Here is a 288,358-nt window from a genome sequence, read left to right as displayed (position 1 = left end):
CTAAAAGGTTAACCTGACACAGCAGGAGATGGGGGCCAGCCTGGTTGTTAATGTTTTAATGTCACCCCTCCTTCCAACTAGTATTTTCCACCAAGTCCTTCAGTTTGGTTGGTCTTCGTTAGGGGCCAATAAACAGACCCAGAAGTAGTGACCATTATGACCATGATGCCATCTATACAGAAAGCTCAGATGAGTCTGGATGACCCACAGAATGTTCTCCACCACACACGTAGTCCTACGCAGGCAGATCTTGCTTGAAGGAAAATCTAATGCTAAAACTTGGGTCAAAACAAAAGGCCAACTGGGAATTCTAATTCCTGTTACAGGATTAATGAGATATAAGATTCATTTGAACAACAGCTCTCTCCTAGTGCATTTAAAATGTGTTTCCATGTGTAATAATTAATTTATACACAATTGCTCAGGAACATGTCCATTGGGTAAATTGAGTTCAAGCATTCATTCATTCATTCAGCAAACACTACTGAGCATCTACTATGTGCCAGGCACTGTTCTTGGTGCTGGGGACATAGTAGTGAATAAAACAGTTGGCTGACATTCTGTGGGGTAGACAAATAACAAGCAAATACACAGTATCTTAGGTGGGGATAAGGGCTGTATACAAAATAAAGCAGCGTCACGGGGTGTAGGTGTAACTGGGTAAGAAGTGGGCTGCTGTCTTTATAGGGAAGGCCACTTTGCTAGGCGATGTTTGAGCTGAGAAGATCCAGGCAGAGGAAAGAAAAGGGTAAATGCCTTGAAGTCAGAGTGGGCTTGGTGTGTCTGAGGAACAGCAGAGGAGGCTGTGTGGCTGGGGCCAGATGCAGCTGTAGATGAGCCAGCAAGGGGTGTGTGGAAGGGTATGAGGCTGGAGAGCAAGCCAGGACTTATGTGTGAACTGCCTGAAGCAGGCATCTGTTCTTTTTTTTTTTTTTTTATTTTTCCCCCAAAGCCCCAGTAGATAGTTGTATGTCATAGCTGCACATCCTTCTAGTTGCTGTATGTGGGACGCAGCCTCAGCATGGCCGGAGAAGCGGTGTGTTGGTGCGCGCCCAGGATCCGAACCCGGGCCACCAGCAGCAAAGAGCGAGCACTTAACCACTAAGCCATGGGCTGGCCCAGCAGGCATCTGTTCTTAAATAGCTCTTGATATAGTCAGCACATCATCAGGACCCAGAATCTCCTTGACTCGTCTAGAAAATTCAATCATAAAATGCTAAACCAAGTTTAGGAACTCTAAACCCATTTTAGATTAAAAAACAATTTCCCTCCGATATCCTGTAACTTTACACCAGGATATTCAAGGCAAGCTGCACACGATACACAATGACTCCTTCTCAGTGAATAAATGTGCTGTCGGCTCCCCAGGCCAGGAGAGGAAAGGATGGTGCTCTCACATGCTTAATTCCACTCTGCTTTTGATTAGGTCTTGTGCTGCACCCCAGCTCCCGGAAGACTCTCTGATACACCCGCTGCTGACAGCTTGGTACGCAGTATTCATTGGAAAGCTTATCCTCTGACGCTGACCTCCAAACTCCCCGTAATAGATGTGAAGGAGCTAGGAAGCAAATCAAACCAGCCTGGTGCCATTCCTTACTCAAAGAGCAGTATTCTTCAAATTTTCAGCTCTTCCTCTGATGACTTACTCAGACTTTACCCTACACTTCAGGAAATTAAAATAATATCAACAACTTTCACGAGCATCTCTGAGGAATTCAGTTCCTAGTGTATGGGAAGGGCCAGTGTCTCAGGATTCCATGGAATGTCTGCCACAATAACGTCAAAGAAGGATTGTTTCTTACATGAGGAAGGTATAGGTCACGTAGCGTGCTTTGCTGTAGGAAGTTATCAGGTAGCATCTCAGCAACAGATAAAGACTGGTTATAGAAACCGCCCAAGTAGGCAATCCATCTCTCAAAAGGATTTTGGCTTCCTATCCAAGCAAAAGAATAATCTGGGGTGAATTTAGTAAATGATGACCGAACTCCCAAAAGTTACTAACAAGTTTTTGTTTTGTTTTTTAAAATGAAAAGAGCTTCTACAAAAAACAAAAACATTTTCATTTTAGAAACATATTAAGGCAATCCAGAAAAGCATGAAAGAGGAAGTGAAAAACAAAAAACGTCACCTGATATCACCACCCAGAGAGAACCCATGTTCACATTTTGGTGGACAATTTCTGAGACTTCCTTTTATGCACGAGTACACACATACACAATTTTACATAAACAGAATCAAAGCAGACTTAAAGATTTGGGACCTGCTTTTTTCACTCTCACATATCATGGACAGCTTTCTAGATTATTAAATATAGACCTAAATCATTATTTTAAGTAGGTGTATAACATTCCATTACACAAATTGTGGGTGTCACAAAATTATTTAGCTACATTCATGCATACGAAGAAGTATGGCTTCTTTATGGGTCATGAGTGGACTCATTCATCAGCTAGGGGAGAAAAAATAATTTAGTCCAATTCCGTAATCTCAGTACAATCCCATAATGTAACCATCCCCGAAAGATAATACTCTTTTCTAGGCAAAAATGCTCAATCTCATATTCTTCTCTCTCCCACAGCTTCTTTCTAAGAAGGTGTCTGGCTGTATGGCAGGAAAGGGTACAGATTACGTAACATTATGGTGACAAGGGAGAGGGATTCTCAGATGCATCTCTCTTGGGGCCTTCTGGACCCTAGCTAGGACTTGTAGTGTTGTGGCAGGTCTTACATGCTCTCTGAACTGAGGCTGCTGAGGTGCAGCTGGCCATCTTGTTTTCGTTCATGCAATGAGCAAAACCCACCCACGATAGCACCCACTATATACCACTACGGTCAGGGCCATCTCCAGAAAGGTGTGGGGCTCCCAAGCAACTCAACCAATGTTAGGGCTGCCCAAGGTAACACACTTGAAAGGAGGCTATACTGTTGACATCTTCCATTGCACCCTTGGGATACTGTTAAAGACAGAAATTTTGCAAACCTGGGGTGGCTGCCCAGTTATCCCATCCAAAGGACAGGGCTGCTGTGGTCTCAGCTAATTGACCCTGGTCTCAAAGGTCCCAACTCTGGCAGCCTCTTCAACCTGCCCCAATCCCTGCTCATTCATTGGGGCTCTCAGCACCCCCCTAGCTCCTTAAGGTGGCAGTGGCTGACACTTCCTTGGCCCAGAACCCTCTTGACAGCAGTGCCTGTGAGCAGTAAAACACTGTCCAGTTGGGTTCACAATTCCCTTAGGAGATTCAGGTGCCCATCACCCGCCTCCCCGTCCTTTGTGGAGTCCAGAGTCCCTCATCCTTGGAGTCTTTCTCTCTGCTCTGTGTGCCCATGGTACAGAGTCCCTATTGTTCACTATACTCCCCCATCAAAGCACCGAGCACGCTTTCTCTTCTCACTGCAAGTCCACGAGGGTGGAGATCACGTCTGCTGTGTTCCACGCACAGGGCCTCAGACGTTATAGATGCTCAAGGCACATTTGAGGAATGGACAAACAAAGGAACAGATGAAGGAATGAATATATAATGAGGTTTCTGCACCAGGGCTGCCCCAGGAGGGGCCTAGAGTTGGACTTCTGTAATCCCAGGAATGCCGCTTCTATCTTCTGGGTCTGTCAGAACCTAGATAGGATCCCTGGGCAGGATCTCATTCCTACCCTGACGTAAGCTTCCCTGTGTCTGGTCACTAGATTGGATACTAAAGAGCAGGCAACGTGAAGAGGCGGGGCATTCAGAAATACGCTGTTTTCTGACACCTGGAGAGAGAGAGAGAGCGCTACCCGCTGTCAGGAGACCTGCTGTGCCCCATCTATGCCCCGCTCTCGCACTGCAGTGTCTTACACTTATTAAGAGGTGAGAATTTCCCCTTCATGATTTATCAAACCACTCTAATAAGTACATTTTATGGTCTGGGTCCTATCCTTTCATGAGGCTCATTATTTTAAACCAGTTTTATAGCAATGAGGAAATAAAATGTGCCACAAATTGTTTATCACTAAACAATCGCTAAACGATTAGCAGTTTTGTTTAAGCACCGCTTCTAAATCCACAGGAAGAAAGTTGTTTGTGCTAAATAAGATGTTGCTACAATGGGATAAGTGTCCAAAAGGTAAGTTCACGTTAATTTTAATCCACTGAGATAAACTATAAAAGTCTCTTATTTTCATTTAAAAATACTGCTTTTTTGCCAACTTCTGAAAAAGAGTTTCTAGATTTTTATTGTCATTGTTTATTTATTTGTTTCCCTGATTTAAAAAAAAAACAAGTTACTGACATTTTTCTGTGAGTTAAAGATGTAAATATAGTAGGCTCTAGACAGCCAATAAATCCAGGAGGGAAATCAGGATTTTCCTTGTACTATGAATAAGTTACCTAGGAAAGTTTACTAATTGTCTTGCTTTATGACAACTGCCTCTGCTCAGGATGTATTTATTGAAAAATCCCTTAAACTACCTCAAAGTTATACTTCTAAAGCAAAAATATTATTTATTTCTAGCTTTCTGCTAGAGTAAAACACTGCCACCTTTTTGCTGGATGAGGTGGGGAGGTGCCATCCTGCCATGCTGTTATCTCCAACCCGGGGCAAAATCAGCTCCAAAGCCACTGTCCCTCGTAGGCCTCATTCATCTGAGCTGGTCAGCCCTATGTGCTCTCTGGTCTAGTCCCCATGGTGTCGGCTCACACTGCCTCATGGCCACCACCTTTAAAGCCATCTCCGTCAGAAAGTCTGGGTTGAGGTTCACCTTCTCTTCCATTTAGATTGGCCCTCAGTCTTGCTCTGATAAAACCTCATCCTGGAGATATACTCTCCAGCACAGTGCCAACTACACTGTATTGCTAACAACACTGTATTGTACACTTAAAATTTTCTAAGTGAGTAAATCTTACATTAAGAGCTCTAACCACACACACATAAACACAAAACAATAATAATAATAATAATAAAGGGGGCTAGAGGAAACTTTGGGAGGTAATGGTTGTGTCTATGGCCTTGAATGTGGTGATGGTTTCATGGGTGTATACTTATCTCCAAATTCATCAAATTGTATACATTAAATACTTACAGCTTTTTACATGTTAATCATACATCAGTAAAGTGGTTAAAAACAATTTTTTAATTAAGAAAAAACTCTGATCCACATGTGTCTCTCAGCTGATGACCCACATGGCTGGCTGCTAGGATAGGGCTCCATTTTTCTCCCACCAAGATCACCACTCCTGCTCACAGTCTCTGTACGAATCAGCATTCTATTCACCCAAGAATAAAAGATAATCAACAGGCATCATACTGTAAAATTCTATTTCCAGGTTTATAAACTCACGTTGTGAGAGACAGGTACATCCAGAACTGATATGATTAAAGTAGTGCCTTGAAAACACATCACTAAAACCAAAGCTGATAACTTACTTTACAGCTGGTCAAGATCAATCTCTTCAAACTAATAACGAAAGCAAACAAATAGTGGCATCAGGAAGCCAAGAACAGGTATTTGGGGAAAGGATCTAGATCTTGGAGTTCTGAAAGTTTCCCGCCCACGAGTTCAGGCGTTCTGGCCACATCACAGGTGGTGTTCCACAGCCACAATGGAATCACGGAGCTACGTGGTTCGTGTCTAGTAACTTCAAGGTTCAGTGGGGATGTCTGCATTTACCCAAACACCTCTGAAATAACTATATAAGGATGTAATCACAATTTTCCACTTACAACATTGTTGGCGATGCTGTTTTGGTGTATCTCAAAGTTTCTGGAACAGCAGTTTGAGACAATGTGATTTGATTGTGTGAAATTTTCCAGTGGGAGTGCATAAGCGTGTAATTCATGTTTTTAAACACGTTATGAAATGCACATCGTCTATTTAGCTTTCTATCAATTCTCCTAACTCCTATATTTTCATGCCTTTGATTTTTATTAAAGTGATTTTCTTTTTTCAGCATGATTTTCCTTTTTCCTAACTTCAAACAAAGTAATTATTTCTATGACTTTATTTTCTACTAACCCTTGAAAAGATATTACCCCAGCAGGCCCCGTCTTTCTTTGGTGTTATTTTTCTGCAACAATTCTTGGAAGTGGCGTCCCATGTCATAACTGCCAGAATTTACTGGCTATTTACTCTATGCCAGGCACTGCACCATCTCATTTAATTTACTGAAAACACAGTTGTAAATTCTCCTGTTACTTTTGCTTGGTAGAAATCGTTCAAGACCCGTTTATTAGTGTGAGAATTAGCAGCAGCTTTGGTGCCTGGAGTAGACAAGCCACTCTGTATTCAAGCCTGGGGGCAGAACGGGGCCGCCGGGTCCAGCTGGCCATGGAAAGCATCTGGAGGATTTCATTTAATGTCTTTAGAAATATTTCTCACTGGGCTAATTTAAGGAAAATGGCTTGTCACAGATGATATCTGACTCTAACAGCAGCTAAAATGCTTTCCGAATAAATATTGTAAAATATTGTAAAACGAAACAGGTGTAAAGCCACAGTCAGAAAATCAGCAGCCAAGGAGCGCTGCAGGGATTATGGGCCAACTTTCCAATAGACGGCAGATCCCTGGGAGGTAGCAGGGATCCGTGTTAGTGGGATATTTCCCCCAATGCTGACAAAAAATTCATCATTTATTCAAACATTCGTTTGATAAATATTGATATACTATATAGAGGCACTCTGCTGGGCCTCAGCAGGACACGAACATTAATGCACTTCGGCCTTAAGGAGTTGCAGGCCGGTGGGAATGAGAGGACCTGATAGGATCTGCAGGAAGCACTGCCACCCCATGTACACGCAGAACGCGCCCCCACTGCCTGTGGAGAAAATCCAAGTCCCCGAGTTGAAGGAGGTGCCAAAGGGCGGTGAGTCTGCGTCGGCTGAAGAGAAAAGACCTGCAGAGGCTGCTGAAAGAGAACAAGGAGGTGGATGCTGCTGGCAGGACGCAGCTCCCCTACCCGCTGGAGAAACCACCAGGGTTTAGAGACAGGCAGGTTGAGAGCTGAGCCCAGGCTGGGTGGCCTGTCGGACTGTCTGCTCTGTGGAGGAGATGGAGCAGACGGGTGGCAGGCAGCCGAGGAAAGCCATTACCAAGGGGCACACCTTCCAGGCTGGTCGGCTGGCTTCTGCTTGCCTCTAAGATGCTGTGTGAGCTGTGTGCCGGGCCAATCCTGAGAGAGGAGGGAGCAGCATCTCCAGGATCCAATGTAGAGCTCGGAGGGGCCGAAAGGTAGTGTATTCAGCAGAGCTCCAGGGAAGTGGGAGCTGTGGGGCTGAGCTGAGGAGCCACCCACCTCAAGGCTTATACGTCTGCACAGAGAAGGGAGGGCCAAGGGCGTGAAGAAGCGAACAGCCCTTAGGGGAGAGAATGGGCCCTGTGATTCTCCTGCACTCCCAATACATGCGTAAGGAGGATGATGATAAGAATAATAACAATGTACTGAGTGCTTACTATGTGCCAAACATTTTCCTAGGTGCTTTACACCTGTTGTCTCATTTAACCTTCATAACAACTGTAGGAGACAAGTACTACTACTATCCCCATTTGACAAATGATAAACCCGAACACAAGACAGGTGCGAGACCCTCCCCAAGCTCCCACTGCTAACCCCCAGCACAGCCAGATTTCAAACCCAGGCTGCCTGCCCTGGACCCACACTTCTAATCACTCAGCAATTCTGACGCCTTAAGAAGGTCATGCTTCAGAGAAATGAAAATCTATGCAGTCACAACACCAGCCCAGCATCGGTCCACACAGGTATCTATGCTGCATTTCCAGAGTGGATGACTGGGATAGCTCAGACACATACAGGCAGGAGGCGGCTTTGGGTTCTCAGCAGTTTGTTTGTTTAGAAAGTCTTCCTTCCCTTTGACCTGGAAGTAGAGCAGGAGAAGCCCACGCTGAGGGTGTGCAGATGTCAGCAGGTCCTAATAGCCAGTGGAATAGCAGGGTAAGTGTCAAACCACTCCTGTGAAGCTCTCTGTGTGAATGCTGATGGACATTTTGTTACAATTAATGTGGGGGTCAGGACCTGTCCATATTCAGAGCATGAGGTTCCAACACCCAACTTCTCCTAAAATTCGAATAATCATTGCTAAGGGTAGAATTACGCAAATGTGCTTTTCCAGTAATTCTCTTATATCTTGAATTGGAGTTAAAAGATAAGGAAAATAAAATGTGACTCCTGGATTTCAGGCTTTTTTGGTGAGGGAAAGAGAAGCAAGGAGGATAATAAAGGGATATAAAAAAAGATTTATGTTCACACAAAAACCTGTACATGAATATTCATAGTAGCTCTATTCTTAATAGCCAAAAACTGGAAACAACTTAGATGTCCTTCAGTAGGTGAAGAATTAAAGAAACCGGTACATCCATACCGTGGACTACTACTCATCCATATCAAAGAATGAACTATTGGTACATGCCAAAAATAATTGTACTTTCTGCTCACTAAATTCCATTCCTATAGGGCCGACCACCTATACTTTCTTTCATATACTTTTAAGAACACTGGGACAAAAGGACGCAGCAACCCCATGACAGCAGGGAAATGAAGTCCCTGGGCAGTTTGTGTTAGGGCGGCTGTCACGAGTGTCACATTAAACTAAGTATAAGCAGTGGTGTGCTGGAGCCAGCGTGTACCATTCATGGGAGCCAACAGGGCACATCTCTTCCCCACTCCATGTTTAGTGACATCACTAAAATCAGCCATGGTGGGAGTATTTACATCATGGAAATCAACAAACCAGAGGTCGCCCCCAACCCTGAGAGCTGGTCATTAGAACTTTACCAGCACACCACTGTGGGTAAGTCACCTGGGTAAGCTATTCTAGAAGGCTGCACAGGTGAGCAGTGGGAATAATCCAAGAGAGAGAAGTCTAAATCAGCTCATATATCCCTCACTGTATCACCACCCTGACAATCAGTTCTGAACCAGATACATTTCTCAAACCAGAAATAAGACTTGAGTGGAAAAACCCGGGAGGTCTGAATAAAGAAAATATTTGTATTTCTATAAACAAAGTCTTTTAACATTTTTCAGGGAACATGAAAAATAGACCAGTTCCTGAGATCCTGGGAAAATAAAATGGCACCCCACACAGTGAGAGAGGTTGCTAAAGGGGAAAAAACGTGGGCAAGGTCAGATTAGACCACCTGCAGGTGCCTTGTATCCATCTTGAGGGAAGGAGATTCAGAGCCTACCAAAATCATTGCCTGAGTGCCTTACAAAAATTTTTAATGATCAAAAACCTATATCTTAAAAAAGCTGGGAACTGGGAGGAGGTATGTATGGCTGTAAAACGGCAACATGAGGGATCCTTGTGATGATAGAAATGTTCTTTATCTTGACTGTATCAGTGAAGATATCCTGGTTGTGATAATGTCCTATAGTTTTGCAAGGTGTTGCCATTTGGAGAAATGGAGTAAAAAGTACAAGGATCTCTCTGTATTATTTCTTACCAATGTATACGAATATTCAATTATCTGAAAATGAAAAAGCTAACTTTTTTAAAACCTGTGTCTCTTGAACTTAGTTGCTTTCTTTTTACATTTTATCTGTATTTTTTGCTTATAATTTTTTGTAAGTTCCTTTGAAAATATTAGCCTATTTATATATTTAAAGAGACTTTAAAAATGTTTGATCATTTGGCACAGTAATTCCAAGCCCAGAAATATATCCTGAGAAAAAATCCAAAATGCAAAGATGTTCATTGTAATATTATTTATTAGCCCAAAAGCCTGAAATCAACTTTATGTCCAACATGTAAGGAGGGATTAAATAAAATATCATATCCAAACAATTAAATATTCTGCAACCATAAAAGATAATGTTAACAAAAAAAAATTTGATGACATAATAAGATGAAAATTTTTAATATAATGTTAAGGGACAAAATGAAGACGGAAAATTGTACATTCAATTATTGATTTCAATAATCTACATGATATGGATAAAATGAGGGAAATACCCTAATGTTAGCAATAATACTCTCTAGGTGACAGATTGTGGGGGAGTTTTAGTCTCCTCTCACATATTCTTTTTGGTTTTCCACAACGAGCTTACCACTGTTATGATCTTGGACTAGTTGTTATACTTTCTAAACCTCGGTGTCCTCATTCATAAAATGGAGATAATAACAGTACCTTCCTTATATTTGGTTTTACATCTACAGTGCTTAGCAAACTATCCAACAGGCAATAAATGACAAATAAATGTTACTTATTTGACACACATGTATGTACAGTACTTAGAATGTACCAGGCACTATTCTAAGATCATTCCAAATATTAACTCAGTCCTCATAAGACTCTGAGTTAAGTACTATTATTACTGAATGAGGAAACTGAGGCACAAATAAATTAAGTGATTTACCCAAAGTTATACAGCTAATAAATAGCAAGCTGGAGTTTGAACCCAGATAGTTTGGCTCCAAAGTCTGTGCGATTAATCATTGCACTATTTACCATTGTCAGTTATTCTTATTATGGCATAGAAGTGAAACTATGAGTCAGATGCTAAAATAATATAAAATGCAGAATTTTTCTAGAGATACATTGTTGATGACAACCAACACGGGGAATGGCAGAGCAGATACATTGCTAGAAGTACTTATGGAATTTAGAGTCATATAGTTTAAACTGGATATCAGTTCCCCCAATTCTAATCTATATGGCCTTGCATGAATTACTTAATCCCTCCGGGCATAAATTACATAGTCTGTGAAATAAGATGTTAAAAGTACCTACATTTCAGACTCATTGAGAGGATTATTGAAGATAATACATGTAAAGTAACTCTATATGATACCCACTCAATAAATGCTAGTTTCTTTTCTCCTTGATAACATCTAAAACACTGTTTTTAAATAGAGCAGAACATATTCAGGTGGTCACATCAAAATATATGCCTCCTGATAAATGGACCATCTCCTGATTATCACCAGCAAAATAAAATTGATGCATGGCATCTAAGTGGCTTAATGGACCATCTCTACTACATAACCCAAAGCTTCTGGAAAACACAGAACTTAAAGATTGTGTAGTTGTAGCATCTCTTGGAGCTTGAATACCCAGCATAAACAGCAAGTGAGTGATTCTTGGTAACACTGTTTACTTGATAAATACAGCAGACACTATAAAATATCCACAGGCAGAGTCCTAGGACTTAACATCAAAAGCAAATATACACCGTCCACTCTTTATGGAGCTTTATGATCCAATAAAAATGGAAACAACAGACCATTGCATCAACATACAATCCCAATATAACAAGAGGCTCAAGAGACACTGGAATACACCATCTGGAGCAAACGAAAGGGAGAATGATCCAGTGTGACTAAATTATCTTTAGTAGAGCCAAACTAGTAGTGTGGTATTACGTATAGCTGGGGACAGATCATCAGGGAACCTTAACTAAGATGACTTTGAGCACGACATTTAAGCCCCTTTAATTCTCAGTTTTATTCAGCTATAAAATGAAAAAAGAATTACATAACTTTGCAGCATTGTTATAGAGATTATAGATTAAATATGGAAAGGGTACATATCAGGTGCCCACTAAATCACAACTGCTATTATTATTATTATTATTATTGTTCAATTAAAATAAATGGAAACTCCTTAAACATCAATAAACAATATTCCCCTATGACAAGATTTCAAAAAATGTCACCAAGATCACCTTCTTCAAAAACAAAAATCAGAATTAAGGGGCTGGCCCGGTGGCGCAAGCGGTTAAGTGCACGCATTCCACTGCGGCGGCCCGGGGTTTGCCAGTTTGGATCTTGGGCGTGCACTGACGCACCGCTTGGCAAGCCATGCCGTGGCAGTGTGCCATAAAAAGTAGAGGAAGATGGACATGGATGTTAGCCCGGTGCCAGTCTTCCTCAGCAAAAAAAAAAAAAAATCAGAATTAAGATGGAGTACTAAAGATATTCAAGTAACCCAAAAGAAGCAGAAAAGGGAAAATAAAGGAACAAAAGATATGGAGAACAAACAAAAAATAAATAATAAAATGGTGCACCTAAATCCAAACATATCAACAATTATACTAACTGTAAATGGCCTAGACATAGCAATTGAAATATGGAGATTATTAGAAGGGAAAAACAAAACTACCCGACTACAGTCATGTGCCACATAGTGATGTTTCGGTCAACGACACACACATATACAACGGCAGTCCCATAAGATTAGTACCATACAGCCTAGGTGTGTAGCAGGCTATACCATCTAGGTGTGTGAAAGTATACTCTATGACGTTCGAAAAACAATGAAATCGCCTAATGACACATTTCTCAGAACATATCTGTGTCATTAAGTGATGCATGACTGTATATGCTGTCTATAAGAAATTCACTTCAAACATAACAATATAGTTACGTTAAAAATAAAAGGGTGAAAAATGGCATACCATGTGAACACTAATAAAAAGAAAAAAAGATGAAATGGCTTTATTAATATAATACGAAGTAACTTCAGGGCAAAGAAAATGACCAGAGATAAAGAGGGACATTACACTAATGAAAAAAAAAAGAGAGATGAACTGGCTATATTAGTATCACATGAATTAACTTCAGAGCAAAGAAAATTATCAGAGATAAAGAGGGACATTATACAGTCATGAATTGCTTAACAACAAGGCTAGATTCTGAGAAATGTGTCATTAAGCAACTTCATTGTTGTGCGAACATCATGGAGTGTACTCACACAAACCTAGATGGTATAGCCTACTACACACCTAGGCTATGTGGTACTAATCTAAGGGGACCACCATTGTACATGCAGTCCATCGTTGACCAAAACGTTGTTTTACAGCGCATGACTACATGATGATAAAAGAGTTAATTCACCAAGAAGATATACATTCCTTAATGTGTATGCAATTAACAGTACAGCGTCAAAATATTTGAAGCAGAAACTGACAAAACTGAAAGAAGAAATAGAAAAAAACACAATTACGCTTGGAGACTTGAACACTCCTCTCTAGGTAATAGATAAAATTAGTAGATGAAAGTCAGGAAAGACAAAGAAGCACTGAGCAACACCACCAACCAACTGGACCTAATTATATTTAGAAAACACCCTTCTCAATACAGCAAAATACACATTTTTTTTCAAGCGCACATAGAACATTCACCATTTATTTAGAATTAAACCTTTACAAACTTAAAAGAATTGAAATCATGCACATATGTTCTCTGATCATAATAGAATTAAACTAGATATCAGTAACAGAAAGATAATAGAAAAATCCCCCAAACTCTTAGAAATTAAACAGCACGCTTGTAAATAATCCATGGTTCAAAGAGGAAGTTTCAAGGGAAATATTTTTTAAAATTTAAACTGAATGAAAATGAAAATAAAACACATCAAAATTTGTAGGATGCCTCTAAAGCAGTGCTAGAGGGTAATTTATAGCAATAAATGCTTGTATTAGAAGAAAAGAAAGGTTTCAAATAGACAATCTGAGGTTCCACCTTAAATAACTAGAAAAGAATAGCAAAATAAAGCCAAAGCAAGCCACAGGAAGGAAATAATAAAGAGCAATAATCCATGAAATTGAAACAAAAGAACAGTAGGAAAAATCAGTGAGACAAGTAGCTAATTCTTTGAAAAGACCAATAGAACTCTAGCAAGACTGACAAAGAAAATAGAGAAAACACAAATTACCAATACCAAGAATGAAAGAGAGGATATCAGCACAGACCATATGGACATCAAAAAGATAATAAGGGAATACTACAAACAACTCTAAACACATAAAATTGACAACTGAGATGAAATGGCCAAATGCCTCAAAAAACACAAACTAACCAAAATCACCCAAGATGAAATAGATAACCTGAACAGTTCTGTAAGTGTTAAGGAATTGAATTAATAGTTAAATATTTTCCAAAAAAAAAAAATCTTTATGCCAAGATGTCTTCCCTGGTGAATTCTACCAAATATTGAAAAAAGAAATCATGCAAATTCTATAAATCTCTTTCAGAAAATAGAAGAGCAGAGAACACTTCTCAACTCATTTTATGAGGCCAAAGGTCATTACCCTGATACAAAACCAGACACAACCAATGAGAGTCCAAGAAAGAAAATTAAAGACCAATAGGTGTAAAAATCCTCAAAAAAAATCATTAAATTGAATCCAGCAATACATAAAAAGAATAATACACCACAACCAAGTGGGGTTTACCAGGGGAATGTAAGGCTGGTTCATATTTAAAACTCAATCATGTAATCTACCATATTAACGTCCTAAAGGAGAAATACCACATGACCATATCCATTAATGCAGAAAAAGCATTTGAAAAAATCGACATCCATTATAATAAAAACTTTCAGCAAACTAAGAATACAAGGAAACTTCCTTAACCTGATAAGACATCTACAAAAAACCTACAGCTAATATCACGCTTCGGGTAAGCTGAATGTTTTATTCCTGATGTTGGAAACAAGGCAAAGATGTCCACTCTCACCAGTCCTATTCAATGTCAGGAAGTCTTAGCCAGTGCAATTAGCAAGAAATAGAAATAAAAGACATACTAAATAGAAAAGAAGAAATAAAACTGCCCCTATTCATAGATGACACAATTGTCTACATAGAAAAACCTAAGTAATATGAAAAAGAAATTAATAAATGAGCTAGTAAGGCCTCAGGATACAAGGTCACCTCACAAAAATCAATCATATTTCTATATACTACAATGAACATTGAAAACCAAAATATAAAAATACAGTACCATTTGCAATAGCTCCAAAAATGAAATATTTAGGTATAAATTTAGCAAAATATAGAAGATCTATATGTTGAAAACTAAAAACACACTGATAAAAAAATTAAAGACCTAAATAAAAGAAGAGACATACCATGTGTTATAGATAGAATGTTTGTGTCCCCCTAAAATTCATATGTTGAAGCCCTAACCTCCAATGGAGATAGTGCCTTTAAGGAAGTCAAATTAAATGAGGTCATACGGGTGGGCCATGATCTAATAGGATAAGTGTCCCGATAAGAAGAGACTCCAAGAGCTTTCTCTATCTCTGTCTCTCTCTCTCTCTCTCTCCTTCCACACATACAAAGAAGAGGTCATGTGAGCACACGGTGAGAAGGCAGCCTATCTATAATCCAAGGGGGGAGCCCTTACCAGACACTGACCCTGCTGGCACCTTGATCTTAGACTTCCAGTCTCCAGAATTGCAAGAAAATAAATTTCTATTGCTTAAGCTATCCAGTCTACAGTATTTTGTTACAGCAGGCTGAGCTGACTAACACACCACATTTATGGATTGAAAGACTCAACAAAGTAAAGATGTTAATTCCACCCAGATTGATCTACAGATTTAATACCATTACAAACAAAATACCAACAGGATTTTTTATAGAAAAGCTAATACTCAAATTTATATGGAAAGGCAAAGCAACTAGAATAGTCAAAACAACTGTTAAAAATGAGAATAAAGTTAGAAGAACCACACTACCTAAACTTAAGATTTACTAAAAGCTACAGTAATCAAGATAATATAGTATTATTGGTCAAAGAGTAGACACATAGATCAATGGAACAAAATAGATGGTCAATAAATAAATTCTTACAAATATAGTCAACTGATTTTTGACAAAGGTAAAAGCAATTCAATGGAGAAAGAATAGTCTTTTCAACAATGGGGTTGGAACAATTGGACATCCTTAAGTAAAAATATGAATCTTAACCTAAACTTCATAACTTATTAAAAAATTATAATGGATCACAATTTTAAATGTAAAAATAAAACCCTCAAACTTTTAGGAGAAAACCTTTGTGACCTGGGGTTAGACAAAGAGTTATTAGACAAAAACCAAAAGCACAACCCACAAAAGAAAAAATTAATAAATTAGACTTCACCAAAGTATCACCTTTTGGGGCTGGCCCAGTGGCACAATGATTAAGTTCGTGCACTCCGCTTTGACAGCCAGGGGTTCGCGGGTTCGGATCCCAAGTGCAGACCTACGCACTGCTCACCAAGCCATGCTGTGGCAGCATCCCACATACAAAAAAAAATAGAGGAAGATGAGCACAGATGTTAGCTCAGGGCCAATCTTCCTCAGCAAAAAAAAAACTATCACCTTTTGCTCTGTGAAAGATACTATTTGAAAAATTAAAAGATAAGCCGCAGATTGGGAGAAAATATTTGCAAGTCACATATCCAGCAAAAGACTTATATCCTGAGTATATAAAGAACTCTCAAAATTCAACAGTAAGAAAATGAAACAATTTAAAAATGGGCAAAAGACTTGAATAGACACTTCACTTAAAAAGGATATATGGTTATCAAACGAATATATGTTCAACATCATTAGGCATCACAAAAACGCAAATTAATACTACAATTAGATATCTCTACACACACATTAGAGTGACTAAAATTAAAAATACTGACAATACTAAGTGCTGACAAGGATGTGGATCAACGAAAGCACTCACATTTCTGTGAGAATGCAAAATGGTAGAGCTCTTCTAGAAAACATTTTGGCAGTTTCTTATAAAGTTATTTACCATATGATCCAGAAATCCCAGCCCTAGGTATGCACTACAGTGAAATGAAAACTTATGTTCAGACAAAAACCTGTACACAAATGTTAATGTTAATTCTATTCATAATTGCTCAAAACCGGAAACAACCCAACCATCCCTCAGTAGGTGAAAAGATAAACTGTGATATATCTATCCAATAGCATACTACTCAGCAATTAGGAGGAACAAACTGCTGATGTGTACAACAAATTGGATGAATCTCAAAGGCATTATGCTAAGTGAAAGAAGCCAGTGTCACCAGGTTATGTTCTGTACAACTCCATTTAAATGACATTCTCAAAAAGACAGAACTATACTGATGGAGAACACATCAGAGGTTGTCAGGGCTGGGGTGGGGGAGGCTGTGACCAACAAGGAGGAGCACAGCAGAATGTTTTTGGGTGGTGCAACCAACTGTACCCTGACTGTGGTACACAAATTTTTACATGTATTAAAATCCATAGAACGATACACCCAAAAAAGTCGATTTTACTGTCTAGTAATCGAAGAAATAATTTTTTAAAAACAGAAGTAAGAACATTAAATTGGTAGCATCCTTTTGACCAAAACCCTTTGGGTGTGGTGACTGTATTACATGGCACTGCAGTGAGTGTCCAGAATCAACCCGCAGATGTGGATACAGCATGACAACGTGGACATAGATCTGACTGAGCTGTATGTACCGGGTAGGGTGAAAAACAGATCACAATCGTTACTTGATACTTGATTACCTTAGAGAGTTTTATAGCAGAAGTCTAGTTTATCATAAGTAAGATTGGCTATCTAGAGACATTTACAAGGCTATTCTTTGATGATATGACTGGCCCAATCAAATTGGATTTTATGATCAATATTCTTCATAATAAAGAGACTGAAGCCAGCTTGGCTAAAAGAGTCAGTCTTCTTCCATCTACTAAATTTTATTTGCTATGTCTTATTCTCCAAGAACTGCCTGTTTATTAATAGACATCTATAACACAAATGGTCAGAAACTCCCTGTCCGGATATCAACAACAGCCCACTGTCTCCATTAGTACTTTTACTATGCCACTATTTAATTGCACTTGAGAGCTTATGTTTGCCAGTTTTTTCTAAATATGGTGCTTTCAAGCTTTATACAGAATATAATACTTGGACACTTAATACTTTGCTTTTTCTTCCTTGAAAACCAGTGACAGGTGTGGGAAAAAAATCTTTGATCAGGGTGAAAGCAAATGGATGTTGAAGAGGCTCTATAGTAGTATCATTTCCAGAGACATTCACTCATTCGTTTTCTCATTCATTCATTCAACAAATATTCACAGAGTGCCACTGTGTGATAGGCACTATGCTGATGAACACAACACACAAGGTCCCTGCTCATAGAGCTTGCAATCCAATGTGGGGAGAAGGAGACAGAAATATCAAGTAAATAGCTAAATAAATAAGGTATTCACAGATTATGACAGGCAGTAGGAAGGAAAGTCCAGGCGAGGTGATAGAGAATAACTGAGAGAGCCCACCTAAGAGGGGATGGTCAGAAAAGACCCACTAGCAAGGTAAGATTTGAGCCAAGACCTGAAGGGTGAGAATGAGGTGGCTGTGAGGAAGTGAAGGAATGGGATTCCTAACTGGTGAATGAGATGCCTGGAGGCAGGAGAGGGTTCAGAGCAACTGAGTACCAGAAAGGCCAGTGTGGCCAGGGGCAGTGAGTGAGAGGGAAGCAAGGTGTGGGAGGATGCCCGAAAAATGCAGTGGCCAAACCAGGCATAGCCCTATAGATCAAAGTTAAGAGTTCAAAGTTTATTCTAAGAGAAATAGAAAGCTACTAAAGAATTTTAAGCAGCAGGGCCAGCCTAATGGCATAGTGGTTAAGTCTGCATGTCTGCCTTGGCAGCCCGGGGTTCACGGGTTCAGATCCCGGGCGTGGACATACGCCACTCATCAAGGCATTCTGTGGCAGCGTCCCATATAAAGTAGAGGAAGATGGGCACAGATGTTAGCCCAGGGCCAGTCTTCCTCAACAAAAAGAGGAGGATGGGCAACAGATGTTAGCTCAGGTCTAATCCCCCTCACCGGGGGGAAAAAAAAAAAAAGAATTTTAAGTAAGAAAGTGACATAGGTGCTTTATGGGTTTTTTTTTAAATCTCTCTAGTTGTTATCTAAAGAATGGGTTGAAAGGGAGGAAGAGTGGACCCAAAGACACCAGTTAGGAGGCAACTGTAGAAATTCAGATAAAAGATAATGATGACTTGGGCCTAGGTGGTAATAATGCAGACAGGGAGAAGTGGAGAGACTTTAAACCTATTTTGGACATAGAATCAACAAGATTTGTTGATTGATTGGACATGGAGAGGGTTGAAGGAAAGGGGAAAATCCAGCATAACTCCTACACATTTGGCTTGAGCAGCTGAGAGTTTGGTGGTGCCATTTATTGAGAGGATAATACTGGAGGAAGATTAAGTTTGTGAGAGAACACAAACTATTTTGAACACATTAAGTCTGAGAGTTCAGTTAGATATTCAAATGGGAAGAAACGGTAGATAACTGGATATATGAGTAAGGAGCTCAGGGGATAGGTCTAAGTTAGACTTAGCCAGGAAATATATTAAAACCTTGGGGAAAAGTTCAGGACTGAACTCCAAGCTGTGCCAACATTTGGAAATTAGGTAGAGGAGGAGTAACCAGGAAACGAGGTTGAGAAAGAATGGCCAGTGATGTTGAAGGAAAACCAGGAGAGTTCAGTGCTTCAGAAGTCGAGAGATGGAAGTGTGGTAGATGGAGAGGATGGTCAACCAGCCAACAACTGGGATGGTTCATGCTGCTCAAAGGTCAAATCGGATGAGGGTAGAGAACAGCCCTTAAGACTGGCTACATGGAAGACATTGACACCCTCAAGGAGAGCAGTTTTAGTGGAGTGCTCGGGCAGAAACTCAACTAGAGTTAAAGTACAAATGAGAAGTAAAGGTACAGAGACAGTGTGTTCAGGTAATGCATTCAAAAAGTTCAGCTATTCAGGAGGCAGATAAGTGGGGTCAAGGGAAAGTTTTTCAATATGGCAGATCTTAGAAACTATTTATATGCTGATGAAAATTGTCAGCCAAGAGAAACTGGTGGCGTAGGAAAGGGTAGATGCAAAGGAAAGAGCAGAGTCGTGGAGAAAGAGGCAGGTGATCTCTGACAGGAGGGAAAGCAGAGATGGGTACCTGTGCCTAGTTAATCCTGGTAAGGTCATCATTAGGATACGGTGCCCTTAACTGGGCTCCCCAGATTAAAGATTGTGTCCAAGACCCAGTGCAGAGAGCCTTAGCTCTTCCACCGCAGGGCTCCCCTGCCACTGTGCGATCGTGAGGGCAGCTGGCCCAACAACCCCAGCGTGCCTCCCCCACAGGGAACTGGGTGAGGAGAGAAGCCACATTCAGGAAAATCTGTAACTGTTGTTGTCCCACTGTGTTTCCTGTGTCATGCAATGGATGAGTAAACTGAATTTATGTTATTAATAATGTAGTGCCGTCCAAGTTATTTTCTCTCGACCTAAAATTGTTCATGGAAACTTACAGGAGACCACAATTTAGCCTGTAAAAATATACGCCACCAATGAAATCTATCAGCAATATAAGAAGACTTATGAGAGTAAGAGTGCCCTATTTCAAATATGTTGGTAGTATATCACGGGCTGGCTTGGCTATGAAGTACGCTGAGACCACTGTGATGGACACACTGAAACTGGGACAGAAGTCTCTCAACACAGACAGGATAACCAGGAAAAGAGGCCACAGCTTCCTGGGCACCCGGTGCCCCGTAGATAACTAAAGGATTATCCCTTCAGGTAGCGGGTTAAACCCAGGCATCACTTTCTGGTGGGCGTTCGCTCTGACAGAACTCAAAGCCAGCTCTCCTCGCCTATGCTCAACTCCAGGGCGGGACTACACACACAGGGTGAAAGCCGCAGTGTCCTCAGCTGATCAAGGGCACAGCAGGCAGGAGCTGACATAAGCTGAGAGCACAGGGGCCAGGATCCAGGGCTGTAGGAACCAATCACTTCCACCAAATCCTGTGAGATCTGGGTAGTGAACACTGGCAATGAATGTAAGCTTGCTGGGCAATCCTGCTGACTCCAGAGACTTCTTTTTACTCTTCGCCCTTCAGCCACAAGTAAGCTCTCATAAGAATGTGTGTTTGTTTTTTGTGTGTTTTTTTGAGGAAGATCAGCCCTGAGCTAACATCCGATACCAATCTTCCTCTTTTTGCTGAGGAAGATCTGTCCTGGGCTAACATCTGTGCCCATCTTCCTCTACTTTACATGGGACGCCGCCACAGCATGGCCTGACAAGCGGTGTGTATGTCCGTGGCCAGGATCCGAACTTGTGAACCCCCGGCCGCAGAAGTGGAGCATGTGAACTTAACCGCTGCGCCACCAGGCAGCCCCAAGAATATGCTTTTACTACGTGAATTTGGAGGGGTTTTCTTTTTTTTTTTTTTTTTTGGAGACCTGGGTGGCCTTTTCTATCAAACTGCAAATAAGCGTTCTTACTTTACCATAAAAATTTATACACACACACACACTCAAACTGGCAAATGTCCTAAAACTAGGCCAGACTTATTCTAATTTAGGGTGTAGGAATAGAGCAGGAAGCTATCATGTAATCATATCTTTTGACTCATAAACCTTACCAAATCTCTTAGAGAGAGTCATCAAGAAATTTCTGTAATCACACGAGGATGCCTCCAGAGGCACAGCCATGATGGCACGCACACAATTATGAATCACTTAGCAGAGTCAGCTCTCTATGAACACAAACATGAAACCCAAGATTAAACACTGTTCTGCATCCGGGAAATCCTAAATGCCGCTGGACATCTTCCACTGGCTTCAGAGCTGAAGCTACCGCTGAACGCGTCCTCTAAGGCACCACACAGCTCACACATGAACTTCTAAATGCTCTTGGGGACCTCAGTGTGACATCAAGCTCCATCCCTAACTGCAAGGAGCTAAGAACAACTCTCTCTCTTTGCAGAACCTGCTACAGATCTCACATTTTCCTTCTTGAGTGTTTTCTCAATTTTCCTTAGGGTTATTTTCATATTTCATTAGTGGGTGGTACATGGTTCTTCTTGGTAAATCACTTATTTGGAATTGATGTCCCAAAAGCTTTTTTTCCTTCCCTGGCAATTTCTCAATGGCTATTCCTCTCCAAGAGTTCTTGTCAATTTCTCTCTCACGTAAACTGAAGACCTACTGAGAGATAAAGAAGAACCATTTTCTCTTGGCTAAATCTTGAACTTATCACATGGGTTACACATGTGTCCTTAAATAAAGTTTGCTCAATTTCACCTGTCATTTTACTGTACTAGGGGTAACTTCTGTTCAACTTTCCTGGACTTTTGATGCAGGTGAAGGAAGATATGATGATGAGATAAGAACGGGAGAGAAAACTTTGAGAAACAGTTTATCCACTGTTCGTTTCCCCGAGGAAGGCAGAAACAATGACTGAGACCAGGAGCTGAAGACAGAGACTCACAGGTCATAGCAAAGCAATGATTAAATTTAAGGAGAGGAGTGGAAATCGGGACATGTGTGCTGACCATGGTCCTGAGAAATATTTGCCTAGTGGGGCCTTGTTGCTTCTTCTAATTCTGAGATACTGGTGACTCTTGTACAACTATCTTCAGGACTTCTGAACAAGGTGAGGCAAGAAGTGGTGGTGGGAGAGAATGGAGGGAGGCAAGAGAAAAAGATTGAACAGAGGCTTTTGGAGAGGCATAGTTATTAACTGATTCCCAGGGAGAAAAAAAGACTCTCTGGACAATATTTTCAGTTAATTGTAATTACCAAGAAAGAAACCACCAACCACACTTAAAAATCAAACATTTGAGGGTGACTAAGAAATTTTGTACCAGAAGATGCAAAGCTGTGAAGGGAAGATATAAACAAACAAGAATGATCAGGAGATGAGCAGAACATCAGCAGGGTAGAATTGCGATGTCCTTGTGCATTGAGTTATACCAACATTCTCCTCTCATCCCTCTACATTATCTCCTTGGGGGATCTTACCCATTCTCGTGGCTTCAATACCATCTAATGCTGATGACTCCAACTTTATATTTCCACCTGTGATCTCTCCTTTGAGCTCCAAAACTTAATATCTAACTTCCTATTTCCTATCTCTACTTGCATGATTCATAAGATTGAATCCCCCTATCAACGTGTCCATGGGGAGAGGGAAATTGGCAGTACAGAAAAAAAATGCTTCAATAGGATAAATACAGTATCAGACAGTGTAAACCACACACTAACATTCACAACAAAGGAAAAAATCTAACTGGGTAGGAAACTTGGAAATAAGCCCCCTAATAAACATGGGGGCTTATTAGGAGAAGATAGTGACTGAGGAGATGGAACCTCAAACAGAGGCATTTCCTGCTCATGGCAACTATAAATAGAAGCAATTCTTTTCTGAATACTCTGTAGAAAGAATCGTTGGCCAGGCATCTGTCTTCCCAGTGTTATCTGCACCCACGAATAGGAACATTGTCAAACAATGATAATAAATAAGATTCTCAAATCCAGAAACTCCAAGACTGAAGGAAACCCACATTTACTTATAAATCTGGAAAAGTAATGATCATGGAGTCGTCAGGGTCCAGAGCCTCAGAATTCCAGAACCAAAGCTTGAAGGATGATATCTTAGAGGAAGGAAAAGTAAATATGACTTTACGCAGTGGGTAGTAAACTTATGAAATTCTTAGCTCTAGAGGGAACAGAGGCCAAAAACATAAATCAGATTGAGAGTTATTTGGATCCTTTCCTTGGTAGGGACACCATAGCATATTAGCAAGAGACTCTTATTTTAGGGGAATATAACTAGCTTTGTAAGCCTGAAGTCCTGGAAAGATATGTAAATACTATCTTGGTGTCACTTTCTGCATAAAGTCACCTCCCAGAAAAGCCAGGACCTCCCAATCCTCAGATAAATGCAGAGGTAAGACAAGACTGCCCACAGGTTACAGAACATGGAGCTGATAGAGATCTGAATGTTAACATCTTAGACTAAAATTAGAACTGAGATAACCCAAATGCCACATATGCAATAACAGAATGTCATTTAGTGGCAAAATCAGAACAAGTAAGTTCAGAAAAGAAGAAGGAGGGGGAGACTGGGGAGATGTCTCAAGACACAAACATAGGAGTTTGTCTAGGGGCAAGGACTTGGCCATGGGTGAGGAGCAGGCTGTTATGGGCACAAAGGCATGGTATATTCCTTCAGAGACAGTACCTGCAAATGGACCAGTAACCTTTCCATGTACTTTTGGGACCTTGGAACATGAAATGCAACACACACACACACACACACCTTATAACATCCTCTAGAAACATATTCTAGTATGAAGAGTGGAGTAGGGCATGAGAGGACACATACACACACACACACACACACACACACACACACACACATTCCCATAAAGTTTTTATTAGGGCCAAAAGCCAAGAAAGGAGGAGGGAAAGGATCCTTTGAAGCAAGGGCTGAACAAAGTTTTTCACAATATGTCATGCACATGAGAATTTAATGAGTCACAAATTCCAGTGGGTACTTTTTCCCTCAATTTTCCAGTTTGTTCTATTTTGCAAATATTTGTACTCAAATGATAATCTGACTTTTGTTGTACAGCCACACTGACTGCCTCATGAAGAGCTTTGAGTCAGAAGACATCTGCTAAATTGAGATTTACAAAGAACTTAATAAATACAAACACAAATGGACGAGCTCTGAATATTATATTCTGAGCATTCTCTTCCTTATGTTCTTGCAAATTATACACCAGCATGCAAAGCATCTCAAAAGAGCGATGCGTAGGGGCCGGCCCGGTGGCGCAAGCGGTTAAGTGCGCGCGCTCCGCTGCGGCGGCCCGGGGTTCCCTGGTTCGGATCCCGGGCGCGCACCGACGCACTGCTTGGTAAGCCATGCTGTGGCGGCATCCCATATAAAGTGGAGGAAGATGGGCACCGATGTTAGCCCAGGGCCGTCTTCCTCAGCAAAAAAAGAGGAGGATTGGCGGATGTTAGCTCAGGGCTGATCTCCTCACAAAAAAAAAAAAAAAAAAAAAAAAAGAGCGATGCGTAAATCCCCTTAGAATCTCTTCCCTCTGAGCACCTTGGAGATGTTCTTTCATCCAGAGCCGTTAATTAGGGAGGTTCAACACTGCCTTCCTCATATGCAGGCTTTGTCTCTACAGGCTATTGATGCGGAATGTGGGGAAAGACTAAGCCAGTGCATTTGAGGGTTATGACAATTGATGACCAACATCAAAGAGCCGTAATATATTCCAGACACGGACTTCAGTCAAGTCTAGCAGCGGACAGGATACACTACAGTACAAGCCAAAAACCTTGAGGACATCATATTCCTGGGGAGCAGGCTGTTCTATGATGTTCAGGCTCATAAGTGAATCAGATTTGGCCTCATTGCTTTGCTTTTGAAACCGTTACTTGGCACGGTCACAGTGACAAACCAATGGCCTGAAATGCAATTAGCTTTATGCATCCTTGTTAAGCAACAGCCTGCTGGCCCCTGGCGCCGCATGTGCGATGCAGTTAACAGGGCACGCCTAGCTGTCAAGCAGGTCCCGGCTCAGATGAGATAAGGTACTCACTTTAAATAAGGCATTGCTTTGCAGACTCCAAAAACTATATATACATATATATTTAAAAAACACATTTCCTGCCAAATTAAAGAGAAGTTTTATAACATGATACAAACACAGTGTTGAAGAGGTTATGGGCTTCCTCTGGAACTGTGTAATACTTTAATATTATTTATTATTTACCTCCTGCAATTAGAAAGGCAGAGACGGTCAGAAAGGCATAGCCTGTAAATTGGTTTCTGTAGCCTTTGATAAAAAACTGTTTGCATTACATCGTTTTAGTGGCTCTTGAATTCTGACTGAGGGCATTATTTGGCTCTCCAAAACTGACGGCATCTCCTTAGGGGATAAAGCCATAATATGGAAAACTTTGCACTCCCTGCCCTTCCCTTGTAAATTCAAGTCCTAGCAATAGGAGAGATGTCAGTCTTGCCATCTGCCTGCAAATGCATGACTGTAATAATGACAATGACCAATTCCTCAACAAGAGTGCTTTACTGATTCAGAGGAGCCAGGGTCCACTTATTTCAAATGAAATAAGTGTCCAGTGGTCCCACGCTCCGCCCTGAGTCCTACTTCTCCCAGCTGGCTCCCAGTCACCCACAGTGAAATCCTAGTAGTTTCCTGGATGTGCAGCAATGGCATATAAATTTCTTTCCACAATAAACTGGCCTCTGAGATAGTGGGTGCTGATCATTGTAGGGCTTTGGTTTTGCAGTGTGGGATATGCATGTTTGGGGCCTGTGGTAGATCAGTTGCGTTAATGGCCCCAATTAAAGGCCTCCCTATATCCACACTCTTTGTTTGTAACTTCCTTGGCCTGTCCACTGTTATTCTGGACTGGACCATCTGACTTCCTTTGGCCAGTGGGACAGTAGCAAACCTGACACTTACAGAGGCTTTACGAAGTGTTTGAGTATTTCTGCTTCCTCTCTTGTTTCTCTGCGATTGTCATGAGAACATGTGCAGGCTAGCCTGAGAACATGCCTGAGCTAGCCTGCCCAGGGGTACATGGGACATGTGCCTGTGACAGACCTGTGGAGGAGACCTCAGCAATCCCAGCTGCAGCCACCTAGACCAGGCAGTCTTCTTCTGACTCACCAGCTGAATGGATGCGTGAATGAGCCTGGCTAACCATAGACTCATGGGAAATAACAAACGGCTGTTGTTTTAAGCCAGCAAGTCTGGGATATCTTGTTACACAGTATTATGTTGGCCATGGGGAACTGATACAGGGCCAGAGCTGAATCTTTTAGGCAACAGAGGAGAATTTGAGTGCTACCGTCAGTCATCTCGCTTCTCTATTCTTCCCCATGCAGCCCCTCCTTCACATACGCATTGAACCAAACTTGAAGAGTCAGTTTGAAAGAGCACTGAATGATTAGTCTGTCGGGGGGACCCACTATTTTGGGAGGCATCACAGACAAGAGATGAAGTGAGAGCTTGGGAGCGGGGTGCTTATGAACAGGCCTAGGTGGCTGGGCACAAGGACAGAGGGGGCTCAAGAGCCCAAAATACAGACTAGTCATAAAGCTGGGCGCCCAACTGCTGGCTGGCCCTGGGGCTCAGCGAGCGTGACCGTGCAGGCTCCACCTCACCACCATCCTCCCTGAAGGAAACCTTAAAGAATCTCAGACGGCATCTCAAAGCTCATCTTGTCTAGGCACTCCTTCTGATATGTGATACATGGGAGTCATCACCTGCCTGGTTTGTCATAAGCTGAACAAATGACTGTGTCTGGGAGTGATGTTAAACGACTGATGAGCACTGGGGATACTTAGACACGCCTGAGAATTAGAAAAGGCCTCGGCAAGTTCAAGGTTCCTGCCTGGAACCCCCTCACTTTGCTCTGCTAGCCAGTCACAAAACCCAAGGCAGACCTTAGATTTCTCTAAAGCTTCAATCCACACGTTAAAGCCAGAATCTGAAGAAAACACAAACTGAATTTAATTAAACAGGACTTCACAAAGTCTCAAGTCAAATATCAACTAGGTGCTTGGTTTTATGCCCTCTGCTGGACGCTATGGTTTTACGAAATAAAAGGCACACAAGTCCTCCCCCTTCAAAATTCTTATAATTTGGTAAAGATGAACATACTGGAAATACCAGCATATTAATAAGGAGCATACAATTGTGGTAATCATTTTTGTGTCCACAAGTGTCCAGATTCTCCTCCTTCCATACACAAGGAAGGACTGTACCCCCTGGAAGGGAAGTGCAGCCATGTCACTTGTTTTGGGCAATGGAAAGTGATGTGTCATTTCTTCAGTGAAGGCATTTAATTACTGGTGCTTAACTCCAACCTCCCTTCCCTGTGGCATTCATCATGGAAGGACACGTCGGGATAGAGCCTCTGCCATCCTGGATCCCTCAGTGACCATGGCAGACAGAGGCTCCCTGTTAACCTACACAGGAGATTTAGCATGAATGAGAAATATACTTTGTTATGCAAAACCACAGAGATTCAGAGGTTGTTTGTTACTCAAGGGTAACTTTGCCTATCCTGACTGATACAATAATCAACGTCTAAAATTTTGACACCTTAACTGTAAGCATAACAGAGACAAAAAAGTGTAGAAATCAATGTGGACTAGAGTAGTCTGGAAAGCTAGTTATGTCATAAAGGGTAATGCAAGGGACAGAAAGGAGTGGGAAGAGAAGTAAAGACAGGGAAAAAAACTCAAAAGCATAAAAATAAGAATGTACCTATTTTTGTCTTTGTTATGGGACTTAATGTCATCACTGTGAACTTGTTGGGTTCCTTGAGGGGAAAGATCTGGGCTCCACGTCTTGGTCCCCTCAGAGCCTGGCAACAATGGGTTCCCAAGTAATGTTTGTTGAATGAATTAGCAGAGTGTGTTGAGGTCAATGGGATAACAAAGCCGAGTCAATCAGGAGGTGAAAGAAAATTAGATCTGACCAGCAAATAGCACCACTTTAAATACCAGGGACAATAAATGTAGCAGGAGGGTCAGTGTTGAGAAAATCATCTTGTAAAGACTTCAGTTTCCTCATCCATGAAATGGGGCAGATGACCCCAAAGGCTTGCTCCAGTCCTCACCGCCAGGATGTTATTGTTTGGGTCTTTTTGATCTAAGAGTTGGATTGCTTTCCCCTTTTAAACTTTAGTCATTATAGTGGTCTCTCAGGCCACTGGACTTTTCATAACATTACTGTTCTTTTAAAAGCTTCAAGTTCCTATAAAATGTTGCACCAGCATTAAGCCAGGGGTTCTTTAAAATGGAATAACATGACATTTTTGAAAAAAATATTCAGCATGTGGAAAGTTCAAACCAGGCCCAAATTGCTTCAATGCATGTGTAATGTACAAACAATTTCATTTTTGCTCATAAATTCTATTCTTAGTGAAGTTATTGGGCGGGCATGGAGGATGAGGAGTGAATGATGACCTCTATTTTGGCAGTGGATGCAAATAATTAGCTACATCTGTGGTGATTAAAATTTTTATAACTATGGTGTATTCAAGCGTGTCTTTGGTAATTAAAAAAATTTAAAGAAAGAAAAAATATATTTCCTCAGAAATTTTCCAAAGATGTGCTTTGAAAATCCCTCTCCTATCATTTTTTTTCTTAAATATATTTATGTTTCACTGCTGATTTCTGGTTTGTTTCATTGTATAACCCTTTCCACACCTCACACCACTTTTTAAATACACATGAGGACTGAACTCAGGAGCACCCTGCCACTTACTTTTCAGACCACCCGAGGCAGGGGCCAGGGTCCTTGGGAGCACAGCCCTTGGGCCAAAAGCTAAGTGCTTTACAGGCAGGGCAGGCCCCGGGAGCTTGAGACACATGTCCCTTCAACATTTCATTCCCTGGAGCCTCATCCTGCTCTGGTGGCCAGCTCTGCCGACGGGAAAACTCAGACTAGGGTTTACTGTCTGCAGTGTCTTTGACTAGGCCTGGGACAGCCTTCATCCTAGGTAATATAATTAAGCTATAATTAAGCAATAACGATGGAGACTATGCTTATTAGGTACTTGTACACTCAGGATGGCATTAGCAGTAAGGCCCACCAAGAGGGCCTTCAGTCTCCCAGGAAGGAGATTAATTCACGATAAAAACACACACTGGGACCTTCCTTGCTTTGGAAATTTTTTTAAAACAATAATCTTTATTATGAAGAAGATGATAAGATAGGTAGGGGGAGGAGGACTTTTGAACAACAATTTCAGATGTGATGCATTCAGATTAATGGGCTCTGCTAGACTGTTCCATGGCCAGTCAATGCCCCACTAATCTGACTATCTTTACAACAAAAACAGGAGATACTCAAGACAAGGTTCTCCTATTGTGGAAACGATCTAAATACATATCCCAAAAGCTAATCTTGGAGGGGCTCAATATGGGGATGAGGGAGGAAGGGAATTCATCTGGTCTAGCTACACGTGGTCAGGTTGAACGATCTCCCTGTTATTTGTACTTTCTTGAGAGCGCTCAGGGAAAACACGTCATAGATTCTTCCCCCCGGTTTCAACAAGCTTATTGACTCATCTGTCCAATTGCACAGACAGCGCATGCTGGCAGCCTCCTAGGGGACATGCGAAGGGCGCGTGTGGGATGTGCTCACCCAGGTCTGATGGGTGTCTCTGATACCGCTGCTCCTCACTTCCAGAGAGGCCTCTCAGACACAATAAGGTGGTAGGAAAGCGACCAATACACAAGCTCCCAGATATTTTCTCCCACACGAAGCCCAAAATTCTCCACAAAGGCATCTCCACACAACTGCCACAGCCCCCCATATAACACATTTTACTGTATGTGCACCTATAAAATCAAGGAGTTTTAGGTACGTAAAGCAAGGAATTCAGCTGGAACACCCCAGGGAAGAATTCCTCCATTTCCCTCTTTATTTTAACACCACATTGGGGCTCCCGTGATGTGAGGGTTGGTTATTAGTCTTTTACAATTACCTCTAAATATCTCATGGATCCATCTGCTCCTTTCCACCTTTATAGCCGCCAGCTTACTCTAAGCTATCATAACTTCTCACCTGGACTATTGCAATAGCCTGAAATCTGCCCTTCTAGCAGCCTCCACACTGCATTCAGAGCAATCTGGTTTTCTTTTTTACTGAGATGAAGTTCACATAACATAAAATTAACTATTTTAAAGTCTACAATACATTAGCATTTAGTTTATTCACAATGTTGTGTATGCACCACCTACATCGAGTTCCAAAACGTTTTCATCATCCCAACAGGAAATTCCATACCCATTAAGCAATCACTCCCCATCCCCCTTCCTTCCCCAACTCCTAACGATCACTAATCTGCTTTCTGTCTCTATGGATTTACCTATTCTGGACATTTCATATAAACAGAATCATGAAATATTTTTGTGTCTACAAAATTTCCTTTTGTGTCTATTTCTTTCACTTAGCATAATGTTTTCGATCTTCATCCATGTTGTAGCATGTATCAGTACCTCATTCCTGTTTATGGCTGAGTAAAATTCCATTGTGTGTATATACCATGATTTGTTTATCCAGTCATCTGTTGATGAACTTTTGGTTGGTTTGTACTTTGGATTAGTGTGAATAGAGCTGCTATGAACACTCATGTACAAATCCGGAGTAATCTTACACACATACACATATGCACGTCTGATCATGACCTTACCACCTTAACAGAAGATGGGGAAAAAATTGTAAGGGCCAAAGGGACCTGAGGCTGAAACAACCTGTCAATTCTGGTGGTGGGCACAAGTCCATCAAAGCAGCTGGGTGGCATTAGGAAAAGAAACTTTTAGTTTTCTAAACAGTTCTGTGAAGCAGATAGAAGTGTGGCCAGCCTAGAGCTGTTGAGCCTCCACATTTCAAGGGGGAGGGAGGAGAGAAACTTAGCCCTCCCCAAACCAGGATCTTCCAGCCCAGACCATTATGAGCTGCCACTTCGCAGACATGGGGGATTTCCCTTCTCACTCTTCAGGGCTCTCACCCATCAAATGAACACAAACCAACCAGTAGGACAGGGTCAGACATTCATCTTGACTCAGATTCCAGTTCCTGCTTTCAGACCTGTCATAATAGCTATAAGCTGTATAGAAACCAAAAGTGGAGAGAGGCCTCCGCTCCAGTGAATTTTTAGAGGCAAATTTGCCCAGCGTCCTAACTATATGCCAATGTGATGAACACTTTTATGCTAATATCAAGCCAGACCAGTTGCAGGCATTTTGTTAATTAGAAAGCCTCATTTTTCAACTCTTATCAGTATGTAAATTAGATTTTGACTCTCTGGCCACCTGTTCCAAAGGCACAAGGCCCCCCAAATTCAATTAACATAATTCTCATTCCAGTGTGACACTTCAGGTGGTGAGGGCTGAGCATCCAGCTGGGGTCCTCCACTCCTGGCAGAACCAGAAAATGCTAGGTATCCCTAAGGTAAAAGCCACCAGAAACCAAACCACAGGGATATGAACCAGAGGATGCAAGTATTTCCTTGCTGGAAGTTCTTTAGAAATCCCTAATGCCAACCCCCTTCTTTGACAAATCAGGAAACCAAAGCTCCAACTGCAGAGGCAGGAGGGTTCTGATGAGGATGTTCAGCATGGGCTATCTGAACAGCAGGTGAAAGCCTGGAGTCCATGTTGGAGGCAGCTTCTGACATAGGTCCAACTGTAAAATCAGAGAAATGATCTTTTTTCTACCCTTTTCCTCTCCCTGGCACCTCACCCTCCAGCTACCTGGAAATCTACACCATCATGTCCCATCTCTACCTACTCTCTCAAATACTGCCTTAGAACCCAAATTTCTCTTTTCCTTCCTTTTCCCTCTTCTCTCTATGTTATTGATTTTTTACTTTGATGATCTGTTGAATGCAATGGACTCTCTCAGAAAAAAAAAATGCGTGTATGCACACAATTTTGCATTAAATTTAAGAGAGTTTTCAGACCTCCAGAAGCCTGATCCACCTATCCCAATTTAAGAATTCTTGTTTTCCACCTTTCTCCCACTAAGCAATCATGGGGGGAAGCAGTCATAAAATTTACATTTTGCACTGAAAAGAATTGCCCAACCCAGTTCCCCCCAAGCAGAGCCTGACACCAAGACTTAAAAGCAAGAACTTGATTTGGAAGTGTGGTCCCAGGGAGACGGATGGGGGAGGCATGCAGAATGCATTATGGAGTCAGCCAGCCTGAAAGAGGTGGGGTATGAACGGCCCTGGACAGCACAACCTGCAAGCCTACCAGACAGCTGAGGAATCCCAAGCTGAGGCATCAATAAAGAAGCACTGAGGCGGGTGCAGGAGATGGGCCTGAGGTGAGGCCCTCGTTGTACCTGCATGAAGCTGGTCTGAGCTCTCTCTGAGCTGTTCCCACAGCAGTGGCCAGAATAAGACACAGGTGAGGCTAAGAGGATCTTAAGTGATGTTTACAAGGTATCTGCAATAGGGATCTTAGAGATTGTCTAAATCACCTTTCTCAAATATCTGGTAAACTAACGCACACTTATCTGTCAGTGACTGATAAGAATTCTGGTTTCGCAGAAACTTCCTGAAACAATCTAAATATTCAAAACTACTAAATTGATTAAATATACTAAGGTAGTGGCCTTCAAAGTGTAGTCCCTTATTTGCAGCATCAGCATCACCTGGGAACTTGTTAGAAATGCATATTCTTAGGAAGTGCCTCAGGCCCACTCAATCAGAAACTCTGGGGTGGGTCCAGTAACATGCTTTAACAAGCCCTCCAGGTGATTCTGATGCAGGCTAAAATTTGAGAACCACTGTACTAAGGTATATCCATATATATTTCGCAGAATACTATGAAACCACTAAAACTGTTCTTGTAGATGAGCATTTAATGATAGGGAAAACTGTGCCCTATACATAGTGGGGGTTCTATAAATATTGGTTAAATGAATAATAGCTAACACATATAATCCTTATTATCTGCCAGGCTCTATTTCACAGCCTTACATATATTAACTTATTTAATCCTCAGATCAATGCTATGAGGTGTAAACTAGTATTATTCCAATTTTATAGAGAAGGAAACTTCATGAACAGGTTAAGGGACATGCTCAAGGTCATTCAGCTATTAAGTAGTGGATGTGAAATTCAGAAGTCTGAGCTACAGTCTCTGCTCTTAATCATGGATGGATGGATGGATGGATGGATGGATGGATGGATGGATGGATGGATGGATAGATGGGTGGGTGAATGGGTGAGTGAGTGAAAGGATGGATGGATGGCTAGATGGTGGGTGAATGGGTGAATGGGTGAAAGGATGGATGGATGGATGGATGTTGATTCTCCTTGGCAACGTATAGTTTTTTCCGTAAAACCACACTACAACTGGGCATTTTGTGCCACAGGTATTTCATAAATACACAAAACTGTACAATCACTAGGTTTTATCTTCAATCACAGAAGCAGCTCTTTGGAAGTCAATCATTACCTCCCATGTGAGGTGAATCTCATTTTCCAGCTACCAGTTAGTACTGATTTTTCCTGGTGCTCTAAGAGTCCCTTGTCTTTAAAAAATAGCGGCATTTTATTCCCAGAGAACAATGGCTTCTTTATGGCATAACCATGCTGTTAGCCAAGACTGAGGGGCAGTCTCAACCCTCGTTTTAATAACGGAAATACATTTACGTGGTACACTAACTAGGGCAAACCCAGTCTGGGGCAGCCGGTTCTGTTTCTCATTCTTTTTCCCTTTCTTTCTGCATCATTGTTTCCTTCCTTCCCTCTTTCCTTCCTTCCTTCCTTTCTTCTTTCTCTCCCTTCTCTCTTCCTTCCTTCCTTCTGAGGTAATTCCTGAAAAAAAAAATTAATTCAAGTTCAGATAATGTGTTTGGTTTTTTAATAACTTATTGCACTCAATACAAATGCCTTTTACTTTGGCAAAGTACTTTGTCCTTTTAAAGAATGACTTTCCTGTGTATTATCCCTTTTGAGCCTAGTAAAAACCCCATGACATAAAACCAAATATATCATTATTTTGCAGATTAGAAGACTGGAATTGCCAGTCCTCCTCCCAAAAAAGAATTCCACTGCCCTGTTCCTTTTCTCCAAAAAAAGAATTCCACTGCCCTGTTCCTTTTCTCCAAAAAGAGGAGAAACCCAGCCCCCAGATCTCTTTGAGTCCATTGGTTGGTTGTCTGTCCTTGGGCTGAAGTATCACGTTAACACACTAGGTAGCAGCACACTGCCCAGAGGAGACCTGTCCACTGAGCCAGGTAGGCAGGAGGACAAAAGGCTGGCTGGCTGGTGGTGGAGTCTGTCCCCTTCAGCAGCTTCTTCCTCTGCTGGGTGGGGTTGTCCTGTGTTTATTTTTTCTGCAGAGCCTCAAGCAAATACACCAAGGTGGTGACCAAACAGCGGCTCACACAGAGGCAATGACAGTCATGAGGCTGGGAGAGATGTTGGAGATGCTGGCAAAGGTCAGGGGGCAGACGGGATAGGTGACTGTCAGAGAACTCATGGGGCAGGCAGATGTGCAGCACGTAGGCAGGCTGAGTGGAGCCAGAGTTGGGGATGTTGACGATCTCTGTGGACTGCTTGGTCTGCAGACAGGTGATGAAGGCAGCCTTGAGGGACTTGGTCTGGCTCATGACACCCTCTTGGTCATGGCTACAGGGCAGAGCCAGTGACAGACAGTAATCTGTCTACACTGTCATTCTTTGGGCAACCCCTTCCAGCCATGAGGCCTCCAGCTACATCATCCAGGGACTCCCAGGGGGGCCTCCTTCAGAGAAGGGCAGAGGCCTATAGGCCAGGGCATTGTTGCCTCTCTACACCTTCTGCCAATTTGTTTAGAGACAGGATTATTCTTTCATTCGATTCACTCAACAAATATTTATTCAACACCTACATGTGCCAGACACTATTCTAGATGCTTGGGATATATCCATGAACAAAACAGACAAAGATCTCTGAGGTGGAGGAGCCTGTATTCCAGAAGGGAAGACACACAACAGACATGATAAATAAGCAGGTGTGTAGTATGTTAGAAGATGATAAGGGACATGGAAAACGAAAGTGAAGCAGAGAGTAAGAAGGACAGGAGTGTTCGAAGGGATAAATGGGTAGTCACAAAAGGCCTCGTTGAGATGGAGAGTTTTGAGCAAAGACCGGAAGAGGAGGCGGGAAAGTGAGCCGTGCTGCTGTCTGAGGAGGAGTCCGGGCAGCCACAATAGCTTACATGAGAACCTCCCCTCCTAACGTCTGGTTCAGAGCCTTCGGCACCTCACCACGTGGAATCCGACATGGGGAAGGGAAACGGAACAAATGGGCCTTTGACAGAAACTCTATTACGAGTAAAGCAGGCACTCTGTGGGAACACCTGATTCGCTGGTGAGGGTTTAACGACCATCACTCCAGAAAGGCCTGTGACGTGTGTCAGTTTCCATGGTGTAAATACTTTCACCATGGCTGATTTCCAGCTACCAAAATGGGGTCATGAACCCAGAGTTGGAGCAGGCTCCGACACACTGGTCCTCGCCTTCTTCTAGGGAAAAGGCCAAAAACTAAATTAGGCCCCGTGCTCCAGGACCGCTCATCACTCGTCCCTTCCCTAATATTTCTTTATTCAGAGGTGAGACCTTCTTTCTCCTACCTTCACACTCAGCACCAAAACTCAAATCAAGAACATCTCTTTTCTTTTCTTTTCTGTTCTATAGGAAAATTTCTGGAGAAGGACCTAAATGGAGAAAGAAAAATCCACAGAGACAGAGATGCAAAACAAGGAGTCAAGAGGCAAATGCTGAGATGAGGGGCAAGGAAAACCGAGCCCCCAACACACAGCTCACGTGGGTGAAATATCAAGAACTTATCTGGAAGCCTGTGAGCTGCAGCATGAGAAGAAAAAAAAATAGAAGAAAAAATAAGAAAATACACTTGAGAGCAAATGTACTTTTTACTTGAGGAAATGATGTGACTCTATCCAAAATGGAAATGTGAGTACAGCTGTTCCTCCTGAGCTGGTTTTACCAAAAAAAAAAAAAAAGGAAATCTTTACAAAGGATTGGGGGTGAGGTTAGGAAAGGTAGGCCTGAGTTTAGAACCAGGTTTGCGAATTTGTTTTAATCACAGCCTTTCATAGTAACAAAGCCAACTACGCTACATGAAGCCACCCGCTCCTCATGCATTCTTCAGCAAAATCAACCAGGACAAAGGATGAGATTAAAGGTCTAATTAAAACAAGCAAGAGGATTTTGAGTCTGCCCCTGCGCCTGCCCCTGCCCCTGCCCCAGGAAGCTCTGAATATGAACAAAGGTTCTTGGGAGGGGAGGCTCAGACCTGCAGACAGGTGTGCTTTGCCATCTAACCCACAGGCAGGGGACTCTGGAATAGGCCCACATCCTTTAGTTAGATTGTCCCAATCCACTTAGTGAAATAATCCCTTTGAGATTCATTCAACTTTGTATCCACCAGGCAACACTGAATTGAATCTATCTTGGACGGCTATTGCAGGTTATAGCTATTAAAAGTATTCTTAAGTCTTTGTCTCTGCAATTCCTTTCCAATTTGGTTCAAATAGAACCAACTCTGCCCAGTCTTCTGGATGCAATATTCAAGGTATTCTCTCTGTGCACTGGGAGGAGGGGAGAAACGAGAGAGACCCTGCAAATGTTTTAGAGGCTTTCTTCCCAAGGGGTGCTGATTTTCTTTATTTCCTGTATGAAACATTTCCTACCTGATGACCCCATTGAGTTCGTGTGAAGACGGAGCTTTAAGTAAAACTTAAAGCACTTTGAGCTTTGATCAAAGAAGTTTTGATAAGTGCGTTATGATTAGTTGCTGTCTTAATGGACATCTACCGTTTTGTCTTCTGAGGAATGTACCTTTCACTGAAATCTAAACATGATTGAATGAGAGCAAAGTGAATGAGTCACTGTCTAGAACACCTGACCCCAGTAAGAACAATCATGGCAGCACACCCCACCAGCCATATGGAAAGAGTATAAGTTTTGAGGCACCATATTGCATAAAGGTCTTTAGAAATAAAAGAAGTCTCCACTGCACAGGATGTTCTGTGTGGAACCAGCCAGGTTAGAGCTCTAGTCTGAATGCACAGAATACTTCTCGTACACAACCCCACATCTTCTCTGCCTCACCTCTTACTCATCCACAGCTGCTGCGACCAGTTCTGCTAGGTTCAAATAGCTCATGCAGGTACGACCTGACAGCAGCACCCTACACAAGCTTCTCACATCCTCCTCTGGGGCTTCTCTGACCAGGAAGCCTGGGCTCGGACAAGAACAACCCAGAAGTGCAGGAGAATTAACACTCGTGCCGCAGCACCTGACCCCAGGGGAGATAAGCCAGTGGACAGATGCTTCCTCCTTTCCTTCTCCAGGTGGATGGTCCTGTGAGACAGAGCACCCAGTCACCTCTGGCAGTGGCCATTCATAGCTCAGTGATCTGGGGGAAGTTACTGAACATCTCTAGGCCTCTATTATTCCTTCAAAAAATGGAGTGTTTACTATTAGTAAGTAATTACTATTAGTAAATAATTACCATTATAGTAAGTAGTTATTACTTACCTGGAAGATCTGCTTTAAAGCCACCTACCTGACACTTGGTGAGCCACTATGAATATCAGCTGTAACCCTTTATAACTTACTTGCCAACAGGAAGTAAATAGATCCTTCGATCCAAGTCTTCCTTATAATCAACTGGAATGCCTAAAAGCTCGTGCTCACTTTATGCTATTTCAGACTCTTAATGATGATCATGATCTCTCACACTTTGTCTTTCTCTTGTCTAAATAATTTCTGCTTCTGTCTTTCCTCAAAGCTCTCACTTTCCAACCTCTACGTGACGATGGTAAGCAAAACGTTTCCAAATTCCTCACGTTCTTCTAAGAATGAGAGGCAGTGTTTAGCGGAAGAGCAGAAAAAGCTCTGGACGGAGAATCAGGAGTCCTGGGCTCTGGGCCTGACCTGCCCGTGTCAGCCTCAGTGACTGCGGCCGAGAGCCTGCACCTCTCAGTTCAGTGCCCCCCCAAGTGTAAAGGAGGCGGCCAATGAGCCGTTTCCCACCTACCTTCTTGTCCTAACTTATAGCAATGTCTGAGCTGGATAGCATAGGTTGGCGAGCTGGTCTCAGGTCAGTCATTTAAACCTTGGCACCACCATGTGCCTCTCATCCCCAGCTTGCCCACTCCTCATTTCTAAGCCGTGGGTGGCCACGCCAAAACAACATCTGACAGGCGTTCACATGACTCCCATGAATGCATGCAAAATGGTGTGGAGGAAGACTGTTCAGTAGTATGAGACATGCATATCAAAGTTTATACGGAGTACGATCTTATATAAAAGGAAAAGTGTATGTGTATAGGGGAGAGGTACATGTATAGAAAAATGTTTTAAAGAGCATACACCATGGCAAGATTATGAGTGATATTTTTTTCCTTGTGATTGCTGAATTTTCTAAGTGTCCTACAATTAGCATGTATTAGTTTTGGGAATAAAATTTAAATAGGATTATGAATTGAACCTGCTCTGCCCATAGGCCAGACAGGCAGCCTCTGACAGTGTGGCCTCAACCCCAAGCATTTCTCTGAGCAGCAGCTCCCTTGTAGCCTTTCCCCCTCAGCCCCAATTCCTACCATTCATCTTACTCCCTCTGTATTGAACACAAACAAAGCAGTGTCTCGAGAAGGCCCCTGCTAAATGCCCACTTGTTCTTTTGAAGAAAGGCAGGAGTCCTGGGAGCCTTGTCTGGCCCTTCCCATTGGTACACAGGAGCTGGTTTCCTTCTCAATTAGTTCAACCTCACTTTGAATGGCAGTAACAGGTGACTCTTCAATGGCCTGAGGGTACCCTCCAGCAACAATGGGGGTCATGGACCAGAAAGGGTAGGCCCTAGTGGTGGGCTGTCCACAACCAGCCTCTGGGTAAAGGGATAAGGAGGGGAGAGAAAAAGAGAAGTGAGAGATAGTGAGAAAGAGATGTGCTCCCAAAAAATCACTAGGAGGGAAAAACCGCCGCCAAATGAACTTAGAAAGGGATGAAAAACTACAACTTCTAGAGCTGGATCTAATCCACTTACTAGCTACTGTTCCTTAAGAAAAGTTACTCAATCTCTTCCAATCTTGGCTTACTTAACAGTAAAATGGGAAGAGAAAACCTATTTTGCTAGGCTATTTTGAAGATTGAAGGAGAAAATGCCTCTGAAGGACCTTTACGACCAGGACATAAAGCCCCCAAACCGATAGAGGAAAAAATTGATAAATTTATCTCTATTAAAAATCAGCATTTTCTGCTGGGCAAAAGGAACATGAATAAAGCAAAAGTCAAACAGCAACATGGAAAAACATTTGCAACATATATGATAGACCATATCATATATGAGCCAGTAAGTAAAAGACCAACAACTTCATTTTTTAAGTGAATGAGAGATACGAAAAGAAAAATAAAAATTACCACTATGCATAAGAAAAAATGCTTAACTTCATTCATAATTTTAATCACTTCCACCTCAGATTGGTAAAAAAAATTAATAACAGCTCTATTGAGATAAAATTCACATACCATAAAATTCCCCCATTTAAAGTGGGTAATTCAGGGGTTTTTAGGATATTCACAGAGTTGTGCAGCTGTCATTGTACACCTTTCTGAGCCTCAGTAAGCCTGGGGGTGATTACGGTACTGTCCTCATGGAGTTGTAGGAGTAGAGTTAGGAATATTACTTGTAGAGGGCTTGGCATAGGCCTGACCAACAGGAAGCCCTCGGGCAGCAGAAGTCGTGGCCACTACCTAGGGTCACACAGAGAATCAGGGGTGAAGCTGTTGGTGGCCTGAGACTCCCTGTGCCCAGTAGGGCTTTTCCCCCTCCCCTGGCCATATAGATACTTCCAGGCAGTGACTGAGGAGGTATCAGTGGGGAGAAGTAATGGCTGCAATTGTTTAAAGAGCCCTGAGATTGTTACTCAGCCCAACCACCCCCATCAGCTAAGCCAGTGATTCTCCAAGTTAAGACTGGACACCCGCTGGCACTTTCAGGAATGTGACCCTACATATGTATTATCATAAATACGCAAAGATATGTCTAACATAACGTTAAAATGAAAATTTTGGCAGAGACAAGAAGATTCAATTAGACATTGCTTTCCAAAATAGAATATTAAACAAGATAAAGCAATTTTCAAAGTAGGTGGCTGATAACCAGCTAATCAACTCATAAGCCCGTCATGCACATTAAGAATATAAAAGCAGTTTAAAACTGGAAGATTCTGTTGAATGATTTCAGGAAAGAGCTGTTGCTCTTTTGAGTCTCTTCTCCTACTAAGGGTTCGGATGGACACCACTTGTCCTTCATCTCAGAGGGCTCAATCCGTCCCCTCTGCAGCTAGGGGATACAGTGGGCAGGCTTCTGGCACAGCTCACCTCCTTACACAAACCCTAAGTCCACCATCCTATTCGGGGAGAGGATCTGCTGGGAAAACCTTCCTACGCAACTATGAGATGTGCCAAGAGGGAAAGACGGCCAAGATATAGTAACTGAAGAAAAAGGGAGATTCAAAAGTGTGTTTAGAGCATAAGCATGTTTTCTAAAGGTTAACATACACACGCTTATTTGTGCACAGAAAGTTTGTAGAAGAGTGCATTAGAAGTTATTAATGATGTTTACAATTGGGAAGTGAAAATGTAAAAGAGAAGTGGAGAGAGTGGAGAGGAAAGAGACTTTCAATTTACATCCTTCTATAGTATTCCCATTTGTCAGCGTGAATATGTATTACATATTTTTTAGAGTTTTGTATAAAGTTTTTGATTCTAGCAATAAATACTTAATAAATCACATAAAAAGGTGATAAATTCTTCAATATAAAGAATTATTAAGCCACGATAGGAGAATGACTGTAAGATAGAAAGAGAACTCTGAAGGGCTGAGGGAGAGTACCAAGAAAGGACGATCTTGGAAGAGGCTGAGCTTCAGACCACAATGGAGGAGGTACAGCTGCAGTCTGTTGGATGGCAGAGGAGTTTGCTGGGTTGCCTTAAGAGAACAGGCAAGGTACCATGTGGATGGGAGGCCTAGAGGGCACAGTGTCCATGTTGGGAGGGCTGTGGGAAGGTGGTCACCAAAGTGGGCCAAGACACAAAATTGCCAAGGGACCACCTGTTCTGGGCTCATGGTTGGAGCACCACACTAGATGTCCTCACACCCACCCCATGGTCAACTGTTCAGCAGCCCGAACCAGCCAGAAGAACCTTCCTTCTGCAGTGTCCCTCTAGTGTCCTCTAATGAGAAAGCTTAACTGTATGCTTACTGTAAGGAGAAATGAGTAAAGGAATTCCATCCATTATTGCAGAGCAGATATTGAAGGGTAAAGGGTGAACATGGGGTTGTTAGGCAATAAATTGAAACCTGGCATAATGACCTTCATGGTAGAGGCAAGTCAGATTGGAATAGATGGAGCAATGATTGGCATACAGATGCCTGCAAATAGCTCTGCTCAGCTCCCAGCTAAGCAGGCTGCCTGTATGATGAGGAAGTCTGAGAGAGGACTTTGAGATTCAAATCAGGAACAGCAGAGAACAGATTTCCTATAATGGCAGAGTGGCATGCAGAGCCAACTGTTTCCTGCCTCCTGGGCCTCTGTCAGTATTATTTCTGTGTATAGACTTTGATGGGCAACAAAATATAAGAATGGCAAGAAACTTGATCATGAGCTTTGCTATGATGCAGCCTCAGATGCAGCCAGACCTGCATAGTCATCATAGCTACCTCCTCCAATTCTCTCTCAACAATCTGCTCACTTCACTTGGGGGATGTTTTTCTCTGACTGTCCTGAAATTCATACCATTCCATGTGAGTTGTTTGCGTATGGATTTTCAGTCATTTTGCCCTTAATTACACTCTTTCCAAACAGCTGATAGCCTATAATTCCTTTGAAAAGTATCCATTTACAGTCAGAGATTTATCAAATGTAGCATTTCTTCTACCTACATATTTCTCCCACTCATGGGTAGGGAGACCATGTAATTTATCATCCAAATGGGACACTTAGGAGAGTGAAGTTGGGAGCTAAAAATAATTAACAATCATTAATCGATCAACAAACATTAACCAGGACTATCTGGGAAAACCAAAATGTATGGTCACTCTACTCAAAAATCTGTAGAACTTCTTCCATGGGGCTATCTCAGGGTCCAAAAAGGAAAATTACTTTTAAAACTTGCCAAGTTCTTCATTTTCTGGCTGGCAAACACACAGAGGATAGATGTGGGTAAAAATCTGGAAAGACAAATACAGCCAAATTTAAATCATTATAATGTACATCTTCTCTAATCCCAATGTAGGCAAGGGGATTTGCATTTGAATCCATCTGCTTTTCCAATCAGTATAAGAAATCTTCCCTTCTCCAAGCACAAAAGCAGAAACACCTCTCACTGGTGTACTGTGATTATTACAATTCTGTAACGTCCTTTAAATTTTTTAACTAGTTCCAGATCCATATAGAACAAACAAAAATGAATATTTTTAGCAAAAAAACACCAGTGGTAGCTGCTATATTTTTGGTGATTTTCTGGGTCAGGATGCTTCCTGTTTGCATGAATCACAGAGTTGAATGAGCAAAATAAAATAATAAGCAAGTCTGTCCGAATTTAGAAAGGATAATCCACAGGACCTCACACGGGGGCGAGTTGGAGGCTTATCTCAGCTTCCCGCCCTCAGGGGCCTTGACAGCCTGCTCTTCTTCAGTTTTCCAGGTGCAGTAACTGTACTTACAGAGCATGTCTTCACATTCCGCTCTGCGCTGGAGTCAAGGCTGGTCCCCAACAAACTACAGTGGAGCAGAGAGCTTGCGCCAATGAGGACAGGACCCACTTGGCAGCCCTTCAGGGCCACAGGGAGAGCTGTGGTCCGTGGGTCTGGCTAGAAGCTCTTTAGTCCTCTACAAACTTCTCTCAGTCCTGTAGAGACTCTAGTGAGGTACACGGAGAGAGGCAGAGGGACATACAACATCCTGACCTTATTTGTTTGTTTGTTTGTGGGGAGCACAGCCATTTCTCTTCATTTGGAAGACTCGTATCAAAGATATTGTCTAGATAGTTCCTTATTGCTAGAGAGCCTAAAACGTGGGGGGTTTTCAGGATGAATTCCTTATTCTACTACCTCTTCCTATTCTCTTTCTTGGAAGGTAGCACCAAAAATTCTCAGTGCCCAAGGGACCATTTTGGTTGTAGATACTTAAAGGATCCTGTCTATGGAAGATTAGAAGGATAAGTGGCTGTCAAACCACGGGCATCTATCCAAGGAGATGCCTTCCCATGTGCTAAAGGCTCTGTGCACCCTCAAATATTCCATCAGTGCTTGCAGAAAAGCATGCTGTTCCCTTCACCAAGGAGGCCATGACTCCACTGGAAAGTCAAGGCAAGTGACTGACATTTGTGCTAGACCCCCATGTGATAAAACAAACAATGACAAATTCCCAGGGCAACCTTCTCCTGAATGGAAATCTAAGGAATGAAGCATCCATCATTTGAAACAGTGTTATAAGTGTTCACAGAACACTAGTCCTCCAAGAGGCTTCCACGGCCATATACATTCAGGAAATTCTGCTCATCTCAACCGCCTCTGGGTGATTCATCATGCAGGTCATATATTAAACGCACTGAGAAATCCTACAGTTAAAAGAAATCTGTCTATGTTTAACCTAGCATATCCCAAATCTATTTTACCACTGAACCCTGGTTTTACTTGTCACCTATCAATTTCCCAGAGGACATTTTAGGAAGCGTTTTAAGAAAAAAGGGGGGGGGGCGTGAATATGAGAAGCATTATTCTTCATGACAAGGCCTCACATGATAATATCCTTCTGGGAATTAGAAACAGGTATCCTGCTAGAAGAACCAGTTTTAAAAATTTGGTCCTTCTTCAGGCTGATACAACTCTGCACCAGGGCAAATAGCTTTGCCAATGGCTGGATTTTGCACCCCCTTGGCCAAACATCTTTGTGCAGGGTACAACCTGCACCACCGTGCATGGAGGTCCTACTTGATCCTATACGAATCCACAACACGTTCCCTGTCCTTCCCATCACCAAAAACATGAGGACTAGGAGAGCCCACCCCACTGAAACCCTGACCCCTGCCCAGATTGCAGAACATTTGTAAGAACATCTTAAGACTTGAGCATAAGGGAAAATCCAGGCTTATACTGGGGCTGGTGTGAACATAACAGTTTTCTGGACCTACTTCTCAAGTACCTGAGGTAGGTGAGGTTTGGTTAATGTTCTTCATGTCCCCTCCACCCCCATGTATGTCCTTCACTTTTCTCAGGGCATTTGTTCTTCAAAGCAACTCACACCACTCTCTCTGTCTCTTCTGAGACAGCTGTTCCATCTGAGCAACCTGGGATAACACTGGCTGAACGTGCCATGCATCTCTACCCTCACAGCACAGAATTCTGGCTCAGGATCTAGAGAGTGAGCTTTGCCTTGGCCATGCAATCTACACACGCCATCAGGAGTATCTTTCTTAATGTATGAAATGCGTTGTTTGTGGGTGGCTGCAAACTCCCATTCTGCACTGCTTGCCTCTCTGTGACCAGTACCACGGCAGTTCAGAAGGGTTGGTCCCATTAATCACAGGGAAGAGAAGAGTTAGAGAAGGAGAAGAAACAAGGCATGTGGCATGTGGGATTCATTCAGAGCCAAGATGCCTGCTAATTATGGTTTGGGAGCGCTCTCTCTCGCCTACCTGCAGGATTAATTTGCCCTTCTGTTATTGTTATTATTTGTTCTGGGAGATTCTCCTTTTACTAGAACACCTGGCACTATAGTTTCATACCCTGGGCTTTCCTGGAAACACTCTCAGGGAGGAGTCTGAACCTTCGCTTCTGGAACTGGCCTGGGCCTGAAATGTGTGAGCTGTAATCTCAGCCCACACCACGTTCTCTCCCTTGTTTCCTTTGCAAAACATCATTGCAATCAGCCCCACTGTTTTTCAGTGAGGCGCTGGCCCCAAGCCCAGAGGCGGCTGCACAGGCCTTGTTCTGCCAGGGAGTGGAGATAGTGCGGGCCTGATACAAAGCCCTCTCAGTACATCTCTGGGTGCTCCCTGCAGCACTGCCCAGCTTTCCGGATGAGGTCAGAGTGCACCGAGCAGGGAGCAGGCTGGGAGTGCACCAGCTCCCACCCTGGTCCTAGTCTCATTGTTACCCATTTGGCTGAGATGATAAGGTGCAAAGGCCCCTTGGCCCCCTAATTCCTACAGGGCAGCCACAGGGCCCCTTTGAGTCTCGAAAGACCCTGATCCAACGATGAACGATAACTAGGAGGCTCTGGAAGGGGCCCTCCTGCCCCTCCCTTCTCTCATGGAGTCTCTCTCCTCTCCTTTCTGTTCTTGCCTCGGCTGTTTTATTCCTTTTGCTATTTGTCTGCAGAACTTCTTTTCTCCTACACCTTCGGAGTATGGCTCCTTGTCCTTCAGACTGCAGCTTAAATGTCACCTCCTCCAAGAAGCCTTCCCCAATCTCCCAGGTTCAAGTGGCCACCCAGGGGCTCCGCCATATCAGCCTCCATTAACTCTCTGCCTGGCACAGATCACGATCTGAGAGTTGTTCCTAGATTTGCTTCTTGGGTTTCTACCTGACTCTACCTGCTGGGAGGGGGACAGGGACGTCGCCTGCCTTGTTCACCCAGAACAAGCACCTGGCACATCTGGGGTGCTGAATAAATCTTTGTTGAAAGCATGGAGTGCGTGGATGAGCCCCACTCCTTACTAGTTGTGTGGAACTTGGGAAAGTTATTCAACCTGTCTGTGCCTTGGTTTCTTATCTTAAAAATAGAAATAATTATAGTGCCTAATTTCTGGGATTGGTAAAGGATTAGACGAGACAATCCTTGTACAGTCCTTAGCAGAGGGCCTGGCACAGAGTGAGCACCCCACAAACATGAGCTATTATCATTATCAACATGTTAACCCACTAGCTCTTGGTCACCTCCCAATAGGCACTAGTTTCCCAGCTTGGCCAGGCCCTGACAGAATGGAGAGGAGTCCAGACCACAGAGAAGGACAGGTACAGGGGAGCCACCATGGGAAGGTGTACAGAAGGAAGAAATGTCACAGTAAAGTAACACTTTCTCTCTCAAATAAGAACTACTCTTTCCAGAAGTGTTCTTTCCTTCCTGCTTCCACTTCCCTCTGTCCCTGCCGACCCTGACTGAGCCAGGCCCTATACCTGTCACCCAGCAGCAGGGGCCAGAGGGCAGAGCGACACTCTGTAGACAGGGCAGCATAGGGATCCACCCCGGCCGGCTCCACTCCCTTGCCAGAGGCTAGGGTACAAGCAATGATTTCCTCCTAGATGTGCCACCCGAAAACAAGGCAGGCAAATATGTGCAGTAAATCCTATTCTTTAATCTCAGCTATGACAAGAAGAGGAGAAAGGCAGTCTCCTGTTCAGTGTGGGCTCAAGGCTATAACACCGTTAATACTCTACACACCGGGGACACAAAGCCGCTGTGCCCTGGAATCTGGCATTTCCTAGGAGATAGTTTATCTGGCTACCCAAAGGGAATGGGGACACTGATTTTCACAAGGAAAAGGGACCAGAGATGATCTCTGTCATACTCTCTCCCCACACCCCACCCCAGCAGAGAGGGCACTGCAAGCGCCTCACCTTCCCAAAGCTGCCAGCTGCTCTGAAGCTCCCACCAACACCCAGCAGTGCTCTTAGCTCTGATCCGCAGATACCATTTGGTATTTCAGTGAACGGTGTGGGGGCGTCCTGGTGGCCCCTGACGCCCAGCACTCGTCCTTTATTACTGCCAAGGCAAACGCTGTGTTTAGTAATGCCATAATTTCTCCAGGTCAATCTGATTTCCCCATCCAGTTGTGATTCTTACTTTGTTTACACTGTGGCGCTGTCCTTTCCCACTCTGGGGAAGATAAACCCCCAGCTGGGCAAACATCCACCTACCTGCCAACAGAGGAGAGAGGAGGAGGCCGCGCGCCTCAGCAAGTTCTCGCAGCTCAGCCACCATAACCAAAGTTATTATAGACCGCCATCTCCTCCACCTTCCAGACACTCTAGCTCTGGCAGGAAAAGACACAGACGTTTGTCAGGTCTTATTTAGGTTTCCTCATAAGCCTGAGACCAGGATTTGGGTGCAAGGGTATATTTGGAAGTGACCAGAACGCGCAATGACAGAGCTTAAAATTGAGACAGGGAAGGGAGGCAAGCAAGTTAAGGGGCATAAATTATAAGAAACTTACAGCTGCAGACACTGGGGCTCCATCCCCCTGGCACCTCTGAGAGACTATGTAGAACCCACCTCAGATTGATCACTGAGGGTGAGGAAGCTGGGGGATGTACCTACAACTCCTGTCTCTCATTGGCTGAGGGCTGTTCCTGGGGTGTTAACTCCCCAGCACTGACCCCAGGAAGCACAGCCAGAGAATGTTCTCAGGCAGAGAGCCCATTGGGCCTGCACAGGATCTGTCTGTGGGTGATGTTCAGGGTGGGCCAAGGGGATTTGAGCTGGGCTAGACAACTCTGCTACATCAAGCTTTCTAATGACTGGTAATGAGCTTCCTAGAATAATGCCCCATGGGTAGAGGCATTTTAGAACATCTGTTTCAGATTTGTCTCAACTTCCTAGAAATCCTTTCAACAACCCTTAAATAGACATGGTTATATAAATCAGCCTTTCTATGATTCCTCTGAAAGAAAGGTTCAGGAACATGAAACAAAGCCTTCCCCACTAGTGGCCTGAGTCCTGTCCTCCCTGGAATTGAAATCAGGGCCCACAGAGTTCTGAATAGACACTTTGCTTTGGACGCTTTGGGAGGAGGTCAAATCTCACCAGTTTTCCATGGAGACCAAGCAGGAAAAGAGATAGAGTAGCCTGCTTTAGAAAGCTTTGAAGGTCAGATTAAAAGCACAGCAGGGAGACACACACCCTTCCCCCATTACAAGGTAGAGTGAGCTCAGGAACTGATGGAATACACTGGATCCTAATGAGAAAACAGAATCTCTCCTCCCAGGTGCCTCTCCACCCAGCCGTCTGGACATGCCCACTCTCATGAGCCCTGGGCAGGAGCAGGCTGACTGAACAACAGAACCATATCAGGGAAATTTTTCCTGGAATTCAGCCATGGAAAAATTCACCCAGCTACCCTTTGATACCTTGATCCATGGAGCTCCCACCCCCCTCAGGCGCTCCATAACCCCTATAGGGTCTTTGGATAATATTCTACTTCAACTGAATACCACATTGATCTTTGCCAACAAAGAAGAATTTTCCAGAGGCATTGCTGCCTCGGTTACATTCTCAAAAGTGTCAGGCAATTCGGCATGGAAGGGTCCAAGAATGAAGGAAAAGTCTCCTTACTCCTGGGCTGTAGCCCAAGTGGAGGATCAACCCTTTATCAAAGAGATGCAAGAAGCTCAAGGATTTTTCTACAACTTACAGCCTAGAATAAAAATGCCTACAATCAGCTCACCCAGGTGATGGTGAGAGGGTCACAGGAGGGACAACCAAGAAGGTGGGCTGTTCTGTGTTCTGGTTGACTCTCTTCTAAGTAATTTTGTGGTCTCAGATGAATCATTTGACTCATCCAGACCTGGAAAACAATGGATCAGTCAAGGATAGCTAATAGTCAGCTCCTAGAACAGTGCCCCTGCACCCAGAATTGAGACTCGGTAACTAAAACAGTGTCCTTGCCCCTAGGACAGTGCCATGCACACAACGGGCACTCAGTATTGGTGGCTGAATGAATGGATGTGGTAAACGTGTCACTGCTCTTGACCTCGGCACTCCAGGCAGACATTGCTAAGCAATTGTGATAGTTTTTCATACTCAGACTGGACACAAAATGCTTCTCATCATAACTCTCCAGACAGGCACAACCAATCTGTTGGCGCTCACATGTGAAATGATACCTATTTGCCATATCTGCATAAACTCTAGGATTTTTCCACATTTAATTTTTGTAGTAAGGCAAATACTAAAAGGTAGACTATTTATCACTCAGAGAAGGTAAATCTAAACTTGACTGATTATTTTAATCTTGTCTGTGTAAGAATCTGGATTTTTATCATCCTGACTAGGGCAGGACATGCATTTGCTCAGTGAAGCCATAAGATCAGGCTACTTGGAGACGTTGCAGGCAAACACACATTTCTAGCCATCAGATTTCTCGCCCCAACCATGTAGAACAAATCCGGCTCTGAGGCATATTCCCACCCAAGCATTTAGACACCTCTGAGCAGTGCTAACTCTGGAAGTGTCCAGTGTCTGGGATCTGGTTTATCATCTGCATGTCATGCTCTCCCACCAACATCACACATGTGAAATATTGTATTAGACGGGGTACTCCAGAGAAACAGAGCCAAAAGGAGATTAGAGAGAGAGAGAGATTTGTTAGATGGAACTGGCTCACGTGACTGTGGAGCTGAGAAGCTCCGGGATATGCTGTCTGCAAGCTGGAGGCCTGGGAAAGCCAGCCGTGCAGTTTAAAAGCCTGAGAGCTGGAGAGCCAATGGTGTAGATTCCAGTCAGACTCTGAAGGCCTGAGAACCAGGCGCACCGAGGGAAGGAAAAAGATTCACGTTCCAGCTCCACAGTCACGCAGAGGGAGAACAAGTCGTCCTTTCCTCCACGTTTTTGTTCTATTCAGGCCCTCAGTGGATGGGATGATGCCACCCACACTGGGGAGGATGATCTGCTTTACACGGTCTACCGATTCAAATGCTAACCTCTTCCAGAAAGACCTCACAGACACACCCAGAGATAATGTATAACCAGACATCCAGGCATCTTGTGATCTAATCAAGTCAACACATCAAATTAACTATCTCAAATATCTAGGACAGCAATGAAAGGAAAAAGAAGTCAGGGAAAGACAACAGAGAGTGAGATGGGGGAGTGGATTTTCAGCACAGCAAGCTTCAAAGTGTTTTGCCCCCTCTGCCTGAGCTGCCTGGAAATACTTGGTAACACTAATCTGTGATCCCTTTTGGGAAGCCTGAAAGATTTGTCTCAGGCACAGGGATTGAAACTCACCCAACGCCTTTCAGAACATCATCAAAAGAATCCCGAGGGTGTGAACCTGCTGATCTTTCAACCCAGGGCTGCTGACCTTCTCGTGGGTAACTGAAGACTAGAATTCTTCTGCACGGACCATGACCCTTCTCTGTCACTGTGAGCTGCCACTGGCACTGCACCCGTGCCTGGTGACTCACCTGAAGTCTGCACTGATTGTCACGTGCTGAATTAACTGTTTTCCTGTAAATGAGCACAAATGCAGCGGGTCACTCCCCTACTGCACGTGCAAAGCATTGAGGCACACTGTTCCCTCTGGCGAAAAACTCACTTTTGAATGTGTTCATCTACTGTTCCTTGTCTCTCAAGACTTGAACCTGGAGAAATAAATCTTCTAGAAATCTCTGAGCATCAAAAGGAATGGATGAGGTTTGAATTCTTAGCAAGTGGCTTTAGTTGTTGGGGCAGTAGTTAATTTGCCCCAATAATTGCCAGGAGACCTTAACTGTTACTCCTGCTGGCTTCAGTTAAAATCCCCAGGACAGCAAATTAGTAAATTGGTGGATTTAGCAAGACCCTAGGGATCTAAGAATCAGAGGAGCTGCTATGGAAGGAAGGGCAGGGGGCCTTCAGTTAATGGCTCCCTGGGTGCTGAAAGGTCACACCCTCAGGAACTGTCCCCTAGGGAAGCAAATGCGATTCTTGGTGCCCTACGGCTTAACATAGAACCACGTTTTCTTGACTAAGCTAAGTCTCCTCTGGAAAGGAAACATATGAGACAAAACGCTACCTTGCCCAATCTGTTTAAGTAAAGATACTCTTAGCAAAAGAAAATTCTGTCAGCACCAATTTGACCACCGAATTGCTCCTATCTGGCAGACAGAGCTTACTGCCCACCAAAGATTTTGCTCCCCTCCACAGTGTAAAGTTGTTTTGGGGAAGTAGCTGCCCAGCCAGGGCTACTCAGGGATTTAAAAATCAAAGAACTAGTCATAAATGTAGAGAGTCTTCAATGAATGCTCACCTAGTTCAAGAAATTGTTCCTCTTGCAAAAGAGGGCCCATCAAGGAATGTGGGTGGAATGCATGAGGTTAAAAAGCAGACGTGCCTTCTCTACTCCCCCATTTGCTGGCTGGATATTGATGGCAGGAAACACTGGGAGCCACGTATTGAAAATAGCAGAGCCTCTGTCAGCCTGGACCCCTGAATGTCTGCGGGAAGTAGAGCCACCCCACTTTCAGCCAACCAGAAGAAAGACCTATGAAGTAAAATTGCTGTATTAAATCACTGGAGTTTGTTTGTTATAGCAGCTGGGGTGTTCTAACTAACCCGCTGTCCTTGATTAGAAGAGAATGAGCCAGCCATCACTCTCACAGCAAACAGCACACTTCCTCCCAACATTCCACCCTGCAAGCTCCAAACAGCCCCAGAATTCAAGATTATTTTCACAATCACCTTGATCAATATTTGCTTTGGCTTCCAGGAACGTGCTCTACCTGCAACCTGCCACCCAAAATGAGATGGGTCAGCCCACCGAAGGAGAGGGAGCTTTATTAGTTTGGGTTTGCATAGCTTCTCTTTGTAAGACTGCCAACTTGCCAGACACCTTTGTCTTCCACCTTAGCATGCATCCTGTAATCCTTAGACATTAGTTATGTCAAATATGCATGCACTCAGCTCCATCAGGCTGCAGGCGATAGTGTCTGAGTTACCTGAGTGTGTAGGCAAAAAGTCCATCTCCAAACAGGCTTAGTGCGGACTCTTAACCACCCCTTCCCTCACTGTCCAATAAAGCCCCGTGTAGATTCCCAACCCTAGCTTCAAGCTCACAGCTTTGTACCTTACACACTGACTTCTCAGGAGGCAGAAGGCTCAACAGAGGTGTCTTGCTGAGAAAATTCATGAGGGGAAAACCCCTTCCTAACTATGCAGTTGCACCTAGAAGCTCTGCTGAGCAGTGATGGTGTGATTGCCCCACACAGGCAGTGACATGCAGGAGCCCATTTGCCCCTCTTGACAGAACTGATCGGGTGCATCTCTGCCCAACTCCATGTCCAGCGATGTCACAATGGTAGCTTGAAGTCAGCCCTGGGGAAAGTATTTACGCCACAGAAACTGGCACACACTACACATCAGAGCTTTTTGATGTCTCAGGAAACCAAGTGTTGAACACTCACCAGCACACCTGTGTGAAGGGGAAGGCTGCAGAACTGCCCAGCAATCAAGAACCAGTGGTGTGAGTTATGTCTGGCTACCTCTTTCCTTCTCTGAAAGGACAGGGACATGGCACCAATCTCCAGAGCAGTGACAAGGCCCCGTTGGCTATGGTCAGTGACATTTGTAAGGCCTTTGTTCTGGATTTGATGAGAAAGGAGACCAAGGGAGAGTGATCTTCCATGGCACCTCACGCACACAACCACGCTGAACCTCTACAGGCAAATGGGCTGCAGGAGGCAGACTCATCATTTCAGATGCCACAAGACGATCCTATCTCAGTAATCAGATTCTAATTACTTGCTCTGCCACTCACCTGGGCACTTTGCTGGTCTTCTAAGGTAGGAGGAGGAATTGAAGTGGGCTAAGCTCATTGTCAGGCTGTCAAGCCCGGTGCTGGGCATTTTACACAGGTTAATGCAATTGACCTTCACACAGTCCTGTGTCTTAGATATTAGTATACCCACTTTTCAAGGGAAGGAAATAAGGCTCCAGGAGGTCAGAACAGTAACTTGCCTAAGGTCACGCAGTGGTAAGGAGTCTGGATACCAATCTGGGTGTGTCTGACTCCAATGTCCACATTATTTGCCTTCTACCACATCGCCAACGAGCCGTGTTGTACTTATCTGTGGCACTGTAATAAAAGAAACAGCCACTCCTGCCTTATGGGAAATTAATGACAAATCTGTACTGTTTTAAATAACAGCTTTGTTGAGATAAATTCCCATACGATAGAATTCACCCTTTGAAGTGTACAATTCAGTGGTTTTTAGTATCTTCACAGAATTGTGCAACTGTTACCACTAATTCCAGAACATTTTCATCACCCCCAAAAAGAAACTCCACGCCCATTAGCAGTCACTCCCTGTTCCTTCCTCCCTGCAGGCCCTGGAAACCACTAATCTACTTGCTGTCTCTATGGATTTGCCTAATCTGGACATTTCATATAAAAGGAATCACACAATATGTGGCCTTTTGTGTCTGGCTTCTTTCACTTAGCATAATATTGACAGATCTGCTTTCAAGTTCGTGGAGTTCTACAGGTGAATTCCACTAAGTTGAAAGGCAAGTTTTTATTTGAACACCAGCAAACAACAGAGGCAAGGCAACGTATGGGAAGTGCTGGCATCAGCGTGGTTTTCAGTCAATTCTACTACGTTTATTGAGTTCCTATTATATGCCAGACACGAAATAGACAAGATCCTTGTCATCATAGAGCTTACGTTATGATGGGGAGAAAGAGACCAAAAAGTAATAATAAAAATAAAATAATAATAGCATATTAGAGTACCTTAATTACAGTGTGTGAAAAAGATAGAGTAGATGTGGGGGATCATGGACACTGGAGGAGGCCTTTGAGTAGCCTCCAGGATACATTTCTACATTAGGCATCTCTCTCTCCGTCTGTGTCTCTATCTCTCTGTGTCTCTCTATCTCCCTCTCTCTCTCTCTGTGTCTCTGTTTCTCTCTCCCTCTCTCTGTCTCACTCTCCCCTCCCCTCTCTCCTCTCCCTCCCCCCGTTTTTCCTCTCTCTCTCTCCCACCTTCTCTCTCCCTCCCTCTCTCTCTCTCTCTCCCTCTCTCTCTCTCTCTGTGTCTCCCTAAACGCCCAGCTGTGACCCAGGCACCGTCCTGACGCCTCTGTGTCTCAGATATCTGATGTCAGCTCCCCCAGAGCCTCCTGCCACTGCCCACCTCTGGAGGTTAGTGGGCATCTTTCCCACCACGAGTAATAGACCAGCAGGCAGCAACTCTGCTCACTCTGTGACAGGTCCATCTGCCCCCAGGTCAGGCTGTCTCCTTCCTCTCTGAAATCCTGAGCTCAGAAGAAGAGAAGGAAGAAGTTCCTCCTCCCCTCATCTCTTCCCGCCAGAGCAGCAGCAGAAACGCCATCACCCCGGGGCCAAGGGGAGAAGTGCCCTGCTCATCCTCCGCACGCCCCCTCACCCTGCCCCACATTTCATGCATTTGTCAATGAGCTGCAGGGTTTCTTGCTAAATACTTCAAGGCATAATATTTGCCTTGGTCTGAAGCTTCCTGGAGCCTGGTGAGGTTTCCCCTAGCCTCCACATCCCACTGTTTCACAAGCAAATTATTGTCTACTCCGGCTTTCCTGCTGCTACTGCTGCTGTTTCTAAAACACTAAACTTTTTTTTAATCTTGCATTTATTCTTATAAATATAACTAGAAACATTCCAACTTTTCCTCCCAGTTAACTTCACCATCTCAAATACCAACAAGTGTTACTAGGCCATAAGAATCCACACCTAAGGGCCGGCCCGGTGGCGCAAGCGGTTAAGTGTGCGCGCTCCGCTGCGGCGGCCCGGGGTTCGCTGGTTCGGATCCCGGGCGCGCACCGACGCACTGCTTGGTAAGCCATGCTGTGGCGGCGTCCCATATAAAGTGGAGGAAGATGGGCACCGATGTTAGCCCAGGGCTGTCTTCCTCAGCAAAAAAAAAAGAGGAGGATTGGCGGATGTTAGCTCAGGGCTGATCTCCTCACAAAAAAAAAAAAAAAAAAAAAAAAAAAAGAATCCACACCTACGAGTATGGACGGTACCTACAGAAATCCCAGTTTTCTTCCACCAAGAAATAGACTGCTTCTCCCACCAGCAGTACATACTGCTGTATATATAATTCATCATGATTTGTAAATAGCTTTTTCTTATTATGAAAGTTCTACATGTCATTAGTGAGAATATAGAAAATACAGACAGGAAAAGCAAAGTCACCCCTGTATGGGTGGTGTCTAGGATGGCCCCCAGTGACCTTTCCTTCTAGTATTCATTCCTTATGATATCCCCTCCCCTTGCCTGTGGGCTGGACCTAGTGACTCACTTCTAATGAACAGACACCAAATCTCGGAAGTGATACCCACAACTTTTTCTGGAAATTTGGATTTCTGGAGGAAAGGTTCCCACCGTTCCCTGATAAGAAGGGCTCACTTGCCTAAACTGTTTGTGCAAACAATATGGCTTACGCTGAATACCAGCCTTCCTTCTGGGAATCTGGAATTTTGATACCTGCTAGGCAGAGGGTGCCTACATGACCAGCCCCCAGTAAAAACCCTGAGTCTTCAATGAGGGTCTCTGCTAGACAACATTTCACACATGTTAGCACCACTCACTGCCGGGGGAATTCAGTGTGTCCTGCGTGCCTCCTGGAGGAGGACTCTTGGAGGCTGGTGCCTGGTTTCCTCTAGACTTCACCTCATGCACATTTTCCCTTTGCTGATTTTGCTTTGTATCCTTCCACAGTCATAAATAATAGCCTGTATGCTAGGATTATACAGAATACGACTATGTGCTGAGTCCTGTGAGCCCTCCCAGAGAATCATAAAACCTGGGAGTGGGTCTTGGGGACCCCTGACACATAAGGCTACCAAGACCATGACTTCTCTCGCGTGCACATCCTTCCCCAGTTGAGCCTTGAGAAGACGAAGGCCCAGCCACCACTTTGACTGAAGCTGCTGAGAGACCCTAAGTCGGAGGACACCTAACTAAGCTGCACGTGGATTCCTGACCCACAGAAATGGTGCGATAATAAACATCTGTTGCTCTACGCTGCTAAGTTTTAGGGTAATTTGCTACACAGCAGTAGATAGATAACAAATATACCCTTCACCTGGAGATCATTATTGTTTATATTTTAGGGTATGCCTCTTCAAGGATTTTCCTACACCCACATATATGCAGAATAAGTGTTCTAGTTGAAACTGAATTTTTTTTTTTTTTTGGAAACACTCTATAAAAGGCAAATGCATAGGGCAGAGGCACAATATTTCCTTTTATTACTACAAGAAATTTTTGCATTCCAGAATGATAGCTCGTATTTCTTTTTGAGCCAAATTGTCCCTTTGTTCTGGGGAGTAGGCCATTTGGTCATGCAATCATCAGATCCCATTCTGAAGTAGGGAGGTTTCAGACACTAAGTTAAGTCACTCAGCATAATAATGTAAATGTTATTATCCTCAGGGGGGGTGGAACTAATTTCTACAAATTATGTTTCCTTTTAGGAAAGCAATTTTCCCCTCTCCAGAAGGGTTGGCAGCGAGCACTCCTGGGAGGGGAGATAAGCTTGACACTCTTGAGAGGGAAGTAATAAGCTAGTCCTTGCAAGATGGTGACTAGCAGGCAGAGAAGGAGAGAAACAACCAACAGCGGACACCTGGGTGAGTCTGAAGCAAGCATCAGTTTTCTGGGAGCAAGTATCTAGTCTCTAATGTGAAGTTTTCCTTTCTTGGTTTTGCCATTCCCATATATTACACCCAAGCACTCAGGACAGTTTCATTAAGCATCATGGCTCAGCCTCATCCGTGTTTGGAGAATTGAGGGAATCAGTTGTTGTCCATGTTTTTGCAAAGCTTCATGATGAAAGAGCCTGGAGAAGCTGGCTTCAAGAGGGCAAGAGGTGACCCACAAAGGAGCAAAGTGCCAGGCTAAGGTGACAAGAGGCAGGGAAGGAGAATCTTCTAGAAGCAAGAACCTCTTGCAGTGAGGCTGGATGCGGGCTAGAGCCACAGGATATGAATAGTAAAGGCAAGTGTAGTCTCTGGAGGCTAGAGGAGGCTGGAAAGTCAAAGTTACACGTTTATTTTTTATAACAAATTGCAATCAAACTGAACATACTGTCTATAGCCTGCTTAATTCCCTTAGCAATATATTGTGTCTCAAAAATTCTTCTACAGTGCAATTTGTACTGGCTGCTAAGCATTCCATTGATGTGAAAAGCATAATTTATTTTACCAATTTCCTATTATTGGACATGTAGGTCATTTACAAATTTTCACTATTATAAACAATGCTTCAATGAACATCTTTGTACTAAATCTCTGTTCAAAACTATAATGATATCTTTAGAATACATTGCTAGTAATGGAATTGTTAGATCAAAGGATCTACACATTTTATGAGTTTTTGATGCATTTTTCCAAATTGCTTTCCTGAAAAGTTATACTCAACTCCTGCCAACAGAGGCTGACAGTGTACTTTGCTCCACCACTTAACCAAAACTGGATATTATCTTTTTATTATTTTTATATCATGATATACATGCATGTTCTTATACTTGCTTGAACACACTATAAGAGAGATATGGTTGAAAACTACCCTTTTGCCTGGTTCTTATGTGCAGCTCAAGTACAAGCAATGAACGTCATTCTAGGCAGCCCTCAGGACTACTGGAGCAGGCAAACAGGAAGGCCCCTCCTGGCAGCTCCTTGTCATATACTGCTCACCTCAGCAGCCGTCTCTGAGATGAGTACAAATGTAGGTTATATTGACTACAAAAGCTCTTTTCTTCTGCATCTAACATTTGCAACTTATCCATACCTAGGTTAAAAAAAGTTTTTCTTTTGCCAAGAAATAATGCTAAAAATAGATGAAACATCTATAAGTCTTAGAGAACTGAAAAAAGGAAAGAAAATGCTTTTCTAGCTATGGGGAGTGACTACTGCTATTGACAAGTAGAGAAACACTCTTTGTAAAACAAGGCTTTTTTAACCAAAGAACCAAAATGGAAATGTTCCATTTTTATCTCATTGTCCCATCTGAGATTGTGTCCTCTGCTCTTTTCCCATTCAACCACTATAAAGTCTTACCCAATTAGCAGTTTAATTTGAGAACCTTTAGATAACATATCAATTCTGTAAAATGTATTGAACGGATATTAAGTGCTCTGTGGGAATAGAGAAGGGGAGATCAGGGTGACAAAGAATGAGGAACAGTCACTGGCTCCATCCTCAGGAATTCCCCACCTAGTGCAGAGTCAACACACACACACACACACACACACACACACACACAGCCAACAACAACCCCTGCCCTAGTGAACAAGCTGAACAGAAGTGTGAGAAACCTTGTGAGCGAGAGCAGAGGGGAGCGATAGAGTGACTGAGAAGACAGACAGACCCAGGGAGGAGATGGACTGACCCCACCTGGGAGAGAAGAGAAGGGTTGCAGAAGGAGGAGAATGGACCATGACAAGGAGCTCTGAGAGCCGGAGAAAATAGCTAGAGCCAAGGAACTGAGTGTGTAAATGAATGCATGGGGCATAGAGGACACGGCAGAGACAAGGTTGAAAAGAAGGTTAAAGGCTACATATTGCATGATTCCAACTACATAGCATTCTGGAAAAAGCAAAATCTGTGGGGGCAGGAGATATATGGGAAATCTCTGTACATTCCTGTCAACTTTGCTGTGAATCTAAACCTACTCTAAAAAAGTTAAATCTTTAAAAAAAAAATGTTGGGGGCTGAAACTTAAGGCCTTGCATGCAGTGCTAAGGAATGTGAACCTGACTCTATAGACCAGTGTTCTCCAAACTTTTGACCATACCCTCTATTCATTGGAAAAGTCTCTGAGTATACACTCTAATGCAGGTATGCACATTTATTTACTTACAAATTATGTACCTGACCTGCTATGCTAGTGTGTCATACTATTTGTATATTATGAAAGATATAGGAAAATGTAAACTAAAAAGGATGAGATTATCATATTTAAATATCTTGCTAATTGTGATGGCTTCTTACTAGCAGAAGCACATTCTCAAAGCACACTGTACACTTAGTTAACAAAAATTGTATGTAAAATTTACATTTCAAAAAGTCTTCTTGATAACTTTGAGTTTGTATAGCCAACTACTTGCTGGAGCTCCTTAGAGGACTGGTAAAATAATGACCTCATTTTTTGACATGTTGAGTTGGAGACACCACTCTGTGGTGCATCCACAAGGAAACGTCTAAAAGGAAAGTGGTAATATGGATCTAGAGCAGTGTACTGGGCTGAAGAATGTCCCCTCAAAATTCTTATTCACCTGGAACCTCGAAATGTGCCCTTATTTGGAAATAGGGTCTTTGTAGATACAATTAGTCAAGTTAATGTGAGGTCATACTGGATTAAGGTGGGCTCTAATACAATGACTGGTGTCCTTACAAAAAGAGAGAAATTTGGACACAGACATACAGAGAGGAGAAGTCCATGGGAAGACAGAGGCAGAGACTGGAGTGATGCGTCTACAAACCAAAAACACCAAGGATTACTGGCAACCACCAGAAGCCAGAATAGGCGTGGAAGGATTTCTCCCGTAGAGCCTTCAGAGGGAGCATGGTTCTGCCAAAACAATGGGATTTCAGACTTCTGGCCCCTAGAACTGTTAAAGGATAAGTTTCTATTATTTTAAGCCACCCAGTTTGTGGTACTTGGTTACAGCAGCCCTAGGAAACCAATACAGGCAGATTCCTAATTAGGGATCAGTTTTAAGAGCTGAAGTTGCAGGAGACAGTGCACCTTCAAGAAGATTCAGAGAGTAGGGGAAAGATCCAAACCAGAATGAGGGCAAAGAGAATGTGAGAAGCAAGTTGAGAAGCCAAAGTAAACACTGGACAAGGAATCAGGAAATGAGAAGGAACCTTTGGTTTGAAGAGGGAGATAGTCAGGGTTGGTGGTGGGACAGAGAGCAATGTCATGAAGCCAAAGCAGGTAAATTTTGAAGAGGGTTCTGGTAGTCAGTGGAGACAGATGCCCCCAAAATATTTAACAAGATGAGAAATGGAACTCTTACAAGGCAAGTGATCAACAAACATTTTTAACCACCAAAATCCAAAGAAAAAAAACTTTGAATACCAAAGTTATTGATTCCAAGATACATTAAGTGAAAAAATTAAGTTCCAAGACCGTATAGAGAATATCAGATAGAATATACACCAAACTATTAAAATGATGATCACTGGGGGGGACTTTCACATTCTGCATCACATATTCTGAACTATTTTCTTTTTTACCAACAAGGATTTATCAATTTTAATCAGAAAAAGATAAAGACTTAAAAAAAGAACAGAATACAAACCAGCACGTGCGGTGTCTCATCTTCATAAGATGACTTACCTCTCTGTGGGTATATGGATAAAAAGAGATCTTAAAAGCCAAAATGCTACAACCATTCGATCCCAGAAATTTTTACTTCCTTTTTTCTGCATATGTTGTCCTTTTCTCTTTTGTTTTACTCTTTTAAATTGAGCAAATATGATTTTCTCCAAAAATAAGGTCATTGGCATTAAAGTCTAAGACCTCCTCTTCTCTGGTTACTTTTTTCTCCACCTGAGTCAACAGCACCAAATGGACAAACAAGTTCACCTTTGATGCTCTTAATACTTTTCCTCTGTTAAAGCTCTTAATTTATTCCAAAAGGACCCAAGCAAGGCAAAAGAGATATCCATGTAATACAAGCACATTCCAGATGTTGTCACTCTAGCAAAGGTCATCCTAAAATTACATGACCTCTAACTGTGCAAGGCAGGCAAAAAAAGTCCCGTCTCCTTCTCTCACTCGCAATTCCACTTGGCTTCCTCTCTCCCTAACACTATTTGGAAGTATTTCTCTCCTACCCCCTTGGAACATGAGGTAATTTTGTACCAATAACTATATTTTCTGCAGTTTGTTTAATTTTTTCCCTACTTGAAAATCTTGCACACACCGAAGCATAGATGTCTTTGTTTCTTCAGCTACATTCCATTCTTTTTATTACATCCAATTTTCTCCCTAAAGAAAACTGTGCTTAAATAAAGGCAGTAGCCACATTTTTATACTTTTTGGACCTGTTTTCACAAGAGATTCTACAAATCTTTCCCGAAGTCCTTCCCTCCCTAAGGGAAGTCCTCACACAGCAGGCGGACAAGCTTGAGGAAGGCAGCATGTGGAAGGAGATGCTGAGCCCTCAGGTTGAGAGAGGGTGCAGGACAGCAGAGCAGGTTCCCATACAGCACCCGTTCAGGTTGGACCTCACCTCTCCTTTGTTATTGTGAAAAATTCCTTGTTAATTGTTAAAATTGGTATGTTTTCCTCTAAGGTGCTTTTCTGAGGGGAAGAAAAGCAAACTTTTAATCTTGTGCCACCTCCTATAATGCCCTGAGAAGAGAACGACATCATCTCTTGTGGTATTCTTGCCAAAAATGAAAAACCTGAATTCAGTCAGGAGGAGACTTCAGACAACTTCAAACTGGTGGACACGCTACAGAATAACTAGCCAGCACTCTTCAAAAGCATCAGTCACGAAAGACAAAGACAGACTGAGGAACCACTCCAGGCGCAAGGAGGCTAAGGAAACACGGTAACTAAATGTACTATGGGGTCCTGGATTGGATCCTAGACCAGAAAAAGGACATTAGTGAGACAATGGGAGACAGTTGAATGACTTAATTTGAAATTAAATTCTAATTTGCGGATTAATTACCAGTATCTTATCAGTGTTGGTCTCGGTTTTGATCACTGTACTGTGGTTGCACGCGTTCAATCTGTGAAGCAGCAGAGCAAAGGGTATAGGGGATCTTTGTACTATTTTTGCAACTCCTTTTGTAAACCTGAAATTATTTCAAAGCAAAAAGTTAAAAAATATTAATAATGTAAACATTTATTAAGTGAGAGATGACTGTCTTCCTCCTCCATGCCCCTTCCTTCCTTCTTCAAGGTACCACGTCTCGCTGGCTATCCCCTGGCTTCTCAGGGCCACGTGCTGGTCTCCAAACAGGATTCCCTGGCTTGGAACCATCCTCACCCTCTTGCTCATCAAAAGGAATCTATGCCCAGTCCCCTTCCTTCAGGGACCTGTGAGGTTGACGGGAGCTGACCTGATGAACCCGTGTGAGCTAGGTGCTAACGGTTAATCGGAGCTCTCTGCATGCACCTGTGAAATCACTTGACCCACCAGGCACAGGTGAGAGCCCCGCGTGCACGGTTTGCAGAACCAGAGGACTGACGTTTGAATGAGGGGTAGGTGGCACCCTGTTCAGACTAGACGAAAGGCCACCAAAATCATAAGTTTTACGTCTAGCCCAAGGCAGAAGTGCTCACACTTGGCTGTGGAACAGAATCTCCCAGGGGGCTTGCGAAACTTCTGACTCCTACGCTCCACTCCGGGCTACTGAGGCAGAAGGGCCTCGAGAGGGCATAGGAAACTGTGTTTTCACAATTCTTCTGAAGATTCTGATCAATAGGCCTCAAGAGAGAGGGCTACAATCACAGGAACAGGGCATCTTGGGGATTCCTCAGGACAGAATAGGGTAGAGAGAGGAAGCAAAAAAATGATGAAAGAAACAGATTCCACATCACGTTTTGAGTGTCCCATGTGAGCCAGGCCTGTGAGACACACCCCCATGCTGGTCTCAGTGAAGCTTCACAAAATCTTGGGAGGAGGGGTAAGGATCTGTGCCCATTTTATAGATGGCAAAACTGAGGTCTCAGTGGATTTCAGCAACTTGCTCAAAGTGTCTAAGTTAAAGGTTCTTGGTTTTTGGCTTTTATTTTTCCTGCCAAGTAACTCTTTTAAGAATGAACGTAGAAGACAAGCTTTAGGGGTACTTTTACTATCCCCCAAGAGCTGTGGAGAACAAGATAGTATGGGAGCTGCTCCCACCTTTTCCCAAGGACACTGTCCCTGTAAGTCTTACTGGAACCAGCAACTCCAGCGAGCCGTCTGTCTTCAGAACTCTCTGGGCCAGTGTGGGTGCCAGCCTTCACGTCCATGTTCCCTCACCTCCAGGGGACCCAGGTTGGCCTTCCTGAGAGCTCTTCCATCATGCTGAATTTGGTGACAGCACAGGGTGAGCCCGTGGTTGTGCAGCTCAGCAAACCTCCAGCAGCTAGCTCCCTTCTCATGGGTCACCAGTCTTTGCACTTGACATGGAAGAAGGGAAAGCATCTCGTTCCCCAGGGGGAGACACCAGCTCCTCACCACACACGTGACCTGAGTGCTAGGAGGACCACCCCTCCTCTCGCTGCCTCCCAGTCCTCTTCCCACAAGCCGTGGGGCGGGGCCCACAGGAGGGCAGTGGGGGGTGGCAGGCGCCATCCTGCAGGTGCTTGATAAGCCTGGCATGGAGTGTCTGGCCAAACCCTCAGGACTCGGTGCTGAGCTTCTGGTTTCAGACTTGGACCTCAGCCACCGTTTGAGACCACAGCACAGCTTCCAGCCTATAAATGAGGGAATGAGCTTTGGCATCAGACAAAACTGGGTTCAAACCCTGGCTCGTCCACTTACTATGTAAGTTGCTTCACTTTTCCAACCATAAATTGTTATCCCTTCTGTTTGGCTGCTAGGAAACCCTGAGGCAGATTGACGGCCACCTCTAATAACTCTCCTAGTGTGCTGAGTATTTCTGGGGGGCTTAGTACTCCTTCCAATCTTTGCCTCCACTCCACTCCTCCGCATCAAGGTTTTATTGTTTTCCTCTCGAATCGTAAGCACTTCTGTTAACTATCTCAGATCTTTCAAAGAACAGCAGGGGGAGAAATAATCAACTTAGCTCATGGAGACTATGTTTCCTCATCTGGGAAGATGTTGATAAGAATTCCCACTTCACTGGATGGTAGGGAGGATAGATTAAGTCACCCTGCACAGTGCCCCAGCAGAGGGCCTGGAGTAGGGCGGGGAGAGGCTCGCAGGGGCTGGGTCCCTCTCCTACCAACCTTACCTCCTTCCATGCCAAGGCTGAGGACCTCAGGGACTCAGATGGCATTTCATGGAGAAACGTTTCTCAGTGATTGCTTTTTCCAAAACAGACCGTTAGGATGTGAGGTTGTTGGACAATATTGGGCCAATCATGCATGAAAGATAGGTGCATGGTGGGAGAGAGGCGAGGGAGGGGAGGATAGTGCTGGCACTATGGACCCAGCGTGAGCCCTGTGTGGGTGGACAACTGCCAAGTATATATCTCCCCATTTAATCATGCCACAAAAGCAGTCACAAATCTTACCTCCTCTTGTTTATTGATGAGGTCCCCCACCCTGTTTTCAATACTAGTTAACCTTTTTGCCATCAGCCTGTGGTCACAAGGCCCAAAATTCCTTCCACTGCATGTCACAAGGCCCGGGAAAGCATGTTGCCCTGGAATTTTCGGAGCTGGCCCTCATATTCTTTCCAGAAGGTGCCCTGGTAATGATGGGGAGGGAGGTGATAGGGAAGAATTTTGGCTGGATTTTGCTTATAAGCAAATTGAGGCTGCGCTGATGGGGGTCCGAGGGCAGGAAGGAACGGGGAGACAGGTGCCACCTCTGGTCCTGTGCCCACGGCGTCGTTTGGGAGTCAGAAGGTTTCCTGTATTCCTTTCCTCATAAAGCTGCACAAGCCTTGGAATGAAAACCACACCCCCCCCCAGCTTTGAGCCGACAGGCATTGTCCAAAAACACGGTGGCCTGGATGTCACCCACGAGGCCTTTCCATCACATCCAACCACGTCAGTCAGCCCAGCTTCGGTGGGGAGGGGTAGGATAAGTGTTTCTTTCATCTGGAATAGAGCTAAGATTTTTTTCTTTTGTGATGTGATCTTCTGACTCTTGTGTGCTACAAGAACAAACTAGACAGGGACTCTGTGACGTGGGGAAGAAGAGGCCACCAAGGCCCCTAAAGATGCACTGCAGCTGGCAGTGGTTTTCCCATTTGTCATCAAGGCCAGTCTGGGCTTCGTGGTAGAAAAACATTCCGCCCATTTAAAGAATTATTACTTAATCATGTCAGCAGATTGGGGCTTTATACATGTGTAGGGTCACTTCTGGGTGATCCTAAACTGTCTGGACATGGAAAGGAAGCCAAAACACATGTTAGCACTAAGGACTGGCCATCCAGGGGACAGCCTTATAGGAGCACACTCGATGTAACCGACAAGGAGAATTCTTAGGCAGATGTGGGCTGTAACACCAACGGGGTCCTGGTGACATTATAAAACTTAAGACAGGCTCCAATGGCTTGTGGAGTCAGCAGATGGGCCAAAGAGAATTATGGCATGTCATGCAAAGCCCAGCAGGGCAGCAGTTTGTTACTGCCCTTAGCCATGGGGAGCCCAACAGCTGAGGTTTTTAAAAATCACACTCACCTAGGCCTCGAATTTTGCACATAATTTTTTTAGCACTTGGCATTTATAAAACCATGAGGCAGCTTAACATTCCTATGGGCCCTGCTTTCAAGTGAGGAAAACTGAAATGCCAAAAAGAGCAAGCCACTTTGGTGGGCTTACCTCACCACCTCCCAATCCTGGTTCTGTGCTTGCAGTATGGGAAGCTCTGAGTCCTTGGAAAAATCTAAGAGCAATGAAGATAAGCAAAGGGCAAGCTTATGGGACAGGAAAGACAACCTGCAAAAGAGATATTGAATCATTACAGAAGCAAGATGAGACTAACTCATCCAGCGGATGTACAAGTGCTGCCAATGTGAGGAAGAATGCCCTTGTGGCAAGGCTGTTAGTCCCAAGCAGGTGGCCGAGAGAGTCAGAAAGTCCTTTGAGAAAGAGACAGGCAAACTCCACTTTCTGGAGTGGTTGAAGCTCAGAACCCCCGAGTGTAGAAACTGTTCATGCCACCTTTTCAAGACTCTTATGAGTCCATGGTTAATGATTTTAGCTTAAGGTTCTCTGCCTAAAAAAGGCAGTAAACAAATAAAACAGCCTTACAAAAAAAGTCATGGCAATAGCCAAAAGAGGGAAACAACCCAAATGTTCATCAACAAATGAATGGATAAACAAATTGTGGTATATCCATACAATGGAATATTATTTGGCCATAAAAAGGAATAAAGTGGGGCCGGCCCGGTGGCACAAGCGGTTAAGTGCGCGCGCTCCGCTGCGGCGGCCCGGGGTTCGCTGGTTCGGATCCCGGGCGCGCACCGACGCACTGCTTGGTAAGCCATGCTGTGGCGGCGTCCCATATAAAGTGGAGGAAGATGGGCACAGATGTTAGCCCAGGGCCGTCTTCCTCAGCAAAAAAAAGAGGAGGGTTGGCGGATGTTAGCTCAGGGCTGATCTCCTCACAAAAAAAAAAAAAAAAAAAAAAAAAGGAATAAAGTGCTGAAATATGCTACAATATGGATGAACCTTGAAAATAATTATGTTAAGTGTAAGAAACCAAACATGAAAGGCCACATATTGTATGATTCCATTTATATGAAATATCCAGATTTGGCAAGTCCATAGAGATAGAAACCAGCTTAGTGGTTGCCGGGGCCTAGGAGGTCAGGGGTGGAGAGGAGAATGGACAGTGACTGCGTAATGGGCGCAGGGTTTCTGTTGAGGGTAATGAAAATGTTTTGGAACTAGATGGAGGTAATGATTGCACAACATTGTGAATGTATAAATGCCACTAAACTGTACAGTTTAAAATGGTTAATTGTGTTACGTGTTCATTTTCTGAAAACTTATAGCATCACTCAGATGGATGCTCTCCATGCTCTTGTCACTGCTAGAGCAGATGAGGGAGGTGTGAGGGAAGCAGGAGCAATTCATGTAACTGAAGACACGTAAATGCATCAGAGCGCAGGCTTTGGGGAAGAAGAGAGCTCAGTAAATACTTCCTAGGCTCTGCAGTCCAGAAGAGGGCCCTGGGAATATCCCATGAAAACACTTTTAGCAGGTCTGCCCTTGCTGGAGAAGGGAAACATATTTTTACCAAAGTTCCAGACCCTTTCTTGGCGGCCCAGCCAAAGAAGGGGTGGGCCTGGCTCTCAGTTCCCGAGCACCAATTAGCTAGACAGAGACCTCATTTACAAACACCACTGAAGAAGGAAAAGACCACAGTGGAGCAGAGCCCAGCAGCTTCAAATGCAGCTCCAGGCCCCTTCTCAAATTCCTGATGTGGGGAGCGCAGCACTGCCTGAATTGGGCCTCCCCCCCTTTACATAGCTGAGTTCAGTAGAGCCAGCCTCCTTCCAGCCCACCAAACGATTTCTCTTACTGGGTCAGGTGCAGTCCCTGCATTAGGCGCCTCCTTCCGCTGTCTGCCCCACAAGCCATGAGCGCCCATTGGAAAGTTCCAGCAAGCGGCGATGGTGACTGAAAAATTATTACCTTAAGTTCAAAATAATCCTATCTTAGGGTGCTTTATGATCTTTATTTGATACCTTAAACACTTTTCTTAAGAAGACTTTATGCAGAAAATGTCGTGCTCTTGTTTTCTTAGAAGTGAGCTTTCCTTTGAAACAAAAGTTGGAATAAACAGATTCTGTTTCTTTAAGAGAAGAATGTTGCATAACAGCATTTATAGCTCTAAAAAATATTTTAAATACTTAAAAATTTTAACATATATGTTATTCCAAAATGTCTGAAATGAATAAACTGACTTTTCTATGTGTTCTCCGTGGCCGAGGCTGGGGAAAGAAATGTTTAAATGATGACTATAAACGTTTGAAAAATCAATTTTATGACTCCACTAGACTAAATTTCATAAATGATTAGAGTTACTTAATAATTTTCTTGAGTATGGAGTTTAGTGACTACACAACGTTATTGCTTCTTAGATGTCTGTCTCAGGGCTTCCATATATCTGCCCATGGAGCAGCTGTGGTTTTCTACTGCTGTTACAGCAACGAAGGTGGTAGATACATGAATGGATGGATGATGATGATGATGATGACAAGGATGATATTTTTAGTTTTTTATGTTCTTTAAAGTTTCTAGCTCTTGCCCTTTTCCAACTGCTTTTTTTTTTTTATTCTCTAACATTTAAAGAACACAAGTTCTCTTTAGACTGAATTAAATGCTAAATGCACACAAGAAAGTAGGGTAGCTGAGGTTGTCATGGTCAGGTCAACCCAGCCACTTTACCTCATGTGGCAGACACCACTGACTCCTGTTATGGGTTGAACTGTGTCCCCCAAAATTTACATGTTGAAGTCCTAGCCCTCAGTACATCAGAATGTAACCTTATTTGGGTGGGAATAGGGTCAGTGCAGATGTAATTAGTTAAAATGAGGCCGTACTGGAGCAGGGTGGGCCCCTAATCCACTGTGACTGGTGTCCTTATAACAGAGGGTAATTTGAACAAAGACATGCACACAGGGAGGGCGCCGTGTGAAGATGAAGGCAGAGATCAGGGTGTTGCTCCTACATGCCAAGGAACACCAAAGATTGCTGGCAAACTACCAAAACCTGGGGGAGACGCCTGGAACAGATTCTTCCTCACAAACCTCAGAAGGAGCCAACCCTACCAACACTTTGATCTTGGACTTCTAGCCTCCAGAATTGCTAGACAATAAATTTTATTATTTAAGCTACACAGTTTGTAATATTTTGTTACAACAGCCCTAGAAACTTATTACAACTGCCTAGCCCACAGTCAGTCCTCTCTCCTTTCTTAGTTTGTTGCATTTTGAGATCATATATGCAGCTACAGGTTCAGAAAAGGGAGCCTTCTCTAGACCCAGGCTCCCGGGAAAGGAGCCACGGTACGTCTAAACCAAGATGGCAACCCCACAGGCATTGGCTAGTGACCTGTTTGAGGTAAGCTCGTGACTTGGTTCTAGTCAAAAAGAGCTAAAGTAAATCTTCTCAGAAGGATTTTACTCCTAGATGAAAAAGGGAGAGAAGGAGAAAAAGAAAGGGAGAGAAGAAAGAGAGAGAGATGGCACAGTGGGGAAGAGAGGGAGTTGGGGGAAGGAGAGAGAGGGAGGAAGGAGAGAGACAGAAGGCAGGGAGAGAGAGAGAACTTTCTCCTTCCTTCTTGGAGCACTGTTGGAACCTCAGAGCTGTGATGACCATCTTGTGATCTTGACAAAAAGGCCAAAAGAATTAAAGAATCACTAACTCAGAGGGTGGACCTGCTGAACAAACTCGGAGACAGCTGACCACCGACTCCTTGTTAAGAGCACATTTTCCTGCGCTTTAAGCTCCTCTTAGTCCAGTTGCCTGGGGATTTGCAGAGGAAGGCAGCCTACCGGATGCTCCTTGATGTCATGTGTTCCGCAGGCTTTGAAAGAGCATCCCATGGCTTCTCTTCAGGCCACACTATCAAGTGCCCAAAGGAGCAACAGAATTAGAGCTGCAAAACGAGAGATTCTCAGTATCTTAGATTAGCTTAGATTTTAAAATATATTCTTCTGTATCTACGTTTGTACTGTTTTGCTACGTTTGCTCCTACTCACTACTGCACACATTTGTGCTATTATAGAAAGTATAACTCATTTAGAGACCCAACAAAATCTGCCAGCTATGAAATGCCTTCTGCGCTCCTCAGTGGTGGGGAGGAGGCGAGGGGGGTGTGTTTAAGTATCCCCAGCCTTTGAGTGTGAAGCATTGTCCTCCCTGCAGAATCTTCTTAGGAGGCTTTTGTGCGTAGTTGCTTCGCTTTATCAACACCCCTCTCCGTGGCAGGCATCAGCAGGTACTAAAAACTGCCCACTTGATGCGTCCCTGTGCTTTTGCTCTTTCGTTACTTTATGACGATGTCAGTCTGATGTCTCACTTTCAGGTGAATGTCAGCTCTGGCTCCAGCCCTTGGAAAATCTGGCTTGGTTCAGGGACTCCCTGGAATGGGACAACGTCCTATCCCTCAAGGAGTTTATAATCCACGGAGAAAAAAACATCTACAACGTATGGAGTGTATGTTATATACCGTGAACTGTGCTGAGAAGTTTAAATACATCATCTCGTTTATGCACCTAAGCCCATGTAACTAACCTCATTCAAAGTCTTGTGTCAAACACACCGCACAGGTGCCTAGAAAGGTCACCTAAGCCAGACTAATAGGCACAAGGCACCCTGGCCACTTAGTAAATCTGTACACCTTGAGAGCAAGACCAAAGGGTGTGGTCCGGTCATGCCTCTCTCAGGTGGCTCCAGAGGGACAGCAAGAATCTGACATGCAGCAAAGCGGCCTCCGCAATGGTGAGAAAGCAGAAGGCTGGGGAGTGGCACCCAGAGAGGTTGCCTGGGCAACCACGAGGGAGGGAGCCGTTATGGGTGTCCTCAGAGGAGGCCCGGGCCTGGACGGAAAGGGGAAGGAACCTAAGCTGCTTTGGAGAACTTTTCCTGTAAAGTTCTGAGATGCCATCTCCCCCAGAGCGGTTTCTTTCCCCAACGTGGAGGTCAAAGGGCACTGCATCCAACTCCATCAGGATATTTGTTGAAGTACAAATTCCTACCCCCTTCCTCTGACCTACCAAGTCATAACTGGGGAGGCTGGAGCCTGGAATGACTCTATTAATGAATCATATTGGTGAACCTTACGAAGGCTAGATTGAGAACCACTGCCCTCACCAAGCTAAACATTTATTCATTCAACAAACATTTGTTGTATACCTCCATGTGCTAAGCCCAGTGCTGGGAGATGAGTAAGACAAACTACCCTCATTACCACAAACTATAAGAAAGAGAATCAGGAATACATCTATTTCTGGAAGACTCTGTATTTCCAAGGTCACCAAAGTATCCAAGAAAAACTATTCTACTAATTATGGCTTAATCAACAGAATGAAGAACTGGGAACCTCATGGGCTCAGATTTGAACAGTGAAGAGGTCTGAATAAGTAGATCTGGAGGGCTATTCTTTTTTTTTTTTTTTAATTTTATTTATTTATTTTCCCCCCAAAGCCCCAGTAGATAGTTGTATGTCATAGTTGCACATCCTTCTAGTTGCTGTATGTGGGACGCGGCCTCAGCATGGCCAGAGAAGCGGTGCGTCGGTGCGCGCCCAGGATCCGAACCCGGGCCGCCAGCAGCAGAGCGCGTGCACTTAACCGCTACGCCACGGGGCGGGCCCATGGAGAGCTATTCTCAGCTTCATTAAAAGATGCCCCTGCTGCAAACAGTTTTGTCTTTTTCTCTCCTATAAAAGTGTGAAAACAAAGAAATATCTAGGAAATGCAATTGGGAAAATAAGACTGTTTTAAAAAGTCATTTGCAGAAATGGACAAAAACAAAAGAAATTCTGTGACAGAATCTGTCCCTGTGTTCTAAATCCCTACCCATTTTCCCTCTGACTTCTTCCTCAAAGGTAATATTGCGAGGCCAGGACAGAGTCGGCCTCGCTGTCAGCGGTTCTGGCATCAGCCCGGATCACACACTCCAGCAAACAAGCAGCGTCCAGGCAGGCACAAATGAGGCCCATGAGGTGGCCTGCACAGTTGGGAATAAGTCTGGCTAATCCAGTAAAAAGAAATATCTAACCCAAAACATATGCGTTTAGATATAGCTCTACAAAGCCAACGCTAATTAATCCTCCTGCTCATATAAAACGCAAAGGAATTAACAATATTGCCAAGTCTCACGAAGTCTTGTAATTGCACTGCAGTTCTTTCCAAACCGCAGGCATCTGCCCCGTATGTGGCCACACACCCTCCCTACACCAGCAGGGATCTGCCCTGCATGCAAAGCACCTTGCCCGCAGCCTCACAACGGTGTGTTGTTGAAGCCTGGTACACGTCCCCCACAAACTGCTCGGAACCAGCAAGGTGAGTCCTGTTTACCTTTATAAAAGATCAACTACTGAACGTTGACAGTACTCCAGGAACCCATCAGAGTCCCCTCTGGCGTTCACCTTCCTGGGAAGTTATTTTTGTTTGTTTTTCATGCTAGGAAAGGAATTGACTTGGATTAACACTGTGGGCTCTGGGCACCTTGCCGTCGATTCAGGAAAGGTCATTAAGTACGTTCTTGAGTTAGAATGAAGTAGGCTTTCCTTTTGGTTCAAAGGCTGAAAATGAAAAGCAAGAGAAAGTAGGGTTCCCTTTAGATACAAATTCTGGGATAGAATCCTGGACATACTGGATGGATGATGCTGGTGAGGCATGCAGACTGCTGCCACTGAGGGTGAAGAGGGGTCCTGGGAAGCCGCCAGCCCTGTCTATCACCCCCGCTCAGGCAAGGCGCTTCGGGATCTCATCAGGACGTGAGTTCTGGGGGCATCCTGTTTCCAGCCCATCTTGACCCTGATGCTGGTGTCCATCTTCCCCAGCTGGGAGCTTCCACATGGTTCCCAGCTCCCAGAGACGGGATTGTTCTGCGAGAGGACAAGGAGCCAAACCTTTCTGGGAGGCCCGAGGTGAAAAAGCTCTGACTCGTGATCACGTCAGCTCTGCGGATTATCAGGTTAATGGATAGAATGAACAGTTATTGAGCACCTACATATGTAAGGCAGTGCTGTTGTAGGGACCTTGAGAGGCATGAACGAAGCAAAGATTCTGTTCTCAGGGAGCTTACATTTGGGGGATGAGGAGGAAGGAGGGCAAAGGGCACGTGAATAAATGCATATTGTCATTAGGTTGAGGGTGGGAGGGTGACGCTGATGATACTTGAGCTTTCCAAGTTGCTCATTATATTTGGAAGCTTTGTCAACAGTATGATATTTCTGACTTCTTTCCTGGAACAAGAGCTAGTTACGACCCCTTCAAGGCTTTGGGATTTCATATTCTGCAGTGAAGATTCTGTTTGGAAACATACAAAGTTAAAGTTCACGAGACTTGAACGTCCCGATGCTCCCCTCTCCAGACCACCACAATGTAGTTGAACTCGGGAGGTGATGGATTAGACTACACAGAGCCCACTGTCTTCTTCAAATCTACCTCCCCTGCCATTATTCCTCTGGTCCCACCCCTGCCCCCAACCCAGACTATTTCGTACGATAACTTAAAGGGGAAAACCACATTAATATGAAACCTTGTCTTGGTCAAAGCCACTGTGTACAATAGTGTTTAATTTAGTCGATATAAATGGTGACCTTGGAGCTGTGCAACTGTACACGCATCCCCCAAAATAGCCAGCTGGTTCTCATGCCATTCCAGGTTATGGTCTCCATACGTGGAGCTGTGCAGAGCTGGTGAGCTCCCCGCAGTTTAGAAATCCCTCAGCCTGAGGAAGTCAGATGAGAATAGCTCTAGGACACCTCAGATGTCCAGACCTGGGCTGCCCTCAGGGGCTGGAACTCAACTAGGCCTGTTGAAATTTTCTCAGATTACCTGAGTTAAATTCTTTGAATTACTCCATTCTTCTGAGAATTCTTCCTTGACTTTCCTGTCTAAGTAGCTCCCTCTGTTTTTCACTAGTTTATACCACCCCTGTTTGGTTTCCTTTATACTTATCAACATCTCTAAATAATATATGTGACTATTTACCTGAGTGTTTTCCATCTGATGGTGCTCAGCGCAAGCTACCCCAGGAGGCACCACTCTGGTATGCGGATTATTTCAAGCTGAAGACCATAAGAACTCAGAGAACTCAGGGAGAATATTTGAGTTTCCCCTCCCAAACTGCCTAAAGAATTTAAAACAAAAGATCTGTTTCAGGAAGGAGTTATTATCATGATGGCTGTAAAGATAATGTAGGATAGAGGTTACAACAGGAAAAGCACAAAGCCCCTTTTATCAAAAACTCTCTCTCTCCCTGACCACATTATCTATAGATGACCCTGAGAAGAGTTGTCAGGCAAACATTTGCATTTCTATCTCCATGTGAGTTGCCTTCTTGCCCTCTGAGGTCCCAGACCACTACCCACCCCCAACATCTTCCTCGCCTTTAGCTACAATACTTAAGCGGGCAGCTTAGACTGAGGGACGAGTTGCTCATTTCTGAGTTTTTCCCATGTATACATGTTATTAAACTTGGTATTATTTTCTCCTGCTAACCTGTCTTGTTAATTATTTGGCCAGCCATAAGAACCTTAAGGAAAAGGGCAGAGGGAGATTCTCCCTCTCTCCCGACACATCCTTTCCCTCCAGACCCGATGGCAAGCTCCACCTCTGTCTTGTTCACTGCTGTATTCTCAGCTGAGAACAGTTCCAGATGTGTGATAGGTATTCAATGAATATTTTTCTAATTAATAAATGACTGACAGGAAAGGACAAAGCATGTACACCATAAGGGTCTAGTTTCCCTTCATTCAAACATGGACCAGCAGAAATAGCAAATTATGAGGACAAATAGTCATATAGTATGCACAGAGAGGTTAAATAAGTCTTCAGATGTATACGTAGTTTTGTATCTAGACTCTACTTAAGCCTTTTCCTCCTTTTCATCTAATTAAAGAATTGAACTGAATAGCCTCTGAGATCCCATTCAGCTCTAACATAGCATGACTGATGACATACTTTTGGAGAGACCAGTCCATTTCCCGTCTCTGATCTCTGTTCTCTAAACCAGAAGCAGGGCTAGTACTGCCAGCAATCAAAAGGAGGAATGGTTTGTTTCTAAGATAACTGAAAACAGATCAACACGGGCATTATTTTTGAGAAGCTTCTATTCCTTGGTGGGACTAGCTCTGACTTAGAGAAGCACATTATCATTTCTTTATAATGCCTAAAGGCAGGTTGTGGTTCAGCTTAAGTATGTGTCCCTGGAGATGTCTAACTATAAGTGAGCTCAGAATTGATTGTCTACATCATGTTCTCCCAATAATTGTCCTTGGATGGGTCATTGTTCACGGACAACAGATGCCCCGAAGCGCTTTTCTCTCTCCCTGTCCCCTGAGCATGCAACCTCTCTCCCTACTTGTAGTAACCTAGAGAATGGGAGAAAATATTTGCAAACCATATATCAGATAAGAGGTTAATATCCAAAGTATATAAAGAACTCATTGAAACAGAGAGTAGAATGGCAGTTACTCCAGGGGCTGGAGGTTGGGGAAACCGGGGAGATGTTTTTTAAGGGTGCATTTTCTGTTTGGGCCACTCAGCATACATTTCCTCTACCTCTTGGAAAGAGAAGTTTGATTTTCATTCAAATATCTACCTCCACCATGTACATTGGGGAAAACTGACCCTACTCCCAGCTCCATGGATGAACCTTGACTGGCTTTAACCACAGACCTGTTGTGTGTGCTTAGAGTGGCTGGGGACATTCCTGTTTATATCATCCTACAGTTCCAGTAAGAGGAGGAGGTGTCTTCCCTGGTGAGTTACTGTAGCTCCATCCCTGACAGCCACATCTCAGTTGTGAGTTCTTCCGGGAATTCTGCAACATTCAAAACAAAGGTCTAGAGACCAGTCCTGGAACCCTTGGATGGTCAGTTTGGTAGTAACGTCTGGATCTGGTCTCCAGAGCTGTGGGCAAAAATCAGGCAGTGACAATTCCTAGAAGAGCACAAAAATAAAACAAATACCAAAAAACACCCCTATCTTACACCACTCATAAAAATTAACTCGAAATGGATTCAAGACTTAAACATAAGACCTGATACCAAAAACTCCTAGAAGAAAACATAGGGAAGAAGCTCCTCGACACTGGTCTTGGCAATGACTTTTTGGATATGACACCACAAGCATAAGCAACAAAAGCAAAAATCAACAAGTGGGACGACATCAAACTAAAAAGCTTCTGCCCAGTGAAAGAAACAATCAACAAAATGAAAAGATAACCTACAAAGTGGGAGAAAATATTTGCAAACCATATATCAGATAAGAGATTAATATCCAAAATATATAAAGAATTCATACAACTCAATAACAAAAAACAAACAATCTAATTAAAAATGAGCAGAGGAACTGAATAGACATTTTTCCAAAGAAGACATCCAAATGACCAACAGGTATATGAAAAGATGCTCAACATCACTAATCATTAGGGAAATGCAAATGAAAACCACAGTGAGCTATTACCTCGCATCTGTGGTGATGTCCATCATCAAGAAGACAAGAGATAACAAGTGTTGGCAAGGATGTGGAGAAAAGAGAACTCTTGTACACTGCTGATAGGAACATAAATTGGTGCAGCCACTATGGAAAACAATATGGAGGTTCCTCAAAAAATAAAACATAGAACTGCCATATGATCCAGCAATCCCACTTCTGGGTATATATCCAAAGGAAATGAATATAGGATATTGAAAAGTTATCTGTACTCGCATGTCATTGCAGCACTACCCACAATAGTCAAGATATGGAAACAACATAAATGTCCGCCAATGGATAAATGGATAAAGATGTGGTGTATACATACAGTGGAATATTATTCAGCCATGAGACAGAAGGAAATCTTGCCATTTGTGACAACATGGATGGAACTTGAGGACATTATGCTCAGTCAGAGAAAGACAAATATTGTATGATATGACTTATATGTGGAATCTAAAAAAAAACTGAACTCATTGAAACAGAGAATAGAATGGTAGTTACGAGGGGCTGGACGTTGAGGGGATTGGGGAGATGTTTTTTAAGGATGCAAACTTGCAACTAGAAGATAAGTAAGTTCTGGGGATCTTACGCACAGCATAGTGATCATAGTCGACAGTACTGTATTATATACTTCCAAGTTGCTAAGAGACTAGATCTTAACTGCTCTCACCACAAAAAAGAAGTGATAATTACATGATGTGATAAAGGTGTTAGCTAACACTACGGTAATCATATTGCAATACATAAATGCATCAAATCAACATGTTAAACTTATACAATGTTATATGTCAATTATGTCTCAATTAAAAAAAGGAAAGAAATACTAACCCCCCCAAAAAAAACAACCACCTCACAAAGTCAGAAAGACAAGATCAGCCAAAGCCAAAAAGGCACTGAAACTAGCATGTACAGGGAGAGCAGAGAGCTTTTCCCTCCACTCCCCACCCCCACACCTGTGTCAAGTGCCCAGTCCTAGATTCCCATTGTCTTCACTTCTGTCAGTATTTACCCAGTGTTTCGCACACGCAGAACTTTTCCTCCATTCCTTCAGTTCCTAAGGACTTTAGACTCATCATTGACTCCTCTCTTTCCCTCATCGCACACAAATAATCCATCAATAAATCCTGTTGGCTTTATTTTAAATATATGTTCCAAATAAAACCATTTCTCACTAACTCACCACGACATCCTAGTCCAAGCCACTATCTTACCTGAACTAATGTAATACCCTCTTAAATAGTGTCCCTGAATCCACTCGTAGCCCTCTTTATTCTTTATTTAAAATAATTCAAAGTAATTATTTTAAAACTCAGGTCAGATTCCTATTACTTCTCTGCTCAAAGTCCTCGAAGGTGCTCAACCCTGAAAGTAAAGTTGAAAGTCTTCACCACAGCTTCATAAGACTTTTCGTCCCGACCTCACTCTCCCCTTTTGCCCTTTCTGCTCCAATCATGCTGGTCTTGTCGCTTGAAGCCTAGAATGCTCTTCTCCCAAATATATTTAAAAAGTGGCTTGCTCCCTCACTTCATTTAGATCTCTGCTTAAACACCACCTCCTCTGAGAGGAGGCCCCTGACCAGTTTATCTAAAAAGGTAATTTCTTGCCTTTCTATCCTCTTACCTGCTTCATTTTCCTTCAAAATACTTATCACTTGTTTGTTGTCTGTCTCCTACCATTAGCATGTAATTCCAGTGAAGACTGGAATCAATGTCAAACTCCCCCTTTTCCCAGTAACAGTAGAAGTGTCAAAGGGATGAATGGTCCAAGACCACAGGGCCAGGAAACTATGAGTTTTATTACTACCTCGACCTTCTTAAATTTGGTCAAGTGATTGAACCTCTGCCTGTGTTTCCTCCCTGTAGGGCCAATGTGATCAAATGTACTTCACAAAATGAAAAGATAAAGCCCTGTCTTCCTGGCTTCATAATTCAAGGTCTGGCACAGCATCTATTATTATTTCATCCATCCCCAAGATCTAATGAATTATGAAAATATGCTTTGAAGCTTAGAATAGTTTTATTTTTGACCCTTTATTTTCTTTTTCTTTTTATATGTTAACTCACCATTTGCATTTCTTCTCCCGTGAAATACCTATTTGTGTCTTTTGTCCATTCTTCTAAATTTCGTTAGGTGTCTTTCTGATGTTGAAATATAGTTCTTTACTTGTCTATAATATCTTTTTTTGGCCTAAACTTATGAAAAAAACAATTTAATGTAAAACTCTATCTCGGCAATTATTTTCTTTCGGCACTTTGTGTATCTCATGCCCTTGTTTTCTGGATCCCATTGTTTCCGCTGAGAATTCCATTTACTGTCTTATAGTTGTTCCTTTAGAGGTAATGTATCTTTTTCCTCTGGCTACTTTAAAATTTTTTCTTTGTTTCTGATTTTCATCGGTTTTATCATAATGCCTAGGCATGGTTTTCGTTGTATTTATCCTGCTTGGATTTACAGCAAATTTTTGAATTTATGGCTTAATGTCTTTCATCAGTTTTGGAAAATTCTTGACCATTATCTCTTCAAATATTCTTCTACCCTATTCTGTCCCTGCTTATGGAATTCAGATGTTAGATCTGTTCACCATGTTCCACATATCTCTTATACTTGTTTATGTATTTTCCATCTGTTTTCCTCCACACTCCAGATGGATATTTCTACTCAAGTACTGTACAGCTCACTAATCCTCTCTTTACCTGTGTCTTATTTGCTGTTAAACTCATCTACTCAGTTCTTAATTTCAAGTGTAGGGTTTTTTTATTCCTAAAATTTCCATTTGATGCTTTTCTATGTAGATTCTTATTCTCAGTGAAATTCTTCATTTTGTTATCTATTTTCTTGAATAATTAACCAGTTATTTAAAAGTCAATGTGTGATAATTCCTATGTCTGGGTCACTTTTTGGTCTGTTTTTCTAGAGTCTATTTTTTTTCTCTTGGTATGATTTATCATTTTTTATTGAATGCTGAATATTGTGCATGAAAACCTGTAAAGTCTCTACATTACATCCCTCCAGAGAAGATACTTCCTATTCTCTGCCAGACACTGTGAAAGCACATAACCTCAACCCAGTGAGGATCCAATCTTGTTCAAGATTTGTTTTCAGTCTTCATTAGGCTTGCTGTATTTCTGGTTCTCCCCCACTCCTAGGGATTAGCCCTCCCAGGGGTCCCAGTTGAGAATCTAGGATGTTTCCTAAGCTTCCTCCTTCCTAATGGGCCCTGAACTCAAACTTTTGTCTCCGCAGCACTGCCTAAGATTCCGTTCTGTTTCGGCAGCTTTCCAGTTGTTTACCCTACAGATATTAATCAGCAAATGTCTTAAAGAGAAAGCCAGTACAGTATCTGATCCACTTCTCTCCAGGTTCTTGGACCCTTAACTCCTGGTTGTCTTGCAAATCTAGAGTCTAATTTTTGTCTCTCCAGCTTTATGGGATTACTAAAAGCTCAGAAGTCTTCTCTGACACTTAGGAGCCAAACCTCTGCCCAGATTCTCAGCATCTTGCCTATATCTAAATTCATAAAATATCCCAAGGAGAAAGTAGCATGTGAAAAATGGGCTTATTTCAATGAGCCTTTCTTCTTTCCAGAATCTGGCCCTTCATATCATAGCAGGCTTGGCATCTCTCTGATGCTTTCAAACAAATATTCTTTTGTACTTTATCCAGATTTTGTAGGTGTTCCTGACAGGAGCAATGGTCTGGTACAAGTGAAGGGCTTATCATAGCCAGAAACCTAATACATGTGTATGAAAAGTCAATTTTTAAAAACCAAAACAGTTTTCAGTAAAAACATCGTGTTTTCCCTCCAATAAAATAATTTCTTAACGAACATAGGCTGACTGGATATAAATAATCGCATTTTTCATGTAGAACACAGGGAAACTCCTCACTGGCAGATGTATGTGGTGGGGCAGGTTGGAGGGCTGCTATGTAAGAAACGAGCTATATCAGAAAATTGCATCAGAACGACTCATATCTATTGAAACCAAACTACTGCTCCAAAGCTTCCATTGAAGATAGCATCTTCTTTTCTGAGGAATTTATGCGGGCTGATTGTCCTGTTCTTGCGTTTAGTTAACAGCCTCATCTTTTGTTTTTCTTCAAAGACATTCCATCTCAGCTTCGAGAGTAACACCTTTGCTTCCACTCAAGCCCTCTGCCACTTGGATTCGCTGCTTTTCAAATTGCTTGGGTCCTTTTAAAACACATTAAGGTGCAGTGCCTTTCAAAGCCAGGAACAATGTGGCCACCCAACCTCATGGATATGCTTTCTAGGCATCCTGAACCTGAACATGTTTGGTAAGACTAGGGGGTGACGGCTAGCATCAGTACAGGACAGACGATCAGGCTCTGCCCCCATGGGGCGAGGAGCACAGGGACATTTTTGCTTATATCTCACAGCTCAGTTTCTCCTTGTAGCTTTGCCTGAGATCCCTTCACAAGCTCCGTGATAGGAACCGGAGATGGGGCATCTAGCAGAAACTAGTCTGTGGTGAGTGTTCATTCTTTCATTTACGAATAATCTAATTTTACTGCCTGTTAAATATTCATTGGGCCACAGGTCACCAAAGAGAGAAAACCAGTGTCCCAGATGAGAATCTTGACTGGATATCTGTTAAATAGTGTGGGAGCTATTGAATGATTTGCATACTGGTTCCCTAACAGGTACACCCTTACCATCTCATTCTAGGATAAACTTCTATGGCCTACTCCATCCACTTCAAGGTTAAAACTCTAATGATTAAAACAGAAAATACCCATTACCCACTTGCTCCTCTCTCAACCAAAAACCAGCATTTGGAAGTATTGTCTTAGAGCTAAGGAGTCCCGACATGGTCACTTAGCCGAAAAACGCTGAGTGACTTGCCCAAAGCCACCCCGTACGTTAGGGGCAGGGCCTAGCCTAGAAGCATTCAAGCCCTCTGGTGAAGTGTCCTTTCCTCTGAACCCAAGTCCACTGACTTATCCAGAAACGGTTACAGGAGACAGAGACTCTCCTTCACTGGGCAATGCTTGTTCAGCACCTGCTGTGTGCCAGCCTCTGTGCCGGAGGTAGGGACACAGGGGGGACTCAGTGGAGCCACACTACAGACAAATAACCTGCCAGCAAGCATTTGCGATGGCAGTAAGTGCTATGAAGGAAATAAAACAGGATGTATTGAATGGAGTGAAGGAATGGGGCCTCATGTGGCGATCAGGGAAGGTCTCCCTGTGGAGGCAGCATTGAAGCTGAGATGTGAACACAAGAAAGAGCCAGTCAGGCAAATATCTGGGGGGCAAAACATTCCAGACAGAGGATATCAAGTGCAAAATCCTAAGGCAGGAAAGAAGGCACAGCAGGGAGATGTAGCACATACAGGGAGAGGGTTAGGGGATCCTCAGACAGCTAGAAGTCAACAGTGTCGAGTCTTGTAGGCCGTCAACAAGACTCCGTGTGTTCCTCAGTGTCTCTCCACCTGCTCCCTCTCTAAATCCCATATACATGCAGTTGTGGTCAGAATTTATTCCTAAGTGCTCATTAATTAAAAGACAATACCAATGTCCTAGAACGTTGTCACCAGGTAATAGCTTCCAACAATGCTAGAAACACATTTGTTTTCCCAAGCCAAAGCAATTGATCCTCCCGGCAATATTCAAGGGCACTGACAGCAGTTGCATGAGGCCCTGTGATTAATGCAGATTTAGTCGGTTTATCTGATGGATATCAGTGCAGAGCTGTGACAGTGCCCCTGTGGACCCCAACATATTCATTGGTGTACACAACAGAACAATTGTGTGGCTGAGGCCAATCAAGGACTGGACCAGTTCATCCCAGAGGCATTAAACTGTTAGGAATAAGCTGCCTTCTGACCAGCTCAAGTCACAGTGACTATTTATTAATTTTGCCAATGAATAAAGCTTATCCAAATTCATTGGCTCCAATTAGTTGACCCAGATCCCACACTGCATAACTAACACCACATTGCGTTGGAATATTTCTGAACTGACATGTGGCAGGCAGAGAGATTCTAAATGAGTTCATCACCACCAGGGTTCTGACAAAAAAGAAAATCCAATTAATGCATAACAATGGATTGGCCAAACAGCCACCTGCTGTCTTCCTGCCCAGTACATTGTCATTCATCTCTGGAAATTGTGTCCAGTTGGTTATGACAAGGAGGTTCTGCAAATACCCCACTGTGTGTAAGAACAGGAAATCTTAACTCCAACACCTTAGCCACTTTCCATTTTGGGTAATTATATTCTGCATGTCAAGAATTTCCTCTACGTTATGCCTTCAGAAACACGACTATATGGGGTCTCAGTGCCCCCAATCTCAAGGCCTCATCCCAGAAGGAACTTTACTCATTGTAGCGTTAATTAGAAAAGTTTTGACACACAAATACACACGTATACACACAATCAGAGCCCAGTATGTTTTTCCCATACACATGACAATTTTACGCCTACCTTTAGAAAAGTATGAGCATATTAAATAAAACAATGCTCAATTGGAAGAAAGAAATGTTTAATTCTGTTCACTATTGGGTATTAATGGAAGAGGTTTATTGGCTCTCTATCACAAGAGAGCTTGTTATGACACAAGCTTTGCCTGGAGTGCAGCACAAATAGGGAAATGGCCCCATTTCCTGGGCTTTTTGTGGGGAGGGTGGAGAAAGGGAAGCTGTAACGCTGTGGGGACCAGGCACCTGGAGCCAAGAGCAAATTGGGGAGGTAGAGGTGGCCTAACCAGCTGCTGTTTTAAAGACCTGAGTGGCTCATTTTAAAAAACTATATATATTGTGTGTGTGTATATATATAATGTATTTATGTATAGTATATGTATAGTATATGTATATAGTATATATACACACACACGTATATACATTACACATACGTATACATAATATATATATGTACTCAGCGTGGAACAGCCCCTCCCCAGGCACCCCCAAACCCCCTCATCCAGCGGGCTAACACTTTGCATCTTCTCCTGGGCCTTTTTCCCTTTTGGAATAGAGCTTTGACGACTTCCTTCAGTCGCATGACTTTGGAGACGTTGACTCTACCACCCACATGTTATGATGGCTTTGCCATGGGTCCTGATTTGGAGTTCTGAAAATATAGCACTCATGTAGCTCTGGAAGCTCATTGTAGTCAATTTTATCGGCAAAGAAAGATTAGTAGGGCAGGAAGTAGACATGTTGTGTGATTCACATTCTTCATGCCCCCACCTTTCCCCCAAGAGATGTCCAGGTTACTAAAAGTTATTGCTTCATCTTTAGAATCCAGGTGCTCCAGCAAGGTAACATTTAAAACACCTGAGCACACTGTATCATCTTAATGATTCCACATCTTATTTGTCTAACAACATGGTAACACGAATAGTGCAACGCTTTAGTCAAAGCCTCGGAGAGGTTAGTGTGGGGGAAGAGGGAGAATAATAATTAACAAGACAGGTTAGCAGGAGAAAATAATACCAAGTTTAATAACATGTATACATGGGAGAAACCAGGGACACTGCATTTCTCAACACAATAGCAGAAATTCTCGTCTTAAATACCATGTTCAGCCAATGACAAAGGAGGATGTTGGGGGTTGGGGGCGTCAGTTACAGGAGATGACTGCTAAAGCACAGTAAACCAGAGTAAGGATATTATGCAGATTTAAGGCCTCACCTTCCACATTGATAAGTTTCTAGAAATGAGGTCATCCCCCCTCTTCCCAATACAGAGAGGGAGATATCTTTACAAATGGAAATTTCCCTTGTAAATGTAAATGTCTGTCTGGCAACTCTTGCAGGGCCATCCAGAGAATGTGGCCAGAGAGACAGAACTTCTGATAAGATGGGCTTGTTGGTGCCTTTTCTATTGTAACATCTTTTTACATTATATTACAGCCATCAGATAGAAGATCTGTTCCAGGAAGGAGTTACTATGTCAAATTCTTTAGGCAGTTAGTGGGGGAGGTCAAATGTCCATCAGAGAAAATAATCAAGATAAAGAGATATATTTCAAGGTGGCCAAATCTTGATCTCCCACATTAGTAAAGATCAATCTCTATCGTGGCTTGGCGTTTGGAGTTTTCTTTTTTGTTCCTTTTTCTTTCACACGCTCTCTTTTTAACATCCGTTTCATCTAACTTCCCTGAAGTTTTGAGTGTACCCTGAAAGATAAAATGGAGTCAGGGAACCTGCAAGAAGAGGCTTTCTCCAGTGCAAAGAGGCTCTCCTGGGCCAATGGGGGCCCGGAGAGAAGCACAGCCTCCCTGGGTCATGACGCAGCCTTGGGAGTCTTAAGGAATGACGTTAGGTGATAAAGAGAAATCTACAGGGAAAACTTCTGTAAACAGAAAAACAAAAAATCCCCATATACCCTGGCAAGTGAGTGCGATAAATCTGAAGCACAATTGGCACTAGAAGTTCAATAAGCAAGCAGACATCATGGGGAAAGAGACACAGACAGGAGATGGGAGCCTGCAGCAGTGCAGAAGCCGCCTGGGGAGGTGGTCCAAGACAGGGGCAAAAGACAGGCTGGAACACGTGGCAGAGATACATGATTGACCCTGGGGCCAGTACAATGTTTTTGTGTGAAATGCAACTTCCCAGGTTTCAAGAAGCCAAACTGCTTTCTTTACTTGGTTAGGTAAAGTAACACTAGACTAGGTCTTGCAGTCGGAATTGCACAGAGGGCTCAGGGATAGAAGATGCTAGCTGCGTAAGTAATTATCTGTTACAGAACCTGATTCATGATTATGTTCAGAAGATGTTAGCAATCACGCTCAGGGAAAAGATTACAAGGGCTTCAAAGGGATCCCTCTGGGCCACGTGACCGTGCTGTGGCTGAGGAGCCTGCTGTAATGCAAATGCTTGTTGTCATGGTGACAGGATCGCACCGTACAAAAGCCCCCTATTTTGGCACAATGCGCTTTTACTTCAAGACAGGCTTTATAAGTAATCAAATATGAGAAGTAATATCCCATATGATCTTATCTATCCATCGCTCTGTGAGGACCTAAAGTTGCAAAAGTGAATCTATTCCTAGGAAAGGTTTGGAACAGAATGGAAGAATCTGAGAGGCCCCTAGAATCCTCATGCCCCCCACCCCCACACACCCCAAGTCTCCCATTTTCCGACATTCAAGTTCTTGCTTGTGTCATTTTCCTTGCACTAAGACATGTCATCATTGGGTTTTTGCTTATGTCTTCTGTTCCATTCATAGTAAAGGAGAGGGCATTTTAAATATTTTGTGATGCCTTTGAGATAAGTGTGCACCCAGAATGAGTGATGATTTATGGGGGTCAAGTAATAAAGAACAGGAATTTCATTTATTTTCTTGCCTATTTACCTCCCAGGGGAAGAGACAGCTGGTAAATCATTTTGGTGAGTTAGTAAATTGGGGGGGCCTTCGTTTGCTAGGCCCCCGAAAAATCACATGATGGAAAAGGATCCAGAGGGTCCCTCCTTCGCCCACCCCTCTTCTGAGTGGGATTGCTTGCAGTGGGTATCAGGAAGAAAGTTGTTGATTCTTCCTTTTAGAAACTCTAGTTTAAAAAACAAAAAAATTTGAGCTTGTCTCCATTGTTCCAGTGCCTTTGTATCCTCTTATTCTCTAAGCACTTCCTTACATCTAAACTAAATCCCTCCTACTTTTCCAAATTTACCTATTCATATAATTATTTCTCTTTTGTTCATGTATAGATTTACCTGGATGCAAGCACAGACGTTCTTAGTACTCCTCAGTTCAAGAACTGGATTTCTTTAGGAGTTCTGGTCAGTTCCTAAAGGAACCTCAGTGAATCTCTATTTTCTCCTCTTTAAAATAGGAAGAACACCCCTCGCCTTCAAACAGCCAGCTGACATGACATGGACATTTCTTTGCTTTTTATATGAAGCTAATCAAAACTAGTTCACTCATGTCCTGAGAGGTCAGCGCTCATGCAAGGCGACATCGTTATTTTTGTGATTAAATAAGGAAGGATAAAAGTTTGTATTATTTTTTCAGAACTGTATGGTCCCATAACATTCCATAAATACCCATTGTCTCCCTGTCCTTGTTCTATTTCTTCTGTGATATGACCCTCAAGCTAAAACAATAAGGAGAAATGTTGCTCAGGAAAAGTGGCAACTTCCTGCCTATATCTCTTGCAGGTCATCTGCCAGATGTGTGTGTGTGTGTGTTTAATGGGCCAACAGAGGGCTTTTAAATTTTTTAAATTAGTTGCCAACACTTTATAAATGGGAAATTTGAATTACAAATCTGGATTTCAGGCTATACTTTAAAAATGTGAAGATTTAGCAACAATTGCGTGTGTGGCCATAAGTGAAGATATGTAGTGGTTACCCCTTAATGGGGCCTTCACTCTCTGTTTTTCTCTTGTCCTTACCAGTCCCTATTGCATACATGCTGCCACTTAATTCATGTTACCCACCTGGCCCCTTTTTTGCAACTAGTACTTCATTCTAACTTCGGATAAGACTATATACCCAGTTGAAATCAACTTTGAAATCTCAATTGAAATCAACAGTTGAAATCTCTTTTTCTTTGGCTGTGAAATTTGGGGGCTGCTTATTCTCAAAGGAACGTATCCGGACGGGACTTGAATAATCAGCACTGCCACATGCCCCCTCCCCCCTGGCTCCTAGCAGAGGGACGAATCTCACAGCATCTCCAATATGGAGGATTAGTATGGGGGGGCAGGTACTTCCTCTCTTTGAAGTCCTCTCTGACCCCTCTGTCTACCCCAGGCTGAGAATCTATTTCTCAGCAGCTGAGAGAGGACAAGACCCTTGAGTCAATCAAATCTCCTCAGAGCATCCTCCGAGGTCCTCCCCCATCTTTTCTCTCTGTCTTTTGAAAAGCACGTGGCTTGTGGAGGAAGAGCACTAGGCCTGCAGAGGTCTTGGGAAACTAGAGTTGTGAGAACTGATGTAGGAAATTGACCAAATCATTAAAGAGTTTAGGGAGGAGAGGACTCCTACTTCTGACCTTCCAGAAACATCCAGCAGGCCCTCAAGAAACACTGGTTGACTAACAAAAGACAAGCAACAAGCAGCAAACGCTTGTGCAGGACACAGCCGGGCAAGAGAGTTTCTGCTTCCCAATACAAGTACTTAATATTTGTTGTCTGCCATAGACCAGGCTCCATGATGAGCGTTTCTTGTGATTACTTTCATTTCCTCCTACAATGGCTTAAAGATGCCAGTGATTTTTTTGCCCTCCTGCTCTACAAACAGAGCTGGTCTTATGATTTGCTGCAGAAGTGACGCTGGGTAGCTTCTGAGACTTAAACACTGGAATGCTCCCTCTTGGAACCTAGCCACTATGCCATGTTGTGAGAACACCAAGCCACATGGAGAGGCCACGTGGAAGACAACCGGGGTGCTCCAGTGACAGCCCCAGATGAGCTTCCATCCGATAGCCAGCACCAACTGGCAGCCAATGAGTGACAGAGGAAATCATCTTGGATGTAGCCCAGTCCAGCCTATAGATGACTGCAGCCCCAGACAACACCACTGGAACAAAAGACCTGCCCAGCTGTTGTTGTTTGAAGCTACTAAATTTGGAGGTAGTTTATAGTAGGTAATCAGAACTCCTTATGATAACAGTATAGGGTGCATGCTGTTATTATCCTATTTCACAGATGGGGAAACTGAGACACAGAGAGACAAAGTAACTTACCGTGTTCCCAATGCTGGTAGAGTCAGGTTTCAAATTCACATCTGTCTGATTCCAAAGCCCATGTTCCTAACCTCCATCTTATACTATCTCAAAGAGCTTGTGATTTACTGGAGAGCCACAAAAAATAAGATTAGAAGACTCAAGCACATGCACAACCCTTCATGGTGAGTCTTGGTAATCACTCAGGAGCTGGGGGGTCAGTATTGTCTCCGACAATACTGGAAGGAAAGAGAGAAAAAAGCTTTGCCTGGTTAAAAAAAAGAAACAGGGAGTTAACTCCCTCCAATTCTGATCACACCAAACTTCCCTGCTACTCCAAGACATGGGTCGGCAAACTATGGCTGGGGAGCCAAATCCCAGCCACTGCCTGTGCTGTGTCTGAATGTTTATGTCCCTCCAAATTCATATGCTGAAACCCTAATCCCCGTTGTGATAGTATCTGGAGGTGGGGCCTTCGGGAGGTGATCAGAGTTAGATTAGGTCAGGACAGTGGGGCTTTATAAACAGAGGAAGAGATGCAAGATCTCTCTCCCTCACTCCCTCATGTAAGGATACAATGAGAAGGCTGCTATCTGCAGACCAGGAAGAGGACCCTCACTGAGAACTGAATCAGCTGGCATCTTGATCTTGGACTTCCCAGCCAGCAGAACTGTGAGAAATAAGCATTTGTTGTTTAAGCCACCCAGTCAATGGTATTTTGTTATAGCAGCCCAAACTGACTAAGACAACCTGTTTTCATAAATAAAGTTTTACGGGAACACGGCCCCATCCTATTTCCTAAGACTACTTTCCCATTATATGGCAGAACTGAGTAGTTGGGACAGAGAGAGTAGCACCCACAGAGACTGAAATGAAGTTTGCCAATCCCTACTCTAAAACAATGGTTATCAAACTCTAGCATGTATCAGAATCACTTGGAAGGCTTGTTAAGACGTATTCTGGGGCCCAATGCTCCGAGTTCCTGATTCAGCAGGTCTGGGATGGGGCCTGACAATTTGCCTTTCTGACAAGTTTCCAGGTGTAGTAGGCAACCTTTTCGATGGTGTGCAATCATCCCCACCTCCTGGTGGTCAGGCCTTTGTGTAATTCCCTCCCCTGAGTGTAGGCTGGATTTACTGATTTGCTTCTAACATATAGATTATGGCAGAAGTGACGGGATGCCAATTCCAACTTTAGGTTATATAAAGACTGCGGCTTCCCTCTTAGCTGATCCGTCACTCTCTCTTAGATTGTCTGTCCTGGGAGAAGCCAGCTGTCAGGTTATGAAACAGCCCTGTAAAGAGACTCGTGGGGTGAGAGACTGAGGCCCAATAGAAACAACACGAGTGAGCTAGATTTCTCCCCCGAATGGAGTCAAGCCTTCAGATGGGACCACAGCCTCTGCTGACAGCTTGACTGCAACCTCAGGGGAGATCTGGAGCCTGGGGCTCCCAGCTAAGCCACACCCGTATTCCTGACCCACAGAAACTGTGAGACAATACGTTTTCGTTGTTTTAAGCCACTAAGTTTTTGGGTAATTTGTTAAGAAACAATATGTAACTAACACATCAGTTGATGCTGAGGCTGCTGGTTTAAAGATCATACTTTGAAAACCTTGGCTGTAATGGAACAACTTCTTCTTGAGTCTTCTGACTTGATTACTCAGGGAAATGCTGGTCCTTAATATTTCTGAATTCTAGAATTTTATACGAGCATCCTTCCATACTCTTTTCAAAAGACAGATGGCAGAAACAAGTTTGACACTTCCGGCCCAGTCACCAAAGAGCCCCCCCTCGTGGAATGATGAACGTAAGGTGCCGTGGGTGGGCTGGTCCTCCCTCCTGCTTCCCACAGCTATCGGAGGTTGTCAGGAGATTGGAGTTCTCTATTTCAAGGAAAGACATGGACAATTCCTGCTAATGTTAAAAGGACAGCAGCAATCAGGGTCCCAGAAAAACTGGGAAAGTGAATAAAGTGCTCCTCTCCCTTATTCCGTCCTGGTGAGCAGCCTCAGCGGCCCGGCCTGTGCCTCACTCTTCCTCTGGACTGAGTTCCCCGTATCCACTGGAAGCTGCCGTACGTACATTCCACATTCAAATGCACAGTCCACACTCACACATATATTCCATGTTCATACGTATATTCCACATTCATGGGCACATTCCACGTTCAAATGTACATTCCATATTCAAGTGTTCATTCCACTTTCATGTGTATGTTCCTTGGTCATACATACATTCCACATTCATATGTACGTTCCACATTCATATGTATGTTCTACACTCATATGTACATTCCACATCTATGTGAACGTTCCACAAGGGCAGAGATCTTCTCCTATTGTGCTCACTGCTACGTACTAGCACCTGAACTTGTGACCAGCTTGTAGAAGGCACTCAGTAAATATTTGTTGAATTTAAGTTTTAATACCTCTGAGTGGGACCCAAGGGTATTGGCCCCCTATGGGCCAGAGCATGCCTCTTCCATTCCCCTCCACTCCTCCTAGCATCAGTCTGCACATCCCTGGGAGTCTGGAAGGATTGGGGGCACCCCCAATCAGCCTAGCCAGGTCCCTCACACTGTGGAGATGCAGGGCTGGCACACGTGCACTGCTCACAGACCATCCCATACTCCACCACGTTCAAGGAAGAGGAGCACTCTAGTCCACTGCAAGGTAACAGGTATGCAAGACTCTGCAGGCCACCTCAGTAGAGCTCCAAGCCCGAAGTCTCAGACATGGACCATCTCGGTTCAAGAGACACCCAATGGCTGGAAACACAGGGGAGTTCTTTGTGACTGGGGCCAAAGTGTGTGGTGCCCGGAACCAGAACATATAAAATGGCATTTTTTGTGCATACAGCAACTGGCCTAGGGCCTCATTCTACCAGCTTCAAAGGGAAATAAATCCTGTTTGTTTAACAGGCACGGTGAAAGAATGTCCTGGCACAACGCCTGACACCCAGCGAGCACTTGATAAGTATTTATTGAATGAATGAGAAAGATCTTGAGCCCAGCAATATATTTCTTGGCTGCAAGTGGGGAACAGTAAAAATCAGATTTGTGGAGCTGTGTGCCACCTCACCACCCTATGACCACCACACAGAAAAGAGCAGAAAGGGGAGCCAAGAGAGGTGTCAGTAGAGCAGTAGGAAGAAGCCACTTTTACTTTGTGACTTGAGTCAAAACCCTTAACCTCTCTGGGCCATAACTGCTTCCCTTGTAAAACAGAAAGTCTGGGCTTGCTGATCCTGTGCCAAGGTCCTGTGGCTCTGCTCTACTCCAAGGCCCTGTCCCTCCAACTTAATGACATGGTCTGCCTGCAGAAGGAGTGCGGCCTGCTTTCGTCAGGGCAGAAACAAGGAGGAGGAGCCATTGTCATTCAAATCACGGAGCTGACCTGTCTCTCAACCTCTGCTCTGGGTGAGGATCCCAGGTACTCACTGTCTGAACAGAGCAGATCTTCTCAGAGCCAGTTTCTAAGAGCTGGGAAGAGGCTGAAGGAGAAGTTTCTGTGAAAATGTGCCTCCTCTTCAGGTCTTTACTGTTCATGCTCACCGCCATGGCAGACCCCTCTCCAAGTTCAGGGGAGGAAAAAGGGCAGCAAGGTTTCTCCCTGTGCATCTCCTCCTTGATCTGCCGCTGCCAGGGGAGCAGCTAGGACTAGAGGAGTCGCTTTCCTGCGGGGGGGAGGAGGTAGAGGAGACGAAGAGGGGGAGCAGGTCCAGGGGAGCGGGCGCTTTTGCCTCTCGCTCTATGCCTTTCTTTCCAGTTTTGCAGACAGTGAAACAGGTCCTTCTGAAAAGAGCAAAAGGAAGAGGTGGAAAAAGAAGTTTTTAAGTGAAAAAAATTATTAAATTATTTTTTGTGAAAATAAAGCACTTATTTCCAGTATCTGTAGTATTTGTGGTCAACACCAAAAACCTTGTTGAAAAGAAGGCAAACAAATCAAAATCTCTGACAGGAAATTGCAGAGATATTAATAAATGTCATTTGACAAAAGAATTCCATGCTCAAATTAGTTTGAGGGATGATTCATTGCAGGACTTCTCAGAGCCTTTAATGTACACATGAGTGTTGTGACTTGAAAGAGAGAGTTTTTCCTCTGGAGAGTAGAGTTTCCAGAAGACATTTTGGGAAACACTGGCTTAGGAGTGATAACTCACTTCTCTTATTTGAAGGCAGACCATGAAAATAAAAAAATATATATCCTCTCTGGTTTCAGAAGGCAAAACAATATCAATGCATGTTTATAAGTCACTCCTTTGGGAGAGTGGAATTTATAATTTAGTTTTAATGTTGAACCTGTTGATGCAAATAATCCATAACCAATCTATAAATCAAAATTGGGTGAGTTTATTATGAGCCAACCCTGAGGACCATATAGCCTGGGAGAGTCCATTCACAAAAAAATGCAGCACTCCAAAGAAGTGGGGTGTACAGAGTGGTTATATACCATCAAAGAGTGTGTATCCCATATGATCGCAATGTCCCTTTACAATAGTCATGAGATTGACCTGTCCAGCACAACGATTGATGGACATAGCAGGTATTGGGTCTGCTGTCTCCATGGGGGTGGCGGGTAGCAGGTCTGTTGTCTTGAGCTGAGTGGTCACAGGATGAGCACAGCAATCAAATCCTAGCCTAGGGAGAAATGCTTATCCTTAAGGAAATGCCAGTGTGGGGGAAGTTGCATCCATATCTTAAGGGCGTTTGTTCTTGTCTTTGGGACACAATTGCTTCAAGTACAATGCATGTTCAGAGGCCACAGGCCCTTTTTGGAAAAACAAGGTCAGGCTGAATTAGTTTTACACCAAATGGCTCCCTCATATGCTCCAATATATCCTATTGTTTGTCATTTATTTATCAAACATTTGCATAGAAGTTAGAGGACAAAAGATCCCAGCCTGATAGAGTGAAGCACTTGCTAACAATAGCAGCTGTTCCCACATGAAGACATCTATCTTCAGGGAGACTGAATGACCTGACTCTGGAACAATAACAATAGCCACCCCAGATGGAGTGTTTGCTCTTTGCTGACTCTATGCTAACTATCATTATCTATATAGATACTAGGTAGATGTCTATACAGATATGTTATGTGTGTATGAATTTGTATTTACATTTATATCCATTTTTTAATTTAATCTTTACACCCCTATGTGAGGAGATACTATCATTATCCCTGTTTTGTAGATAAGAAAACTAAGGCTCCAGAATATTACGTAACCTGCCCAAGGCCACACACAGAGGAGAAGGCTCAGCAGGGACTCACAGGCAGGCATCACTGGTCACCAGCTACCACACTGGCTCTGGAAATCCCTGGACAACAGCTGTGACTCCAGTCAGGACAGGACACTGGAGAAGGGGTTTCGGTGTAGAAAAGTTGTGTTGTACATGACTTACAGCGTCCTTCCAAACAGATATGACTCTGGTTTCCATCAGCCTACATAGACTACTAATAGTAGTATTTATAAAAAATTGATTCCATTTTTAAACATGTTAGTGGCTGCTATGTGCCTAGCATTGTAAAGAATGCAACTGGTCAGAGATAGGCAAGTAAAAAATACCAAAGACAGGATCTGCCCTTGAGAAGCTATGGTCCCATGAGAGACAAGATAACGCTTAGGAAACCATGAGATGACAGAGCCTGCACTGGCTGCATTTCTAGCTAGTGGACCAGGCCTCAGTTGCTGGGATGCCCAGAGGACCCAGGTCCGTGTGGGCTGTAGGGGCCCCACACACAGTGTGGCTGCCTACCTGACACGATTTCACAAGGACCCCATAATGGATGTTGATCATGTTGGCTGCCTAGCTTCTGAAGTTTCTGCCTATGTTTGTGTAAATATTGGTGAGAGGCAGCAGATGCCAGGTACTTGTGCATGGTCACACCTCCAATTGCCAGCTCCTGAGGCTCGTTGCCTGAGGGCTTTCTCTGGCTCCCAGAGCCCACTTTGCAAACGCGGGACATAGGATGAGCAGGGAGTACCGGGGAATGTGCGCTTCACCTCCTACCCAGCAGCCCTCAGCCAACTGTCTGGAGTTGATGGGTAAATATCCTAGCTCCCTTGCCTGTCAGTGGCATAACTCTGAGGCTCATGGTCTACACTGTCTCCCAGAACTTGCCAGCAGGGTTAAACTCTAGTTGTTCACGAGAGTAACTTGCTTGATTACACGCCTTTTATGGCTTCATTCCCTCCCTGTCTGATTTTCTCACTCCCCTACCAAGATTTCCTTGGATTTTCCTCCCACTTGCACACAAATCCTTGTTTTGGGATTGCTTCTGGGGGATGCCCACCTGGACTTGGACTCCCAGCCCTTGGCAACCAGGGCATACAACTTCAGTCCATATGACCTCAATGCTTCCCTGGAGCAAGGAAGAATTAGGGGCAGTCTAGAATTCCTTCTGAAGCCACCAGTGAGGGCCTCCTGTGTCCAGCAAGGTGGTAGCACTGGTACTGGCTGCAGAACCAGCAGGAAGCCTCAGGGGCAAGCAGTGATTTCCTCACGGGACTGTTCCCAGGGCATAACTTTGCAATCCACCCGATGTGTCACGATAAATTTATTTTCTGCTTATGTTATCTTGAGTTGGATTATTCTGTCTGCATCCATGGAGCCAACTAAATATAGGCCTTGATTCTTGCACAATGGTGCCTTGACTTGGTCCCCATAAGGAGCCAAGAATTTTAGAGTTGGAATTTTATTCCTGGAATTTTAGCGTTGGGAAGGACATTTGAGGCCACTTGTATTTTTTCTTCACAGATGAGAAAATTGGGGCCCAGCAACAGTAAGGGACTTCCTTAAGGTCCCCAAGGGAGGTAGAGGCAAGAGACAGTTTTTTTACCATAATGGGTGAGAGCCAGGCTCTTTGAAGGCACCTGTCTGGGTTTGAGGTCCCAGCTGCTGCTTGTGTGATTTTGGGAAAGTTATTTAAGCTCTCTAAGCCACCACTTTCTCATCAACACAAAGTTATGAGCAAGGTGATCTACATAAAGCATTTAGCAAGGCATCCATTAGGATGCTTTCAGCCCTAGATAACAGAAGTCCCCACTAAAAGTATCATTAAAAAAATACAGAGTTATAATAAGAAGTTCAGAATTGAAGCTGTTCCAAGGCTGGTTGGGCAGTTTTTTACATCATCAAGGACTCATGCTCTCCATCATTCTGCATCTGCAATGTGTCTCTCTGATGGATGCAAGATGGCAGAAGATGCTCCAAGCAGTACTACCTTATGCAACAACAACCAGCAGGAGAGCAGCAGGGTAGATTCTCCCCTGAAAGACTCTTTACGTTAAAGAAGAAAACCTTCCCCAGAAGCCCCATTATGTCTCATTGGCCAGGTTTGCATTGCATTCCCTGGCAACAGGAATCCAGGTAGCATGATTGGCTTAGACCAAAGCAACGTGCACCTCTTGGTACCAGGGTACAGTGACCTTTCTGGAACAAAAAGGGGAGGAGCCAACCGGACAACAGGGCTCTGCCAGCAAGAAGGAGAGGATGGTGTGGAATGACTGATGGGTTAGGAAGCTACAATGCTGACCACAGTTGCTGGGTACACAGAAGGTGCTGGATAAATGCTAACAGTTTTATTGTGATTCACAGTTCTAGCTGCTATACAATTGCAACTGTATCTTTGGTTTAAAGCTATCTGTCCTCAAAAGGCAAAATTATCTAGTAATATAAGTAACACTCTGTCTTAGCAGTCATTTTGTTTGTTTATTTGTTTGTTTTGGCTTTTCTTGAAGACTTTGTTTTTTTAGAGCAGTTTTAGGTTCATGGCAAAATTGAGAGGAGGGTACAGAGACTTCCCTTATACCCTTGCCCTCACACATGCACAGCCTTCCCATTATGAACATCACCCACCAGAGCATACATCTGTTACCAAAGATGAACCTACACAGACACATCATCATCACCCAGAGTCCATAGTTTACATTAGGGCTCACTCTTGGTGTTGTACATTCTGTGGGTTTGGATAAATGTTCATGACATGTATCCACCGTTATAGTTTCATACAGAGTATTTTCACTGCCCTAAAAATTCTCTGTGTTCACCTATTTATTCCTCTCCTCCCCGCAAACCCTTGGCAACTAGTGATCTTTTTCTGTCTCCACAGTTGTGCCTTTTCCAGAGTGTCATAAAGTTGGAGCATACAGTCCCTAGCCTTTTCAGATTGGCGTCTTTCACTTAGTAATATGTTAACAGTCACTTTTTACTTTACTATGTAGGAAAATTTTGTAAAGGGGAAAGTGGCTGTGGAGCTGGGGGAATAAACGGCAGAACAGAGGAAGAAGGGCCTGTGGAACTGGAGAGCACACGCTTCACAGACATCCTGATTTTGCCCAGGGCCTGCTCCGAGCTGGGCTTTCAAGAATGGATTCTACACATGCACAGTTCCTCGTGAAATCCAAATTCCCACTTGTACTAAAGAGACTTTCAAGCAAAGAGCAAGTCAGCAAAAAAATCCTGTCAGACCCTCTTCCAATAGCTGTGCCTTGACGCGCATTTCCAGAGCAGGGCCTGTCTACACAGCTCGTCTACCCCAAAGCAGCAGCATGGCAGACGATCAGGGCGGGACGTGGCCCATCCAGACTTTCCCAGGTTCTGTCACGAATGCAAATATCAGCCCTAAGTGAGCACCTTTCATCTTTCAATTCCTTCACCTGGAAAACGGAGTGTTACCTTACTGCTCACCTCAGCCCCTGAGCTGACGGGATCTTTTCGCCTTAGTGGTCTCTGTTCCCCTGTGACTCCCAACTCAGAGTCTCCCCATAGAGGGAATCTGAGTGGCCTTACTCACCAGCCAGTCTATGAATGAGGGCATCCCCCTCAGGTGAGGTGTGGCCCTCAACCTGTCAGCGGGGTTCAGGCAGTGCAGGGTCATGCCACTCTTGCCTGTGTGACAGGGCCTGTGAGTAGGGGCAGATTCCCCCTCTCTGTGAAGGGGATATGGGGGAAGGGGGAGAGGAAGCCAGACCAAAGTATATAGAGGTGTGGGGGGCGGGGGGCATTTACTCAGGGGTGTTCAGCCAGGAGAACCAGAGAAAGGTTCCAAGTTTCCTCTGGCCTTCTCCAAGAGACTCCGGGGGCAGCAAGCATGAATTTAGATCTAAGGGACAGTGTTTTTCAGGGTCCCAGAATCAGCCTGCCTCCTCCCTGCCTGTTCACACTCCTTCCTTTCAGGATATTCTGCTAATCAACAAAGAGAAAACACAATAATGAAGGTGGGATGCTGCAGAGGTCACAGAAGATCACTGAGGTCTCACCATGGGAGCCCTAGTCTGAGGCTCCTGCCTCCCTGCTGATTTGGCAAATGAAGATCTCCCTGGACTTTTCCCTCCACTTTTATTGCTTAGACTGGAACTCAAACTTCTCTCCCTTGAGCCCTAGAATTATGGAGACAGAAAAGTGCACGACTTCAAAGAGCACGTCTCCTCATTTCAGTGCAGAACCAAGACCCAAGGAAGCTGGTGACGTGCCTATTTGCTGGAACTTGTCTCAGAAGTAAGTGTGTGGCCTGGCTACTGTAGGGGAAGAGGGAGAATGCCCCCACCACCACCCTTTCCCTTCAGGTTCTTATGGCTGGCCAAATAATAAAAAGGCAGGAAAACCAAACAAAGTTTAATGACATGTATACATGGGAGAGACACAGGGAAACTGAGCAACTCAGCCATCTGGCCGAGGTTGTCATCTTAAATAGCACCTTCAGGTACGGGCAAAGGAGGGTGTTGGGGGTAGTGGTTTGGGACTTCAAAGCGGAGGAACGCAACTCCATGGAGATGGAAAAGCAAATGTTTGTTAGACAACTGTTTACTGGGCCACCTATGGAGGATGTGGCCTGAGAGACAGAATTTTGATAAGATGGGCTTGTTGGTACCTTTCTTATCACACCTATTTTATATCATACCATAGTTATCTCGTTATATTAGCTCCTTCCTGGAGTAGGCCTTCTATCTTAAATTCTTTTAGGCAATTTGGGGGAAAGCCAAATGTTCTTCTTGCATCTTCTGAGCCTTTATTGTCTTCAGCTCGAAATAATCCACATACCAGAGTGGCACATCTTGGGGAGACCTGCCCTGAACCCCATCACTATCCATGTATCCTGGTACCTGTGGGACCTCTCCATAGCTGCCCAAAGGGGTCTCAGAGTCACACTGGCCATGTGGGTGACAAGAGTCTTCCCAGACACCGGACATGGGCAGCCTGGAGGGTCCCTGAGCTTCCATGTCCTCACAGCTGGTGTAGATAGGAGCAGCATCAACCTGGCTCCATGAGGAACATCTGGGGGTATCCAGAGAAAGCGAGGAGCGAGCGGCGCACTTCACTTAGCTAGCCTGCAATCTGAGACATTCAAGCAAGTCACTCTGCCCATCATGTGACGTGATATTGATATTACTTATGAAAGGTTACCAGCCAAAATCACTAGTCATGAAAAATGAATCAAGCCAGGTTAAAAAGTTACAAAAGTGAAGACTTAACCCCCCGAAGACCAATTCTTGGGCAAAATCTGTCCCGAAGCTGAATGACAGAACCCAGACCCTTAGCCCTGGCCCTTCCCCTTGGTTTTCTCTGGAACAGGCAGCCCTGGCTCTTGAGGGAAGCGATCTGGGTACAATAGCTGATTCCTTTGCTTACTAGCTGTGTGGTCACTTGTCCGAGGCTCCCCTCCCTCATCTACGTGATCCGGGATGCTGTGAGAAGTTAATGAGATGATGCCTATAAGGGGCCCAGCTCTGGACCAGCACAGAGTAGGTGCTAATGAAACAGTCATGAACATAGTTATCATCATTGTTTGGCCACGATGTGTCCAGATCTAACCATGACCCTCACGGAGCCCGGCAAGCTATCGCAGCAGATGAGAGCCAGGCTATGGTTGGACAGAGCCACCTGGACTTCACATCCCAGGGCCAGCACAGAGCTAGCACTGGACACCGGTTTGTCTAAAGCAGGGTTTCTCCACCTCGATGCTATTGACATTTTGGACTGGATAATTCTTTGTTGAGGAGGCCTGTCCTGTGCCTTGTAGGATGGCTAACAGGATCCCTGGCCTCTACCCGCTGGATGCCAGTAGCATCCTCCCCTAGTTGTGTCAACTAAAAATCTTTCTAGGCGGTGCTGAATGTGCCCTGAGGGGCAAAATCATCCCTGGTTGATACCGCTGGTCTGGTGAAATGTCTGTAATGGTTTTCTTAGGCAGGGTCAAAGAAGCCACCCAGAGTTTCCAGTTACAAATCACCTGCCAAGGGTTACCTTTTTCTGGTAAACCACCGAAAAACATTCGTCTCGTCTATTTTATAAGCACTGCTTTCCAAGGGAAGAGAATGAACTAGGGAAATACTTTGGTGAGCCCGCAACATTTGTACTTATTTACTAGGCTGCTTCACGCTAATACATCTGTGACTACTCATTTCTGCTTGATAAAATGGGGGGGGGGGGGGTTCTAAACCTTAGGCACAGACCAGATGTTCACAAGAACCCCCTGCCCCTGGTTAAGAATTTTGGCTGGGCAGTAGCCTCCATAAGGGCCGGCAGATATACACAAGAGCATTTTTCCAAGGGTATTTATCCCTTTCCACTTCAGCATAACCAAGGCATTGTTCCAATTCCAGGGGCTGCATCCCCAGGGGGCCCTTTAAAAAGAAAATAGCTTAAAAAGACAAATGAGTAAAAGATTGAATGGAAACTCTCCTTCTCATGTCACCTTCTGTTGGCCCATGTGACTCTGACTTACTAAATATATAGGCTCTGCGTCCCCACCCCGCCACCAACCTCCCTGTAAAAATATGTATACACATGTAGCAGGCTGTGATTGAGACACACCCTGGCCAGGAACATGTTTTACTGGTCCCCCTGGTGGCTCGCTGTTGGCCCCTCAGATAGCCTTCTCCAGGAATCCACTGGGAGAACCATCTGAGCCCCTGCTGTGGCCCAGTGCCTCGAAAATGTGCAGAAACTGGTTCTTTCCAGGTGCCGGGAACTAAAGTGACTCCTCAGGGAATGGAGAGAGGCAACCAGACATCAGCCAGGTGGAGACGTGGAAGAGTGCCCTGAGATCTGGCAGGCAGGACCCGGGGGGAGGGGGTGAGAGAGCCAGGGAGAGGGCAAGGTGGCCAGGGAAGGAGGCTGGGAGAGGGCAATTCCTGAGCACTTGTTATGCACCTCTCCATAAGACCTTCCTTCAGACATAACCTCCTGACTTGTCACCACAGAAGGGAGCCATCAGCAATAAACTCAGCTGAGACTAAAGCCAGGCTGTCCTGCTGCAAAGCCCATGTGCATTGCCAGACCTGGGGCTCCCAGCCCTGACTGAACAGGTAAATCACCTGAAAAGCTTTAGAAAAATACGATGTCTATGGGGCCGGCCCGGTGGCGCAAGCGGTTAAGTGCGCGCGCTCCGCTGCGGCGGCCTGGGGTTCGCTGGTTCGGATCCCGGGCGCGCACCGACGCACTGCTTGGTAAGCCATGCTGTGGCGGCGTCCCATATAAAGTGGAGGAAGATGGGCACAGATGTTAGCCCAGGGCCGTCTTCCTCAGCAAAAAAAGAGGAGGATTGGCGGATGTTAGCTCAGGGCTGATCTCCTCACCAAAAAAAAAAAAAAAAAAAAAAAAAAAATACGATGTCTAGGCCCCAGGCTCCACCGGTTAAGCCAAACTCCTGGCAGTAAAGCTGGCATGTTGTTTTGGGAAAAGCCCCCAGGTGATTTTAGTGAACATCCAGGGGCCAGAACCACTGCCCCACACAGGAACAGAGGAGGAAGGTGTGGACAGAAGGATGACGTTGTCCGTGTCTGGTTACCCACCTCAGAGCTGCGCTGTGCTGTAAGGGGTCCTCCCCCCAGACCCCCCACCCCAATCAGTGAGCACTAGGAGAGGTCAGGCAGTTTTAATGTGTGCTAAATAAAATGCCTTGGGAAGATAAGCCCAGAAACCCTGCATGTTGCATGATATATTCCAGTAGAAACAGCTTTCGTATAATGGGCTTTTTCGTATAGTCTGGACCATCATCTCTCTTTACTCCTATAGAGCAGTGATTCTCTGGCAAGGGCAGTCTTGCCCCTCAGGTGATGCTGGTGTGGGAGATCAAAATTGGCCACCCTGAAATATGTCTCTTTACCTTGATTATTTTCTCTGACGGACATTTGACCTCCCCCAAACTGCCTAAAGAAATTAACATAGAAGATCTGTTTCAGGAAAGAGCCACTATCATATGATGGCTGTAATAGAATGTAAAATAGATGTTACAATAGGAAAGGCACCAACAAGCCCATCTTATCAAAAATTCTGTCTCTCCCAGGCCACATTCTCTAGGTGGCCCTGCAAAAAGTTGCCAGACAAACATTTACATTATAAGGGAAATCTCCATTTGTAAATGTATCTCCCTCTCTGTGTTGGGAAGAGTGGGGGATGGCCTTATCTGCAGAAACTCTTAACAGCACGGAAGGAGAGGACTTAAATCTGCGTACCCTTGATTACTGTAATTTCTGTCTCCCTCCCCACCCCCAACATCCTCCTTTGTCTTTAGCTGAAGATAGTATTTAAGATGAGAATCTCTGCCATTTTGTTGAGAAACTCAGTTTTCCTGGTTTCTCCCGTGTATACATGTTATTAAACTTGGTATTATTCTCTCCTGGTAACCTGTCTTTTAATTATTTGGCCAGCCATAAGAACCTTAAGGGAAAGGGCAGAGGGGGATTTTCCCTCTTCCCCGACACTAGGCAATGTCTGAAAGCATCATTGCTTCTCACCACTTGGGCAGATGGGGAGGTGCTACTGGCATCTAGTGGTAGGAGGCTGGTGATGCGGCTGAACATCTTACAATGCACAGGATGGCCCCTTGCCATGAAGTATCATCCAGCCCCAAATGACAATAGTGCTGAAGTTGAAACATCCCGCTGTAAAGAAGCAATAGTTTCCACTAAGTAGACACAAAGCCTTGAATACAGCCCTCCTCCAGGTCAGAAGCCTGTTGCTGCCCAGGCATGTTTCAAAAAATCACAGTCTTAGAGCAGAAAGAGACTTCAGAGATAAGGAGCCCAGCTGAGACCCAGTTGGGTTTTTAGGACAATCCTAGAACAAAGCTACACAATGTTTACCAAACCACATTATAGTGCTTTGCCTGCTTGACTGCTCACCCAGGTCGTCCATTTGTAGCAAATTAACTAAAAATGGTATTTCTTCTGCAAATTCTTCTTCTTTGATTTAGCAAATACTTGTTGGTTGTGCAGTGTGTTCAGGGCACAGTGCCTAATATCCTTGCAGAAATTGTTACCCACCCTGGAAAAGCCCTCTTTGTGTTCAAGCCCAAAACAAGCTCCAGACGAGATGGAAGGCTCAGAACCCAGCAAGATGGCCCCCAGCTGGGTTTTATTGTTTTCTGACTCATTGGGTAACCTGGCAAGCTGGGATCAGGTGCGCAAAGAACTGAAGGAGACCCATCCAAGAATCAGGTCCATGGGGGCTGCACAGGGGGGAGGCTCATCGCAGCCTGAACCCCAGGGCAGACGGCCAGCATTCCTCCCAGGCTGCCGGAAGCTGCCCTCTGCCCTCAGCCCAGCCGTGCTCCCAGCTTCTCCCACTGGGGCAAAGTGACAGGAGCAGACTACCAGCCACCCAGTGCATGTCCCTCCCCCACCCACCTCTTCCCTGAGCTGCCACACTGTTATTGACAAGAATAAGTGCTCTTGTAACTTGCCACAGAAATGGAAACTGCTCAGGAGAAGAAACTGGGAACATTTTGTACTCCAGCGTCACAAAAGATTTAAAAGTCGTTCTCCCTACTGGAGGTCTCATTTACACTGGGCAGAATCAACAACAAAATAAAAACCTGTCGAATGGATTGTGCAATGAAGGGAAATGCTGCAGAGGCAAAACGAGTGGGGCGGGGAGGAAAGGGAGAGGCAGCAGCGGGAAGCCACTGTGGAAGAAGCCGAGGTCCGAGCACTGGGGTGCTGGGCGCTGCGTGGTGCTGGAGGAGGGATGCGAAGGGGCCTCCCCTCCTGCCCGGCTCCCCAAGATGCCCCCAGCGTCTGCGGACCTCTCCTGTCCATGCCAAGGAACACAGCTCCTCGCAGCTCTGCCCACCCCACAGGACCCCGGGCACGGCTGTGTGACTGAAACCGACCCGAGACAATTGTCCCTCTCACGAGGGGAGAGCCAGCCAAAGCTGCTCGTATGGCGGGGCCTGTGTCCACAGAGGAAGCTCCCAGTATTTCACCTGAAAGTTGAAATATTCTTGTTCCTCATTCTTCAGAACTCTAGCTGAAAGTTATTTCCCCAGGGAAGCCTCCTCTAATCCCCCAGATTCATTCTTTCACTCAACAAATATTTATTGAATGAATAATATTTATTGAGCGACCCCCAAGGGTTTGGTACCCTTCGTGTAATCTCTCACAATGAAGCCCTTCTCCTATTTAACAATAATGATGGTAATTAATTAACTACATAATTATTTCTAAGGGTCTGTTTCTGCCGCCAACCCACTGCCTTTCAAGAATATTGAGCTGCGTGAGAACGGGAGCCAAATCTGTCCTGCGAGCTGCTACACTCCACCCTCGGGGGCTCCAGTGCCAGGACACGCTGAGCGAATGAGACCAGTGAAGGGGCACACTGTGAGGGCCAGCGCTGTCCCGTAGAAATGCTGGCCACAAAGACAAGCCACACGTGTAACTTGAAATGTTCTAGAAGCCACATTTTAAAAGTATAAAGAAACGGATGAAATTAATTTTAGCAATATATTTTATGTAACCCAATATATCTAAAATATTATCACTTCAACATTTAATTAACACAAAATAATTACAAAAGTGATATTTGTATTCTTTTCTTCATGCCAAGTCCTCAGAGTCCAGCATGCATTTCACTCTCACAGCGTAGGTCAGTGGGGACCAGCCTCGCATCGGGGTCTCGGCACCTACATGTGGTTACCACACCGGACTGTGCAAGTCGAGGTTCCACTAGGGCCTCACCAGTGTGCTTGTTTTCTGGTCAAGTAGGAGGGAAATTATGCTCTGCTATACCAAGAGACAATACAGCCGTCATGCTGGTGGTCTCTTGCGGTAGACTACCTGGTTCAAAGCCTGACTCTACCACTTACTCTGTGTGCAACCCTGGGCAGGTTATGTAACCTCTCTGTGCCTCAGTTTTCCCTCCTATAAAGCAGAGTAATAACAGTATCTACATTATGGGAGGTATGTCAGGAACAATGAGGTAAGACCCACAAAGCTCTTAGAACAATGCCTGTTGCATAGTAAGTGCTTGATCATGTTAGCCATTTAGTTTTTCACTATATGTTATATCATGTGCAGATATTTATGCTCCACTTCTGCCACAAGAGAAGGGAAGCAGCTCTGGTCACAACACATTCTGCTGGTAAGACAAAAGAAAAACCAGGACCCATTGTAGAACTGCGTTCTGAGCATATTCTTCCATAGACACTGCAAGATAAATCTTAGCAAAAGAGATTGATTATGGACATGCACATTGTACAGGCTAGAAAAAACTTTTCAACGCCCACAGAGAAGGGAGTTTAGACTCTGCCATGGCTCACATTATCATTGGTGAGGATGGGAAGTACTGGTTTAAACAAAAACCTTCTGCAACTTTGTACAGGTTGCTTAATGCATTTCTCTCATCTGTTAGGTTCAAGTTGCGTTGTACAGAACACGCGAGTTATCTCTTTTCTAGTCCAGCACAGAAAGCAAATGACATTTACATGGTGATTTCCCGTCTGGAGCATAAGTCTGTTCATGAAAGCTGAGCACTCAGCGGGTTCCAACTCCGCGGAGATGCCTTCCCCGCTCCCGATTGCTGTCATCATGGCCTCAGAGCAGGTGGACGCCATGTTTGAAACGAGGTAATGATACAGTACCTACCATGCAGCAATGTTGTGAAATTTAATTGAAATAATGTAAGTGACAGTGCTTGACCCAAAGTAGGTACTCGATAAATGTCTCCTTGGGGAAACACAGTCTGATGTCTGTGCCATATTAATGATGCCACGATCTCATTAAAAATATCTTCTTTATATTGAACTAAAAATGTGTCCTAATTCTGCCCTTTGAGACTATACAGAATGAGTCTAATTCCTCTTCCAAAAAGCCCTCAAATACATGCGGGTGACCTTTCCTGCCCTCCTCACCACTCTTTCTCTCTTCTAGCCAAATACTCTCAATTTCCTCCAACAAGAGTTTGTTATCTTCAAAGTAACTAGGCATCTGGGCTCTAGTGTGTCCCAAGACACGTCTCAGCACCAATAACAGGCCTGTGGCCCTGAGGCTCCCAAACTTGGTCTTGTGGGATATGGATAAAGTTAACCTCACCGTTAGCCTACTGCTTTCTTCATTATATAAAATTCTAGGAACTTCCTTCCCCCCGAACACTGACTGCAGATGCTGTTTTGTTTGAATGAGCCTGTTTTAGGACTAATACACTCTTCAAGGTTGAAATCCAGTTCTAAACCTTTGAAGTGACATTTACTGTGGTCTTGGGAAAGTTCCAGTGGAGGTGAGAAGTGACAGCTGAGGGTGATTCATCGGATACAGCTCAGTTTTCATTTAGGGGCAAACTCACATGCAGTCAGCCAGGCTCAGGCAGCCGCCAGCTCGGTCAGCTTGTGATTTCTCCTGTAAATGGAAACCAGCACTGGATAGTGACCATTTCTTCAACTGCTAGGATGAGCCGTCAGCTTCTGTTCTCTGCTTCAACCTAACATCTTAAGCGGCTAGTTAGAGGAGAGTCATGTTAACAAAAACACTTCAGAACTAATTATACTCTTAAAGGGCCTCTTAGAAATGGCACTGCTTGTTGAGCATGTTCACAGTACACCTTGCCTGTGTCGCCTCCTCCAGCGCTGAGTCGAAGGCTGTGAGAATACAGCAGACTCTTCAGTATGGTGGCCACCGGCCACCTGTGACCACTGAGCATTTGAAGTCTGGCTGGTTTGAATTGAAATGTGCCATAAGTGCAAAATGATGCACACAGGATTTCAAAGATTTAGTACAAAAAATTGTGAAGTATTTTATTAATACTCTTTTATATTGATTTTAGGTTGAAACGATCATATTTTAGATATATTACATTAAACTAAATAATTATTAGAATTAATTTCACCTCTTTCTTTTCATTTTTTTTTAATGTGGCTACTAGAAAATTTAAAATTACATTTGTAATTAGCATTTGTGTCTTCCATTACATTTCTATTGAAGAGCACTAGTCTGGAAGGCAAGGGGGAAGCTGGAAATCCCACATTTCTCTGGCTCTTCCTGGGTTCAGACTCAGGAACAAAGGGGCCTTCGTCAGAAGCTATCACTGCTTTAACTGTGTCTTTATTGGTCGGACTAGAGCAGTGGTCCTCAAACTTCAGTGAACATAAGTGCTATGGACTGAACTGTGTCCCTCCAAAATTCATATGTTGAAGCCCTAACCCGCCATGTGACTGTGTTGAAGATAAGGTCTTTGAGGAGGTGATGAAGATTAAATGAGGTCAAAGGGGTGGGGACCTTATCCAATAGAACTCATGCCCTTAGAAGATGAGGAAGAAACCCCAGAGCCCTGTCTCTGCCATGTGAGGACATGTGGAGAAGGAGGCCATCTCTAAGCCAGGAAGAAGAGCCCTCACCAAACAATGAACCCTGATGATCTGGGACTTTCCAGACTCCAGAACTGTGAGAAAATACATTTCTGTTGTGTAAGCCCCTGTCTGTGGTCTTTTGTTATGCAGCTTAAGCTGACTAAGACAATAAGCATCACCTGGGAAGCTTGTTAGTAACACAGGTTCCTGGGTCCTATTGTTGAAAGGTGCTGATTCTGTTGATCTGGGATAGGCTTGGAAATCTGCCTTTTTTTAAACAAGCACTTTAGGCGTGCTATCTCCATGAACCATGCTTGGAGGTACCCAGGACTCAAAGAAACATAATTATCTAGACTCCTTTTGGCGCTGTTGCAGCCCAAGTTGGGGGCCATGAACTGAATCCCTAGTTCAACTGCTCCAGCAGAGGTAGCCAAATTAGTGTGATTGTGAGCGTCCCCTTTCGGTAAAGTGTTTTTGAGCATGCAACTGGCCAAACGTATACTTATTGATAAATTACATATGCCCATCTGTAAGTCATATACTGAATATTAGTAAAGTTTATTTTTACATAAAAATAAATAAAGGTAAGAAATTATGTTATTTTCTTCCTGGATCCCAATGGATCATCTTGAGCCTTTTGAAGGCCTCTCACTGAACAAGTTATAACACTTCATATTTCTTTGCCTTTGCACAGGCTGTTCCCATTCCGCCTTCTCTACACTTAGAAAATGCCTGTCCGCTCCTCAGGATTCAGCTCATAAACCTCATCTGTGCAGTCTTCCTTCTCCTCCACCTCCCACAGGCAAAGACAATGGCTCAGCCCCTCTTTGCAGCACCTCTATTGACTTATCACACTGAGTTGCAAATATTTATTTAAGCTGTCCGCTCCCCGAGGGCTTGGACTGTGCTTATTTATCACTGTTCTGCCTGTGCCTTGAACACAGTTCCTGGCACACAGTATGTCTTGTTTTAAATGTTTGTAAAGAGCAAACCACTGAATGAAAGTGCAGTTAATCACAACTTGAAGCAAGTCCTTGCCCTTCTCGGTGGAAGCAGTCACTGCAGTCACGAGACATCATCCGCATAGAGGAGAGCAGTGCAAACGCTGTCTAGAGACTTACTGGGTTCTAAGTTTGGGATTACAAAAGCACATATAATTCACACGGAGCTGAGGGGGAGAGCAGAGTGAACAGCCAGCCACTCACAGCAAACGGAGCAGAGGAGGTTTGGGGGTGTTGCTTTTTCACTGCTCTTTTTAATTATGTGATTGTCTTAAGGTCAGGATCCTTCTGGCAAAGTCATAATGAATAGTTGTGAAGATCTCAGTGCACCTTTCTGGGCAGGACAAAGATGGATGGGGAACAAGAGGGCTTTTTAAAGCACTATAATTTGTGACCTACAGCCAGGTCTGCACTGCACAAGAGACGGAGTCACCTGGTCCAAGCTCCAGAAATTTCCGGGCTAAAAGTATCACCTATTGGAAACATAAACCTGGCTTGGGGTATGCGACAACATGTGCCTCCTGCTAGGAAGTGTAAACAGCCTTATTACTTAGAAGCTGGTCTTCCCCTTTTCTTTACAGGCATCTCGTTGTCTCTGTCCCCAGGCTGCTCCTGGGGTGAGTCATAACCGGCACCAGGAGGCCCTGGCTGGAAGAATTCTCCGGGTGCCCTCTCATATGTGCTGGGACCCCGGCTGACGAGATAAATGCTTTGTCACTTCCCTGTTCACACAAAAGCTTTCCCTCTCAGCAGGAACTTGAAAGAAACGAAGTTGTACATAATCGGTCTATCTTCTTAGACCCACTTAAAAGGACTGACCTGTGATATATTGAAAAGTAAAATACATATCTGTTTACGAATCACTTTTCAAGGTGATTAGTAAGCAACATCGGGCAAGTAGAAAGCTTTCCAGACTGTTCCTCTGAGAGTTGGGTGGCCAGATTTAGCAAATAAAATATAGGACGCCCAGTTAAATTTGAATTTCAGATAGACAATGAATACTTGTTGGTATAAGCATGTCCCAAATATTGCCTGCGCTCTGCTTTTTATCTGGCAACCCCTCCTGGAAGGGAAAGGTTCTGCGTGACTCTCATGGGGAGAATTGCTCTCCGTCCTTTTGGAAGTGTTTCCTGTTAGCTGAGAGACATCTATTAGTAAAAACGTAAGTCTGAGAGTTGAGATAGCCAAGTTCTCTTCTAGTTCACTCTCTCACTACTGATTCATCAATGTTTCATCTCAAGTATTTTTGCACATCTGCTCTGTGCCAGGTGCTGCGTTAATTGCTGGGGAAATAAAGATGCTGGAGGATAGCCTGGTCCTCGACTTCTTGGAGCTTATCAGGGAGCTGTGGGACCCGGAACCCCTCTGCACCTCATTTTGCCACCCATAGAATGACATGGTTGACCCCCTTGGGACTATGTCTCCCAAAGTGTGTTCTTTGCTAACAGATGTTGCATCAAAGAAATTTCTGATGGTCAAAAATTTAGGAAATATTGAGTCTAACAGAATTAATTGTATTCTACTGTGAACCTTCTCTACATTTTAATGTGCTCATAATCCACGTGATCTCTAAATGAGATCACCTCAATGCCTCACCTCAGAACTCTCCCTTCAAGGAAACTCTCCGGGCGCTTGTGTTCTGTGGAACACACTTTGGGAAACGCTGCCCTAAGCTGATGCCTAAAATCCTTAATGTATCTGGATTCTGCGATTTTGTACTTGCTTTCTTTCCCTTCTCTGCCGAAAATCTCCTTCATCCTTAAAGATCCAGCCCAAATTTTCCCTCCTCTGTGAAGCCTTCCCCACTCCCCCCACCCAGCACACACACACACAGCACAGAGCAGGGACGACACCTATCCGGCTCACTTCTACATCCTGGCACCTAGCACTAGGCCCGGCCCATGTAGTAAGTGTGGCAATAAACCTGTTTTTCACACATGAATGAATGAAGTAACACACACTGCCCACAGAGTTCCTGCATCTTCTATCTTCTCATAGCAATTTTTTTGTTATGATACAATTATTTCTTTAATATCTACTTTATATTTATACTGGGAATATTTTGAGGACAGCAAAGAAACATTATTAGTTTTTCCATCCCTAGTAAATGAGTGCAGTCTCTGCACACAATGTTGCTCTTAATAAACAATAATAAATAACAGTACTGACTGCATCACGCTCTACACCTGGCACTCTCCTGAAGTATTTTATTTAATCCTCACGACAATCTCATGAAGGCTGTCGTGGAGGATCCTAGAGACTGGCTTGGGCAATATCCAGGCTGAAGACTGAGTTTCTAGATTCCTGTGGAGCTCGCTCAGGTGTTGTATGTAAATCAGGTTTCACTGATTATGAGCACTGCATGAGTTGGGGAAGGTAGAAATGAGGCGGAGGCCACTTCCTGTCCCCTGCAGCTGTTTCAGTTTGGCAGGCAGGGTGCGGAGATGAGACTCTTCCATGGCAGGCAGCGTTGTGGTCCTTCTCCAGCCCCCTGGGCAACTGTAGTGTCGGCTCCTGAAAACAACAGTTCCCACGGTGGCTTCAGAGGAACTGGCTCCCCTGGGGGGTTGGTTTTGTGATGGGGAATCACTCTGGGAGGTCCAGACAATGATGATGGCTCCTCCAGCCCTGCCAACAATCGTTTAAGTAGATAACTCCCTGTATTAAATCCATTTCTGTTTAAAATACTTGGAAGGGTTTCCATTTCTTGTGCTAAATACAGAAATTGCTATCATGATCTCCACTCTCCAGAAGAGAAAACTCAGGTGTAGAAAGATCAGTTCCCTAAGATCCCAGGCTATTACGTGGCAGAGACAACATCTGAATTCGAAGGCCAGGTCTCTCTGCTAATCCCTCTCAGCAAGACCACACGGCAGGAGGAGGAGAGGGTAGGGCTGCCATCAGAACTCGAGAAGAAAAAACTGGCTGCTCTTATCAGTCAAATACGTGAAACTACTAGCAAAATGTGTGCAAAGATTAAGCTACAAGCTTGTTTCTCAGACCGTTATTTAAAATACAAAATATTCAGAAACAGCCTCAGTGTCCAGTAATAGGAACTGGCTCCACGAGTCACTGCATGTCCACGTGACGCACTATGACACAGACTGCACACACAATGTGGTGTGAAGCAGTAACAAAACAATGTGATATACAGCTCTATGTGAACAAATCTGAAAACCTAGATGAAATGAAAAAATTTCTAGGAAAAAGTTTATCAAAATTCACCAAAGAAGTGATATAGGAAAAAAATGATTGATAACTTTGATAGAAATTGTAAAATTTGCAAATAATTGCCCCTGAAAAAAAAGACCTGCTGTTGATGTCTCCACGGATGAATTCCCTTAAATTTTCAAGGAACTGATAACTCCAGGGCTCCCCAAACCTGTTCCAGAACATAGGGAAAGAAGTCAAGCTTTCCAATTCTTTTCAAAGGACTCATGCTCTTCATCATTCTGCATCTGCAGGGTGTCTCCCTGATGGATGCAAGATGGCGGAAGACGTCCAAGCACCATTACATTAGGCAACAAAAACCAATTCCTTTCAAAACCTAATAAAACCTTAATAAGGAGAATCCAACAATACATTAAAGGAGTAATAAAGCAAGCAAGTTTTATTCCAAAAATTCAAAAATAATTCATTATTAAGAAATCTATTCATTTGTGTTCCCACATTGATAAGTCAAAGGAGAAAACCCCATCCCCTCAGGACTAAGTTCTCAGTCTGGCCAGGCAGATAAGCATACCCCCACCACGGCCTTAATAAGGACCAAGGAGTTGAGGTCTGACTCTTCCCAGAGGCATGTTTTCTTTGTAATGTAGTGGCTTTCTAAAGACCAAATATCTTACCTGACAGAAGGGTCCCGGATGGAGGGAATTTCAGGTAATAGTGGCAGACACATGCTACTCAAAAAGGAATTTCTGTCCTAGCTGAGCCTTTCAAAATGTTATAGTTACAGCTTCTACCTATCTGTAAAGGCTGTCCTGCATTTGTTGTTGTTGTTGTTCATTTATTAATATTACATCTTGTGCCTGCTTCCAAAATGGAAGTAACTTGAAATAAAAAGAATAAAAATCACCAAAAGTAAACGTCATATGAGGACTGAGTTTCCTAGAAGCCAAGGCAGAAAACAACATATAGCACATCACATACCTCCCACTGCTCAGTAAACACTTCTCAGAAGAAAAAATGTTCTCTCTGGTGTTAAATTCCAAAACACACACAAACACACACACACACACGCACACAAGCATGCACATCCAGATGCTCCTTCAGAACTATCCTTTAAGAACTAACTTTCAGAACAAAATTATTTGATAAGAATTCTGCAGCAGAGATAAAAGACTGCCCATAAATGGAAGTCTTTTATTGGGAGATACCTCTTTGGGGAGGAGGGTGCTGGCATAGTGCAAAGGCAAAAGCAGAAGGAAGATAAAAAAAACTAGCTCAGCTTGGCCATAAATGTGAAAGTAGGCTTAATTAGTTCATATGTGAAAAACCCTGTAGGGCCTGAATAAAGGTTCCGCACAAAGTATTCTTCATTATATTATTCATCAGTGTAAATGTGTGGCTTGTTTTCAGTTCTTCTGGATTGAAGCTAGTGAGACATGATGATAAAGTTCCAAGACAACGTTAAATTACCAGCGCCTCTTACTGGAAAGCAGCATTTTTCTATTCAGGGTGACGTACAGCCGTTTTTCTTATTCATTGCTGATGCAACATCAGGCTGTGAACTTCTGCAAGGCTGAAAATAATTCATGCAACCAATTTTCTTTAACAAACTAATCATCTCTCCCCTTCAGGAAGTACAAGATATGGCACACTGGTGATGATTATGAAAAATAATAGTATTTATAAGAACCCACTGGGTTCCAGGCTCTCTTCAGCATAGCTAAGGAAACTTAACTGTGTCTAATGATCTTTCCACTACTATTCTCATGAAGACAGGCAGGGAGGGCCTGCCACATCATTTAAGGGGAGAAGTTCTCAAACATTTTGTTCTCAGAATCCCTTTACACTTTTACCAAAATAATTAAGTACCCCAAAGAGCTATTGTTTAGATGTATTATAAGTATGGATATTTTCCATATTAGAAATTAAAACTGAAAAAATTTTAGGGGCCAGCCCCGCGGCGTAGCAGTTAAGTGCACACGCTCTGCTGCTGGTGGCCCGGCTTCAGATCCCAGGCGCGCACCAATGCACCGCTTGTCGTGCCATGCTGTGGCGGCGTCCCATATAAAGTGGAGGAAGATGGGCACAGATGTTAGCCCAGGGCTGGTCTTCCTCAGCAAAAAGAGGAGGATTGGCATGGATGTTAGCTCAGGGCTGATCTTCCTCACAAAAAAAAAAAAAATTTTTTAAATATGTATTTGTTAATCCTTTTTAAAAAATCTATTACATTTAACATTTTTATAAAACACAACTATATTTTCCAAAACACAAACATTAGTAAGGAGTGGTATTGTTTTACATTTTTGCAAATCTCTTTAATGCCCAGCTTTATGGAAGATAACTGGCTTCTCATGTTCGCTTCTGTATTCGATCTGCTCCAATATCACATATCACGTAGCCTCTGGAAACCCCACTGTATGCTCATGAGAGAGTGAGAGTGAAAAAGACAAATAACAACTTAGTTTCATTATTAAGACAGTTTTGACCTCACAGACCCCTGAGAGCATCTCCAGGACTGCTGGGGTCCCTCAACACATTTTGAGAATTGCTGATTTTGGATAAGACTGACTCCCAAAAAAGCAAAATTAAGGGGCCGGCCCGGCGGCGTAGCAGGTAAGTTTGTGCATTCTGCTTCGGTGGCCCGGGGTTCACCACTTTGGATCCTGGGTGTGGACCTACTCACTGCTCATCGAGCCATGCTGAGGCAGTGTTCCACATAGAAGAGCTACAACTCTACAACTATGATATACAACTGCGTACTGGGACTTTGGGGAGAAAAAAGAAAAAGAGGAAGATTGGCAACAGATGTTAGCGCAGGGCCAACCTTCCTCCAAAAAAAACAAAACAAAACAAAATTAAGTTTACTATTTAGTGAAGAAATCACTAGAATTCAAAGCATAAGTTCCGTTCTATCTATCTATCTACATATATATATATACATATATATATATGTAGAGCTAAATAGAAGTGGAAAATGGTGTCTACTTTAAGGGACTTAAAATGTATTTTGTAGTAGAGTAGTGGCATATATTCCATTACTGTTCAAAATATCTGCTGCTCCTCTTACCAGCTTCTCCTAAATGGGCCCTCCCAATAGAGACTCCCTCTATGGTAAGATTGTACTCTTCCCACCTGACTGAGTTCAAGTTGGGCCATCTGACTCACTTTGGCCAATGAAATATGAGTGGAACTGACATGTGCTACTTCTGTGCAGAAGCTTTATGGCCCATTGGCACGATCCCTCCATCCTTCGTCTCCTCTCCCATGAGACACACAATGTCCCAGGAAGGAGCTGCTTCTTCAGCCTCGGTCCTGAAATGAAGGCCACATGGAGCAGAGTGACAGTCAATCCATGAAGTACACATAACAGAGTGGTAGTCCACTGAGATTTTTGGAGTTGTTTGTTACTGTAGCATGACTTAGCCTACAGTGACTGAAACAGGTGGGACCAGATAAATACAGAAAACTTTACACATTAAAGAAACTACCATAATAACTATTGTCACATATTAAAGAATATAAAGCAAAGACTGATTCATGTCAGCGTCCTCAATTTTTTCAGCAAATATTTAATTAAATGTAACAAGCATTATGGAGTCGGGCCCGATGCTAGACATTGACTATTCAGGGATGAGTAAGATACAGTCTCAGCATGGAAGGAGGTGGTGGGAAGCATGGCGTTGACATTAGACCTAGATTGGAAGCCTAGTTCTGCTATTCACAGCTGCATGACCTTGGGTAAGTTCCTCTGAGACTTACTATTCTCATCTGTAAAATGGGGATAATAATACTTACTTGAGATGATTGTGAGAATTAAATGATATTATTATGTAAAGTACATAGCAGATAGCATGTCGTAGTGTGTATCTTCAATGAAGACTACTTTCCTTCCTCCTTTGTCTCCCCGTCTTCTACCCCCTACTCCCAGATGAGGGTCGTGGGATTCTAAGCTTAGCTCTATCTACTGGGTTTCTCAGTTACTTTTCTAAATTTCAGTCTTTCTAAAAATAAAAAATTGTATATATACAATACATACACACACACACAAATATATTCATTTAATCTGTCACTTAACTAATACTTATTATATACTATTATTATCCCCACTTTACAAACAAGAAACCTCAAGCAGTGAGAGGTTGAATAACTTCCCCAAAGTCATATGTCACAACATACATATTCACCGCATTTTTTTTAATGGCTGACCATATTCAACAGTATTGATATATTACAATTTACTTAACCATTCCCTTTTTGATGAACATTTTCAAGTTGTGTTTACCATCACAACAAAGAAATATTCTTATACAAACACCTTTTTATACATATGTCACTACACTTGTAGGATAAATTCTTAGAATTGGATTACTAGGTCAAAGAGTATAGAAATTTAAATTCTGATAGATACTGTGAAATTGCCTTTCAGAAAGTCCTTGCCGATTTCTACTCCTGCCCTCGGGGACTGAACATGCCCTTTCCCCAGAGCCTCATCTACACTATCCCCCTGAACTCCAGCAGCTTGTGCCTCTCAGATCAGTGTTCACAAACATGTTCCCAGGCACACTCTCACTGGGCACCGTCTAGGAAAGGCTGCTGCACAGACAGCACCCTTCTCTTTCATCCGTGGTGGGTTCATGCCTTCTTTCTCTGCTTTCACACACAGTGCATTTGGGGAGTCTGGCTAGAAATAGGCTTTGTTTTGCCCTGAACTACACAAGAATAATTCATCTACCTGAAAGGTAACTTGTATATTGATCCAGAGACATTGCAGGAGTGTAGCTTTTTCATTGATTATTTGATAATGGGTCATTTCATTTCTATCTACTTCTGACTTCTCTGTGTAACTTGCATAAAAAAACCAGGTGACCCAGAGCACATAATTCATCTCAGTAGAAAGCATTTTGCCTGCCAATTCACATTAGCTCAAACAGCGACCCAGCAAACCTCCGAGTCATTCAGAACAATACATTCCCAAGATGGCTCTTCTCACCTGCCTTATTCTTGTTTAATATTTGGACAAGCAACTAAAGGAGCATTTAGTTTGAAGCAAATTGCATCTCATATTTACTTGGAATGAGGCAAAAGCAAATCTGAGACATCTGTCAATGGAGTTAGCTCACATTGACAAGAGCACTTGTAATCGCTTCCATTTTGTGGACTTAGCCAATTTACAACTACAGTTGTTGAATTAACAATGAGCAGCTGGGACTTGCAGAGCCTTCAATACCCAGAGCTCCACTGGGGGCTGCTGGCATGATATTTAAATATTTATTGATGATAATTGGGTGACAGACAGGGATGCGCTCAGCCAGAAATAAACTCAATCTACTTGCACAAGCATCCTGGCCAAGACACCTCCTCGGGCCACACAGATGCAGTACCAAGAGAAATGGGAGTGAAAAGAACCTGAAAGATATGTGAAAACTAGGAAATTGAGTTCAATGAATACTTTGTAAGTTAAAGATAAACTCCTTAAACAGCATTATTTTTAACCCAATTGTCAAGAAAGAGAAGAGAATTTGGAATTCAACACTTTGCTTTCCTGGTTTCTGAATTTTCCCTTCTTTTTCAAAATATATTTGAGTGCTAGGGCCGCCCAGTGGCGTAGCGGTTAAGTGCGCACACTCCGCTGCTGGGGACCCGGGTTCAATCCCAGGCGCACACTGATGCACTGCTTGTCAGGCCATGCTGTGGTGGCATCCCACATAAAGTGGAGGAAGAGGGGCACAGATGTTAGCCCAGGGCCGGTCTTCCTCAGCAAAAAGAGGAGGATTGACATGGATGTTAGCTCAGGGCTTATCTTCCTCACCAAAAAAAATATATATATATTTGAGTGCTACTGGGCACTACGCATTTGACATTTATAGAGATTAAACAGAGGCCCAAGGCAAGGAATGGAAGAGACGGAAGGTAGAGAAAGAAAAGCAAGGGAGGGAAAAGGAATTGATCAGAAAGAAAACACTGAAAACATTATAATAAAAGATCCTTTTCAACCAGTGACCTGCGTCGTTAGCACTTAGAAACATTTAATCATTATGCCCCTCAGGGTGATTCAGCCTGCTGCCTCTACCTGACAAATAGGAAAATTACAGACATAATTTAGCTCTCAGTGTAAATCACCTTATTAGAGCACTTATCAGTCAAGATATGCCAGGGTGTGCTGCCATAACAAAGAACCCCAAAGTTTTAATGACTGAAAACCACAATGGTTTATTTCATGCTCACACTACAAGTCCATTTCAGGCTGCCAGGGCATTCTGCTCATCACAGTCACCAAAGGACACAAGACAATCGCTTCCAGAAGGAGAATCTTGCAGTGGCAATTAAATGTTCTGGCCTGAAAATAAATAGCGCTAATGACTACCACAGAGGCCAGGCTTAAGACAGGTCTGGCTTTGAATCCCTTCTCTGCTTCTCACTAACCATCTGAACTTGAACATGTCACTTAAACTCTTAGGGGCTCAGATTCCTTATCTGAAAAATGGGAATAATACAATTTACTCATGAAATTGCTACGAAGAATAAATGAGATAAATATGTATAACTTAGCACAGACTTGGGGCTCAATAAATGATAGGCTTTTCTTTTTTACCATGCTACCACACTTCCAAAGAGCCCAGTGGGTTCCCACAGATGTGTACTTTTGCTTACTTGCGCCACATTACACAAAATTCTTTAAATATGTATTAAACCACAATACATGTCTCAAGGTTCTCACTGCCACATACTATGGTTTCTAACAGTTCAATTTTGTACATGAGCAAAGGTCATCTGAAGGTGATTGAAGAATTGAGCCAAAGCTCTTTCATAGTCAGGAGGGTACAACATCCTACTTTGTGTCTCTGACTTCCACAGTCCTCCATCTCCTTGATGTGCCCTACCTTTTGTGCTTGGAGGCGAGAAGGGAGAACAAGATACTGCACCCCAGGAGAGCATCTTTGGCAGCAAGCTTTAAGACACGATCACATAAGTCAAAAGGTTTTACCATCACCGTTCATATGCAGTGATCACTCGTCACAACTCTATTTCCCATAATAACTCAGGAAAATTAGAGATCAAAAATGATTCCGGTTATAAGAACCATAATAATGGCTAACATTTATGAAGAACCTACCCTGTGCCGGGTCTTCTTCTGCAACCAGTTGGAGGATTCTATCATTTAATCCTCACACCAGCACTAGGAGGTGCCCTAGTCTGCAGGTGGGAGAACTAGGGCACATGAGGTGAAGAATCTTGCCCAAGGCGTCCTAAACAGTGAGTGGCAGAGTCAGGAGTCAAGCCCAGGTGATTTTACATTGAAGCCCGTGTTCTTAGCATCCTCATGACAGCTCTAATTAATATAGAGTCATTATTTTGAAATCTTGCTTACCAGAAAAGGGGAATGGTGGCTGAGGCAATTGCTCCACGGGTTCAAGGGCTTTCTTCAATCAGACGTGTTGTTTTTACTTCTGTCCGTGATTACACTCAGCATCTCCCTAGTACCAATTAACCAACAGACAAGTTCTTGAACATGTAAAGAAGGAGCAAAAGAAAAGGGGCAGATCAGAGCAGAGAGAAGGTGATCAACTGATATTTACTGAGTGAGTGAGGGGCAAAGTCATCATCACTAATTGCAGAAAACTCAAATCGATGCTCTTCCTGTGGTAAACAGCATCCCTGTCATAAATGAAGTTTATTATTTCCACTTTGTCAGCCCTGTAGTGCAAGATAGGTATGCCAGACTCTGAATATTGAACCTCATTGCACCACTGCCTTTTTAGAAACCAAGGAAGATAGTTTTGGGAGCAAAGTGTTTTAGGGAAGTGTCATAGGATGGAGAAAGGAGCCGGAACTCATGCCTATCTCCAGGGAGAAGGGGAGACCCCATGGACGGGGCAGGCAAGCTCCAGGCCTGACAGGGACTATTTCAGTGTTATGGGACCAATACATTGGAGAGAAAATTTAGTACCTATTGTTTTAATACTTACCTAAAGGAAATTTTTTAATTCCATATCTATGAATTTTTAGGGAGGACCAAGTGGTTTGAGCTAACCCCAAGATGTTACTGCTAATGCTCTGTCAAACAAAACAAACTTTTTGCCAGATGAAGACAACAACATTAAATGTAATTCTGTGTGTTTTAAAAGGCATAACCAATTAGCAATCATTCAGTCATGAACTAACAGAACTAATTTCTCAGAAATATTTGGAAATTAATGGGATGTGATTTATCAGACTAAGCCCATAAGCTATTTCCAAGTCCTTGTTCCTTATTTCATTCACACAACAAAGTGGGCTGCAACTAACACTTTCTGTGATCACAGTGTGTGATCACTATTGCTAAGTGGAGGCCGCTGGGGTAACAGTGGTGGCCAAGGTAGGTTAGTATCACATACAAGGTCTTGTCAGTCAATGACCCTCAGATCACACACTTCCACCTGCTGTCCACATTTCCTTAGCTGTACTTACTGAGAAAGACTCAGCCCCAGCAAGTTGGTGAATGGCCCATGGAATGCTCTAGCAACGGGGATCAGAAACATATGGGCACCGGAAACTTGTGGAGGTGGTAGAGGTCAATCCAAATTCATAAGCCCTAAAACAACTATGTAGCAGTCACCACAGTTATCAACGACCTTCAAGTCAAATGGAACAGACCAGCTTCACTGCACCAACAGAGTCAACGTAACCCAAAAAGAAGCACTTTGGCTTTTTGACTATCAAGGAGGCTTGATTCAGAAATGATGGAAGAACCTCTTCTGCTTGAGTCCTGAGCAGACTTGTAGCTCACAGGACTACAAGTGGTCTTCCTCACACTTTTGTGTTTTTCTGGGCTAGGTTAAGGTGGCCAGGTTGGAAATGGGCACTCAACACCAACACCATACACATATCTACGTGCCTGTTATAGGACTTATGTTGTTACTTCCCTCTAGGCAGGAACTAACTCTATCAAATGGCTTGTATAGGAGTCATAGCACCCGTACCATCAATACCCAAAAATGCTTTTGTCAAACCTATGACATGTGTAGTCTTTAATGTGATCATGGTCATGCCAATAAGTACCAAAATATATCAGTTCACATTTCCTACACAGTAGTTTTCACTATTCCATAGAGTGCCAGGGTTTCATGGAGGGGCTCATGGACTGCTGCCAAGAAAGGAAGAGGGAAAAGACAGTCAAGAGGCTGGAGCATCTATCCCGTCTCCACAAGAAGGCTTTTGCTTTATCTGTTTAATACATCAGGGCTATGGCTTTTCACTCGAGGAGGGGTCTGTTTCTTTAAAAAGTTTGAAAACCACCATTCTAGGAGATGCCCAAATTATCAGAAAAATAAAATCAGTATTTAGTGTGCCTCATCAAAGAGAAGCAGCTATGTATATAGCAGTGTCCTAGGTTTCCAGAGTAAGGTATTTTCCTTTCTTGACAGTGAACATTAGTTACCCCTCAGCACTCCAGGAAGAACCCTCAACCCTGAGAGCCTCAATAGCCTAATAGGGCCCCTACTCAACTCCCCTGGAAAAAAAGCCATGTAAGGGAAGGAGAAGAGATATGAACAAAACAAGTAGAAAAACAGTAGAACTATGCCACCATGGAAATGCTATCTTGTTGCCTTGCTTCATGAGAATTTACCCAGCAGTCTTTACAGCAAAGGTCAGACCCAGCTATTGCAAGTTCCACGCAGACTGAAGGAAATTGAGAGACAAAAGAAGCTGAGTAGAGGCCGTGTCTGCATTCAGAAGGCCTGTGGTGACCTATCAACACACAGTCCTGCTGAGTCTATAGAGACAGAGAAACTAGACCCCGGGCTGAATCATCTGTAGTCAATTCCAGATGCACCTCCTGACAAAACAGTAGTCAGACACCCTGGCACCAAAGATACGACAAAGAAAGTGCTGGGAAAAGATCTCTGCTTACAGGTCTGTGATCCCAAAAGGACCCTATAGCAAAAAGTCTTTGACTCCAAATGAATCAGACTGTTTTCATCCTGGTTGTCCCTATGACACACACAGCCTGAAGTGAGATGGGACTGTGCTGTCCTGATGCTCATCCATCGAGCAACACATGGTATCCAGGGTAGAAGAGCAGGAAGCTCGTCCTGGGAGAACCCAAATCCCAGGATCTAAAGGAGTCATGTTGACCCTAGAAGCCCCTGTGTGGGGACCCTTCTGTCTATGAGGCCTCCTTACCTAGTCTGTCTCCTGGGGACCGGACAAGGGTAGGGAGTCTCACTAGCCAGGGAAGAGAAGGGGAGACAGAGTTGATGGTGGGTGGAGGAAGAGACCCAAAGCTTGGGCAGCAGGGTCTCAGAACTCTCAGCCTGCTTCTGGCTCCTGGACCAGAGCAGCTCCTCCAGGCAGAAACTCTGACGCTCCTCTTTGGATGTCCTGGGACATCTCCATGACTTACCTTTACTGAAGTTTCCTGACTTCGTCTCTAACACTTTTCCACTGATGAGCTCCTTTCTGAGCAGACTTGGATAACTACCGCTTCTGAGGCAATAGCCCCAAGAAACCATATGCCCAAATGGAGCTTCTTTGAAGAGCCCAGGGAGGCTGAGTTTAAGTGACTTTTCCTCCCAGCAGTGACTCCAGGAGAAGCTCCAATCTCAGTTTGTGGGCATAGTTCCCACAGTGTACTCACTGCCTCAGGGCTGTCCACTGGAAGATTTGTGAGGTGGCAAATGACAGAACTACATGGATTGTGCACTGCTGGGTTGCTTGCTCTGATCCTCAAAGACCTTCCTCCATCTTATGTCCAATCTGACCTAGCCTAAGGAACTCTGAAGTCATGAAACTAATCCTTTCTCTCCCCAAATAAGGCAGCTTCTTTTATACTGATACTACCAAGGCAGCCTTCGTTATTAGCTTGGAATGGAGGTTCAGCAGCTTTGCTAAGGGGTGGCTTTGCTCAGGTATTTTCATTAGGATATCTGCAGAAGCACTGGGGGATATGTTATGAACCCTAAAGACTTAAACTGGATTTTGAGAGATTCACTAGCTCGTGAATTCTTAGGTTATGTCATTGTTGCGTGAGAGCCAATAGAAAGGGTCCGAAATATGTGTCTCTAGTGACCACGTGGTTCCTCACAGTCAGACTACTCTACAGGCAGGGGCCAACAGATGACCAAGTGATGAGCTAAAGGAGGGGGTGTTGTCATAGGAAACAGGACTTCTCACTCAGCATTTTCTTAGTCCAATGGGGAAAAAAGCTCCAGTTCTTATTTCTCTGTTTGCCAGTAAGATTCTCAGCTGTCTAGAATTCATCCGTGAAGAGTCCACAGGAATTTGGCAGTCACATCAGAGCAAGGGAATTTGTTCAGAGTGATTCGAATGGAAAGTTATAGCAGTAACTTTCTAATATCGCTAATTCACAACAGAGATTTGCAGTCCTTGGGGGCTGAGCCATCATTTAGCTTATTAGGAAGGAAAGACATCTGGCTCAGTCAGAGGAATCTGGATCATCTCAGTACAATAAGGTTTGAAGACTGAAAGCATACCTACCAGTGCACAGACAAAGGAGAGAAGATGGGGCCAGCAAGGCAGGACCAGGTAAACAGCAAGGAAATGAAAGATGGTGGCAAATGTCATAGTCTTCGGTTCTGTATTCCCCATCCCAATCAAACTTGCCAAGGAGATACTGGAGATCAGGCTCCCTCAGCAGAGCTCACATCTCCCACACAGCCACTGGGCTCTGCTTCTTGGACAGTCTGGTCTATGAACAGAATCATCTTCCCTTAAAATCAAATGTTGTAGAACAGTGAGCTAGAGGAAAAGTTCAGAAGGAACTTCACTTTGAACTCTAAAACCCATGCTAGATTATTCTTAGCCTAGATTCCTTAGGCAAGGATTAATGGCTAATGCTTTAGTCGGGAAATGCAACGCCAGGGCAGTGAAAGTGAGAGACAGGAGGGTGACTCAGGCAAGAATGGGAAGTAAATGCAGGTTGATGTCTTACTGTGCTGTCCACTGCTTCCCAACAAGTCTTAAAGAGTGCAGCCATTGCCCAATGGGTGTACCTGCTTGGCCACACAGGACATCTCTAGTCAGGCTATAAAGAGAAAAAATGTACCTCAGGACCATCCACCGAAGGGAAGAATGGAGAGGGAATTTATCTACCCATCTCTAGTCTCACTGGCCAAAATGTGGCCCATTTAACTTCCCTGCATGTCTGAGTTGCCCCTGCCCCACAGGAAGCCAGATCCTCCACCCTGTGGCATGATGCTCACTCACGTCCAGAAGTGCTGGGAGAGGCAGAGACTCTAGGCATCAGAAACCAGAGACTTGCCTGAGTCGATCTGCTCTGCAACAGCAGAGACGGAGTAAGCAGCTGCGTCTAGGAGGCAGGTGAGGCCAAGGGAAGGAGGGGACACCTGAGATGGGTCAAATAAAATGACACGATATTTCATTAAAGGAAGTTATTACCCCTTGCTCCTAATTTTCAACATGGCTGTCATCAATTCTGAATCCATCACTGGAATTGGCAAAATCTGGAGGTTAGGAAACCTGATGTGAAGCAAGGGGCTCCCTGCCCTTCTGCCTCTCTAAGTGACCTTCTGGAAGGGAAGACAAAGAATGCTTTCTTTGCACCTGCTCCCTGAGACAGGCTTTCCACTCTCCATCCACAAACATATTGACCAGAGGAAATCAGGTTTGGCCCATTGGGCAACTGTGGGACTCCTCTCTAGTTCTTGGTTTGATGATACATATCAAGAAGCCGAGAAGAATTATGCATCCCCTTTTCCGTATATTGAGGCAGCATAGCATTAGGCTGAGGGTTCTAGGTTGGGCTCTGGAGTCAGACAGCCTAGTGTAACTGGGGCCACCACTTCCCGGTTGTGTAAGCTCCCTCTCTCTGTTCTCTCATATGTGAAATTGGGTATAAAATTAGAAGCTCCTCACAAAGCTGATGTGAGGGTGAAATGAGACATTCCCTGGCGAGTGCCCAAACAGTGCCTGGTACCTAGAAGTCATGAGATATTACCTATTATTATTAATAAATAGAAATTCTCTTGCCCATTATTATACTTCATTTTTTGTCCTAGCTGCCAAAAAGTTGGGAGGTAAATTGCACTGCGTTTGACCTCGTTTAGAAGCTTGTCTCTTCCTCCTGATTTCCTGCTCTATTGTGTTTGCATTGTCCTGCAAATGTCGTTTATAATACGCTGCATCCTTTACCTCCTTCCCCATCACGCTTTCCTCCTTTAACCAGCCCCATCCCATTCCCATTTTTCAGAATAAAGAAACTGGCAGGCGGCTTCTGTCCTGCACGCCACGCCCTTTCTAGGGTAGGTGCCTGGCTGAGCGCTGACCCTTCAATGTTTCATGTCTGGAAAGGGCTGCTCCCTCCACTAAAAGGTGAACGCAGCAAGGCGGGATCCAGTTGTCTCCACCTGGAGTGCTGGGGGCAGCAGAGCGCTGAGGAGGAGGAGCTGGAGCAAGGGTCCTCCAGAATAGACAATCACTCCTCAGACGCTGCAGCCTCTGAGGACCAGCTCCTGGCACGCCGGCCCAGCCAGTGGGTACCAGCCAACACTCTCCTGGGGACAGAGGGGCACCTCACCCGGTTTTCTCCTGCCCGAACGTGCATTCTGTTTCCTAGAACAGTGAGTCTCTCAGGTACAGGACAGTTCACTACTCGAGATTTAAAACTCAAAGCCTTGGGATACAAACAGAACTGCGGCTTCCTCGAGGCTTCCTCAAGCTACAGATTTCATAACTTCCTTAGGTCCCCAAAGGTCGCGCTCACCTGCGCGATTCCTTCTCGACTACCGAGAGGCCCCCGGCCTTGCGGGGAGAGGCCGCACGAGGCGCGGGGGGGAGGCCGGGGCTCCCTGCGCGCGGCCGCTCCTCGCCCGGCCGCTGTCGAGTCTGAGCCCCGGCGGCCGGGAGAGCACCCGGGCGGCTGGCGGGGACGGCGGCCCACCGGAGCCTCGACGGGCTTCTCCTGCGAGCACCTTGGGCCCCGGGCCGGGCCTTCGCTGTCAGCTCACGGCTGGGGCCCCTGAGTGCCGACGGGGAGGGAGCCCTGGAAAGGTGGAGGAAGCGCCCCTGCAGATCGCCGGGAGCCCTCCTTGTCTGTGTCAGGAATCCCAGTGGATCAGGAGGACTGGGCTAAAACACAGGGCCTGTCCTCACAGGCCTGGGAAACCTTTTCATCCAAAACGAAGCAAACAAAGCCAATTCCGACGCCGTCCGCTCTTGGTAACACCACAACAATGCCTGGCGTTTGTTCAGACCCCAGCTAAACCCCACAGACTAGGTACAGCCATTTAAATTTCAGAGCCTGACTCAGACTGTCAAGCTATCACATTAATTTTATATAAATCAATTTAATTTCTGTATCTGAGCCCCCATTCTGCTGATGGTAGCAAACTTAATCTTGTCCAATTTAAATAAATGTCCTTGCACAGCGTGTCTTCCCAGCCCCACTGTGGGCCTCTCTTTGCCCCTCCTTGCCCTTCCAGGGGGTACAAGACCTTTGTGTATTCTCTTTGCACTAAGATGGGACATCAGGGCTCCATGAGGTTGCCTCAGAGCCCCCTGGCTGTCCCCCAGTCACCTGTCACCTCTCCACCTCTGTGGGACACTGTGGTGCACTGTGGGACTGCACCCTGGGGAGGGAAGCACAAGTCATCCATGCTCTGGGGTCTCCCAGACTTCTCTGGGGTTTCTGTCCACATCCCCCCCACCTGGGGCTTGGCTCTGACAGTATGATCCTCTCTCTGAAATACTCCTGGCATCAGATTCAATTTATCTCCTAACTCAAAAAACAAAACCAAAGAAACTTCTCCAAAGCCAAGAAAAAGCTTGTATTTGGCAGGAAAGACTGTCCTTACATAATTACTCATTCTTCCCAAATCTATTGTTGGATAGGTTACGCTTCTTCAGGGTTTTTGACCTTTAGAACTTGTGGGAGAAGAGGGAGAATCCCCCTCTGCCCTTTCCCTTAAGGTTCTTATGGCTTGCCAAATAATTAACAAGACAGGTTAGCTGGAGAAAATAATACCAAGTTTAATAACGTGTATACGTGGGAGAAAGCAGGGACACTTGAGTTTCTCAACACAATTGCAGAGATTCTCGTCTTAAATACCATCTTCAGCTAAAGACAAAAGAGGATGTTGGGAGTGGGAGGAGTCAGTTACAGGAGATTACCACTAAAGCACAGTAAACCAGAGTAAGTATATTATGCAGATTTAAGGCCTCACCTTCCACACTGATAAGTTTCTAGAAATGAGGTCATCCCCCCTCTTCCCAATACAGAGAGGGAGATACCTTTACAAATGGAGATTTCCCTTATAAGTGTAAATGTCTGTCTGGCAACTCCTTGCAGGGCCATCTAGAGAATGTGGCCAGAGAGAGAGAATTTCTGATAAGATGGGCTTGTTGATGCCTTTCCTATTGTAACACCTATTTTACATTATATTACAGCCATCAGATAGTAACTCCTTCCTGGAACAGATCTTCTATGTCAAATTCTTTAGGCAGTTAGTGGGGGAGGTCAAATGTCCGTCAGAGAAAACAATCAAGGTAAAGAGATATATTTCAGGGTGGCCAAATCTTGATCTCCCACAAACTCAAATAACAATAACACTAATAGTAACAATAGTAATAATGATAATACTTTTTTAAATAGCAACAAATTTTCTCCTCTTGGCAAGGAACTACAGGCTTCACTGCCCATGGTCTAGTCCAAGGAGCCACAGGATCCATGTGACCCATTTATGAGCCTCCCTTGTTCTAGGCATCTGCCCTGGGTATGGAGCTAGAAAGAGCAAAGAAAGGAAATGCTGTGTTTTTCAAATAAGCAAACTTTTAGAACCCAAAGGAAGTAAAAATGTCTTCCCCAAACCAGTGCTATACAAGCACTTGTCCAACAAAAGCAGAAGTGCCCCCTCATCAAAGGCCGTGGCTCTCCTGCAATTGTCCCAAAGGGAAACACCAGCTAATAGCGGTGGCCTTCCAACCACCATGTCTGGATTATTTTCCCTCTCTTTGTGAGATCCCTCTAACTGAAAAATAAAGGGAAGAAAATTAAGAGAGAAGATCAGAAAAGGAGCAAGTAAGGATCACAGGACTATTTACCAGCCCATAAAATTTGGAGACTTTTAGAAAAACATAGATTATTTTTCTGAAATACACATGCATAAAAAATTAATGTTTTATTTCATTTTATTCCTAATTTCATTTTAATTTTCCTTTATTACACAAATTATGATTTCTTACATTAATATAATACTATTACAGTCCATATTCAAATTTACTCAGTTGTCCTAATAGGGTCCTTTAGAGTCTGATTTTCCCCCACTATCCGGGATCCCATCCAGGGTCACACATTGCATTTAGTTGAAATGTCTTGTTAATCTCCTTTAATCTGGGATAGTTCCCAGACATTTTATCTTTTATGACATTGAATTTTTTAAGAATCCAGGCCACTTGTTTCACAGAATGTCCCCAAATTTGGATTTGTTTGATTGTTTCTTCTTGATGAGATTCAGGCTCAACATTTTTGGCAAGAATCCCACACAGGCGGTAGTCTCCTCATGTGTCGAAGTCGGCCATGATGTCGACTTGTCCATTATTGGTGATGCTGTTTGCCAGATTTCTCCATCATAAAAGTACCTTTTTCCCTTTGTAATTAGTAAGTAATCTGGAGGTTGACAGTCTGAGACTGTGTGAATATGCTCTTCCCCAACAACCCTTCACCCGATGGTTTTAGCATCCATTAATCATTCTTATCTGAATTAATTATTACTATGGTGGTTGAAAAATGATGGTTTTACAGTTCTATCACTCTTCTGTATTTATTACAGAAGAATTGGCATTCTACAAAGAAGGGCTTTTCCTCCCTCCCCCCCACCTCCCATTTTATTTAGTATAAATGTAGACTGGTAGATTCTTTTTTAATGCAATGTGTTATTATCCATTACTATCATTATTAATTTTGATGCTCAAGTTGTCCCAAATTTGGCTAGTGGAGCCTTGTTAAGCAAGTCCCATGTCCTTTTGACATGTCCCCTTAGATTTTGAACACATTATAATGATATTGAAAATGAAAGACAGAGACTGAAGGAAATGTGGAAGAAGGAAGGAGAACCATGAAAGACTGGGTGAGACAATAGTTATGGTGACAGTGGTGACGTTTTTCAACTAAAACAGAGATCTCATCTTCAGCCAGAGTTTCCCATTATCCACCACTGGGATTCAGACATTTTCAGGAGCCATAGGGACAGGTCTGACAACAGCCTATGTGCATGGGAAGTCTCTCAAGAAGAATTCAAGATTTGTCCCCTGGTGAGTTCAAAAATTTTATGTCTGGCAAACAGCCTGTTTTCAGAAGGGTGCAGAAAGGTAGGCCTCACCCTAAGGGGAGGGGGAATCCAGCACAACTGATTGGTCCCTGGTTGTCAAAGGAGAATAGAGGTTCTCAAGATCAAAGTGTGGGGGCTACTATGTGAACCCACCCCCAGCCAGTCCTGAATGTGACAGAGAGGCAACGGAGATGACTGTAAGCTCTATCACGTCGGGAAGCTCAAACACTGCCTAGAGGCCCCTCTAGCAGGTGGTAACACAAAGGAAGAGAGCCCTCTTCCCTTTGGCGACAGAGCCACGTGTAGCTTTGGTTCCAGGGAAGCCACAGCAGGATCTACTATGGCTGGGGCATCATCTGCACCTGGCAGAACAGAGCAGATGCCACAGGTGGAGACTTCTTCACGAGTGTCTGGGACTGACCCCAGACATACAGCACATGGAAGAGAAGATGAAATATTTGGATAATTCTGCAGGAACAGCAGAGGCAAGAGCCAGACTAATATGGGTTACAAAATAAATAGCGCTGTACTTGGATGGTAAACCCGGAAATTATAATTACCCCTGATACAAACGCTCAGTGGGATTCTGCTATGGCTCAACGTCAACCAGCTAGTAAGTGGTATTCACAGGGCTTGAACTTCTAGTCCAACTTTCCACCTAGCAGAAGGATATGAACAATTCTAGAAGAATGGAAAGAGAAGAGAACAAGTCACTACAGGAAGAAAAATGGGCGTAAGAATGACCTAGAAATAGCCATAGAATGGTCTGTATACAATACAAACGGGCCAGCCCGAGAGAGCACCATTAAAGGGATGGGAAGAGACAGAAACATGCCTTACTAGCTGCCTCAGCGACCAGCAAACATGGTCTGCAGCTGAACGAAGTGGAGAGAATGGAGGAGAAACCGACCCTTAACGAAACCAGAGCTGACAACAATGGAGACAGGAGGCAAGAAGCCAGAGAACAATGAGCAAGAGTCCATGCTTAGTCTTAAGTGTCTTCCATTGATTCGTTGGGCGATACCCACTATTCAAAAGGATTCATGATAAACTAAGATGCCGTCGTGGAAACAGTTCACCCAAAGTACAAGATCGAACCTTGCCGAGAATGGCAGCCAGTCCCTAATACAAACCTTTGCTTTTCTATTTAAACCCCTGAGCATCATTTACAAGAAAAACACCCTCGCCTTCCAAGACTCAGCTGGCTTCTCCGCATGGTCTGCTGCCTCCCCCTGGCGACCGCACACGTGGCGTGCACGGAGAGCCCCCGGAGCGCCGGCGCGCTAACGGGCCGGGGGGGAAGAATCCTGCTCTCGGGCTTGCGCGGCTGCGCGCCCCTGAGCGCCCCCCGGCGTAGCCGCTGCGATGCGGGCCGCGCCGCCCTGGCGCCCCGGCGCCTCTCGCTGGCCTTGCTCTGGAGCCTGCTGACCAAAGCCGGGCAGGGACGGCGGCGTCGCAGTCGCGCCCGCCCCTGCAGCCCGGCGCCGCCGGGCCTCGCTGCGTCCTTTCTGGCCGGCGGCTGGACGTCGGCCGCCGTCTCCGCGCGTGGCAGCAGCGCGGTGGGGCCCGAGGAGTCCCGCGTGCACTGCTGAGCCTCGAGCCGGGAGGCGGCGCCTGCGCGGCGCGGGGTGCTCGCTGCCGCCCCGCGCTGGGAGCGGCGTCTCGGAGGAGGGGCTCCCGCGTCCCGAGACGCCCGTTTGTGGTTTCCGAACCTGCTGCGATGCCTTTCTTCCTTGCCTCTAACTGGGAGACATGTTGCTATAACTACTTAAATCTACTTTATTTTCTTCAGTTTTCCTTCTCTCTCAGTTCTCGCTCCCTTTTTGGCCTGGCTCCTGGCCTGTCGCACAGTTCACTTCTGCAGGAGAGGAACCCTGGCGCGGCAAGAGGCCCCTCCCGCCTCCGGCAGCTGCCGTCTCCAGCCTGGGGCCCCGCGCAAACCCACGGAAGGCCTTTCCGGGCGCTCCCGCGGCTGCTGTGACAGTCTGTCTGTCCCGCCGGGCGCCCAGGGGCGACCAGAAGAGCACGCTCAGACCAGGCCTCGTTCAGAACGGATTCTCTTCCTCCAGGCCTTGATCCCCTGCCGGAGAAGGAGGAGCCAGTGGTCACGAAGAAGGGCAGAAGGATCCGTAGGGAGCCCTTTAAGACTCTAAATCAGACTTATTATCTACTGAGCAAGCTTATGAAGCGCGCGCGCGCGCGCACACACACACACACACACACAGGCTCAGGACAATGACAGGCTCGTGAGACCTGCTTGGGGATGGTGGGAAGTAATGCCAGTAGTCGGCTACTAAAAATAGCTCGGGCACCTGGACCAAGCAGACTCCAGAATGAAAGGCAAACAGCTTGTTCCTGAGCAAACGCCTTTGACAGACAGGAGCCACCAGCAGCCCTCATGACAGGCGTTGGCCCCCGTCTCTGCTTCATGGAGGAGTCAAGAATCAAAGGTCCCTTGAGGTCTCATGAGACGACAAATGGGGAGAAAGTAAAAAGGGGAATCAGGGACTACAGAAACTGCGTGATCCTGACGCCTCCTTCCTACTGCTGAAAGCGAGAGCCCCCTTGCCGCCTCCAGGATGCGCAGTAGGAGGATACTTGCCAAAATTCGGACTCTGGGATGCGAGACATCAGCCACACAACCGAGCCTGGGCATGCTTCTCTGCAGTGAGGGCAGCGATTTTGTACTCGGGTCCCTGAAAAGGCAAGCAGAAGACTCCATGGCAGTCTCAGTTCCTTCAAAACCTCCAGGCAGCCCCACCAGCCCACGCCCGCAGTCTCTCAGACCTGTGAGAAACCAAGGGTCCATCCTGCAGACCCACCCCCAGGAGCCAGGGACACTTGGGAATCAGAGACCATCATATCTGCACTCAACACATGTCTATGAGACTGAACTAAAGGGTTCCATTCATAGGTATTGAGAAACCCTAAGATGCCTCCACATGTTAGCCGATGATGGATTACGGATGCAGGACCAAGAGGTGACACCTTGTGCTCCGGGAGACACTCACTGAGCACCTTCTAAGTGTCAGGCATGGTGTCATATGCTTGACCCTTGTTTATCGTTCAGTCCTCACAATGATCCTATGAAGAAGGTGCTAGAATCCCTGCTTAACAGGTGCGAAGACTGGGGCTCTAAAGTTTAGATCACTTACCCACGGTCTCACAGCTTGAAGGACAGAATAAGGATTTGCAACCAAAGCCTGGTTACTTGGAAGTGATCTGATTACAATGCTGACATCCTAAGAGGCAGCAAACGTTGCTGTTGGTGAGAATTGTCGGCTAAAAAGACAGCATACCCAGTCAGGACAAGCTGGGCCAGGCAGCAGTTGACAGGCAGGCTGAGGCACCTGGGAGCCCAGGCTGGACAAAAAATCTTGACTGCAGTTGTCAGGTGGGGCACCATCCTATTCCAGAACTTTCTGAAGCCAGCCAAAAGAACCAGACAAACCACATTCACCCAAGAGAACCGAGCTAAGAGTGTAGGCTCTACGTCGCACTCCCCGGGCAAAAGCTGGATTGGGCCTCTCGGTAGCTGTGTGATCTTGGACGAGTCAATGAATCTCTCTGAGTCTCACTTTTCTCATCTGTACAATAAGACAGTAGTAGAGTTGACTTCCTTTAGTGTGAGAGTTGAATGACATGACATACTTCAGCACAGCAGCTGGAACACAGCAATCATTCAATAAATGTTCACGATGATTATTACTATCATTACAGTTGACAATCAGAATTAGACACAACAAAAGATAAATAATCTACAGTGGGGTGGACTCTGATGCATATTAACTTCCAGTCTCTCCTTGCCAGGAATTGATGGAGTTTTCGCCAGGTGTGGCCGAGGACAGGTCTCCTTTCTTTGGTTTTGCATTTGATGCAGACTCTGTTCTGTGTGACACAGGCCCTGCTCCTTTCCCTCCTCACCCTGTGCTGGGGCACTGGGCAGCAGACGCCCACATGAGCAGTAGAGCACTCACAGGGGCTGTGATGGGCGTCTGGGGGTAGCACCCTGGGGTCCGAACAGCAGCACTTCGCCCTGTGCCTCGCTCCTGTCCTGGAACCAGCGTCCTCAATACTAAATGCAAGAATAACTAATATTTGCTCCAAGTCCACGTATAACTGTAGATATAGGCTCTCTCTACTGCAATTTGAAGGGAAAGGTACTTTCTGGCTTGACCACCACTTGTGGCTGCATATGTGCAAGGCAATGCAATGTATGCATTAGGGTTCTCAGAGAAACAGAAGCAGCAGGGTGTGTGTGTGTGTGTGTGTGTGTGTGTGTGGCGAGAGAGAGAAAGATTTATTGTAAGGAATTGGCTCACATGATTATGGAGGCTGACAAGTCTCAAGATCTGCAGGGTGAGCCAGCAAGCTGGAGACCCAGGAGAGTCAATGGTGTAGTTCTTGTCTCTAGCAGGCTTGAGACCCAGGCAGAGCTGATATTTCAATGCAATTCTGAAGGCAGGAAAATCCAGTGTCCCAGCTCAAAGGCAGTCAGGCAGGAGGGGTTCCCTCTTACTCTGGGGAGTGTCAGTCTTTTTGTTATAGTCAGGCCTTCACCTGATTAGATGTGGCCCACCCACATTGGGGACGGCAATCTGCTTTTCTTAGTCTGCTGATTCAAATATTAATCTCATCCAAAAACACCCTCACAGACACACTCAGAATAATGTTTGCTCAAATATCTGTGCACCCCCTGGTCCAATCAAGTTGACAAAAAATTAACCATCCCATGAAGTGTCTCCTCTGTAAGGTATAGCTGTGTCTCTCCCTGGTTCCTCCATCTTCTGCCCATGACTTAGTCACGATAAAGAGCTCAGACTCTGCTCTTTCTGGCAGCAAGTGACCTTTCCGTCTGAGTATAAGCTAAGACGTGCCTCCTGCACACACAGGCAGACTCGTCACCTTGAACGCCCTGAGCAGCGCTGTCAGAGCTGCAGCGGAGAGACGAGGAGTAGCCGTCTTGGGGGCCAGACTGGTTTGAATCCTGGTTCTACCTCTTCCTGGTCGGTGGAGCTTGGAAGTGTTAATCTCTTCAATCCTCAGGTTCCTCATCCTTAAAATGGGCGTAATAGTATCCCACTCTTGCAGGGAACCAAGAAGATTAAAGCAATATGTGTAAAATACTTGACCCTCCCAGGCGGGCCATCAGTGGGGCTTCTGTCATTGTCCCCAAGCAACCTCATAACAGGCCCCGGTTGCAGCAGCTCGAGTGTGGTTTCTGCCCCGCCTAACCACGCCGGAGCCTCCACCGCCTGGAGGCCGACGGCCCGCGCACGTGCCTCCTGTGTGCTTCTCGCTGCCGGGCCTCTCTGTTTCAGAAACTTGTTAGGCACAGCCCTCCTGAGACTCTCCTGTGCCCCAGAACGGCTCACAATTCTTCACATTAAAAATGAGTGTCCTCAACTCTTCCTTTCTGAGCCCAAGCTCCTGCAACATGTTAAAACAATAATCAAAGCAGCATAACCAGTTGACACACATCTTGAATAAAAGCAGGCTCCTTAATCCCATTCCTCGTGAGCGCATTAAATTACTTTCAGTCCCACTTCAAACAGAGTCCTTCTTCCCAGGGGCCGAGATGAGGCAGTGTTTAGCATCCTACAGTCACGCTGGGAGCTCCCTGCTCGTTCCTCCCGGACTCCCCGCCCACCACCCTCCCTCTCCTCTCTCTCAACAACCTCCCGCCCCAGGAGTGATGACAATGACAACTGATAGCACGTGGGGAACACTTACAATGTCCCAGGCACTGTTACAGTAATTCACACGCACTAAGTCATTTACTTGCCGCCGCAAGCCTAGGAGTGCATATTAGTGTTAGCCCAATGTTTCAGAGGAGGCGCCTAAGGCAGCAACAAGTCTGAGGAACCCGACCAGAAAACCAGCAGACGCCCACGCCCACCTCGCACTGAGGAGCTCTCGGCCATCCTTGAGCCCTTCCCCCTCCCTCTTTCCCCAAGCCCGTCGCAGGCGCTGTGCCTTCTGCCTCCTCCATAACTGCTGAGCCACCCCCTTCTCACATCTGCGTGGGCCTGCGTTAGCTCAGGCTCTCATCGCCTCCTGCCCGTGTTCTCCCGACTACAGTCTCTGCTGCTCTCACTGCCACTCGTGTCTCCTCGCCTGCACCGTCCCCCACACGACCTCAGTGCTCAGTCGGTCCTTCACTCATTTAACAAGCTCTAAGCCACTCTTATGTACCAGGCCCCCTACTAGCTTTTGGGGTCACCAAAATGGGAAGATACTCCCTCACCCCAAGGAGCTCACAGTATTGGGAAGATCAGACAGACAAATCAAAAATAATCAATACTCAGTGATAATCGAATGGAAGACTGCAACACCAGAGGGAATTCAGAGGAATGACTACTAGATTCTGCCCAGTGTAGTGTAACAGTTAGTGATTTTGGCTGCAAATTACTTTAGTGGTTTAAACAAAATTGGTTTTCATTTTTTTGCGTTTTTTTACATACTCAGAAGTCTGGAGGTGAGAAGCTGCGGGGGTGGGTCAGGGTTTCAATGATGTCAGGGTCTACTCTCCTGCAGTTCCTTTGGCTTGCCCTTCATGGCCACAAGATGGCTGCTACATCTTCCACAATGTGTCTGCGTTCAAGGCAGCAAAAAGAGGAAAAGCAAAAGGACTAGGCCAGCTCGTGTGTTCCTTTTCCTTTTCTTTTGTTTTTTTTCAATCAAGAGAGCTTTTGCTTCCCCAGAAGCCTCTCCTGTAAACTTCGACTTATAGTTCAGATCCCGGATCTGGGTTACATGCCACCCTTAGCTGCAAGTGAGTATTTGGCTTTTCAGCCCCCAGTGGGAGGCAGCAAAGGAGAAGGAGGTGGGGCATGGCTTTTGGGTCACATAGTCAGGAAGGTTTCATAGCAAACATGATGCTTGCTGTGATCTGAATGTGTCCCCCAATTCATCTGTTTAAACCTACACCCCAAGGTGATGGCATTAGGAGGTGGGGCCTTTGTGAGGTGATTAAGTCCTGAGGGAGGAGCCCTCATGAAGGGGATTGGTGCCTCATAAAAGAGGCCCGAGGGAGCTCCCTGCCCCTTCCTCCATGAGGACACAGCAAGAAGTCTGCGACCCAGGAGTGGGCCTCACGCCACCATGCTGGCACCCCGATCTCAGACTTACAGCCTCCAGAACTGTGAGAAATAAATTCCTGTTGTTTATAAGCCACCCAGCCTCTGGTATTTGGTTATAGCGGCCGGAGCTAAGACATACTGAAGCCAAGTCTTAACTCCTTACTCACAATACACAAATGAATGTCATGACTGATGCACTGGTTCTCACTCAGAAATGCTTTATGAATGAAATTCTGTGTACAGGACCATCATGCCACCATTTTCAAGTACCTGCTTGGCAACGGGAGGGGGGACCATCCAAACAAAGGTGGGAGCACACCTAACATTTCCATCACCCGCTCCTCCACCTCCTGCCCCGCCCTCCTCACTCTGCCACCCGCACCCTGCACCCCCGTCTTGCCTGGACCTCCCACCTCAGGCCTTCGCTGAGGCGTCGTGTCCTCCTGAGAGCTGTCCCTGACCTGACTCGGTGCCTCTCCCACTGAATTTTCCATAATCTGAAACCCCCGTGGGCTCTTGAGATCTGTGGAGACACCATCACATCTCTGATTCTCTGCTGTGTCCCAGCCTCAGACCTTCTGCCTGGTTCCTAGAAGACGTACGATAAAAACCTATTGAATGAATGAAAGTCACACATCCTCCATAAACACACTGTAGCATACCCATATCTTTAGGGAAGGGCCTTTATTCCTAGCCAAAAAGCAAGCCAGAAAGCAAACAAACAAAAACCACCCTGGAAGGGAAGCCAAGAAGGAATGGGCTTAAACTTGATATGGCCCAATATCAAGATGCTACTTCCTGTTGAGATCTGTAGCTAACCCTAACATTGGAACCCAAATTAGAAAGAATAAGAAAGACAAACCAGTCAATTGGGCTGAGAGATGGTGCTCAAAGAACCTAAACTGGCTTCCTGGCAACAAGGGCCAGTCCCCTGCCACAGACACCCCTTAGCACACGTGCCAGCCCTTCTCAGGTGTCTGAGAGGGCTGATCTAGCTTACCACGGGTGGAAGAGGTCGGCAATACTGAGGACCCACGTGTGCCAGGCACTTCCCACGTCATCTCGTTTTTCTCACCACAGCCCTCTGGCTATGCCGTGTGTGGGAACTTGCTAAAGGACTGTAATACTCAGTGGTAACTAATAAACCTCAGTGGCCAACCTTAAGAGCAGATTGTCTCACCACACAGCATGCTGTGGGTCAGGCGCCCTCCTGCACAGCTCTCCTCCAAGCACGGACTCTGGGATCTGAGCTCCTGGGTGTGGCTCTGCCAACCTGAGTCCTTCATACCAGCCATGGAGATCTCTCGCCTGCACTTCCCTCGAGGGCAAGAACATCTCTAGCCCAACTTGCTGCTGAACCCCCTCAACTCACAGCCGTCTGGTGGTACCTTCCGCTTTCGTCTGCTGAGGACTTTTCACCCTCCAGATGGTCCTTTTGGACAGAGTCCAAGACAATCCCACTGGCTTCCTCCCTCCCATAGCTCATGTCTGTCCGTGGCAGACATCCACATAATGGATTTGTTCTGAAAACTGTGGGTACTGCAGGCTGTCCAGCACGGCCCCTCCCCCTAACCTACCATCAAAGCAGCCATCTCTCAGCCTTTGGATTTTCCAGGAGGGGTCGTTACCAGTCCACGTTGTTTTCCAAATACAGAGGATGCATTACAAGCTCTCGAGATGGTCCCACTGAAGCCTCTCCCTCTTGAGGGAGATGGCGGATCCCCGTGTCACCCCCTTGGTGGGGTTAGGACTCACAGCACGATAATAGCAATCTCTGAAAATTTCCCTTGTCCTCAGCTGATTCTAACTCTGAAACCATTATGCCATCAGCATGGATGCAGGAATTCACAGCAGCACTACGGTTTCCCCATCTCCATTTTCAGGGCCCTGCATATTTTGGAGTCCCACCCTGCTTTGCAATTGGTCTCTATGTACATAAGCTTCCACTTTAATATACTATCACACAGATCTGGAGGTCTCTGCCAAACATCTGTGAGGGATATGGGGTAACAGAATTTAATATATTCACAAAAGAGATGTAGATATGACAGACCATAGAGAAAGGAATAAAATCAATAGATATTATAAATGAAAAAAAAGACTGTCAATAGGCTAAAGCCTCCATGAGGGCAAGTGACAGGAGCAGTGTGGTTTAGGGGCTGAGGGATCTGGAATAACAGGAGGTCGTATCAGAGGGCAGAATAGTGGGGAATAACAACAAGGTTCAAGGTGCAGTCACAGGAGTGAAAGAGACAAAGGTCTCTGGAGCTGCAGTGGCCTGAATAATACCCCCCAAAAGACAGTCCTGATCCCTGGAACCCGTGAATATGTTATGTTACGTGGAAAGAGGAACATGCAGATGTGATTCAGTTACGGATCTTGAGATGGGGAGAGCATCCTAGATTACCCAGGTGATCCCGGATAAGAAAGAGGCGAGAAGGCGGCCAAAGGAGGACTCAGAAGATGTGACAACAGAGGCAAGATGTTGGAGTGACACAAGGAATGCAGGAGGCCTCAGAAGCTAGAAAAGGCAAAGGAATGGATGCTGCTCTAGAGCCTCCAGAAGGAACCAATCCTGCTAACACCTTGACTTTAGTCCAGTGAAATTGATTCTGGACGTCTGGCTCCCAAAACTGTAAGAGAATAAATCTGTGTTGTTTTAAGCCACTAAATTTGTGGTAATTTGTTACAGCAGCCATAAGAAACTCTACAGGAGTCAAGGTCCGAGAATTGAGAGCCTAGAACCCTGGGTGGAGATCACATGGAAGTTCAAATCACCTGTGACGGCCCAGAGAGGAAAGTCCCCAACGAGGAGGAGTGCCGAGGAGGGCATGGCTGATGGCAGAGAGGAGAGGCAGTATTTCTCGATAGCGTGAGATTCAAGGGAGCAGACGTTTCTTAAAGAATGGAGGAGGGGTATCAGTCTTCTGAGGGAAAGGGTTTCCAGAGGGAGAAATGGGAAGTTTCAGGTGAGAAGAAAGCAAGGAGATTGAGTCAGTAGTGAGACAGCACAGGGCAGCATGAGGATGAGAACCTGGGATTTGATGGGGAAATTTTAATGTAACTTGAACAGGAAAATTTGAACAAAAATTGAGAAAGGAAAGTTTAATATAAAGAGTGATTAACTATACCAGGGGATGACCTTTAATGAGGTCAAGTCACTCTAGAGAATACCTTGGGCTGAGAGAGCACCTGGAAGAGGACAGACGTGGAGGGGCATGGAGGGCAGGCCTCACTGGAGGTGTGGGTGCCGCTCCGTGACGGCAGAGAAGGCCACTGGGCTGGCCCCAGCCAGAGCTGGTCTACGCCACTGAACAGGCAGGAACACCCATCCAGAGCACAGAAGACATGAAATCGCAGCCAGGAGTGGTTCTATCAGTGTCCTATTGCTGCTGTAACAAATTACTACCAACCTAGTGGTTTAAAACAACACAAATTTATTCTCTTACAGTCCTGGAGGGCAGAAATCCAACATGGATCCTACTGGTATAAAAATCAAGGTGTTGACAGGACTGTGTTCCTTCTGGAGGTTCTAGGAGAGAATCCTTTTCCTTGCCTTGTCAGTTTCTGGAAAGTCTAGTCCTCGTGTGACCAAATACTCCACTTGGGCCTTGGAAAGCTCTATCAAGACTCCAGAGAAGAGACTCTCACAGCAATAACCTTCCAAAGTAAATCAGTAGCAAAATGAACCATGCATCTACCACACAGCATGATACCTGGAAAAGAGCACTCAATAAATGTTTGTAATTATTATGATTTCCATTATTTGTGTATTATTATTATCATTCATAAAATGCCCCCAAGTAAATGACTAATTAGTTGCTGTATAGGGGCATCAGCCATAATCCAGTTAAAAAGTTGAGTGAGATAAGCTAAGTGTGTATTCTAGGGTGCTGGGTGACATATTCTAAGGTGATGAAATGGTTCAGTCACTCCTAAGCCACTCTGAGAGTGACTGGAGAGTGGGGCCAGTTGTCTGTTAAGGCTACTCACAATATTAACACCAGTTGCTCAGTACATATGAGAAAGTTTTATATTTTCTATGCAAGTGGGGTGGGAAATGCAGTTAGTTTATTCAAAATAGGTCAAGTTATGGCCAAAAAGTTACCAAGATTGGTTGTCAGAAAAAAGCTCTGTTGCATCTGACTGGACATGTTTGTCTAACAGAAGACCAAGTCTGTAGAGACTGTCCCCTAAGGGAGCATCAAGGCAAAGACTCTGAATCTCCACACCTGAGTCTCTGTACTGTCCTCACACTGCTGAGTGCAGAAATCAGCCTGTTCTTGTCACAAAACGGAGAAAAACTTATGTTTTTCTCATCTCATTTTATTCCAACTGATTCTTCCTTCAAGGAAATAAAAATCATATCATTGGTCAGTGAGAGAATAGCATTCCTGCATATTCAGGCTTGGGGGGGAGCACGTAAAGAAATTCACCAAAGAGGAAAAAAGCTAAGCTTAAGACAACCTTGTTTTTAAAAAATACTCCTCATGTGGCATAACCAGGAAATATCAAGAAACACGAAGAAAACCACCAATCAGCACTTTACTTTTTTTAGGCTTATTTGGGGAGAATTCAGTTTTCAAGGTGGCGGGCACACGCTGCAATCTCTCTCTTCCTCCCCAAATTTGTAAAAATTATAGAAATGATATAAAATAATTAGTAAATATTTAGCAATGTTTGAAAACAAGAACTCTTATTTGACAAGAACCCGTGAAGAAACTGCAAAAGAAGAAAAGCAAATTGAAAACCATAAAGCATGATTTTTGTGGTCCCCAAGCCCGCAACATCAGCATCATTTGGAACAACTTCAAAATGCAAATTCCTGAGCTCCACCCCAGACCTAATGAACCGGAAGCACAATTTGGGAACCGTGGGAATGTATCAATAAACAAATCTGAATTTAACAAATAGAAAATATCCATTCTTTTCGATTGCTTGGGCTATTTACAAATATTGAGCATACACTTGGCAACAAAGGAATTGTTGAGGAACATGCACTGTTGCATTTGGGTTAGAATTTACTAGAGCCACATTTCTGTTTTACTTGCACAGCTAGCAAGGAGAAAAATGAGATGCACAAGGCTGAAGAGCTTGCACGTTTTACGTGGTGATGGAATTATCAACACAACGCATCAACGTAAGTGAACTTCCATTTCCTATGACTATAATCTATGGGTTAAATCAACAACCCACATTTTAGACATTTTGACATGAATCCTGCATTCAGCAGATACATAGAAACTTTGTACTTGGCATTGAATGAAATCCCAACACCTCTGTATTGAGTAGCTCAGGAAGAACCTGCTCCTAACTCAGAAACTCATACCTGCTTGCTTCTTCATTGCAAAAGCAGGGGACGGTGCTCTGGGTGAAGGAGCATGAAACCTCCCCACCTGTTCGACTGCTTCCTGGTTCCTGAGATCACCAGAAGAGAAACGTCCCCAACTCTTTCTCATTTTCCAACTGAAGAGGGCAATAATCAGAAGTAGTTTGAATTTTCAAACTACTTCACATAATAAAATCATTTCCTGCCGAAGCTTAGCATTCTTGCTGATAACCTTTTATTCTAAACTGAGACTACATTTTTTTTCTTTTTTGGTTTATAATTTTTCTTTCTTCTGAAGTCTCCACAAATTCAGGAAATTGGTGTCATGCAGGTCATGTTCACTGACCCAAATGCAATAATATTAGAAAACAGCATATAAAAATCCATGATGTAAAAAACACAAACACGCACTCCAAAAAGTCTCTCAGCTTAAAGGAATTCAAAATGAAAGTTACATAAAATATTTATAAATTGGTGACAACTTAAATGTCCCTTAGCAGAGGAATGTACAAAATACCCACAGTTAAAAATGAATGAATAAAAGCTGCATGTATAGATTTTAAAGCTAATATTGAACAAATAAAGCAAACGGCAGAACGATTTACATAATGTTTGAAAACATGCAAAACACTACCACATGTTGTTTCTGGATACACGCATGTGTATTAACTGTATAACAACATAAAATTAAATAACACACATCACCTTCAGCACAGTGGCTACCTCTGGAGAGGGAGGGATGGGATCAGGGAGGGATATGTAAGATGCTTCAACTGTGCCTAATGTTTTCTTTCTTTTATTAAAAAAAACTCAAGTGAATATGACAAAATGTTAATATTTGATATTGAGTGGGGTACATAGGTTTTTTTCTGTTTTTTCCATGATTTTCTTTATGGTTGAAATATTTATGATTCTTTTAAAAATTAAAACCTGAAAGACAAAATCACTATCAAAATCTGTGGGATACAAAGAAGTCCAGAGGAAAACTTACAGCCTCAAATAAATTTATTAGAAAACAAGAAGAACTGAAAGTACATGAATTAGATTTAAAGACAAGAAGTTGGTGGAGCCAGCCCTGATGGCCTGGTGGCCACAGCTCAGCGCGCTCACTGCTTCAGCTACTCAGATTCATTTCCCGTCGTGGACCACACCACCGGGGGCGGCTCACACAGAAGAACTAGAAGGCCTTACAACTAGCATATCCAACTATGTTATGGGGCTTTGGGGAGGAAAAAAAGAGGAAGTCTGAAACCCTATCAATGAACTTTTTGCACTCTGATACATTAAAATTCATTAGTTTATCTTGCTCTTTGAATGGATCTTTTACCTAGGCATGATTTTGTAATATTGTGCATTGGTCACTTGGAAAATATTGGTTCTCTGAGTTATCCAGATCTTCCAAATGTTGACACATTTCATTATACATACCAAAAAAAATCACACTCATTAATATCACTACCGATCTCATCAGAAAAGATATTCTTAAGTGACTCTGATATTGTTTTTACTGGGAGTGAGCAGTGGTGAAAATACAGTAACTCCTAACACAGTTTGGAGCTACTGCTTTGATTCTTGCTGAAGCACCATCGGCGAGAAAGGCAAATAACATTCTAGTATTGTGAAAGGATAGTTTGGACATTGCAGACTCCTGGAAAGGGCCTCAGAGATGCCCAAGGGCTCCGCAGACCACATTTTTGAGAACCACTGAGGTTGACGACCCTTTGGAAAGTATAATCAGGAGAAAATGAGAAGGCACATTAACATCGGGAACAAAAATCAGGGTAAAAGAAACTACACAGTAATTTTTTAAATTATAGGACTATATATATAATTATGCACACATATATATATGAATATATATATGAGTGAATCTGAATAACGGAATCAAGCCAGAAAGCTTAAGTTGAAAGTTGGAATCCTGGTTCCTCTACTTAGTAGCTGAGACCTTGGACAATTTAATTATCCTCTCTGTGCCTGTTTCCTTCTCTATAAAATGGAGATGATGATAAAAGCACTCCCTCAATAAATTCTGATGAGGATTAAATAAGCTAATGTAAGTAAAGTGCTTTAAAAATCTCTGGCATGTGATACGTTGTAAAAGTGGTATGTGTTAGCTGTCTTATAGAATGCCATCAACGAATATGAAATGGCCCAATTTTCGAGGAACGCATAAATGACAAAACTTGAGTCAAGAAGAAAAAGAAAAATCTATCAACCAGTTGGCAGAACAGCCTGGACTTGGTCTCGTTTTCCCATCTGTGGTCTTCAACCACACTCTGTGGCACTGCCCCCTTCACTTAAGCACATCCTAAGCAGACCTTCATAGCTGTCCTGTAACTTCAGTTAATCTGAGTCCAGTCCAGCTCAGTTTAATAACCCATCTCCAACCTCCCCGCTGCTCAGGCTTGACTACTGCCCTTAGTGGCAGCAACAAGGAGTCTGTTCTTGAACTCCTCCTTTGCCCTCCCTTCTCCGGGGATGCCGATGATGAATGGGGTCAAAGGATAAACATCTCTTTACTCCACTGAGGGTGCAACTGCAGCCGTGTTCTGTGGTCACTGCTTCTCCTATACACGTTAGCTGGGGCAGGTCCACGTGTGGCAGGTGCCTGTCAGCAGTTTGCAATGGGATGCAAGACATGGAAAATCTGGCCTTGGCTCAAACTCTCTGTGGGCAATACAGCTACCGCCCACAGGTGCACCCCCTACGACCTCTTGCTGCTAGGGTGAACATTTGCAAGGCGCTCAGGCCTGGATGCTTTACAGTCACTGACCTCCAGGTACAGCCTGCTTCACAAGCATCCCCCCACTCCTCCCTTCCACGTCTCTCCATTCTCTTTCGGGGGATCAACAAGTCTGCTCCCAACTCCACTGGTCCTTCTTCACTCCCTGCAGGCTCTCCCCGGTCTGAGAAACAGTCTTGGGGCTTCCTGCCTCAACTGGCTGCAGTGGTGGCAAGGGAAGCCACTAGAGACTGAGGACACAGGACTCCCTCTCTTTTGATGCTCCCTTCTTCTCCCAGTGACCTGCTTAGATGCACTGGGCAAGGGTGGACAGCTGGGGATGGATGAGCCCAGTAGGCTAGTCTGGCCTTGCATCATCCAGGGCAACTAAGGACCTGGGAACACTGAACCTAGAGGGGAATGGACTCGAGATCACAGAGAAATCATGGCATATCTGAAGAATAACCGAATGGCAGTGAGATAAGCTTCTGTGTGATTCTGGAGTAAGGAAGTAGGACAAATTGATGTAAGGAACAGGAATATAACTTTTAATATAATAATTTAGTAACCATCAACAATTCTAACTGTCCCAAATTGAAACAGGCAATGTTGTGAACTTCCTGCCACTTCAAAGGCAAAAAGATGAATGTGTCTTTATTTGGTTGGGATGTTGAGGGAGGGGCAAAAATCAAAAATTATTTTATTTTTTTAAGATTCAAACATACAAGGAGGTTGAAAAATACTACAATTACACAACTGTTCTGAGAAACTAAGCTCTAAAGGGAGAGGAGAGTAGCAAGAAGAGGTTATAAGGTAGAAGGTGGAGTTCCTGTTTGCTTTCAAAAGAGACATGAGTATCTTTACAGGCAATAATAGCAAAGGAAAAAGAGAGAGATGACGATGATACAATATCTGGCACTCAGATTAATATCCCAGCGGTTTGCTGAAGCAGCCAGGTAAGGCCTGGGACGGCCCAAGCCCCCAGGCCGGTCATCACCGGCCATGGGCAGCCTCATCAGTTTTTCTCAATATGCTTTAGAAATACTATTTGGTGCATGTGCTGTGAGGTGAAAAGGCTGGGAGGCACCACTTTAGATAATCCTCAAGCTATAAAAATAAATTTCATCCATTCATTCATTTAAATATTTGAGCACAATTAAGTGTCAGGCACTTTCTCAGGGTTGGGGATAAAGCAAAGAAGAAAAGAGAGAATTCCTGTCCTCATGGAACTTACTTTCTGGGGGGCATGGGGAGTAAACAAGTATATACAGTGGAAGACTATAAATGTTACAGACAAAAACGGGGGGGGGGTGACAGGGAGGCAGGGGGATACTGGATGGTCAAGGAAGACCTGATGAGAAAGGTGACATTTAAGCAAATTTCAAGATGGTGAGGGAGCAAGCCAAGAGAATAGAACGTGGGAAGGCCCCACGGTAGGAGCACGACTGAAACAGCAAGGAGGCCCCGTATGGCCTACCAGATACTTTAATACTCAATGGCACAAGATGTTTGTCAGTGGTTATGGAGCATCCTAAGGGCTCAGTGTTTTCATCCAATTATTTAGGGAAAAAAAAACTTTCTTCAACAACAAAAAAGATAACACGTGTAAACTGTGTAACAGTGCCTGACAAGAAGGAAACTAAAAGTTAATTATTATTACGTAAAGTAGAGCTCCTCTACCTGAAATGGGGCTGGTAAGTCCGAAACCCAAAATACTTGCCTCATCCTTTCTGCAACCCACAGCACTTCTGGACACAGGTTACACGCACAGAACCACAGGGAAGACCCAGGGCTCCAGATAGAGAAGCTATATGAGCAACAATACCTATCTTACCTTGTGCAAAGGTGGCAATTAATAGTTGTGTTCTAAATTATGTTGATTTGTAGTGTTAATGAAATCTGTTCAAACTCAATGAAAATTAGAACAAGTTTGAATAAGCATCCCTTTATTTGCTGACACCATTACAAAATCCGATTACATTAGCAACAAAAAAGTGTTTTCTTGAGTTGATATCGGAGGCAGTTACTCCCCAAAATGTTAAGTAAAACAGTGTACAACATCAGTATTAAAATGTTAAATTTTACATTGTCTTTACCACTTTTGATCTTCTGAATAATTTTACTGCGTAAAATAAAAGATTACATGTTTATTTTATCTTCAGGAATGTAAAGGTCTAATTATTCAAACAGTTTTATTATAAAACTAAACTCTGAAGGTGTCTACAGAGTTGGCTTTTTTTTCTCTTTAAATCAGTAGTCTAACAAGGATTAGAAAAGACAAAACTCTGTTCAGTGTTTCTGACAAAGTAGAAAGGGTGAAAACATAAATAAGGCTTTAATTTGGCAAAATATAATACAATGCCTTCTGTTATCCTTGAATGAACAGTTTCCCAATTACTTCACTCTGTAAAAGATCAGAAAGAAAGATATTCATTTTAAAACAAAGAAACAAGGGCAATCAGAAGACATCTGTCAAACACCAAAAGTACATATTCCATTTGATCTAGCATGGCCCTTTCAACGAGGACCAAAGCAAATAATACTAATGATAATCAAAAACAAGAGAAAAATCTCAGGATTCAGAAGAAGCTTTCAGGTGAATTTTAAAATATGTGAGCCAAAACCTCAGCCCAAACTGAGAATAATGTAGAAATTTTTAAATCCTATTATAAAACACTTAAGAGAACAACACTGGGAATCCATTTTTTATTAGTTCTACTCAAGAGAATGTAAAGCTAATAAGGTGAGTGAGTAGCATTGAACAGAGACTGAAATTTACAACTTGCCACACATGAATTTAAGTTTTAGACAGAGATTTTCTGAGGTCATATGAAGCTTTCCAAGTCAAATAAAATAACTAAAGAAATTAAACTTCAAAAGCCATTTGAGAGACTAAAAAGACTTAACCAAATGCAACATGTGAATTTTGATTGGATCCTGGTTGGGGAAAATTAGCTAAAAAGATCTTTTGGGTGTAACTGGAGAAACCTGAATCCAGGTTTAATACTGGATAATGTTATAGAATTACTGCTTTATTGTTTTGGATGTGATAATGGTACTATGGATTTCTAAGTGAATGTCTTTGCTCTTAGGACATGCACACTCAAGTGCTTAGGGATAAAATGTCATGATAGCTGAAAAGTTACTTCATGAAAAGTTACTTTCAAATGGTTTGACATCAACAAAATACGTATATGCATACACAGAGATGAAGCAGGTAAAGGTGGGTGCGTTGTATTATTCTTTCAACTTTTCCTTATGTGTGAAATTCTTCAAAATAAAAACTTGAGTGGAAAAGAAGCAATTAGTTAGAAAGCAAAGTTATCATTGGCTATCACGTTCTCTAATTAAAATAAGATTAACAGCTGATCAGAAAGTTTACATAACCCACTGGTACATTAAACTATGAAGCGCTATGTAAACACATTACAGAAAATGAAAACCTGGGGGCCGGCCTGGTGGTGCAAGCAGTTAAGTGTGCGCGCTCCGCTGCGGCGGCCCGGGGTTCGCCGGTTCGGATCCCGGGTGCGCACCAACACACCCAGGTGCTTGTTAAGCCATGCTGTGGTGGCGTCCCATGTAACGTAGAGGAAGATGGGCACAGATGTTAGCCCAGGGCCAGTCTTCCTCAGCAAAAAGAGGAGGATAGGCATTGGATGCTAGCTCAGGGCTGGTCTTCCTCACACACACAAAAAAAGAAAATGAAAACCTGATCCACATGACAGTCAAGTGTAAAGTGTAGAAATAAAAGCTAGTTTTTATCTGGAACATTAACTCTTATCACTTCAATAGCACTACAAAAGAATCTTCTTTCAGAAACAAGAGATAACTGCACCATAAGAGACTACTCATCAAAGGGAGGAGGGAGAGTACATACATACAAACACATCCACAACACTGCACCTCTATTTTTTTCTGGATAACAGCAAGAGCCTCTCCAACTCACTACTGACAAACCAAATACCAACTTTAGGAAAAAGGCAGAACTGACTGAAGAAACTATAAGAGGCCAGCAACAAGGGATCAGACAGAATGAGGAGAAAAGAAAGCAGTGACAAAAAGCATCAGAGAGGAGAGTACCTGGATTAGGGAGAAGAAAAGTCCTGACTAAGAGCACAGGTGCTGGACACAGACCACCTTGATTTAACTCCCAGTTCAACCAGTTACTAGCTAGTGAACTTGGGCAAGTTAAACCTCTTTGGGTCTGTTCTAAAACAGGAATAAAAAAATTATTAAGAATAACAATACCTACCTACCTACCTACCTAGTGCACTGGGTTGCTGTGAAGATTAAATAAACGACCACATGTTAGAAGCATGCTCATGCTTAGAGGCATACTCATGAGTGTCAGCTATTAAAATCATCATCCTCCCTACACAGGATCCTGCAAACTAGCTCCAAGGTAAGGGAACCTGGCTGTTACGATCTGAAGGTTTGTGTCCCCTCAAAATTCCTATGTTAAGATTCTACACCCCAATGTAATGGTATTTGGAAGTGGGGCCTTTGGAAGACTCCACTGTCCTGAATGGGATTAGTGCCCTTATAAAGGGGACCTCAGAGAGCTCCCTCACCCCTTCTGCTATGTGAGAACAGTGGGAAGACGGCCGTCTTTAAACCAGGAAGCAGGTCTCACCAGACAGAGTCTGCTGGGCCCTGACCTTGGAGCCCAGCCTCCAGAACTCTGAGAAATAAATGTCTGTTGTTTAAGCCCCCCAGTCTATGGGACTTTTGTTATAATGGCCGAAACAGACTGAGACACTGGGGTAATGAAGTTTTCTGACATGGTCACATATATGGAACATAAGGAGAAGCAGATATCTGGGAACAAAGAATTATCCCATAAAATACTAATGTTGCCAGTCCAAAGCCACAAAAAATTACCTTAATTAAAAAAAAAGGGCGGGGGGAGGAGGGGATGACAGCTTTCTTTTTTTGAGGGGGAAGAGGGTTAGGAGATGGATAGGAAGACTTCCAAAAGAAAAGAAAGGTTAAGGTTTTACAAATTAAAGATGTAAGATAAACACCCCTACCCTTAGAGCTCAGAGCAATGCTAAGTACTATGTACTAGGATTTAGAAAACTAAATTATTGTACACCATCTCTCTCATTTTTGTCTTTTAAAAACAGCTTTTCCCTTACTGAATATCTTACAGAGTTATCTTAAACAATTCATATGTACTTGTAATATATACTAAAAAGAAGTAACTTTCCTGACATCAGATATTAACCTATTACCTACATTCTGATGATTAAGAAATTAAATTTCCAATTTAATCATCCAGTAGTAGTTTTAAAAGAGTTCACAAGAGGGAGAATATATTGAGCAAAAATGATGGCTCAAGTTAAAAACCTGAGGGTAACACAAACACTGAGAGGGCATAAAGAGGAGCTGCAGGAACCCACGGATCCGTGGGAGGGTTATCACTGTCAGCACTGACAGAGTTCTGGAGGGACGAGCGCTCAGGCATCTGGTGGACTTCTGTCTTCACACCATCCATTCTACCCCTCATGATATACTGCTGACGCTCACCACCGTGTCACTTGCCAAATTTGGACTAATGTTCATCAGCTTACAAAAGAATGCTGAGTGATCGCTTAGGGGAGCTGCCTGCCAAACAACAGTCCAGTTTGAGCTGTGTTGCCAGGCTATATGTATTTTAACAAATTACTACAATTTGATAAATCAGAAAGAAAAAAATATGAAAAATAAAAGTGTTGTTACCAATGATCAGTATATGTCTCAAATTTACTATGATTAAGGCAAATGTGGAAACAGCAAACATAAAAATGATTCATAAGGCTTAACATGAGCAGACCACATGTTTGAGAAGAAAAAGCATTAAAGGACACCTCTGAGATGCTGGACAAATACTACTGATGAGGTCTAAAGGCAAGCAGTAATAGGCGACCTCATAATCTTTTAAGCTCTCAGAAAGAAAGCCCTTCCCTTATAACACAAAGGCCTATGGACCGACTTCACCATACTTAACATATTTCCTAAGTATTTCAGTATCTTATAATGCAAAAGGAAGGCCTGTATTAGATCTAGCAATTAGAAAATCACTAATCACCTCAGCAAAAAATGGTTTCACTAGAATTGCAGGAAGAGAAGTGCTTCCAGGGTAGTAGAGCCCTTAACAGCAAGTAAAGAAGTAGATACTGTGTGAAGAGTTTCTTATTTTAAGATTCTTTGTCAGACCGTCACGTAAAAAAATTAGAACGGTAACCTGAAGGAAGTACAAAGTTAAAATAAGATATTTGAGCATGTTTTCAAGACTGAACAGAAGGATTGTGTGAAAGAAGATAGTAGGGCTGAAAACATGGGAGCAGATCTTCCCCATGAAGCAGGAAGCAAGGCTATTTTCTAAGCTGGGGAAGGGAGATAACGTGGCAGAAGTTTAACTCCAGGCAACTGAGAGGTGAGCTTATCAAAGACAGAAGATTAAAGTATAATTATTTTTGCTGACAGGTTAAAAGAATAAGCTGGGTTTATGTGGAAAGTCTTCTTAGAAGTAACTGGTCTGAAACAGCATTTTAAAGGCGAGTGTATGCTAAGGCAGGCCAGAGGATGATCGCTCTATGAAGGTGAGATAGAATGCCCCGTAACCCAAATGGCGACCTGTTCGAATTCTTCCAGGACCCCTAACCATCCTGAGGCCTTCGTACAGCCCAAAGAGGCTGAAATATGAGTTCTGAAAGGACTCTTCAGCAATGAGTTGTCCCTCTGTGCTGCACAGGCCACTCCACTGATCTCTAGGACACCATGATTATTTTAGAACAAACAGCTTCAAAAGAAGAATATCTGAAGTATTCAGTGCATATCAGAATATCCTAATTACCCAAAGCAGTATGACTTAAGTCATTCTTAAAACAAGTAAAACCCAGGAATTAATCAATCAATGTGCATTCACCAGCTGAAATACAAGTCATTTTTAAATGCCAACAAATCTGACCTTTCCCAGGTAATACGAGCAATAAAATTTCATAATATGGTTTGGTTAATAATAGATTTATTTATCTTCAATTAAGACTCTCACTTCAAGAGTTAAAAATAGATTTGACTACCTATAAGCAAACTTAAATAAAGCTTCCAATTTAAAGAAATTGTGATGACTTGATTTTCAGTTTAGCATCTTACCTGAGTAAAAACATTACAGTCACTTTATTTTACCAAGTCGTTTAAAAAAAAAAAACACAGATCCTTCACCGGAACTAAGATCAGGATAAACTAAAGAGGCAGATGCAATGAACAAAACCTAAGTAAACAAGTTACAAGAGAGTCTGCTTCATAAAAAGGTCAATAAAAGGTATTTTTTCCCCCTCCAAGCTACAAGACCAAAATACGTACAAGATGGAACTAAAACTCCAAGAAAGCTAAAGCTATCACCTGGAGGTCGTGAGAGAGACAGAGGGAACACGTCCACCAGGGCAAGGAGAGCTCCTGTATCTACGGCAAACGCACACCACACGTGCATCAGCACACGCTGTGTCAATTCCCACAGGCAGACAGTCATACTTGAGTTCTCCTCACCTGCTACCTGGTGGTGTTCCTTCTCCTTCGTGAGCTGCTGGTTTACTGCCTGAAGCAACTGCTGCAACTGTGTCACGGTCTGATTTAGACTTACAGACACTGTCTCCTTCTCAGAAGACTCCTAAAAAGAAGATGAAAGTGACGAAGACCTCCAAACACAAGGAAAGGGCATTTGCAGCCAAAAAGAGAAAAAAAATTTTTTTTTCGCAAGGAACATCAGCCCTGAGCTAACATCTGCCAATTCCCTTCTTTTTGCTGAGGAAGACTGGCCCTGGGCTAACATCTGTGCCCATCTTCCTCCACTTTATATGGGACGCTGCCACAGCATGGCGCGACAAGCGGTGCGTCGGTGCGCGTCCAGGATCCGAACCGGCAAACCCCGGGCAGCCGCAGCAGAGCACGCACACTTAACCGCTTGCACCACTGGGCCGGCCCCTGAGAAAATATATTATTGTTATTTTAAACACAAACATGAAAAAGCTGAAAAATGGCATGAAAATCGACGACAAAAACCACGTAGAGAAATAGTGTTTGCTACCTAGTGGTGCGAATTAGTCTGCACCAAAGAAAGCTATGTTATAAATGTTGTCACTAGGCAACAAAGAGAAAAATCTACAATCTATGAATATTAGATATAAATTCATTTCTCCTTTCAGAAAAAAATGTGCTGGGCACCAAATGAGAGCACATTCATAACAGTAAAAATAACAATCAGCCTATACTGAGCTCTTACTAAGTGCTAGGCACTGTTGTAAGTGCTACCCACTATTCTAAGTGTTTATATAGTAACTCATTTTTTCCTTTCAACAATCCTACAAGATAGGTACTATTATCATTGCCTTTTACAGATGTGGCAACTAAAGCACAGAGAGGTTAAGGAATTTGTCCAAAGTCACACAGCTACTAAGTAGTAGGGCCAGGATTCGAAGATAGGCTAACAGAGTCTACGCTTAAGCAGTATACTATAATCGCTCTCAAAACAAACCTTTAAATGAACATAATTTCTCACTAAGCTAAAATGAAAACAAACATTAATAAAAACATTGCATTTCAGATAGGATATCTCAAAGAAAAGATGACTTTCAGTCAAATGCAACATAACTGATGGAAGCACATTATAAAGGCATTTTTTAAGTCAGAGATGAATCTTGTTTCTTCACATAATTTACAAGGTAATTAGCCTAGAGATATGGGGTTAAAGAAAATGCCTACCATTTCTGGGGAAACATCACTATTCTCAATAACAGTCGTGTCTCCAGCAGCTTTTACTATCTTTGACTGGATAAGATCCAGTGACTGCTGAGCCTGTAAGGAAAGCACATGGCAGCCTCTAAATACGACAACTGATCAATACACACACACAAGACAGAAATGAGTGATGTTTCTTACATATTTTATACAGGATTAAAGCTCTTCTCAAAATACAATGTAAAGCCAATCCATTCAATTTTTTCTCCAAAATGAAAATAGCTTCCTCTTCCACCAGATTATAAAGACACACTGTTTTAAAAAGTTCAAACAATACAGAAAATGTATAAAGAAATTAAAAACAGAAATAACCACAGTTGATGCTTAGGTTAACGTTAGTCTAGATCAGGGGTCAGCCAAATCTGGCCACAGCCTGTTTCTGTACAGCTCACAAGCTAAGAATGGTTTTTTCATTTTTAAAGAGTTATGTTAAACAAACAAACAAAGAGTATGTGAGAGAAGCCATTATGTGGCCCACAATGCAACAGTGCGTGGGTTTTTTGACCCCTGGTCTAGATTCCTTTTCTCAATATATATATGCTAACAGAAAATTGGAAAAAAATTTTATATAAATGGCCTTTTAACATACATGCTGTTTTATACCTGTCTGTTTTACAAAGTATTTTAACTTTTTTCATGTCAATAAATATTTATGTGCATTTCCAATCAAGTGTTGCATGGTACTTCTATTATACAGATATGGGGCAGTCCACTGTCACCTACTGTTCCCATTTTAGCCATCATAAGTAACATGGCATTATCCATATCTTTGAGCACCTATTTAATATCCTTAAAGTACCTCCTGAGAAACTAAATTGCTAGGCTAAAACTGCATGTTTTATATTTTGATCCAGAGGTCAAAAATTAAAATCACATATCAAAGTAAACTAGATTGCTCAGCCTTGACAATGTATCACGGATCTAAGTTTGAGCTCTAAAACAAACTTCCCAAGTTCACATTTTATCTACTGGTAATGATAACACCAAAATAATTTGAAGCAATTCTGGATTCCTAGACTTTTGCATAAACAATTTTAAACTATAATCATACAGAACTAACAAAAATCTTTCAACTTTTAAAAAAGCGATGTATTTGTTTTGCTAATGACTATCTCCTAAAACATACTCATAACTCTAAAGCAGCTGTGATATAAGCATATGTGAATTACACTATTAAAATATCTCAAAACAGAATTACAAATAACGTGTCAACCTAATACAAAGAATAAGAAATGTAATCCTAAAAATTGCTCATTTATACATAAGATTAAGAAAAATGTATGTCTACAAAGAAATAAATGAACAAATTTCTGAAACATCAGATGTCTATATATCTTTTAGATCCATAAAGATCAAAAGAAACATGCTTTGTAAATGACTACATAAGCAAATACCAATAAAAAAATACATGGATGTAACCAAATTTTTAAAAAAGAATAACTTCAATTAAATTTAATCTATACTTTATAAAGCAATCAATTATATAAATGTGATGAAATGATAAAGCAAATTAATAATGCGAAAACAACCCAAGAAAGGTTTAATTGCAAAAATGTAACTATATAGGAAATAGATTAAATTTATTAACAAATGACTATAATGATGCAAAAGAACACATCCAGAATTAGCACTATATTTGCTGAAAATTCAAGGCACAACACAGCATGATTATATGGCATCTTCAGGACAAGCACTGTCTTACCTTATGCAAGTCACCAGCTACCTTCTGTCTTTCACTTTGTTCAGTTCTAAGTTTTGTGAGTGTTTCATTTAACTGTGTCTTTAACTGTAAAAATAAAGGAACACCACAATTAATTTGCACCTTCTTTGATTATGCTGAGACCTCTAGGATTGAAGAATAGATGAGAAACAATGGGATCACTAACAGTTATTATGCACAGTAGATTAGCCAATATGCTGCACCAGATATAAAGAAAAGCTAAGCAGTAGAGGTTCCCATCTGTAAAGCTAAACATAAGAAAAGCTATGGAAACGAACTCGAGTTTAGAGTAGAAAACTGCGAATGTGAAACAAAAACCATCAAATTCCAGTAAAGTGCCTTTTAAAAGTATTACTATACACTATTCATAGAGTAATTCATTCATATTTAAATTATTCCAAATTAAAAGGCAAGTAATCAGAAATTTTACTAATTAGTTTTTAAAGGCTTTCTTGACCTATATAGTTAAGAAGAGTCAATTGTGTAATATTCTAAAACACACTGAACAGAAAATTACAAATCCAGTAAAATGAAAACTTCAAAAATTTAATCTTTAAGATGTCACTAAAGAGATCAGTGCAAGACAACACTGACTTAATTATACCAACAAGAAATGTCTTAAGATATACTTCTCAATAACCAACTTCTCAAAACAGTTATAAAGCTCTATACAACTCTAGTGCCAATATATAATGCCTCTACTCTTGATAATTGTTCTGATTAAATATGAATAAGGAAAATGAACTACACTGACAAAAAATAACTTTCTTATTAAACTCATCAGGTTGATTTTTGCCTCCCACCCATAGGCATAACATTCCAAACAGTTCTGGAGACCCAAAGGGGAATATAACACACCGACACCTCAAACTGGAGGGAGAATTAGTGGGACACATTCCATTTGGGAATTTTATTTTGGGAACTCAACTTAAATACTCAAATCCTTCAGTTTTTGCTCCTTTACCTAACTCTGATTTAATATGTCAAGAGGTTATTCCTTTAGCCCAAGAACACACAAAGTGTGTAAAGGCAAACAAAATTATGTTAATTTATCTTAAAATGTGACCACAGTTATCCTGATCAAACAAACAGAAAGACTAAAATAAAGATTACAAACTCAAGGCAAAAAAACAAAAACAAAAAACACTCAAAACGGCCTCTTGCCAGGAGCCAAGGGGCAAAAAAGAAGCTGAAGGGAGACTCAACCATAATCCTGTGGGTTTGATGTTACTGTTGGAGGCAGCCACCAGGCACTGAAGTTAAAAGTAAAATCTCCAACAACCATAGCTCGAAATGATTTTTTTAAAATACATTCTAGAGTAAGGCTTATAGTTGTGGTGTATCACAGTCCTGATCTGTGCAATGTACAGCAAACATACGTATAAACCTAGTCTTACATTGCAGTGGGAATGAGTCAATGAAGGTAAAATGAAGGTAAATAAAACAAAAATTTTACTTCAAAGACAAAGAGCGGTGTGTGGGTGGGTGTGTAGGGCTCTATGTGTACATTTCCAGTCCTCTGAAAACTGATTCCCATAAACTACCACCCTAACACAGAAAACCAACCACAAATGAATGAGTTATGAGGTTTTCTTTGGCACATACAGCATTACTTAATAAGGAAATTCCAAATCTGGCAGGGTTAACTAGGGGTAAGGAGAAAACTTACTGTAATCTTCCCAGAGTTTATTCAGGTACTTTAAGAAAATCTAATCACATGCTATAACAATTTTTAAGTCATGGAAAGACATAATGATTGTTGTTTGAAACATACGACAAGACAGTCATATCTATCTAACAACTAAGCCTGTCACAATTAGTATAAATTTCTAGAAAATTTAAGAATGGGAATACAGTGTGCTCTATGCCTTTATAAGATATTTAGCTAATTTTACTCATCTTCAAGTCTATAGTTTTAGGATTACTGTGCTCTAAATGTTATGTTAATGATAAAGAATTTCACAAGCTTTTTGTTTTCTACAATCTATAGAAAGACCAGTTCAAAGAAGAAGCTGGATTAGCTTATTGCCCTTGAATAAAGAGTATGTATCTTTAATCTTCAATAATCTCCTTCCAGGTTAGAAACAAGAGGTCTCGTTAATTATGGTAACTCTGAGAAGAGAATCTTCACAACTCAACCAATCTTTACTGTGTGTTTCATTTCTTTATTCACTGAAAATAATACTATTCAAAAAATGCGGTTTTATAAAACACAGAAAATTTTTTTGAAAAAGAGTTGCAAGCCAAACATGCCATTGTTAGGAGCTAAGAAAAGAAGGATCATCATAGGAGTCAAGAAAAGAAAGCCCATCTTAGGAGTCATCAGAATATGAAGATTATCTTAAACTTACAAAACGCCAAGCTAAAGATGTTAGCAAGGAGAAAAAGTCTGGATGGTCTCTCCACATGTCAACACAAGTGTTTTCAGAGCCTACTTAATACCCAGTGGAGAACAAGCTTCTTACCAAATTTAGCTCTTCATTCTGTCTTACTGCTTCAGAATATGAATCATCAAGTTTTTTCTGCAATTCAGTCAACAGATCTTTCAGCTGCAATGAAGTTTAGAGTTTAAGATTGATCTCCTTATGATATCCCATGTTTTGTATGCTACTCGGAAGCTCTGCCACAAACAACTTATACTGAAATATTTTATCACTCTGTTGCAAAGTTAATTTAAATTGAGAAGCAAGGTTGAAAAAATTCTATTGTAAGTACCTCTCTGACTTCTGTAACATAGGTAGATCGCTCAATTTCTGCCTTCTCTAGTTCCATTTCCAAATGCTCTCGTTCTCTTCTCAGCTAGCAATGCAACAAAGAAGGAAAAGTTAACAAACCATTTAAGATTTCCTTTCATGATGCTTCCCCACAATGAAAAGTTAGGACACTTAGAAATATAAAACTATTTCATCTCCAACACTACCCAAGATATTCTTAAAAGCATACCCCTGCATCATTAAATAAAAGAAACTTTAAAACACAGATCTTAAGACAACCCTTAATGCTAAAAATGAGTCCATAGGTTACAAGTCAAACGATGAAATAACATACATTTTCAATATCTTTATTTTCTCTTCTTAATCGCTCTAGCTCTTGTTCCAAAGGTGTGAATGACAATTGCATCTGAAATGTGAAACAATTATATGACCAAGTTAGCCACCAAGAATATACAGACTTCTATCTTATAGAATTTTAATCAGACACTTCAGAGGTTTTAAAATGCACCTCATTTAAAGCCATACTGAATTTTAACAGACCTTAAAAATGAGAGTCACATTTAACTGGATTTAAATTGTGGTCAAAACCTATCCTATTTGCATGATATTAGGCCCAGCTAAAAGTGCTTAATTTTTTTAACAATTAATCTTCAAACGTATTAACACAGAGTACCATCAGCATCCCTAAATTCTGCACAAGTTGGCCCAGGAAAACAAGTGAATAACAGATGGCACCCTTTACCATACCCAAGTAAACAGGAGAAAAATTAAGGTTCCACAAGAACATTCAGGTCCCATGAACAGAAGGAAGATTTATTAACTTTTTCTTGAATACTGTATCATGGCTCACTTATCAATGCTGTAGAACTTACTCAGAACCCCAAATGCTCTGCCTTTAATGTTATCACACAGTAAGTAGTTCTATAACTTTCAAAGCACTTTACATCATTACCCTTTAGTCGTACTCTAAACCAGTGATAATCAAACTTGAGTGGGCATCAGAATCACTTGGGGAGCTCTTTAAAACACAGATTGCTGGCCCTACAGTTTCAAATTCAGTAAGTCCGGGGTGGGGCCCAAGAATTAGTTCCCAGGTGATGCTGATGCTACTGGTCCAGAGCCCACATTTGAGTATCACTGCTCTAAGTTTATCTTTTTTAAATACCTGTTTAATAGTCTTTTGTGATTCATCGACCTTAACTTTCCATTTATTTTCTTCTTGCTCCACACTTCTCTGTAGCTTCTGTAAAATTCCTTCCTATGGACAAAAGTACAGTTGTTTTGAAAAATTCATGTTCTAATGCCAAGATAAACTATTTAAACCACTAAGGAATAAATTAATGATTTAAAAATAAAACCAAAACGTAGATTAAAAATCATTTCCTACTGTTTCTGCTAGGACGGATTTATATTTTTCACACTCTAGCTGTAACAATGTGTGCATTTCATCGGCTTCTTTCAACTTGTGCTCTAGAACCTGCAAAGAATGAAATAAAGAAAAATTCTCTAGTTTTACCAGCACGTTTTGTGCTTCAGATTTGTTTCAGTACTTAATAGTATGACAAATGGTTTCTAACTGTTTTATAATGAAACACTACATTTCAACCTTCTTAAATAGCAATGAGGTTCAAGGACCTTTTTGGTCATTTGGTTTTTGCTAATAAAACTCCCTGAGTCTGCTTATTACAAAATATATTACACAACTTTATAATAAAGGGGCTTGTCTCTCTTAAGTAGGATGGTAAAATCAAAGCAGGCCCACATGTGAAGTAAGGTCACAATGCCTATGCTACACACATGGGAAAGGGGGCTTTATTCATGCCACTTGAGATTCAAAAACCTTAATCTCTCAAATTTCAGTAGCCAAGGATAAAAATGCACCTAGGTTCTGAACACTCCTAATGATGTATTTGGAGATGCTTTAGCAAACCAGTCAGTTTCTGCCTACCTACCTCAACTGATCTTTACTTTTTAAACCCAGGCTAAAAAGAGAGTAAGAGGTAGTTAAACATTCAGTTTTAGAAATGATTAAGATACAGAGTTAAAGAAATGGCAAATATTAGCTTTGTACACAGATCAAATTCAAGGAAGACTTACAGCATTTCCACCAAAATTTACACAAAAAGAAATCACCTTACCCTTTCTCAAAAGATCATTATTCTACTCATAACATATCCTTTATCTTTCCCAAGCTCACAAAGACAAATTCTGCTTTACTTCTTTTTAAAATATAGGTTAAAATAGAGTAGAGGGCCAGCCCCATGGCTTAGCGGTTGAGTGCGCGCGCTCCGCTGCTGGCGGCCCGGGTTCGGATCCCGGGCGCGCACCGACGCACCGCTTCTCCGGCCATGCTGAGGCCGCGTCCCACATACAGCAACTAGAAGCATGTGCAGCTATGACTTACAACTATCTACTGGGGCTTTGGGGGAAAAAAATAAATAAATAAAATTAAAAAAAAAAAAATAGAGTAGATACTTCACTTATTGAACTAACCTTAACCTCCTCTGCACTTGAAGTTTCAGCCACACATTCTTTTGCCTTCTTTTCAAATCCACGCAACCATTCACTATAACTCTGTGGAGAAGAAAAGTCAAAATAACCAATTTCCAAAAATATCCAAATGAAATAAGTAAAAAATTTTAAATAACCAAATTAGATGATTATAAAAGAAACTTACACAGACAAAAACACCACCCCTTTGGAAATTTCAAAGAAGAATATAACTGTTGCATAAGTTGTACATAACCCAGCCTTGAAAATAAACACTAAAAATATACCTAGGTACAACCATCAAAATCAAAACTTATTTACCCTGACCAAGGATATTTGCAACTGAATTCTGAACTTATAGATAGAAGATCTGGGCTCAAATCCAGCCTCTACCACTTAACTAGTGCCAGGACTAATAGATTCAACCTTTAAAATGCAGAAAACATAGAATGAATACTTTTTCAAAACTTGTTTTCAGGTAAACCAGTTCTCAAAAACTATCTTAAGTATATAACTGAAGTTCAACTGAAGATACTCTATTCAAAGGATTTTAAATTCTATGAAGGTGCTCCAGGGGTTCTGAAAATACTTCGAAATAAATATGTATTATGAAGTGTCTTTAAAATCATAATGAAAAATGATAAGAATATACAAACATTTACTTGTTTAAAACCAACAAAAACTCTATCTGTGCTGACAGGCTAGCTGATGCAAACACAAAGCATATTATTTATAGTTTTAGTCATTACTCTAAATTATTCTAGATTTTTGATGGTTATTGTCTGAATTTTAAACTCTGATAAAGAATATTTTTTAGATTCTTTAAATCAAATTTCTTCTTATTCCTCTTTTAAGTCTTTGGTTTAGTCTAACCCAAGAAAAAAGAACACACATGAAATTTCTATTGACTGCTCTAATTTAAGGCTTTCCTTATGTGGCTGAATCAGGATTCTCTATATTCTATTAAAGAAGAATAAAATATAAAATTGGATGCTGAGATCACCCCATGGTACAATACCACAGTACAAGACCCCATAGTACAAATCAGTCAAAAAAGCCTCTGCATTAAAAAAAAAATTACATTCTCATATTATAAATTTGAATCAAGACTAAATGTATACTATTAAAATCCTATTTAGTTTCAAATACTGAGCTTCAATATAAATTAAAGTCAGATGAGAAACTGATTTAGTTGCTTAAAGTTTGTAAACCTCCCTCCAGGTCATATAGTTTAGATCTCTCCTATGCTGATTTGCTTAGCAAAAAAGCAACAGAAAACAGTAAAAAAATTTACTTCACGTATAAATTCTTTTATATCTACTGACTATATTAACTTATTTTAACATTAAATTTAATTTAGTATTGCTTTATTATCTTAAGATAAATAGATTATCCTTCATATTTTTAAAAACCTGAAATGCTAGACCCTAAGTAGTACACAGAAAGTTTAATACATTTCTTAAATATACAGACAACATGCAGAAATATTCAACTTTTAACAAGTGAGTGAACAAAAGCCAAATACCATCATCCATGTCTCATGGTGATCTACAAATATTTATAATGTCAAAAAGATTTGCTTGTTAAGGATGGGTAACATTGCTGTTAAGAATGAATTGGTTACATTAAAAAAAATTTTTAATGCTGGTGATCTTACACAATCTTTAAAGAATAGAAATAATAAATCATTAACTCTCTTGGTTCATAAAATACTGCCAAATAAACAAACCCTGACATTTTATTTCCATTAAGTAATAAAATATAAAATAGGAATAAATAAAGAAATAAAAACAGGTTATGGCCACAAAGGAAAAAATATGAAATATATGAATAGCAACGCCTTCTCTAGGTTCCTAGAACTGACAATGTATCCATACGTTTGCCCAGCACAAGTTACTTCATCACTTCAACCCACAGTGGTAGATATCTACTAAATTGATCACCCTGAATGTATCCTCAACAATTACTATGGAAACAAAAGAATGTTTGCTTCTTGGGCATGTTAAACGTAGACTACATGTAGATATAATCTAAGAGAGCAAAACTCAGACTACACATAGTACAGGCTGTTAAGTTTATTTACAAGCCCCCCCCCCCCCCCGGCCCCAGTGCCCACAGAAAGAAGAGCCTTGTAGAAATAGTTAATTCCAAGTTTGGGGTAGGAAATGTACATATTAAATCAGGAACACCTGGTCACATCACAAAGTAAAGAAACTACCCAAGTTTAGCAGTGTTGTGCCAAAAGGATTTGGTAGCCATCCTAAATAAGCTCCAACGGGCCAAAGAAAGACAAGCCGACATTACAGACCTCCTGATGGAAGTACACAACACTGCCCAGGGAGTAGCCTCGCCGCCACCCCCTCCTACCCCCACCCCAAGTACTGAGACTGAATCTAATCAGGCCTCTACTGACTACCAATTTATGGGATACACAAAGCACAGAAGAACATACTAACGCTACAGGGATGCAGTCACCTAAATCCAGACTGGGAAACCACATATGAAACCACCAGTTCAAAAAAAAAGAGGGGGGAAGGTTTGCTGACAAAAAGGGAACTCGTGGAATAAAAAAGATCTAAGAGATATCTTAAACCAATTACATGTTGATCTTATTATAGTTTGTTTTAGTCAGGACCCAAATAAGTAGGTTTTATTCCATTAAAATAGACAATTTATATGACAACTGGACAAATACAAGTATTGACTAGATGTATGAAACTAAGGATTTTTTTAAATGTAGTAATAGTTTTTTTAAAGGAATTCTTATCTCTTAAAAATAGGTACTGAAATATTTACAGATGAAATACTCTGATGTTTGACTTCCTTCAAAATAATCTAGGAAGTGCACGGTAGGAGGTAAAAAAAGATGGTATATCAATGCATGCCATATATTGATAACTGCTGAAGTGGGATATTGGGTACACTGGGCTCAATATGCTATTCTATTTTTGAGTATGTATACAATTTTCCATTAAATTAAAAAAAACACCCATGCCACCATTTTGGGAAACTACAAACACACTCACTGGCTTTCTCTGCCCTCAAATATTCACTGTATTAATTCTCTGAATCAAAGCAACTTTTCTCTTCCACTTAAAACACATACAACCTCAAGTAAAGCAAGTTGTTGTGTATCATCTTCAAGACCTTTGCTTGAAGAAGTTAACAGATGACCAAAATCTTAAGTTTTGAAATGAAAGGAGCCTGGTTCATATTATTAAATATATTTAATTAAAAAATAAAGCGTCCTAAAACTAAGAAGCAATCACTTTAAGTTCTACTTTGAATAAAGCCATTAGGAACATTATCGGTTTATTAACCATTGAGAAATATTTCTTTCTCAAACACGATGTTTATGATGTTCTAAATAACATGTCTTATATGTAAATTTTGTAGAATATAACAAAAGTAACAGCTGAATAAACATAAATGAGTTTTGAACCAAGTTATTGATCTTAACCACTCAAAAGCACCCTAGGTTAAAAATGGAAAGGATAAGGAATCAGTGCACTACTGAAACCAAGTGCAGACTGCAAATGCTGCCTATTCACAACTTCCTTGAATAATGATACAGATGTCATGTTTACAAAAATAATAAATTAATCTTACCAAATTTGAAGAAACAGACACCTTTGGAAATAATTTTTTGAGAACTTCTTTAGCTTCCAACTCAACAGCTTCCACATGTTGTTGTCTTTCCTAAAGCAGAAGATGAACTAAATCAAACTTACAAGATTACAGAATTAAAAAAAAAACAAACTACAGTCTTTTAAGCTCTAAGGGAGGAAAAAGTCATAGTATTTTAAAAATTCATTTTAATACTGGCGAATGTTAAAATTTCCCATTTTAAAATATCAAAATGCATTCATAAGAAAAAATCTGCAAAATCTCTAAAGCATCCTAAATAACAAATACTGTCTTATATTAATCAAGCCAAGGCAATATCTGACAATATGAACATTGTCCTTGCCATTAGAAATCAAGTGATTTGCTCCTCCAGAAACAATTCAAAAAAGAAATAAACAAAAACAGAAAACACTTCCTACAGCTAAAACAAACTACATGCAAAAAATAGGCATCTGGGCAACACAACTGAGGCTTACTGGCTGGCAAATCTCTCTACAAAAAATGCATCACTGATGGACTATAATGCCAAGGAATTAAAATGGCCACTTTCATATTTCCAGCTTCAAGGTCAGGTGAAGCTACTAATGCTAAACAAAGCAAAAAAAAAAAAATATATATCATCAAAATTTGATGAGTGGTAAACATGGGAGAAGGAGGAAAGAGAAAGGACAGCCTGATGGCATATTACCTCCCCAATGCCAAGCATCAATAAGACTAATTCTGACACTTGTGTATGGACTCTGTCAGCTGTAAATTTAAAGGTATTACAAATGCATGTCTAAATTTGGTGATTTTAACTCCAAATCTAATGGATATCAATTATTAACTCAAAACCATGGTTTGTCAAAATTAGGGTAATGACTTGATCACACACAAAATAAAAATCTAATATCCAAACTAGCTCTACAAGATAAAAAAAATGACACCTATAAAAATGCACATCTAAACTAGACCAAGAAAATCATCTCAAAACACTTGTAAAGTTCAACAAGTGACAAGAAGGCAAGCAAGCTAGCAAGATCTCAACCCTGTTTCCCCCATCATTTAAATGTGATCTTTGAAATCTATCACAGACTTAAGATGCACATATTTCAATTTAAGAAAATCTAATAACACAAAAATCTAAAGTTATACAATAAAAAGCTAGAGATTAATCATTCTGTTCACACTTCAGGACTAGTGGCAGGATTTAAAAAATAGACTTTTTTTTTTTTTTCCTGAGGAAGACTCGCCCTGAGCTAACACCCACTGCCAATCTTCCTCTTTTTGTATGTGGGTCACCACCACAGCATGGCCACTGACAGATGAGTGGTGTAGGTACGTGCTGGGAACCAAACCCAGGCCACCAAAGCAGAGAGTGCTGAACTTAACCACTAGGCCACTGGGGCTGGCCCAAAAATAGATGTTTTAATGGAGTATTTTCAGTAATTCAATAAAGTCCACTATTTTCCAGGAATACACCCACATAACTGCATAAAATAAGGAATACTCATTCAAGGAAAGTGGTTAACTGGTAATTCAGAGACAATTAAGAGGTTAACTTTTATCATCTGACCATAGAAGGGGTAGAGAAATCTTTAAAAAGATTTTTAAAAATCAGTTAGGAAAAGAGACACTGGAACAGCAGCTTTTTTGAAAACTGCCCAAGGGAAAAAGAATCTCACAAAAGGAAGTAAGCTTCTAACTTGTAACCAAGAGGCACAAAGATGAGAAGTTACTTTTATTCTATACTAACAATTTTAGCTAAATTTTTCATTTGACATAGGTAATTTGGTGGTGGATAGTAATTTCCATTCCAATTCAAAACCTGGAAAAGATCTAATAGTGAAAATTGATTATAATATCCTTACTATCTTTATCTAAGTATAATATATATGAAGTACCTTTCATATGAACCTGTCATTCATAGTAGCTCCTCAAGAATATTTACTCCTTACAGCACAACTTGTGGTCCTGGGTCAATAAACATCACTTTCTACCTACGCTGAGGACTGTCTCAATTTCATTAAAACAGAGAGAGACTGTAAATTCTATTCTCTGTAGATCACTAGCTATGCAAGAAGCCATCACGCACTTGGTGATGAGTTTTGAAATATCGATAAATTCTTATACTCATGTTTTGGAATCATAATATGCAAGAATACCTTTGACAAATGGCATATACCTTCTTGCAGGAATGGCACGATATTAAGAGATTAGCACTTCCTAAATACCCAGACTCATTAACAAAATAAAAGCTAAAAGGTAGCTCTTAACAGTGAAAAACAAAGTTATAGAAACTATACCAGAACCCCTACTGCTAACAGAACTGACTGCAATCACTTACAACGACACAATAATGCCCAAGCTGGCCTCAATTTCGCTGGTCCCAGTATCTGCCAGCTGTCTCAAATTCAGGTTTTTGTGACAATTAGGGCCAGGTGAATAGGTATGTAAGTAAATACAAATCCATTACACTCAAGGAAATGTAACTACAAACATATACAAGATCAAAAAATTTATAAAAACTCTATTTTGCACAAAAAAAAAAAAAAAGTCCTTCAAATGTCACTAAGACTTGCATTTAAAATTCCATAGATTACTATCGGACACAAAATGCTATAGAATGCGGAATACAATGCTGAATTAATGAACTTTATTTACCCATCTGCAAAATTCAGCACTCCAGCTCCACATTTATTCTCAGCAGGAATTGTCAAAATGTTTGGCTGAATTGGCACAGTCACTTCTCTTGATCATTAAAAATAACTTCTTCTCAATTACAATTCGTAAGAAATCTTTAAACCCATGGAACAACTTGAACTCAGGGAGAATATCCTTTATGGTTTGAAGGTACAAGGGGATCTGTTTCAGGAGTACTTTACATACTCGCGTCACGAGAACTATCCCTTATGCTAATATTCCATACTAAACATAACACATGCACCATTACTGTCCAGCTGCCTCAAAACCTGAAGTTTAATTTTAATTCCACCTCTTCTAAGGAACCATCTCCAAGAACACATCCAGAATTGATCCTTTCCCTGGACTTTTTAAAACTTATTTTCCACCTTGTCTGAGTTATCTTGGTGTGCCCCAAAGAACCTAGGAGAGTTCACCGTGCATTCTAAGTACACCCTACGTATTCAAATGTGTTTGTTAATTCAGCTAGATTGTTTGGCTCCGGGTTTTCATCCAAGTTCTCCTAACCACCCCAAGAGGCACGCTCTGGCTGACAAGAGCTTACATAGACAGCACAGGTCTCCTGAGCCTCTTCAGCTTCAAGCAGTCATCACCAAAGCTCAAACGATCAGGTAATCACAATAAACCAGCATGCCCAAAATTAAAGCTTCCAAGAGTAGATGAAAAAAGCAGAGATGACAGAGATGACAAATGTGGATGATAAGGAGATTTTATATTTAAATTGCAGTAAAATTCAATGCTTTAGTCGGATTCTAAGACAAGCTGCAGATTTTCTCTGTTCAGTGGACTATTTCTAGGAGTTAGCTTTACAACCTTGGAAGTCTTGTTCACTTTGTCCTGCAGCATTTTTTCAGTTGATGCCAATGCTTCCATTGCTTCCCAGTTTTTCTCCCGAAGGTCCTAATCATTTTTAGAAAAAATGATTTCAGTTTATCCATATTGAAAGATTTTTGCTTTTTACTTCATCAGTATTTTGCACTGCATTTAAATGCTGGTTACTGCAAAATTATTTCAATGGGAAAATATGTATATTAGCAAAAAAATAAAAAGCAATGTTTAGAAGTTTGAATGAGAAAGTAAAGATGCCCACTTCCCGTGTTTTAGTATATACACCAAATATGTCAGCTTTAAAGTAATTACTGTGCACATGTAACAAAGAGGAAAGCATTCAAAAGTAAATACACAAACCAAGATTACAAATATGATTTCCAGTACACGGATTTTTAGAGGATTGAGGACACAGCAAATACACAAGCACTGCAAACGCTTTACACGTGATTTTTAAACAAGGCCTAGGATCACTTGTGGAACTTTTCCCCTGCAGCATAGCATTTTTTCTCTAAATAGGTTTTATTGAATTAACACATTTCAAGTCTATCTAGGAATGACATGGTAACTCACTGTGCTTCTCTACCTGTCTTGGCATGGTCAAATGTATGCCACAAAGCAACCTGACAGGAATTGTAGGAGCTACTTGATTGAGGCAAACAGGGAGGCTGGAAAGCCATAAAACACATTCTCTTGGAAGAGAAACAGGTCACTGGAAACTGAGCTCTGAAAAGATCTATTTTAACAGTATTTCACTAGCAAATACGAATAAGGACAATCGGCTGTATTTCAATCTTTCTTCAGATTTAGAAATCTAAACAGATTAAAAACAAAAAATGAAAAGCCAATAATCACCACTTCTTGAATGCTTACTTATGCGCCAAACAGTGTACTTGGCACTTCACATAAATTCTCATTAATCTTCACAACAACCCCAAGAAGTATCTATTCCCGTTTTATCGATGGAAAACCCATAGCTCAAGCAGGTTAAGATATTTGGCCAAGTATACACAGCAAATGAAGTGGCAGAATGAATGGACTGACGCCGCAATCTGCTGGTCTCCAGCCTCCCGGCTCCCTTCACACACTTCAGTGCCTCCAGCACTGCTGCTGCCACATTAGACTGGCACTACTACGTCCTCCTTGTCTGAGAATCCTGATAATAAAGCCGGTACCATGTTAGCAGCATACTGGCAAGTTCACCTCAGGTTTTGTGGCCAAGTGCAATGCTGTTAGTAATGTTACACAAACACACAAAGGGCAATTCACATACCTAATTTTGACAAACTCAGGGGTGCAGGAACATGTCAACTTGTTAAATTAACAAATTAACGCAAACTTCAAAAAATTTAACTTTCATTAAAAAACACATATCAATTTACTAGCAATATCCCCTTAGATATCAATAATATTTTTAACCCTGCTCAAGTCAGCAATCATACTTGGGTGTCAAAAATTCCTTCTCTAGCAAGAATGTCTGGATTCTATTTACAAGTGTCACCTTCTGGTCAGAGAGAATTTAAGAAATTCACCTAAATTCACTATTTGTCTATTCAGTAAAAGTACTAGAATTTATATTTCTTAGAGCACTATCCCTACCCATTCTAGCATAAATGTATTCAGGTTCTTAGCCCTCTATCATGCTTAATTACCAAAATTTGAACCACCTCTCAGTTAAAAAAGAGAGGTTCCAGAAGGCTTTGAAAGACATTTAATTATTGAAAATACTGGGTTTGAATACCGGCAGACTTTTAGTTTACAAAACGGCTAACGCAATCAAAATAAGAGGAAATACCTTTGATTTTAAAATACTGAGCTGAAAGAATAATTTTTTCAAATAAAAGTTCAACAGAAAGTCAATTGTATTTTAGTAAAGAAATCTGAAGCTGTAATAATTATAGCTTCAATATTTAAAATAATACTTAGAAGTGTACAAATTGGTCCTTTCATTCATTAAAAAAATCTGCTCTCCAATAAAATGATTACCCCAATAAACCTCCCCCAAAAGCTACACACAAAATAGTATTTTCTTACAAAGATTAAGAAGAAATCTAAAGCAAAAGCAGATTAAAAAAAAATTCTGAACCATGATACTTCAGTGAAGTAATAAAAAGAAAAGCTTTATTCTGATAAAGACTTGCTTACATTGTTTTTCTTCCTCTGGTGTTCAACAGCATCCATCAAAGAATCTAACTCTTTCTGGAGACGAGTTATTTCTTTCTCTCTTTCTGAAATTCTAAATCAGAACATGAATACATACAGCAATATTTTAGGTAAACAGTAAATATAATATGTTATAACAAAATAAAAACAGCAAGTAGATGATGCTTTGAAAAATGCATTAACTTAATAGGCAAACTCTTTAAGCTTAGCTACTATTACCACAGAAAGCCTAGCTATGAATTCTTATTTTCAGAAATGACTTTTTAAATAAATTTTCACAATATGACATGCTGACATTTGAGCTAAAGATAAATCTTCCTGTAAGAAACAGTTCATGAATACATGAACCGCGGTAGTTGTAGTTATTTCTATTTTTGTCTGAGGCAGTAAAGTAGCTATTTTCAGAAGAGTGAAAACTGATGTAAAAGCACTCCCTTAAATGTATTATTTTTTTTCCAGAAGGTAATGAAATCAGTTATGACTCTCTTCAAGTGGCTAACCCAAAACAATAGTATGATATTAATATGAGGTGGGTGTCCTCTTATGATTTTCGTAACAGTCTCAGGATGCATGTTCTTCTGGTTCTGTCTAATGAGCTAGTTATTTCCCAGAAATGCAGAAAGCAATGGCGGCAAAGATTCACAATTCGATTCTGTTATAGTTGAGAGTGGCTTAGGTAGAAAGTTAAATTACAAACAGCTCTCCCCTAAGAATCAGGCTCTAGATAAGGAGTTGGCAAACTAGGGCTCTGGGCCAGACCCACAGTCAGTTTTCGTACGGCCCTCGAGCCCAGAGCTGATTTTATGCTTCTAAAAGATTGTTAAAACAAAACATTAAAAAAAAAAGTATGAAACAGAGACCTATGTGCCCACAAAGCCTAAAATATTCACTATCAGGCCATTTATAGAAAAAGTTTCTTGACCCTTGTTACATAGTCCAACTCAAGACTCAATTTAACAGTAAATAATTCTGAACTAGTAAACCACCAACTCTATAAACAAGATGGAAGAACATTTAGATTACTTGCATCACCTAATATACTTAACATAGTTGACAGTTAACATCTTGAAACATACCCACTTATCTGAAATGACCTTAAAGGCAGCCTCTTAGAGAAAAATAAACAGGCCAACAATATAATAAAAATGTGTCAGTAAAAAAAAAGTCTCCTTAAAAGAGAGCAACCATAAAGATTATGACATTTTTTAAAAATGCAGATGCTAAACCAAAATTTGCATCATTCAATTCCACAACACAAAAAGGATAATTGAGAAAATTTAAGGTAAATCAGTAAAGCCTTCAACGTATAGTTTAATTTGATTAGATGTTTTCTGAAGGCCTGAAAAATCAAAATTTCCCTCAACAAAATATTCAAAGAAATCCAAATACCATGAAATACCACGAAAAGGTACATTAGCTCAATCAAAGGCACAGCTAACCTCTACTGACGGGAAGTTCAAGAAATCTAACAAGAACTGTAAAAATTAGGTTGACCATTTGCAGTTACATTAAATTGCTTCTCTGAGAGCTGTTTAACACATAAAAACTGTTAACCACTTCCCAAACTGTGAATCCAAATTATTACTTACATTTTTAATAGTTCTTCATGAGGGGGAAAAGAAGATGCCTATTAAAAATGAGTTAAATGTTATTTCAAAATAAAGTTTTCCACGAGACTTCAAAAAATTAAAACTCTTCTCAGATATAAATTAAGATAACACCAAAGGTAAAAAAGACCATATATTCTATATGCCTGTCACCAAGTAATTCTAATAAAAACATATAAATTTATAAAATATACTGAGTGCTAAATCAAAATCTTCATTGTCACTACATACTCAAACTCTTCATTTAGCAAGTATTTATCAATTTCCTACTATGTGCAAAGCACTGAATTAATACCTTAAATTTTCATACTGTATAATTCAATCTGACTACATTAAGCTTTCAAAAGTCAAAAAAATATCATAAATGCAGTCAAAAGAAAAACTAGGAAAAGTTGGTTAACTTGCATACAACAAAAAGCGAATTTTACATATGTAAAGGTACACAGCCCTTTACATATGGTCTTTATTCCTTGATGACTACAATTTCCCAAACTAAACTAGTAAAGCTTCTTGTCGACAAGGACTCCTATTCTCTTGCCTCTCAAAATACTTCCTAGTTTATCCATATACATTCATAAAATAAACTAATTTAAAGAATATTTTGGTAACATTTTTTAAAAAAACACATTTTTATTTTATATTTACCAAGCAGAATTATACTTTAAAAAGTATTTTAAATAATGGTAAACTACTCACATTTCTTAGTTTCTCTTCAATTACTGATGTTTTGTTTGGGGAAAGGGCAGGTAGGATATACAGATATGTTTAAACTGACCTCTATAGGATTTTTCTATATGAGGAAGAGTCACCCTGAGCTAACATCTGTTGGCAATCTTCCTTTTATTTTTTTTTTGCTTGAGGAAGATTAGCCCTGAGCTAACACCTGTGCCAGTCTTCCTCTATTTTGTATGTGGGATGCCTCCACAGCATGGCTGATAAGTGGAGCAGGCCTGCGCCCGGGATTCAAATAATCCACAAACCCAGGCTGCCAAAGCAGAGCACGCAGAACTTTTAACCACTTGGCCATGGGGCCAGCCCCTAAAGGATTTTAATTGACTTGCGAAGAAAATCATTCTAGGGGATCTGAAAACATAGAAAAAAGACACATAGAGCTGGAATACAGACACTGATATTATTTGTGTACACTTTATAAATTATAGATTATTTTATCTTGGAAATGGCATAACAAATTGCTTTGTTTTCTGGAAATTTGATACACATTTATAAATAAAACAACATCTACTTTATTCTCAGTGAAAAGGCAAAATGGTAAGAATACTTACAGACAGTCACAGGTTATCTACCACATAAACAAAAGGCAAGCCATCTACTAGTACCCACCTGTTGGTAGTTTTGTTGAAGTTGCTCAATTTGAGATTTAAACAACTTGTTTTCATCTTCTATCTCCTATTTAAACAAAAATTAAACATGAATACCTGGACAGAGTTTATTTTCCATATAAACTTGTGCAACATATCACACAAGCCAGGAAAATTCTAAAATATAATAATTTTAAAAGGGTGGAGGGGCCGGCTCCATGATGTAGTGGTTAAGTTCGGAGTGCTCTGCTTTGGCAGCCAGGGTTCACGGGTTCGGATCCCGGCTGCAGACCCATACCACTCATCAGCCACGCTGAGGCAGCAACCCACATACAAAATAGAGGAAGACTGGCACAGATGTTAGCTCAGAGCTAATATTCCTCAAGCAAAGAAAGAGGAAGATTGGCAACAGACATTAGCTCAGGGCCAGTCCTCCTCACAAAAAAGGGGGGTAGGCAGTGTAATAAACCCTACATTAAAACACATTACAAAATTAAAATCATTAAATTATTCAGACCAGCCTGGGAGTGGGTACATCTCGATGAAAGAAAATAGGATCCAGAAACAGACCCAGATAGCTATAAGAATTTAGTATAGAGTGACATTTGAAATGAGTAGGGTAAGTTCTAGTGGTATTTTTGGCTGGATATTTCTCTGTTGTGGGTGGCTATCCCACATACTGCAGGATGTTTAGCAGTACCCATAGCCTCCATCCACTAGAGGCAGTAGCACCCCTCCACCAGCTGTGACAACCAAAAATGTCTCCAGATACTGCAAGATGTCCCCTGGTGGGCAGAACCACTGCAGTGAAGTGATAATGGATTATTTAATAATATGGCTAGCCTTCCTTTTTTTTCTTTTTTCTTTTTTTTTTGTGAGGAAGATCAGCCCTGAGCTAACAACCACGCCAATCCTCCTCTTTTTGCTGAGGAAGATTGGCCCTAGGCTAACATCTGTGCCCATCTTCCTCCACTTTATATGGGACGCCACCACAGCATGGCCTGACAAGCAGTGCATTGGTGCGTGCCCAGGATCTGAACCTGGGCTACCAGCATCAGAGGGCGCACACTTAACCACTACGCCACAGGGCCAGCCCCATAGCCTTCTTTTTTTAAAGGTTGAAATGTTATTCTCATAACTTACTCAAATAAATAACATATGAATTAAACATCTAAACAAAAAAATAAATTATAAACATTAGAAGAAAATGTGAAAATATTTTCATGATCACAAAGTAGGAGGTATCTTTCAAGACTTAAACTCCAAAATTACTTATATGTGAGTACATAAAAGTTTTAAACTTCCAAAAGAGGGGAAAAAACACAAAGTCAAAAGAAAAACTTAAGAAAAGGAATCACCTCACATATGACAAAAGGCTCATTTCCCTTATTACGTAAAGAGGACCAACCTTATAAATTAGTAAGAAAAACTCAACCCAGAGGAACAAATGTGGGAAAAATTAAAGGCTAATTCATTCACAGATGAAATCCAATTTATATACAATCAAATGCAAATTAAAACAATCCAACCATCTTTCAAGCATAATATCAAATGTTTCATCTGTGTCAGTGTTAAAGAGGATGAAAAGGAAATGGTCCCCTGTTGGCAAGAATGTAAATTGGTAAAGACAATTTTGGAGGGCAATTTAGCATTACTGAACAAAATTAAAAATGAATGTACATAGGAGGGAGAGGGGATGTGACAGAACCAAGCCCTGGAGCACAAAATGTGACCAAGAGTAGTCTGAAACAGCATAGGCCTCTAAAATTTGCTACCACTTCAAATCAACGTTCTCTAAGTACTTTCAATATTAACTACCGGAAAGTTAGGAGATACTGATTTTCTATTTTATCTCTTTCAAAAGAGGGGAAAAAAGTTTGCATGAACCTTTGACCCAAAATTTCACTTCTAGGAATCTTAAATACAGATATATCAGCAAAACTATGAAAATATGTGTGCAAGGATATTCACTGTAGAATTGCTGTAACAGGAAATACAACTCTAAATAATCTAGGTATCCATAAACTAGGATTGGTTATGTAAATGATGATACAACCATACAACAGAATACCATGAAGCTATTTTAAAAGTTAAAGACAGAGGCTGGCCCCATGGCCTAGTGGTTAAGTTCAGCACGCTCTGCTTCATCAGCCCAGGTTCAGATCCTGGGCGCAGACCTACACTGCTCGTCTGCAGCCATGCTGTGGCAGCGACCCACATACAAAATAGAGGAAGACTGGCAGAGATGTTAGCTCAGGGCAAATCTTCCTCAGAAAAAATTTAAAAAAATTAAAGATAGAAACGTGCTTATGTGGAAAGATCTCAAAAACATTATTAATTGGTCCAGGGGGGAGAGCAAAATACAGAAGTGTGTATGGTTAAATACAGTATGTTTGAAAAAACAATTAAGGGGCCTGCCCAGTCATGCAGCAGTTAAGTTTGCGCATTCTGCTTCGGCAGCACAGGGTTCGCTGGTTCGGATTCTGGGCACGGACCTACTCACAACTCATCAAGCCAGGCTGAGGCGGCGTCCCACACAGAAGAACTAGGAGGACCTACAACTAGGATAATACAACTATGTACTGGGGCTTCGGGGAGAAAAAAGAAAAAGAGAAAGATTGGCAGATGTTAGCTCAGGGCCAATCTCCCTCAAAAAAAAGATTACGTATACACACACACATTTTATGCATGGGCAATTTCTCAAAAGATATACAAACACTTGACAGCAGTTCTCTCTGAAGAATGAGACCCAGTATATGGGTGGGAGAGAGAGTCAATCTGGATTCTATTTTTTTTTTTGTAGTAGTTAAAATTGTTTTAAAACATGCAAAAACAATAATTCACACAATAATTTTAAGTAATCATATTCACCTGTAACAACTTTGTTTTGCTAGAAAGATCACTCTCCCTCTCTTTTAGCATAGTTTCTACTCTCTTCATTTCATTTTCCTTTTCTTTCAACCTAGAATTTTTACAAAGACCATATGTTTAGTTATATACATAAAAAAGGACAACCAGACTGCAATATCCCTAAGGAAACAAAGATAGCAGAAACAATGCCTATCAGCTCTTTCTCCCCAAATTACACCAACTTATAAATTTGTTTTAAAAGACAGTACTTCCAGAATCATTCAACTCAAAATCAATTACATCCCAAGACTGCTACCGTTTATTTCATACTTAACATTTCTTAAGCAAGTATGGCTTTATCTAGGAGGAAAATCTAAAATAAAAGCCGTATTAATTGACACTGGAACTTACAATATGCCCAACCCTTTGTGCTGAATAGATGCTACCTATAATTTAATCTGGTTCTCCCTTACCTAACATAGATGTAAGTCTTACTATATCTAGTCCAAGTGAATCCCAATTGCCCTTGTCATCCTAAGCAACAGACCTCTAGCATAACACTTAGCACTATTAAAATGATCTGTTTAACTATCCATTTCCTCAGGGCAGGAACCCATTTTAGCCATTTCAGTATTCCCAGTGCCAGAGGGCATATAAGAGGATCTCAAATATTTGCTGAGTTGAATACTGTTTTTATCCCACCTTAATCTAGAAAGAATTTCAAGATGTTTATAGGTCTACATGAAAAATAACAAAAGAGCATACGTGAAGAGTGGGATTAAAAAATGAAAAAAGAACAGCAAACCTTAAATACATTTTGCTAAGTGAAAAAAGCCAATCTGAAAAGGCTACATACTATATAATTCCAACTATACAACATTCTGGAAAAGGCAAAATTATGGAGACAGTAAAAAGATCAGTGGTTGTCAGGGATTTGGGGGAGGGGGCGGTTGGAGGGAGGGATGAAAAGGTGGAACACAGGAGATTTTTAGGACAGTGAAACTAACTTTTATGATACTGTAATAATGGATATATGTCATTATCCATTCATCAAAACCCATAAAATGTACAACACAAAGAGTGAGCCCTAATGGAAACTATGGACTTTAGTTAATAACAATATATTGATATTGGTTCATCAGTGGTAACAAACGTACCATACTAATGCAAGATGTAATAATGGAAATGGGAGAAGGGGGTACATAGGAACTCTACTATTCTCTCAATTTTTCCTGTAAACCTAAAACTGCTCCCCAACCAAAAAATTCTATTAATTAAAAAAAGAAGAATATGAGGTAGAAATAAATCTAAATCACATACTTTAATGATCTATATAATTACTACAGATAGGCCACAAACGTGTCTTTAAGCTTTCTATTAGCAAATGAGACAAAAGGACCTTGAAGTTACACAATGTCCACAAGATAAACAATTAGTAGTACAAATGAGCAATCTTAGTGCCAAGAACAGAGACATCACTTTTGTCTTCATAAAGACAATGACCTAATAAATATCCTCAATATCTTACTTTTAAAAACACAGTTTCAAAGGGCCACTTCTTAAACATCAATAAAGACTGATGGCATCACATCAAAGCAAAATCTCTTAGAAGTAATTCTACAGGAGCCAAAGAGATGAAGTCCACATACTGTTCTCACCACTGTAGAATGATATAGCTTAAGAGAAAAGACTTTATAGGATAAAAAATTGCTCTAGAATGAACATCTACAAAGACTGATATCTCCTATGGGTAGGATCAGATGATCAGATTCAGTATTTTTACTATTCAGCATAGCATAACTGATATGACAACATTCACTATTTTCCCCAATAAGCAAATTGCTTTTACAGAAAGATTCAATATTCATCATCAAGATTACAGCTAAGATTATCTTCTGGTTAATTCAGAGATGTTATTCTTTCAAATACTAAAAGGATTTAATTTTGAAATAAATTTAACCTCTTTACAATAATTGCATACTTTAAAAAATAAATAAATAAAACCAGTTTATATTAGCAGAAAGAATATTTCAGAAAATGGGTTGGAAGAGTTTAGAAAGCATAAAGTCTCCAAGTAACTGAAAGCACTTAAAGGGCCTCTGTTTTATTACACTAAACAGAGACTTAGCTTATTTGTCTCTGTATAATTCCTACTTAACAAGAAAGTTAATTTAGAAGAAACTCATCATAATATTCAAGCACATTCTGGAAAATAATAAGTTCCTCTTTAAAATGCTAGCTAAAAACTTACACAGTCTCCAGTTCTTCAAATCGTGATGCAGAACATGCCTAAAACACAGATTCACAGTTTTAATTTTAACACCAAATGATCAGGAACTACAACGTATATACAGAGAATTACTCACCAATAAAATAAAAACATAATTATATATGGTAAATTTAAGATTGGGCCATTTATAAAAGAAAGACAGAATTTTCTTTAACTTAATTTTTAATATCCATTTCTTAGAGGATTACAGATCAATATACCAATTAAACACAGACACAGGATGAGCTTAAGAGTCCATCTGAAAAAGTAAAGATAGGAAATGCTTTTCAGCTTAGGCTGACAAATCAGACAGTAATAGACCTGACAGGGATAAAAGTTAACTTATTCTATCAACAACAACAACAAAATATGGTACAATAATAATTTTTTTTTTTTTTTTTTAAAGTCAACCACGATGGGTGTACTTCGAAAGATTTTATTTCATTATTTTTTTGTGTGTGTGAGGAGATCAGCCCTGAGCTAACATCCGCCAATCCTCCTGTTTTTTTTTTGCTGAGGAAGACGGCCCTGGGCTAACATGGGTGCCCATCTTCCTCCACTTTATATGGGACGCCGCCACAGCATGGCTTACCAAGCAGTGCGTCGGTGCGCGCCTGGGATCCGAACCAGCGAACCCCAGGCCACCGCAGCGGAGCGCGCGCACTTAACCGCTTGCGCCACCGGGCCGGCCCCGAGAACAGTTTTTTTTTTTCTTTTTTGTGAGGAGATCAGCCCTGTGCTAACATCCGCCAATCCTCCTCTTTTTTTGCTGAGGAAGACGGCCCTGGGCTAACATCTGTGCCCATCTTCCTCCACTTTATATGGGACGCCGCCACAGCATGGCTTGCCAAGCAGTGCTGGCTTGCCAAGCAGTGCGTCGGTGCACGCCCGGGATCCGAACCAGCGAACCCCGGGCCGCCGCAGCAGAGCACGCGCACTTAACCGCTTGCGCCACCGGGCCGGCCCTGGTACAATAATAATTTTTATAGAAAAGTAACTCAAAGAACATATTGACTTCTTTACTTTCTGGTCAAATAAAGATTTCCCCTTTTTTATGTAATTATACTGGTACTGTTTATACTATACCTCTTTCCAGTTATATTGTGCTACCTCCTGAACATGAGCTTTTAAAGATTCATTTTCTTCTTGAAGATCCTGAAAAAAATATATAGGTGTGAATTAAACTGATATTCAAGTACAAAACAGGTGTTTACTTTTGTTTTTAACTTCTCACCTGTAACCATTTCCCTCTACTGGTTAAGTCTTTCTCCTTCTCTTCTAAAACAGTCTTCATGGCATTCATCTGTTCCTCCTTTCCTTTTAATCTGACAATAAGTTAATAAGAACTATCAATGACAATGTTACATGACCATTCAAAGCACAAACACTGAAAGCTGGAAAAGTGTATTTTAGGTGGTACTCACAGCCCAAACTGATTAAAACAAACTAAAATATAAATATTTTAAGTATAAAGGCATACAAGATTTTGGAGATATAAAAATTAAGAAGTATAGGATGAGTAAAGAAAACAGTTCCATCTATCACTGAAGATCCAGATATTGAATAAATTAAAGGAACTCTCCTCTCATGCCATATCACCCTGTTTAAGGCAATACCAGCAAATTCAGACAGCTTATCACAACTGGTTTGGGTATGAAATATATAGTCAGTTTCACAGTGGCCATTAAAATGGGCAAAGAGCAACATCTCAGTTTAAGTTCATATTCAGATTATAAATCACGAAAAATAAAACTTCCATTCTATCCCCCTTCCCATAAAAAAAACTATAGTTAAATCCTAATGAAAACCTTAAAAACCCTTGGCCTTTTTGTGACATAATTTGATTTTCTCTAAAATATTACTTGAAACCACATAAAAAGAAACTATGATTTTCATTATATTGTACTTAACTTGTGGAAAAGAGATATTAAAAGTAAATGAGAGAAACGGTACTTACAAGTTCTGAAGCTCTTGAACTTGAGAAGTGACAGATAACTGAAATACAAAGAAAAAAGCAGGAAAAAAAGCAATTCATAATCCTTTCAATTTACCTTATTAAGCTTTATGATAAACTTTCAAATGTGTACACTTCAAATTACAAAGATCCCAGTTGAATTATTCATGCCAAAATGAGATGTGTTTTGATTTCACCTTCTCTTGACTCTAATGACAGTAAGAAATTAAAAAGATAAGAGGAGGGGAGTGGCAAGGAATATAGTTATGAATAGTAAGTCTAAATAACGTGATCCTTTTAAAATTGTGAGAATTCAAATATTAACTGTCCACATACCTCCCTACCACATCAGAGCTCTTTTCCTTTCCAGTCTTCAAGGCCAACTACTCTACATTGTCCTTCTTTAATTGCCTTTTCTTATCATACACAGTTCAATAGTACCTTTTATCCCCCATTGTCTTCTCATAGTCCCTTCAGTTTGTGGCTCAGATGTCAGTTCCTTAAGAGGAGACTCCTGAACTCTCAGTCTATATTAGAAGAGTCTGATCTTCTCATCACACCCTGTCTCCTTCCACACATTATCTCCAACCACTAACGCAACACTGTGACAAGTACGAGGAACTCTATGTATACTGCTGAACGAATTTGCTGGACGAATGAGTCACGTCCTCCATGCAATCTCACCGTTTTTTCAATTACACCTTATCAGATTAAATTCACCAAAACCCATCTATTTCCAGCAGCCACAACTACCTCTGAAATCCCCCAATGAAATTCTCACTTTGTTCTACAGGAAAAGGTTGAGCAATATATACTCTATAACAAAACATTTTGGTCCATGCAGTTTAAAAAAAAAAAAAAGGTTAACAAAAGATCTACCAAAGTGTTTTGTTTTTTTTAAGTCGGCAAACTAAAATAAAAACTTAATACAGGAAACTTTCTAGAAAAGAATCTTTAACAGTTAAAAGATACATTGATTAAAATATCAAGAACACTTTCTCAAATCAGGCAAAAAAATAAAAATCACATAACCCAATATACTTACAGCACACTACTAAAAGTTTTTTTCTGAGTAACAAGAAAAAAACCAAACAGCTCATAAATACACATACACTAACAAATCTGTCATGCTATGGCTCTGGGATTTTTACCTGTTGAGCCTTTTCAAGCTGGATATTTCCTATTTCTTCTTTTAGAGCCTCTATTTCCTGTTTCAAATCCTTGACAATGACAAAACAGACAAGATTGGACAATGGAAACACAGAAATTGACATAAAATGCAATGTACAGACAAACACATGAAATTAAATGATATTCACTAAAGCTGGTAAACAAAAAAAACAAAACACACAGTTTTCTCTCTCCCAATACCTGAATAGTTTTCTCCTTATTTGCAACTTTGAGAAGTTCAGCTTCCAGAAGCTCTTCCACAGACTTGATCTTTCCATCTTTTTCATGGATCCTTAGATAAAGAAATGCAGTATTAAACTTGAACAGAAATCATCAAGACCCACCAACTAAGATATAAAAATAGCACCAAATCATGAATAGGCTCACCAAATCAACTCTTCTCATTTGGTAAAATACCAATATATCATATCTTGCAGACAGAAAGGGAAAAAAACTTAAAGCTCTTCCTAAATGAGAATTAATCAGTAACTACCAGATGGCTGAAGCCTATGCACACAAGAAGCAGCTGGTGACATGCTTCAAAAGTACACAGGGAGGCGGCCGGCCCTGTGGCTTAGCGGTTAAGTGCGCACACTCCGCTACTGGTGGCCCAGGTTCGGATCCCGGGCGCACACCGACACACCGCTTCTCCAGCCATGCTGAGGCGGTGTCCCACATACAGCAACTAGAAGGATGTGCAACTATGACATACAACTATCTACTGGGGCCTTGGGGAGAAAAACGGAAAAAAAGGAGGAGGATTGGCATGGATGTTAGCTCAGGGCTGATCTTCCTCACAAAAAAAAAAAAGAACCTTAAGGTAAAGGGCAGAGAGGGATTCTCTCTCTGCCCTGACAACCCTGAGGTGGGTCCGTAAAAGTATATGGGGAATATAAGATTTGTACCCTGAAGGACACTAGGGAGAATCGAGTTCCTCTCAACAATATTGGCTTCTAGGGCTCTGACAGCTGTGGCAGAACTTATACACAATTACGGCATCAAACTTTCAGACACCTCAAGAAGAGGATACAGGCAAGGAACTGATCTCTCTAGCCAACCTAACCTGTCCTTCAATAGTTCCTACTGCAGAAACAGAAAATTAACAATTTGATGCCATAAGAAAAATAAACGGAATCAATTACAGAAATAGATTATTTAACAATCACATTGCACTGGGAAAGCACAGCCAAGTTCCTTTATTCCATCAATGAAAAATCCTAGAGTGAAGGTTAAACTAACATACATCAGCTGCCTCAATCACACAATAAAACAAGATTTAAGAGCACTAAGAAAATGGACCAAAAGAGAAAGACTATTTTAATAACGTCATCACTTACACTTTCTTAAGTTCTTCAACCAGAGATGCAAAAGAAACCTGGAAATAGGAACGTATCCTACTTAGTAATTTGCTCAAAACATAAATCAATCAGAAATAGAAACATATGTTATCCTTAAATTTTCCACTACACCAAAATCCAAATGGGAAAAGTAAACTCAGAAATTAATTCTTCCTAGTTTTTTTAATGTCATAATTATGAAAATAAAAAAGCACTTTGAAAGTAAGCAGCTTTAAAGCTACTTATGGTAAATGCAAGCCAAAAAAAAAAAATCAATAGATAGATGTTAAAATTATTGAATTAATAATTCTAACCAGATAAAGAAAAAATACAACTAGGAAACTGCCTAATTTCAGGCAGCCTTTTACTATTATTTAGAGTCTTACTTTCTATTTGTATACTCAAAACCTTTCATCACTGTAGTAAGAAGCAACGACATCCTATCTACAGTACTCTACCCAGTAGCTGGCATATGGTCAGCATTCAGTCAATTGCAGCCTCTATTACTGATAGTCAAGTCAATAATCATTCACAGATTAAAACTATAATTGACAAATTTCACGTTGCAGAAGGGAGGAACAGACAAACGACAGACTTGCTATGTTTGAATGTAACAGGTTTGTCCATTGTTTAGAAGAGAACAATTGCAGGATCTACTAAATACATTACCTGATCATTCTGCTTAGCCTTTAAGTCTTGAACTTCTTTCGTGAGAGATGAATTTTCTGTTCTTATTGCCTTTTCCAAAGACATATAAGCACAATATACTTTTATTTTCTGAAAAAACAGCTAGCTTCAGAATACACTAGCTTCTCATTTTTCTTTTAGCTGCTTCCTTTCCACTCTGGAAGATTCAGAAATCTCACTTGTTCCCCACGTCTATAATTTTATAACTTTTAGAGCTAGCCAAATGGATTTTTAATTCAATTATTTCCACAAGTATCTCTATTTATGTTTCCACAACATCAAAACCACATAGTATACCACTGGTCATGTCACTTCTCTCCCTAAGCTCAAAGACATCTTTTAACTTATTTCTTCCACCAACTCCTATCCTAATCAAGTTAGTTAAGGCTAAAGATCATCATAAAAGAGAACTGCAGTCTCTCCTTTCTCTGGCCTCCAATACTATTTCACGAATTTACAAAGTCTGCTAGTTACCATTTGGCTATAATCCGGGCAGGGGTGGAAGTGAGGAAGCAGGTATTACAAACCATAACAACAGTATCTAATTCATTAAGGCAGTGAAGGCTACAATCAACTATGTATTTTTGTATTTCTAATAAAATCTTAACTATAATGAAAAAAGTTATATAACTTCATAAAACGTAGGTAACTAACATTAAAGTTTAAAAGCTATGGGAAAAATCTTACACAAATTACAGTGAAACCCCTTCATGTTCACTGAATAACCACAAAGAAAATAAATCTACAAAATGCTTTACATTCAGTTCCTCCTCCTTAGTGGCCACCTGAATAAGTCCAGTTTCAAGTAATTCTTCCACAGTCTTCAACTTCTCATCTTTTTCTTGAATGCTGAAATTGTAAATGTAAAACATATGTATGAACTATACTTCAAGGTACATGATATCACTCCTAAATATTTTACATGGATCAACTCCTGCATCCATCATTCCTTATAAACTTTTCATTCTAGAAAAGTTTCTGAGGATTTTTGATCATGGTCTAAGGGTACCTTCCTTTTTACCAATAAGTAAAATGCGCTAAATTAACACACGCTTACATGCTAGCCTAAACAAATAAATCAGTGCCACACGATACCCACAAACCTACTGTAACCGCAAACCAAATCAATCAATAGTATACCACTCTCTTCCACTATGAAGTACAAAGAGAATTTTCAGAATCTAGATTAATATAGTCAATAATTCTATTATCTCAAATTTGGTAGAAATGGGTCATTAAAATATAAAAAGAAAATTTTAAACTCTTACCATTTTTCCATTTGTTCCACAACATCTTTATTAGGCTAAAATAAAAATCACCAAAAAATAAAGTTTAATTTTACCAAGTTTGCACGAGATGAAACTAGTTTAGAAATAGAATTCTATGAAAATTGTTCAGTTTTAATTAGATCCGACATTTAGGAAGATGATCCATATCTGAAGACTGCTAATAATTAAAGAATCCCTTAATTCAGAAAACACAAGACAGAAGAGAAGCAGCTACACAAAAGACAGAAAAAGATGAAGTATAAGATGGGCTGGCAAAATGAATTATTACCTTATGAATAATTTTTTAATTGCTATAAAAGACAATCTTAAGGAAAAGAGGAGAATTTGCCTTACTTCCTTTACATTAATTCAATTCTTCAAATATAAAAAATCCAAGGCTCTAAAGCCTTACAGACCAGGAAACATGCTTTGTTCTTTCTTTTTATAAATCGATTTTTTTTTAACTTTTAAAACTAAGGTATAACATTTATATAGGCAAGTGCATAAACCCTGTGTACAACTTACTGAATTTTTAGCATGAAGATATTATGTAACCACCACCCAGACCAATATATATGGAATATTTTGAAACTGATTGTAAATTGCAGAAGCAACACATGAACACATTCTCCTTGTAAGGCATTAAAATATGACATGTAAGCTGACCCATGTCTTTGATCCTTCCCTTCAACCGGCCCCCCACATACACAAAAGTCCCCAGTGTTATCATTTATTGTGTGTCCAAAAGCGGGGCTTACCCGTCAGAATTCCCAAGCCTTCAGACAGCTAAGCAGCCTGAAAAAACAGCTTTGAGGTCTTTTTCTTTGAACATTCTCTTCCACTCATCTCATACCCTACCTGCTCTCTCCTAATTTTGCTAGTTTCTTAATTTTTTACAATTTTATTACAACTATTTTTCACAAATACTATTAATTTTACCATTGCCAAACCCAAGCCCTAAGATTCCACTTCTTACATATTTCTAAAGTGAATCCCCTTTTCTTCAATGCCTTAAGTTAGGTCCTCAACTCCACTCATCTCCAATATCACAATATCCTAATTCTTCTCCCTGCCTCTAGTCCATAAGAATGATTTTGTGAGGAGTACAGGAAAAATTTCCCATTGGGAAAAAATTTTCCTACCATCAGAAAGGAGATAAGAGCTGTCAAAAGTATACTAAATTAGGTTTATAAACTGAAAAATAAATCATGCAATGTTTATAAATCTTTCATCAAGATGGCTTTTATCCATCTCTATTTTTGATAAAGACTCAACACAAAATTTGTAACTATGTATGCAATGGACTTATTGTGGTGATCATTTTACAACATAACATGTCGCATCATTATGCTGTACATCTGAAACTACTATAATGTTACATGTCAATAAAAGAAAAAAGATAACACTGTTAAGTCCAAGTTATCTGCATCTTAGTCATTTAGTTGTAGTATTCCTTTAGACCTACCTACTTCTCCCCGACAAATTCAAACACCTCATTTGTCACCAGAGTGATCTGTCTAAAATTCTAGACAGAACGCGTGTTCATTCTTGCAGTACTCTTCAGTGGTTTCCCCACAAGCTAGATCAAGTTCATGGTCCTTAATATAGCGTAAAAGCCCTTCACAATTAGGCTCTGGTGAATCTTTCCCTACTCCTTACATTTTATAATTTGCACTTCTGCAATACGCCAACATGCTCTGAATATGTCAATTTTGCCACACACTGCCATGACTTTTAACACTGTATCCCCTCAGCTTGGATTGCCCCTTAGCTGTTGGGCAAATTCATGGCCCTTTTTCAAAATCAGGTTTAGCTGAGCCCTCTCAGTGGCACCTCTTCACCTTCACTCTCCTTCTGATAGAATTATCTCTTCCTCTAAATCTGTACACACAGTTCAAGAACTTGATTCATCACACTTCTCTGTGCTACACATCTATCTTCACACTAAGCCATATCCTTGAGGGCAGGAACCAAGTCTCATTCATCTCTGTAGCCTCAGCATGTAGCATAGTACCTAGCATATACTCAAATTAGTAAATATTTAATGAACTCTATTTCCTTTAACAAGGTTACAGTTTAACAAGTACTCTTGGTCAATTGCTCACTGAATACTCAATTGCACAAAACTGACCCAGCTTACTATCTATCCAACATCTTTACTATATACATTATTAGTCTAATCCAATCCAATTTTTTTCTCCCAAGATAATTTTCAAAACTACATCTTATACAATAATGAATTCTTCTACAATAAAAGGCAACCAGACAGCAGGGCAAAGAGAAAAAACTTCCTACTTCTGTAGTTTTTACATAATAATCTTGATCATGGAATCTTAAAAATCTACCAGAATAAGAAAAAGAAGTCATACTGCTTCTTTGCTAAAAAGTCAAGATGTTCAAAAAAAAAAATAGGATACCTCAGAACTCTTCCCCTAAGGAAGTATTATTTTATTCTGAATAAATGAGATCTTAGTACCTGACTTATTTACATCATCTATCCCCAGGGCTACCTCCAAATGGAGCCTGCCCTCCTTTAAAAGCTACCTTACCTGGTATCTGTGGCCTTTCTGCTTCCTACACCTGAAGAAACAACAACTTGGCACCATGATTGGTTTCTGCTTCAGTAAGCTCAATCTTTTCCTCCAGGATAAAAATCCAGGGGGCAAAAGGACTGGATTTCTTTACATAACTCAACTGTTCATCTCTCAACTGCCATTTGGAATACTGACTGCCAGGCAGGAAGAGGTTAAAGAAAGGCGGAAATGAAAGAAGTTAAAACTATACTAATCTTTCTCTCTTCTTTCACTAGCAATAGCAATAACAATGACCAGAGAAAAAGCCAGAGAGATGGTTCTTTGGTCTGCCAAGATGAGAAAGATAAGTCACAACTACAAGCACAAACATAACATCACAGTCATATGCTTTCTACTATTAAAAAAAAAAAAGAGAGCTTTCAGAACAAGAAAAAAAATTCTAAGACCTACCAAAGAGTAAATCTTAAATTAGCACCAAATGAGTTTCTCCTCTTATTAAATAATTCTTTTAAATAAATTTAAAAAATGAGGCTATGAAATTTTGTTCCGTGGACTGTTCTTCAGAAAACCAGTCTTGATAAAAAAATCCAGCTCATGCTAAAATTTGTTATTTTAACAAAATAACTAAAAGTACACAGAAACCTTATAGTTAGAAGGCTGACTCAATAAGGTAGGAATTAGAGGATTTTTTTTTTCTATTATCTCCACACATGTGATAGGGAATTTTACATAAGATATTAGAATGGCAATTCTTAGGGCATCATGTTATCTTTAAGGAAAATAAAAATTTAAGGCTAGTGGTTTTACTCTTGTCTAATGATGGAGAATACCATTTTTAGTACAGAACAAAAGTTAAAAGATTTTTAAAGACTCAGGTTTTCTGTTTAAACCTAAGTAAGAGTTACACCTTCAATACTGGAATTTTAGGACAGTTTCACAAGTTTCTACGCATTTGTTTTACCTCCCATGAAGTTAATTTTAGAAAGTTTAAAACTTTATATGTTGAAAATAGGTATTCCAGAATCTCTGATAACCAACTCACAAAAACTACATTCTGTTTTTCTGGGTAAGGATTAATACAACCAAAAAATATTGATCATATTTTATCTAATTCAAGTCATCAATGTTGTATCTCACAATTGGTAAAATTAAAAATGCTGCCCACTAAACCCTAACCAGAGACTGTAAGAGACAGCCAGACTTTAGAGATGACAAATTGAGGGGGAGAAAAGTCTTACAATTGATGAAATATCATACCTTTTATAAAACATACCACAACAGAGAGAAATAAGAAAAAGATTTAAGAACAAGACTTCAATACCATTTTAGGATTATAGTGACATGAAGTCACGTCCCCACACTAAATATCACCCGTTCAGCATTTTCTCCTCTATTACCTTTAGTTTGCTAGGTTAAAGCATATACAAAGTAATAAAGATTATGCAAAGCACTTAATATCGTTAAGTGGATTATTTCTCAACAAGTAAACATATGTTAACAAAATACTTCCAAAGTATTTGGCATATCTACTTACACCAATTCAATACCTGCAAAAATGTGAATTTTAAAATAAAAAAGAAAGCATGCATCTGGCTAAAGGAAGTGGTATCACTTGCAGTAACTTACATTTCAGCTTCTAATAAAACTACGTTCCAAAAATTTAAGAGTTTTAGAGAAACATGCAAAGCTTCCATTCATTCTAATGTGTCCTCTAATATCAAGAGTTTCTAGAATATTTTTAAAAACTGGAATTTGAAGAGTTGTGCAGGAGAGAAGAGTATGAAGGCAACTCTTAGGATTTAGCTGCGGAATGGACATCGCCTGGGGCTCTCATCTAAGGAGCCATGCTTATTCAGGCTGCTATAGTTTTGACGGCTTGCTATAAACATAGAAAAAAGAATGACGGCAGTAGGGGGTGGAGATGAAATGGAAAAAATACAAATTCTAAGGGAAAGGAATTAAGGTTTAAGAAACCTGCTGCACGTAAAGCATGGAGCTAAGCACTATACATAAACTTCCCCATGTAAACTTAACGAGCTGATGATGTAAAGAAAATCTCAGTGTGAAAGACTTGGAATGAGGTCTCAGAAAGGGTGAGCAATTTGATCAACATCACTCTGCCTTCAAGCGCTGGTAGTAGGTTTCACACCCATTCTCTTTTTAAGAAACCATGCTGCTTACAGAAAAAAAGTAAGGTTCCAAAAGTCTAAGGACTTTTATCCTGAGAGCCAAATATATCAAAATGCCTTAAAGAAATCTTTTTTATATATCCTATTACACTTTTTTTTGGGGGGGGGGGAGTGCTTATAAACAGGTTAGCATTAGCTTCCTCTCAGGGAAGAAAAATTATATTTTCTTTAATTTAGATACTTGATAAGCACAGGATGAATAGAAATGCAATTAAAAGACATATCTACACTAAAGCAAAATTGCTCAAAATCAAAGAGTTGGTTACTATTTAAGAAGAACCAAATCTTGTTATACATTGGATATTTCTACCTTGTAATTCACAAAAAGCGTTACCTGTTCAGAAATAAGAGTCTGTAGCTTCTGAACTTCTAATTGTAATGCTTTGTTTTGGTCATTTAGAATCTGGAAGAAAGAATATCAATTTACTGTTTTAAGAAAAGGTAACAAAGCAGTCATTTGAAAGGTTTTTGAAAAAATCAAACCCATCTTATTGTTTTAAGTAGTCATAAAGTGACAAGTGAATTATATATTGATGTAAGAAGGCAAATCTCATGTGGCTCCACCTTCTAGTCTCAATGAACTTATTTCCAGAGTATAGGAATACAGTAGTAGTATAAAGTACATGTACAATGATCTCTAAAACCATAGTTTCTACTGAGCCCCCTAATTCATTCATGTGGTTTATCCCCAAACAGTGTGAACACTGTGCTTGGAACTGTTTCATGTGTATTTCAAAGAGTTGAGCAGTTTGTGCCAATGGATTCTGGAAAACTCTGCTTTCATAAGTGAGTACTTACAGGGTTCCTATTAAATAAAAGCAAAAAAGAAACAAATGCAAATCTTACTGCACACGGAGGTGAACCGTGGCAATCAAAATGCTTTATAATACTCAAGCTGGCTGGCTATGACCAGAAACTAGCACTGCATTAATAACAGAGGTAGAGAAAACCATCACAAACTACCAAATGAAAACTGTAGAGAAAAAGTTAGGGCAAAACAAATTTCAAAAGTCTATTATAAGAACAGATATGTTAAGATAATCTAGGCAAAAAAGTCTATGATAAAATTCATTGTTTATATAAGCCCTCAAACTACAGAAACATTGTTTCAGAGAGATTGCATGTAAAAAGTAGTATTTCTAGATTCACTTCAACTAAAAACTATACAAGGCTATTCAGATAGCGGAGTTGACAAACTTAATCACACACCTTAAATTCTTCCATTTTGTTTGAAATTCCACATTGTAGCTGCTCTTCAAGCAATCTTATTTTATCTTCCTTAATATGAATACTATGAGAAAAAAACATCAATTAAAATACTTTATATATTCAGAAAGTTTACATAAATCTATCAGTTAAAACTATCAGCACAACTATCAGTTACAAGCAGCAATATTTTCTGCAATTATACTTGAACATAAACGTATGAATGGCTCTATGTACAGCAATACTTTAATCACCTTTTTTGCATCTTCTCCAGTTCACGTGCAGCAGCAGCCTGTGTGTGCAATGAGATGAGAATCATCATTTCTCAGGAAGCACTCAAAATTATTCTTTCACTTATTTTTACATATATTAAAAAGTTACATTTTCATATATATGAAGTAAACAAAGTTAAAGCAATAGCATACATTTCTGTAATACTTTTTGCTGTCCAATGTTTTGTACTTCTCACTGATCAACTTTTATCCTAATAAAAGATATATCTTTTTTTGATTAAATGGCAGAAGGCTAAAACAAATCAGCACAACTCATTTCTCTGGCATCTCAAAAGTGATCAATTCAGTGGATCAAACATTAATTTCAACATGAAAATAATACCACCTAGGTGGGTTGTGAGAGTCATGGTCAAATAGAAGAGGCTTTTAACAACATACCATACAGCCGAACACAAGTAACCATTATATTTACTATCTACATGAGTAAAATTAGGGCTTGCAATACCAATGTAAATAAGTATAGACAAACTGAAATTCTGAGATAAATGCTCAAAAGTAATAAAGATCTACCTGTTCATTTGCCAAGGCCTGTAATTTCTGCACTTCAGCTTTTAATAAGAAATTCATATTCTGCATATCCTAGAACAAGAAGGAAAAACAGTGTTAGGAACATTTAATATAATTGACTTTGAAGTTTGTAAAGCAACTCTTCTACCTAAGAAAAGATCTCAAAGACAATGTCTCAAATTATAATTTCTTAAATCAGGACGAGAAACCATCAATTCCTATTATTTAGCATATTTCCCAAATTATTGTGAACTATGTCATGTGACACAACCATTTTGAAATTTTCCTCTTAGAGAGCTAAAGACGATTTTGTAATTTAGAAAAGAGACAGACGCTTTTCAAACGAATTCTAGAGCATTTTCCATTCTTCATAGACACTTGCACTGATTACAAGATCAAGGTAATTCAATGCCTGTAAAATACTGCAGCCATTTATAAAAATTACTGTACCTTAAGTTCCTCCTCTTTACTTGTTAAATGATCATGTTCATTTGCTAAAGAATCTTCAGTCTGTTTTATCTGCTTATCTTTTTCTGCAATCCTTGAACAAAAAATACATTTGTACATTCAATGAACACTTAGAAGCCAAGTCACAAACCAAAGGATTAAAAGCCTTGAATATGATCATCTTTACCTAAGTAGTTTCTCATGTAACTGAATCTTCCATTTCTATAGCCCCTTTCAGTTTAGTAGTAACTGTCATATGCATTACTACAACTCCTTAAAATATATACCCCTATTTTAAAACTTGAGGTCAAATAAGTAATTTGTTTAAGCTCACAAGCCTGGCAATGTCAAAATCAGATTTCAGGTCTTCTGAATTCAAGTGACCCATGTCTATGCAAATTATACAGCACACAAAAACAACAGAACTTTGTTTGGGGCAAAGCACCATATAGTTACATACAGAGTAGGTACAACTACTTATTAGACACAAAAACTAACTTCTTTCCACTAATTTCATTTTATTTACTTATTTACTTATTTACTTATTTATTTATTTATTTTTGAGAGGAAGATCAACCCTGAGCTAACATCCATGCCAATCCTCCTCCTTTTTCTTCCCCCCCCCAAGCCCCAGTAGATAGTTGTATGTCATAGTTGCACAGCCTTCTAGTTGCTGTATGTGGGACGCGGCCTCAGCATGGCCAGAGAAGCTGTGTGTCGGTGTGCGCCCGGGATCCGAACCCAGGCCACCAGTAGCGGAGCGTGAGCACCTAACCGCCAAGCCACGGGGCCGGCCCCTTCCACTAATTTCAAATCACAATGATCTCTTCCACATAATTGCCAAAATCCAAATGAAAAAAGTTTCCCCAACTCTTTCTGTGATGAAGACATAAAAACACAGACTGTATAATTGTTAGGAACTCAACTTACTGAAGGGGGAAAAAAGAGCAAAAGTTGCTACAAATCTGGTTGAGAATATTCTCTGGACAAGTTAGAATATAAAGTTAATCCTAAGTGTTCAATCTAACAAGTATCAGTTAGTGGTGACTAAGCAATTATAAGAGAAGTGTAGAAAGGCAGGCTTACACTTTATGTAATTCTTCTGCTAGAACTGAAGCAGAGGTCTAAGAAAGAAAAACAGGGTCAACATAAACGCATTTAAGAGAAAGTTTAAAAGTTGTACAAAAATCATTACAACAGAGCTTTAAAAATTAAAAGAAATTAATGTATATGAAGTTGTTAAGGCAGTATCTGGTTCATGATGAGTGTTCAATAAATAGTAACTATTATTCTGAAAGCAAATTTTGATCACCAACAGCCAACATTAGGGAATTACACATCATAAGACATTTCAAATAAAACAAGGGACAGGCCTGGAAACCAAGTAACTGACAAGCAACAAATACACAGGAAAAATAGCCACACAGGCCATTTTCATCCCAGTGCTTCTTTTCCTTAGTAACAACTTCCAATAATGAAATGTACACTTCATAATTAAGTTAACAATTAAGTCATTTGGTAACACCTCCTTTTTAAAAGGTACTTACAGCATTCTCTAAGTATTTAATTCTTGATAAATTTCTAGAGCTACTTCTCAGCTAATAACTTAAGATCTCAATTCAACTTGAGTTGACAATTTACATATATATACACATACACACAAACACCCTTTCCTATATTAAATCATTCTTTCTCAATTAATTTTAGACTATAGTTCTACAAAGAAAGCAATTATGAAAAAAACATTTGCAATCTCAAAGTTTTGGAAGTTTGAACTTGCCTGAACCTTAAGAATAAGTTTTTCATGTTAAAACTACTTTTTACACAGAAAAGTGAGTTCTAGGCTAATACTTCTTCTACAAAAAGTAAGAATTTTAAAGTTGAAGAATTGAAATTCACAGTATGTATATTATAGAAATAAATACTTGGAAGTTTCTTCTTTTTTCTTAATGTTGTATTATTGATATTCTAAAGGTTATCTATTTATATCTATCTATATCTATCTATCATGTTACATAACAATGTTGCCAAGGAATAACAGGTCAACCCCACTTGCAAAACTTTGAAGGTTTCCCCATTCACTAAATGGAAGTATAAATTTTAAAATGATCCTTTTGCATATATATAATCTGAGAGCTATGGTTCACATATTGCCATCACCTGAGAGTATATACTGTTTTCCCTTATGGCTAGTCAATATTTAGTGAATACCTTTAATACATAAACCACTCTTCTTGACACCACTTGGCCAATTCCTCCTGTTTTGTGACAGGATTGTGGATATTTTTTACCCCTATGGTAAAAACTCTCTAACCCACCTCCCCATTAGTTGGATTTGGATTTCTTTCTTAGTGTTTTCCCACAGCACTGTACATACTTTTCAGAATGCTTTGCACTCAGGATCATCACTGTTGATTCACTGACTAGTCTCCCAACTACTAATCCAGTGGTTGGCACTCAATAGGCACTCAGATGATTTTTTACATGGCTAGGAAGCTATTAATAATGATAAGCAATAAGAAAGTACCATTACCTGGGCTGCTATCTGTGAATGGAATTGTTGAATTTGAGCTTTCAAAGCCTCGTTCTGCTCCAAAATATCCTTTCATGAACAGCGACCAAAAACAAGAGGGGGACAAAAGTGTGCTATTAACAAATATAGCAATGTATATGAACAAAATGAGTTACAGGTACATCTGTTTATCTTTAAAAAGGCATTCTTAGATTCCAAAAGGCATACTTTTATCCCACACTGACTAGGCATTCTATTCCAATAGTTAATCCATAAGCTAGACATTAGGACTATGTTGTGCTGTTCCTCATCTAATACAGGAAGCATGAGACTGTAGGTGAGGACATCTTCAAGCACATATCCAATGCACCATACTGTGACTACTGCTGAAAGATTAAGGTATAATTATTCATCACCACCCCAGAATTAGCATAAGATAGACTATGCTTTCTCTTCTACAGGCATATCCAACCAGTGCCCATCTTGATTTTTTAAAAAAAGGGGAAATTAGGTACCTGAACCTGCATCTGCAGAGACTCCTCTTTGTTCACCCTTTTTTGCTCTGATTCCATTAACTGCAGTAGTCTTTGCTCCAACTGTTGTTTTGATACTAAGGTATCTGTAAGCTTACTGTGCAGACTCTGTACTTCATTTTCTTTGGCCACAAATTTGCTCTGTAAATCTGTAACAAAACACTGCATTTTACACAGGACTCTTCCTTTGCCTGGTTGCTGCTACTCATCTCTAGTGGAGGCATTACCTCCTCCAGAAAACCCCCCTTGAATCTCTCCTCTGCTTCCCCTCCCACATACAGCTCCCCTGAGCAGCCCATGCTTACCTTTATCACAGCACCTGACACACTGTACTAATCTGTCTCCTTTCCCAGAGAGTGTGCTTTCTGAGATCAGAGATTGCCTTTTCTCTACATCCAGAGCTGTGCCGAAGACTTGGCACACAGTACACACTCAAATGTGTTAACTAAATGATACATGGATGCTTAAAACTGTGACATCATTTCTTGGAAACATTCTTTATTTCCCCAAAGATACTTTAGTAAGTTATCTAGTGAATTTCTTATAAATTCCCTCTACTCTCCTACCTGGAAAACAGAAAGATGCTGAAGGCTAACAAACATCCTGGTGTAAGAGAAAGTAAAACTTTTCTGTCTGCTTTTCTTCTTAGCAATGACCCCAAAACAACAAAGCAAATGAGAAACATAAACTATCTTTGATGCAATCAGAAAATAAATGTAACTCCAAATCACAAGAAATTAAAATAAAATGGAGAGATGATCACTAACTTGGCAGAGTCGAGGAAGTCCAAAACGGCGCGGGGGGGGGGGGGGGGGGTATGGACCACCATCACCAAGCATAGAGAGGCAAATATACAGAAAAAGAGGAAAATGTGCAAGTCTGTGTGTGCATGCACATGTGTATCATATATGTTTTAAGAAAAGATGTTCGGGCCGGCCCCATGGCTTAGCGGTTGAGTGCGCACGCTCCGCTGCTGGCGGCCCGGGTTCAGACCCCGGGTGCGCACCGACGCATCGCTTCTCCGGCCATGCTGAGGCCGCATCCCACATACAGCAACTAGAAGGTTGTGCAGCTATGACATACAACTATCTACTGGGGCTTTGAGGGGAAAAAATAAATAAATAGAATCTTTTAAAAAAGAAAAGATGTTCCTTCTATAATATGACACTAATAGAATTGAACACAACTCAAAAAAGAACTCCTGAAAATTAAACTATATGTTTATATACGGTAATATCCAGGATTAGAACTCAGAAGAGCCTAATACTTTTTATCAGCAACAATAAAAGTTAAAACACTAAATTAATGCCTTCAAAATTCTGTTGGAAAAATTATTTCCAACCTAGAATTCTCCATGCAGTCAAACTACCAATCAAGCATGAAGGTAGAAAGAATAAAAACATTTTCAGATAAGCAAAGCCTCAACAAATGTACTTCAAGGCACACTCTTGCGAAGCTACTAAAAGATACGCTATAAATGAAGGAGGAAAGCAAAAAAGATGGCAGTGACATAGGATCTGGAAAACAGGGTAGAGAGACTAAAGAAAATCTCAGGAAGACAGCTATGGAGACAACGTAGAAAGCAACAAGTACTGGAGCAGGAAAACTGAGGACTTCAGAAGGATATCCCCAGGAAAAATGAACAGATTCTCTAGCATCTAACAGGTTGAGAGGCTGGGGGAAGGAAGAGAGTTAAGGGGAGTTTAACCATAGGTAAAACTTTAAACAATAAACTAAAGATCAAGCAAGTTAAAAACATAAAGCAATAATTAAAGAACATTGTTCACAAAGAGAATTGCAGTTTTAATATTTATCTTGGCTCAGCATTGAGTTACACAGTCATAATGATGTAAACAATGAATATTGATATAATCAAAGAGTATGCAAAACCACATCAGAAGAATGAGGGGAGCTGGGAGGAACAGTATGGGAGTATTCAGCCCTCATTTCCTGTAATAGAGAGATAACAGATGCCTATCAGGAAACAGCAGTGTAAGTATGAAAAATATGCTTCTTTAGAAATATTACAAAAACACTAAAAGCAAAAGTGACTGTTCTGGTCAGAGTGAGCTTTTACTGTTTATAGTTATACAGTTGATGGACAGTTACATATAGTTTATAGTTACAATTCTTTTGGCAAAATTCATGTGTGCTTTGTGGATGAAATATAAAATATTAATTTTAAAAGTAAGCTAATGTATCTTAACTTTATATATAAAGAAAAAGGGCTTCAAATATTTTGGGTCTATTTAGATATTGAACCAAAGGGAAATACCTAGAGGGGGTAAAAGAAATCAGAGGAAACCAAAGGTCTAAGAGCAACACTCTGTATGATCTCTCCTAGGGTGTGGAAATGTATTCTACTAGCTCATCACCTCTTCCGTGGGAGCAAGGGAGTAGTGGAGACAGTAATAATACACACAATACAAGCTCCATTATCTCCCAGATGGATTCATCACATTAAGAATAAGTAGTGAAAGTTAGTACTAAGTAGCAGTTTTAAGTAAATGACTTGGAAGGGTAATACTCGCACTGTTTTTCTCTTCACAATATAGGAAGTGAGTCTTTCCTTAGAAACAAAAAATAGAACGAAGAGGGGCCAGCTCAGTGGCATAGCGGTTAAGTGCGCGCGCTCAGCTTCAGCAGCCCAGGGTTCGCAGGTTCGGATCCCAGGCACACACCGACACACCGTTTGTCAAGCCATGCCATGGCAGTGTCCCATATAAAGTAGAGGAAGATGGGCATGAATGTTAGCCCAGGGCAATCTTCCTCAGCAAAAAAGAGAGGGGTTGGCATCGGATGTTAGCTCAGGGCTGATCTTCCTCACTAACTAACTAAATTAATTAATTAAATAAAATAAATAAATAAAACGAAGAGTTGATAACTATAGAAAGGAAACACACACAACCAGGTTCCCACTACCCTATTATGGACAATAATTTTATCTGCAACTTAACACTTCGAGAGGGCTAGGAGAGAGCTTATTTTTAAAAACCTAAGAGATGTTAAAGAAATAGATACTCTGTAAGTGTAAAAGCTATTTTTATTGAATGCCAAATTATACTTTCTTCACATATGGAGAAGGGGGAAACCCTACCCAAAATTATATACTAAATTTATGTGAATACCTCGTCCTCTTACCTTGCTGTGCTGCCTCATGCTCTGCTGTTCTCTTCCTGATATAGCTCTGAACTTCTTCCCACCTTCTTTCAGCTTCTTGTAGTTGAACCTGGAGAAAGGATAATTCAGCAAAAACACAGGATTTCAAGTAAAAGAACAAAAAAAGCGGCATCCTTTACCTTTTACTGTTGTGTCATAAAACTGCTTATTCCAACAACCAGTCTCCTATATTTTAATAAGATAGGCAGATATGCCCAGCCTGATAATGCACACAGATATTATCAGCCACAGCCATTCTACCCTCCAATATACAAGATTTACAGATTGGAGATTATTTCAGAAACTCAATATTTGTACTGGTGGATCAATGTAGCCACTACTATGTATATATCTAATCCACTCAGCTATGATCTGTTTTCCATCAATCTTCCTTCAGCTGACAGGCTTTCAAAAGACAGGATGGTATCTTTATTGCTAAATCTCCTAAGCACCTACAATTCATATTTTGAGGTACAGCACAACATTTCAATTATGACTATAATCTTTAGTGTCATTTATCTACTTACCCATATCCATAGAGAACAAACTTCTATATTTATAAATGCCAGCCATAAACACACCAGCAAGACAAATAGTAAATAAAAGAAAGGACAATTATATCAATCTCCCACAGGGACCCAAGAAAACTTCAAGAAAACAAAAATCACACTATTTTCCATATTCAATTATTCTCAAAGCCCTTTTAACCCCTACTACTCTGGAACTGGTATCAAGGTATGATTATATCAATGACCTAGACAGGAATCTGTCTAATACATTTAACTTACACAACCTGAACTACACCTTCAACAAATCCTCTCCCCAGTAAAAGGAGGAACACACAATTCTACTCATCATTCTACTCAATGTGCATATGCTATAAAGTACAAGAGAAATGAATCTACTCTCTCAATTAGCCTGAGCAATCCCATGCATCTTTTCTCAGTACGAGCATCTCATGGTACCAAGTGCCATTCCGGTGTCTTCACAAACAATGTGTGATTTTTGCACACTATGGCTCAAGTGAGAGTAACTGGAGCAGTCCTTGGTCTTGTGCTCAAGCAAAGGAAAAGCATCTATTCCAGTAATGGAAGAAAGATAGGCTCTACTGAACTTACTGAGAAATCCAAGTCATGGATGATAAGTGATGCTGAAGGTAATTTTAACCACATGATTTTTGCCTTACACATGTAGACCCGAATCTCTATTTATTAGCTGAAATTCTGTTTATACCTGTCAATCAGCTAATTTCATTTTTCGTATCTTCAAACAGTCTTTAACTTCAAACTCAAGCCCATATTCAATTCTTTCATTACCGCACAGACTTCTATATAGGCCAGGCACTAAGACCACAGGTCCCATTAAGCCTCAAACCTCATTTCTCAAACTTATATACAAATTTAGGTCACTAAATATCTACATTATTTATGAAATGATAAATAAAGGTGGAAATTCGTCACCTTCAACTGAGTAACTGCTTGCTCAGCATTCTTCTTGTGGACTTCCTCCTGCTGCAGCTTTCCTGTTTTCTCAGTCAGCTCATTCACCAACCTAGCATAATCCTGGCGCAGTTTATTTAGTTCAGCAGACTGCCTAAAAACAGCAACTGGGTTAGGAACTCTCCATTATTACAAACACATAAAGAGTAGATAAACAAAATATATTTTCTATTAGTTTTGCTGAGTTAGTAACTCCACTTACAGCCAACTGAAAAGGAGTGCTATTATAGTAACTATGTACTAATAACGAACTTTGGTTGAGTATAATCTCTGAATCATTCTGATAATTACACCAATTCTAAAACCACTATAAAACAACCAAGAAAAATGGATGACCACCCACTCATTAGCATGAATCAACAGTATCACCCTCAAATTGGTGTCTGAAATTTTATTAAAATCAACCAGGCAGTGTTTACTCTATGTAAGCATGCTACCAGTCTTCTCTAGGGCACTGTTTCTCAAAGTATGGCCCAAAGCCAACTACGTCACTATCACAAGGAATGTGTCTTAATATGCAGATTCCTGGGCTCCACAACAGAGCCATTGAATCATAATCTTTTAGTGGTAGGACTCAAGAATATGCTTTTTAACTAACACGCCAGATGCTCTTGAGAATAATTAAGTTTGAGAACTACTATTAAAGGGAATAGATGGCTTAAAACTTGTAAATTCAGTCTCATAAATTTGTAGACTATGCCACTGGTGGCACTAGTATTTATCATAAAGTTTAGCTGAAGAGGTTCTTCACACAGCAAGAGAATTGTTTTTCAAAATTAACTCATTTTAGAAAAATGTATAAAACAAAAGTCTAACCAATCACTATCAAATACCACTTTGATGATTCATGAAAATACTCTGCCATTTAATGAAAATTCTCTGCCATTCAATTAAAAATAAAGCATTTGGAAACATACTTGCTTTCCAGTTGGTTTGTAGTGTTGCTGACAGCATCTCTCAGTATGCCATTTTCCTGCTTCAAGTGAGCTATCTCTGCCTCCATCTGCTCACGAATTTGCTGAAACTAAAATTATTTTACACACACATGTAAGATTTAGAAAATGATTGCTAAAGCTAAAAGTTTCTTTTAAAAGAAACTTTATGATAAGAATGTAAAAAGCATCAATAGAACGAAGTTTCAACCACCTTTCTCAAATAAATATAAACAAATTAAAGGATAAACTACATTTTGATAGTGATGAATGCGAAGTAAATACAAGCTGCCACAGCATTCAAGAGCACAAGTAGATGCTAGGTGCTATCATATTTGAAATGCAAAATAAATACACAGAGATGTTGTTTTAGAACTAAAAGATGATTTAGAACTTCTTTCCTATCCAAAGGACTCATAGAATTAAGACTGTCTTGATCCTAGAATATGTCAATTTTATGTTAGCAATATTTTTAATGAAAGATTTTAGTAATCAAAAGTTTAAAAACTGACAATACATTCAATACATATATAGTAAGTTACAAATTGAGCCACAACCCAATAGATGGCAAATTCATTACACAAAAATGTACTTGCTAAAATATTCTGGCCTCTAATTTTTTTTCAGAATTACAGAATCAAAAGATAAAGAACCCCAAGTCTTATATTCCTATAAGGATATGTCTTACTTTAGTATGTGAAATAATCTTAATAATTTTTAGTAAATCTATGCAATTAAGAGAAATTAAAGTATATGTTTCTATTTTTCAGAGAACTTACCATATGAAATCTATATCCTGGCCTCTATAAGCAATCAAGTAAAAAAAAAAATGATGAATCACTTCAACACCTTTCACCCTCAAAAGACGTTGCTACAAGTACTTAACTAATTTTCAAATTAATAGTAAGTAGGAATTAAGAAGAAAAGATCACTTGAGGCTAGGAAAATCAGGTCTTCAATAACCTGATTAACAGGAAAGAATACTTCAAATAGCTGGGGGTTGGGAAGATGGAGGATTGGGCCAAATGAAAACATAGAAGCTTGAGGGTAAGAACCTGACAATAGATTCATTCACTTCTTTTTTGCTATTAGTGGCATTTCCATGGAAAACACTGAGACTTTAACAGTAGTGAAGAAAACTTAAAATTTTTCAGCAGACTAGCAATGTGATTAAAGTAATATTTTACAAACAATCTGGTACTAATTACATGTTAGAATGGAAATGAGAGACCTATTAAGGTGCTATAATTATGATACTATGAAACAATAAACTAAGGTGACATCTAAGAATTGAATGCACGAGTAACTAGAAATAAAGTATCTTTAAGATTTCAGAACAAACTGTAGACTGGGCAAGGGAGAGAGAAACCAAAGGGTTCAAGCCTAAAGATAATAATGCCTCAAAATATTAGAAGATAAAAACAACCTGACCAAAACGAAAGCAAGAGTTTGATTTTAGACATATGTTAAATGTGAGGTGATGACACGAGCTTCCACATTGAAGCATCAGCCAGCAGTGGAAATAATTTCAAAACATCACCTGTCTAGAAGTTCAATTAGGCGGAATATTATAAGCCCACTTGACAAGCAGACCCAAACCATGCTCTTCAATAGCCTTTTTATCTCCAAAATAAAAAGAAGAAAGAAAACAACAACAAAATCACTGGTCCAGACCTAACTGGAATCATGAAAATGGATGATACGTGTAAAAGACGGACAGTAAGAACTGAAGTTTCTAAAATGTTGAAAGGAGACAGGTAAAAGTAAAAACGAGAGACAGAAGGTCACTTCAGCCAAAACCTTAGGAGTTATCCTTCATTATCACTTCTCTCTTCCTCTCTCATCCGCTCTATTACCAAGTGCCCTATCTCTCAAAATCTTCCCCTCACTGTCAACATCTGATCTCAGGCCCTCCTTCTCTCACGTGGATTCCTGCAAAGCCTTCTAACTATCCTTTGTTCCACTCTCCACAGTGCTACCAGAGTACTAATGAAAAATATTGGTTGCTCAAACTCCTTCACTGGCTCCCCAGGTTTCACGTATACAAGGCCCTTTAAGATAGGGCCTCTATTTACTTCTCTAGATCGTCTCTTCTTCATTCCAGCCCTGATTCCCAAATATGACAACTCTCACTGCATTTCTTACAAACTGTTATCACTAGACAACCTGTATCGGAAACACAAGCAAACTCACTAAAAAGCTCAATCCTGGGCCCCAAAACAGACTCACTGAACCATCATTTCTAGAAATGGGACTAAGGAATCACACCACGTAATAACTCTTATACCTAGTGCCCATTCCTTCACTCCCTTACCTGACAAAGCCTAATTGTTTCAAAAGATTCAACACAGTCCACATATCATTTCTAACAAGTCTTCCCTATCAGTCCTTCTCTTCCCCACCTCTCATCTCCATTGTTCCAAAGCACCCAACGCTTACCTCTATGTTAATGGAGTTTTTACTTGTCAGGTTCCAGCGTCCCCACCTCTTCCCCAACTAGAAAAGTTGCTTACTTAAGGACAGGGAGCCAGTTTAGCCATTGTACCATGGCCCAGCACACAGTCTTGCACATATTAGGCACTTAAAAGTTTGCTAATTAAATGAATGCAAACATTTCATTTTGTTTTCAAAGAATAAAAATATACCTTCATCTGCATCTGTTGAGTCTCCTGATAACTGACATGTATTTTGTTTTGAAATACGTTATGTTCCTTTTCTAATGTTCCGATCCGATCTTTCATCCTTGCTATGACGACACTGCTCCTTTCTTTCTCTGTCATCATTTCCTAGAAGAGTAGACCAGAAAAGAAATTATGAAAAACTTGTTATTAAAAAAAAAACAGCACTGGGGCCTGCCCAATGGCATAGCAGTTAAGTTCGCATGCTCTGCTTCGGCAGCCCGGGATTCGCAGGTTCAGATCCCGGGCACGGACCGATGCACTGCTTGTCAACCCACGCTGTGGCGGCGGCCCATATAAAGTAGAGGAAGATGGGCATGGATGTTAGCCCAGGGCCGATCTTCCTCAGCAAAAAAAGAAGAGGACTGGCAACAGACATTATCTCAGGGCTAATCTTCCTCACCGAAAAAAAAAAAAAAAGTACTATAAGACTGTAATAATAAAACATTTTTAACATCAGCAAAAATGTCAGTAAACCAATCATGAATTCTGAAGTAAGTATTTGCTTAGAAAGCAAGATCAAACACAGTGTCTTCTGCATCTTACCTGCTCTTTCCACCTTCATAAACACTTTGCTGTTCTGTTTACTCATATTTCAAATGCACTTCCTGGTCTAAGAGTTACAGAGTTGAACTTGGAATAAATCCTACTTTCTAATTATTCTAAGAAAGAACACTGTCAAAGCAAAATCGTCAGTTGTCTATTACACACAGGCACTAGCTCTCTTTCAGGGTACAGAAAAAGGCCTAAAAAAGAATAGACTGGAAGACAAAAAAAAGAAGTCTCTTTCCTAGGGGAAGAGATAAGGATAAGATATATTTACAGCAGAATGGAAATCTGGAATAAAGGAAAGTAAAAATCAGACCTTTACTTTTTTTAAAAAATCATAGCAGAGTTTTAGTATGTTCCCAAATCAAATCTTAAAAGAGTGAGTTCATTTGGTGTCACAAGCATTATGAACTCCTAGAAAAAATATCAATGATCAAAGTACAAGAAAGCCTGCAAAGTTTTCTACAGGTATGATCAGTCCATGCCCCTTGCTCTAGGAAACTGTTTGGCAAAATTTAAGATTTTTATGTAATTGATGGTTGCCCACATGAGTTGGTTCATTTACATTTGCGAATTGTGATACTGATGTCTACAATACATTTAGGAAAAAAGCATACACATCTTAAGTGTACAGCTCGATGAATAACCACAAAGTAACCTTTTGTAATTTTTAAAACACAGTCAGAAATTTTTAAGGTATGGCCACATAAAACTATACTAAAGTTTCTAAACTTAAGAAAACATACTTATTTTAGTAACAATTTTGACTAATCTTAATCCAACCAAGTTTTTCCATTGACTTTTTTTATTTACATCAAATTCACATAAAGGTTTTGATTTTATATTCACATGAGGCCATTCTCATAATGTCATCAAGTAGCGATGTGAACAATGCAGAAATAAAGCTCATTTAATCTACTGTATTTACTTCCCAAAAGGAGAAACAAGCACTTCGGGGGAATAAGACCACATTTTCTAGAGGATTTCAATTATGTTCTCAGTCTACATAATTTTTTTTTTTGGAGATATAATTGACACAGAACATTAGTTTCAAGTGTACAACACAGTGATTCAATGTTTGCATATATTGCAAAATGATCACCGCAATAAGTCTAATTAACATCCATCACCACACAGTTACAAATTTCTTTTTCTTGGGATGAGAACTTTTAAGATCTACTCTCTTAGCAACTTTCAAATATACAACACAGTATTATTAATTATAGTCACCATGCTATACATTACATCCCCAGGACTTATTTATTTTATAGCTGGAAGTTTATATGATTTGACATGATTTTTTAAATGTCTTTTTTTTTTTTTTTTTTTTTACTTCCCAGAGTAAAATTTCTGGGGTTTGAAGCACTCATTGATTAAAAATTATAAAGATTTATCAAAACCTTCATAAATAAATTACTTATGCAAGAGTTTCATATTTATCCTATAAATTGGATTAAAACAAGATCACACCGAGTTTTCTGCTTCTATAAAGAATAATTCTAAGTCAGATCCAATTGAAACATTCTCCCAAAATCCAAACGCTTGTTATTCTAAAATCAGGATATCTATCAGCACTATTATTTTAAATTCATAATTCAACTGTAGACTATAATAACATGAAAGAGCAAAGGCCCACCACCACCAAAATTCTAAAAGAAAATGACTTTTACTGGCTATAAATTTATTACACAAAAAATTAAATCAGGAATTATGGACAATTTCCAAGTCCTTCATTGCCTCTGATTCAGAAAGTATATCCCTTCAATACAAGACTTTCTTCACCTGGGTTAACTGCTTACACCGATCCTTCATAGCAGCAGCCTCTTCCTTCACAGCAGCAAGCAACTTGTCTTTTTCTTGAAGCTGATGTACAAGTGCAGTCAATTCTCCTTTACTTGACTACCATTGAGAAATCAACACAGAATTAGTAATAGTTACATGGGCTTATGAAAATGAAGTCTCTAATATCAAGTGTTCTTAGGCCAACGCAGAGTTCGCTATTACATATGAAGTAGAACGACTGCCAAAAATACTGGTCAGTGAAATATCACTCAGAAAAGTCATGTATCAGTATATATTCTGATGCATATGATAGGATACATATCAATCAAGAAACAAATTTTTACAAAGAATTATAGTACTTCCAGCTTTAATCCCAGAGTCAAAACAGCAATCTCCCCTTCTCCTCCTAAAAGATCAAGAGGAGTACAAAATCAAAACGCAAACTGAACCAAAAGGAAACACTTACATGCAAAGTGAAAGCATAACATCAGGAAAGACTGCCAAAAGTAGTGGAGATCAAACAGAGGTGCTCAAGAACCCTGCCAGAATGTACCCCAGACCACAGAGGTGCCATGGGTGCATCGTTCTCTAAAGTTAACAGGCATATCCTGAAAAGTAAAACCAACAATCCTTCTTCTGACATCAGGAACGAGCAAATCCAGAAGGTAAGAATTTTCTTGGAAGTAGGTCTCAAGAAGCAGAAGTAGGAATAAAGAAGAAATCATACCGACAAACTTTACTCAAAGAAAGCAGCTAGCAAGTGAGGCAGAGTCGAGAGAGAGATTCTCTACAGTGAGACTCTTTATAGTCAAGTCTTTTTTCTGGGAAGAAAGGCTGAAAGAACTCATTTGCACACATAGCCCAAGGAGAACACCAGTTAGCCTGGGCCCTTCATTATCAATCTCCAGGCACAGACATGAGCCAAGAGGAACACCCTTCATTCGAAGAAGAGTACTGATCAAAGAGAAATTGTTGTGGGACTATGCAAGATACAAGAAAAAAGGAAGGAAAATAATAAGAAAAAACAAATGGAAAGTGAGGAAAAACCACCAGAGAAAGATCGTCAAAGAGCAGACAAAGATCATGATTAAAAAATATCACCATGTACAACTATGACATACAACTATCTACTGGGGCTTTGGGGAGGGAAAAAAAAAAGGCAAAAAGGAGGAAGATAGGCAACAGATGTTAGCTCAGGGCCAATCTTCCTAAAAAATAAACCATGATTTTTAAAAATCTAATATAGCAGTCATTTCTGGAAAAATAAGAGCCAAGAACAGAGCTCAGAAGAAAGAGCTTCAGAGAAAAGATAAGACCACAGAATGTGATGAAATATGAGCTGGCAAAACCCAAAGTAGAAGTAAAAGTAACACCATCTCAGAAATACAACCCAATCAGAAGCAGCAGCCAGAAAAAGACATGCTGCTGAAAATACAGTGAGAGACATAGAGTCCAGGGTGGAGAGAATTAAATAAAAAGAAGTAGAAATAAACCAAAAGCTTTATTTTTTTTTAGAACTAAAATATGAGAGATAAACACAACAGGCAAAGAAGATCCAACATATGCTTAATTGATACCCATTATTTTAAGGGACACTGAATCTCATGATTCAAAAGACACGCTTTATCCAAAAGAATATTGATAGAGGAGTCAATGCCCCAGCTATATTATCGTAAAATTACTGCTGAACTTCAAAGCTGAATCCCCCGGTGTCTGTACAGGGGGGTGGACACTGGAAAAGTCCAATAAATAATAAACACTTGGTTAATGGCCCCAAAAATGTTTTTATTGTGAGAGTGTAGTTTGATAAAAATATATGAAAAGCGTGCAAAATTCAGGCTGGTCTCAGACCTCTATCCAGCGACATGAATGTAGACAACAGCAATACCCCACCAAATTATCATTCAAGTATAAAGACAATTAAGAAGCATTTTAACTTGCCAGAATTTGGGAAATAAGATTTCCAAGAGCCCTTCTTGAAAAAATTCCAAGGAAAACAACTTCAGCCAACCAAGAGATGAATACAGAAGCTATAGCAAAAGAGCTAGTATTAAGCTTTGAACCCACCATTAAACTGTAGAATTATGACTAAACAAAATGAAAATTATAGTCACAAAACAAACATTAAATATGATAAGAATCTGATAAATGTTATAATAAACAAAAGTTGAGAAAGAAGAGAGAAGGTAGGGAAAAATTTAAGTTATATAGCATGGGGCCAAAATAGTTAATAAAGTTGAAAAATCACATAATTGAGGCAAGCATATTTAAAGACCAACACTAAGAAATTAATAATCAACTAAAACAATCAAATAAATCTTAAACATTTTCTCACTAGTAATCAGATAAACAGTCAACATTTTTGAGCAATTACTATATGCTAGGAACTCCAAGCGCTTACTATGTATTATCTAATTCTCAAAACGTGATTATCATTCCCTTTTTAGGGATGGGGAAATTGAGGCCTTAAGGTTAAGTAACTTATCTAAGGCCACAAAGCTCAAAGTGGCAGAGTCCAGATTTGAATCCAGGAAACCTGACTCTAGAGCCCGGAATCTTAACCTACACTCTAAAATATAAAATACCCGTATCTCATAGCTTAAACACAAAGGAATGTGCACACACACACACACAACATAACATCTCCTCTCTAACTCTGCAACCCCTTTAGCTTTTACTCTATTTTGCCCTTCCCATCTAAGCTTATGCAAAGTCGACACTGTCACCTTTCCTATTCATTTGTCATTTATTTATAGTCTATTACTCCAATGAAACTACTTTTACTAAGGATGTCAAATCCAGTTTTTCAATCCTGATCCCTTTCTCTCTCTAAAGCATGTCATTGTTGACTTCCCCCCCGACCCCTGAACTCTCTATCCTCCCTAAGCATCTGTGATTCCACTGTCTCCTGGTGTTTCCCCACCTTCTGCTCCTCCTTCAGTATTCTTTGTGGTGGATTTCCTTGCTCTTTAAATGCTGGTGATTCTCAGGGTTCATTCTTGAACGTCTTAGCACGCCTCACATCCTCTCTGGTCTAATATACGTCCACCATACATATTGGCGATAGTGGATTACTTTCCTAAATCACTCCCATTGCAATCTTCTTTCAACTCCAGAGAAACATACATTCAACTATGAAATGATTATACCCACTTAAATGATCCAAAGGATGCCTAAAACAACTTCCTAAAATTTTTCACAATGCTCGACTCTCTCTTCCCCTGCAAAGTATTCACAAATACCCACTGTCACCACAATCTATCCAGTTACTTAAAAGCAAAAACAAGGCTTCATTCTAGACTCCTCTTTGGCCACCATGGCTAACTGGTTAGCAAGTCCTCTAACTCCTCTATCTCTAGTCTATGCCTGTGCTAGTGCTCCTGCATTTATTTTTCCCCTTTCTCTGGAGTGGTCTTTATTAGGTGTGGGATTCATTTACATCTGGAACCTTGAAATTTATTCAAGGTTATTAAAGGTCTGACCAAGACTCAGTTTCGGTAACAAGAAAAGGGAGAAATTAAACTTCCCTAGTCTTTCCCAGAATACAGAGGACCTACAAAGGCACTGAGTTCTTGCAGATGAGAATAGAACCACTCCTTGAGAAATCTAGAAGATTTTAATTCAAAGCCAAAAGGTTCCAAGGAAAAGTTTCAAAACACTCACTCTATTTCAAAACACTACCTTTAACAGTCCCCAACTTCCTCCTTGGTCTGCCTAAAAGAGCTAGCAGGGGGACTGTGATTTACCACCCAGTCACTGGAGTTCAAAGCTCTCTTAGACAATAAAATGACTACTCTTGCCCCCATAAGCCACCACCAACATCCTTAGTCAGAAGAGAAATACTTAAAGCAATTATTTTTAATTTTAACAAGCAATAATTTCCAACAGTTAGGTAGTAACATAGTAACTTCAGCTGGAGGCTTTTCCCTGCTAGGAGCTTTTCCCAATTCCCACAAATAGCTAAAACTCTTTTATGATATATACTTACCCAATTAAAACAAAGTAAATCAAAGGACAAATTCTTCAACCAAAAATTTCAAGAAAATTCCTTGCAACAGAATAATCTGACTTTGTATCCAAAGTCACATAGACTTATCACACACACTCTGATTACCCTCAAACACCCTGTTTACTCTAGGTCATTGCTGGCGCCACATGAAGACTGTCCAACAAGCATACTACGTTGTAAAATACCATAGATTTGTAAAAGATGTTGTCAATAGGTTACTTGGTGGTATGAACAGACTTATAATGCTATGATAAATGCTATGACAAAACAATCCAGACAGTTATGAGAAAGAATAACAGGGAGAACAATTTAGAATGGGAATTCAGACAAGCCTGATGATATTTAAGTGGACATATTAAAGAAGAATTAACCAAGGGGGATTGGCGGGGAGGACGAGGGTTTGGGACAGTCCAGACAGATTAAGAAATGGTTTAGTATGCTCTAGAGAAACCAGAAAGACCTAGTATGGGTGACTGTAGTGAGGGGATGGGGAAAATGCTATGAGATAAGGCTGTAAAGACAGAGGTATTGGTCTACTAAGAAATCTGGATTATGTTCTAAATGCAAAAAGAAAGGCACCAAAGGGTTTTTAAAGCAGTGATATAACCTGATTTACCTCTGTAAAGGTCACCTTATAGATGTGTGGAAAAAACAGATTAGAGGGCTAAGAAGGAAAGCAGAAACATCAACTAGGACACAACCAAAGGTAATGAGGTGAGGGGTGATGGCTTGGACTAGGGTAGTCTTTATTTTAAGAAAAACAGAAGCCACTAAAGGTTTTAAAGCAGATAAGTGGTTAGGTGGGTGGGTGCATGTGTGTTTGGAAAAAGAACAGTTAAGTCCACCATCTAATATTGAATACTAGACATGATGTCATCTTATCTCACACAAGTAACACTTGAAAACTTGTCACCTTTCCCAGTATGACACAGTACACATGATAATATAGTGAACATGACTCAAGAGAAATTAAATATTAATTCCATGGATTGTTTTTGTTTTTTTACAAATTTTAGTCAGTCACAGCAGTGATTCTATCATCCAAATCATTTATTTTAGAGGGGTAATACTGCACACGCTTACACACACACGCACACACACACTAAACAACAACAGATTCCCAGGTTCTTCAAATGGTGCTATCTTCAGTCACAAAAACATTCCATATATGTTATCCAGAAATCACCTGACCTTGCCTTCACCACTTGCAATCAAAGCAAAGCGAGGCACACCTTAGCCAAGTGCCAAATGACTATAGTATCATATAAATCATCTTACTCAATATAAGCAATTCACTTTTGTCAAAACCTCAGACGACTCAGAAATCTGACTAAATAAGTGTATCGATTGGTACAGATACATGAAATAACTTCTGAAGGCATTCCAGAACTCTTAAATGTGACTATGTGCTTTGAGGTGTGAAGAATAGGAATAGATAATAATTTATGACTCTAGCAGAAGTCTTGCTTGGTGAACTTCTAATCACTGCTCCCAAATATGCCTATAATCAAAAATATGCTTACTTTCTTTAAAGCATCCTGTATCACACCAGACTTCTCCTTTAGCAGGTCTACAACACAAAGGGCCTCATTTTCAGAAAACATCATAGTCTTCAAGGACAGAAGAAAATCTTTAAATTTCACTTCAGCATTTTCTTTAAAAAAAAAAAAAAGAAGTTGGCATTTAAAAGACACAAGTAATAACTTCAGCAAAGGTAAGCATCAAGAATTCTTGATCCAGAAAGTCAATAACCAAGAGAAAAGAGATTTACATTTCAAGTCAAACAACGATAAATGCTCCAGTCAAGAGAGAAAAAAAAGTTTATCATCGTTAATATAATATGGAATAATTACATTAACTAAAAATTTGCTCAAGCTACAGAATACTAAAGTGCCAGTATGCTTAAAAAAAAAATCATTCAAATGTCTAGTATATGCTAGTATCTATCCTAGATATATTCACATTCTCATTTAACCTTAATACTCGTGACATATAAACCAAATTTTACAGATGAGAAAATAAGCTCGAAGATAATTGTAGACAGAAAGCTGATTTTACAAAGATCAAATATATACAAGTAATTCTGACATTTAAAAAAATCCATGCATCAAACCTCTCCTGATTCACCCCAATTCAACTGCTCTGGGGCTCTTATATTAGCACCAACTTCCCCTTCTTAAAAGCAACTGCCACCCAGCAGACCCAAAGGGGCCCAGGGCTGTTAATACTTCAGCTACATTATAAATTTAAAAAGGCAACTGTGTGCATGTGTAGGGACAAGGAGTATATGGGAACTCTCTGTACTTTCCACTTAATTTTGCTGTAAGCCTAAAAGTGCTCTAAAAAAAATAAAAGTCAATTAAAAATAATAATAAAAGGTGGTTGTGAATTAACACAGAAACATCGCAGGAGGCAATAGTAGAAGGGAAAAGATCACCAGATATCAAAATAGCCGCGGGACCTAGGCAAGTCAAATTCCAGTGTCCAACTCTACAAAGCTGAGGAGGTCGGGCTAGAAAACTACCAATAAATCTTTCACCACAAGGATTCTATTAGTTTTCTGCAATCCATTATTTCTATGAGAAAATGCACCTGACTCCATCAGAACTCAAAAATGTGTTTCTTCAATACAACAGGTTGTTGCATTCTGCATGTTACCTTTGTCTGTTTCAGTCTTCAATTTTTTAGCCCCCGTTTTCTGGATTCCTTCTACTTGGCCAGGTTTAATCAGATCAATAATCTCTCTCTTATCCACCACAGGATTTGAGTCAGCATTATCCATCAAAGGAATATAAGTAGCTGCTTGAATAAGGGGTTCATCCACCAAGACTGCAATTTAAATTCAACAAAATTTTAATTAGGGTTTTTTATAACAGAGTAATTAAACAACATGTAAGCACACTTTAATGATAAATGTAGTTATTTTCAAATCTCTAATACCAGCTCAATTTGGCTTTAAACTCCAATTTTATCATTTAACAAATCAAAACACTCTTCTAATTAAGCAGTACCAGTTTAATGTTATTTTATAGTAAATTAAATCATCTAAAAGTGTGTAGCATATCTCTTCAAATAGTATCTGAAAATTTCTTATTATAATCCTTTACATTTCAGTTAGTTCTCACTTTTATCCTGTTTTAACTAAGAATCCATTCACGTTTAATTAGTGCTTAAGGAAAACTATTAATTTTTAGTTATGTTGGCATGTTTCTGAATTCTTATTGCAATTGATAATTTTTAATTCAGTTCCTTTCACTTGCTAGGTACAAAAATCAGTGATTGTTCCTTGCAAATATCATCTCATTTCTAACAGTTATGCCTCTAATTTCCAGGCCACTTCTTACAACACTGGTTAAAATTTCCAGAACAACATTAAAAGTGGAGTAAGGAAGCCTCCTTACCTTGTTCCTAATCTTAATGAGAAGAACTCTAAGAGTCTGAACATTAAAGTCTGATGTCTGTTGGTTAGAGATACAAACTTCCACACCCACCTGGGAATCTCTCTATATTCCTTTTATAAAAACCTTTTCAGCATGTATAGTTCTTTTATTTAAAATTTACAATAAATATTTAATCTTATCAAATATTTCTGGGTAATATTTTTCTATACCTGATTGCTTGATATGTCATAATTTTATTACAAAAAATAGAACTTCATCTTTTCCTTTTCCAATTTTACTATTTTCTAGCACTAGTTGATACCACAACCCAATACTACTTGAAAATCACTGTTGAATCTATATAATTTTCATAGCTAAGTCTTCCCCGGACAATTCTGAACATATAAAAATTGCTCCATCACTTTTAATTGGATGCTTCCCATACATACATGCAATTAAAAATTGTTTAGGAAATAATTAGGAATGCAGGATAATGACAGATCTAGCTAATGTCCTCAAGCACAATCTTTAAGTGCTATTAAGAAGTACAAATATTTCAGGAATATTTTTCTTCTATAGAGACTGTATGCTATTTACATTATTTTCAAAACTCAGTTAAGAATATTTATAAATGCTTTGTCCTTTTTAAATTTCAGATAAATCTCTTCATCCCAAACTTATAGCCTGCCCATCTGTCAGAGCACCATGGGGCTCAAGAGAACTCTGGACTCGCATCAGTATTATGGTTGTCCAAGTACACATCAGGCTGGAAATTAAAGAGCACATGAGGTCTTCAGGGTCCTTGTCCTAGTGTACTTCTCTAGAATTAGTATTTATAAAATACATAGATACGCATTTCACCGTTTTCCGTCTTTTGCTTCTTTGACGAAACTTTCTTCTTTCCTGATCCACTTTCTTGTTTAGTCTCTTGATGGAGGGGCAATGATTCTTGCTTTTTTGAAGGTGCCATAAGAGGTTCCACCTTTTTATCCTGATCATCTTTATTAAAAATAAAAAAATCATCATAGCAAACAATGAACACACCAGAAAAGATTCAATTATTAATGAATAATTCCCAGACTGCTTTACCACTCAAATTTTAAACTCTGATATACAACTCGCTCACTAATAACTTATCATTCTAGCTTTCTTACTCTGCTACACCTGCTCTTTAACTTCAAGACTTCTAGTCCTTGCTCCTTCTTTTATATCCTATTTCTCAGCCACTCCTAGCCCTACTCAGCCTACAGGCATGGTCAAATCTCTATCATCTTAAAAAACAAAACCCTTCCCACCACTGTAATTCCTAGCCTCCCACACCCATTTCCTTCTTACATTGACAAAAGAATAGACTGTACTTCCTTTTCTACCAGTCATTTCTCAACTAATTGCAATCTGATTTTTATCTCCTCCACTACATCCATGAAAAGATTTACTCAGGTCCCTAGTGTCCCAAACGCCATACTCTACCAGTAATATCCTTTAACCTTTAACTTCTATTCAGCATTTCATACTATTGGTCTCTATCTCCTTAAAATTCTCTCAACTCCATTATGCTAAGTGAAATAAGCCAGCCACAAAGGGGCAAATACTGTACGATTCCACTTATATGAGGTACCCAGAGTAGTCGAATTCATAGCAACAGAAAGTAGAATGCTGGTTGCCAGGGGCTGGGGGGAAGGAGGCATGGGGAATTAGTGTTTAATGGGTACAGAGTTTCAGGAGGGAAGATGAAAAAGTTCTTGAGATGGCTGGTGGTGATGCCTGCACAAGAATGTGAATGTACATAATACACTTAAAAATGGTTAAGATGGTAAATTTTATGTATATTTTACCACAATAAAATAAATAAAATTTAAAATTCTCTCCTATCAGCTCCCATAATTCTTTTCTTACACTTGGAATGCAGCCTCCTTTGTGAGCTGCTCCTACTGAACACCTCACATGCTGATATTCCTCAGAGTTGTGTCTTCAATTTAAATACTTCCATTGGACGATCTTATCTACACCCATGACTTCAACTACTATCTTCATGCTTAAGGCTTCTGAATCTATATTCTAGCCTTAGGTCTCCATACTTACATATCCTACTACAGCCTGAATTGCATCCTATGAAAGCAGCCCCCATAGGCACCCAAAACACAGACTGAAAGCATTCTCCTCGACATACACATCCACTCTCTCTCCAGTTTTCCGTATCTTAGTGCTACCAACTACCTACCAATCAGGGGTTGGCACACTTTTTCTACAAAGGGCCAAATAGTAAATACTTTAGGCTTTGACAGACTCATAACTATTCATCTGCTGCTGCAGTGTGAAAGCCAGCCACAGATGTATGTTAACAAATGAGCGTGGCTGCATTCAAAAAAGCTTTATTTATGGACACAGAGGTCTGAATTTCATATAATTTCCACATTTAACAAAATATTATTATTCTTTTGATTTTTTTCAAACCATAAAATGTAAAAGTCATTCTTGGCTCATGGACCATAGAAAACAGGAAGCAGGCCACATTTGGCTCATAGGCTGATGTCTGCCAACCCCGACCTAACTTAGAACTTGGGAAATCAGCCATGATCCTGCCTTCTCTTTTATCTGCCATACCCTATCCAATAAGGTTAGTCATGTCATTTTTTACTTTGTAGACCTCTCTACTTTCTATTTCTTCTGTCACTACCGTAGTTCAGTCCTCCAACTTAACTTGGGAAAAAATAACCTCTTAACTAGTCCGCCTACATCAAATACTACACCATAAAACTTGTCCTCCGAAGTTCTGCCAAAGACATCTTCTAAAATATAAACCTGACCATGTAAATTAACCTGCCTGAAAATCGTCAACAATGGCTAAACTATACCATCCCAGCTCCTCAGCACTGTATACAAAAACCACAATGATCAAGCGACTGCAGATCTTTCTAGCTTTGCTTCCTAACTACTCCCTACCTCTCTCTTCATGTTTCAGCAATGCACCGTACCCTTATGCCTTTACACGATATTCTGCTAATGTGAATGAGACCCCACTACTTGCTTAGTGAAGTGATTCATCCCGGAAGACGCAGCTCCGACACTGCCTCCTCTGTAAAGCTTTTCAGCCCTGGGCCTCCTAAGTAGTAGTTGTTTTGGCCACTGTCCTTCTTCCATACTTTGTACATCTCTTACATAAGTTGCATTTTATTATTGGCTTACATGTCCTTCTCCCCCACTATGAAGTGCTTACTCCTATTTCTCTAGTATCATAGCTGGCAAAAAAATATTTAAAATCCAAGATAACTAATTTAACACTGCACAAGATACCTGAACAACTTAATGGTACACACAAGTCCTTTCATACAGAGTAAACTGCAGTTTCACACATCACCACGCCATTTCTCATGTCCTTTCCATTTGCACCAATTAACCCCCTCCTTGGAATACCCTAGCCCATCCTTCCCCAGCCACCCAAGAAAACCAGCTAGTACCTATTCATCCTTTAAGATTAATTTCAAGCATTACATGCTCTATGTGGCCCACCTTACAACTCCTACACTAGTTTAGACATACCTAGATCATTATACTAAACTTTTTGTATTATAGTAATCTATTTTACGTTTGTGGCTACACCTAGCACATGACTACCTTGAAAATGCACTATTCATCTCTGCAGTTTTAGTACCTAATATAACAACTAGAATAACACAGATGGTAACTGTTCCCAAAATGAATCAATCAAGGGTGAAAAACGATATCTGATATATCTTTTCATCTTTGACTCCTACCACACTGATTAGAAAGTACTGGTTGAAATAAGTGTAAAAGTTTCTAACTGCTTAGTGGTTTTAGTCAAATAGTTGGGTTTTATACATTTCTATTAAAGGTTTTTTCCATACCTGTTACATAAAGCTTAGTTTTAAATGCTGTTTTGTGTTCAATACTAATTACCCCTATCAGCAACTATAGTTAATGAAAGCAAACACACAGTGAAAATGATAATGATCTCAGACTCAGTATTTAACATTTTGTATGCACACCTATCTGAATTTCAAGCTCTAAAGTTTTTAAAACAAACACAATCATATGATAAAGCTGAACAGATTATAATACCGCTTCCATTCTTAGACTTCTTCTGCCCTGATTTCTTCTTTGAGGCAGCTGCTTCAGAGGGTGGGCTGGGCTGTTTAGTAACTGGGACAGGCTCTACGTTTTTGCCTGGAATCTTCGACACATCACTTTCTTTGGCGACCTGCTCTTCTAGTATAGGCTTGTGTTTCTTTTCCTTTTTCTTTCTTTCTCTAACACTACTTGAAGTTTCTACCACATTCAGTGGAACAGGTACAACTTGCTCATCTTCTACAGCCAAGGCATCAGATAATTTAAAGTCCCGGGGTACACTCTCAGAATCGGATTCATGGAGATTCCCATTCTGGATTTCCTTCTTTTTATTCTTTTTCTTTTCTGCTTTCTTTTTATCTGTTTTGGTAGGAATAAGCTTTTGTTCTCTTTTCTGTTTTGCAAGAACTTCATCATATAATGTTTCTTTCATGAAAAGCCAGAAGAAGAGGAAAATTACTGTAATAACTACTGAAGGAATAAGGACAATAAAATATGTTGACTCATAAAACTCCATGGTGCTTTTTGTTAATGTGACCTTTAAACCTAAATGTGAAAGAAAAAAAAAACCTGAGTCAGTCTTATAAAAATTAAACACACAAAACCTCTGCTCTTTCAAGTGGTGTTTCAGATCTAACCTGATCTACAAATCTAAGGAAGTTAGTTGTTTAAATCATATACCTGATTACTTTGCCATTTACAATTCAAATATAGTAGAAAAGAAGAATATGTAGTAACTAGAAAAGTTACTACATGTGTTACACAGAAGAGGTGTAACACATCCTACTATTTTTAAATCATGTGAAAAGATAGGAGGAAAAAAACTTAAGACATCCATTACTTTTTTCCTCAAATATCCACTTTTGACACTTACTTTTTTCCTTCTACTGTACAATGTTGATGAATACTACTATATGTGGAAATAAAGAGGCATTAACTATTACCAACACACTGGATATTCATTAATGGCAAAGAAAATAGAGGTGGTTCATTCCCTCATTTAAAGATTTAAGCCCCTTCACAAATTTCTAGCACCTTTATTCCAGTGACTGACAGCCTCATGATTTGGTGGGATACATCAAGGATATGAAAATAAAGTCGAAACCAAAATGTTAGGATGTATCATTTGGCATTAAAATAAATTACAAATTAGATGCTTTTCTTGATTTTTTTCAAGGCAGCCCTTACTGCAAACAAGTTATATTGCAATAACAAAGCTGGCCATCACCATGCTTTCCAAATGCTAAAAGAGGCTTTGCCTCATCAATAGCATATCAGCCTTACTCTTAGATTAACCCAATAACTACAGAAACTAAGGGTGTGATTTGACTACCCGATTTGCCTTGAATATAGGCATTATATCCCTCATCTGAAGGGTAGTCTCAGCTAAAATTAAACCTCAAAGTAAGAATGATTCTGATGTTTAGATTCGAGATATCAATATTCCTATAAACACGTATAAGCCACATAAAAGTGGCTTGTATTCTTATAACTCATCTCAAATTCGTTGTGGAAAAAAGCAAAGTGTGTAATGCAGATGAAATCAACCCCCAGGACTTGCTTAAGATAAAGCTAAACAAAGTTAAGTCAACTTTTGCACTTTAATATACAAATAAATCTGAGAATTTTACAAGTTTTTAAATTATCGGTCTGAAGTCTTAAAACCAGGTAATGATTAAAGAAACCAAATTCCCCCTAAACAGAGGAATCATTATTCTAAGAATTATTCTAGAACTTAGAAAACTTCTGCTTTAAAGTTGGATAAATCTGAGTTTATTGAATATAAGACTTCACCAGAACAATTTTAATAGGACTCATGAATTTTCCAAAACAAAATAAAGCTAGTCACAGCTGTCTGTGTTAACTGCCAAGATAGACAGACTTAGGAATCTTATATTGATAACATAATAAACTTAAGCTTATTAAACTTAACTTTGTATTTTGACTAATTTATATATCACTTTAAAATGTGGCTTATACTTTATTCAAGTTATACCAGCAATAACCTAAGTCTGAAAATAGCGAGAAATGGGACCTGTGAACAAAGTTGTTTATCATGCACACTATTAACCTTTGTGACTGAAACAGTACTTGATAACATTTCCCACTTCTATAAGCAGTTTTTTAAATGGTATTAACACAACCTTGGACTTACTAAGACAAGATTTTAACAAGTTGAAGGGGAAAAGATGCTAACAAAATACTAAAAGAAACTTTATACTTCCTTGATAATTCATGAACTATCCAGGTTTTTAATTAATTAGACATATTTTACTGTGCCTATGCGTTACTGGTCAACCAGGAATGCTTTTAAACAGCAGAGACCAAGTTTTACTTTTGTTTTTTGTTTGTTTTAACATTAACATCCATAGGCTACACAGCCTGTTCAGCTCGGAAGTTGAGAGAAAAAAAAGGACAAAACAATGAGTTAGAACTCTTCAGATTTTTGCTTTAGGGAAGAAAAGAGGCTAAGGCACTTCGTAGCAGCCACAGACACTGAAAAAACGTCAAGTCAAAGTTAGAGAGGGCTTGACGAACAGCAAGCTGCAGCCATATGCAGCCTCGGTCCTCCAGGGTCATGATGATTTTCTAGCTCCCTTTTCCAGGTCCCATATAAGCCTGGAGAAATCATGGTTCCCATCTTTGGATTTTCATGAGATCCCCTTCTCACAATTCAATTCCCCTTCATTTGAGCTCTCTTTCTGCATCTGGAGGAGCCTAACCAGAAGACCAAGACAAATTTAAAGTCAAGAAAATGTTTGGGGGGCACGCCTGGTGACACAAGCGGTTAAGTGGGCACGCTCCGGTGCGGCAGCCCGGGGTTCGCCGGTTCAGATCCCAGGCGCGCACTGACGCACTGCCTGGCAAGCCATGCTGTGGCGGCGTCCCATATAAAGTGGAGGAAGATAGGCACGGATGTTAGCCCAGGACCGGTCTTCCTCAGCAAAAAAAGAGGAGGATAGGTATCGGATGTTAGCTCAGGGCTGGTCTTCCTCACAAAAAAAAAAAAAAGAAAGAAAATGTTTGCACTCCTTTAACCCAATAATCCTGATTCTTTATCCCAAGAAATTTGCAAGGAAAAGCATATATAAAGATTTTCAGAGCAACATTACATAGAATACGAAAAACTGAAAGAGACAGAAAATATCCAACATCAGAATGGGTTAACTTAGCAAATATCAACTCAATAAAATATTGCAGGCCAGCCCGGTGGCTTAGCGGTTAAGCGCGCGTGCTCCACTACTGGCGGCCCGGGTTCGGATCCCAGGCACGCACCGACGCACTGCTTCTCCAGCCATGCTGAGGCCGTGTCCCACATACAGCAACTAGAAGGATGTGCAACTACGACATACAGCTATCTACTGGGGTTTTGGGGAAGTAAAAAAGGAGGAGGATTGGCAATAGATGTTAGCTCAGAACCGGTCTTCCTCAGTAAAAAGAGGAGGATTAGCACGGATGTTAGCTCAGGGCTGATTTCCCTCACAAAAAAAATAAATAAATAAATAAAATAAAATATTGCTACTACAACTCTAAGTACTAAGACTTTTTGTTAAATTCAATACTGCTAAATAGTCAAAATCATAATTTTACTTGTATGATCAAAGCATTTTATGTATAACAGGTTATTAAGATGAAGGTACAAATTAAGAAGTTGTACCAAAATTATGGGTACAGTCTCACTTGCCTTACTATTTTAGTTTTAAACTTTTGTTAGTTTAAGAGAAATTCATAAAATGTTCAATTCCTTGCTTATTTTAAAAAATGGCAAAATGAATAAGTACTACAATATGAATTAATATACCAGTTTCACATTATACCCATGAGTGTAACAGTAATATAAGGAGGGAAAAAAGGCAGCAAAAGGGGACTAGAAATGAAATCCAGGGAAGAAAACAGGGGGAAGGGCAAAGACAGGCAGAAATATTTAAAAAAGGCGGGGAGGGCAGGGGAAAAATAAAAGGAAGGGGAAGGAGACAAAGTCAATTTAGCTCAAGGTGATAGCAATCAGGTCATGAAAATTTTCTAAGTCCACAGGCTGCAATTCAATGTATGTTCGCTGAGTTGATAAAACATGGAGACAAGTAAAGGCTCAGGTATTGAGATGACAGTTAGCAAAACCAAGGTTAATGATCTCTCCCATATTATCACATTCCCTCTGTAATGACCTTTTAACCTAATCACACCTTGACCTTAATAGATTCCACTATGAATGTAATTAACAGCCAGTGGTGGTACAGATTTCTCTGTCAAGGGAACCAGGAGTAAGATACCCATGGGATCATAAGAAATCAAGCCCAAACTATTCTCAACCTACATTCTATACCAGTGGCTTTTATCTTTTACTCAGACATAAATCCTTCAAGAAACTGATGAAAGATACCAACCCTCAAAACAAACAATAAAGTGTACACACTCACTAAGGCATACACATAATTTCAGGTTTCTGGACTCCCTGAAGGGTATGGATGGATCTCAGGTTAAAAATCCTGCTCTAGAATAAGAGATGAGTTTTCATCCCTGCCCTACCCCTAAAGAACTCAAAATTAAAGGAAAAAACGTTAACAGAACGGAAAAACAATATTAAGTTCTATGTTTCATCTGAGTATGTATTATGTTAATAGTTTTAAGATTCTATTTACTTGTCTTCCTATAACTTACATTTGTTCTTACAAAAATTGAACTATATCACTGAGTTAAATTTTGTACACTTCTCAGAAGGCTCAACAACCTGTTTATATTAATATAACAAATAATGTGAAACCTAAAATTTTAAATGATATAAAAATAAAATCAAGAGCAATTCTTACAATTTCAATCGAATTGCTTAATCAAAAAGGATAAAACTATATACATAACAATAAACCCACTATTTATAACAGTAAAGCAATGAAATTATATAAGTGTGGAACATTTACAGAAACATCGTACATTTAAACATCACATCATTTAAAATAATTAAAAGTGGGCCAGCCTGGTGGCATAGCGGTTAAGTTCGCGCAATCCACTTCAGCAGCCCAGGGTTCCCAGGTTCAGATCCCAGGTGCGGACCTACGTACTGCTCATCAAGCCATGCTGTGGCGGCATCCCATATACAAAGTAGAGGAAGACTGGGCACTGATGTTAGCCCAGGGCCAGTCTTCCTCAGCAAAAAGAGGATTGGCAACGTATGTTAGCTCAGGGCTAATCTTCCTCACCAAAAAAAAAAAAAAAAAAAAAAAGCGTGGGGCCGGCGCCGTGGCTTAGCGGTTAAGTGTGCATGCTCCGCTACTGGCGGCCAGGGTTCAATCCCGGGCACGCACTGACACACCGCTTGTCCGGCCATGCTGAGGTGGCGTCCCACATACAGCAAGTAGAAGGATGTGCAACTATGACATACAACTATCTACTGGGGCTTTGGGGAGAAAAAGGGAAAAAAAGGAGGAGGATTGGCAATAGATGTTAGCTCAGGGCCGGTCTTCCTCAGCAAAAAGAGGAGGATTGGCATGGATGTTAGCTCAGGGCTAATCTTCCTCACAAAAAAAAAAAAAAGATTTAAACACATCCACGGTGTGATATTGTGATTTATAAAAAATATATATTTGGTCTTCAACTCTGTTCCTGGCATAGATCTCCTAAGAACCTTGGAATGTCCTGTGATAAGAGCAATAAAGGTATCTTTAAAAAAAAAAAAGTGTAATGTAGCAAAATACATTACATAACAAAAAGCTAAAAATTATTTATGTTCAGCACAATTATATACATACATAGTCTGAGACTACAGGAAAATGAGAATCATTACATTTTTTAGAGAGTGAAATTATAAATACATTTAATGTATAGCTAATTATTCGACTTTATAAAATTCTTCTACATTAAAACAAAAATTTAAGTAACCACCCCAAATGTACAATATTACACTTTTAAAAGTTTCCATAAATATAAAAGAATTGCTTATATATTACAGGGAGGGAAAACTGAAGCAATCTGATCAGTATACTATTGAATTTCAAGTAAAAGTAAAAATTTTGAATTCTATTTTCTAACTACCATGGTGTTTCAGTTACTCTTGCTTCTGCCATCATTTTCTTCAAACTAAAAGATTATTTAAACAAATGACACCAAAAAAACTCATTTTATAAATTCTTCTGTTCTTCACCTGATAAAATTATGTCAATTGGGGTAACTCAAAAGAACCATTAGGAAAAATATAACAAAAATTCAAGACTAAAATCTCAATTCAAAGTCAGCTTTTTTCCACTGACATACACCAAACAAGTAAGCAGGCACATTTGTATAGAACAACCACTTGAGGGAAAGGTAGTTTTCAACCCAGGAACACTTAATTTCATAAAAGTTCCTGTATAAAGCAATAATGTCTGGACAATTAAACAAACAGACCTTTAAAAGATATACAGGCTCTCAGAGCAGCCTACGAGAGCTTCATTTAATGTACAATACAGTTAAACTATTACTACAAGTAGCTGTAAAGACTAAGCTGAAAGCTCCTATTATAGGTTCTTTGTAAAAGTAGTGTTCACAAGTAAAAAAGTCTATCTGTAACCTGATCACACTGAATCTAAATAGTGTGCATTCCAAACATGCCACTATTCTACCATGTTTCCCTCCCTTTAAATTCACATCTATGTTGTTTTTCAAATGTACAAGGTAACCTTTTTAAGAAAAATAGTTTATTTATGGGAAGTATTCTAAAGTGACAAAAAGTCTATTACTGGTGGACAAGTATCATTTAATCAGATTTCCATTCCACAACAGAAGTATCTATAATATTTTCTGAACTCTTTTTGCTAAAATTAAGATTAGGCATTGTGTTGTTGCTAACCATCAAATAAAGTATGCATGTTATATTCCAGATATATCCCAAGCAAAAATAAATTTTTGCAATATAATAAAGCACTAAATTTTTTTTGACCAAAGCAGTAGAGTGGTGGTGATCACAACCTGATTGAAATGAATTCAAAAGTGAGAAGAACTCCAGCACGTGTGGACAACTCTTTGGAGAAGATTTCCTGTGAAGGGATGAGGGAAATGAAATGGAAGCTGGAGGGGAATACGAGGTTGACAGTTTGGTTTTTAAAGATAGGAGAAATTACAGCACGGTAATATGCTGACAAAGATGATCCAGTAGAAAGGGAAAGACTGATGATGCAGCAGAGTGAAGGGCAATGTTTTCAAATGGCAAGAGGGAACAGAACTTGGTGTACAAGTACAGAGACTGGCCTTAGGTGGAAGCACAAACATCTACAGAAACATAAGGAAGACAGGCCCAGGCAGAGAGGTAGACATGGTGTAGACATTGTGAAAACTCTCTTCCTAATGCTATTTTCTTAATGAAATGGGAAACAATGTTATTAGTTCAGAGTAAGGGTGAAAAAGGTGGTGTTGGAGGTGCTACAAAACACATTATAATTATTATATTCTTAATTTTTTATTCTTTATAAATTGTGTTCATTTTGATTCTCCAATTAAATTTAAATATTTGAATGGAGAATACAGGATGCTTAGCAGTGCTGTACAAATAGATTTGCTGACTTTAAATGAATTTATGATCTAGCTGAGGTTAGTATCTATAAACTAGAGCATAAAAACCTAACCTGAGCCTCAATGTGGTCCTACTCTTCCAGTTCAAGTACCATGCCTAGAGCTAGTTCTCATTCTCCTAAATCCTAAAGCACTTATTCTCTATGTGCACATTCACAGAACTCTACGAGATAGAAGACAATCTCAAAAATTACAGAGAGGCAGCAATATACTGCAGTGTGATAAAGATAAAAGAATAGACAATAACAGAACTCAAAATCTAAAACAGATCCAAATAGATTAAAAAATTTAGTTTATCGTAAATTATTTCAAATCAGTAGAGGGAAGGCTGGATCATTCAAATCAAATAAAGACATCTAGATTAAAGTTTTAAACATAAGAAAACATATAAAGTACTTGAAAAAACAAGAAAATAAATAGACTCATCTTATTTTATACAGTTGTATATGTTTAAAAGTTTACAAGTGTATTACATCTGCAAATAAGAATTTTTAAAAACTTGATTCTCCAAATCAGTAAGAAAAAGACACCAATGAGAAAAACAGACAAAGCACTAATCATTTCCCAAAACGGCTATAAAATATAAAAACTTATTTAAATTTCCATTGTGTAGTCAGTCATTACACCAAAAGTATAACGGCCCCAGAGTCCACAATATAATTATAAAATTATCTTTTAAAACAAAGGAAAGAGGATCCAAAGTAACCAAAAGACAAGATAATCTAGTAAATCAAACTAGATGTGAGTCGCCTGACATGGGAACTCCATTTACAATAGCTTTTCTAAAATTAACTTCACAGACTACACTGAAATCTCAAAGCTGTGGGGCAATATCTCCTTTTAAGCTGCAATACATAGTTATTTTTATGACTCACATCTTACTAACACACCCCCTTAAGTTCTTTCAGCAATACCCATTCTCAAGTACCGCTACCCCAATCTGAAACAAATCCAACTAATGCCAGAGATGAGTAATAAAATTTAATTTCTCCATTAGGTATCATATCACAACACATGAAACTTCTATTTTTGTACCCAAACTTACTTTTTTCCTTTAATATAAGAATAGATAAATCAGTTTGAACAGCTTCTCCAAGAAATTAAAAAGGATCTACATAGCTGGTAGCTGCTGAAAGTTACACCAATATCTTTCAGACTTTTGCTTACGCATCAAGCCCAAACTAGCTTACTTTCTTAGGAAAAGACATTGCTCATTTAAAAACACCCCCACAGGAGATAATCTGGTTAAAAGTTTATTCCGTAAAGAAATCTAACATGATAATTTAATTAAACAAATTAAAAGCTTTAATACCAAAAACTTAACACATTTTAAATCCTCAGTATTTAAAATCAATACAGAAAATCTTTTCCAAAGAACATAAATTATCAAAACTGTTCAAAGATTAACATTAGAACACAAAATTCATACCAATAACGTAACTGTAAAACAGCTATACCATATACAGAAGACGTTCTCCTCCTAAAATCTACAATCTTGACCTAACTTTCCTTTTTCACAAAATTTCTGAGTTGGAAAGAGCCATCTAAACCAACCAGCCACCCAGAGACTGGACCCAGCTCAATGGTCAGTGAGCCTATGCTTGAAAACCAAGGATGAGCACTTCCCATAAGCCCCTTTCATATCTTTAGAAAAATGTTAGAACATTCTTCCTAGTTTTGATCCAAAAATGTTATCTCCTTGTAACTTCTCCCTGTGGCCCTCTATCTGCCCTAACCTCACCAAATCTGTCCAATCCTATTACCATAAGGTAGTCTTAATAACTGATGTCTAGTATCAACTAAATTTACTAGCAAACAGAAAAGCTACTTAGAATCTGTCCTCCTTTAGGAAAGTTTGGCTAGGATGTTAAACATAATATACTAATAAAATAACCTATAGGTGCATCACCTTAGGTCACTCAACAATGAAAGTACTAAAATGATAAAACGTTACATTTATTCTTGCCTATTTCCAGAAAAGACTTAATACTTTAAAACATCATTTCACAAACTCAACATGAAATGTAAATAACAAGAAAAGAAAGTCAAATACTATCCAAAAAGACTCTAGAGAACTATTGAAGAAGCTTAAGCTTCACTTATGAAACAAGAATTTTCAAAACTTGCCCAAGAACAGTCAAATAAACACAATAGAAGTGGCCCTGAATACATACGAAAAATTTAGTATATAATCAACAAGCCATTTCAAATTAATAAGTAAAAAATATAGATTATTTAATAAGTAGCACTGGCACAAACGACAGCCATTTTGGCAGGAAGTTAAGCCCCTACTTGAATTACATATGGATCAGGGTTTTAAAGGTTAAAAAATTAAACCAAGGGGCCTGGCCCGGTGGCCAAGTGGTTGAAGTTCCGCACACTCCACTTCAGCAGCCTGGTTTCACGGGTTCAGATCCCGGGCACAGACCTACTCCACTCACCAGCCATGCTGCGGCGGTGTCCCACATATAAAATGGAGGAAGACTGGCACAGATGTTAGCTCAGGGGTAGTCTTCCTCAGGCAAAAAAAAAGAGGAAGGAAGATTGGCAACAGATGTTAGCTCAGGGCAAATCTTCCTCAGCAAAAAAAAAAAAAAAAAAAAAATTAAACCAGAACTAGAAGACACAATGCATTGCTTTGCATTTTAAAAATAATCCTCTTTCATAAAAGGCTTTTCTATGTCTCATGTAAAACCCAGAGCCATAAAGGAAAAGACTAGGAAATCTGACTAGAAAACATTATAAAGATTTTATGGCAAAAAATAAGTAACAAACTAAAAAAAATAACAAAGGTCTGCTTGCCTTAACTTGCAAATATCACTTAAAATGTGGGAAAAAGATGAACCCAAGAGAAAAATGGTTAAAGGACATGCTTAAAGGTTCCCAGAAGAAAAAGATATCCAATAAACATATTTTTTTTAAACACAACCTCAGTCACATTAAAGAAATGCAAATTAAAACAATATGCTACCTCTTTTCCACTTAGGTTCACAGGGCTGAAAGATGTGGGAATGACAGAATACAAATGCGCATGAGGAAATTTTGGAGGTGATACATATGTTCACTATCTTGATTGCAGTGATAGTTTCACGGGTGTACACATGTCAAAATTTATCATACTGTATACTTTAAACATGTGCAGTTTATTCTATGTCATTATATCTCAATAAAACTGTCTAAAAAAAATCAGGCATCGGCCAAGGAGTATGAAAACCAGTATTCTCACACAGTGTTAGTTTGATTATAACTAGTGAAATCTCCTTAGACAGAAATTTGGAAAAATCTTAAAGTACAAAAATACTGCATACTCTTCAGAGAAAAATAGTTTATTTTACAGATATTGTCACACAAATACAAAGATATACTCAAGCATGTTCACTGTTAGCAATGTAACTTTATGAAACTACAAAGAACATATGTCCAGCATTAGGGAAATAACTAAATAAGCTTGCAGTAGCGCTCCACATGGAATATAGGAAGACATTCAAAAACTATTGCAAATGAACCAAACACACATAAAAAGCAAGTTGCAGAACAGTATAGAGAGAAAATTCTGTTTTATGTGACAGAGTCATGCTTTTACATGCTTTAAAACTCCTGGAAGGACACAGTATAAACCATTAACTCTATGGTGACTTCTGAGGACCTTTCTGATAACTTTTCACTTTATATCCTTCAGAATGTCTATGTTTTCCCACCATGCACAATATTCCTTTTATAATTTAAATTTATTAAATTTTTAAGTTATAAATTAAATCATGACTTAAAAACTAATTTGAGGAATTCATTTTTAGCAATATGAGTGAAAACTCTTCCAACTGAATATAACAAAACTTGTTTTGCTTTAAAATGGGCAAGTTTTGGGGCCGCCCCAGTGGCGTAGTGGTTAAGTGCATGCGCTCCACTTCCATGGCCCGGGGTTGGCAGGTTCGGATCCTGGGCACACACTGACACACCACTTGTCAAGCCATGCTATGGTGGCGTCCCATATAAAGCAGAGGAATATGGGCACGGATGTTAGCCCAGGGGCAGCCTTCCTCAGCAAAAAAAAAAAAAAAAGGAGGACTGGCATCAGATGTTAGCTCAGGGCTGATCTTCCTCACAAAAAAATAAATAAATAAAATGGGCAAGTTTTCTGGAAATTAAGGGAAATCCTGGGGCAGGGGAAATATCAAATAGGAACTGAAAGTGTTAACAGCCATTTAAGGCTAAGACAGAAGGCTCTGGGCTGCAAGTTGGGGAAGTGGAAATGAGACAGGTACATAAAACTGAGATTTTTAAAAAGCAATTAGATACAAACAGGGATTATATGCCCAAGAATTCCAGATAGTGAGAGACTATAAAAAATATTTTTTCAGCTATTAGAAGGATAAAAGAAATCTGACACCTGGAAAAAGAATAAAACACTCACATAAAAGACCATAGAGATTAGAAAGAAGTAAAGAGGGGCCGGCCCGGTGGCGCAGGCGGTTAAGTGCGCGCGCTCTGCTGCGCTGGGCCGGGTTCCCCGGTTCGGATCCCGGCGCGCACCGACGCACCGCTTGTCAGGCCATGCTGTGGCAGGCATCGCATATAAAGTAGAGGAAGATGGGCATGGATGTTAGCCCAGGGCCGGTCTTCCTCAGCAAAAAGAGGAGGATTGGCAGATGTTAGCTCAGGGCCGATCTTCCTCACAACAAAATAAAAAAGTAAAAATAAAAAAAGAAAGAAGTAAAGAAACTGTAAATTGTGTGTGAGCATTCACACACCTATGTGAATACACAGACATGTCAACATTAAAAACTAAATGGACTGATAATGATGCATAGTTGAAGAATTATCAAAGATAGATCTGATAAAAACTGGCAATGCAGCACAAAAGAATATGTTAGAGAAAATATGAAAAAAAACTAATAGACATGAAGGAGAGATGAGAAGGTCCCATAGTTAAATGGGAATTCAAGGAGAGAAAAGAACCAAGAAAGGTAGTATTTGATAAGATAATGGCCGAAAATTTTCAAAACCAGTTGAAAGATATAAACCTTCCAATTCCAGAAGGGCAACAAAATTTGGACAGAATTTAAAAAAAGGAATTATACATAAACATATGTGTAGTAAAACTGTATATAACAAAAGATGCAAAGCAGGTCTTAAAAGCAACATAGAAAAACCTACCTATAAAGGAATAAAATTAGACATTATTTAAAGTCTAATTTTTTATAAATAATTGTTTTCTCAGCCATAGAAGCCAAAGGTTAATGGAATAAAATCTCCACAGAAACAATGACCATGAACATAGAATTCCAGATCCAGCTAAACACTGGAATACTCAGTTTTCAGAAGCAGTAAGTCTGTCAGCTATGTGTAACAAACACAACTGATTCTTCACTTAGCAAACAATCAAAAATGCTTTATCTGAAATTTAATAATCCAGATCGTAGTTTTTGTAAATGAGCAATACTCCTTCCTGCCAGAATATGACTGAGAATATTACAAAACTCTTTCAACAGGGATAACAGCTCACCTTTTTCCTAATAAACTTTTCAGGAAGCCAGTGGAAAAAGTACTAGCAAAGAATTTTCTCTTTCTGGCCCTTCAATTACAGTGTTCAGAGCTTCCACGGACAAAGCCATAAAAAATTAGGACAAACCTTGACAGGACTTTACAATCAAGTACACCAATTAAATCATAGTAAAAGCCTGATTATTTCTTCCAAGACCGTACAATCTATTCCGCAGTCTACATTTCAATTTCTACACTTCTACAGCCTACATGTCAATTTTTATTTTAATATCATTCCACAATCAAATTCCCACCTCTAAGAGAAAGCAAAAAGACATACAAAAGTCTAAATACATAAAAAGTCTACACAAACAACAAAATTGTGAACAAATAGCAAATCTTACACACAAACTGCAAGTACATACAAATTAAGGAACTAACATAGGGCAAGGAAACTGCTTATATTATTTTCATTTTCATATTTTTCTGGAACATGACTTCCGTTAATAAATTTATTATTAACCCGTGGTAAAGTTAAAGAATCTTTAAAAATTAAGAAATATTGGGGGCTGGCCCAGTGGCATAGTGGTTAGTTCACGCACTCTGCTTCAGCGGCCCTGGGTTCACAGGTTCGGATCCCAGGTAGGGACCTACGCACTGCTTATCAAGCCATGCTATGGCAGGCATCCCACATGCAAAGCAGAGAAAGATGGGCACAGATGTTAGCCCAGGGCCAATTTTCCTCAGTAAAAAGAGGAGGACTGGCAACAGATGTTAGCTCAGGGCTAATCTTCCTCATCAAAGAGAAAAGAAAAGAAATATTCCCATGCAGTGAAATTAAGCAACATTTGCTTTTATATTCACAATCTTATACCTTTCTGTGAAATTGTACCTTGAGAACTATGGTTTTAAAAAACGTTCACTGAAGATTTTTTTTATTTATTATTCAAGGTTTACTTTATACCATTGAAAGTTTAACATACCAAATGAGTGACTCTCCTACTGATCCGTATGTTCTCTCCCACCTACTATCTGTGAGCCCAACACAGCACTCAACGAATACCACTGTCAAATTTTAATTGACTAAAAGGCAACCAGCACAAATATAGGAAAAAAAAAAAGGTCTACTTCATAATATAACTTCAAAATATAAATAACTTTATACATGTAGCATCCCTTTCTTTGGATTTTCTTTCAAAATAAACCTTCATAAATACAGTATACATCAATCCTATTTGTGTCCATCAGTACTCTGAAACACAAAATCAAGGACTTTTTATCACGACATGGACTTGATTATAATGTTCTTAAAGCTGCAAAAGGAAAATATAACAGAAAATTTTTTAAAAGTTCAGATAAAATTACCATGAATTGGAAATAAGTACAACTTCTGTATTTTAATAATTAATAAATAAATAAAATAATAATAAATAATAAAATAATAAATAATAAAAAAAAAAGTTTTGTTTGCTGTTGACTCTATTCTTTTGACATCACTCCCAATAAGCAACCTAAGCAAAAAACAGTGAGAGAAGTTATCTTGCTAAGAACAACCTCCAAGAAAAAAAGTAAGTGTCTGGGATTTCACCAACTGAATTCCCACATTCTTTAAGTTGGTTTATAAATTATCTAGTTAACATACTGAAACACTGTAGACAGGGAACCTTCAAAATTTGTGACTGCAAAGACTCCCTTCCAGACAACAGAAATACGACTTAAGAGGTTCAAAGGTGATCAGTTATGAGAAATCTAAAATACAGCCACAAGAAAACAATGCCATTCATAATAGCACCAAAAAACAATAAAATACTTAGGAATAAATGTAACCAAGGAAGTGAAAGATCTGTACAGTGAAAATTATAAGACACTGATGAAAGAAACTGAAGAAGACACAAATAAATGGAAAGATATCACATGTTCACAGATGGGAAGAATTAATATTGTTAAAATGCCCATATTACCCAAAGCCATACAGCTATAGATTCAACGCAGTCTCTATCAAAATTCCAATGGCATATTTTTACGGAAATACAAAAAACAATCCTAAAATTCGTATTGAAGCACAAAAGACTCCAAATAGCCAAAGTGATCAGAGCTGGAAGCATCATCACACTTGTGATTTCAAACTACACTACAAAGCTATAGTACGTATATCATAGTATAGTATATCAAAACAGTACAGTAGTGGCATAAAAATAGACACATAGGGGCCGGCCCGGTGGCGCAAGCGGTTAAGTGCGCGCGCTCCGCTGCGGCGGCCCGGGATTCGCTGGTTCGGATCCCGGGCGCGCACCGACGCACTGCTTGGTAAGCCATGCTGTGGCGGCGTCCCATATAAAGTGGAGGAAGATAGGCACCGATGTTAGCCCAGGGCCGTCTTCCTCAGCAAAAAAGGAGGAGGATTGGCGGATGTTAGCTCAGGGCTGATCTCCTCACAAAAAAAAAAAAAAAAAAATAGACACATAAACCAATGGAACACAATCAAGAGTCCAGAAATAAACCCCACATATATGGTAAACTAATAATTGACAAGGGAGTTAAGAATACCCAATGGATAAAGGATAGTCTCTTCAACAAAAGGTGTTGGCAAAACTGGATATTTACATGCAAACGAATGAAACTGGACCCCTATCTTACAACACTCACAAAAATTAACTCGAAATGGATTAAAGACTTAAATGTTAAGACCTGAACCGTACAACTCATAGAAGAAAACATAGGGAAAAAGTTCCTTGACATTGGTCTTGGCAAGGATTTTTTGGATATGGCACCAAAAGCACAGCAACAAAAGCAAAAATAAACAAATGGGTCTACATGAAACTTAAAAAGCTTCTGCACAGTAAAAGAAACAACAAAATGAAAAGGTAACCCATGGAACGGGAGAAAATATTTGCAAACCATATATCGGATAAGGAGTTAATATCCAAAATATATAAGGAACTCATACAATTCAATAGCAAAAAAACCAATAATCCAATTAAAAAATGGGCTGGACGTCATTCCAAAAGACATACAAATGGCCAACAGGTACATGAAAAGGCGCTCAATATCACTAATCATCAGGAAAATGAAAATCAAAACCACAATGAGATATCACCTCATACCTGTCAGAATGGCTATTATCAAGAAGACAAGAGATAACAAATGCTGGCAAGGATGTGGAGAAAAAGGAACTCTTGCGCACTGCTGGTGGAAACATAAATTGGTACAGCCACTGTGTAAAACAGTATGGAGATTCCTCAAAAAATTAAAAACAGAACTACCATATAATCCAGCAATCCCACTTCTGTGTATATATCCAATGGAAATGAAATCACTATCTCATAGAGATATCTGCACCCCCATGTTCACTGCAGCATTATTTACAACAGCCAAGACATGGAAACAACCTAAGTGTTAGTCAACAGATGAATGGATAAAGAAAATGTAGTATGTATATGTACAGTGGAATATTATTCAGCCACAAAAAAAGAAGGAAATCCTGCCATTTACGACAACATGGATGGACCTTGAGGCATTATGCTAAGTGAAATAAGTCAGATAAAGAAAGACAAACACCAGATGATCTCTTCCACCATATATGGAAGATTAAAAAACCAAACTCATAGATACAGAGAGTAGATCAACGGCTGCAAAGGGGAGGCAGGGGGAATTCATGAAGGTGGTCAAAGATACAAACTTTCAATTATAAGATGAATAAATTCTGGAGATGTAATTTACAGCATGGTGACTACAGTTAACAATAGTGTATTATATACTTGGAAGTTGCTAATACAATAAATCTTAAAAGTTCTCATCACACACAAAAAAAGAGTAACTATGCAAGGTGATGGATGTGTTAACTAACCTTACTGTGGTAACCATTTTGCAATATACCAAATCGTCACATTGTACACCTTAAATTTACACAACGTTACATGTCAATTATATCTCAATAAGGCCGGAAAAAAATAAAATGCAGCCACAAGTAGAGGCCCCTATCCTATGGCCATTTGCTCTGGACACTGCTTAGAAACCACCTTTACACAACAACCTCAAGAACCATGCAACTATAGATACTGCCTTCAAGAGACAGTACACAGCTGCCACAATCCTACATTTCAAGATCCATGAAAGGCTTCTGTTCTCCCCACTATTAGAAGATGCCTGAAGAGTTAAAAAAAAAAAAAGTAAAAGCTGTCATGTACTAAAAATAGCAGAGAGTAGGCAAGCTAAAAAGTGGTGAATTTACTGTGGGTAAATCCAGACAACATGGCTAACTGAAAAACTTAGGAGCATCAAAAGTTATTTACTATAAACAAGTCATTCCAATGCCTCTCTTTTTTTTATATATATAAAAGGCTTACTAAATCAGGAAAACCCCAAACATATTATAGGAATGTCTGACTTTGACAGAACACTTGATAAAGTAGACAAGCTATCCTTGGAGACAAGATAGATAAGTACCAAACATGGCTGAATAGTAGTAGAAATCAGGGAATAATTTAAAAGGTTCAATGATCATATCCCAAAGTTGCCAATTAATGGTTTAGAAAGTATCTTAATCCTGTATCAAAGGCTCTGTTCTTTGCCTGACCTTACTAATATTTTAATCAATTACTAGGATAATGCTAAGACAAGCTTGCCAGCTTGTAATGATGTGTTGAACACAAGGATATCTCGAAAGAGGAGAACAAAGGACAAACCAACTAAATAATGTTTCATAAAATAAGATTTTTATTTTATCCTTTGTTACTAAACTCTTTCAGTTCCCTAGCTGGAACAGCAGGAATTCCAATAGCGAGTCAGATAAGTAGGCATACTATGCTACCTCAGTCTACTGACTTACCTCACATAATGAATTGTCCAGTTAACCGGTTTTCAGCAAAATGGCACTTGAAAAGTACTACTTTTCAAACAATGGCCTTTTTTGGTGTTAGTGATTGTTCACCTAAAACATACACACAATAAATATTCTATAAAGAATGAAATTTCAACATTATAATTTCAGCCAAAGACACACTCAATGATTTATTTAACACAATGGTTTCCAGTTGGAATACATCAGATGTATTGATGCAATGCACACGTTTGGAGGAACCCAGAACATTTTGCTTTGTGTACATATGCCAAGCAAGAGGGATGCAGAGCTAGAACCTCCTACCTCTCTTCAGTCTTTTCTGCCTGTGTTCTATTTCCACACTGCTTAAGGGACTCGTGTTTGGCCTTTACTTCCCGCTAAAGGTACTTACCTGTGCCACAATTTGACTTTTAAGTGCAGACTAAATGCAAGATAACTCTGAGCTTCGAAAGGTTGAAACTAGTGAAGAAGATGGTACAAAAAGAACAGACTGTCCAAATAACGACACTCTACCAACCACCACCAAGTTTTCTCTTCCTTTGACAAGTAGAATATGCCTTCATTTTATACTACATTTTAATGTTCAAAGTGTATTTATTTATTTTCAAATTGTTGTTTATACTTAAATAAACTCTTCATTGCTAGATTATATTTTTTTTTAAATGTACCCTTTATTTTTTTTTTTTTTTTTTTTTTTTTGTGAGATCAGCCCTGTGCTAACATCTGCCAATTCTCCTCTTTTTTTTCTGAGAAAGACTGGCCCTGTGCTAACATCCATACCCATCTTCCTCCACTGTATATGGGACGCCACCACAGCATGGCTTGCCAAGCAGTGCATTGGTGCACGCCCGGGATCCGAACCGGCGAACCCTGGGCCACCGCAGCGGAGTGCACGCACTTAAGCCCTTGTGCTACCGGGCTGGCCCCTAGATTATATTTTCTTATGTGGAAAATTGGTTGGTTGAGATGGAACACAGCATAATTTCCCATGAAAATTAATGGAAATACGTTTTCATGTAACAGCTTTTCACTTAGCAGCAGGCTTTTCAAGAATAAATTCAAATCATTAAAGAAAGGATAGGTACATTTGGTTCCTGAGTTTGAGACAACAAGCAAGAGTTCAGATAGCAAGGGATACCAGTCGCACCTCAAAAAAGAAAACATTATTCAGTCTGAGTTGGACTAGCAAAGGATACCTGTACTCCCAAAAAGACTAAAGAAACATAGGATAAGAGAGATCAGCAAGCAGGAACAAGAATCACACTTTAAGGCTTAAGGAATTTAATTTTATAATCATAACAAATTAGTGTGATACTAAAATCAGATTTGTTCTATAGAGTTGAATAAAACCCAACAAGAGGTCAGATTTGAGCAAAGGAAGGGAACAGATGACTAAACTAGAGCACTCAGAATACAGTGAGCTAAGCTTCAAAAAACAAATAAGATTATAATAGGTAGAAATGAAGATGAAGACGTCCAATAAGGATGCTTGTATTCTAAACATTTAAAATGACAGGTGAAATATAAAAGATTATCAAAAAAAAAAGATAGCTGAACTGAAAACTAAGATAAACATCTCCCTGAGTCAGAAACAATAAAAATTCAAAATAGTAATCTATACCTAAAATGGAGTGTAGGGAAGAAAAAAAGGGGAAGATGGCTGGATACTGGCTCTATAGTAGGCAAAAGGTCAGAAGTTCAGCTCCTACAGGGAACAGCAAGGGAACAGAATCAGGTTTGCTTCTCGACGCCAAGGGCTGGGGATAGGAATAGTATTTGTACAGCTCAGGCGGACGGGAAGGAGGAGGAAAAGTGAAAAGGAGGGGAGAGGAGGAGAAAGAAGATGTATGAAAAATAATCAGCTTGCAAACCTATTACCTAGAGCTATAGCTTCTGCTCTGAGCCTAGAGAGGAAAGTGGACAAAATACCCAGTCTCACAGCAAATTTAAAATTAACAATAAGACCTTAACATCAAATATCAAGCCAGTATTCACATTTCCCCAACTGCTTTGTAAATATTTTTTGTTATTCTGTGTTATTTATTTCTTGTCTCTTTTCATTTATCACCCCTTTTTATTATTCAGTTTCTTGCAATTCTTAGGATTTGGGGTTGGAAAAACCAGATAGTTGGTCCTGTCCAGATTCCCAGTATGAACTTTGTTGATGGTATCCTTGTAGTGTTTAAGAAGTTTTTTTTGTCTTTTCTACTTCCTATAAATTGGTAGTTAAATTTAACAGCTAGATCAGATGCAGAATTAAGACTTTAGCGCAAGAGTAAGGCACAGACAGCGCGGCATACTTCTAAAAAGATGTACCTAATGTCTGGATGTCTTGCTCTTTGTGACATTAGTAGAGCAAGATTGGTGATCTTTGCCTAAACGTTATTCATTAGGGGAAGCAAGATGATGATACTCTAAGTCTATCACTCTTCATTAGGTAGAATACATCTGTAGAAAGAAACTTCTCTCATGACCTATTTGATTACTCTGAGATACAAATCATAAGAAAAATAGGATAAATGCTTACTTCTATTTATTTAGCAGTTGTCAAAATGAGTTGCTCCAACAGCAGCTCATCAGGGTTTTTTTTTTAACGTTTTACTATCATTACAAACTCACAGATTAAACATATTTGATTTATTTCAATTCATTAGTTATTATCTTTATTGATTTCAAATTGTCCCCTTTTTGGCCAATGAGATCTCACTCAAGACAGCTCCTGGGCTGTTCTGACACTACCCTCATAGTTTTTGGTCGCTCTATTGCTTTCTGATAAGATGCTCTAGGCTGTGGCAAACAGACTCTAGGGTGCCCCCCCAGTCCCTGCCTCCTGGTGTTCTCACCCTTGTGCAATCTCCTCCCATTAAGTGTGAGTGGAACCTGTGACTTGCTTCTAATCAATAAAATATGGCAAAGGTGACAGGATATAAGTGATCACATGTACATGATTATGTTACATAAGACTGTAACCCTTGTTACTAGGACACTCTCTTACTGGCTTTGAAGAAGCAAACTGCCACGCTGTAAGCTGCCTAAGGAAAGGGTCACACGTCAAGTTCTTAAGAACTTTCTGTTGGGCCACCTTCAAGGAACTGAAGGCTGCCAACAACCATGTGAACTCAGAAGCAGATCTTTCCCCAGCTGAGCCTCAGATAAGACCCCAGCCCTAGTCAACACCATAATAGCAGCTTTGTGAAACCCTGTACAAGAGGACCCAGCTAAGCAGTGCCCAGACTCCTAATGCACGGAAACCGTGGTAAAATAAACGTGTGTTGTTTTAAGCCCCTAAGCTTGTGGTAATATTGTTACACAGAAATAGATAATTAATATGCAGGCTCATCCCATACATTTCCTGCCTTAGAGTTGAAAATGCCCATTTTGAGCTCTAGTGACTTTTATTGTGAAAAGGTATTTAAAGACCACAATGTGGGCACCAGGATTGCTTTTCACTACTGGATTGGTCATTGTTTCTAGGCCTTTTTAGTCAACAGGGCCAGAAAATGCAAATATTTTTAATAAGCTAAATTTCTGCATGAATGCATACAGATGCTTCTACCCAAATTTAGTACCATGGCGTTTTTACTTAATTTCACTGACCTTAAAAACCACATCTGCTTTCAACCATGCCAAAAATCTCAGTTTTCAACAATACCAACATAATCACTCATTTCCTTCAGTTCACAATACATATATTACACAGTATTGGAATAACAACATACATATTACCACCAAGATTATGATTATAGTAGTTCAAGAATTGTTTTCCTTTTTTGTCATCCTTCCTCCACTCTCTGCCCAAGGTATATGCCAACGGGGATAAACAGTCAAGTTATCGTGTTTTAAAGTCACTTGGCATAGTTTCACTCTGGTGTCCACCAAGTGAATACACATAAGATTCATTTGTTTTATTTATGATTTTTAGGGATTTTTTTAAATTTTTGTTTAATAATTACGTAAAATATTTACATGGCTCCAAAGTCAAGTCTAAAGAAAAAGAAAAATTCAAACACAGATTGTACCCCTGTGCTCTTCTATACTGTGCTTCTCTCCCCTATAAGTAACCAGCATTTTTTAGATTTCACTCAATACTCTTGTACTTTTAATATGAGCAATATATATACACACATTCTCATCTCCCTTAGTATATGATTGCATATTATAAATACTTCTCTCCACTTTGGTTTTTTTACTGTTCCATAACAGACCTAGTTTGCAACTAGAGGCACAATGGGCCAGGTAGAAAAAGTTGAAAAACAAATAAATAATTCTCGGGGCGGGGGGGGGGGGGAATGATCTCTGAGGGAGAAAAGGTAAAAAAAAAAAAAGCTGAAAATAAGCTTAACAAATAATCCAAAACACAAGAAGAAATTTGATGAGAAAAAAAAAAATCAACAGACACGTGAATTCACACCTGATGATACCAGTTTTATGAACAGTCTGACAAAGACTTTTAAATTTGAACACGTTGAAGATGTCAGAGCAATAAGGGAGTCTTTTTATAAAGTAGCAAAAAGGTTATAAAACAAAAACAGAACTGAAACAGACAAGCGTACATGAAAAAGCAATTCCAAATCTAAGAAATGAAAATTGTAGATACTGGCATATAGATTCAATAGACCGAATAAACCCTAGAATGGACAAAGTAAAAGAAAAATTGGTAAATTGCTACACAGTACTGAATTCACCTAGTAGGAGGCATAGAAAAATAAAGAGAAAAAAATTGAAAGAGCGATTAAGATACACAAAGGATAAACTTAAGGGACTTCAACATAGGTTTATCAAGAGAAGAAAAGTGAGAATAGAATAACAGAAGCAATATTTAAAGAGCTGAGAATTTCCAAAACTGAAGAGAGATCTATCCTCGGATTATATGTATACTGAGTACTAACTGGGTATACAGAAGTTCATCCACGCTCATAGTGCACACTGTGGTGAAACTGCAAACTACCAAGCACAAAGAGCTGCTGCTTTAAGGAAATAATTAACCAGACTGTTTCACAACAAATGTCCATAACAACTTAAGAAAACCACATGCAAACAGTGGCATCACTTTGAGAAGTTTACAAATCTCTTAGAATGTCATGCGGGGTGGGGGGGGAGTGGAGACTTCAAAGTTTACTGAATAACTCTATCCATATTTTAACATTCTTACATAATTACATTCTTATGACTCTAAAAGCAAGGTGTGGACAGTGCATAAAAGTAATAACTCAAAGAATCATTTCAAAGCATCTACTAAATTCCCACATTTCAGTTCTTAAAAAAACAAACTGAAATGCTAAACAGTGGAATTATGGAGAAAAGAAAACAGCAGCATAAAAGGGAAGAAAAAAAAATCAATCCCAGATAAAGAATTCTGAAAAAACTTTTTAAGTTTATAAAATTTTTTAAGACAACATGCAAGAATATCTTTATAACCCTGAGATAGGGAAGAGTTTCTTAAACAAGACACAAAGTATAAATCATAACATGAAAATACTGATAAATTCAACTAAATTAAAATTTTTAACTTTTATTAACAAAGACCATAAGAAAGTGAGAAGACAAGCCACAAAGTGGAAGAAGACATCTGTAATACACAATCAGCAAAGAATGAGTATTCAGAACATATAAAGAACTGCTATCAATCAAAAAGAAAAACCACCCAACAGAAAAAGGAACAGCTACTCCAGAAAAAGGAAAAAATGGCTAGCAAACATTTGGAAAGATGTTTCCTCTCTGTAAGCAGAAATGCAAAACCTACAAGATATCAATTCATACCAAATAGGCTGTCTGACTTTATTATGTGCCAATATCAAGTATAGGGAAGAATGTGGAGCATCACATGTATACACTAGTGAGGGGAATAACCTAGTACAATTACGTTGGAAAACAATTTGGCACTACCTAGTAAAGCTGAAAACATACCTCTCCTACAACTCAGCAATTTCACACCCAACTAGATATAAGGTCCAAAACAATTTATTCAAACTGCAAATCTCAACTCATTTGTGGGTACCAAAAATCAACTTAGTGGGCCTTGGTTAGCATTCTCCTTTTTAATGAAATGGACTAACATCACACAGGTTGTTTTTTTTCAAGAAACTTTTTTGTTATATATGTGTACATCTGACAATGTATTGAGTCTCATAATGTAAAATTTATTTCTTACCATAAGTGGTAATGAAAAAGTTTTAAAAAACACTATCCTAAAGACACGTATGTGTGCAAGTGCACCAAGAGACCAGACCTATGCAAGGTGGTCATAGCAGCACTGTTTATAACAGCAAAAGAAAACTGGAAACAACCCAAATGCCCATCAACAGGTAATAACTAATCGGAAAATATTCATACAATGAAATCCCGTGCAAGAGTGAAAGTGAATGAATTAGAGCTATATACAACATGGTGGAAGAATACCAGGACCATAAAATTGAGGGGGGAAAGTTGCAAATAAACTCTTAAAGAAGAATCCCATTTATAGAGTTCAAAAACAAATAGAAAAAAAATAGTTTACGGATACAAACAGGTGTGGCAAAACTAAAACAAAAAAGCAAATGTAACAGATAGTGATTACTTCTGGGGGGAGGAGTACATAAAGAAATTAAAAGTTAGGATAATATTCTTGAACCGGGTACTAAGTACACAGCTGTTCACTGTGTCTTTATTCTTTATCTTACACATATTTTACATGTAGCTAATTTCAAAAGAAAAAAATTGTTAAATAAAGCCGAGTGAAAGGTACACAGGTATTTGATACACAGATATTCATGTTATATTTAATCTTTAAACTGTATAGATACATTCTATATTCTCTTGTACACCTGATCATTTGATATTTGTTTTTAACCTTTGACAAAAGAATAAAAAGACAATTAAGTAGGAAGAGGTAAATGTAAATTAAAAACAGACAAGCAAACAGGTATACATTTCCCTGCTTCTTAAATTAATACAATTATGACAGTGCTGAATATCTCTAGAAAGTTATACTTTGGAACAAATTTTTCCAAAAAGAAAATAAAAGCAAATATTTTAAAATAAGAAACTTCTAAAATTTTTACAGAAAATATCCAGGGTTTCTTGACTTAACACAAAGCTACCTTAAGAAATCAGAAAGAGCAAACAAGAGGAGTAACTAAAACTTCTCTTTACACCAAAAGTAGTATGTTATTTTAGATGCTGCTGGGACTTTTTGCTTAAATGAAGGTTACATAAAAATGAAAGGATACGGAATATAATTACTCACCTATTTATGCCAGGTAAACAATGCTAGAAGAGTAGACCAGAATACATCCTTACTCATTTTACAATTAATTTATATTATAAAGCATTTCTTTTCTCCCCTATGCCCAAGAGACAAAGTAATTGCATGGGCTATATTTTACGCATGATTCCAAAGCTAATCTTAAATATATATTTTATTTGAAAAGTGTTCCAAAAACTTCAAGCTCAGAAATACTTCCTTCAAGTTAAAACTCAGTGTGAACCTCCTCCCCCCCAAAAAAACAAAGAGCAAAAGAAATAAGCTACTTTTACAAAGGATCCAATTTAAACTTAAAATTACAGTTAATATCTAGGTCAAATTGGAAGCCATTTAAGAAATTATTCCCATTCACCCAGCAACTAGTGTACCAACCACAAGGATTACACATCACAGTACCTGACAACTGCACCCAGAAATGAAAGTACCAAATGATATGAGACAAGCTTGAGAAATTCACTTCACAGAAATCATGTTGTTCAGCCAATCTCAGACATGCAGGTTACAAAAATTATGTAAAATAATTATGGAGCACATTTCAAATAAACATGTCTTCCCAATAAACTAAGCAAATACAGGTCAGAAGCACATAAATGAATTCAACCTGTGTGTGGACATTAAAGATTTAAGGAAACATCTTGAAGGTTAGCAACACAGCATTCAGAACACTGGGGAGCTGTCAATGTACAACTTAGTTTGTTCAAATTTATTTCAAAGATAATTAGACCTAAACAAATGCAATCACTGGGCCGGCCCCGTGGCTTAGCGGTTAAGTGCACGCGCTCCGCTACTGGCGGCCCGGGTTCGGACCCTGGCGCGCACCGATGCACCGCTTCTCTGGCCATGCTGAGGCCGCATCCCACATACAGCAACTAGAAGGATGTGCAACTATGACATACAACTATCTACTGGGGCTTTGGGGGGGAAAAACAAAAAGGAGGAGGATTGGCAATAGATGTTAGCTCAGAGCTGGTCTTCCTCAGCAAAAAGAGGAGGATTAGCACGGATGTTCGTTCAGGGCTGATCTTCCTCACAAAAAAAAAAAAAAAAACACATGCAATCACTAAATTATTTATTTGTGTACATATTTCACTCAGAACACTTATGTTACTGACCAACAAGATTAAGTGGTACCAAGCACAGAAGTATCTTTGCTGAAATTTGTGCATTAAATTTTATTTTCCATTCCAACCCCAAGAGTAAACCTGAAACCCTTATTCTTCAAGTCTCACTTTACATGGCATTCCATGTAAATCAATTAGCCAAGCTACTGGAGAAGGAGGACGGCACAAATGACAAGTAAAGCAAAAGGTTCAATGAGTCCCAATCACTTTCAAACATCAGGCAATTCATTCATTCATCAAATTGAGCACTACCTAAGCTCCAGAAATATACTCCACAGCAGTGAACAAGACAAAATTCCCACCTCATAGTGCTTATGTTCTTATAGGTGAGACAGATACCAAGCATATAAATAAATAAGCATGTATTATAATGTTAAGTGACTGATAGCGCAATGAAGAAAATCAAGGCTGAGACAAAGAACAGAGAGGATATGCATTTTAAGTAGGGTGACCAGGGTTGGCCTTTCTGAGATAACCACTGAGCAAAGCCTACACGATCACATGGCAGTAATTCATAATGCACATACATAGGACTCAAGACTGAAAAAATTTATTGGAAACTAAGAGAATCATAGTCTACCTATTGTTTCCTATATATATCATTTTACAGCATTTGGTTTTAAGTAGCTTCTACTATTTTCTCCACTTGGAAGACTTTTAGTCCTCAAATTAAATCACTAACTTTAAGAGTTAATCCTCTAACTCCAGTGGAAAAAAATCTTTATAACCTTAATGCAGCTTTCTAACACCTAACATCAGAATTGCACACAGACAGTGCTTTATTTTTTTCAGAAAGCATTCTTACAAAACAGCTCAATGAGTGAGAATGGACTCTAGAGTTAGAATACCTCAGTTCAAATTCAGGTTCCCACTCTTATTTGCTCTATGTCTTTGGACAAATTATTTATCCCCCCTCCCTAGTTTCCACCAAATAGTACCTATCTCGTACGGTTGCTGACAGGATTAAATATAATACTGTACATAAAGTGTTTATAGAGCCTTACAGCAAATAAGCACTCTGTTAGCTGTCACCAATGCAGCAACTCCGTACTAAGATAATATAAGCAAGGCAATGTGCCTCAGGCAGGTTAAGGTAGGTAAGTTCACACATACAGTAAGTGGTACTAACTAACAAAGTCAAATTCAAACCCAAGCTCTTCAGACCCTCTAACATCCACACTCTTTCCACTACACCACACATGATATAAAGTTAGCAATCAGAAACTTGCATAAAACCTTAGAATTAATAAGGTCTAAGACCTGTAGGTCTCCTAACTACTGACCTCCAGCTTATTACACCAGACCAGACTGTTTCCACGGCAACTTAAATGTCTCATGTGCAAAAATAAATAATAATTGTCCCACATTTTCCACTGAGAATATAGCATAACATCAGGTCTCTTGATAGACAATATAATTACTGAAAATCATATAAGTTCTGATAACTAACTATAGGGGTTACTCAAAGTTAAAATAAAGAAATGTGGAATGACTTTCTCCTCCAGTAACAGTAGGTAGCTAGGATCCTACGGCCCCTATTCAGTATGGAAGCTATCTTAAAGGACCTCTCACTGGATTAAATGACATTTCTCCCCTTGGTAAAAATACATGGCCAGTGTCTACAGAAAGCTAAATGCTTCTGGCTAGGCGTCTACTCTCCTGTATACTCGCTTATTTCTATAAATCTCTATTAAATATGAGAATAAAGACAAAAGCTGTTATTTCTATGAAAACTAAGTTAAATCCTTTGAAAGGTCTGGATAAAGGATTTGAAAAATCTAGAAAGATTTTGAACTTGGAAAGTTTCCCAGTGCCTACATTTTCATTCCACTTTAAAGAAACCAATACTAGAAATCACAGACAATGCTTTTAGGGTATAATTTATAGGAAAAAAAGAATCAAGAAACCCCTACTCAAAGAGATGGATCCAAACAAAAGACAGGTAAATAAAAGTAAAAGTAAATGTTTTAAGTTAAAATAAAACACTAAAAGTGCACAGATATTCTGAGTTCTTACTTTAACCAACTCTGAACTACCTAAACAATGGTCCTAAACAATGGTCCTAATCACATGGGGCGGGTAAAAAGATCTCCACCACATTCTAACATCACTCCTCCCACCAAGGAGTTCCCAAAGGCTCCCTGCCACTTTCTTCTGCTCTCTGTTCCTAGGAAAGGAGCAAACTGAAAACTACATGTGTCCAAGAATGAGGTATCCATTACAGTAAGGAACTGCAGAATAAGAATTTAATTAATTTGTAATGAACAAATCTTTAATAAATCTTTATTGAGCACCTATGTGCCAAGCATTGCCCTAAACCCTTAGGATCCATCAATAAACAAAACAGACAAAAAGCCTTGCCCTCGTAGAGGTTATAGTGTGTGTTTGGGGACAGAGAGAGGAGATGATAAACAGAATCAACAAGGAAATTAGTTTGTCAGAAGGTGACAAGTGCTATGGAGAAAAGAGAACAGGATATGAGGATCATAAGTAAGGGAGTACAGCTTCAAATAAAATAGTCAGGCAGACCTCTTTGAAAAACATTTGAAGAGTAAAGACTTGAAGGAGACAAGCGAGTCAGCCATGCAGATATCTTAGGGAAAAAGTGGTCCAAGGAGGGGCAACAGCCCGTGTAAAGGCAGCCTGTGGGGCTGGAGGGAAATAAGCAGGAGCAGAGTAGGAGCTAACCTTAAGAAAAGTAAGGGGCGAGTAGGGGTACCCACATTCTGTAAGGCCTTGTAGGCCCTAAGGACTTCGGCTTTTTCTCTGCACATGGGAAGTCACTGCAGGGTTCTGAAGAGATGAGTGATATGATCTGGCTGCTGTGTTGAAAAAGACTGTAGGGAGACTGTAGGGTAGAAGCAGGGAGACCAGTTAGGAGGCTAATTGCAGAAATGTAGGCAAGAGATAAGAATGGCTTAGACCAGCCTAGTGAGCAGCAGAGGTGGTAAGAAGTGACCTGATTCTGGATATATTTTCAAGATAAGATAAAGCCAAGAATGTCAAGTGTGAAAGAGATAAGTCAGGGATGACTCCAACATTTTTTCTGCCTAAATGTTGCATGGAGCTACCATCAAATGAGATGAATCAGATGGCACTTGAAGCAGCTTTAAAGAAGAACATGGAAGTTTAGTTTGACTTAACTACCTCACAACCAAGTGGAAACGGAGAACAGGCTGTTTAGAATGCAGGAGGGTAGTCTGGGCTGGAGATATAAGCATATGGGTATTCCAAGCCATGACACTGGATGACATCAGCAGGGAAATTAAAGAGAAAAGTGAACCAAAGACTGAGCACTTGAACTTCAAGAGTAAGGGCAAATCATAAAAACAGAATGAGCAAAGCAGCTGGTGAAGAGAGAAACCCAAAAAGGAATGTCCTGGAAGGAGGTGAGTATAAATAATTAAGTTCCACTTAGTGTACAAATCACTTTGCTGAAACCAGATTTAAGTTAAGGCTAAAAGTTCTTAATCAGCCTGCAGGAGTTAAGGAAATATGTAAAATACTAAATCGTATTTTTAAAAGGAGTTGAACATTTCTTATGCATCAGAAATACTATATTTCCTATTAGTTTCTACTTAAACCATTCTTAGTACTAAAAGTATATTTTGCCTACTTTATCTTTTTAACACAAAACCAATCAAAAGCCTATACCATTAAAAAGAGAAAGAAAGCTTAAAAGGTTTACGCTGCCATCATCTCTCTCAAACACCGAAAAAACTCAAGAGCTCGGTACACAAACGGTTATAAACTGTCCTTACTTTTCTTTTTCTAGAACTCAGACACAGATGGTTAAGTTAATCAAACTCCTTAGTTCATGGCACTTCAAGTTTTTCCCCTTTCTGTTTAATGTTCTGTTTACAGAAAAAATAGCTTATATTCTTATCTAAACCAACGTCTTCCCTGTGATTTGCATATAAACTACATTTTTAAGATCAGAACACCCAAAGTCATGTTCACAAAAACTGAAAGAGGAAGCAATGAAACTCAACTCTATGCTTAAGAGTAATCATTAATGTCACTTCTAAAGAAACAACTACTTGCTTCCAGCCTCTAAATATACTGTGGATCTACCTTCAAAATAAGAAAAACATAAACAGTACACAGCACAAGCAGCTAATAAGACATTATCCTCAAATATTTGAATGTTCTTGTAAAGCACGGTCTTTCTACATTTCCTCATTGCATATTAGGTCAGATTCCTGAGAAACCCAAAACCTTCCTGAAATCATTACGTTAACAATTTTTTTTTTTTTTTACAAAGTATTGTGAGATCTTTTAGATTAAAACTTCCTTTGCCATAAAAAAAATAATAAGGATGCAATTAAAAATACATCTTCCACACATTTCAGGTAAAATTCAAGTGAAGAACTTACCAAAAGTTAACAATTTTAACAGCGGTCCTTTAGAACTTAAGCCTCAAAAAAGCCTTCACTTCTTAGGCCCTTCAGAAAAGCCATATTGACAGTTATTAAACATCTAATTATTAAATTGTTCTCCCTACTAAAAACACATTAAAGCCTATAAACTAGAAGGAGGCTTGGGATGAGAGACCCAACAAAACACTTGCATCAAGCAGAAGAGACTACTGATATTAAGGAAAGATACAGAAAAGACTAAAGTGGAAACAAAATCATAAATTAATGGCTCATCATAATGTTGGCCCTGAGTCATCAAAAAAGGGTTAAACAATACCCAGTATCCTTTATAATTTTAAAGCGATTAATACATTTAAGAAAAATCTTCAGGGCCGGCCCCCTGGCTTAGCAGTTAAGTGCACGCCCTCCGCTACTGGCAGCCCGGGGTTCGGCTCCCGGGCGCGCACCAACGCAGCGCTTATCCAGCCATGCTGAGGCCTCATCCCACATACAGCAACTAGAAGGATGTGCAGCTATCGACATACAACTATCTACTGGGGCTTTGGGGGGGGGGGGGAAGAGGAGGAGGATTGGTGATACATGTTAGCTCAGAGCCAGTCTTCCTCAGCAAAAAGAGAAGGATTAGCATGGATGTTAACTCAGAGCTGATCTTCCTCACAAAAAAATAAATAAAACTGTTTAAAAAAAATTTTTTTTCATTAGGCTTTGTAATATTTTAACTTTCAGTATGAGTATGAAGCTCAGACAGGTAAATAGAACACCTCATTCTCTAAGCACACCTGACAGAGATACACACTGTTATGACTGCTGATGCTGCAAAATTAAGAGAACTTTCTACCTCAGTGTTGGGGTAGGAGGGGTGACTTTTTCTTAGAACCTACAAATAAGCCAACCTTGTTACTTCTTGTTAGATCCATGAACTCAAGAGGGGAGAGGGAGCCTTGTCTATCAGAGAATACATTAAATATGAAAGTCTATAGCAAGGTATGTCTACCCAAAATACAGATAAACTCAAGAGTACTTCAGTGTTATTCTTAGGACAATCATCCCAGTCTCATCAGCAATGGTTTTACCCAAACTGGAGACTGCTGCCATGTGCCTGCTAGGTGATGTAGGGAGAACAAGCGCCACCTAATTTGGCAAGTATTCAAACTTTAAGGCAATTCTTACACAATTCAGAGTGTTTTGTTTGCCCCAAGGTGTTTATCTTTAGCAGGCTATGGGTATCTACATTTTTCAAGGCTTTCCTCAAAGCACCTGAAAAAAACTTACAACTTTGAACAGTTAACTTCAACTGTAAGTTTTAAGCGGTGCTTATTCAGACCCCTGCTAGGGATCCTTTTCCCCTATACGCCCCATTACGAATGTAGATTCCTCCCTCCTCCCAGAAGAAACGGCTAGGATTAAACAGCCTGCTCTTTAACCTAAGCAAGGCGTAGCTGGCGAGGCTGGAATGTGCTCCGGTCTGGGGCTGCCCACCTCTGGTGCACACGTGCTCCTTCGCCACCAACGTGCGGGGCTGCACACCCCATACCTGGTGTCGGATTGCAGCACGACTGCCCTCGGCTGCCAGCTTGGTTCTCTGCCGAGATCCCAACGCCAGAAGGGGGAGGGGGCCTGGGAAGGAAGACACACCCCTCAGGAGAGGAAAGGGTAACTTCCCCGGGTCGAGGGCGGGCCACAGATCTTCCCAAACTCGCCCTTCGCGCGACTTTCCCATACCCAACTGCCCGCCGCCGCGACCAAGGGACACGCACAGGGCGGGGGCGCCCGGAAGGGGGCGAGGCCGGTCCCGGGGGCTCCGGACGGGCGGCGCGGACTGAAATTCCAGCATGGCGCACGCATGGCCCAGCGCGCCAGGGCCGCCGCGGAGCCCGCGCCCTCCGTCCGCCCGCCCGCCCTGCCGGGGCCCCCCCCGAGCCGGCTAAAAATAGGCGCCTCAGTCACCGCGGGGCCCTCTCCGGCCACCCTCGCCCTCGGGAGACGGCCCCGGCGCCGCGGCAGAGCGGGGTCGGGCCCTGGGCGGCCGGCGAGGCCGAGCGCCCCTCCGAGCCCGCCCGCCGCGCCGGCCCGGCGCCCGAGGCCTACCCGGCGGGCGGTGTCCGGGCCCCGGGCCCCGGGCCGCGCCCCCGCCGACCGGCCCTCCGCCCCCGGGCCCCCGCGGCCGGCGCCGCCCTCCCCCCGCGGCCGGCGCCCGGCCCGGCGCGGCCTGCTCGCCCTTACTTGGCGCGGCCGGGGAGGGAGACCGGGAAGACGCGGCGGCGCCGGCACTACCACCCGGGCCGCCGCTCCGAGGCGCCGCCGCCGCCGCCGCCGCCGCCGCCGCCGCCGCCGCTCAGGTGCCGTCGCGCCGCCCGGCAGGAAACGGGCGGCTTCGGGGCGGGGCGGCCCGGCACGTCCCGGCGTCGGGGCGGCGAGCCCGGAGACCGGCCCCTTAAAGGGACAGGCGGCGGCCCGCGCGCTCCGGTCAGCCCCGGCGTCCTGCGGGCTCAGGAGGCGGGGGCTTGCTGCCGAGGTCAAGTCCGGCCGCTGGGTGGAGGTGGGAGCTCGGGCGGGAGGCCCAGCGGAATTCCCGTCGTTCATGAGTCCTGCTCTCTCTCCTTCTCCCAAAGCTGGCTTCGTCTTGCAGGGCCTTCCCACTGAAGCACCACCTGCCCACGCACACTGGATGTTTTTATTTTTTTAACCTTAAGTAAATGGTACTAAATTTCACCTTGCCAATTCCCGATTTCGCCCCAGAAATCACTGGAAAACGGAATCTTCCGTTACTCTGTCTCCAGAGCTTCTCTGTGAATTTTCCTTCAGGCAACCCTGGCTTCAAATGGAAAGAGGAATTAAAAACCGACCCAAATAAGTTGTGTGCAAATATTATGAAGCTGTTGTGTCCGCCAGCTGGTGGCCGTTCATTAGGCCAGGGTAAAAATAACTAGAAATTGCAGCAGAAAGGAGACGTTGGCCAGAATTCCTGCTTACTGGTTTGCTCTTTGCTAAAAGGATGGCAGCGATCTTCCTGGTCCACTGGCAAATGAGATGTGTTGATTATCATTACTTATTGCTTATCCATCTCCCACAAAATGCCAGGCACTGCTCAGAACGTACACAAAACACTCCAAGCTCTCCTCAAACGTTATGAGAGCTCAGAATGATTCAAATGCTTTTAGAGTGTGGATAGAGACACATGAAGTAGGTCTCATCACGAACACCTCCCTCTACATCCTGATAAACGGGGAACAGGAGCAATCTTTAAGGAATGAACATCAGGACAGTTCCTACACCAACAGAGAATTTCTTTTATATGCGCTGCCTAAAAGCATACTCCACACTTGTATTCTAATTACTTTTGTCTCAGCTTTGTAGAGCACTTCCAAAGTACAAGTGAAAACTGAACACTGTGGTAGCCTCAAAAGTTGAGGATTCTGCCCGTCTTCAGCCACTATGCTCTCAAAGATGTATTCTGTCTTATTTTAACAGAAGCATCCTCTTTTCTCCTTTTTCAGTAGGGTTCTCTGCCCCTTTAGCGGCTCCAGTGCTCTCAGAGCAATCTATCTCTAAACCAGTGGCTTCTCTTGAGCATGTATGTGCTGGAGGATCCAGCTTTATTGAAGAGCTAAGCTTTTAGTCTCAATACAAAGGGGGAAATGTATCACTTCTATAAGGGAGTTTAAGGATTCTTGATTAGCTTACAAAAAAATGTCTAATTTCCTCTGGTTAGTACTGAAGCAGGTTTTAAGTTAGAATAAAAGTTTCTATCATTTTCCTGACTTCAGTAAAACCACAGTGTCATTTTAGAGACAGTAATATTTAGGTACGCTTGTAAGTAAGACAATAAGTGGCGTTTAGGGACATGTTTTCCCTAAATATCCTGTTGCTTATAGTCAGGGCTCTCTTATTTGTGTTCCATAATTTGAAACAAAGAAGCATAAATGTATCAGCTATTTCAGCTTTTCTGGGTGATTGAACTTTGACTTTTTGAAAGGGAAGTGGTTGGATGGCTCATTCTTTACAAGATTTCTCTTTATTCACATCAAAACAAAAAGATTTACTAGAAATGTTATGCATGGCAAGCCCTGTTAGGAATTAAGACCAACCCTCTAAGTTTTGAAGTATAATATTGTTAAGTATAATTAACACATATAATTATCCTAAGATACAATTAACCTTGGTTGCTGCTTACTACCCCCCAATGTCACTGAAACCAGCAATTAACTTGCTAAAAAGGATTAGCACTCCCAGCATCTGAGGTACCTCTAGTTGTAACACCTAAGAAATTACATTTTATTGAAAACTGTAAAGTATAAGGCTGTTACCTAGAGTACTCATCTCTTTTTTTGTTTTGTTTTTTTAATTTAAAAAAGTGCAATTTACTAGAGATTACCTCCTGACTTTTACTGTGTAACAATTCTCCTTTTTGGAGAATTTTGGAAAAGCTTTAAAGACACAGCGTACACATCTCTCCAGCAGACAGAGAAGGCTGGCTATTCCTGTTTTGTCTAGGGAAGACTTCCCAGAGTGGTGAGTTATGCAGAGGTTTGGGTAATACGTGCATAACAGATTACATCTCCTACTCCCCTGGATCAGGGTGGCAGAGATGAAAGCATAATGGAAGCAGTTCACAGAACTGAAAGTAAAGGGAAGTGTCCAGATCCACCTTCTCCACTCAAGTAATGGAATGGGGAAGAAGTTCACTGAAACATCTGCAGCTGCAGATCTAGACGTAATCAACTCTTCTAGCAAAGTATCTGACACGTAACGGTGCTTAACAGAGTTCTGCATGGTGCCCCTCTGACATGTGGTCTCTTCAAGCAAATGGAATTCGAGTGCTTTCATGACACATTAAAAGTGACCACAAATTATTTGCCACTCTGCATAGAGAGGTGGAATCTCTCTGCCCTCCTCTTGAATCTCAGAGAGCCCTGTGACTGCTGTGACCAACAGAACCAACCAAAAGTAACACTCCCAAGTTCTGGGCCCAGGCTGTACGAGACAGGCAGTTCTACTTCCTGCCTCTTAGAACCACTGCTCTTAGAGCCCTGAGGTGCCAGGTGAGAAATCCCACTACCTCGCTGGAGAGACCATGAGGAGAGGCCCTGAGACTACATGGGGAGGAAGATGGACCCAGCTGGGCCCAGCCTTCCAACTGTCCCCACAAAGCTGCCAGGGATATGAATGAAGCCTTCTAGAACCCCAGACCATCCACATCACAAGCTAAATACCACCAACTGACCCCAGTCAGTGCCACATGGAGCAGAAGAATCACCCAGCCAAGCCCTGCTTGAATTTCTGACCACAGAGAATTGTGAGCCTAACGATATAATTTTTGTGATTTTGTTGGATGGTTTGTTATGCAGTAATTAACAGAACAGCTTTCTTCCACTTCTAAATAGCTGCAAGAAATCTTTGAGTCTTGTTTATGCAGAAGGGAGTTTCCACTTTGCCCATACAATCCCACCAGGTCACTGGGGCTCTTAAGGGAAATTTGGGCAGGAATGGGTAGAGAGGTAAAGCTACTTTGTAGCATAATTTAGTATTATTGAAACTACTTGCCTGTCTCCCATCTTCAAAAGTGGTCCAATGATTGGGAACTGGTGGTTTAACTGAGGAAAGAGGAACCAGTATTTATTGTGCATATGCACTGTCCGGGTGTTTAATGTACATTAGCTCACATAACTGTCAAAACAACTCTGTAGTATAGTACTAGGCTTACACTGAATAACTAACTAGCTCAAGGACACAGAACTCAAAAACCAGCACCTGAACCCAGATCTGTTTGATTCCAATTCCCACGTCTGTGCTTCTGCGCTAGGTTGACCGCCAAGCTATAAACCTTTAGGTATACAAACAATTAAAACATGAGTTTTCATTTATACATAAGTTTCACTTACTCATGATAGCTTTTTGTCATTAGCATAAATAATGAGCAGATATATAACAATAAATTAAATCAGCAATATTAAATTGGCTGCCAGCCAGCATCATGTAAACTCTTCTTTTATTTTTTTTTTTTGTGAGGAGGATCAGCCCTGAGCTAACATCTGTGCCAATCCTCCTCTTTTTGCTGAGGAAGACTGGCCCTGAGCTAACATCCATGCCGATCTTCCTCCACTTTATGTGGGACGCCACCACAGCATGGCCTGACAAGCAGTGGGTCAGTGCGCATCCCGGATCCGAATCTGGGCCGCCAGCAGTAGAGCGCATGCACTTAACCACTACGCCACAAGGGCAGCCCTCTTTGATTCTTGGTTCCATGATTTTACACACTTCCTTACAAGGATTTTTGTTAAATATTGAATTTGCGGTCACAGGACCTGGTTTTGCTCCCCACCTCTGCTCCTTTCTAGCAGTGTGACTTTGGACAAGTCACTTCACTTCTCAGAGCTTTAGTTTCCTCTCTGATTAACCGAGGATAAGAGTACTTAGCTCTAAGAGTTAGTGTGAGAGTTAAATGAGATCATGTATTTTAAAGTATTTTTAGGGGCCAGCCCGGTGGCGCAAGCGGTTAAGTTGCACCCACTCTGCCACGGTGGCCCAGGGTTCACCGGTTCTAATCCCCAGCGCGCACTGACACACTGCTTGTTGAGCCATGCTGTGGCGGCGTCCCATATAAAGTAGAGGAAGATGGGCACGGATGTTAGCTCAGGGCCAATCTTCCTCAGCAAAAAAAAAAAAAATTTTAAACTGTAAAATGGTGTGTAACTATATTGTTATAACTAACCATCTTATTACAGGTTCTTACTCTATATAAATATTAAATAAGGCATATTTAACCTAAATTATAGGGCCGGCCCCGTGGCTTGGCGGTTGGGTGCGCGCGCTCCGCTGCTGGCGGCCCGGGTTCAGATCCCGGGCGAGCACCGACGCGCCGCTTCTCCGGCCATGCTGAGGCCGTGTCCCACATACAGCAACTAGAATGGATGTGCAACTACGACATACAACTATCTACCAGGGCTTTGAGGGAAAAATAAATAAATAAAATCTTTAACCTAAATTATATCTGAATAATAACTACCATCTTAGCTACTTTTCATATACTGTGTATAATCCTAACAACATTTGAGTGAGATATAATTACGCCCATTTTACAGTTGAGAAAGCAGGCTCAGAAAATCAAGTAACTTGCATGAGGTCAAATGGCTAGTAAGTGGCAGAGCTGAGACTGAAGCTCCAAAATCCAAGCTTTTCCACTCTGCCCGACTGCCCCCACATGCCAGCAGGCTAGTTTATAACCTGCTTATACAGCATGAAAAAGGGAGAGTTGAGGGGCTGGCTCAGTGGCATAGTGGTTAAGTTCATGCACTCCACTTAGTTGGCCCAGGGTTCATAGGTTCGGATCCTGAGCGTGGACCTACACACTGCTCGTCAAGCCATGCTGTCGCAGGTGTCCCACATATAAAGTAGAGGAAGATGGGCACGGATGTTAGCCCAGGGCCAATCTTCCTCACCAAAAAGAGGAGGATTGGCAACAGATGTTAGCTCAGGGCTAATCTCCCTCACCAAAAAGGAAAGGGGGGGAGTGGGGGCCATTGACATCTTTCCTGTCACTTCAGGCTAAACCACTCTTAGCCCCACCAGATAGATAGAAATCGTTCTTATCTCTAAAAACTTTGCATATAATTCAACATCATTCCTCAACAACTACTTCAGTGTTTAATATTTACTGTCCATTACTGTTGTGTAATTCTTCTATTGTTCTAACCTCAACCTTGGACACATTTCTAATTGCAGGGTCATTGCAAATTAAAAAAAAACTTGGCAAATAGGGCCGGCCCCGTGGCTTAGCGGTTAAGTGCGTGCACTCTGCTGCTGGCGGCTCGGGTTCGGCTCCCGGGCGCGCACCAACGCACCGCTCCTCCGGCCATGCTGAGGCCACGTCCCACATACTAGAAGGATGTGCAGCAATGACATACAACTATCTACTGGGGCTTTGGAGGGGGATAAATAAATAAATAAATAAACTTGGCAAATAAAATAAATAGAAGTACAAAAATATATATCACTTGTAGTCACATCTGGAGATAATCACAGGTAACATTTTAAAATTTCTTCCACTTTTCAAAATCTGTGCACATTTTTACTATCATTATGATTGTAAATACCAAATGAAGTAACATATGCAAAAATTTTAGATGATGTCCTGTTTCTTAGCATCTATTCTTTCTGACTTTAAGAGTAACTCATGAAGTTGGCAGGACAATTACATATTTAAACAAACAGAACAAAGAAGTGTGATTAGTTATCCTTGATTGGATCCTCATGCAAAAAATGTTATGAAAGATATTTTGTGTACAAATTGGGGCTATTCAAATATGGACTGGGTATGGATAATATTAAAGGACAATTGTTACTTTTCTTGGGTGCAATAATATATGTGGTTGCAACATGTAATTATGTAGAATATCCTTTTTTTCAGAAACACCTATTGAAGTATTTAGGAGTATAAAATCACAATATCTATAACATACTTTCAAATGATTCAGCAAAAATATATATGGACAAAGGTAATATGAAAAAATGTCAGTAACTGTTGAGTCTGAGAGATAGGTGTACAGGGGTACATTGCACTGTTTTTCAACTTTTCTGTATGTTTGAAATTTTTCACAATAGAATGCTGAGGAAAAAATCCAAAAGAAATGTATAGTTATTGTAGAAAAGTTGCAGAAAACAGAAAAATGTAAGGACAAAAATCAGTATGGTTTTAAACCTTTTCTTGTGTCTTTTGTGATGGTCACATTTCTTGTAAATACTTGAAGAGTTTACTAAAATCAACCTTGCAGTCTTCCTTTCTCTCCTCCAGTTGTTCCCAGGTCTTCTTTTCCAGCTCTCTCCTCATCTCTGGGGTCCTCTCTGAACAGTCTTCATGGCTCTTTTTAATAGTGGATGCTGCACGTTTACTAATAAGAGACCTAAATAGTGCCCAGGGTAAAAGAAGACTAATTCGTAGTTCTTTAGTCCTCATAGGACAAGTTTTGTTTGTTTGGCAGGTTAGATCAGTTGATTGTTGTTAGCTGTTCAGAGAGGCCCAAATCAAAAATGTGGTCAACGTGCGGGCTGCTTAGTGTCACGTGAGGAAAACAACCCTCTTCCACCTCTGCTGCCTCAACAAGTTTCCCCTCCTCAGCCACGTTGCAGGAATGAGCCGTGGCCTGAGGGATCAGGCACAAGAACGTGGATACTTCAGCGTGAACCACCACCACTGCTGCCTAAATAATTCTCAAGACTATGACTTGGTGAGGGCAGATCAGCAGCAACAACTCAAACCAAGTCAGCAATATTTGCAACATGCACACATCACGTTCGGTGTTTGAATATAAAACATGCATTTAAAAAATTTTTGTCCTCCAGAATGGTGCTGGCTTTTTAAACCACATTTCCATTTGTTGGCTCACATTCAGCTCCTCATGATAACTCTTAGATCCCAGCCAGTCCTTGCCCAGTGTTTTCCCTCCCCATAGTATGACAACCCTGTAATTAACCTTTCCCAGGCTTTGTTCCGTTTATTTCTGACCACATCTCCAATTTACCAATTTCCTTTGATCTGGGTCAATAATTTTTAAAAGCCACCTTTTGGTACTTCCATAAATTGTTTTGGAAATTTTATATTTATGAGAAGAGGTAAACAGATTGCAAGCTCCATTACAAATCATTATTCTGTGAAGGCTGTAGAATAATTCCTCTGGATGCCAACTCTCATGACACAGCACTCTGGACGTCAGCCCTCTTGGCCTCCTCAGGGGCCTCACTCCATCAGCAAGGCCCTTTCTGTCTGTATCTTCCACTTGCCCTCTTTATCAGCCATTGGTGCATTCAGAGCTCTCTCCACTTAAATGAAGGCGAAAAACGTTTCTTCAAACTGCAGACCACTCCGTCTACCCCATCCACTGCAAAGCCAGGTTTTTGGTTGGTTGGTTGGTTGCTTGGTTGCTTGGTTGGTTGGTTGATTAGTTAAGAGGCAACTTAATTGACTATATTCTCACTACCCATTCACTCATTCTTCATACTGCAGTATCCTGCTTCGGCACCCACAACAAGATTCTGAAACACTTCTCGTCAAAGTCACCCGTGAACTCCCTGCTGCTACCTCCTCTCTGTCACAACACCACTGATGCCTTCTTGAAATGCTTCTCTTTCTTTAACTTCAGTGACCTCACCCACACAGCTCTTCTGCCCCTCTTTTCCTTATCTCTAGCCTGAAGTGCCTTCTCTGTCTGTCACTTTTGTGTTGATGTTCCCCAGGGCTCCAGCCTTGTCCCTTTGTTTTCTCACTTCGCAGTCGCACCTGGTCTTATATTACAATCTGTGTTCCCAACTGAAGGCCCAGTTGCTGCATTTTGCAAGCCCTGCCACTAAGTAAAAGGCATCTGTATTAGTCAGCACTCTCCAGAGAACTGGAACCAGTAGGATGTATATACATTGAGAGAGAGGGCGAGATTTATTTTAAGGAAGTGGTGATTACCTAATTCACGTGATTGTAGAGGCTGGCAAGTCCAAACTTTTGCAGGTGGGCAGGCAAGCTGGAGACCCAGGGAAAAGTCAGTGTTGCCGTTCAAGTCCCAAGGCCGTCGACTGGCAGAATTCCCTCCTCTTCTGAGGAGGTCAGGTTTTCTCTATTAAGGCCTTCTACTGACTGGATGAGACTCATTATTATGAAGTCTTGTTATTATTACGGAGGATAATCTGCTTTACCCAAAGTCTGCTGATTTAAATGTTAATGTCATCTGAATACTTTCACAGAAACATCTAGAATAATGTTTAGCCAAATATCTGGGTACTGTGGCCTAGTCAAGTTGACACATAAAATTAACCATCACAGTATCTTGGGATTCTGGAGGCAGCTTATACCATATTTGGGTGTGCCACTTTAGCTTATTTACTGAGTAACCTATTAGGCTGCTAATTTTGAATGGGGCCCAGAACAAGCAAGAGCGCTGTAGCAAGCCCACAGCTGTGCACCCTATCATCAATTAAGACTTGTGACCCAGCAGATACAACAATGCTGGAGGTATCTGTAGAAGATGAGAAAACTGTGTAAAGCCTTTGGCAAGTCTCAATAGGAGAATCACAGTGCAGACTTCCAGGTTTTGTCATATACTGATGCCATCGTGCCTTAATCGAGATCAGGTACCTGACCATGGTACACTAAGTGACCAGGTGCCCTGAGCTGCCCATTATGAATTGAGTGTAATCTGACCCATCAACCCATAAATTTGGGTGTGGGAAAGGATGTTTATCATAAAAAAGATAAGGTTTATGCAAGCTCTAGCTTCAGCACGTTCTGAAGGCACGAGTGAATTTACAGGTGGCTCACACTTCCACGCCTTCTACTCCAATGCCACCTCTCCTTCACTCACACCTATGGTCTCGTAAGAAATTCCACTTGATCAAGGAAGGAAAAATTTGAGCCTGGTTTAGAGATGCAACTACACAACCTGTGGGCACCACCTGAGAGTAAACTGCTGCAGAATCACAACCCCATTTGGGGGTTGCCCTGAAGGTATATGAGGAGAATAAACCTTCCCAGTGGGCAGAAAGTCAAGCCATACATCTGGTATACACTTTGCCTGGAAAGAGAGATCCCCATGTATTTAGGTCTACACACATTCATGGGCTGGAGGTCAGGGAGGGACTTAGAAGGTATAAGTTTGGAGAACTGATAAGAAAGAGGTTTGGGAAAGAGGCATGTGGATGTGCCCACTTAACAATGGACATAGAATGTAAGAATATTCTTTCCCATGTGAATGCTCATCTAGGGCATAAGATTGCAGTTCTGTATAATCAGGTGGGCAAAATGAGCCACGATGGGTATACCAACCTCTTGCCTCGGCCAACCTGCAATCTGTTCAGTGAGATCATGAATAAAGTGGCCATAGTAGCAGAGATGGAGGTTATGCAGGAGTTCAAGCACATGGACTTCTCATCAAGACTGATTTAGCTACCACCAGTACTAAGTGCCCAGCCTACCAACAGCAGAAACCTACACTGAACAGCACAATACCCTGGGGGGAACAGCAGCCATCAGATGGAAGGTGATTTTATGAAATACCTTCCATCATGAAGAGAGCAGTGATTGGTCCTCACTGGAATAATGACTCATTCCAGATATTGATTTGCCTTCCCTGCATGCAAAGCTCCTGCCATCACCACCATCTGTGTACTTACTAAATGCCTATTCACTGTCACAGAATCCCACACAATATTGTTTTGACAAAGGAACTCATTTCACAGCAAAAAGAGTGAGGCAATGAGCTAAGACCCAAAGGATTCACTAGAAGTAGTTAAAATTACAGAATGATTAGAACGGCTATCAAAGATGCAGTTTTCGGGCCGGCCAGGTGGTGCAAGCAGTTAAGTGTGCGCGCTTCACTGCGGCAGCCTGGGGTCCGCTGGTTCGGATCCCGGCTGCGCACTGACACACTGCTTGGCAAGCCATGCTGTGGCGGCGTCCCATATAAAGTGGAGGAAGATGGGCACAGATGTTAGCCCAGGGCCAGTCTTCCTCAGCATAAAAAAAAAGAGGAGGATTGGCAGATGTTAGCACAGGGCTGATCACCTCACAAAAAAAAAAAAGACCCAGTTTTGATGATAAATGAGAGACAGAGAGAATGCCTTGCGACATTAGGGTGCTCTTCTACATGATGCTTACATACTCCAAATCAGCTACCAATATAGATGGCTCCTTTTTTTGCCCCACTGGCAGAGGATATAGGTGCAGAAACCAAGGGGAAGAAGTGAGAGTGGTTCTTCTCATTATTATACCTAATCATCTGCTTACAAAATTTTGCTTCTGATCTCTGCACGTTTAGAGGTTTGATTCCCAAAGGAGGAAGGCTTCTACCAGGAGACACAACATGGTTTTATTTGAACTGAAAGTTGAGGTTTCCATCTGGCTGTTTTGTGTTTTCTCAAGTCACTGAACAAGAAGAGGGATACACTCTCCTGATTGGAGTGATGGATCTGTACTACCAAGGGGATCTGACCTCTGCTTAGTTCTCTCATAACTAGGATGACCAACTTGTACCAATTTGTCTGAGATTTTCCCAGTTTTATCACTCAAAGTCTCACATCCCAGGAAATCCAGGGTCAACCAGGCCACCCAACTAACCTCCCTGAGACAATGAAGGCATTCAGTAAATTTGCTTTAGAGTGGATCTTGTTTATGTCAGACTAAAAGGAAAGCCCTGGATGTCGCACAATTAGCTCATTTATACTCTACTCACATTTCCCATATTTTCTAGGGCACAGATGTAATACTTCAATCTTTATCTTTTTTGTGAATTCTCATTCAACTAATTTTTTCAGCACTGTGGAAAATTTATGTTAGATCTGGAAGAGATCATAGAAATCATCTAATCCAAATCCAAATATTTTATGTTTATTTGCAATACTCTGTTATTTAAACTTCATTATTTTTGTTTTAGTTTATGATTTGTCATGTTCACAAGCATTCATTTCCTTAACTGACCAAAAATTACACTTGCACATTTAATCCAGTGAGTAATTTATTTTTTGCTTGTATAATGCTTATGAGCTCTGACTTTCAAAATCTAGAAAAAGTTCAGTGTTCTTTAGCATCTCATCAAAAAACACTACTCAATGAGGGCTTGTTGATGAGGGACCCTGGTCTTCTAAGTATTGAATATCAGTCTGATTTTCTATTGTGTCTAGATAATGACATCAGTGATTGTCAAAAGATCTCTTTCCAGATGGACTTGGCTTACAGCACCAATCACAGAGTACAACTCAAGATTAAGATTTATTTCATTCCAGGTCAGAAATAAGTGAGATAAAACCCTGCCACAAATGTCCATTGATGCTACTCTCAACCAAATAATGGAATAAATAGATTGCTAGTCTTGTGTTATGGTCTTATGAATCAGATCTTCTAATTTTTCAAAGACAACAATTAAGAAGAGCAGAATTTGGGCCGGCCCCGTGGCTTAGCGGTTAAGTGCACGTGCTCCGCTGCTGGCGGCCCGGGGTTCCGATCCCAGGTGCGCACCGACGCACCGCTTCTCCCGCCATGCTGGGGCCGCATCCCACATACAGCAACTAGGGGGCTGTGCAACTATGACATACAACTATCTACTGGGGCTTTGGGGGAAAAAAGAAAGAAAAAAAGGAAGGAAGGAAGGAAAGAAAGAAAGAAGGAAAGAAGGAAAGAAGAGCAGAATTTGCAGAAACAGTGAACTGTGAATTTAAATACTAACCAAGAAATATTCATCTTGCTTAGAAACTCATGCCAGGGTTTGTCATGCCACCTCCTGTGTAATTGCCAGGAGAGAAAGGAGATTTCTACTGTCAGCTAATGGCCAAAGAAAGAAAAAATGTTTTACCACTATTTTCTTCTTTGACTTTAAAATTCATTCTTTTATAACTTTATTTACTTCTCCTGAGCACATTGGGACTGTTATGGGAGATCCGAATTCCCATCGGTTGAACAGGAACCCGGATTACAGAAGCACAAGGGCCAAGAGCAGCCACTCCTCCTAGCTCCCAGCTGACGATAGAGGGTGTGATGTCAAGACTAGTAAAGGCCGGATCTGAGCATTAAGGCTCCACCGAGAAGTTCTGTCAATACCTTTGTCAAAAGTTATTTAGTACGGAGAAAAGAGAAATAACAGATATCTCTGAAAGAGAAAAGAATGTTTCAGTGAAAAGGAAGAGTTCAAATCAACAGCTGAAGCATTACACAAAGCTTCAGATTTGAATGATCGTAAACCTTTTTCTAGTTTCTTTTCATAAATCTTGGAGTTAATCGTGTCCCAACAGTGGTAGGAGTCTACTGTAGGTGGTAAAAACTTCTCAAATGGCTTCAGAGCAGAAATCAAATCCAGGTTAGAGCTGTAAGATCCTTCATGAAGAAGTCAAGGAGATTTAAGGTGGTGTCTCATAGATCCTTGAAGATAGACAGAAGGCCTTCTAAAGATTTTAAGAGTGTATCTTGGAGACTTTTCTCTGTTTAAACAGCGGGACTTCTAAAAATCTAAGGCCATTGTCCCACAGCAGCTTCACAGGGAGTCCAAGGTAGATAAAAGCTTATTTCAAAGAGATTTGTGGGCTTGGCTTTTATATAATGGAATGGATTATAAATTGACACTCAGGAAGTATACAAAGTTTTTAAAGTAATTATATCAGCATGATCTGAAAAAGACAGAGACATATGGTACCTGTTATACCTTTACCAGCGTTTCTCAAAGTATAGTTCACTAATTACCTGTGATCCACATCAGACCCCCTGGTCTGAATTTTTGAGGGGGAGGGGAAGAGGGAGGCATATCCAGGAACCAATATTTTTAATAGATAATACTTATGAATGTTCGAGTTTGATATCCACCTCAAACAGACCTACTTACCCATCCCTACTGTATTTCTCCGTGCGGCACTGCCTTCCATTCCCTCATGTTGGAATAGCACTGCCTTCGCTTCCTCACGGAATATCCCTGGTTTAAATTGCCTGTGTTCTGTCCTTTCGGTAAATAGCGGTGGCTCAATTGGGCAGGGGAAATGTGATGCCTGTCTTACATTATACACACACAAAGATTAATTGGAAATAGATTGCAGCCCTAAATATAAAAAGTAAAATAATGCTTTTAGAAGAAAACAGAGGAGAATATCTTCATAATGTTGAGGTAGACAAAAATTCATTAAAGACAAAAAGTATAAGCATAAAAGATTAAAAATTGCACTTCATTAAAATTAAGAACTTCTTTTCATCAAAACACACCATTAAGAGAGTGAAATGTAAGGTAGAGCCCAGGAGAAGGTATTTGCCATACATATATCCAATGAAGTAATTGTATCCAGGATATGTAAAGAACTCCTACAACTGTAAAAGGAAAAAACATACATCTTATTTTCTTAATGGGCCAAAGACTTGAATAGGCACTTACAAATGAGATTATCCAAATGGCCAATAAACATATAGAAATGAGTCAAATATCACTAATCATCAGAAAATTGCAAATTAAAACCACATTGAATGGCAAATAAGTATAAAAGGAGTTCAGTGTAATTAAATAATTAGGGAATTGCAAATTTAAAACACAATTAGAGGGCCGGCCCCGTGGCTTAGCGGTTAAGTGCGTGCGCTCCGCTACTGGTGGCCCGGGTTCGGATCCCAGGCGCGCACCAACGCACCGCTTCTCTGGCCATGCTGAGGCCGAGTCCCACATACAGCAACTAGAAGGATGTGCAGCTATGACATACAACTATCTACTGGGGCTTTGGGGGAAAAAAAGGAGGAGGACTGGCAATAGATGTTAGCTCAGAGCCGGTCTTCCTCAGCAAAAAGAGGAGGATTAGCATGGATGTTAGCTCAGGGCTGATTGTCCTCACAAAATAAATAAATAAATAAATAAAAATTAAAAAACAAAACACAATTAGATCCCACTATACACCTACTAAAATTGCTAAAATTAAAAATTCTATCACTACTCAGGGCTGGCCAGGATGCTGAGCAGCTGAAACTCGTGCACAGTGCTGATGAGCATGCAATGTGGTGCAGCTACTTTGGAAAACAGCTTGGCAGTTTCTTGTGAAAGTAAGTGGACACTTACCATGTGTATCAGTTTGCTAGGGCTCCCGTAATAAAATACCACAGACTGATTGGCTTAAGCAACAGAAATTAATTTTCTCACAGCTCTGGAGGCTAGAAGTCCAAGGTCAAGGTGTCGGCAGGCTTGGTTTCTTCTGGGCCTCTCTCTCTGGCTTGCAGACGGCTGCCTTCTCCCTTCATCCTCACATGGCCTTTCTTCTGTGCACTTGTGCCCTTAGTGTCTCTCACGTGTCCTGATCTAATAAGGACACCAGTCAGATTGGATTAGGGTTCACTCTAATGACCCCATTTTAACTTAACTACATCATCATGAACTTACACAATAAACATATGTGTGGTCAAAATAACAAACAAAAATGAAAAAAAAAAAAAAGAATAGTGAATACCACTATGCCTCCACCAGAATAACTAAAAGACTGACAACACTAAGTGTTGGCAAGGATGTGGAACAACTGAAAGAACTGCCTTACATTGATGGTGGGAGTATAAATTGGTACAAACACTTTGAGAAACTTGTAGCAATTTAAAGCTAAAGATATGTGTACTCTACGACCCAGAAATTCTACTCCAGTAGATATACCCAACAGAAATGAGTGTATCCACCAAAAGACATGCACAAGAAGGTTCATTGGAAAAACTGGAAATAACCTATATGTCCATCAACAGTAGACTGGATTAAAAAATAATGTTGTGTATTTATATAATGAAATACTATGCAGCAATAAAAAACCAAACTACTGCTACATGAAACCACAGAGATGAATCTCATAGACATGACATTGAGTAAAAGAAGCCTGACATAAGAGAGTACATACTATATCATTCCATTTATATGAAGTTCAAGAACAGGTGAAACTAATTTATAGTGATACTGGTCAGAATAGCATATGATTAGAAGACTTAATATTGTTAAAATGTTCATACTACCCAAAGACATCTACAGAGTCAATGCTATCCCCATCAAAATCCCAATGGCGTTTTTCGCTGAAATAGAAAGAACAATACTAAAATGCATATGGAACCACAAAAGACCCAAAGTAGTGAAAGTGATCCTTAGAAAGAACAAAGATGGAGGTATTACGCTTAGTGATTTCAAATTATATTACAAACCTACAGTAATTAAAATAGTATAGTACTGGCATAAAGACAGATGTATAGACCAACGAAATAGAATTGAAGGCCTGGAAATAAACCCACACATATATGGTCAATTGATCTTTGACAAGAGTGCCAGGAATACACAATGGGGAAAGGATAGTCTCTTCAATAAATGGTGCTGGGAAAATTGGATATCCACATGCAAAAAAAATGAAATTGGACCCCTACCTTACAGCATATTATAGCATAATCAAAATGGATTAAAGACTTAAATGTAAGACCTGATACTGTAAAACTCCTAAAAAAAAAACATAGGGAAAAAGCTCCTTGACACTAGTCTTGGTAATGATTTCTTGGATACGACACCAAAAGTATAGTCAACAAAAGCAAAAATAGACAGGTGGGAATACATCAAACTAAAAGCTTCTGCACAGCAAAGGAAACAATCAACAGACTGAAAAGGCAGCCTACAGAATGGGAGAAAATATTTGCAAACTACACATCTGATAAGTGGTTAATTTTTAAACATCCATTTTTAAGTCTCATTTGAGGCTTACAATGAAAAGTCACAGGCCCATAAAATGTCTTCCCCTCGCAAGTTGTACAAGTGCATCCGGGACAACTTGGAGCCCACAGAGCATGGACTCAAGATTACTCTGACTGCTCAGGATTGTGTTCCTGCTGGATGGAATCTCCTGGCACCCAGGGGGCCCAGAGCTCTGACCCTGGCTGAGATACAAGAACTAAAAGCACAGTGAGAAAGGAGAAAAATAACAGAGGGAGCCCTTGACTTTGAGGTGCGAAATAAAGGGGAGCCAACAGTACTCTGCTTCTGCACACAAGCACCTCAGCGCATCCCAGAATTGCCGTTTCAAACATTAAACAGGAACCTTTGTTCAGAGATGGGCTCGACGTGCCCATTAGATCTCAGCTTGAAGCCTCTTCTGCCTGTTCCTCCCTCGGCAGAAGTCTCATAATGCATGGCCCTGGGCCCACCTACAGCCCTGTATCGTGCTTCTTTATCATATTGAAGAATGATGCTGAACAACAGTGATACTACCCAAGAGCGTGAGTGTGGTTGGAAAGATTAAGGAAAGGTTCGTATCTGGTTTGTGGCTTTAGTCACTGCTTGCCTCTCTGCCTCTCAAGCTGCCCATTTCAATTCAAATTAAGCAGTGTTTCTCAGACTGTGTGTGCCAACACGCTGTATGTGCGACTGCTGCCTTCCATCCATCACAGCCTAACTTACCCTACTCCAAGTTCCAGGTCAGCATTTCCTGATTGCATTCCTTGTCCCCATCATGCTTCGAGCTGCCCTACTTCTAGCTATTCATCACCCAGCAATTGTTGCTGTTAGCTGTCTTTCTCACATGACCAGCCCTACAAAATGTGCCAGACAGGAATGCCAGTGGGCTGGCTGCAAGCCAGGGTGTTGCCCAGTATTTGTCAGTGATCTTAAGTATCATAAATAAATGCCACTGGAGAAATCTGTGCTGAAGCTAAATGCAATACCCAAGGACATCGAAGGCCTAGCTCTTTCTCTGCGAAGTTAGAAAGCGTCCTTGATTCCATGCTTGGGCTGCAATATGGACTAGCGCTTAAGCATACAGGTTTTTAATGCAGACTGCAGGGATCTGCCACAAACTTGTGAAGATACTTTAGCTCTGCTCAGTTACATAGCTCTTAGGGTCATTGTGAGAACTGAATGCGTTAATTTATGTAAAGCAATTAGAACAACGCCTGCCCCATTAAGAGTCCTATAAGTGTTTGCTATTGCTATTTTTCTGCTTGCTCTGCTTAGTGTGCTTGGGTTGACCACTTCAGATCATTTGTTTATTCCTTCAATCAGTATTTACTGCGTGTCTATGATTTTCCAGGCACTGTGGACAGTGATCCATTTCTGTTATGGTAAGCCTTAGCATGGTCATCTGGAAACCCCTTTGCACTCACTGCTGTGGTACTATGGAAGCAATAAGACCCCAGAGAAAAAGAACGATGACCAGTGCACCTAGGCAGGCAGATCCCTAGGCATCCTCTCTTGTTCCCATGCTCCGAGAACAGCCAAGGAAGAATAGAGGCAGACAGAGGACTTGGAAGACACAGTGTCAACTTGACCAGATGCTTGCCCCCTCCCTCAACTCCCCAATCACGCTAGAACTTTGACAGTTCCAGCTTTGGAGGGAAGACAGGGGTAGATGAAGAGGGAGGTGTAGAAGAATCCAGCAAATGGCTAAGGTTACCTTTCTAGCCAATGGGGCCAGATGAAGCTTCAAAATAGAATTAAATTGATTTAGAGAAAATTACCAGGGTAAAGCATGTGAAATTGCTGATACTTGATAATTTTTGGCTTACAAACATCAATTTCATATGGTTCAATCTATAAAATGTTTAATATTTCTTGAGCCCTCTGAGTTTGTAAAAAAACAGTCATACCTGCCACACCTGTTCGTTGTTTTAGAAAAGCTAAAGGTATAAGAAATCTTCATCATGCCACTCAGGCCTTAAATTGAAAAATGAAGACAAATTTAAGCTACCTGTGTTGGGAATTTGATAAATGAGATCTCAGAAGCCCAGACAACAACTGACTCGTGGAAGGCTTACTTATGCTACCCTATAAACCAACATCAGCTGGTTGGATTTTCTTTCTTTAGTCCACTTTCTAACTGGGTCCTGTAATACTCCTTCACAAAATAGGTTTATTAAAAAGCTCAGGAAGGTTTGGGGTCTCCAGAACTTCTCAAGAATCAAGGTAAATGGTGGGCTGTATTCCTTGCCAATTTTTTATCCTTATGAAATCTTAGGTACTATATCCTTATCTGGTTGGAGCTAGAGTATAGATTACACATTTTTTAAAGGGTGACTCTCTGCATTACCAGGACTATAGACATTCCATCTAAAATGAATGCCAAAATGTCTCACTCATCTTAAAAACAGGTGTGTACCCAATGTCCTAGCAAATTCTCCACTAGAAATTTACCTGAAGCATATAGTTAAAGATAGACATAAAGATTTAGGTACAAATGTTGTATCAGTGCGAGAATAACTGACATACTCAAACTAGGGTAATTCCAACAGGGTTAATTTACAAAGGTGTGGAGGAGTTGTAGGAAAACAATAAGGAATGGGGCAGGTGCCCAGGGCTAGCAGCAGCAGCAGAGCTGTCACAACCCCTAGACCCAGAAGAAAAGGATAAGAGAAGGACTCGTTATGAGAACTGGGAAGGGAGGATTGTGTAGGGTTGGCCACCTTGAGAATAATGACTGTCAGTGAAGGAGCACAACCAGCTCTGGGAGACCTCACGAGGACGGAGCAGGAGACTGACGCCCTGGTCTCACTCCTGTCCTCTCCTCCAGTCTCCTGCTGGGCTCTATGGAGGCTGAACCCGACTGGAAGCCAGAGGGCAAAAGAAGCAGTTCATGAACTCCCTAAAGGAGAGTAGAGCTGAGAGATGGGTGGAGAAGAGTAGGGAGTGGGTCTGGAGGAATAAACAAGAGCTATCTGGTATAAAGACGTTCATTGCAGCACTGTTTATAATAACATAAGTCTGGAAATAACCTAAATGGCCCAAACTGGGAGGAAATTTTAACAATTTAAGGTATATACACCAAGTGAATGCTATGCAACCGTTACAAATACGATGGAGAAAAGCTCACAAAATGACCTGTATAATGTGATTTACCTTTTGTTTTAAAAAATTATATGTGGATATAGATATGCATTTTTATGTGTATAAATACACATACAATACACGCACACACATTCATAGAAAAATAAAGGCTTAAAGTATGTACACCAAGATGTAAATGGGAGTTATTACAGGGAGAGTAGGGTTACAGGTAATTTTACCTAGGTTGTTTTTTTTTTTCTTTGAGCAGGGAAAGTTTAATATAAAGAATTATTAACTAGAGTGGGGGTTGGAGAAACGAGGAGTCAGTTAGTAGGAAACAAGAACTCTAAAGAATATAGGACGGGCAGATACCGGGAGCAGCCATAACCCGTAGGTCTGAGATAGAAGGCCCAAGGAACCCTCCACTTCAACCCCCTCACCCCCTGGGGCTGAGATCCAGGCCTATTTGCAGAGAGTGTGGCCACAGGATGGCAGGAAAGTTGCTGTTATGTTGAAACTTGCTCAAATCCTCCCTTTAGGGTGCTGGGGAAAGCTATTCACAGGGAGGTGTCTCACCGGAAGCATTCTGCTGCAAAGTGCCCAGAGGTCGGGTCGGGGTATTGGGAGAAGCTGCTGGCCACAGGAGCCTGCCAAGGCAGTGCACTGGAACCGGGGAGAGAAATCCCTTCCATCTAAGTGAAATTCCACCTCCCTGTACCGATAAAGTTTAACAGGTGTCACCTGGCAAAGGAAAAAATATATAAAGGGCCCATCTCCATTTATGCAGGGCAGAAAATGAAGTATGTATTTGAAGGCGAAAAGCAATAAATTGATAACTGGCATACACTCCAAAACCTACCAGCTAGGGGTACTGCATATGAACACACACAGATATGCATGTGGTTTTGTAACCTTCTATTTTCTTGCAATAGATGCTGTGGGCGTCTTTCCATGTCAATAAATATAGATCTACATCAACATTTTTCATTGTTGAATGGTATATGCACTTTGTTTTATATTACTGATTCCCTTTAGGTGACCATTTAAATTGTATCTTACTTTTATTATTATGAACAATGCTGTGTTGAATTACTTTAAATGATTATTTTCTCATAAAAAATTGCTAGAAGTTGAATTGTTGTGTTAGCAGTTCATTCATAAGGGTACCTGTTTGGTGCATTATTTATTTGATTTAGCAAAAAGAAGCATTTTTTATTTTATGCATTTCTCAAGAACGCATGAAAAAAAATGCCGCTTAAGACATTTGATATAGAATCCAAGTCAAATAAGGTCAGATACCAATGTGGTTCTGGGAAGAATTTCTCTGAGAGCCACGTAGCCTGGCCAAGGAAGCTAAATGAGCAAGATGGCACCTACTCTGGCTTTTCATTAAAATAGCATATAGGATTTTTTTAAATCAATAAACTTTATATTTTAGAGCGGTTTTAGGTTCACAGCAAAATTGAGCAAAAATACAGGGAGTTCCCATATGCTCCGTGTCCCTACACACAAACAACCTCCTCCACTATCAACATCCCTCACCAGAGTGGTACATTTATTACAATCAATGTACCTACATTGACACGTCATTATCACTCAAAGTTCACAGTTTACATTAGGGTTCACTCTTGGTATTGTAGATTCTATGGGTTTTGACAACTGTATAATGACATGTATTCACCAATGTAGTATCATACAGAATAGTTTCACTGCCCTAAAAATACTCTGTGTTCTGTCTATTCATCCCTCTCTCCCCTTAACCCTTGGCAATCACTAATCTTTTTCTTGTCTCTATAGTTTTGCCTTTTCGAGGATGTCATATAGTTAGAATCACACAATAGGTAGCCTTTTCAGATCAGTTTCTTTCGCTTAGTAATATGCATTCAAGTTTCCTCTGTGTCTTTTCATGGCATGAGAGCTCATTTCTTTTTAGCAGTCAATATTCCATTGTTTGAATGTACCAGTTTATTTATCCACTCACCTGTTAAAGAACATCTTCGTTGCTTCCAAGTTTAGGCAATCACAAATAAGGCTGCTACAAACATCCATGAGCAGGTTTTTGTGTGGATGTAAGTTGTCAATTCATTTTGGTAAATACCAAGGAGTTCTACTGCTAGATCTTATGGTAAGACTATGTTTAGTTTTGTAAGAAACTGCCAAACTGTCTTCCAAAGTGGCTGAGCCATTCTGCATTCCCACCAGCAACGAATGAGAGTTCCTGTTGCTCCACATCCTCACCAGCATTTGGTGCTGTCAGTGTTTTGGATTTTGGCCATTCCATAGGTGTGTAGTGATATCTCATTATTGTTTTAATTTGCAATTCCCTAATGACATATGATGTTAAACATCTTTTCATGTCCTTACTTGCCATCTGTATATCTTCATTGGTGAGATGTCTGTTAGGATCTTTTGCCCAATTATTAATAAGGTTTTTTTTTTTCTTATTGTTGAGTTTTAAGAGTTCTTCATATATTTTGGATAACAGGCCTTTATCAGATGTATCTTTGGCAAATATTTTCTCCTGGTCTATGGCTTGTCTTCTCATGTTCTTGACAGTGTCTTTCGTAAAGCAGATGTTAATTTTATTGAAATACAGCTTATCAATTATTTCTTTCATGGATCGTGCCTTTGGTGTTGTATCTAAAGTCATAATCACCCATTATCATCTATGTTTTCTATGTTATCTTCTAGGAGTTTCAGAGTTTTGCATTTTACATTTGGGAATGATCCATTTTGAGTTAATTTTTGTAAAGGATGAAAGGTCTGTGTCTAGATTCATTTTTTCGCATATAGATTTCTAGTTGTTCCAGCACCATTTGTTGAAAAGACTATCTTTGATCCATTGTATTGCCTTTGCTCCTTTGTCAGAGATTAGTTGATTATATTTATGTGGCTCTATTTCTAGGCTCTCTGTTCTATTCCATTAATCTATTTTCTATTATTTTTCCAACACACATTGTCTTGATTACTGTAGCTTTATCATAAGTCTTAAAGTTGGATGGTGTTGATCCTCCAACTATGTTCTTCTCCTTCAATGTTTTGTTGCCTATTCTGGGTCTTTGGCTCTCCACATAAACTTTAGAATCAGTTTGTCAATATCCACAAAATAACTTGCTGGGATTTTGATTTGGATTGCATTGAATCTACAGATCATGTTGGAAAGAACTGAGAGCTTGACAATATTGAGTCTTCCTATCCATGAACATGGAATGCCTCTCCATGTATTTAGTTCTTCTTTAATATTTTTCATCAGACTTTTGTAATCTTGCTCATATAGATCCTGTATATATTTTGTTAGATTTATACCTAAGTATTTCATTTTGGGGAGTATGTGATTTCATTTGGGGGCTTGTGTACGTGATAATGTGTTTTCAATTTCAAATTACACTGTTCATTGCTCAGATATAGGAAAGTGATTGACTTTTGTATATTAACCTTGTATCCAGCCACTTTGCTATAATCGCTTATTTTTGTTGCAGGAGTTTTTTGTTAATTAAAATTTCCAGCAGAATAAAACAGGGTTGTGTCACTCCTATTCTCCAGAAAACCCTTCTCCCAACCTTATTAATTATACTTTGGGATCATCTGGATAACCCTAATCAATCTTCAAGTCTCATTAAATATCTCCTCTTTATAGAATCCTTCCCTAGTCCCTAGATCAGTTTTAGAAACCCCTCTTTATGTTCTTATAGATCCTTGTTCTTCCCTTATCATAATACTAATGCTTTACTTTGATTACTCATTAAAATTCTGCCTGCCTGACTGGAATGTAAAGTTTGTTGAGGTCAAGGACCTTGGGTACCCTATTCATCACTGAGATATAGTATAGACTCTCAATAAACGTTTGTTGAATGAATGAATGATTGTACTCCCCTTCTAATCACCACTAAAAAACTGAAGGATATGTATTATCCTATATTTATCACACAGTGTTGAATCAGGAAACTGAAACCACTTGGAGTATTTAAAGCAGAGGGAATTTACCATAGCGAATGGATAACACAGGAGATGGAAGAGGCTAAGAAGACTATCAGGGAATAGAAGTTACCCAGATGTTAGCAACAGCAGGAATGTCTTAGGACCCTCAGGTTGGAGGGACAATAGAAAGAATTGATATTACCAGAACCCAGGGGCCACAATTCTGTAGGTCAGAAGTCCAAGTACAGTGTGACTCAGCTGAATCCTCTGTTTAGAGTCTCACAAGGCTGAAATCAAGGGGTTGGCAGGACTGCATTCGCTTGCGGAGGCTCTGGGGATAAATCTGCTTCCGTGCTCATTCAGGTGGTTGGCACAATCCAGCTTCATGCAGGTGTAGGACTGAGGTCCCCGTTTCCTTGCTGGGTGTCAAACAGGGGTTATTCTTAACCTCTAGAGGCTGCCGACATTCCTTGTCTCATGGCCCTCTTCCTCCATCTTCAAAGCCAGCAATGGTAGATCAAGTCTTTCTCTTACACTTCAAATCTCTCAGATCTCCCATTCTGCCTTGTCTCTCCTGTTCCCAGCCAGAGAAAGTTCTCTATTTTTAAGGGCTCATGTGATTAGAGTGAGTCCACTTGGACAATCTAGGATAATCTCTCCATCTCAAGGTCCGTCACCTTAATCACACCTACAAAGTCTCTTTCGCCATGTAACATTTAACATTTTTGCAAGTTCTGGGGATTAGAGCATGGGCATCTTTAGAGGATCATTATTCTGCTTACCACAGCCTCCCATTGGCCAAACTCAGCTAGAATCTAATTGATACAGGGCCTGGAAAACAGGCCTGCAGAGCAGAAGAATGAGGAATAGATCTGGGGGCAAGCAGATTTAGGATCACCACATTTTAAGATAACATTTTTTCTTCTCAAACTAAGACTCGTTTAACAGATAATTGGCCAGCTTTGTAAGTGCAGTCAAAAATAATGAATTAATCCCATTTACTGTAGAAAACAAAACAAAAAAACAGCGATAACACATCCAGCAATGAAATTAATTAAAATATAATGCAATTGTCAGTTGGCTTCCGTTATCCATCCAGCCCTGCTTCTCAAATGGGGACCAGTTAAAATAGGAAGGTTAGGGCTAGGTCAGGCAGGGAAACGGCAGACGATTCTAGTCTTAAAGTGCAGAGGTTGAGAATAAATCCCTGAGTCTACAGTATATTCTTGGCCCAATCCCTCTGGATTAGGCCATTAAGATAATTAGCAACTAACCCAGAGATTCCTGGAATCTTTGCTATTATTCCAGGAGACTTAGCCAGCCACAGTACCCAGAATTGTTTCCAGCAATATTTGTGTCAATAAACTGCCACCAGGTGATATCAAAGTTCAGCAGGGGCCAGGATAGATTAAAATGGCACAGTCGTACTCCTACAACTCTCAGCTACCTTGTCGTGCATTGCTTGCCCTCAATCATTATATGATCCACACAATAACCAGACTGTGCGTTTTATATAGCTTAAATTTTTGGACTCTCTCCTGTCCCCAAGGTACAGAGCGGGTATTTACAGTGTTGCAAAACTCAAATGTTCACTTTTGGTAAACATTCTCCAACATTTTCTTGTTTCTTATTAACAACTCTGTATGGCAACAATGCTTAAAAGGACACTTCAACTTTGAACTTTGTGAATGCAACAGAAGAACTGTTGACAATGTTGATGATGCTAACGCGTGGAATGAGAGCACTATCCTCAAGCATAATTGCACACTACACATTACCAATGTGACAGGGAGGAGTTCTGCTACAAACACCCGATTCCTCTCCCAGTCAAAATGCTTAGCAAGGTTCGTATGACTGAGAATAGTCTCTGCTCTGGTTCGCCTTTTCATTTTGTGCTGTCCAAATTCTACCGTACCTCTTCTGTCTTGTCCCACTCAGGTCTGCAATAGGCTATCACTTTCTTATGTCTTTGGGTTTTTGGAGAAATTCTCAGTCTTTGTTTTATGCGGTGGTTTAAAATTCACCTTAAGGACAGTGCTGGAAGAAACTTGTTCCCTCCAATGCACCCTAAAAATGCAGACCTCTATTACCAAGTCCCCAGGAACGATGCTTCTCTCTATTCTCCTGGCTCAGGAGCTTTCTCTTCTCTCTAGTGTGAATTCTTTGTTTTCTCTCTGCAGCATAAGAATATGCTCGCAGTTCTGTTCTTTCGTGTTCTTGTATAGCCAGCCACCAAAGGTTTAACTTCTCCTTTGGTGGAAAGAGAAATTTTCAGATTGATGTCTAAGCTGAAAACCAATGCCACTTAGGGCAGGGACTTGTGTTATGCCATCTTTAAAGTTTAACACTTTGACATTTTTCCTGGCTGCTAAAGCTTGAGTTATTTTTTTAATTTTATTTTTAAATTTACATACAGTAAAATGTATTCTCTTTGGTGTACAGTTCTATGAGTTTTGACAAATAAATAGTGTGTATAACCACCACCACAATCAAGATTCAGAACAGTCCCACCATCCCAAAAGACTCCTTTAGGCTCCCCCTTTGTAATCAACCCCTTCCAACCCCTAGGAACCACCGATCTGTTCTCTGTCCCTATAGTTGTGCCTTTCCAAGAATGTTATATAAATGAAATCGTACAGTGTACGTATAGCCTTTTGAGTCTGGTTTCTTTCACTAAGCATAATGCATTGGAGAGTTGTTCATGTGGTTGTATATATCAATACTTCATTGTTTTTTATCGCTGAGTAATATTCTATTGTATGTGGTATTAGTTTCCTATGGCTGCTATAATGAAATAACAAATTATCACAAACTTGGTGGCTTAAAGCAACAGAAATGTACTCTCTCACAGTTCTGGAGGCCAGAAGTCCAAAATCAGTATCACTGGGCAAAAATCCAAGTGTTGACTGGGCCTCTGGAGGCTTTAGGGGAGAATCCTTTCCCTGCCTCTTCCAGCCTCTGGTGGCTGCCGGCATTCCTTGGCTTATAGCCACATTACTCCAATCTCTGCCTTTGTGATCACAGTTCCTCTTCTTGTGCCTGTCTGGAGTCAGTTCTCTCTTTGCTTTCCTCTTATAAGGATACACGTGAATCTCCTCATCTCAAGATCTTTAATCCATCTGCAGTCCTTTTTTTGCCATGTAAAGGTAACATTCACAGGTCCCAGGTATTAGGACGTGGATATCCTCCAGAGTGGTATGTTCTAAGAAATGCATCATTAGGTGATTTTGATGTCATGCAAACATCATAGAGTGTACTTACACAAACCTGGATGGTACAGTCTTCTACTATACCATAGTATGCTACTATACTATGTATGGTACTAGTCTTACGGGACCACCATCGTAAATGCATTCCGTCATTATGTGGCACATGACTGTATTCAGCCTTCCACATACAGATACGCCACAGATTATTTATCTATTCACCCATTGAAAGACATTTAGGTTGTTTCCAGTTTGGATCAATTGTGAATAAAGCTGCTACAAATATCTGTATGAAGGTTTTTCGGGGAACATGTTTTCATTTCTCATGGGTAAATACCCAAGAGTGGGATTGCTGAGTCAAATAGTAGTATATGTTCAACTTTATGAGAAAGTATCAAACTGTTTCCAGAGTGATTGTACCATTTTGCATTCCCACCAGCAGTATATGAGAGTTTCAATTCCTCCACATCCTTGTCAACACTTGGTATTGTCATTTGTTCTGATTTTAGCCATTCTAGGAGGTATGTAGTGGTATTTCCTTGTGGTTTTAATTTGCATTTCCCTAATGACAGTGATGTTGAGCATTTTTTCATGTGTTGAAATTTTAATGTTGCATCATTTCATGCCCTCTCTCAGTTGGCTACATTTTCACTTAGCTCTCTAAATATGCTATAGTAATGATTTAGAAATAATTAACCACTTTCCAGGCAAAAATCTTACAATTATTAACTTCTCATGAAATTAGAGCTATTGAGTAACTTTCAATGTAGAAGAATTCTAACTATCAAAATGAGTCAACACAATATTTATAAAATATACCCAGGGTGCATGGTTAGTATGAGATGATTAGTAAATGTGGTAAACAGTATGTCTACAATAGACATGTGTTCTTCATTTTTATGAACCTGTTTGGATTGATAATCTATATGCACTGTAATAATTCAGGGAATGTTCCCTTTGAAAATGTGGTGTCACATGATACATCTACCTCAAGAAGTCCATATAATTAGGTCTTCAGGGCATGCATGGACATGAAATCTAACATACTAACTTTGCTTAGGAACAAGACTATTAACCATGAAAATACTTCCTCTGAAACTGCCAGAAACTCCGAATATCATCAGGGTCTGCTGAGGCACCTGGATAATAATAAGAGCCATTTGAATAAAAATTCATCTTCTGTCAAATGCCAAAACTTTCATAGACTAGTTCATGCATAAAGTATGCCTTCATGCTTTGAATAGCTTCAGGATAAATTTCCTATGCCAAAGAAATAAGAGAGACAACACAACTACTTCAGGAGGCTTGGAAGACAGGGGAAGTGAAGATCTTAGTATAAAAGACTCAAGTGTAGAATTTTATTCTTTTTAAAAAATCAGAATATTTTAGTTAGTAAAAATAGTAGCAGAAGTGGCGTTCCATTACCCTTGTGACATATGTTAATAAAAATAATAATTATGGTAACCATCTGTTATTACATGTTTACACTATTCTCTGCCAGACACTATTCTAAATACTTGAAATAAATTAACTCATTACCCCTAAGAGTAGGTACTCTTACTACCCCCATTTTACAGATGAGGAAACTGAGAGACAAAGAGATTAAGTAACTTGCCCAAAGGCCCAGTGGAGGATCAGTAGTCAAAGGGAGGCAGACAGGCTCCACCACATCAGGTGACAGCTACCACCCAGGAGTTGTTCCAGTGGCTCCTGGGCGTGGCTGATGGCCAGCCTGGCCTGGGGAGCTTTTTGAAATTATGATTCCCAGGCCCCAGGGCCCGGGTCAATCGGTCTGGAATCTGCACTGCTTTGGTAGTTTCCCCAGGTGAGTCTCAGCATTAGCTGGGTTACCAACATCAGGCTAGTTTCCCATTGGTGATTTGACAATGCCTATGTGCTGGTTCTCAACCACCCTATAGAGACTCATAGATTTCCCAAGGATCATTATCAAGTTCCTCCTCGTGGTGATGCGAGGTTAAGACACCACATATTCCAGATCTTACACATGTACTTTGTTGGAGGTAGGCTCCGATTTCTTTTCAAAGTTTCAAATACAATGAGTAAAAGTCAGGATTTCTCATTTCTGAGCTCATCTTTCATTAAAATTTATTTTAATTGCTATCCATATTATATATCTATATTTATTCCTATGGTAAGACTTATAATCTCATTATTTATTTTCTTGGTTTCCCCCAAATGCTGGTGATGACCAAATGTATATTTCTACCCCAGACTTTGAACTCCTGGCCTGAATATCAAATGGCATACCGGATGTTTCTTCCCGGAAGAGCCTCTGATTGAGCATGTCTGAAACTGATCTCCACACACCACATCCCACCAAACCTGCTGCTTCTCCTAAATTCCCTTTCTTGGCCATTGGCCCCAACACCCACTCAGGAACGCAAGCCAGATACTGGGAGTCACTTAGACTCTATTCTCTCCCCTACTGCCCATGACCCAACAGTCACCTACTTGCTGTTTCTCATAGCTTCCTCATTCCCGCTGCCCCTGCATCAATCTATGTCCCCAACACCCCTTGCCTGGACATCGCAACGGTCTTCCAGCTCCATGTCTCTGGACTACACTACTGCCAGAGGGCTGCTTTCTTTTCTTTCTTTCTTTTTGTTGAAGAAAGTGTACACTTTTAGATCCAAACTTAACGTTTTTAAAAATGTCATAGGTCAACTATACAGCTGAGTATAGAGAATAATATAACAAACAACTGTGTTCTGAATACTAGTTTTATCAAAATTTAACATTGTCATATCTGCCATTTTATTTAAAGAAATGAAGATATATGGATAGATACAGATATTTAAGCCCATCTTGACTAGCCTGGCCCTCATCCCCAAGTCTCTCCTTCCCCAGCACACTCTCATGAATTTACTATTATCAATCTCATGTATGTTTTATGCTTTCTCTAGATATTTATGAATCGATAAACAATTTAAAGCGTTGCTTTGTAGGTTTTTAAACTTGACTAAAGTGACGTCATATTGTATATACCCTCTGCAACTTGCTTTCTTCATTCAATTTTCTTTTTTCTTCCTGTGGACACGTTCCCCTAATTCATTCATTTTAACTACCATACGGTATTCCGTTATGTGACTATACCATGATTTGTTTATTTATTCCCTGTTGAAGGACGCTTGGGATTTTTTGCTAAGGCAAACAGTACAGCATTGCTCTCTTTGAGCAGATGTTCCAGAGTTTCTCTAGGCTGTATTCTCAAGAGTGGCATCACCTTCCTGGTCTCCCGCCAGGGAGACATAGAGTTTCCTGTCTTCCTTTCTCTAATCTACACTGCTGCCGGAGTAATTTTGATGAAATGCAAATCTGATCCTATCACTCCCTCGCCCAAGTCCCAAACCTGCCATTCCTTAGTAAGACGTTCTGTGCTCTGGCCCCGCCTCCTTCGCCAGCCTCCCCTCGCACTCCCCACACCAGCCCCACCCACGCTCCGTTCCCTCAGAATCGCCCCCGCTTCCCGCGCTGGGCCACAAGCTGTGGTCGATGTGCATCTTGTCTCCTACCACTTTGCACACTCTTCTTTCTCTCCAGGACTGCCCCCAGACCCCTTCATCCTTCTTACCAGGAAACACCTGATTGTTTTTCAAGGGTCACCTACTCACTGAAACCTTTCCTCACCTGCCAGAGGTCACTGGTTTGAATCCCAGCTCCACCACTTACTTTCTTGGACAAATCTTGAAACTTCTCTGAGTTCAGTTTTCTCATCTACAAACTGAAGATAATAATAACGCCTACCTCATTTGCCTATCATGAGGGTTAAATTTGTTTACTGATATTGACTTTGATTATTGAATTTGATCCTTGATATAGAGCATTTCATTCAGTACTTGACAATAAGTGTTAGCTCTTGTTCATTTATCTATTATTTCATTAGAATTATTTCTTTTTGTTGCTGTTAGTTATTTCTTTGCATATTTACCTCCCTCTACTAGCAGGCTAGGACCATATCTACTTCACCTTTATGTCACCAGCACAGGGACTGGCATAGAGAAGGCACATCATAAATGCTGAGTGAATACATGGATGATTCTTTGGGCTCTCAGAGCTGCTGGTTAAAAAAAAAAAAAAAATTTTTAATACTTTGTCGTAGATGGTATCATATTTCCATAGAAAAATGCAACCTCTGGTGACACAATTTTTGTTTCCCTTTTACCATCAAAGCTTTCTTACAATAGCTTCCTGCCTCATTTCTTTAGGTTGGTAATGATGTACGGAAGCCGATCGGTAAATAGTACTAAAAAATTTATTTTGCCACTTGGTTGTTGCCTAGGCAAAGAAGTTGCTTTAAAAAAAAAAACCAAAAGCATCGTGGTTGATTTGGTTTCCTTGCTTGCTTACAATCTTGTTGAGGCATGAATTAATACAGAGAATTTCAATGAAAAGGCAGAGACACTCTCTGAAATGTGAAGATCTATGATGTGGGTTCACCAGTAGAAGATGCAAATGAAATTGCTTCTGACCTGGAAGGGAGAGTGACTGGAAAAGAGGAATGGGGACAGGGAGATGACATTCTCTTAGCCTTCTTTCCTCTGTCTCAGTCTTCTTCAGCACTTGGAAACCAGGGACCACACCTCAGGACGGGGTCCTGCAGGGCTCCTCAAACATGCTGGGCCACCAACCACACTGGCTTCTGCCTGTGGTTTCTGCTCGGCCACCCTGCCCTGGCCAGGCTGCTTGTCTTCCTGCAGTAGCGGCCTTCCCTCAACCCCTGGGCAGTGCAAGCCCAGAGACTGCTGCCGGCTGCCTGCCTCAAGCTGGTGTCTGCTCTCTGCATCCGCCCTCAACCCCCAGCAGCAGTCCTGCCTCAGAGGGACAGCTGTCCTGAAGCAGAACGCCACTCTGACTTCGGAAATACAAATCTAACTGGATGTCCTGTATTTTTATTTGGTAACTGTGGTAACCCTAAACAGAGGGAGATCTCTTAATCCCAGAAATGGTAAATCCTACCCCAACCCCAGGGTGGCCCCAGTTCTAAATCTGTTGTGATCTTCTTACTCTCCTTGGTTAATGATTGGTCTGATGATGGTTTATTACCTAGTGACGATTAATGAAATGAAAAGCCTTATGAGAAGAAAAGCCTCATGAGAAAGCCCTATGCTCTTCACTCTTCTTCCTGCTTTGAAAACAAAAATCAGAGGTACAATAGTCATCTTTTCACTAGGAGGCAACAAACACGAGGAAAAAGAATCGTCCAGTCCAGTGGTCCTCAAAGTGTGGTCCAAGGACCCCAGGGGGTCCCTCATGCCCTTTCAGGGAGTTCTTGAGGTCATCTCTTCTCCAGCTGCATATCTGTGTGAGGCCAGATTTCCTTCATACACTTCAACCGGATGACCATGGCCCAACAGATTGACTGCAGAAGGAGATATGAGAATCTAGTTGTTCTTTATTAAGCCGGAGATTAAAGAGATTTACAAGACAATGCTAATCTTCTTGCCGACTTTCTTTTTGTTTTGAAAGTATAGTTATTTTTCACAAAAATATGTTAATATGCAATGGGCTTATTATTATTTTCAAATGAATTCATAAATAATGTTTTAAGTTTATAAGTTCTCTAACATGGTAAATATCAATAGATATAACCTACACAAACAAAAGCTCTTTGGGGAGGTCCTCAATAATTTTTAAGAATGTAAGGAGGTTCTGGGCCCAAAAGTTTGAGGCCCACTGACCTAGACAATGGTCCTGACAACTTAAGATGCTAAACCGATGTCAGTAGCCACAGCTTCTGGACTTCTTGTAATGAGAAAAATTAACGCCTATTTGTTTGACTCCTCTGATAAGATTTTCTATTACTGGCAGCAGATCACAACCTCAAATGATTTTTGAGTAGTCATTGATGAGGCATTATTTAAAATTGATCAACTGAAAAGATAGTTTTAATCACACATGGTTGTTAACTAGTAATAAAATGAAGTAATAAAATGATAAGGTCATAACCATGTGAAATATTATTTATAGAAAGAACAGGGTAAATAGAAATCTTTCAAAGGCACACAAGGGTAACTTTAGAAAATTTGCCTCGTGATTTTTGCTGATAGTCTCCCTACCTCTAGAGAGTTATCTCCTGAATAAATATTCAGTACTTGTATTAAATACAGAATAATTACGAACAAAATATGCATTCTGTACTCCCTACCTAAGGAGTTTACCTTGAAGACTTTTAAGACCTTCTTTAGATTCGTTGATATTGAGTCTTCTTAATTACAAAGTATTATAGTATCTTTGTGCTCATTTTTCCATTGCATTTGACTTCCTGATCTCCTTATTTATGACACATAATAATTGCCTTATTCTTGTAAAATACCTGTGACTTCTCTTAAGCTCTTATCCTTTGCACCTGCACTTTTGTTCCCTGAGCATCCATTCACATAATATTAGCAATGAGGCTTGTGTTACCCAAACAGTTATAGGAAATATTCTCAATCCTTCCTCGTTTTAAGAACAAAGGCATAACTTCCTGTCAGCTCAACAACAGGAAAAAAAAGGCAAATATCTCTGGTGCTCTTTCAGTCAGCAATATTAGAGCTAAAATAAGATATAAATTTGGTTCCGATTTTCATGGAAACTACTAATTAGGGTATTTGGGCATGGAGGGAAGAAACAAGTCTTGCATTCAGAGTTGCTATGCTTTTAAAACATATCTAACAGTATGAAATTCTGCTTTAAGCCACTAAACAGATGAAAGTAACGCACTGTCGATCTGTTTTTAAAGCTCCATGTTTGTTCGGGAAGAAGCATACAACTACTGTATTCAAATCCTTTAGATGCTTACAGGCAAAATGTGCCAAATCTGGCACTAAATGAAAAATTGTCAATGAGCTTTTTCTAGTCAGAGAGCCCTGTAGCTTTCAAGAACTAGTTTAAAAAGAAGAGTCAACTGCTGTCTTCACTTTTGCATCCTAAAATAATTTTCATAGACAACTCACACATCGACCCATATACTCATAATAAATCTTGGGAAAGCTGGGTTTTTAAAAAATTCATTCATTTTTTTAAATTGTGGGAAAATACACATAGCATAAAATGTACTATCTTAACCATTTTGGAGGGTACAGTTCAGTAGTGTTAAGTATATTCATATTGTTGTGCAACCCATCTCCAGAATTGTTTCATCTTGCAAAACTGACACTTTATACCTATTGAACAAGAACTCCCCATTTTACCCTTCCCCCAAGCTCCTGGCAACCACCATTCTGCTTGCTGTGAGTCTGACTATTCTAGATACCTCATATAAGTGAAATCATACCTTATTTATCATTTCGTGATTGATTTATTTCACTGAGCATAATGTCCTCAAGGTTCACCCATGTGTCAGAATTTCTTTCCTTTTTAAGTACTTCAATCTTCTATTGTATTATTGTAAAGACCTATTTTAGGCATTTTGATATAAATGAGAAGAGAAAAATTCATTGTTTTGAAATGAAGAGAGTTTTTCTTAATCAACATCATCTAAACTGTGTATCTGTATACAGTCACACATACACAGATGGTGTGTATATCAACATTATAATTGCCACTATAGGATAATGAAGTAAAGAGATATTCAGAGGCAACTTTTAATACTTCAAATAATGGGAGAATTTACTATTTGGAGAGGAGAGACACTAAACACCTGTGGCATCCCGACACAGACAGGTCCCATTGCCTCCCCAAAGGGCAGTAAAAGAGCGTGCTTTTTCTGTCCATATGTGGCCAACAGAGAATGGAGGTCCACTAGGTAGCCCTAGCTCTCCCTAGGAACTTCCTTTTCTATAAAGTTTATATGGTGGGTGGGTGGCCCCAGGGTTCCAACACAGCTATCAAGGCACACCTATGTTTTCGGGATGATGCCAAAACTTAACAGAGATTCATAACTTTGTGTATATTAGCCCATTAGCATGTTCAGGATGTGAAAAAGAAAATTCATCAGTTGTTCAGTTATGAATTATTAGATTAGATTCTATAAAATTGACAATATTTTACTGTTTTGATCTATAAAAACAGCCATTTCACATCGTCCAACCTAATAAAATCCTACTTCTTTTTTTCTTCATCTATCAGAGAATTAATGTAAATGCATTCTTCTTTTAAAACAAAAAGCATAACTAAGCAGTTAAGAGAGCAAGCAGCAGATTCAGAAAGCTCTGCCCCTGAACCCTGACTGTCTCTTTGTGGATGTGTGCACTTGGGTGGTTTCTTAACGTTTCTGGGCATCCTCGACTGGAAAATGCAGGTAGGAACACCACTCTCAGAGAGTTGCTGCGAGGTGGAAATGAGCGGAGATGCTGAAAGTGCTTAGCAGAGAGCCTGGCACTTCGTGAGCTCTCAATTAAAGCCAGCTCTCACTATTATCACAGCTAAAAACGGGAAAGGTTCACACATGATGGCTTCTGTAAGGGAAAGTAATTTCAAATATGATGGTTGGACTCAATTCCCCTACTCCTAGTCAAGAGACCCTGAAATCATAGCACAGCACGGCAAGGACTACGATCCTCGTGGCTAATTTCCAGGGCGGATCCTAGCACTTGCTGCTCTCCTTTCTGGAGTGCGTGTCCTCCAGAGACGGCGCGCTGGAATGGCCTGTCAGTGCTGATTTTATAGATTCTGTGAGAGAACGCCATGGAACGTGAGGACTAAATGACTCTCAGTTGTGAATTTCCAGCTTTCTGCCTCTCTGGAAATGAGCTGGCTTCCGATTGCTCCATTGACTGTGTACCAGCCAATGCAAAATGAAATGCTCATGTTGTAATTTAAAAAGTAAGCATATCCCAGAGGATCCTCATGCAGGGTGCATGTCAGTGTGTAAGGAAGAATCTGTGAGGCCAGTCACAGGAACAGTATAGAATACGTAACCTATTCCTCATGGCTCAAAGGCCTCAAGCCTTCTCAAAGGTCAGAGCTTGTTAAACAAGGGAATGAAGAGGCACAGCTCTAACTGCACTGGTGTGCAGTTAGCTGTTTCATTTGCATTATGGGGCATGGGTATGTTTTCTCCCTGAGGCCCTCTGTGGCACTCACACTGGTATATGCCAGGATTAGGAGGCTGTGTGCCACGGTGAGTTGGGGGAAGGGTCTCAGCACTTACTAGCTGAGTGACCTTGCGTGAGTTATTTGACCTTCCTCTGCCTCTACTTCCTTAGCTGTAGATTGGAGATGATAATGGAACCTGTCTCATTATTGGTTGTTGGTGAGATGAAATGAATACATACAAAACACTTAGAAAAGTGCCTGACAAACAGTAAGCATATTATAAGTGTGAACTACTATTGTTACTTTTTTTCACTTACACTTTTAATATGGAGATAGTCAGATCCAGCTGTATTAATGTAATTTTCTAATCTTCTTTTGTGGTAAACTATATATAACGTAAAATTGACTATCTTAACCATTTTTAAGTGTATAGTTCTGTGGCATTAAGTATATTCACGTTGTTGTGTGGCCATCACGTCCATCCACCTTCAAAACTTGTTCATCATCCCAAACTGAAACTCTGTCCCCATTAAGCAATAACTCCTCATTCTTCCCTTTCCCCAGCCCCTGGAAACCACTATTCTGGTTTTTGTCTCTATGAATTTGACTACTCTAGGTACCTCCTATAAGCGAATCATACAGTATTTGTCCTTTTGTGACTGGCTTATTTCACTTAGCATAATGTCATCCATGTTGTAGCATGTGTCAGAGTTTCATTCCTTTTTAAGGCTGAATAATATTCTATTGTATGTATTTACCACATTTTGTTTATCCATGCATCCTTCAATAGACATTTGGGATAATTCCACCTTTTGGCTATTGGGAATACTGCTGCTATGAACATTGATGTACACATATCTGTTTGAGTCCCTGTTGTCAATTTTTTGGGCTATAAACCCAGAAGTCTAATTCCTGGGTCATATGGTAAATTCTATGTTTAACTTTTGAGAAACCGCCGTACTGTTTTCCATAGTGGCCATGCAATTTTACATTCCCACGAACAACGTATGAGGGTTCCAATTTCTCCACATCCTTGGAACAATTATATTTTCTTCTTCTTTTAAATTTTTGTAACAGCCATCCTAATGGGTGTGAAGTGGTATCTCATTGTAGTTTTGATTTGCATTTCCCTAATGATTAGTGATGTTGAGCCTCTTTTCACGTGCTTATTGGCCATTCGAATAATCTTCTTTGGTGTAACGTAATTTTTAGATATACATTTCCTAATTATTAACCCTAAATAATATTAATGAGACTTAATCAATTTATTAGCATGTAATGAGTGTCTTCTACTATGCCTCATACACCGTATGTATGCCTAGCATAGACAAGTAGCAAGCCCAGTAAGGTGCGTGTTTTATTTTTCCCTCAGCCAGTTAGGATAGCTGAGGTGACCATGGGAAGGAAGTCTCCTGAGTGGAGGAAGTAAGATGGGGAATCTTCTTAGGTAGAATCTTCTTTCAGGTAGAGACTGAAAGTTGTTCTCTTCCTCCTGAAACTCCTCCAGCTGCCATAGCACTTGCAGAAGGCAATTGATGGCCAGCATTCAGGGGCATTTCCTGGCAGCTGTAGCAAGGATTTTGCAGAATTAGAATCACATATATTACAACAAGAGCCATAAAAATACAGTTCTTGGATACTCTGTACTTTAGATCTGCACTCTGAGCAATTTCAGACAGGAGAACAAAGGATTCCTTGCAATGAGGGTTTCTGCTCTGACACTAGGAAGTGATGCGATCACCACTTGGTATAGGATAGGTCTGAAGACAGGAACAGGAAGAACTGAAGGCAAGAAGACAAGAGAATGGTCCAGAACCCAGGCAGACACATTCCCCTTAGCCACAGCTGCCTTAAGGCCTCACCAACATCTGAAGCATACAGGACCCCAGAGTCATTTACTCACGAATTCATTCATGAAACACAGACACACAGCCTACTACATGCTGAATGCTGCTTTAGGCTCACAGTGGTGAACAAAGCAAAGTCTCTGTGATCTTAGCTCTTATGATGTTGGAAGAGGTAGAAAATAAATGATCAAAAACACAATGTTTGAGCTGGAGATAAGTACTATGCAGAAAATAAAAACATTAAAGAGGCACATTTGATTGTACCTGTAAATTGTTATAACTCTCTACATAGTATATCGTTATATCTAAGCTTTATCTGTACATAGTTCATTGCATTGTGTGGATTCAATCATCTCAACTAATCTTCCTCTTATCTTTCAAAGCTCTAAGTAAAGAATATTTACAAATATTATTGAAGAGAGTTATCTGAACCCGGAGCACCAGCCTATGCCAAGCGTGTGTGAGCCAAGCAAGGAACTCTCTCAGAATGGAGACTGATATGGAAAATAATCAAGCAGAAGATGTACTGTTAAGTGAAAAAGGAACAAGTTGAAAATAAAAGAGTCAGGAGAATAAGACAAGCCACAGACTGGGAGGAAATATTGCAAAAGACACATCTGATAAAGAACTGTTATCCAAAATATATAAAGAACTCTTAAAACTCAACAATAAGAAAACAAACAGCCTGATTGAAAAATGGGCGAAAGACCTTAACAGACGCCTCACCAAAGAAGATGTACAGATGGCAAGTAAGCACATGAAAAGATGCTCAACGTCATGTCATCAGAGAAATGCAAATTAAAACAACGAGATAGCACTACTGTGTTAGTCTCTCCTCTTGTGTGTCTCTTTTACTCCCACACCACTGCCACACTCACAACACTTCTGACATCACATATGTGGGGGTTTTCCCCCACCAAGCATTCTCTGCGACACCAGTTGGGCATTTTACAATTTAACTCAATTCTGACACTATCTACCTGGAGACAGCATCAGATCCTACAGGTTAAGGGCTCAGTCCCACAAGACTGTCCCCACTTCAGATGCCAATCACAAGTCCAGGTTGTTACCTGTGCTTCTGACCAATCAGTTATAAATCAGAGGTTCCCATCAAACCCTTTTCTGGTTCAATTAATTTTCTAGAGTGGCTCACAGAATTTGGGGAAAGAGTTTACTTACTGTTTACCAGTTTATTATAAAAGGATATGATAAAAGATACAGACAAACATCCAGTTGAGAGAGATTCATACAGCAAGGTATGTGGGAGGGGTGCAGAGCTTCCATGCCCTCTCCAGGCACCACTCTCCCAGCACCCAGACTTCACCAACCTGTAAACTCTCTGAACTTCATATTTTTGGAATTTTATGGAGGCTTCATCACGTAGGCATAATCAATCATTAACTCCATTTCCAGCCCTTCTCCTCTCTCTGGAGAATGGGAGGTGGGGCTGAAAATTCCAAGCTTCTAATCATGGCTTGGTCTTTCTGGTGACCAGCTCTCATCCAGGAGCCCACCCAGAGTCACCTCAGAACAAAAGACACTGCTATCACCCAGAAATTCCAAGGGATTTAGGAGCTCCGTGTCAGGAACCAGGGTCAAAGACCAAATATTAGAACAAAAGATTCTTCTAGTGCTCTTATTGCTTAGGAAATTACAAAGGTTTTAGGAGCTCTGTGCCAGGAACTGGGGGCAGAAACCAATATACATATTTGCTATTATCTCACAACTACACACCTATTAGAACGGCCAAAATCCAAAACACTGACAACATCAAATACTGGCGAGGATGTGGAGCAACAGGAACTCTCCTTCACTGCTCGTGGGAATGCAAAATGTTTCAACCACTTTGGGAGACAGTTTGAGAGTTTCTTACAAAACTAAACATACTCTTACCCTAAGATCCAGCAATTGCACTCCTTGGTATTTACCCAAATGAATTGAAAACTTATGTCCACACAAAAACTTGCACATGCATATTTATAGCAGCTTTATTCATAATTGCCCAAACTTGGAAGCAACCAAGATGGATAAATAAACCTGTATATCCAGACAATGGAATATTATTGAATGTTAAAAAGAAATGAGCTATCAAGCCATGAAAATATATGGAGGAAACTTAAATGCATATTACTAAGTGAAAGAAGCCAATCTGAAAAGACTGCATACTCCATAACTCCAACCATATGACATCCTGAAAAAGGCTAAACTGTGGAGACAGTAAAAAGATCTGTGGGACCAGGGGGAGAGAGGGATGAATAGTCAGAACATAGAGGATTTTTAAGGAAGTAAAACTATTCCGTATGATACGACATTGATGAATACGTATCATTATACATTTGTCAAAACCCGTAGAATGTACAACACCAAGAGTGAACCCTAACTACATCAAACTAAAAAGCTTCTGCACAGCAAAGGAAACCATCAACAAAACGAAAAGACAACCTAACAATTGGGAGAAGATATTTGCAAACCATACATCTGATAAGGGCTTAATCTCCAAAATATATAAAGAACTCATGCATCTCAACAACAAAAAAACTACCAACCCAATTAAAAAATGGGCAAAAGACCTGAACAGACATTTCTCCAAAGAAGATATACAGATGGCCAACAGACACATGAAAAGATGTTCAAAATCACTAACTATCAGGGAAATGCAAATCAAAACTACAATGAGATATCACCTCACGCCCGTCAGAATGGCTATAATTAACAAGACAGGAAACAACATGTGTTGGAGAGGATGTGGAGAGAAGGGAACTCTCATACACTGCTGGTGGGAGTGCAAACTGGTGCAGCCACTATGGAAAACAGTGTGGAGATTCCTCAAAAAATCAACGATAGAACTACCATATGATCCAGCTATTCCACTGTTGGGTATTTATCCAAAGAACTTGAAAACACCAATTTGTAAAGGTACATGCACCCCTGTGTTCATTGCAGCCTTATTCACGATAGCCAAGACTTGGAAGCAACCTAAGTGCCCATCAAGGGACGAATGGATAAAGAAGCTGTGGTATATATACACAATGGAATACTACTCAGCCATAAGAAACGACGAAATCCAGCCATTTGTGACAACATGGATGGACATTGAGGGTATAATGCAAAGTGAAATAAGTCAGAGGGAGAAGGTCAAATACCGTATGATTTCCTTCATTAAGTAGTAGATAATAACAACAATAAACAAACACATAGGGACAGAGATTGGATTGGTGGTTACCAGAGGGGAAGGGGGGAGGGAGGAGGGTGAAAGGGATAATTCGGTACATGTGTGTGGTGATGGGTTGTAATTAGTATTTTGGTGGTGAACATGATGTAGTCCATGCAGAGATAGAAGTACAATGATGTACACCTGAAATTTTTGCAATGTTATAAACCAATGTTACTGCAATAAACAAAAAATTAAAAAAAAAAAAAGAGTGAACCCTAGTGTAAACTGTGGACTTTGGGTGATTATGTTTTGTCAATGTAGGTTCATTAATTGTAACAAATGTTCCACTCTAGTGGGGGATGTTGGTAGTCCGGGAGGTTGTGCATGTGTGGGGACAGGGGGTATACGGGAACTCTCTGTACTTTCCACTCAATTTTGCTGTGAACCTAAAACTGTTCTAAAAATTAAAGTTTATTAATTAAACAACAAGAACAACACAGTGCCTGAATTCCTGGCCAGTATAAGTAGAACATTTGAGATCTTCAGATAAAAGCACTCTTGAATATACTGATGAGGAACTCAGAAAGAGACGCAAATAATAGTGTGTTTGATTGATTAGTAATGATGATCAAACAATAATTAACATCCATTGCCACTCTGTACACCAGGCACTGCTCTAAAAGCTTGACATTAAGTCCTCGCCAACAACCGGATGCAGCAGATAACTCACACGTCAATCGTCTAAAGTAAAATTCCATTTAAAATCATGTACTGAGATGGAGTAGCACACCGTGTTAGTGACCATGCAGGGAAACAGACACTGCCGGACCCAGTTGGCACCACCTTCTCAGAAGGCTGTTGGACACTATCTGACCAAACTTTCACACCCTTTGTTTCATCAATTCTAGTTCTGAGAATGTTATCTTACAGATATACTCACACTTAGTTACAAAGGATATATGTATAAGGATATTCACTGTAGTACTATTTATAGTAGACAAAAGTATACACAACTATCAGAGTGGCTAAGATAAAAACAACTGACAATACCAAATGCAGGCAAGCATATGTATATTGCTGGTGGGAAAACAAAATGGTATAGTCACTTTAGAAAACAGATTGGCAATTGCTTATTAAGTCAAACATAAACTTACCATACAA

The 288,358-nt window shown here is 40.8% G+C and overlaps 1 protein-coding gene and 1 long non-coding RNA gene across 11 annotated transcripts; both read right to left on the bottom strand.

The window, feature by feature from the left end:
- Positions 1 to 30,411: 30,411 nt before the first annotated feature.
- On the bottom strand, positions 30,412 to 51,371 carry LOC131420783 (uncharacterized). The gene is made up of 5 exons (XR_009223682.1): positions 51,144 to 51,371; positions 50,141 to 50,362; positions 46,753 to 47,168; positions 33,569 to 33,930; positions 30,412 to 31,784 (listed from the first exon to the last, which is right to left on the bottom strand). It is a non-coding gene; the product is annotated as an uncharacterized LOC131420783 (long non-coding RNA).
- A 93,036-nt stretch (positions 51,372 to 144,407) lies between these two features.
- On the bottom strand, positions 144,408 to 247,153 carry KTN1 (kinectin 1). 10 transcript variants are annotated; one of them, XM_058566983.1, is made up of 46 exons: positions 247,063 to 247,136; positions 232,085 to 232,186; positions 217,009 to 217,225; positions 214,231 to 214,782; positions 211,012 to 211,149; positions 209,429 to 209,599; positions 208,294 to 208,424; positions 202,762 to 202,878; positions 200,398 to 200,538; positions 197,738 to 197,844; positions 196,782 to 196,914; positions 195,304 to 195,391; positions 192,145 to 192,311; positions 191,651 to 191,719; positions 190,204 to 190,241; positions 189,121 to 189,211; positions 188,674 to 188,742; positions 188,125 to 188,162; positions 187,874 to 187,955; positions 186,999 to 187,067; positions 181,942 to 181,976; positions 181,432 to 181,522; positions 180,656 to 180,724; positions 179,987 to 180,024; positions 178,851 to 178,941; positions 178,631 to 178,699; positions 177,483 to 177,520; positions 176,760 to 176,850; positions 176,612 to 176,680; positions 175,508 to 175,545; positions 173,278 to 173,368; positions 170,429 to 170,494; positions 169,070 to 169,107; positions 167,463 to 167,553; positions 165,303 to 165,389; positions 161,790 to 161,879; positions 158,184 to 158,264; positions 157,078 to 157,167; positions 156,856 to 156,948; positions 156,025 to 156,096; positions 155,692 to 155,775; positions 155,442 to 155,525; positions 152,959 to 153,042; positions 151,221 to 151,313; positions 150,009 to 150,129; positions 144,408 to 144,882 (listed from the first exon to the last, which is right to left on the bottom strand). In XM_058566983.1, exons 4-46 carry the CDS (start codon positions 214,751 to 214,753, stop codon positions 144,878 to 144,880), a joined length of 4,071 nt encoding a protein of 1,356 aa, XP_058422966.1. In that variant the 5' UTR covers positions 214,754 to 214,782; positions 217,009 to 217,225; positions 232,085 to 232,186; positions 247,063 to 247,136; the 3' UTR covers positions 144,408 to 144,877. The 10 variants fall into 10 exon arrangements, with proteins under 10 accessions (XP_058422966.1, XP_058422965.1, XP_058422964.1 ...); XM_058566982.1 differs by lacking the exon at positions 217,009 to 217,225 and adding an exon at positions 246,374 to 246,456 and having other exon boundaries at positions 247,063 to 247,130; XM_058566981.1 differs by lacking the exon at positions 217,009 to 217,225.
- Between the last annotated feature and the right edge of the window lie 41,205 nt (positions 247,154 to 288,358).

This window comes from Diceros bicornis, chromosome 24, assembly GCF_020826845.1.
Source record: "Diceros bicornis minor isolate mBicDic1 chromosome 24, mDicBic1.mat.cur, whole genome shotgun sequence".
Lineage (NCBI taxonomy): Eukaryota > Metazoa > Chordata > Mammalia > Perissodactyla > Rhinocerotidae > Diceros > Diceros bicornis.
Note: the sequence above shows the minus strand (reverse complement) of the source record. Positions and strands in the feature narration are given on the sequence as shown.

Bases quoted from the DNA above. Each gene is read 5' to 3' on its own strand.
- KTN1 (XM_058566984.1), bottom strand. From the start codon at position 214,753: ATGGAGTTTTATGAGTCAACATATTTTATTGTCCTTATTCCTTCAGTA. The intron at 169,108-170,428 runs GTGGGTACTAGT...CATTTTTAATAG, and splicing joins TTCAACAAAACTACCAACAG to GCATCTTCTTTTCCCCCTCA. The intron at 165,390-167,462 runs GTAAGCAAGTCT...AAAAATGATTAG, and splicing joins ACCAGAGGAAGAAAAACAAT to GACCTTCGGGAGAAAAACTG.